We start from the raw sequence: 281,870 nt of genomic DNA, 5'->3' as shown, positions 1-281,870 counted from the left end.
ACTCAGCCCTGCATACAAGAAGGAAGTAATTGGAGAGGGAATGCCGCTGTCACAGGATCCATCCCGAAAAGGAAATCTCATAATTACTTTTGATGTCCAGTTTCCAGAGAAGCTCTCTGCTGAGAGGAGGCAACTGATCAAGCAAGCTCTCAATTTTAAAATTTAATCAATTTCTTAAAATATGTTTTTTTTTTCTTATCCTGATGCATGTAAACACCACCCCTGTGCTATAGCACAAGACTTGCAGCAGATTATAATGTTACAGTGTGGCTGTGCAGCTGTGATTCGCTGCCATCATGGCTCGTTTCAGCTGCTCGTACGTCACAAACATCACCACATTCCAGGAGCCCAGGCGCAGGAATGATGGCATAAAACTGAAAAATGGAAAAGAGATTGGAATCAGTTCATATCAATTCTTGTTTTTATATTAAGTTGAAATTTGATTAGTGCCTTCAATTATATTTTCACAATTGTCTATTGTTTGTGGTACTTACCCCTTATAAAAGGCAAGTGGTCCCTCTTTAGTCAGCATGGCCGCAGCACAGTTAAGGACACTGTTGTACTGGCTGAGAGCAGAGTTCATGTATCTTGTCTTGACTACGTCAACAGGAGAGGCAATCACTGTTGTGCATAAGCCTGCACCAAAGGCTGATATAAAGTGGCAGGGCAGGTTATCTGTAGAGGAAAGGCTGTGAGTTACTGTTGCTACAAAGATATTAAACTTAAGGCCAAAAAGTCATAACCATGCCTCTTACTGTGCTGAAGCTGCTGCTTTACCTGTCAGGAGAGTGGACTTCAACAGTGTGTCCTTGATGAAATCATATGTCACTAGCTCAGTACAGTTAACAATTGCATTTCTTGCAATGTTTGGTGCTGTTCCTGCAGAACACAGGGAAGGAAGAAGAGAAGGAGCATGAATAAGCCGAAGAAATTACTGGTACTGCTTTGATGCTGTTGTAAACCCTGAAAGTTTAAGTTACCTTTCCACAGTCCATGAACTCCTTCTTGCTTTGCAATGGTCTTGTAAGCATCGATAGTGCTACAGTAGCGCCTGGCATTCCCAGGAGACCTGGCCTGAGCCTGGAAGCGAACTTTCACCACATCTGTGGGCTGGGCCAAAGCAACTGCCATTGCTCCTGTGGTACATCCTGCAAGCAGCCGACAGCCAATACCAACGTCTAAACCAGAAAAAAAGAGGAATGTTGGGATGATATGGTACACCAACATTAAGAACACACAACTGACAATCACATGAACTCACGGTCGGAGCCTTTGGTGTAGAACTGTTTTACAGAGTCATAGAGACCAATCCTGACAGAAGCAAAGCTCATCTGTCTCTGCAGTCCTGCAACCAGTCCACTGTAAAGGCTCCTGGGCCCCTCAGTGCGCACCATGGTGGTGATGGTGCCAAACACTCCTCGATACCTCACCACAGACTGCTTCCCTTTAACTGCTGCAGCTTTAGATTCTCCTTGGATCTTTGCAAGATGGAAAGTCAGGACAGGTTAGGCCGTGTAAGACAGCTTGAGAAATGTGCTAAAATGTGTTTCTCAGGAATTTTTTGATATTCACAAACAGCTTGTTTACCTGCAGTCTCACTTTAGCTGTGTCAAGAGGAAAGGTGAGCAGGTCAGCGATGCAAGCTGCTGTTCCTGCTCCCACAAATTTCACAGCTGCTGATGGAGGCACGTCAGCAGGTCCAAATCCAACCATTTTTCAATGTAATTTTGATCAATGTAAGGACTTAAGAATATCTTTCTAAAGTAGACTCAGGGTGAGAAGGTCCCACAAAATCTGAAAAGGATCACAAAGATTCATTTAATAAATCCACAAAGCAAGCAAAGTCCAAATGTAAAAGATGCTAAATGAAGCTCATCTGTAAAGCACATTCTGTGCAGGGAGATAAAGACAAGCTAAACAATTAAAAGGAAAAGCCTCACAAATTCATTATCTTAAGCAACAATTTCATCTTCTTTAAAACACACCCACTAAGTCAATTTTAAGTTAGTTTTTAATTATAATTATTATTTCTTACCCTTTTTCAGCAGTTAAGGACAAAAACATCCACAATCAGGATTCTCTAAAGGTGTCCCTTTGGCTGAAACTTGTCCCAGCTATGAGTTGGTGTCCTTGTTTTTCCATAGAAGGTTTTTCAGAAGCTTTGAGCCTTAAAATCATACTCTAAATCCTAGAAAAGACCAAATACAATCAGAAACAAAAACAGTGTACTTTACACATGCACAAATATATCAAGAGTAAGTCTTTTGGAAGGTTTTGTTTGTACCGTGATTTGATCTCAGGAAGTCAAAATGCCCGGGTGAGAAGCCTGTCCTGGGTAACGGTGTCCGAATGAATCTGTGAATGGAAAGCATGCAGCAGTGCGGGAAAGAGAGCCTCCTCTTAAAATACAGCCGTTGTTATATCATGCCTTGTTGTCCTGCTGGGGCCCCACCCCCAGTGCATCTATGTGAGATGCTTACTGGTCCAACGGGAAAGCGATAAACCTGTCTGTGTGACAAACGGCCTGTCTGTGTGACAAAGTGTGGTGTTTGTATTAGCGTGATTAGTATTCAGATTTGAACATGTTTTTCCTCACTGTTCTCCCTGCATTACAATCAAGCTCTAAGATGTCATCAAAAACTTCACAAACAAACAAAAAAAATAAATAAATAAATGTTTATCTGAGGGGTACAACAAAATGACTACAAATAATTTTGTCTTATTGCAGCTCTTTATCCTGAAGTTTGCTGAATGATATCAAGTTATTTCATCTGTTAAGGACTGTTTGTAGCCTCACAGTACAGGAAGCATACATTAAAGCAGCAAATGCTGAGTCATGCTGAAAACACAGAACACACCGTACATTACCCACCAAATTAGATCCGCATGTTCAGACCCCTTAATGTCTCACCACAGCTTGTTGTATTAGTTCAGCCTCCTCAGTAATAGCTGGTGACAGCACGTGAGTTTTCAGAAAAAAATAGACTTTTATAAATGTATTTACTAAAATATCAGAACAGAAGAGTGTGTGCATGTTAAAATGTTTATTCTTAAAGGAGTTGTGTAAATCAGTGGGAATGTATAATTGATTAAATGTTGTCCGTGTTGTGGAACGTGGACATCAGAGTTATGAATGGACTCCTGGGTACATGTTGTCCTATATATGTAGCTGTATGGTGGCCTGTGCTTGTACAGTCAAGTGTGAAAATACATTCTGGACATTTGCCAGACTCATCAAGGCTGTTAAAAAAAAACACACATGCATTTTGTCAGAGGTCCTATGCCAGAGCGGGACTTTGTTGTTTTTCCCTTTCATCGCTCAGTTGTTAAGTGTCTGCAAAGTGTTGCTTTCAGAGCTGCACCTACTGAAATGTTCACATGAGCAGATTCTGTGTTGGCCAGTTCTTGTTCTGAGGTTGCCACTTCACTTTAGTCATGTCAGTAACTTCCAGACTTATTTCTCTGTAATTATCCCCAAAATTTTATGAGAATGTGGTGAAAATTAGCACATAACTTCTGACCAGATTCTGTTTTGCAGAGCACCTGTACTCACAGTGTCTATCACAATCAGGTAAGGCCAGTTTACAACCCCACTCTTGGTGAATATCACATCTGAAGCCTTCAGTTGTAGCATGTAAAACATTATAGGCCTGATCATAGAGGCATATCATTTTGCATGTGATCTCAATTATGCATATCAACAAACCGGGTACTAAAGAACTTGGTGAAATTAAATAACAAATAGCTAACTATCAACTTCTTGTTGGGAAATTGAATTATTCACTTAACATTTCAAAGGTAATAAGAGGAAACAATAAACCTAACTTCTGTATTCAGGAACTAAGCAGCTATTTATTGCCTGCTTCTCTGGAAATGGCAGGAATTTTGGAATACTTCTAAAAAAAAATTGTGTCGGGTTGTGATTTAATTTAAAAATAAATCATTTGCTAATTGTTACCTTCTAACCTTGCAATTTGGAGTAAATTTCAAAGAAACTGGAAAAAAAAACAGCAACCAACCAATTGTGACTTGCTACAATAAATTTTGATTGATATTTGGAAGAAGTTATGTGCTAATTTGAAAAAGTAAGAAAGAAATCTGTGTCCAATCATTACCAAAGTGTAATTAAATCAGTGGACCTCTAAAGTTAAGTGTTACTGTTATTGTTTATTCTGGTTTATTCTGTTGGTTATGTGGATATGAACAGTTTTTGTCAGCCAAATATATATATATATATATATATATATATATATATATATATATATATATATATATATATATATATATATATATATATATATATATATAAATGATTCAAGGCAACTTTTGTATTTCTCTTTGTGTGTGTGTGTGTGTGTGTGTGTGTGTGTGTGTGTTTCTCCTCTTTTTTTTTTTTTCTTTTGGCATATTTTTTTTTATATCTGCTTTTTTATTTCCAGACTTAACAACTGATTATCTAAAGGTGGCTTTAACTTCACTTTTTTGAGCAACTGCTCAAGCAGAGGCAGGGCTGTTGAAGGGAAAAAGAGCAAAACTGCGGTCCAGTCATACATATGTGGCTGTACGCAGTGTGCCAAAGATAAACACAGTGCTGCTGATGTTTTGTACCAAGGAACAGTCACTGCGTTTTTTGTAGGTTTATCTGTGTGTTTCTCTTAAAATCAGTACATGGAGAGACTGCTGACAGCTGCTTTGCAACTACATTTGATTCTGAAGCACCAGTTTAAATAACGCTGGCTAAAACCTTTTATCTTACCTGACCTGTTACATTAGTTAACAGTGTTGAAATGGATACACTTGGAGTTTTAAGTCCCAGAGTAACCTCACTGAGACCAGAAAGGCACAATATTCAAACTGTACTTCTGATCTGGAACAGATAAATAACCAAGTTTAAGTCAGTATTACAACAGGTCATACAGGAAACATCCGCACCGTGATAACTCATTCTGACATGATTTTTTATTATTTTGCACTTGATGACTTATTGACCAGCAATAAACCATGCTATTTACAGGGAGAAGCACATTAATTTATGGATAAATTCTCTGATCACATGCACAAACAACAGTAAACACAGCCAAAGCTTTCCCACGACACAATGTGCAACAGAAGCAACATAGAAAGAGAGGTCATTGTTGTCATGATAATCTGACTATTGCTTTTCCCTAACATGTCATTCTCAACATCTCACAGTTCAGTTTTGTAAACATAAAGCTACCTCTAAAGATCTTAGTATCAATCAATACAAGTTAAAAACAAACTTTTTGGAATAACTATGTGATTTTCTACCTGAATCAGCACTTTTATAAAGGAGGTGCTCTCCATTTTGACAAATAAAACGTCTCTTTGTCGTTGAGTCCTTGAAACTCTCATGGTATCAAAACAGTACCATCAGTCTGTGTTCATTCAGGACAAGGACAAACTGCAACTTTATGCTCCATCCTGCAGATCACTTTCACCAGTTCTGAGCCACTACTGACCACATTAAGATCGCTATGCCTGAGGGTTTTGTCTGAGGATACTCAAAAAGTCCAAGGGGCAACAAGCTCAAAACGGCGCTTCCCAACACTGTTGTGCTCTGGTCACCCCTCTTTTAATTTGTTCATAGCTCACAAACATCACAATGTTCCAGGAGCCGAGGCGCAAGAAAGATGGCATGAACCTGAAAAAGACCAAAGAAAGATATTTTCAGAAAAGATATTTTTATCATTGTTTAGTTCACTTGTGATGTGAATGTTTATTCACCCTTTATAGAAGGCCCTGGGTCCTTCATTTCTTAGCATGGTGAGAGCACAGCTCATAGCGCTGCTGTACTGACCAGCTCCAGAGTTCATGAACCGTGTCTTAACCACATCCACAGGAGAGGCAACGACTGTTGTGCAGAAGCCTGCGCTGAAGGCTGCCGTGAAGTGACAAGGCAGGTCGTCTGTGGGGGAACAACAACTTAATAAGGTTATTGTGTATTTGAAGAAGTTAGAAGTTTGATTTTCATCAACAGGGTTCTTCACAACATGTGGTGTACCACCTTACCTGTCATGAGGTCATACTTCAGGATGAGCTCTTTGATTATGTCGTAGGTCACCAGCTCTGCACAGTTCACTATGGCGTTTCGGGTGATGTTGGGCATACAGCCTGGAAGAAATAAGCATATGGTGTTCAAAACCACTGAGGAGACTTTCTGTGATACAGAACAGACTAACCTCAAAGTTTTAACTTTAAGTTAAAACTCCAAGTACCTCTCCAGAGGCCTCGAACTCCCTCATCTCGAGCGATTGTCTTATAGGCATCCAAGGTGCTGTTGTATCTCCTCCCACCGTCTGCCAGTCGTGCCTGAGCTTGGAACCTCACCTTCACCACATCAGTAGGTTGTGCGAAAGCCACTGCCATGGCTCCTGTGGTGCAGCCCGCCAGGAGCCGGGTCACAATGCCAGCACCTGTGAAGCATGCATCCATTAGTCCCACTGAAACAAGGGGAAGGTAACAGCCTTATTTTGTAGCATGGTAACTCTCAGGTTATGTAACTCACTCTCAGTGCCTCGAGTGTAGAACTGCTTCATGGAGTCGTAAAGGCCTATTCGTACTGAGGCAAAGCTCATCTGCCTCTGGAGTCCTGCAACCAGGCCATTGTAGAGACTCTTGGGGCCTTCTGTGCGCACCATGGTGGTGATGGTGCCATACACTCCTCGATACTTTGTGGCACCAGCCCCCTCGACTGCATGGGACTCACCCTGAATCTGTACAAGAAGATGACATTCAGGAACTATTCACACCAAGTTAAGACCAGGTTTGAAATAGTAGATTGCTAATGTGTGGTGTTATCTAACCTGCAGTCTGACTTTGGCGGTGTCCAGGGGAAAGGTGACGAGGTCAGCTATGCAGGCTGCGGTCCCCGCCCCAAAGAACTTGACTGCCCCGGAGGGTACCACATCTTTGGGCTTCATGCCAACCATTTCTAGGTCTGTGATCTCTGCGTGAATGGAAATATCTGAACTCAGTGCTATTTACTCAAGGCGTCCGTGTGTATCTCTAGCACAGCAAATACACTGAGACGAAGTCAGGTCATCACAGCTAACGCACAATTTACAATGTTGTTTTTTTTATTTTTTCACTTAGGCAACAGATATGAGCGGTGTCCTCACTCAAACCTGTGCATACCTTGTCCGCAAGAAGAGAAAAAAATCTTCAGGTTTCCTCCAGAAGTACACTTGTCTTTTTGGGTGGTTCAGTGGTGGAGATGCCCTTGGCCATAAACTCTGTGTGAAGTGAACCAGTAAGCATACCACCCCTCACTGAAACAACAACAGATTTTCTCTTACTCACCATCTCAGACAGACAAAGTCACAATTACAGATTTAGAAATGATCAAAATAAAAATTGGTGTGATAAAGTAAAAAGTTAACATCAAAGTACTTGTGTGTTTTTAGATGATAAGTAATAAAAGTGACAGAGGTTGAGTCAGGCTCCACCAGAATATTTCCTTAAGAATAAAGTTCACTGCTGTCTTCATTGGAAAACTTACCTGAAAGTTTTCCTAGAAAGTTATAATCCAGCAAAAAGTTATAATCCTTGAGGAAAATTAGTCCCTTTACTGTCCATTAACGCTTCAGATTTGGTCTTTGTCCGAGTGCTTCCCTTTAGTGTCCCCTCCTAATGCTTTTTGCCTTCTAGTCACTGTTGAAGAGGCCTCTAAATTTATAGGCACCTTTTGCTCATGTGCACACCTGTCATGTGCACCTCGTGTTTACCAGAGTGAGAGACCCAGCCGGATACTTGAGCTCTTGTTGATCTGCTCCTCAGTCATGATGGCAGCCGTCTTTGGACTCAGTGCGCACATGACAACATTGAGAGCAATTTTATGTTTTGTTAGGTTTTTTTTGTTTGTAGTTTTATTTTTCCACAGTTAACTATACGTTTACAATGTTATAACACTCTTTAATACATTAACTGTGTGTTTATTTGTTGAGAGATAACACATTCCCCAAAAAATCTACAATAAGTGTAAAAAAACAAAACAAAAAATCAGACACAACTTCACCTGACACAGCATCAAGAAAAAAACAACACCAAAAAAGGGAAACAAGAATTACTTAATCATGTGGAACTATTCAGAGTGATATCCAGTTTACATAAGGTTCAGCTCGTATGACTACCCTGACATCAAGGAACATTTCTCACGTCTCTATTGGTCCATCTAACTGGCCAATCAGACAAAGAGGCCTGTCTAGATTCCCAGCATGTTTTCACTGGGCATTCAGCAAGCCGGTAAGAGCTCTGCAGTTGAAGTCATTTACTCAACATCTCCTCCACAATGTTTGCTCTCCACCACAAAATGCACAACTAGTTCAGGAGTTTGAGGAATTCCCTCCTCCCTCCTCCCTGAGAGTCATAAAGTTACAACATGTTCCAGGCGAAGGATCCGCCATGCTGCTCAGCCAATCCATACAATAGACGAGGGTGGGTGGATGCTCGGAGCATCTGTTAGCCATTAGCAGCATGCAAACTAGCAGCACCCTACAAAGACAGGTCTGGGTGTGGAATGGGAAGTGTTAGAAAGGGCAGACACTTCACTGGTGCATGCGTGCCAACATACATGAGATTTTCCACTCAAGCTCCAGGTCAGGCCCTGGGCTGCCTTACGTCAGGTCATGCGGTTGACTGTGCAGAAGTGTCTCCTACACATATCTACCATTTCACCAACTGGTACATGTGTCAGATGCTGATCATTCTCTTTATTTTAGTGCCAACCCTGCACATTGTATGTAACGTGTTTATTGCTGCTGTTTTACCAGTCACTGTTGATTTTTGTCCCTTATTAAGGTTAGACTTCAAAACAGTTAAAACTGCTTCGATACATGTTTGACAAAAATCCAAAATGCATAAAAGGTGTCGCAACAAACAAAGCTGAAGAAATGTCCCAGCTCCGCCCACAAAGTCCTCCACTGACACATTTGTACTTCTAAAAATATTTAATTATCAGAGAGCACTTATGCAACAGTAATATTTGTTATGGCCTCCCAGTGGGCTGATGGTTGTGTTTTTGACAGTGCTAACATGATCTGGTTTATTGGTACATGGTGTACCTGTTTGTTGAGTGTCTGTGGTAAAGGAAACAGCAGGTTTTTAGCATCTATATGTATTTTTTGTAGCAATAAGAGAATAAGGTGCTGTTTTAGAAGTGGTACGCTGTGAAAAATGAAATCTTATCGAGTGTTTCTGTCTCATTTTCAGTAGAAAATATCTTTCTAGACTTAATATGAGCCACATTCCCATGACCATTCCAAAAAAAATGTCGTTTCAGATTGTTCAAAGACAAAAATGAGGTCTGAATTGCTTGTACAAGTAAAAAAAAAACCTGCCAGTGGAACAAGACAATTTACTTATATTAAGACATTATTCTAGTTTCGAGCAAAATCTTAAGCAAATTTTTCTTGTTATATTGGCGGATTTTTTAACTTGTAAGATAAATAGGATAAATATTGGTAGTGTTATTAATAAAGAATGAGAACAAGTATTGGTAGAAATAAAAGTAGTAGGAGTAGTAGTAGAAGTAGTACAAATGGTATTAGTTGTTTTGGTAGGACACATAGCAGTAGTATCCACATTAGTAGGTGTGGTGATGTTGTAGTATATCAGCATCCCTACAATCAATTACAAGAATCAACGTAATGTATAAGAATTTGTGTTTCATTCACCATATAACAACAAAAAAAACTGTTTTGAAATTTGAAGCATTTGCAAAATATCTAAATACTGCAGGTCCACCTGAGGCTGGTCCCAAACACCCCAGAAGCCACATACACACCCATTTTAAAAGCCTGTCCACACAAACATATGCATATGCATTATGCATGTTTACAGCCAGCTTTAAAACATAATGTTGAGTAGCTAGAGTCACTCTGCATACATTGGAAAAGAGGTGAGTTTTTGTTACTTATTAGTTTAAAGATATCTATGTTTGACTTTTGGATTGGGGCATGGCTTATGGGGTGGCAGGTGGGCATGCCGTAGCTGTGAGCAGGGAGGCTAAAGGCCTTTACCATTTTTTTTTCTTTAACATTTTTTTCTTTATATCTTGTTGCGTTGCATGAAACTTAAATTGAGCCTGCATTTCTTCATCAATGGGCTTCAAAAGTCAAAAGTACAATACATTGTGTCACTAATACTTGATCCATGTATTTTAACAGCCTTCACTTACACTTTTACCATGTATGCCACCATCACGACATTATAGGTGATTTATCTCTGTGGTATTTTTTTAAACTTTAAAAAGGGACACAAAATACAAGCAACATTTATATCTTCAACACAGATTCTACATGGACTTTGCCCAAAATCAAAAGATAAAGTCTCAAAAAGAATGCCAGAAAACTCCAGCACATGGCTTTGACGTCAAACAGACACCAGTTTAAGTGGCAATGTTTTGGTACTAGAGTTTCCTATATGTGTCTGTGCAGAGATACATACATTTTTCGCACAGGCCACCCTTCTGCACAGCCCCTGGTGATATACAGTGGGTGGTACAGTGTGTTCAAAGTATAAGGTTGCTCACAAAATGAATTTAAAGTAAATTTCCATTATGGAAGCATCTCATTTGTGTTTACATGGAGCAATCAAACATGAAAAGAAAATAATGTATCTTTTTAAGCTCAAACAAAGCAAGGAGCTGTTTGGAAAAACAAATTTAAAAAAGATTTTAGTTGCTGCTACCACCTGTTTTCTTGGCCTGGAGCTAAAAACAGGCCTCACTGTGAGGACACAGAGTGAATAACCTTTATACACACCGCCAACCAGTAAACAAGTCACTAGTCTGGATCCAACCAGCCAGCAGTGACCTCTCAGGCGGCCCCCTGAAGATGAATCTGAGCTGTCGCCCCACCGCTGTTCTGCACTCTGAATACCCCGAAGCTCGAGCCAGTGCAGTGAAAAGAGCTTATCTTCATTACACTATAAATACCGAACATTGCACTAAAAATAAAGCCAAGAGCTGCGTCACTGAAAGGTTAGTGGAGCACCAGTGACCCTCGGTCTCTTCAATCAAAGTCAGCTCCTAAGTGTTCTGAAATGTCTGATATGTCAGAGATGAAGAAGGGATCATTTTCACTAATAGTGTTTCACTGAGAATGTCAGTTGTTACTTAATTGTTCCTACGTCTACATGGCTGCCACCTCAAACTTAAGAGTCTGCATGCTGTCCGTACTGTGCGATATCGTCCAACATGGTGATGAGTCTGTTTGAAAGATGAGGTAATGGTTCCTGAGACCCATTCCTTACACTCAGGCCTCAATTTTAGCACTCTTTTTCATAAGTACCTACTTGTTAAACATTGTGAATCATTGTTCACTTTATAATACAATGATAAAAGCCACTTTGATTGACTGACAGTGTATTAGCTCAGCTGCTCCTTATATTGTGTAACAGTGGTTTGCATCAGATGATTATCACCTCCTAATAATAAGTAGAGACATCTTTCCTCCATTAATGGATGCTAAGCTGTATTAAAACCAACTATGTTCATTCACCATCGCCTCTTCCTATCTTCTTCCGTGCTTTTCACAATCAAATTAACAAGTCTGCAACTGCAGGCAGTCAGCTGTCCTCATATAAATCTTTATGTAACTACAATTACGAGGGTCTCAGATGTCTGCCAATGAATAACAGTGACACGCATTGTACTGAATTTGCCATTTGGGTGTTATAAACCACAAAGGAATATAGTTTTTTATCCTGATATTTAAGCATTAGTGTGACTGCCCTTAAAGAATTCCTTAAAGGTCATTGAAGAAAAATAAATACTTCTCTGTTTGACTTTAAATAGCTACCTATTTTCTCTACATATTGACACGTTACCAAAGATGTTTTGCGATACGGTTCAATGCAACAGAGGCCAGGTCACGGTTCTTCTTCTCTTTACTCCATTTGAGTCTTGGTCTCAAGACAACCCTGCCCATGATGCACCTTCACAGTGATACATTGCCTCAAAGGCTGCTTTCCAGTTGATTTATTTATTTCCCTTTTTTGTTGCCTACCTGTTTGCCATGTGAGGATTCTTTTTTGTGTAAGGAATATATGACAGGTTCTTAAAATATTTGTGTATATAATAATAATAACCCCCCCATTAACAGGATCAAAGGATCAGCATCTTCATACTTTATAATGTATTTTTTGGGAGCTCCCCCTACTGACTGACTGTGGTATAGGTTTTGAAAACATTATTAGCCTAATTGCAAAGTCCTCTGTCATGTTTTAAAGTTTTCAGAAAAGAAAAGAAAAGAAAAGACTTTTGATATGTTTTTTTATACTACTGACAATGTTGTGTTTTCATTATCTATATTATCATTGTTAACTTAAAAAAATCTTGAATTAGGCATTTTTGCTATTAGGCTCACAAAATAAAAATTTACAGGTGTGTAGTATAAGACTTAGGCAATTATGCTACTGGGCTAACAAAATGGAACATGGGCCACACTAGAATAAGAGGTAAGTTTTAGTTTGTTATCTTATTTTAAAAAGCAGAATGACCAAAGGGTTCGGGCTCTTGCAACAACTTTTCAAAATTGGCAAAGTTCAGGCAAACAGGTGACAGTAAACAGAACAAACACTGGAGCCTTTGAACTTTACATTACCATGTTTGCTCAAATCAACACAAGAATCTGTTTTTCTGCTGACTGCACCAACCTGAGCAATTTTTTAAATCTATATGTTGATGCATATTTTGGTGAGTGTAAAGGGTGACATCTGAACAGTGGCCTCACCAGCTAGATCACATGTCTGGCTGCTTTGGCACATTATGTAAGTGCCCACCGAGGTGGTATTTGGGCCCCACTTTTCATAATGGAAAGAGATAGTGGCATGGTGTCCACAATAATTTACAATCAGTGGTTTGTCATTAGTTTCTCCCAGCCTGAGAAACACCCACGACTTTTAAAAACCACAACTTCAAAGCTGAACCCTGTCCAGTGTAAAATACTAGTGGTTAGCATAGCAAACTGACATATGTCTTTCATATTAAAATGCCATGGTTTCCCCAAACATATCAAAGTTTCTCCAGGGCTACAATGACTGTTTTTCAACTATTTTCATAAGATAACAGGACATTATCATGGGCATTATTGTGAAGCAGGTAGAAACATGGGCACAGGATGGCAGCAGTAGCTCATGATGCACTCTGCGCCATGGTACATACCTGTTGCTGGGCCCAGCAGTTCAACATAATAATAAAAATAAAAGTTTAATTGTTGATTTTTTTTCCAGAACTATCACTTTTTATGCTCCTTTTTTAAGAAATCGTGACTACATTACATCACTAAACGCGTTCAAAGAACTGTATTCAGTAGAAGTCATTCAACATGCTGTAAACCATGCAGTAGACGGCGGTAATAGCTCGGCATCTATAATTCGTGCTCCAAATAAAATCAACGAAGAAGAGAACAAAACAATCACGACAGCAGCAGAAGAAGAAGCAGCTAGGTCGCCGTAGAGAGCTAACGCTGGCTAAGACTGATCCAATGCCAGGCTAGCGGCTCTGCAGGTTTCGAGAAAATCTAATGCTGTGAAATAGAGGGCGAAGAGAAGACAGACCCCGATAGACACCAAGCCAACTTTTAACAACATGGAGAAACAGCTGCATTTAAACCTTTTAGCCTCCAGACCTCCTATGGCTGGAGGCTTCCAGTCCGGCTCCAAGATGAAAATGGGGTGAGGAAGCTAGCGTCTTAATAGCATGCCTTCAGCAGTATAAAGCTACACTTGACGACAACTGCAGTGACAATATTAGCTCTCCAATACTGTGGCCTGGAAACGTTATAACAGCATATCAAAGAGCTGGACAGCTCACCTGCACACCGTGTTAGCTTGCTATGCTAGCTATGTTCACCTGAGTTCATAAAATAACGTCTTCGTCTTTATTCGTATGACGGTGTTTATATCAAACCTCGTTTTGCTTCATATTTGATGTGTATTGTATTGGTAGAACTGGAATTGTTCTTCATGTATACTGCCTTCGTGAAACGCCGTTAGCGATCTGTTATAAATGATGCTGTGCAGTCTTCAAAAATCTGTTGTCATCAGTTTGTTTACATCCTGTAACGATCGCTCGAAAGGCAAATTTTTCAAGATGTAACATTATGTGATACACGAAGACAGGGTTACATAGGTGATGTCAACTAATGCATCACGCAAACTGTTATAAATTTCGGGGTTATTATTCCTAAGCCAGCAGTCAAACCTTAAAAAAAAAATAAGAATTTTTGAAGCTTAATTTAAAAAGAGGATTGGTAGTAAAAACACCAAAGAGAAAGCCATGTAGTTTTCTTTAATTGGATATAGTCATTATTTTTTTTTTTACCCCCATCCTGTGGCCTTGTACTTGTCCTCCAGCTGTAGTGACATTTTGGTTTATGCTCAGTTTATGAGTGACTGGTTTACTCTGAATCCCCACTTTCCCCACTAAAAACAGGAACCCTCCCTGCATTTATAGCAACAGCACCATAAGCTTAATTTTTTCCTTCAACAAACTCAAACTCTTATCACTTTTGAGAAAGTTTCACCCTGAGCAGGTTTCTCTTCTTCACATAAAATTCTACTCAGATATGTATGTGCCTTGCTAATGAATTTTGAAAGTCCTGCAGCATTGTGGGATTGGTTTGATTTGATTTTCTCTTATTCCTGTTGCCAGACCTGGACGGAAGAGAGATTTTTCTCCCCTGCCCTGGAGTCAGTACTTTGAAACCATGGAAGATGTCGAGGTGGAGAATGAAAATGGCAAAGATATATCCTTGACCATTTATTCAGAACCTTGAGAGCAGCACTTACCTAGAACAATCCAACTCAATTATACTAGTTAAGCTTCTTTTTGTTAGTGTGTTCAATAGCTTGATGTCTTACTGCCCATTTTAGAGGGAGCTATGTAATTTGTTTTTGCTGTCCTGTTGATTGTTACATAGCTTTGGCATATTTCCTTAACTGCACCAAACATTTTCAGAATTTACTGCAGTGGCGCTCATGGTCCTGTGCTGCTCCTGCTCCACGGTGGGGGCCACTCTGCACTCTCCTGGGCAGTGTTTACTGTGAGTAAACTAACTATTTTACGACTCTTTAACATCCTATATGCCATATCTAAACATAAACACCAGCATTGTATGGAACATGTGTGAGGTTGCTCTTTAAGTGTTAGTATATGTGCATATGAACGGTTTCATTATGTGTCATTACAGGCTGTCATATGCAGTCGGATCAACTGCAGGGTGGTAGCTATGGACTTACGCGCTCATGGTAAATAGAGTAAATCCCATGACTCCAATGACAAATTTTCAATTGGACAGATAGTTTCAAAGGCTCTAATGGAAAATTTATTTGATTTATTGATTTGTTGAAAAGAGGAAATTTGCTGTCTTTTTCTTTTTGTTCTATCTAGTTTTGTCTTAAATATGGGTTTTAACCTTTCAAACTCTCTTACTTCTTTGAGCGTTCAAACTATCAGGGGATAATACCCACTAAATGTGTTTATCCTGTTTTTCTATGCAGATATATGAGCTCAGATGAAATTTAAAAATAATATTTACTCTCTAACTACCTGTAGGGGACACCAAAGTGAAAAATCCAGACGATCTCTCTGCAGACACGATGGCCAAGTAAGTTACACAGGATGCATGCATTTAGTACTCATGTGTTCATTTATCTCAAAGCGAGGTTCGGCTTTTTACCTAACATCTTCAGTGGACTGTCAGTTTTTATAGTTTCTCCTACATTCAGAAGCACTACTCCATTCAGGCTACACTAGGTGTAACCACTATCAGTTGCCCCTCACAGCAACTGGATGGTTTAATAACTTCTCGTCTCTGCGTTGTGTTTCAAAAAGATGAGCGGAAAGGTTTTCTGTCTGTATCGGCTGCCGTTTTTTATCTGAACAGGAAGGGAGTAACTTCTGGTCAGTCATACAGTTGGCTCATACCAAAAAGCATCCAGGCACCACACACAGCATTTCTTCCCATTATTGTTGGCCATGGAATATATGTATTCTGCCTGAGGGAGGGCGCCATTGAGCCAAAGATAGAAATTAAATAAATCCTATGTCATGCAAGTGAAATAGACAATTTAAACTTTGTTACATGATGTTGACAGGATATTTTTTTTCTTTTCTGTAAAAAAGGGATATTGGAAAAGTGGTGGAAGCACTCTATGGTGAGAACCCACCTCCAATCATGATCATTGGACACAGCATGGGTGGAGCTATTGCTGTTCATACTGCTGCTGCCAATCATATACCATCTTTACTGGGCCTCTGCGTCATTGATGTTGTTGAAGGTTAGTGCTCATTCTGTCACGAACAGATGCAACATTGAGAAACTTTGTTTTATTCATGACTCTTAGATGTTTTATATGTATAATATTATGTTAATGTTGGGATGAGTTCAGTGAATCTGGGTCTGCTTTGTTTATTTTTATTCAGGCACAGCAATGGATGCTTTGAACAGTATGCAGAATTTCCTCAGAAGTCGGCCAAAGACGTTTAAATCTCTGGAGAACGCTATCGAGTGGAGGTAAACAGGAAGGAGTGGGTGTTTCTGCAACATCATGAACGTATGATTCCAGGGCAATGAACACCACAGACGTTTGTTTATTACAGACTACAGAACAACAGTCAACAATCTGATGGTTTGGAATTTAATCTAAAGGGTACTTTATGTAAGCGTTTCTCCCTTTGTTTCCAGTGTGAAAAGTGGACAGATCCGAAACACTGAGTCAGCACGTGTGTCGATGGGAGGTCAGGTGAAAAAGTATGCCAGCTGTGTTTCTCATCAAAAAAATAGATTCTTGTGGGTTGTGTTCTTCAAACCGGGTGCTAATCTCCTCTGCTCTGACTTTGATAGATGTGAACAATCCACCAGCAGTCCAGGCGTGTCTAATAGCATAGGTGAAGGTATAATAGAAGAGGAAGAGGATGAAGAAGCAGAAGAAGAATCAAACAAGAAAAGGATGAAAGAAGATGATCAAGAGGTTAAATCTTTGTCTTTCTTGTGTAGTATTTATGGTTGTGCTTGTGAGTTTGTGTATCTAAAGAGGAGTGTTTGTTTTCTTCAGATTAAAAAGGAGAGCATCTTCACCTGGAGAGTGGAGCTTTCAAAGACAGAAAAGTACTGGGAGGGCTGGTTCAGAGGCCTGTCTGCCCTCTTCCTCACCTGCCCTGCACCGAAACTTCTTCTGCTTGCAGGTTAGAGCATTCTCCATCCCTCGCAGTGAACAAGTAGTAATTCTTACCCCAAACATGTACAAACAACCTGAATAGAAATTTATGATGCAATTACAAGCTATTTCCTGCTGGGTTGGATGGATATAAATAATTTGAGTTTGATTCCAAGCTGTTTTACCATCCACTGCACAATTTCACACCTCACCTCATCTATTGTACAGGCGTGGACAGGCTTGACAAAGACCTAACTATTGGACAAATGCAAGGTAAGGAGCACTAATCAAGATTTCCAGCATGCTCCTCATTTTTCAGCCATGCTCACTGATCTAATTTGAGGCAAAGAAAACATACTGCAGAAACATCCAGAACCTCACTGTTTGCCCACAGGGAAGTTTCAGATGCAGGTTCTCCCTCAGTGTGGTCATGCTGTTCATGAGGACGCACCTGAAAAAGTAAGAGCCGACGACTTAAAGGTGTAAACTGATCAGTGGCATTTCATTTTACTCTTCGCTGCTTTTCAATGACAAGCTTAATGTAAAAGTGTATTTAAGGAGCCAAAGTAAGCAAACAGGCACACTTGAAGGTACTTTTTCTTACAGTTTTTTTCTTGAAACAGTCTGTATATTTGTTCAGGTGGGACTATTTGATCCAGGTTCACTTTATTTTTGACTTATTTCTGTGTATTTTGTTACAGGTAGCAGACGCACTAGCAACATTTATGGTCCGGCACAAATTCACTGAGTTTAAAGAAGGATACCTGTGGTAAGCAAAGAGTTACATACTTATTAATTCCCATAGTATTTACCCACAGTAGCACGGTAGTAGAGGATGACAAACAACTAAATGAAGGAGAAACCAGGTCAATGTAGGGTTGCATAATATACCGATACTGAGAAAGTATTGGCATACCCTGTTTTCCAAAAGTTAATAAGACCATGTGTTTTAAGTGTCAATACTCCAGGGCATTTTCTTCTTTTAAATCAGAGACATTTTGAGGAAGGCAACTTGTGAGTGGGCAGCCACTGAGCTGGGTCCTCACTTCTCTCGGAAGTTGGTGTATACTTTCTCCCTTTCCAAAGTGTGTGTATGTGTGTGTTGTTGTGAAACTAGACAGTGAGCCAGTATTATTTCCATGTGTCGACTGGGCTATTTTCAGTCCATTTGCGGTCAAACAAAGCTGTTTACATGCATCATAGTAACCTGATCTTGTGCTGACTGGCTCACAGTGTGATCTTTTAAACTGCATGTAAACCTCCTGATTAAGTTACAGACATGGCTTCAAGTTCCAGTGCTCCTGTGAACCATAGCTTGTCCGAGCAAAATTGGGCATTATTTTGCTTTCAAAGCAGACAGTTGGGGCGGCTTCAGAGGTCAATAGACGTATCAAAGTTTCTCTGTAAAGCTTGCAACTGACACACACAGACCAATAGTGGAATCAGTGTGAACATGATGAAGCACCTCAGGGTTCAGCATCCTCTCCTCCTTAAAGAGCTTAAAGAGCAAGTCTGACAGAATCTAATGACGTGCCCTAACACAAAAGTCAAACAAGTTTTAATTTCTTTGTGAAAAGCAAATTAGTTCACCACTGCTTGTCTTTGTTATGACAAATAACCAGCACTGTAAACGCCTGAGCTGTAGAGAATACAGCCCTGAGTCACTGAGTTGTGTGGTGTTGACACGGTTCAAATAAGTGACAAGTTTTATAATGCCAGCAATGAAAGAAATGTATAGGAGACACCAAAGTGTTGCATGCCATCAAAGTGCTTAAATAACACAGATTTTTTGTAAGTATTCATGTTAAAAGTGTGCTGTTCAGTACCTCAGCACGCGCAGTGTAGGCAGTGTGCCGAGCATTAAAACAATAGATTGATGTTGGAGTCTGGAAGGATTATTTTACCACCTCATTGCTGTACAATGATGCCTCTTTTCAGGTTTTCTATTTAGTTATTTTAGAGAATAATAAATGAGTTCAGGTCCCCTCCTTGACTTTATTCTGCATATGATCTATGAGAATTAAAAATATAAGCACAATTTACAAATCTCCCCTAGCCCCACAGGCACACAAACAGATGCCAGAAAAACCAGTGTCCACTCATTTGAGGTGGCCTCCCTTCGAGCTGCTTATTCTGTCAATTTTCTGATGTAGGCTGTGCCATGATATTGTTTCAGTATCGGTACTGAGATATTTCAAGTGGGTATCTAATCATAATTTTTGTATCGTGACAACTCTAGTTCAGAGTTGGTGTTAATTTCAGCACCTGTGTAGACAAAGCAGCTTATATCCTGATGCTGATCTTGTATTGTACAATTTGTGCTATAGTTACCTGCAGCTGCAATTTCAGACATAAGCAAATGAGTGTATAGAAATAAGAAGTGTTAGTTTAATTATCTCTGTAACTTATTCAGGTGCAATAGAAGTGTAAGTATTGATTTCAGTCTGGTTCATAAACAGTTAAAAACATCAAGGGGAGCGTTAAATGGTACACAGAACACAAAGCAGTAGGGTTGTGTCTTTTTGGAATTATTGCAATGATCCAACAAAAGTTACATAAATTCATAGTTCTATCTTTGTGAAGAGTCAAGTTAAAGTTAAGAAATAAAAGCAATGGGGGAGTTGTGTACACAGAATCCAGACTGTCAGATTATCAGTAATTTTGTTTGAATCTTTTCACAGCTAATTTCCCGCTATCGCCAGCAGCCATAGAAGAAAAGATTCAAGATTCATCCACATCCTATTACTATTCAACACAAAGTTAATAAATAAAATAGCATTATTATTATTATTATTATTATTATTATTATTATTATTATTATTATTATTATTATTATTATTATGTTGCTTATGTTTTGTAGATAATTTGCCTTATAGTTTTGCCTTATTTTCATTTTTAAACGCTAGGATTTGATCGTAATTTTGCCTGACAGTATATATTTTTTATGTTTCTAAAGTTTTCTGCTTCACTTGTTTGATTTTTATGTCATTTTTGTTTATTTGCATCATGATTAAAATGTGTTTGTCTGTTTAAATTCAAACAATTAAAGATGGATGCTGTCTAAATGCCCCACATGTCTGTATGTTTGTGGTGTACAAAGGGTAAAGTTGATTATTTAAAGTGAGGATCTGTATTTAATAGCTGGTATGAGTTTATACTCTACTTCCTATAATCTCGAGTCACCATAACTTATTATGTGTTTGGTTTACAGCTTTTGAACCTAAGAGCTATAAGTACAATTTTATTCCAAAAATGACACTGGAATTGAGAAATATTTGAGTTAATAAGCAGCAGGATGTAGTTTCTGATGCGAAGAAGCCTGGATTACATTTGCTCTGTTTAATGAACAACCTTTTACTTTTTTCTTGGATAAAAGATAAAACACGGCTTACAACACAATTAGTTTCATCAGGGTAAACTTTTTCATGATACAGAATTTAACAACTTTATTACCAAACCTCTGAACAGATCAGTCAGAGTCAGAAAAATATACTATGCATTTAAGACTCATTAAATTATAAATTATTTTTTGTCATTTTATGTCGAAGATGGTTTAGGTCTCAATAATATGCATTAGCACAATTTGGTGTATAGCTCAGTATCTCTGCTTGGGTTTGATCGACCACTTGCTGTGACTGACGTTAGTGTAACAAACAACAGTTTGCCTCTTAACTACATCAGTCTAAAAGATTTAAGGCATATGAAAAAAAATATGCTCATAAATGTGTTAATGTTTTTATTGTCAGGGCAGCCTCATCCCTGAAAAATAACATTCTAACTTGAGGACCTGAGAGCTTATTTGGAAAAAGGAAACATACAGGAAAACAAACTTTCTCACATCACAACACACTCTCTTTGAGTGCCTCATTTACCCCAGAGATCAAAATGCAAGATTTAATTGTCTCTCTTTGGACCAACACCTGAAGTCATGTATTGCAATAACATGCAACAAAAATATCTGAATTATTAATGTGTTTTCACTGAGTGTCCTCAAAAGAATTACAAACACAAAGTTCATTATGGCATCTAAACTGTAAACAAGTCAGACTTGTAAGAAGCCCTGAGAACAATTTTTTTAAAAGCAAATGTTTTTAGGTCTCAATACCTCAGAATTTACACAATACTTAATGAAATTATAACAAAGACTAACATATATACAAAGAGAGATTTATGCAGTTTAAAAAATAAAATCTGCAGACTTAAAACTTCCACAGCCTGATGCAACGTTTTCAGAATAAACATAACAGGAATATGCTCTTTCCTGTGGTACTGAAAAATGTTACATATATAAATGATAAAAAACTTCAGACCTGCTGGTTAATGAAGAAGGACTCAGATCAGATGCAGCGGTAGTTTGACTAAACCAACTTTTTTAGTACAAATCCATTTGGTTTTGAAGCTTCTGTCCATCACATGAAGTCTGTAAATCTAAGTTTTAATTAATGATACAGTCTGTGGGCTCATTCTAGCATAACAGCATGCATTGTAATCAAATTTTCCAAGTTATTATTTGTCTTCAAAAGAGAGCAACCTTACAACTTTTATGTTTTGTTTTGTGATTTTGGCACCTCACTGTGCAAAAAAGCAGCACCTCATATCCTAACTGATAATGCCCTATATAAATCAATCGTATTTTTGACAAAAAGAAATGAATAGAATAAGATCCCACTTTGAGTCACGTTATCCCTAAAACAAACCACTTCTCAGAAATCTCTACCATGTGTGACCTAAACAGACACATTCCTCACCAGCAGTTATGAATTAGAAAAAATAAGCTTTTTCATTGCTGATCTTGTTTGATTTTGCAGCTCATAAGAAAGTAAATAAATTATTAAGTAAGCAAAAGCACCTTTCCCCCAAAAAAATCTAACAAAGCGCTCTAAAGAATTAAAAAATAAGCTATTATAGCATAAAAACAAGAAAACAAAACATTAACAGCACGTTATCAGCAATTTAGGTTCTGGGGTCTAAGGAATGCCTGCCTAAAACAAGTAGGTTTTAAGGTGCTTCTTAAAATTGATGACAGATGTATGACCCCGTAGAGCCCTGAAAGTTAAAACAAGCACTTTAAACTGAGTCCTGTAGCTTTCCACAAGTCAGTGTAGGGAAGCCAGGGCAGGAGTTTTAGTTAGCAGCAACATTCTGTACATGTTAGAAACAATCAATACAGGTCATGCTGAGACAGAGAACAAAGGAGAGTTACAATAATCCAGGCATGATGGCACAAAGGCATAAATTATCTGCCTGTATGTGATACAGTAGAAGTCAGTATATTCCTATGGTTGGAAAAAAAAAAACAAGTATGGGTCAAGGCCAGGATGTGTTTATCAATATGCTGGCCTCCAAGATTTCTGAAGATAAAGAAACATTTGAATTCAGTGTTTAAGCTGACATGTCATAAACTTGAGTTTCTGCAGAAGTTGATAGGGCGAAAGTAAGTATTTGCTGCTCTAAAAGTTTCTCACAACTTCTGAAACTCCACAGCCATTATTAGAGGGACGTGATTGGGTGTGATGGTGATGATGTCAGCTCACAGGTGGGATATAATGAGGGTGCAATGGGCAGCATGCTGGTGTCAACCTGACATCATCATGTCAGATTAAGCTAGACCAGACCAACATAATGTAAGCCATGTATCTTCTTCATGTAAATCTGTGAACCAAGATTTTGTGTTGTTTTGATATTCATGTTTATTGTGGTGCTGTTCAATAGATTTATATGACTAATTTAACCCTTCATAAAAGTGTGAATGTTGCATATGGTTGTCAATACAATGTATTCTGTTTGATCAGGGGTGTTACTTCAAGTTTGTTATTTTCATGTTTACTTTGCGTTACTCTACCTGGGTAATATTATTTTTAACCTTCACATATGACTATCTTTTTCTCAAGTTTTTTGTCTTATGCCACATTCTGTTAAAATGTTCATCACCAGAAGTTTGAATATGTCAAGAAAGAAATTGTGCTCTTGATGTTGTTTTAATGTTGAATCTGTCGTACTTTATGACAACTTAAAACAAATCCATCCCACTCTTGCGCATTATTTGTCACACAAGTCAATTATTTTGCCTGTCTTAATTCTTTTTTTGGCCAAGTGCTTAAAATGTGGTTTATACGTAAGTGTTAGTAATTTTTTTTCTATGAATACAAAATTCTGCCAATATACATTGAAGATAAGTTTATCTGTGTATTTTACAGACCTTGCATGAAGCTGTGGTGATGAATGATTCATCAACACCAACTCAGGAGATGCCTTTTCAGAGACCTATCAGAGTTGTGCTCTCCCTGCTGCCATGTTTTCTCTTCCTCTACGTAAACATCTTCATGTTGTTTGCCCTGGTGAAAAAGCCTCTCCTTCTTGAGTCTTCCCGCTACATTTTGTTTGGTCATTTACTCTTCACTGAGTCCCTGCAACTTTTTGTTACCAATTTGATGTACATCATTGCTGTGACCAGGGTCAGAATGATGAGCTATGTGTGTGTTTTTGTCACTTTGTTTGCAACCACCACTGTTAAAATGTCACCTGTGAACCTGGCTGTGATGTCATTAGAAAGGTATGTTGCTATTTGTTTCCCTCTGAGGCATACTGAAATTGCCAGTGCCAGGAGGACAGGCATAGCCATTGCTGTGATGTGGTCTGTTGGCTCTTTGGACTCACTTATCCAGCTTTTCCTTTTTTTCAGTCTGGAGAAAACAAGCTTCTCCTTGAAGAGCTTCTGCTACAGAAACCGTGTTTTTAGGCTAAAGATTTATGCCATTCTAAGTGAGGCCTTCCTCATTTTATATTTTGTTTCAGTGAGCCTGGTTATTATCTTTACATACATATCTATCATGATCACTGTGAAGTCAGCATCTTCTAATGTCCGTAAAGGCAGTAAAGCTCATAAGACAGTGCTACTGCATCTGATTCAGCTGGGCCTGTGCCTCACCTCCCCTTTTTTTAATATGATTGATTCCCACACTGGTTTACAGGCTTCCCATGCTGTTGATATTCAGTACGCACTCTTTGTGAGTCTGATCATTTTCCCTAAGTGTCTGAGCCCTCTCATATATGGCCTGAGAGACCAGACCTTTAGACAGGTCATTAAACAATACTTAACTTTCAGCTGCAAAATCTATGTCAAGCCAAAGTGTGGTGTTTAAATAAAGTTACCCTTTCATGCAATTATTTGTGTTTTTCATTGTGACGTTATAATAAAAGTGAGTTTGTGGGGCCAGTTCAAAAGTAATCAGATTGGATTTTGGTAACTGGATTGGATCAAATTATGAAAATGGGTTGTTTAAAAGGGAAAGAAAGATGTTGATTTCAGATTAGATCACGTAATTTAATCCCTGTTTTATTCTGGGTCAAACCTTCAGTTTGTGTTGTTCAAAACTTTTCAGTAGGATTTGGATGACTTTGAGCCAAAAGGAAAAAAAAATCTCAAGAGGGGTTAAGATTTCAAGGTGGATTTCAGAAAGAAAAAGCTGTTCAACTCTTAAACTGATCAATTATACAACATATGTTTAATTCATTATATAAACTATTACTTATATTTTGTACTTGACTTGTTTAATTTTTACTGTGATAAAGTCAATTAAGTAGACATAGGCTACTAACACAGCCTTTCAGTAGAGTAAATTAAAGTAAGAATAAAACATATGGTCTTGTTCCCATGAAATAATCCCCCAGTCACATTTCAATATCAATAATGTGTATAAATATATTGAGGCCTGGGAGTCTGAGGGTTCTGCGCAGGATCCTAGCTCTTCCTAGGAGTGTGCACAGAGATTTTAGATGTTGTTCCTGGTATCTTCTGGAGCCATTGACCCAGCTTGGGTGTTACAGCCCCCAGTGTCCTAATCACAACTAATACCACTGTTGCCCTCACAACCCACACCTTCTGTAGCTCTTCCTTCAGCCCTTGGTATTTCTTCAGTTTCTCTTGTCCCTTCTTTCTCATGTTGCTACCACTCGGTTTTGCTACAACACTGTCCTCTGATGTTTATCCACCACCACTATGTCAGGCTGATTGGCTATCACTCTCCTCTCAGTCTGGATCTTGAAGCCCCACAGGACCTTAGCACACTTGTTCTCCACCATCTTAGTGGTCGCTTCCATTTGGATCCTGGGACTTCCAGCTCATACTCAGCGCAGCCTGCACCAATCTAGTCCAGATGACATTTCAATGTCATTGCTGTAGATCAAAGTGAGCTGGATCAGGGAGTCGATGCCACGCTCACTCTTGGCGTACAGCTTTGTGTCATCCATGTAGAGAGGAGGTGGCTGATTGTTGTCCCACTTTGAAACTGGTATCCATAGCCACTCTTGGCGATGATCTTGCTGAGGGGGTTCAGGCCTATGCAGAGCAGCAGCAGGGACAGAGCATCTCCTTGGTGTTTCACAGCACTCAATGCTCACTTGTGCCCCTGGCATTTAGTTGGCTTCCAGTGTTGTCTTCCATAGTCCCACTGACTTCTGGAGGAAGGTTTGCAGTACCCAGTTGACCTTGTACAGCTTCAGGCACTCTAGTATCCATGTGTGCGCCATTGAGTCATAGGCCTTCTCGTAGTCAATCCAAGCAGTTCACAAATTGGTGTGCCTGGACTTGCAATCTTGGGAGATTGCCCTGTCAACCAGGAACTGGTGCTTCGCTCCTCTGGTGTTACTGCCAATTTCCTACAGTGTTCTGCTCATGTATTGATCCACATTCCCACTTATCTTCGCTGCTATGATACCTGATAGGAGCTTCCATGTGGTGCTGCGGCAGATTGTAGGCCGGTAGTTTGATGGTGTCGCTCCCTTTTGTGGGTCCTTGGTGACGAGGACTGTCCAGCCTTGGGTGAGCCACTCTGGGTAGGTCCCCAATATCAGCAGCTGGTTCATTTGTGCTGCTAAGGGTTCATGAAGAGCAGTTAGCTTCTTCAGCCAGTAGGTGTGGACCATGTTAGGCCCTGGTGCTGTCCAGTTCTTCATTCTTTACACTCTTTGTTGAATGTCTGCTGTTGTAATTACAACTGGATCTTGCTCTGGGAGGCTGCTGTGTTCTGCTTGTAGGTCCACAAGCCCGGGTAGCTCAGTGAATAGCAACACTGACCTTGGTGCAGAGAAGAGCAAGGTGCAAAAATCTCGGTGGGCCTCTGGCAGGATCCTTTATGTTATACACCATACCTCAGGATGAGTAAGTCAACTAAGGATAGAGCAAAACCAGCTCAGACATTGCCCTGGTCAACAAGGTTTGCTTCAGGTGTTGGGGAACCAGGGCACTCTAATGACTAGTAGGCTACTGGAACAAGACATACATAATACTACTAAAGTACTAATATAAAAGAAACCCTAGTGATCAGGAATTCATTATATATATATATATATATATATATATATATATATATATATATATATATATATATATATATATATATGGTGAAAGTAAGTAAGTATTTGTTGCTCTGGAAGTTTCTCACAACTTCTGAAACTCCACAGCCAGCAGAAGGATGTGATTGGGTGTAATGGTGATGAAGTCAGCTCAAAGGTGGGATAAAACAAGGGAACGATAAGCTGCATGTTAGTGTCAACCTGACATCGTCATGTCACATTGAGCCAGACCAAACCAACATAATGTTATTCATGCGTCTTTTTTATGTAAATCTATGAAGTGGGATTTTGTGTTGTGTTAATATACATGTTTATTGTGGTGTTTTTTTAATAGATTTATAGGCATATGGTTGTCAGTACAATGTATTCTGTTTGATCAAGGGTAGGACTTCATGATAATGTTATTTTCCTGTTTACTCCCTGGTTAATGTTATCTTGAACCTTCACATTTGAATGTCTCTTTCTTAGGTTTGTTTTCTTATGCCACTTCATGTTAAAAAAAATCTTTGTTACAAATAGTTAGAAGATGTTTGGAGAGAAATTGTTTTCTTGATGTTGATCTAACATTGAATCTGTCTTCCAGATAGCTCATCCTACCTACTCTTGTGACACTACTTGTAACTCAAGTCATTTATTTTCCCTAAGTGTTTTTTTTTTCCGTTTTTTTTTTTTTGCCAAGTGCTTGGAAAGTGCTTAAGTAAACTTGACAATACTATGATGGACTCTTTCTTTTGTTTTTTCTTTTTGTAGGTTAAAAGACTGCCACTGCCCTTGAGGATAAGTCTATCTGTGTATTTTACAGACCTTGCATGAAGCTGTGGTGATGAATGACTCATCAACACTGACTCAGGTAGATCTGTTTCAGAGATCCATCAGAGCTGTGCTCTTCCTGCTGCCAAGTCTTTTCTTCTTCTCTGTAAACATCTTCATGCTGCTTGCCCTGCTGAAAAAGCCTCTCCTTCTTGAGTCTTCCCGCTACATTTTGTTTGGTCATTTACTCTTCACTGAGTCCCTGCAACTTTTTGTTACCAATTTGATGTACATCATTGCTGTGACCAGGGTCAGAATGATGAGCTATGTGTGTGTTTTTTTCACTGTGTTTGCAACCACTACTGTTAAAATGTCACCTGTGAACCTGGCTGTGATGTCATTAGAAAGGTATGTTGCTATTTGTTTCCCTCTGAGGCATACTGAAATTGCCAGTGCCAGGAGGACAGGCATAGCCATTGCTGTGATGTGGTCTGTTGGCTCTTTGGACTCACTTATCCAGCTTCTCCTTTTTTTCAGTCTGGAGAAAACAAGCTTCTCCTTGAAGAGCTTCTGCTACAGAAACCGTGTTTTTAGGCTAAAGATTTATGCCATTCTAAGTGATGCCTTCATCATTTTGTACTTTGTTTCAGTGAGCCTGATTATTATCTTTACATACATAGCTATCATGATCACTGTGAAGTCAGCATCTTCCAATGTCCGTAATGGCAGTAAAGCTCATAAAACAGTGCTGCTGCATCTGATTCAGCTGGGCCTGTGTCTCACCTCCCCTTTTTTTAATATGATTGATTCCCACACTGGTTTACAGGCTTCCCATGCTGTTGATATTCAGTACGCACTCTTTGTGAGTCTGATCATTTTCCCTAAGTGTCTGAGCCCTCTCATATATGGCCTGAGAGACCAGACCCTTAGACAGGTTATTAAACAATACTTAACTTTCAGCTGCAAAATCTATCTCAAGCCAAAGTGTGGTGTTTAAATCAACTCATCCTTTCATCAAAAAAAAAAAAAAAAAAGATGACTTTAAAACAGGTTTCTCATTTACAGAGATTTTAATGCCAGGTTCCTGTTGAAAAGCAGTCTATGTTCAATGCTCTTGGAGCAATGGTAAAGATTGAACATGTAGTAAATCACCTTTTTTCACTCAGTTTATCATGACACACAAACACTGTTTGCTAAGTTGCACATTGTTTATCTGCTGCACAACAAGGCCAGCTCCCTTTGGCTTTTAAAGAGTAATTAATTTTGAATGTTTTGCTCATTAATGTACAATACATATTTAAGGTGAAAACCTGGCATTTTTTTCAGTGTGCATTTTTAGGGTGAATATTAAAACTATGAAAGAAAAAACCTCATGATGTATATGATATATAAGCAATGTACTCAGCAGCAATAGAGAGTTTCTAATTTATTCATTTATTGGTTTATGGCTCATTTGAGATACAATATACATTTTCAAACTAAAAATAGCCATCTGACTTAAGAGGCACCGTTTATAAAGTTTGGTGATTTGCAGCACAAAAACAGATCCAAGAAGACTTTTGTGGGACTATAAGATAAAAAAGTGAGTTTAAAAAAAAGGGAAAAGGGAAAGTGCAATGAGTGTAAATAGTTGCCAAAAAACATAAAACCTGGTCTCAGTAGAAGTTTGTGATTGAATTAATCGGCATTTAGTTGATTGCTAGAGGATTTGATTTAAATGGGGGAAAGATAACAAAAAAAAATAATTAAGTGACTATTTAAGTGACTGGATTTGTTGGCACTCCTTGGTGTTGTATCCAGGAAAAGCCTTTAGAGAGGAGAAGCAAAAGAGACCAAAAAATATTGGGGCCATAATTAAATGTATTTCTTTTTGGAATTTAACTAAAAAAAACAAATAAATACATGAAATAAATAAATTAATAATACTACTACGAATAATAATAATAATAATAATAATAATAATAATAATAATAATAATAATAATAATAATAATAATAATAATGACTAAAATTTGACTTTTTTTTTTTGTTCAAGAGAAAAGACCATATTTAGACAATGAAAATTTATACCATTTACAGGACAGATCCAGGCATCACAATTATGACAGGAAGGGTCAAAAAAGTTAAGTTGGGCCTCAGCCCCGATTAAACCTTTTAGTTAGTAATATTTATTGTGTTTTTTAATGACTAGTAGGTTCAAATGCTCATGTATGGAAGTTCATACTTTCAGCCAGCAGGTGTCACTTTTGGTTTGTAAATAACACAATATGGCAGCGCACCATGCTACACTAAAGTGGTAACCTGAAAATTGTACATATATTGCACCTAAGGAAACTTATACGTAGTTTTAGAGACAGGAGAAATAAATGTTTGGTAACTTGTGAAATTACTGAGATCAGATTCCTCCCCTTCCTCTTTTTCAGAATCCAGATGGACACTTGGGTAAGAAAATATGTTGGACACAGTAAGCAGGGAGAGACCAATTTATGTGTGTAAACAGGGAAGGAGGTGCTGACCCTCTGGATAAAAGAAGCATCTGAGCAGGAGGTGGACTAATTTAACCGATCTTTACTCTGTCACAATCCTGAAGCCCTCTCAATACCTCTCGGGCCTTGGTGAAAGAGCACTTAAAGGGTTGAAAAACATTCCAGGGAGGGAAAGTACCTGGTGACAGAGAGCAGCTTTGGTTCAGAGCCACAGCAGAGGATCATTCACATACTCTACCAAAAAGATTGATTCGGTAGCTCTAGTTTAATAACAGCAAGTTTCATTAACACAGAATCTGTTTGATTTTTGGTCTCGCAGGTTATTGCTGAGCCAAAAACATGAACAAAGGGAGGAAGCAAAGAGACAATGAGATCATCTCTGCCCATGTCTTCACAATTTTTGAATCTTTTGTTTTGGGCTGTGTTCACAAAACCCTGCTGTATTTTTAAAAAATCTGATTTAAAACATACTGAGCAGTATAGTCACCTTGAAATACACAACTTTTGACAGCCTTTTAGGCAAAGGAGAGATCCAGTAATCACTACAAATGCACGGACAATAAAGATATGTAATTAATGTTAATGATGGGAAGTCTACTTTTCAAATACAAAGATTTGTGAAAAGGTTTCGGGGTAACTTGTCACTGCACAAATTGGTATGTGTCTGTAATTTCAGGGGAAGCCACTTTATTGAATTATACAGTCTTTTTGTCTGCAACTCTCCCCTCCCTCATCAGAAATTCTTTGTCATAGCAACACCCAGCTTTCATGTTGGGCTGAAGACAGTGGAGTTTCAAACTGAACTCAAGAACAAGGGGAATATTCAGTGTACTCATTTTACCCACTTCGAGATGGATTAAAGGAAAAATTTATACTCACATGCAGGCTGGTGCACACTAATGTTTTTCTCCATTGTAGATGAATGGGATGGTGGGAGAGTAATTGTATCCCTAGTGGCTCTCTAGAGGACAGCACTGAGACTCAAATTAAACCAGTGACCTGGTTAGCTTTCTGTCAGCAGGAGGGGTTGCTGCCCCCAGCCCTCATCTCATCTCAACAAAAAATGCTGTGCAAGGATTAACTTGTTGACTGTCTGGAATGAACAGCTAAATCCGCATCGAAAGGTCTACATGTGGCTGACCACCAATGAAATAAAAATCCACTTGTCGAGTGACAGTTTTTAAAGAAAGTAAGCCTGTTTGGGTTGAAAATCCACAGCAAAAAATGGTTACTATTAGAACTACAAAACTCAAGCACTATCACCTAGTTGTTATGGACAAATGTTCATATCCCAGAGTCATACACATTTAGTTTTCTTGTTTTTTAACCAAGGAACCTAAATGCTCAGGTCAAATTGTACTGGAGGCATGTTGACTTCATTAAGCAAGACATGCAAAGGTAGAAGAAATAAACTCAATACTGGTTGAGTTTGTTTTGAAGTGTCCCAGGACAAATACAGGCCTATGTGTTAACCAGGACCCTGAGGAAAAACTGCACTGGATGCAACCAATATCATTTTTGTTGGTGCTCTTTGAGGTTTTTTCCCCTTTTATTTTACAGGCTGAAATTTAAACTGAAACAAAGATCACAAGTCAGCAGTGGTGTCAGATATGGTCATGACTTGGCTCCATCTAGGACGTGTGATGGATTGAAGATTGCATGAACTTTTGGCAACAGTCATACATGCTAATATCATATCCATGCCTTTTTGCCTTAAAGGAAAAACAAATAAAGTAAAAAAGTAAAGTGACAATGGTTGGATAATAAATGGACTGATGAAGAGGTTGTGTTTAAAAAAAATGCTCTACCTGTTTTAATTCAAGAGTTCAATAAAAAAGATTGCTTTCTCGATATGTAGATGGCTTCTTTAATCGCCCCAGCATCACACCAATGCTCGTCATTGATTGACCCAACTTTTTATTTTTATTTTTTTTGATCAAACTGCATTATAGTCAAAAGTATTCCAAAACAATCTGCAATCCGACTAAAGTAACAATAAAAATGTGCGGATGATGTTAAATCCGATTTGTCTGTTTATCTGTTTGTTTGTTTCGTTGTTTTTTTCTTTTAAGTAACCGGGAATGATTTAACGGTGTAAATTGATTTGATCAATCAATCTATGTGGGGTTATTAACAGAGATGACGTAATGTGTATACTAATGGATCATTCCTCAAGGGGTACATTGCTGTTCGTTCTCGACAAATGACCGTTTTCTTCCATTGTCAGGTGAGATACCTCTCCCCCCGTTGTGTACTAAGCAGATGGTACAGTCCACATGCAGTTCTGAGTTGTTGCTGAGGAGGTTCCTCTCTTCGGCACATACCGTGAAATTGGCATGCAGCCTACGCTTGGGTCCTGTAGCAGAAGGCTGCACCGCTTGTAAAAATGTTGCCGTCTTCTTATCGGAGCTACCCGAGACACCAGTGCAGGGTGGTATTATTCCACCTTTTGTGCAGTATTACAGGTGAGTCCATATTTTTTGTGGTAGTTTAATCTGCCCTACTAACGGTCACAGAAACTTTGTGGAAGAGCTCACCGCCTCGCGCATCCTGCAGACGTTTAACGTTCACGAGTCGGCAAAACCACCTCTCAGCCACCAATATGTGCTCTCATCTGAATTATTTAATGTTGCAAGTTTTAAAACTGTGGCAGATGAAATCTCAGGACTAGGGGAAACTTGGTAACAAGTTCACCTCACTGCTACGGAGTGGCAGCTAGCCAGCGCCACCACCGTATGTGATGGTGCGACCCGAGGCTGCCATAGAAACTGTCCATAGAAACCGCGGAGGAGCGCGTGCGGTGATATTCAGTGATACGTACCGACAACCAGCCCACACTTGGGTCTGTGCTGATTCTGAGGCAGCCATGTTAGCTCTGCAAACATTTTTTTCCATCTAAGTATCACGGAACAAGGGCATGTGACTGTGTCTGTATATCATTCAAATAACTTAAATTTTGAGACTTTAAAGAAGAAGACTTTGCTAAATGTCTGCAGCTCCCAGGTCGTGATGAGGGTCCATGTGCCCACAATGAAGCACGAGCTCATTAAGGTTTAACCAAAGGGATTGGCAATTTCCAAACTCCTCCCTAAAACACGCCAATTTTGTTTTCAGTGCTGCTGTGCAACTATGTTAAACGCGAAAGCATTTCACATCCAGGTCTGCCTCGTTGGAACTATTTTATATCTCCCTTAAAGTTAGTAGATAAGGGGAACCTGCAAAGGTTGCTTGCTAAACTTTTTAATTTTATTGTATTGCTTTAAGGTTTACTCCCCAACACCCTCTCTTCCAAAAAAGGGAAAATAGATGTTAATTTAGAATTAAGATGAATTATTTAGAAGCTTGTTTGATGTATAATGAAAAGCTTTCATCAAGAGTGACAAACAAAACCAGGCTTTAGACTCCCCAAACCAAAGTTCCCTGATGAGTAAAATGGAACTCTGTCATCTGACTCGTCTTAAATGAGATTTGGAAGGTTAATTTTTATATAACCAGAGCCTCTGTTAAATTTACGCAACTTCACAGTTTATAAAATGCAGAATAATACAGTTTTCACTTTATTGGTGAGGTTTTGACAAAAAGCAGAGACATTTGGGATACTTGGATCCAACCCCAAACAAAGTGTCAACTACACTCTGCTGTACCTTTCAGTTGAGATTTTGACCTTGTGTCCTCTTAGCATAATGTGCTGCTCTTAGAGGTGAACTTGGTCTGTTTTGTCAAGATTGAATATTTCCTGATTGTGTGGTTACTTTCACAGCTTCACCAAAGGTAATTTTACCTTTTTGTATTAGAGGGCAAGCTGACCCATCAATGGCTACAATTCATCAGATGGATGGACGGTGCATAGAGGCTACAGTCACAAGCGTTTACTTGTAGTTCAGTGTTCATGTTGGGAATGTAATGAATCAGCGTCACCATTTCTCATTAGACTGTTAAAATGAAGAACTTTGGCCTTGTTGTACGGTACAAACTACTTATTGATCAAGAACTAATATAGCTATTCTAGCTAACGTATCGCTGTTGCCTGAAAAAGCTTACTTGGGGCCTAATAGTTGTCAAGTATACCTAAAATATGTGCTGCTATTGCACCAGTTTTTATTATCTTATTCAGTCAAGTAGCAGTCAAACGGTGACTCCAAGTAAGACTATTTACATGTACATGGCTTTTTGAGCTTTGAGTGAACTTTACTCTATAATAGGGCCAGTACTGATAAGATTTTATTAATACCAAGGCCATCATCGATTCCACTTATAGATTAGACTCTTGATTGATTCTCTTACCAATTCTTTCCGTGAATTTTCTGTGTACAAAAAGTCTGCTTTACAGTTTTTTCCTGTGTCAACGACTTGAGTTAATTAGTAGATATTTATGGCATTACACTCTTTGTACGAAACGCTGCACATGGTTTAACATGTTGGTGGTGTTGCCATTCTTGCGTTATATTAAAGTGTTGCACAAATTGCACTTTGCGTTGTTAGAGTCCTCATTGGTAAAGTGAAGCCACGCTTTCAATCAATTGATCTCCCCAACATTATCTTGAAAAATCTGCAGCTGACTGACAAGTGTGATTGATGTGTGGCATGTTATGTGACATCAATAGCCACGTATACATGGACCCAAATATTCCGCTTGCATTCGGTTTATTTGCTCAAACGGAAAGAATTTAACCTTTGTGTACATCTCATTCCGAAGAAAAGTGCCAATCCGAATGGACATTTAATCGGTTTCACAGGGGTGGAATACTCCTTTCCCCAAACCGATTGAGGTATCATGTATCCACTCAGATGGAGAGTGTAAGGTGCGTTCTTTCAGCGCATGCTCAGATATGACGTAAGACCCAACTAGAGACGTTCCTCAATTTTAAAAATGGCGGCGACCAGTCAGCACTGGAAGAAAGTTTGCTTTTGATCCAAACTTTGAAGAACAGAACATAATTTTAAGACAAGACGGACACTCGCAATATGGAGTATTGCAACACCGTGATAAAAAAAAAAAACGTTGTCCTCCTGCTTTGATGAATCACGTGGTGTTTACGTTTTTCTGCGCATGCCCCATTGACTATTCTGTCTGATTACAGCGGGGCATGTAGACCAGAGATTGGAATATTCCTTTCCATGTATACTATTCTTTTTGGAAAAAGTCATTCAGAAAGATTCCATTCGGAAAGACTAAAAACTCCTCACGTAAACGTGGCTATTGTAAGGTTTAGCCGTCCCTGTGTAATGTAAAGAATCTACAAGGGAATCATTTAGCATAAAGGCTAATGATGATGAATCATGGAACCATTTCTAATTGATTCTTAACAGGAACAGGTTTTTGATGCCCACTCCCACTTGATTATATATATATATATATATATATATATATATATATATATATATATATATATATATATATATATATATATATATGAATTCTGTAGAACATGAAGAAAAGCCACACCACAGCAACCACAGCCCGATAATACTGGCTTCCATATCATCATGTGATGTGTTAAAATTACACATATCAAATTTGACAGTTTGTCACTAATAATGCAGGTTTAAGGCCTGACAAACATGTATACTGAATTTCCATACACATATCAAAAATCTTGTTGTTTACAAGTTTGAAACTGTGTAGTATAGAAGTTTGTTTCTTCCTGCTGTTGGCTACCTCTAGCAGGTCGGTTTTTGCCACCTCATACAGCTAGTCTCAACATTTTCAAGTGTTTTCATTTTGGTTTTGTTATAAGCAGACATGTATGCAAACATGTCTGATGCAGTTGTCACAAATTAAATCATACAAATTGTCTTTAATTTTTCCTAACTGAGCCATTATAACTGTCATGAATAAACGCATGAATATTTGTCATAGCCAGCCTCTATAAGTCAAGCATTTGTCAGTTTTACGTAAATGTGTCCAATACTTCAAGTTAAACCATACCATTAATTAAACAGTCATGAAAAAAATATTAGACCACCCTTTTTTTCTTCACTTTCTTGTTCATTTTAATGGCTCGTACAACTTAAGGTGCATTTTTTGGGACAAATATAATGATAAAAACAAAAATGGCTCACACTTTGAGGGCTGATACCTCACCATTTTCTGTGGTTTTCTTGATAATAACCACTATCACTTCAGTTTTCAAATTAGTATTTATGGCATTGTACTGCCAAAAACACAACTTTTCAGGCAGTTCATATTTTTTGCCTGTTTTAGTCACATAAAAGACACAGGAATTAGTACTTGATTGCATAACTATGGTTTTTGATGACTGCAGCCATGTGTTTTCGCATACTGTCCATCAGCTTCTAACAATGTTGTTCTGTCACAGCAGCCCATTCCTGTTGCAAAATTTTAAACAGACCTGCTTTGTTTTGGGGCTTGTGGTTCTCCATTTCAGTTTGATGATGTCCCAAAGGTTTTCAGTTGGATTAAGATCTGGTGATTGAGCTGGTTCCAATGTTCAGGTTCTCCATCCAGGCTTTTACTGACCTTGCCAAGTGGCAAGGGGCATCGTCTTGTTGGCAAATCAGTCATTTGAGACAAGAAAGAGTTTTCCAGTTGATGGAAGAAGACAGTTTTCAAGGGTAACCCTGTTCCTGGTTCATTTGCCCTTCACACAGTTGTATTTGCCCTGTTCCACCCATCCACTGAAACAACCCCAGGTTATCACTGATCTACCCCCATTTTTTACTTTACTTTTTACTTTACTTTTACCTTTGCCTAATCATCAACAATCCAATCATTGTGATCCCTAGCAAAGAGTAACCAGGCCTTCTTCTGCCTCTTGTTGATGAACTGCTTCTTCGTTCCCTGTGTGACTTTAGACCAGCTTTAAGAAGTCGGTTTCAAACTGTCCTTGCTGAAGAAGTGACATTTCTCAACAGTGCTCATTCATCTTTAAGGTCCCTGGAGGTCTGACGACAATTCCTGACACAGAAAGAGATGAGTGCATGGTCATCAATACTGATACCAGTTATTAGCAGTCAAGGAGGCCAATAACTCATGTGTGGAGCCGATAATAATTTTCAATAAAAAATATTGGCATCAAAATTTTGAATAATACAAACGCTTAACTTCATCCAAAAAACTTTAAGCAGCATATGTTTATTAAACAGATCTCCGGCTCAGCAGCATATCTTATTGAGTTAAATAAAAACTCTAAAAAAAAAAAAAAAAAAAAAATAGCTCCTTAAAGTTTTCTACAGTAGATAAAGTTTTCCAAAATTTCAGTGTAACTGCAATAAAACTGGACTGAATTGAGTTTCTGCTGCCTTTTTTAGGCATAATGCATTTGCATTTTTTTTCTGTTTTAGTGTTTAGGCTATCTAGGGCAGGGGTCTGCAACCTGTGGCTCTGGAGCCCCATGTTGCTCTTTGACTCCTTTGCAGTGGCTCCTTGTAGCTTTGAAAAATATTATGAAAATAAAGATTTTTTTTTGTTTTTCTTACATAGGCCATTGATGATTAAAGACATCAACACTAAATAAAATCCTGCATTAATATTTAAAACTAAATTAAACTAAATATACATCACATCTGTCAATAAAGCTTTAAATCCTTTTTGACATTTTTTTATGTTTTTTTTTTTTGACATTTTTTAAATCAAAAAATTAGAAATTATATAAAAAATTTAAACTTTTTTGAATTTCTGAAGTTTTTTGCTTGTAAATTAAATTTATTTTTTGGCAATTTTTTCTTTTTTTGCAAATTCATAAAATTTGACAAATTCTTAAAATTTCATAATTTGGGGAATTTTTTTCACACGTTTTAAATTTCTCTTGTTTTACTTTTGCAAAATTTGACATTTTAAATTTTGCTAAGATTTTGCAACCAATTGAAATTTCATAAATTTTGCAAACGTAAGAAATGTATATGTTTTATTTTATTTTATTTTTTTTAAATATCTGTATTAAATAGAATAGGATATAAAAAAAACTATAAATATAATGAATTTAAATATAAAAAAACAAGACATCACATGTACAATTTTATAAACACAAAAAACGTCTAGTTTCAGTTTTTTTCATGAGTTTTACTATGTTAAAAATTTTTAAATTTTTAGTTTTTGTTTTGAAGATAAAGTAGATTTCGTGGCTGAATGACTGTAATCCAGGTGAGCTGAGGCAAGACGGCTCTCATGAAAGTAAAGGTTGCAGACCCCTGATCTAGGGCTTCAGGAAAGCCAAAGTTTCCTGTGCATTTCTAAAAGAATTCATTTCAGTTAATGGCAACAAAACCCTGAAAATTTTCAATATTCCTGAGCTAAAATCCCCATGGAAATTTTCCTGAAACTCTCTGTAAATTTACGGAAAATATTCTACCTTTTTTTTTTTAACTCTAAGGCGAAATAATAGTTCTTAATGAACCTTTGCATTACTGCCCTCTACAGGCTTTGTTCGATTGACTCTGAGCTGCTTGATCAGACTTCTCACAAAATGTTTAGGTGAAAAGTTGCTCTTGTTAGATCCGTCCTGCTCTGCCCTGCTTGCTTTAACACTTTTCACCCTAACCATCAGCCCTTATGTTCTGATTTCCACTTTTAACAAAACACCTTGCCCCCTGGCGAGACACACACACACATTAATACACTTGCTGCCTCATAAGTGGTGCATGTGAAGGTAATATTGACTAAAGTGAGAACGAGCGGCAGAGTGTCTCCAGGGAGCAATGTGTCCTTGATGTCAGGATATCTATAATCTGTTTTCTACTGTGTGTGTGCATGTGCGCGTGTGTGGATATGACACACTGTGTTGTGTTTGAAAACCAAACTGAATGTGTCTACAGAAGCTGCTTTCTTTGAGGAGAGGATTACAAGAACTTAAAGCAGTTTCTTTTCTTTGTCTGTGAAGCTCCAGAACAAAGAAAACGTTCTTATTGCTATGTCAAGATAGGCTGAATATAAGATCAGATAGACTTTGCCCTTATTCTCATCACTTTCTTATTCTGAGTTGGAGGAAACGAGGGCACGCTTATGTAAGGTTGTCGTCATGTCACCGATAAAAATTTAATAGAGTCCCTATACCTCTTCTATCACATATTCAGTGCAGTAAAAACCTGCCATCTATGTCCCCTAGACTGCTGTTACTTGGCAATACAGTGGCTCAAAAAATGAGTTTTCTTCCTGATGTAGGCCCACATAGAGTTTATTGCACAGTGACAGCTTAGATCAAAGTATTCTATTCAAACTTGGTGATGCCAAAGGCCACAGATAAATAATCAAGACATCTAAATATTTCTATGTTTTTTGTGGGGTTTCTTTCTCTGCTTGTTTTTTCTACTTGTAATTTTTTTCCCTTGGTGTTAGATTAGCTTAGCATACTGAATTGGATTCACTGGTGGACATTTAAGAGATAGCAAGCTTACTTTGAGTTTTTAAAACATATTTTTTCTAGTCTGTCCTGAAGCAAAGGTCACTATTCATATTCTAACTGTATTTTCTTGTTATCTGCTCATACCAGGATATTCATTTCCATTTCTTACATGCTTCTACAGGACGCGATGGAGGACAGAATGTACAGTCCTTGTTCCGTGGGATGAATACACTTTATTTGATGCTAATATTAGGCTCCAACAGTATGAGTTAGCCAAATCGACTGGGCATCTTCCAAAGTTTGTCCTTAGTGCAGAATTCCCTCTGAGTTTCTACAGTGACACTGTGAAATTGGCCAGTGACAAAGTAAAATGCAAAAAAGCAAAACTTATGATGACCCTTATGAATTTGTTGGTTTATGCTTTTTTTTGTCTCAAAAGCATTTTCTTTTTTCTTTTCAGTTAATAAGATCTATGGATCTTGTCTTAAATCACTATTGGAAGCACGTCAGAGAGAGATTCTTTCAACAGCCAGGATGAAAATGTGCAATGATTACAGCATCCAAAAGTTATCAAGCCTTTGCCTGTTGTCTTCAGATGTGAACATTTCGAGCAGATTCTTAATACGTGCACATGCATGCACATCATTTTGTGTGGTTTTAAACTGATGCACAGCCAAATAGCACATAAACTCAGGAATATTGCTTTCACAATATTCACAGCTGAGTAACTCCTCACTGTTGCACTGATATCTGCTGCCCTTTCTCTGTATGAGCAATCCGATGACTCATGATGCCTTCTGTGCGAACAGTATGCTATCAAGAGTTGATAGCCACATTGACATGTGGCTTGTATTTATTCACAGTCCCATGTGGGCTATGTAACAAGTGTCCAAAAGTTTGATGAGTCAGTCGTTAAAATTTAGGGGCGGGTTTAAAATGATCTTAGGCATAACTGTAATTTATTCATTTTCACACTTGACTTTGTTAGTCACATTTCAATTAGCTGCATTTTTCAAAGCAACTGCCATTTGTTTTTTTTTTCTTCATTAGCCTAACCCTAACAACTAACTTTTAATTTATTTACCCAGTCTGTAACATAAAAGTGCAGTATCTTGAAAACAGTAAGCTCTGATATAAGAACATTATTATCAATAGTTCAGTCTGATAGAGGGTGAAGAAGTGAAAAGGAGCCATTTGTGCTTCCTACTTTAGTAAGGAAATAACTCAGCATTGGAGGACACGGCCTTTTAGAGGAAGATTGGCTGGAGAAAGAGCTGTATTTGGCAAAACAACAATAGAATATTTGCAGTCAGTTGCCAAGCAGCGCAGCAGGTTTTGATTTATGATGATGTCTTCCTGCTGGCAGCTTGTAGCAATTAGTGATCTGGTTGAAGACTTTGGCAGTCCCCCTGTGTTATTTTGTCTTTTCTAAATCACAAACATAATTCCGCAGTTTTTGTGCACCGGCATCCTGGGGATAAATTTCCTCTCACTTGTGTTTCATACGTGACTCTCTTCACTCCAAACCCCCTTTCCCGAGCTCTCAGTGATGATGTCATCCTCTTCGTGTTAGCATATCTCTTCCCGTCCATTTTTTTTCCCCTGCTGGTCTCAGTCTGTTTTTTTTTCCCATCTCCCCCTGACTTCCCTCAAATGTTGAGCTTGCTGCTTCTGAAATATGCCACTTCTATGACAAGTGCAGGTAACAGAGTTCAGGGGTTAGTTATATTTGGACCAAGGACATAAATCAGCCTGCTTTTAATTCCTGAATTCAGGTCAGAAGGAGGAAAGCAACAGAGACGAAACCAAATTAATCAATGGAGTACTCAGTCACACAGTCAGCTGTGTATTATTTGTGGAAAACCCAGCGCCTGCTGTGCTGGTATCAAGCTTTGATCCCAGCCTGATACCCGCAGATGTCAGACTGTACCAAACTTTATAGATATGAAATTGTTCTAACGGTTGACGTCAGGAGGAACACCAAAAATACGCCTCACTCTCTGGCTGATCCAGTTTGGTGATCTCCTGCTCACTGATAGATTGATGACTCGTTCCCTCTGGTAATCCTCACTGACATTTTGAAAATAGCAAGTGTAATCTCTTCCATTTTGGGCTCTTCTGATACACTTGATGCTTTTTTTTTTTCCAAATAATGATAACATTTTCATTTGTCTAATTGTGCAGCATTTGCTATTATAATAAATGTTGTTGCATCAGTTTTTCATCAAAATCTCTTCTTTCGTCTCTGTCCTGCAGGTGTATGGGGCAGTCAAGTGGTTGTGCCTCAGAGAGTGAACGCTGTGCTGGGGAAGAATGTGACTTTAGACTGCAGGGTGGAGGTGGGCACAAACCTTACCCTCACCCAGAGTTCCTGGGAGCGGCGTCTCCCCTCAGGCTCAGTCACAGTGGCTGTCTACAACCCCCGGTTTGGCATTTCTATCCCTCCAGAGTTTATCAATCGATTGTATTTTCGCTCACCCTCCTCACACGATGCCACTATTGTACTTGAAAACGTGGGCTTTGCTGATGTCGGGATCTATACCTGTAAGGTTGCTACATTTCCTCTGGGAAACACTCAGGCCTCCACTACTGTCAATGTTCTCGGTACGTATGAATATTTTAATACATGTTTTTGTCTATGCCAGTGTATTTCTTTTCAAGAATGTGTTCCAGTGGCTCTAATATTGCAAGCGTTTTTCTTCATTGAATTGCTCAAAAGAGGACACATTTGCAACCAATCAAGGGCTTTGGTAGTAGAGCCCGACCGATATGGGATTTTGGGGGCCGATGCCGATTCTGGGGGCAAAAAAAAGCTGATATCCAATATATCGGCTGATATCCGATATATCTACAGATATCCGATAAATCGGCTGATATATATAATAAATTCATCGATATACACAGGATATATATTGTATATAATCACAAATCATTATAATACCCAAATGATTCAAGACAGAGACAGAGACAGAACACTATTAAATTAAAACAAGAAACTTTAATTTTAAAACTGACAACATAAGAACTGTAGTGTAAACCAATGATAAATAAGAACAAGCTGTAAACACAATAAATAAAGAAGTCAAACTTTAAACACAGTAAGTATAAAAAAAAAGTCAAACTGTAAACACACAATGAGCAACATACACAACATTAAAACGCCGTATTATAGTCGTACATTAGATAATGGTGGACGTGTGAAATAACAGTAGCATTTATCTCTGTTTATCTCACAAAAAAGCAACTTACACGATGTTAAAACGTCATTCTATAGTCTTACATTCCATAATGGTGGACAGAGGGGGCCAACACCCAGGCAGCGTGCAGCCCAACACACAGACACAGGAACAGGAGCGACAGAATCTCTGTGGAGCAAAATTTTTATAATCGGCTACATTTTGGCCGATATCGATTAATCAGTGACAGGCATAATCGGCCCGTTTAATCGGGTAGTTGCATCAGGTGTGCTTAAGCTAGAACATGTGAAATAGAAATTTGTTGATGATGACATTCGACTGCATGTTTGAAACATCTGTCAAGACATCAAGAAAGTTAAGAGAAGAGAAGAGGTCATTGCATTGCGTAAACAAGGGAATGGATACAACATTTATATCAAAGGCACTGAGTGTTCCTAGAGGTACAGCTGGAGGCACAGCTCACACCATGGCTACAGCCATCTACCACTGTCGCAAGATCCCTGAGGGGCAGGAGGTCATAACCCAAGAGCGACAGCTCTTTTTTATTCAATGACAATAAAGCTTTCTTTCCATGTGGTGGTGTAATGATAAGCTTGGATATCAGTTAAAGGGGACATATCATGCTGATCCGTGATTTAATACTTAAATATGAAATAATAAAGTTGAAAACAAGACCTTTCACCCCCTGAATTTTCAAAAAATGAGATATTGTATTTTATCTGATATCCTGGAACGAGATTTGATGCCTCTGAAAATAGGTCATTGACATTTGGCTTCGAGATTTCGACCTCAAAGACGACATGAGGATCCTTTCTTTTTATTGGAGTAATCTGATAAAGCAGCTCCTCCTCTGTGATGTCAGTTAGTCACACAACCGCCACCAAAGGATACACCCACCAAGAGCCAAGTGTAACGGCAGTAATAACATAGTGACGAACTGACGGTAGAGGCGATCTTTAGACTACACTTTCAGCATGATGGATAAAACAGACAGAGAAAAGTGAAGGAGCAGGATGGAGCCCTGTTATAGAAATAGTTTATTGGTGAAGTCTGCCTATATTTCCACGTATAAACTATACATGTTACAGTACTGGTTTGACTCACCACACTGAAGCGTCCTGAGATGATCTGTGTCGAGGTGGATTTTCTTCCTCCTGAGCTGCAGAACCGTCTGGGTCTGACTCGGGGTCCAATACAAAAGGACGTATCCTACACTCTGCCATTTTATTAGTGCTATCAATGCCTTACGGTGAAGTTTTGGCAAACAGCAAACTCGCTCGGTCTGCTCCATTCAATGTGGCGATTTTGTAAATACTGCCATGCTGCAAAAACCGCCCCCTGGCTCTACCCCTTCCGCTCCTCTGATAGAACTGACCAATCAGAGCACAAAGGGCTGTGACGTTGCGAGGTTACTCAGGAGGATCTTCAGAATGGACTAAACTGAGGATATTGAGAACGCTATTGTGGGGCAATGAAGGAACTAAATGACTTGTATTGAGGGCAGAAATGCTTTACAGGCATCCTCGTCTGGCATAGTGAAAAGGAGAAACAAGCATGATATGTCCCCTTTAAATCAATCTGCGTAAAGCTGGAGCTGGAAAAAACAGTCGAAACAGTTTCACTGCATTTCTAAACAGAATTTTGAAATTTTGTACAAATTTTAAAATGTGACTTTTGCATAGCAATCACTGAAATGTTTTGACTTTGTATTTAAAATACAATAAAATAATTTTTTAACTAATTTTAATGTCTGAATTGTGATCAAGGATGGTATCATAAGCTTAATTGGAGTGGAGAAATGGTAATATTGACTCGTGCTGAAAGTGAGTTTTGACCTCCTTCACCTTTTCTTGCTTGTGTTTGATTAAACTGCACTTGTTTTGTGTCTCTCTTACCATTAAATAAAATGAATAGAATGACTTCATAGCAGGTGATAAAAGGTGGTTCAGTGTTGATTTGAAACTTTAAAAATCTTAAAATGCCATCTGTTCTCTCCTCTTGTGTCTTTGCTGACTCTCTCAATCACAGTGGAACCAAAGGTCTACGTGTCTGCTGGTTCCACTGCCCTGATCGATGGGGGTAATGACACTGTGGTGGCCACCTGTATAGCTGAACGAGCCCGGCCCCCTGCTGAGGTGTCTTGGGAGTCCAACCTGTTCGGCCAGTCAGAGGTGCAGCTGTTTGATGAAGCCAACGGCACAACCAGCACTCAAGTTCGCTACCTTTGGCAGCCCACACGTCACAGCCAGGGACACTCACTCACCTGTGTGGTCCGCCACCCAGCTTTAACTAGTGACTTCAGGATCCCCTACCAGCTTAATGTGCTGTGTAAGTGCCTCCAGTGTGACTGTTTTGGACAACTTCATAACACACTGCCAACTGATACCAATTTTTTTTTTTGCTTCTGTAAGGCTTAAATTTCTGTGTTTTTTATTTGCAACAAGTTCTGCCACTGACAGAACTGTCAGAAAAGCTTTGGGTTTTTTAAATGTAAATATTTTAGTCATTTGGATCAAATTTTCAGGTAAAGGAGACTGGATGCAGGGAAGTTTGCATCATTCATTGACTGAAGATTTATGTACAAGATAAGGCATCCCACTGCCATTTAAATGAGGTCTACTGGTCTACTCAAGTGGTGGTTTTCATGCCTCTCTTTTGAACGTTCTTCAAGCTTTGCCAAGCCAAATTCAGCAGAAAGTACGGGATAAAACAGGCTGCAAAAACATTTGATTTGAACATCAGTCACTTGATTTAGCTGTTCCTTGTGAGTTTTGACGTTTGATATACTTGAAGCCTTTCAACATTTCCCTTTAGTAAAACTGTTGAATTGTCTGAGATGGAATGAAGGACTTCCCATGTACACCCCATACAGGTTTTTGATGCTGTGTAGAAGGCTATCTTTAGTATTCTCTTGTTTTTTTTTCTTTTTGTTTTAACATTCACTCCCGAAGGCTTTTCTTTGTCAGTATGTGTCTGCATGTGTCCCTAAACTGTCAAAGAAGAAAATGTGTTCTTATCGGCAAACCCCCATAGTCATATGCACACGTTTGGTACCTGATGGGGCAGAATGGCTGTCTGTGTACCAGCTGCTGACAGACTGACTGGTAAAAACTGTAACTTTGCTTCTCATTTACCTTCCTGTTTGGATCATAAATATTGTTTGTGACAATCAATACTAAGGAATTTAGACTCACCAGTATAGGGCACGGGAAAGTGGATTACCCCAGAGGAAAGGTTTTTGAATCATAAAACCATGTATAGCACCATCTGCCTGGCTAGTGAATGGTAATGTCCTAATTCTTTGTTTATTCTCCCTCTCTTTGTAGTTGCTCCTGATATCTCAGTGGTGGGTTATGATGGAGACTGGTATGTAGGTCGGGAAAATGTTCAAATGACGTGCAAGGCCAACGCAAACCCACCAGCTCATCACTTTAGATGGATCAGGTTTGTGTATTTGTGTATACTGTGTGACATTGTCCTTTCATTTTTTGAGATATTATTGACTTGGCAAGCCAAAAAAGCAAAGGAAGAAAAAGTGTTCTCAAACAAAACTTTGATAAGAATCACTTTAATTCTGTTTGCTAAGGATCTGCGTTGGAATCAGATAAGTAAAACCAAAAAGATGTTCTTACAAATCAAATACAGTAGTAACGCTACTACCAGAGATTGGAAACTAAAATCATGAGTCTGCTTTGCTTGTTACATTTATTCAACGCACCCTTCAACTAATTTACTACCATAGGAGCTTAAAACCTTCATACGCACACACAGCTCATCTTAAAAAGTTGTAAAGGAAAATTTTAAGTGACAATAGTGAAGAAGAGTCTCTACATTTTGCTCTCCATGTGTAAATATTTGTGTCTGTCTTGCCTCATAGATTGGACAGTGAAATGCCAGCAGGAGTGGAAGTACTGAACAGCACTCTGCTCTTCCTGCGTCCCCTTCAGAGGAATGACTCTGGAGTTTACAGGTGTGAGGTTGCCAATGACATCAACCTCCGCAGCCGAGATGTGCGCATCCTCATACAAGGTGAGCAGAGAATACACACCAGAACACAGCTGACTCCTGCTGCCATCTCTCCCCTTAGGAAGCTCTATGCATACACACACACACGTCATAGAGGGTAACACTGCCTGTGACATTGTCCTTCAAGCTGAAATGTGACACTGTATCACTCTTGTCTATTCTGTACATACTGACGGGCTGTCGAGCATTCATGCATGCTGCAGTGTGTGGGCACTGATAACATTTGACCCTTTTTTGGCCTCAGTTGCATGATGATTAGTCTTGGTTAACATTGTGTCTTCAGATGTTCAAAGGGGAGTTCCTCAGCCAAGCAGCTGCAAATATTTGAGGTCTGAAGCGCTCTGCCTCAGCTCCCCTCTTGGCATCTGTGTTGTCTCTTTGTTGAGTATGATATGCATGTTCCTCTGTTTTTTGCCTGGCCTGTGCTCTTTTCCTGGATGAAGTTCTGATTATGAAGTGATTCTCTTTTACAACTCTTCCCCTGTCTCTCCGTATTTCTTTTATTTCTGCATGTGTCATGCAGTACCAGGCAAAAGCCTGCAGCCTGACTGTGAGATGATGTCCCAGATTCATAAAACATTAACTAGTTCTTTTCAACTCCTATTTATTATTTATCATCCATATTTCCTTTTCCTTTGAGAGGACCTGTATGTGCACTGTAAAACCCGATAAGTTAACTGAACTAAAAAAAATTGTTGAAACTGATTACATAAAAATTTTTAAGTTATGCTAACTCAGGTTTGTAAGTTAAAGTAACAAGGCTATTCTGAGTGACACTAACTTAATTTAACAAGTAGGGATAACTTTTTTTATTGAGTAACTTTGTATGTTTTATTTGAGTTTAGATAACAAAGAGGGTTTAAGTACTATCAACTGAAATGTTTTGTTTAGCTTCACCACACTTGTTTATGTAAATCCAACTTATTTTTTTTAATTTTAATTAACCTATGCTAACTCATCTATAGTTAAAAGATTTCAGTCAGTTAAAATCAAAAAAGCATGTGCAGTACTTAAAAATTTCTTTGAAACTGATTACATAAAATTTTTTAAGTTGCTGTAACTTGAAAAAACACTTCACTTACACAAACTGTGAGTGAACACAAAAAGCTCAAATGCAAGTCACTTTATTAAATGACTGAAACACTACCAACAACACTTCTGAAAAAAAATGTTCAGCAAACCAGTCAGTTACTTCAAAACTTCAAGTTTTTTTTTAAATTACACAACCTCACTTACACTTACAGGCAAAAAAACCCCAAACATTTTATCTTAAAAAACACTAGTCCAGTAATTACAGAGACACACAGTTAATCAAAAAATAGAACTGCATAATGACCCATGGGCACTTTTAACACTAAAGAAGTAGCAACTTCTGCAAAATCATTGAGCTCATTTTGCTTCATATCTTGACTCAACAAACATGCCTAAAACAGTAAGAAGTTCAACTTACAATTGATCAGCAAAATTTTCAAACCACATAATAAAGACTTAGTACACAGTCTTCTGGGGAGTATCAGTCAAATTTGTTGAACTTTGGTGGTTCAAATTGAAATCAATTAGTTGACAAAAGGTCACTATTAGGGCTCAAGACCCCAGCCTTTGACTCTCCATCCTCCAGGTCCATCAAGAATTTGTTTCAAGTCAGATGTATGGGTGAAGTCCATTGTGTATCTCAGAGCAGTACATATATCAGTCCAAAAAGCACAACGTACCCTTCAGCCAGTCTCGGAAAGTGGCAGCTATGTTCTCAAGCACAGCAGCAACCTTATCAGGGCAGAAGACCTCAGTATCTGTTGAACTGGAAGTGACTGAGAGGAGCTTCACTGGTATGTCATCGACCTGTAGTCCATCTGGCTGTGACACCTAGAGAAAATAACAGAACTGTTATAAAATGAACACCAAAGAAACATAACATGGTTGCCTGAGAGCGAAAGTGTACCCCTAACAAACATTGAATCCAGAAACATAGATCCAGAGTACTCTTAATACAGCTTTGTAGTAAGGGCATGGGGGGCAGAAACATGTTGAGCATTAACATCAACTTGTCCTGGGGCAATGAGAAAGCATCCTTAGGTTTAGATTCTTGATAGGGAAGGCATACAGCTACTGATCAAAGGAAATACCTCACAATGGTTGCAGTCCAGCTGGGTGATGCTTACCAATTTTCACATGACAAAGTGAAGAGTAATAAAACAATGTTGGTCAATAATTGTGTCATCATTCAGCCCTGCTGTAGTAAAAAGTCATAGGATCTCCAACAGAGGTTCATCAAAACTCAGAGTTCCACTATCAACATGCATAAAGTACAAAAAAACCCTCACCTGGAGGTCATAGGTGCTGGAGAGCCTATCTAAGACTCCTGCCTCTTCTCTGTGCAAGCAGCTTTCTTCCCCCACTAACTCTGAAGACGAAGAGCTGCAGTCTTCAGATTGATGTTTGTGATTCTGTGACACACTGAATAAATCAAAATAAATAGAAAAAAAACACATGTAGCTGTAAAGAAAGGATAACTTACAATGTAAAAAGCACAATGTGACATATAATGGACATTCCATCATCTCATGTTTTTAATGTATTCTTAAATTACTGGATACAATTTTGACTTTTTACTTTTTACTCATTTACACTAGCCACAACTATTTCGGTGTGTAAATTTGTTTCATAAGTTTTCAACAAATTTAGTCACTGACATGTACTGTTGCCAGTAGGTGTCAATTTGCAAACTCCACAACATGACTGCCCACAGAACAACACGAACAACACAACGGAAGTACAGCCACAACAGACGTTAAGGAGAGGTCAGTTATCCCAACAGACACAGAAGCTGTGAAAGTAAGTAAATGATTGTTTTCTTTTTTAACTTCAGCTATGATAAATGTAGCTATAAGGCTAAAATCATGACATGACAGATTCATAATGCTAAATATAAGATGACACACTACTGGTTAATATAGAAATATAAGTGCCACGAAGTAGATCACAAGGTGGGACCCCTACAGGCTACATTTATTAGCTGAAGTTAAAAAAGAAAACAATGCTTTACTTATTGTTCTGTGTCCATTGGAAAAACTGATCTCTTTTAACTTCATTTGTGGCTGCACTTACGTTGTGTTGTGGCGCTTGCTATTAGAACTCTAAACACAGGGGAATAGCAATTCTGACTTACAAAGTTTGGAATTACATGTCAGTAAACATGATTTGGATTAAATTCGCTGCAGCACATTAGATTTCAAATGACAGCCACTGTGCAAAAAGGGATATTTTACACACTCTATAGACATAATGAACTCAATACCTGACTGGAGACTCCTTGCATCAGTCCGTTGCTTCCATTTGAAACTATACAACAAAAGAATTGTAAAGTTAGAAAGCAGTTAAATTTAAAAAAAATAATAAATAATAAATAAATAAATCCAATAAAATGTGTTTTCAGAGAAGGTGTTCATTGCAAATGAGAGTTAAAAATAAGTCAAAAAAACCTGAAGTATGTTTGGAGAAAACCATCTCCCGGGGCAGAAAAATGTCCCAGCTTGCTCTTTGAAAATCTTAACTGTTTAAATTCATTGAATGAACAACTAAAATATACACTGAGGAGCTTTGTAAACTCTGGGCTTAAAAACTGTTGCTTCCAAACCAGGCATATTTTAACATACTAGATATTTTTAAAACTGTTCATTAACACCTGTTAGATTTGGTAAGCCTCACTGCGCACAGTGTCATGGCGAATATATTGCCACACAGTCTGCTTAATTTTACTCACCATCTGAAAATGCAGCACAAATACAACAAGGAGACAAACCCCTGGAAAAACCTTGTGATAACCGTTGATGTTGTCTGCATCAGAACCTGTCCTGAGAGACACTAAGGACAACGGTAGCGCCGGTCATTAACCCTTAAGTGTCTGGAAATGAATTAGTGGCCTGATTCAAACCTAACATTTTAAAACTAAGTACAGATTTACCCCTTTATGTGTCAAAAAAAAAAATTAAATCTCAATTCCCCGAGCAGCTGTTTAAAATGTTCTGACATGTATGGAGCAAACATTAAGAGAGTAAAGTAATCAAATTGGTATGAAAATGCTTTTTTGTTCACACACGAAGTAACTTCAGACATAGGAGATGTACTTAATGCAGGAAATACATAAAATAGTGTTGAATTGTTGAAAAAGAAGATTTTACTTACCAGAAATGCCGAGAGCCCGCCTTTGGACAATATTAAGGCAGCAGCGGTCAGTGTGCCAGCACAGCAGAGACGGATAACAAGAAATATCTCTCATACCTGCGCAGGAAATCTAACTCGCAGTCTTTGTAAGGTCCAACAAACGACTAAAACTACAACAGCAAAAAAAATATAATAATTTATCTACCAACAACGTTCTCAAGTTCTCTCCGCGAGTTTCTAACGATCTAGCTCTCTGATGCGAGGAGCAAAGATGGCGGAATTCTCAGACGGTTCGCTGAGAGCACGTTCGTGCGTGACCGTGACGTCACCGAAAGTGAAAGTTAGATGAATTAAATAATTTGAGTACATTGACCAAAAATACTTAAAGTGATTAAGTAATATTTACTCAAAAATAAAATCTCGTTCTAGCAACTCAAACAAATAGAGGTCAAATAGACTTTTTGAAAATATGAGTTGATGGAACTCAACTTTTTTATCAAGCTTTTACTGTTGGGTCTTACAGTGTGTGTGTGCAAGCTTACACATGTTAGTGTACTCTTGGTATGTGTGTCTGTTTCTGTGGTTGTGTTCACATATGTCGCTTCACTGCCTCTATATGGAATAATACAATTCACACACCTAGAGACTAGAAACCTTTGGGTTTATGTTCATCAGATGTGAATCTTTTCCTTACATCTAGCCAAGTAACAAGGTTCGAGTAGCAAAGTAGTTTTGCAGCACCATTAAAGCTTTTAGCCTCAGATTCTATCCATTATTCAAGCTCCTTCTGATTATAGCTTTTCTGTTTTTTGGGAATCCCCTCCTAATCCAGTTCAATTGAAGGTCCCAGTGGTAGTATAGTGAAAGAGTGGAAGGCATCATCGTGCATGCCAAATGTCTCTTCCCATGCAGTTTAAGCATATAAAATATTACAATTTCCAACGCTTTTTAAAAATGAGTGACAAAAAAACGTTTTGAAAATCAGGAGAACAACCTGCAAGCCCTGAAAACTGTCAAGTGTTTCAGTCATAGTCTGTTCATTTAGTCGCCTTAGTCCCTCTTTCTCCCCTGATCCAACAAAATTAACACTTGAGAATCTTTACAGAATCTATTTCAGACACAACTGTCGTATTTTTTAAAATCTTTCCATCTGCAACTTCTGCCATCAGCAGATCAAAAAAAAAACAGCCCCAACACTTTTCAGTCTTTGTTTTAAAATCCCTTTGTGCTAAATAACTGTTTTTGTTGGTGTGGTTGCAGCCAGACACTCACTCCTATTCCCTTTTCTTACTTTTTCCTCAGCAGCCTTTCGTTTGCTTTTGCCTCTCTGAAACTTTGTGTCAAGTGTTTTCTTGCCAGATCAAAGAATTTCTTACAAAGTTGAAGTCTGGAGTATCTACAATCATGAAAAACCTAGAAAAGTCATGGAATTTAAAAGGGGCAAATACACAATACAAATTCCCATTTTAACAAAGCATCTTAAGTATGTTTGGGTGTTTTGTTTGGGTCTCAAAGTACACAAAAAGTCTGAGAAATAATTTTGTGGAGTATGGAGAAGCCTGGCATGTCATACATTTTAGTTACAATATACTTTGGTAAATATTTACATCGATTTTTATAAATGCATATGGAGATGTTTGAGGTTATGCAGGGTCTTTAAAATTCACTTTAAAGACGTAATCAAGTCACATAACTGTGGAAAATCTATTTTCATTTTAAATGCATGAAAGTTTACTCAACTTTGTTGCAAGAAACACAAATACTAAAGTTGACGGTCTAGAACCATCTTGTGAATATTTATTTTACATATGATGCACTGTGTAACACACTAATGGCCTTAAAAAGAGAATACATAACATTTCAATTAAACACTGAAAGAAAGCACTTTTAAGTATTTTTGTGTCTGTACGTTATGTAAAGACAGGGTTCTAGTCATCACTGTCTTAATTTCACTCCCTTGTCTTTTTGTATCATAGTTTAGATTTAAGCCCCTTGCAATCAGCAATGAAAACCTGAGACTGCTGCATGTCTGTAGTTTAGTTTATGGTTTAGTCAACCTGTTAACCCTACTTTAGTGAAATGCTGATGTAGTTGGCATTGACATTATCTGCTTCTGTCTGTTCATCTCTCCCCTCTCACCCTTCTCCCTCCTCGCCCTCCTTCCCTCCATTAGATCCTCCCACCATGCCTTCCACCATTACTGCTCCTGTCCTAACCGGCTCCGTCTCCTCCACCTATGTGGATGAAAAGGGGCATGTCCTTCTCAGCTCCCCTACACTTGAAGCCCTACCTGAGAGTAATCTTGGTTCCATAGTGGGTGGGGCTGTGGGCGGGGCCTTGTTCCTGCTACTTCTGCTGTGTCTGGCGGGCGTGTGTTACCTGCGTAAACATCAGACCTTCCACGGGGATTACTACACCAAGCAGTACCTGGGAAACAACGACCTTCAGAAAGCCCCCACGCAGCATGAGCTCCACGCCGCCAAAGCTGGCAGCAGTTCTCACAAACAGGACCAGGATCGAGAGGAGTGGGGGGATCGCCATCTCAAACAAGAGCGTGAACGGCGTCTCCATAGCAACCATAACGGAGAGGATTATCCCTCCAATGGCTACACCAGGGCGATGAGGGAGAGCAATCAGCACCACAACCATCAGCAGAATGACCTCCGTGAACATGCACAGTATTCTAGTCCCCGGCAGGCCAGATGTGCTAGATACCCTCGATTACCTAAACCACAGGGAAACGGCTCCCCCTACATGTCGGATGACTGCTATGATAGTGGACCTGATGGCGACTATGTCTCCCACACTGATGGGTCAGTCATCTCGCGTAGGGAGTGGTATGTTTGATAAACTACCTTGTCCCATAAGAGCAGGGATATCAAGAAAACCCAAGGGTGTAGTTTTTGGAATTAGAAAAAAAAAGGTATTATTTCTCTTCTTTACGCACATGCACACTTCTACTAATATCAATTCTGTAGTTCTTGTGTTTGTTAGAGTGCCCTGATCAGCACTTGAGATGTGATATTTCTGTTTTTGATGTAGACGGACTGGACTGCACGGCCACTTTGACAGTAAACTTCCACATGCCTGGAGAAATGGCATGTCATTAGTTTATGTGTGTAGAGACTAATGTGAGATCATGATGTATCTGTCTCTGCCTTACTACATGGACTGCCAGTGTATTTAGTATTACTAATGTCTTAGCTTCAGTGGAGCAGTATCCCAGGGGACTCACAGTTCATGTATAGTTGTTGTATAAGAAGGGTTTACTGTTTTTTTTCTACAACATCAGCCCTCTCAGGCTCTGTAATACTTGATTTTTATTTCTGTGTATTAATATTACTGATGCTGGCTTCATGAGGAGACCTTTGACCTCTGATTATGACTGGCTAATGTTCAGGAATGGTGGTGAACCCATAACTGACAATGATTGCAGGATATTAAAATGGTCACAGATCTTTTTTTTTCTAAAACCCAGTGGAGGCACATAAGCTAATTTAAAATGGATTAATCTCACTTAGAAATCAGAATTTCTTCTCACTGAGTCATGCCAGATGCACGGTCTGTTGCAAAACTTTATTTTGAGCCACATTTTGATTATATAATCAACTGAAATGTCTTCTCTTTACATTACTTACTATGACTGGAGACATGAGAGTTTGACCCCTGATGTCCTAGCAGTGTCCTTTAAGGCTGATATCCTTGGATGGGAACGTTAAGAGCATTTTTCTACTACGTCCTCAGCTCATCCTCCATCCCCAGGAGAGTGGGGCAGAGAGGACAGGCAAGGAGGCCCACATGACTGAGGCATGAGTTATTGAACAGTTAGGCCTTGTTATGCAAACATGCTACAGATTTCTTTCAGTTCAACTAAGCTGAAATATTAGTGTTTCCCTTTGCTGTATAAGTGAGGAAACACTCTTTAGTTTACCTTAAAACATTCACTGGTCAGCTACCAGATTATAATGGATGTGTTGATAATTTGCACTCTGGCACTAAACCAGGAACCAGAGGTTCAGGAGAGCTTTCATCAGGGCCATTGTTGGAAGCCGGCTACAGTATGACAGCCACCATACGCTGGCCTCCTAGTCACAGAGTATTTTGTTACACAAAGGGATCATTCAAAAGAGTGACAAATACACACATACCACAAACAACCAGCAATGGACTAATTTCACTGCTCTTGGTAATCCGTGGAAACAAGACATGACTGTGTCACAATTACAATCTGAGACAGTAATAGGCTTACTGTTGCTTATCCATGTGTGCAGCTGAACACTCTAATCATGTTCACTACTTCTTTAATGTTTAACATTCAGTTTTACTTCCACACTTTGGACATATCAGGTCAACTAAACGAGACATTTTTGTTAAATTCTGCATTTACAACTATATTTTGGGTTGCTTTAAAATAACATCTCCTTTTTAATCCTTCAAATTTATCATACTTTGACGATAAAATCTGCTTCAATTTCAGAGCAGTCATGTTAAACTGTTGATCAAGACTTAAAAAAAAGCATTGCAGGACGTCCCAAGCACCCTAATTAAACTGAGGGGATAGCATTGCAGCATGTTGGAGTCTTTAGGTTAATGTGTCCAGTTCTTCATTTATTGAAAGAATAATAGATTCATAGTTTATTAGATTCAAAGACTAATTCCAGTTTATGTTTGATCAGGGACACAGAAAAAAAAATTAAGTATCTCAGCACACAGCATGGAGGAGAGCCAACAACTTCTTTCATGCCCACTAGTGTTTGTGAACTTGCCAACTCTAGACTTACAGTCAGCTACACAATATTTGCTGCCAGGTGCCAAATATTTGTATAACTTGTATGTATAAATAAGATGACAGTATTGCCGACTAGCTAACAGCTTGTATAAGTAGCGTATCACTGTTGTACACAGGGTCTTGTAGACAGACTTAGAAGTGAAAAGATGCTTTAGGCCACTTTTATATTGCAGTAACAGTTGTCAAAATTGGAATTAGTTATGCTGTTATGAGCTCTCACTAATTGTTTGTCAGGGTGTGAATTTTGTGCAGTGAATAGGCTGCTATTCTCATAGTGATATCTGATAATGTGCCACTGTTCCATGCAAGCAGAGAATATGAGCCTTTAGCTGCACAGTAAACAATAAACCATGCACTCAAGCATCTCATTCTTATTGGTACTTTAATCATCAGTAAAAATGAAATCAACACAAGTCCTCATTTTTACAGGTTCAGTTTGGTTTGCACAGGATATGAGGTTTTCTATGATTTTTGCCTCTTCCTAATTTATGCTCACAAAGAAAAGATCCTGTGATGAAACACTTAGATCAACATTTAAGACATGCAATCTTAAAATGTAATTATTGCAATTTTGATGAACTTATCCTTTAAATGGGGCTGTCAAGAAAAGGAGTTGCAACTTTTGAAGAACAAAATCTCATTTAGGTTGTTGATCCCAAAGCAAGGCGTTGTACTTTTGTGTGCCACTGATGTGTTTTCAGCCTATCTGCTCACTTAATGTGAGAGCAGAGAGCAACAGGAAGCACAGTAGCTTGAGCCCTTCCACTGTTTGCTTCCATGCTCTAAGACGGAAACGCCACTGATCAATACACTATTTTTGCCTGACTTGTCAGTTTGCAGCCCCACACCTGGATTAATGATGCTCTCTTTTACTGTGACATTTTGTTTAGAGCTCAGCCATCCATATCCTTACCTTCAGAAATGTCCTTCAGTTTGGATTAAATACAACTAGTGCCTTAGATAACTAGGAGAAGAAATTACTGTATGTTTTGTTATTGTTTACTTATGGATGTTGATGTTGCTCTGTGAGATTTATTTTCACTGCACATTATGTGTTCAAGGGACTGCTTTGTGCCATATTCACTTTTCACTTTTCTGTCACCTTGACAAATAATGATGCAGTACATTTACAAACCTAGAGGCATTAAAATACAAACAAAAAGACAAAGCTTGAATTAATTTTGATGTAAAATGAGTTAAACTATGTTTACTTCACAGGTTTTTGTCAGGGTTCTTTCTGTAAGATCACTGTTGTTAAAAGGAGTCTCATTGTCAATGGGTAGCACGTTGTGGTCATATTTCTTTTTTTGTATATACAGAAGAAAATGTAAGATTCTGGATGGAAAAAAATATTTACGTGAGTGACAACAGTGAAGCGTTATTTTGTCTCTTTGAGATACTTTAGTTCAATAAAGCACCTTAGCACCTGTGAGTTATTTTCCTCTGGAGGTTTTTTAAGCTTTGCAATTACTCAGACTGCTCAGTCTCTCTCTGCTCCTCTTTGTGCTTCCATAAATGACATCATCTCTAACTCCCTAACGCATAATGCCACATCCCCCCACCCCCTGTCCCCACACCCCATCCAGTGCGCACATGTGGAACGCTAGAAATGACGTAATTCGAATTCATGTCTCCTCACTTCACCCTATCTTCATTAGCCTTCAGTGTCCAAAAGCGCTGCGATATGGTGCTTGCGTTCCTCTCCACTGATGTTTCTATAGTCGTGGGAGATCTGACACCTCGTCACAAGTCCTGGTTCGCTTTGTTTCGGGGACAGAAAAGCCCTGGATGTTCCCCCACAGCTCGTCTCCTTTGTGAATTCACTCCCCTAGCCACCCCCCCCCCCCCCCCCTTTCTCCTACTGACTACCAGCTGGTAAAATTAAATGCTGAGTGTTTATGTCTGGCCCAAAGTCCCTACTCTCCAGCCCCATTGACTGTCCCCATGGCAACAAGCTCATCTGGAGCCGCTGATGGAGGCTGTCTCTTCCTGCAAGCTTTACCTGGACACACAAAGCGGAGGGAGAAGGATGTAGTGAGGGTATGGGAAGGCGGGTGGAGGGGCTCAGAGTTTAAACTGTGCTGCTGCGAAAGGCGGAGCGCAGAGGGGGAGAATTAGCCACTGGAATTGAAAATGGCCCATTACACCCTGCTGCACCACACAGAGCTCCTCAGGCTGTGAGGACACAACACGCTGCTGTGACCTTGGTGCTGTTTAGCTTGGACTCCAGCTCCTCAAGAAACACTTCTCTTAAAAGTCTCCATTTCAGCTGACCTCTCTGTCTTCTGTAGATCTAATGCTGGTCACAGCAGTTGTTGATAGTTTAACCTTGAAAGCACAGGCTCAGAAAAGTGCAGCCGCTCAGTCAGTGATGATGTCAGGCAGCTTACTTTAGATTTGTTTGAGACACTCATAGCAGATCAGTTGATTCACTTTCTGGCTGTAACACAACAGTTTCCAAGGATACTTTTCACGACACACAAAGGAGCCAACAAACATCTCTGTCAGCATGGAGGGAAGCAGCGCTGAGACTTTGATAATAACTCCTCAGCACAAGTGGGATCAAATTGTCTCCATCGTTGAGCTGAAAATATTGAAAAAGATATCAGAGAGGGAAAAATTACATGCCACCCACTGCTCTAACCTTCGTGGCCCACTCTACTGTTACACCAGCATCTGCCCCTCAAGGGATCTGTTGTCTGGGCGATAGCACAACCCTTGACCCTTGCTGTTAAAGTTGGGGGGTGGGGTGGGGGGCAGCAGGGGGTGGAGGAGTTGTCCTGCCACCACTTGCTCTCTCATTCCTCCTCAGCACAGCAAGATGTGAACTGTTAAATTCATGATGAGCCCGTCTGCTGCGCTGACCTCCAGAGCCTTTGCATGCACTTTCCTTCACAGTGATGATGAGGATGTGTGTCTGTCTGATATAGTGCTTAACTGAGGGAATCTGAAGAACGGGCTTGTACTGGAGCCAGATTCCAGTTTGGGGACAGTTGATCCACCAGTAGCGCCTCAAATCCCAGTCCCTCTAGAAGGGATGAAATTTGAACCAATTAAATGGTCATGCACGCTTAGTCTTGACTTTTTGTTCTCGGGTTTTCCTTTCATTAAACCCAAAAACTTAAACAAATAATTCACCCTCCTGTCTATAGTAGCTTTAAGATGCTCTACACAGTTTGGTTTTAAAACAGCTTTTAATCCTTGTCACATTACGTACGTCTGTCACCAGGCATTAAAGTGGCCAGCCTGACGGACTGCATTTTTGATTAACTCAAGAGGCTCTTGTCATAGTTCAGCAGCCATCAAAGGTAATCGAACGGTTATTAACTGTTAGAGGACAGCTTAAAGGGAGACGAGAGGAGCGGGGGAGGGGAGTAAACAGAGGAAGAAGTAGCTTTCAGAGGGTGAGCTCTGAAGTCCCAGCTTATTCAATCTGCATCATAATTGGACTGTTATTTAAGATTCTCATCCCAGCACATTATTGATTTTCTTCTCCCACCTCGGCAGCCAAATCAACTGGAATTGACCATCACACACTTTGCTTTTTCTTTACTCTGTCACCTTTTGTCCTCCAGTTCCTTCGGTGTCCCACAACCACGGTGTTACACATTACTGCTGAATGGCCAAAGCTTGCTGCTCTCAGAGTTTAATGCATCTTAATCACAATTAATCTTAATCCTCCTCCGTGGACAACATGGAGCACATGCAAGCATATGGTCAAACAAAGCTAAGACAAAAGGCATTACAAGAGCACTGAACCTGACACACATGAAACACAGATCGAGGACAATGATAATACGTGAAGGATGGAGGGAGCTGAGGAATAAAGTGATTTACAATACTGTTTCAACATGTACAGATTGTATTCTTCTAGATTAAAACCACAGCTACTTTGCTTCTATTACACCTATTACACCACCTCTTACATATTTAGCTTAGGTTGCTAGTAAAGCAACAGCCTGTATGTTACATTGATGGTATAATATTTCAGTGGTTTAGGCTTCTACTTTGTTCAACAGTGATTGGTAAGTTCTCCTATTTACCTCATTTTACAACAAGTTAAATTAGTCACACAGGGAATAGCCTAGCTTGGTTTGGTGTAACAAAGCAGCTAGCAGAGCTCTCACAGTTGAAATATGAAAATTTCCCGTTTATGGGCTGTTCAAAAGTTTCTTTATCTTGACAATGACAGTGTAGCTAGAGGCTAGGCTGAGCTAGCTGTCACGTTATGTTTCACAGGCAGATTTGAAAGAAGTTCTTATTTTCTCATTCACCTTTGGGTAAGAAACAAGGCTAAACATAAAGTGTGCAAATTATAAAAATATACCAATATAAAAGTACCAACAGAGTAAAGTAAGGCAACTGAATTAAGCACTGCTAAAGATGTGAGACAGTCCAGTTATTGCACTGTATGACATGATAAACCTGAAAAGTTTTAAGCATTTGCTAAAGTTTCCTATATTCATTATTTTGAAAAGCTATCTCTTGTCTATTGCTTCTCCATCAATGTCCAACAACTAATTTTAGTAACACCCAACGTGAAGTTTAAATAATCAAGGGCATTCATGGTTCTCTTTCATTTAGTTTCTGCTTCTCCTGTCCTCTTTTTGTCTCAGATATCTAAAACTTGGTAGGAGGCACTCTGCTTTGTCTCCAGGGTAAGAAGGAGAACAGAAGACACAAAATCACACTCAGAGCATTTTGTACTCCTTAGAACAAACTGTGCTCCACTTAACTAAACCCTTACAGGATGAAGGTATAAGATATAAAATATTAAACCTCAATAAAAGACATGCTCCCAAACCACAAAGGTGCAAAATTTACAAAACACTGACTGATACAAAGTCAACATGTCAGAACTGCAGAGTATATCTTAATTGTTGACTGGGTTGCTGGTCTAGTTTACTGCCTGTTTATAAACATGGACAGCGTGTCCTCCAAACTAAACTGAAGCCAAAATAACACTACATCAGACTTAAGCAGCTGATTCTTGTGTGTTTGTTCGACTTTCTCTTGTTGTTTCTTCTTTAATCTGTTCAGTCAGTGAAAAATGATAAAGAAACCACATCCTTTTTTTTGTTTCAAATAGCACATCAAAATTGAACTTCTTAAAAAATACTTGGGCTGATAAAAACTCAATATTATAATTGACATGCATTGATTGGTTTTATAGTTTGACAAAAGTCCTATCAGTCACAATCATAGACTGTGTATAGAATGGACAGCGTGGCTCAGCCATTTATCATTGTACAGTTTTGAAGCCAAAATACCGCCGTTTCAGGCGCAGCCATTGGTAGCAATTGCAGACAGTCTGCACAGTAGAGACGATGAGGTACTCTGGGGGAATCTGAGTGGAGCCAGGTGACAAAAATATATATTTTTTTTTCTTTTGAGAGTCTAATCACTTCTTGACTCTACCTCCCAACATGTTTTACAATCCTCGAAAAAAAAAATCACGAGAAAGGCATCTGTCAATCATCGTTAAACCTTACATAAAGCCTCGTTTTCAACCTCGTATAGCTAACAAAAACGAAACTCTTCAGAAAAAAGAGGACTTGAATACAAGACAGCCAAATAATGCCAAATAATGTCTTCAAAATCACCACAACAATTGGACGTGAGAAACATTTCTATGAGGAGTACTAATTTTTTAAAGTTTAACCACAGCCCATCTGGAATGGATGGAAAGCCAGATTTTCTAACCTGTACTGCAGCCAGTCACCAGGGGGAGCAGTTTTTGTGGTGACCTCACTTCGAGCCGAGCAAGCGGACGTCCATTTTTTTTACAGTCTATGGTTACAATACAGACAATGGGCTTCATTATCTATGCTTCAACTAATCAACAGTAGGAGCTCTAGATGTTATTTCTTAACATTTTGGGTAAAACCTGATCTTCGTCCTCTTATTCATTAGAATTCTTGTTCGTTATGTGTGATTCTGTTAGCCTTGTGTTGTCAAGTATTCTGTTGCTAAACTGACACTGTAGCTGTTGTTACTCTTATGACCTCAAGGTGGCTCAGATTGAAGTGGAACTGTGATCTTCACTTATGGCTCTTACTGTATGTTTTCTTTTTTCTTTTCATATATTTATTTGTGATAAAAAACATCATGTCTCACTCTCTCTCCCTGTCTCAGACCAGTCTCAGGCGGAGAGGTCAAACTCCATCACTGTGGCAGGAGCAGTGATGGGAGCGGTCCTTGCCCTCTTCCTCATTGCCATCTTCCTCATCGTGATCCTCACCGCCCGCAAGACCTCACCCCAAGCCTTCTCTGACAAAGTGTAAGTCTGACAAATAATTCATGGTGCAGAACAGGCTCGGTTGGTTAATTAATGACATGATACCTTGTGAGGTTGACTGAAGCCCATCTGCAGGTTCATGGAGTTTCTCTTCTCTCCCACGGAGCGTGCTGCAGCTTTTTAAGGCCCTGGAGCACAAAGTCTGCTGGACAAGGTTGAGGGGTGGCAGATAATTGCTGTCTTGGCAGCAGGCCCCATGTCCTATTTTTTCAGTGTGTTTTTATGGTACACAGCACTCGTTTTATCGTTAGAGCATAGAAGAATAAGTCTAAGGTTAAATTATTTACAGCAGGAGTGACTGACTTTAACCCCTTTGTCTGCGTTTGTGTGTGTGCTCTTTGTTTTGTCTGTCTCGGTTGTGTATGTTTTGAATAACGGAGGCTCGGGCTGACTTACAGGACCGACCACAGTCTTTATGTGGTCTGTTGCACATGATGAAACCCTTATGGCTTTGTTTTGATTAACTATGTTTCTTTTCAACATTTTTATGTCTACACAAAGGTGCAATTTATAAGCCTAAGTCTGCTGATTAACCTTGTATCCCTCATATGAACCTGTGGAGCATATTTGTAAGTTTGCAGGTTGATCCCCTCACCAATTCCTTCTGGGAGTGTCAATAAATCAACTCACTCCAGGGAAACACAGTTACATGTATCAGGCATGCCTCTAGGACAACAGCTAGCTGCTGGATAAGTGTTGTTTATTTCCATAATGTTTTGCTTAGAGTGCTAAATCTGGCCGTGAAAGTTGAAAAGAAGTCTGTGATGTGTGAAAGAAGGGCTGGAACAAATTGGAAAAAACAAGACGTACCTTTTAAACAGGAAGTACAAAGCAGGGATCATTACACAAGTCTCACATTGAATTAATATTGTTTTGTCTTCAGGTTTTCTGGATGACTCCCTTTGTTCATGGCTGTGGTATTTGCTCAGGTCTTTGTACTGAACAAAGTGCTTTTATGAACAGAGACCTTCTGACTTAAGTTGAAGCAAAATGTCCCCATTGACAACGCGCCCTTCAGGGAAAGATGAACAACTTTTACTGTACACATCCCTGTGAAATGCAAACTGACTGGTGATTCCATAAAGAGAGTGATACTCGCCCCCTCAGACGTCGCTGACTGAAAGCAGCATGAAGTGAAGGAGGGTGCTCAACATCCGTGCCTGGGTGTGGGCCCTGCATCACCACACTGACACTTTACAGGACGGTGAATCAGGCCACGTGTTGGTCTGTGGTCAATGCCACGACAAACTTAGCATCTTAAGTATGACCGTGGCTGGAAGTCCCTGTGGGATGAAGGAGGGGGCGGGCGGACGCAGGCCTCGTCCCTCTCCTTCATCACACACTGACACAAGTGTAGGGCATCGAGTCACTGAGAGCACCAACTGTAATCTCCCACCGCCTCTCATCCTGAGTCTGAAGAGAAAGAGCGGCATCACTGATGTACAGCGTTAGAAAATCGATGCCTGTCATGACACTGTTTTATGAATGGTCAAGGTCAGTTTGTAGGTTTAGGAGTAGATGGGGATTTCAATTAATGACAAAATGGACTTGACTTAAAATGGTTTAGAGGAACTTACACAATGGAGGATTTTGGAGCTGTCGTTGAAAATCTTCCAATTTCTTAACCATATGAAAGTTCATCACACTAACATCCTGTTTTGTCTCTGTAGGTATGTTCATGATGTGGTCAATGCCAGGGGATCCAGTTGATAAAAAGAATAAGAGTTGTATGAAAATAAAGGTGGTAGATGTACAGACAGGTTTTTAAATGATTAAAAAAATAATGTTAAAAAGGTGAGAATTAACTTCCTGAACCACATCTGCTTACACTGCTTATAAAACACAGCTTGATCAGTGGCCCAGAACTTCAAATATGATGATGGCTCTAGTATCAAACACTGGATGCATACAGGTTTATTGCATAAAAAGTCAAGAGAATGTTATTCATTCATGAGTGAATTTACATATTAGTCATGCCACTAATGCATATGTGAGTCCCCCAGTTGAGCAATCCTGGTCCAAAAGAGTCTGCCCCTGTCGGACATACTTGCCCTTCAATAAGGTCAAAGTTGTTTCACAGTGCACAGGGCACAAATGTATGTTTTTCAGAATGCCTGAATGTCATCACTGTATTATCATCAGGGCTGTTTAGTCAAGTTTTCAGAGGAAGCTTGTGACTCAGAGGGTTTTTCCTAAAGCAGCCCATTACTGAATTTATCCAATAATTGGATTTTCACCCAGCAGAAAATATAATTAAACTAATTGTTTCATGCTGTTTCTCTCTAATTACACACTTTTCGTTATCTGGGGTTCATTCTGGAGGATCTCTTCACTGTGATTTCTCTGCCTCTCTCCCTCTTAAAAGGATTGACCTTCCTCCGACACACAAGCCGCCTCCTCCCCACTGCGGGAGAGCACCGGCTGTTCCTCTGGGTGTCCACGCATCACAAGTGGCCTGGCTCTGTCAGGTAACCCCCACACCCCACCCCTCCTTTCCCTCTCTCTTTCATAACCGCTTTAATATCACATCAGTGCGTTTATCTGTACCTGAATCACTGTGGGTTTTTCACTACACCTCAAAGACGAACACAGAAGAGGTGTCGATACTGTAATTCACTGACGGATGTCATTATATGTTTATTTAGCCGGAGCTCTCATGGCTCTGCTTATTTAATATGTAAGAGAGTTTAAATTTTAATGTGTCCCAGCTTAACTGGAGCTTTCATAACCCTTCACTTTAAAGTCCCACCCCGAAAGAGACCAAAAGGAAACATTAATTCTGTTTCTACTGACACTGATTGGAGAAAACCTGTAATATAAAACTATTCAGTGATTTTCTTCAAGACCTGCTGTTAGATGCTTATGGTGTCCCACTATCTTTGTTGATTTGTCACCTCCAGACTCGCAGGGCAGAGCGCAGGTACGAGCTGACTGAAGGACAGAATCCACCTGCCCCAAGATCAGGACCACCTGCAGCAAAGAGTCCACCCACCAAGCAGCTATCCCGCCTGGAGTGGGTGTGTCACCAGAGCGGCACAGACCGGGTGTTCATCAACCACCGGGAGCATTATGTGTGACTGGGGTCCTGAAAACTTTACTCTGCCAGGGCAACACTGAGTTTACAGGCTTTGCATGATTCACTAGGCCAGAAATCATGAGGCCGAACAGCTGGTAGGATTTATCGTAGGAGCAACCAGACTCAGCCTTCATACAGCAGTTCTTCATATTGTCAAATGTTGTATGTGTTAAAGAGTGGTCCAACAGTTTAGGTTTTAGTTTTCAATTGGGTTATCATGTTAATAACATCTGCCTGTCAAATGTATAAGCATAGCTTTGCTGAGAATATGGTCTGGAAACACAGGGGGAACGAGCAAATCTAGCCTAACAAATTTAATTGAGTCAAAGATAGAGTCCTCATTGATTTGTCCAAGTTATGGTTTCAAGTCTCATCATTTGTTAACTTAATTAATAGTACATTTGTTTAATAATAATGAGCTGAAATTACAGGGCTAAACCACGCCAATAAAAAAACAGTGCCACACAAAACTTTGAATTTGGTAATAAACTTCTGTCAAATACTGCTAGAAGCTTGTTAATTAAAAAATAAAAAATAAGTGTGAGAGAAACATGGATATAAGTTTCCTTCACCTGACTTAATTAAAAATGAACCTTTAGTGGTGATAGCGGTGTATCAATACTTACCAATACTGAGCTTTGGTCGAAGCCAGGCTCACTCTTTCTCCTTTTCCATAAGCTTCCTAAACTAAGCTTGCTGCTAAAGCTAAGCTAGCTTACATGCTCTCCATTTGCTGAGAAAAACTGGTTGTATATCAGTTTTGTCAATTTCACAGTAGAGCCAGCTAACAGTGCACATCTTTTTAATAGAAATGTTCAACAATTCCTTCAGGTTTTCCTTTCTCTTCTGAAATCACGGCCCCTGATGGACTTGTTTACTAGGCTGCAGTTATTAATACATAGACTTAGGTAGAAGATGTGAGGGTAATACTTAGCTGCTTTCAGCTTAACAATATTTAGCTTTTTCTCACCTGCAGAAATATGAGACTATTGTCAGACTTATCGCTGGACCAAACCACCGCAGATCCAAAACTGCTTTGGTCCACTGAGACCAAATGTACTAACTGCCACACAGACCATGAAGGGATTAATTAAGGTGTTTTTATCTCACTTCTGTTATTTGCTATTTTAATTGTCCAGACAAAATGCTTTTTGACAGCAAAAATTGTAGATTTGTAAATGTGTACATGTAGCTGTCAGTGTAATTATGTAGAGTTATAACCTCGTACTAAACATGAAACTGTATTATAAAGGGTGTTTTGTAAACGGTTTATACTTTAGAAAAATGCACTTGTGTTGAGCAAACTTAGTGAGACTCATGGGAAGTGACTAATGAAGTGATTGTTGATGTTGAAGGTTTTTATACTATCATGCCTCTGTAAATAAACTACTGAGACTTTGTTTTATGGACCTGGAGGACTAACTGTTTTAAGTGCCATATTGACATTTTTGGGGGGTATTTACGGTTTAAAGTCTGTTAGATTTTCATGAGGTTCTGTGTTGTTTGATTTACATGTATGTAATAAAATGCACATTGTTATATAAAAAAGCACCATCTTTATGGTACTGAGGCATAAAACACCTCATCTGTCTGTCTTTATGTTGAAGGTGTTCAGTAACCTTGTGAGAGTAAACAGTGAAGGAGAATGGAGCTGAGTCACCACATGTGGAAACAAGAAGAGGTCCTTGAAGATTTCAAAGAGTTTAAAATGACGTGTGGAAGCTCTTTCAGAGAAATTCATCTCAAGGTCACAGTCACATTGTATCCTCTCTCATTCCCACAACTAGGAGTGTTAAATACCAGAAGCAATGTGTGTAGATGATACAATGTTGGGGTGAGGAAGCAGAGCTCATGCTGGATTGACACTGAAGGGATTGTTAACATCTTTGTCAGGAGTCCTTTATTCCTGTATATCTGTCACTGATCAGTGTGCCTCTGTCCTTTTGCCGTGGGTTGTGAATGACACTTTGTAAGAGTGACACCCAGTGGTCAAGTTAGTGATTACAGCCTCTGGTAAAAGCGTTTACTTCCATTACTTAATAAAGTAAATATGATCCCTGGGTGCCCTCTATTGATGAGAAATTCACTCTGTCTGACTTAAACTAAGTTTCACCGCAGACAAACGGTTAACTCCTGTCATAAATAACAAATAAGAGGAGTATTATTTTGCAAATTCAACAATCCCAAAGACAAATTAAACAAAAACCTAATTTTTCAAATTTAAATTAATATGCATAAATAGCTCAGGCTTAGATGCTCTCAAATATTTATTATTCTTTGCAAGGAGTTTTCTGTGTTATCTTGTTTGTGTATTAAATCAAACAGTATGATTTTCTTAAAAATAGGGGAAATTTTCTTACATTTCCCGACAAGATAATCTATTAAATCAGACCAGAAGAAATGACACCTCTTTTAAACAGAATATTACTCATTTCCAGAATCCTCGATCGCTATGGCTGCACTGTCCCTGTTATTAATGAAACTGTGTTTTGTTTGTTTGCTTTTTCCTTACTCTTTTAAGGCTGAATTGAGTCCAGCATGGACTTTTCCAAAGGCCAAAAAGTTAAATAAGTAGTACATTAGTGATTCATTGACAGAACACCAGATAACTCATCCTCACTTTTAGTAAATAACCTTTTTAATACGGCAAGACATTAGAACAGTGAACGACATTACAAAAAGTAAATAAATACCAAAAGACAAAGTTAGACTGAAAGAAAAGACAACCTCAGCTAAACCTTACATGTAGTAACTGAGTTACATTTAGTTTTTGTTGCACATTTACGATTGAAATGAGTGACAAATACCTTGAAAAAAAAAACAAAAAAAAAAAACAAAGATGCCAATTTTACTTTGTATGACAAACTACTGTTAATCATAGTCACATATTTGCAGCAGTAAAAAAATGCCATCACTGCAGTGAAAGGAAACCATTTACCCCCTTACTTACTTCCAGTCATGTCAAGTTGAACCAGGAGGATCTGCAGATGAAGAGGGAGCCGAAGCAAAACAGCATTTCTTTTCCCATGATCGAGATGTTGTGTTTGTGTTTCCATCACATATTGAAACTACTGAAGCCTTTTTTGCCTGCCCTCAGCCTGCTGCTAAAGGATATAAGATACTGTGAAATCACACTTAATAAATTCAATTCATTAAGACATGTTAGTATGAGTGCAGCTGTGTTTTAAGTTGTGAAAAATGGATCACTGAACAGCACCAAATGTTCAATAACATTTAACTGACAAGCTAACAGCAGCTCACTGGCTAAACAGTCATGAGCTCTGATGTGTTTCCTGGCTCAGGTTTGACAGTAAAAACTATACAAAGGACTATAAAGAAATAGTTCACCCAGAATCAAAGAAGTTTTCATGTAATATCTAAGTTTCCTAATTCAGTTAAAGCACAGGGACAATTAAAACTACTGTAATTATTATCCAAATGTGACCTGAGTACAATACCAAAGAAAACATGCTGACATTTCCATAACGTTCACTTTAGTGGAGAATCATTATGAAATTTAAGGCTTACCAGATTGTTTATTTATAGCCTTAAAACTTCCATTCCTGGTCATGCAACTGAGACAGGTTGCAAGAGAGCATTCCCTTGTAAATTGTGCAAGATTAAGACTAAATCGCAAAACCACATTAAGGCTAGCATACCAATAATCTGGTGGCATATTTTGTTCCATTGTTTAAAAAATGAGATTTAGATGAGCTCAAATCAATCAGATCAATACCAAGGCATTGACTACAGATCCAAAGCCACTCAATTGTAATGATAGTACCTTAAAGAGAAGACTGAGAATAATCCTCCTCCAACCCAAATGTCCTACATTAACATCCCACGTAACAATTTAGCATCATTTTTAGCATTGAAGCTCAGAGTTTGTATTTTCTACTTGACTTAATGATCGTTCTTCTTAATGAATATCCTACCATAACCACATTTCTAAGCTTTTGTTCCAAAATCTGTTGTTTTTTTTTTTTAATTGTCTGACGTAAGGAAATGAAAACAAGTGTTCAGCATCTATAAGCTCTGCTTTAGACAAAGCTCTTTTTGATCAGCCTATTTTTATTTTCTTGGAATGACTGTGATTTTAATGATTTCTGGACTGTAGGAAAACAAGGCCTAATCGTCTATAGAAAAACAAATCAAGTCTTAGAAATGTGGGAACGTGGGGCTGACCCCAGCATTGCAGAGAATGTAGCAGTTAAAGAGCCTGATATACTTCCTAAAGGGTCTGGTCGTTTACTTCAGTGCACTTAGGGTGTCTCTAGAAAGGCTGCCTTTTTGTGCTCCATAATTTAGATAAGGCTAGCGCTAGAAAGCTAAATTTTCTCTCATTTTTCATTAATATCTTTGATGTCTTTACATTAAATTTAAAACACTCTAAAAACAGCAGGAAGTCTTTGTACCTTTCAAATCTATGCTTAATGAGCAGGGGGAAAAAACTCTTATTATTTGTCATAAAGAACTCATCACACCTGTTGCTGCTTAAAAAGCTTTTGCTAAATCAAAGTTACTTAAGTTACATAACAAGTGCAGAGGCATCACTGATAATTAACCACAGGTGATGTTCATGCCAGGATTTTCTTAGCCAATGATGTATAGTGCTAAATATTGAAAGCATTAAAGCTTCTCTACTTGGTTATGAATAAATTTGCAGCTCAGCAGGAACACAGTGCTCACCAGTTATTTAAAAATAGACCTGTTATTAAAGAAAAAAAACAACAAACAGTAATATTCTATGCTGTCCCTGCTTGGAGTAGGTAACTGTGTGAACTGGTTAAATTAAACACAGTCCACTGAAAGCATGTCAGTAAATACAATTCTTCTCCTCATACACTCTCACTCCTCGTGGAGTGAATGGCAGCTTTGTTTCAGCTGTCAGGAACCATTAAACCATGCCCTCGTTAACAAACATCATAGTGGAGAAATGGAGATGAGCAGCCCCTCCAGCGGCCCCACTCAGGATGAACCGTTCAAACATTTTTCAGACCCCAGATCCTGGGTGCTTTAATTAACAATGCAACTAACAAGTTACTTGGTCTTGGATTTCTGTTTGGCGGCTGATGCAGCAGCTGCTGCAGGTGAAGCTGCTAGTGCAGGTTTGGCAGCAGGTTCAGGTGCAGGAGGACGTCTCACAGAATCAATCAGACCCATGAACCTGGATCACATCAGAGTTCGTGTAAAAAGAAAATTCAGTTAGTATCAGTTAAAATATCAGAAGTGTGGTATTAGAAGCAGTTTACATGGAAATTGTGTAGAGAGCAGATTACTCACATGCTTTTGATTTTCTTTACAAAGTTTCTAACAGCTCTTGTCATCCTCCTTATCCGCAGCTGTGACACAAATGACAGAGAGATCACAGTTTTGGGAGCATTTTTGGGATCAAACCTGTATTGCCGTGGCTTCAATAACAATAATTATAATGATGATAATAATAATAATAATAATAATAATAATAATAATAATAATAATAATAATAATAATAATAATAATAATAATAATAATAATAATAATAATTATTATTATTATTATTATTATTATTATTATTATTATTATTACTATTATTATAATTATTATTATTATTATTATTATTATTATTATAAAAATAATAAAATCATTATTATTATTATTATAACTATTATTATTATTATTATCATTATTATTATTATTATAATGCTGCTGCTGCTGCTGATGATGATGATGATGATTATTATTATTATTATTATTATTATCGTTATTATTATTATCATAATGCTGCTGCTGCTGCTGCTGATGATGATGATGATGATTATTATTATTATTATTATTATTATTATCATCATTATTATTTTTTTACTATTATTATATTCATCATTATTTTTATTATTATTATTTTTATTAATATTATTATTATTATTATTATTATTATTATTATTATTATTATTATTATTATTATTATCATCGTCATTATTATTTGATCAACACTAAATTCACAGACTCAAACACTACTCTGTTGATAAGTTTAAGTGAACAAAACCATCTGTGACTGGATTACTTTCAATGTCTCTAACGTGTTGGTGGGAACAAGGGGCCAGTCCAGACAATTAACTGCATGCTATCATAATGGCCTTCTATTTTTACATTTTCCATGGAACTTTAATAAATGAGAAGTTATATACTTTAGCTGGGGCTTAAAATAAAGGGTGCTAGCATACCATACTTCTGGCATATGCACAGATTTAATAGGTACTGCTTTGTCTACAGGGGTGCCAAAGATGATTCAGACTGAAAGTTTCTGCATCTATATTTTATTTTATTTCACCTTTTAACCCTCATATATATCATTTTTGATTACGTAAATGTGTTTGAAAATTAAAATTAAAAATACTTGGCTTTCTCACCTTTTGCTTCTTGTATAGAAGAGGAATGGAGAAAATGGCAATCACAGCTGTGAAACAAAGAAAAGCAGGGGTAAAATCTTCAGCCTCTTATTTATGTATGCTTTAATTTTTTTTTTAATTTCTAATTGCATGTATGTACCCCTTAAGAGGATAGTGAAGATGAAGGGTATATGCTGGAAATAAGAGATTTACTGAAGTAAACAGAGCTCACCTGTTATCACCAGGGTCAGCCCACTGGTCAAGACACCCACGTAAGTCAGCAGATACAGGAGTATAACAAACTAAAGAAAGAGAACAAACAATAATTTTCAATAATAACTCAAAGTCCATGTAATATGGAGGAAATGTAGAACTGTCACTGTGTCTGTTTTGAGTAATTCTTTCATAGTTTGTTGAGAAACTGAGGGAACTACAAATTAAGTGGTACTGGTGAGCAGCTAAATCAGATGTAATTTATATTCTATTGCATATGCCGTTGTTTTATTATCACAGCCAGACCTTGATAGAGTCAATGACGCTCTCGATGAAAAGCAGACGTTTGATTTCTGTGACAGCAAACGCGATAAGCAACACCAGCTCCTCCACCAGCATCACTGTCTCCTTATCCGTCAGAGTGCTGTCATTATCCAGGTACGACCTGCAGGCAGGGACACATGTACAGTGCTCTTTAAATCTGTCACATCTGAACTTAGAAGTTACTCAAAGCTGGGAAAGCCCTACATCTGATCATAACTACAGCATCATGATGATCCATTGATTTCTGACTTACTTGAAGGGGTGGATGCCGGGGTTCCAGCGCAGCAGCTCCAGAAGTTTATAATAGAGGCGGAGGGTGAAGGTGACAGACATGATACCCAAACAGATGTGTGAGAGCACAGTGATGGCACTGAGCTGGAACACACTGGCCAGACTGATCACCAGCCCTGTGAACACCACACCAGTCCTCCTCATGTGCCGCCAATACACCAGATCCACAACTAAACAAGAAGACAGACATGGGTTAGAAACTAAAGACAAGGACCTCTAACACATCAGCCTGCAATAAGTTGCATTTCTCATATTCTTTATACATTCAAATGAAAAATATCAAAGATTACAAATATGGTTTCCTATTTTACATTCATCATTTGCTTATTCCTTCATTCTACTTGTTGTTTTCTAAACAGAGTTTTTTTTTTTTTTTTTTTTTTTTTTTGAGAAATTTGGGTCCACAACCAAAATGTTATTAGCAGAGAAGCTTTACTTTATATATGCTTGTAGCTTTTTAGGTGCCCTAGTGGTATTCTGTGGTTTTGGCTCTTTTAAAGCTGAGTCATGTTTTTTTTTGGCTGGTGTCTTTCAGTCTTGATTTTCTTTTATTTGAAAAGGAGGTGGGTATATATTACATCTGTGTTACTCATGGTGGGTGCTCAGTAGGGATAAGTGGTACCAAACGTTTTAAATTTGACACAATATCAATAATTTTAGGATTACAGGATATAGAAGTTATAACATAACTTGACAAAGAAAAAAAAAGTCAACATTTGCCAGATGTAGCAGTGTTAACATACGTCATACATCTTCTCATGCTTTAGATTCAAATCTAGGGCATCCCAGACTGAAGCATCTTTTTATGTCTGTATCATCTCTTTCCATAAAAGATGACATTTCCGTTCAAAGATGTCTGAAATGTCTGCATTGCTTTTAATAATGCACATTTCTGAGTGAATAAGAAATGAAGGAATAATTACTGGATGACTCACAGTGTGAAATCCCATATTCAACCACTTATACATGAAACAAGCCTCTTTGCTCCTGTCTTTATCTAAAGATAATCACCTGGCTGCTACATATAAAGTACCCTCTTCATGAACACGGACATACAACAACATGCATTATTCATATATGGGCACACAATAAAACCAGTTTTCAAAATCATCCTCTTATTAAACCTGGACTCCAGTGAGGTAAACACGAGCCACTCATACTTGTGCTGCTACACCTCTGAGGTCATTTTCCAAGCGCAGTAAACCTGAACTTAGCTATGAATTTTGTCCTCATAATAAGTTAAGAACACAACAAACAGCTCTGCAATGAAAACACACATCTATCTTTTATTATTGGACGGTTTGGACAGTTGAGAATGACTAAACAACATCCACTCAGCATTGGGGTCTCATTTAGGCGAGTCTAAGTCCGTCCATCTGTCCACAGAATGAAAGACATGCTGACTGTTCATCCTGTCTGTAGTCACACTAGCCAGGCAGAGAGGAGAAATTAAAAGCTGCAGCTGCTCTCTGATCAGCTCCCAGTCTACTCTTATCCTGCATACTCAAAGCTGTCTTTGTTTATTTTCTTACATTTGTTGGCCATTTCAGCTGTGATTCGGCTCCCTCTCCTCTCTTCCTTCCCTTCCACTGTCGGCTTCCACTTCAGGCTTTTTTTGGCCTCCCAGCTCAGTCAGCAATATAAGGCCTGGCTGGCCTAATTTTATCCTGTATTGGATACCCCCAGTGTGAACACACACACACACACACACACACACACACACACACACACACACACACACACACACACACACACACACACACACGCAGATACAGACACTCTCCAATGGGGAACCTGAGACAGCAGCATGTATTCGCCCCTCAGCTTTCAGGGACTCTCAGGGTTCCTCAACCAGTTGGTGGCTGACCTGCATCCAGGAGCCTCACATGCAGAAAAATCTGTGGGGAAAAATGAGGTTTTCATGTCAAATTTTAACAAAACAGGAATAATAAGCGGAGACACCCACTTTCTACATACTGCTGTCCCCTCAAGCTATTTGGGCTTTTGCCAATTTTTTCATGATAAAGCTAGAAACACACTATGACAAAACAGAAATCCCAGCAGCTTAATTTATCTCATTTCAATTTAAAAAAACAGCCAGAAGGATGTCAAGGCATTTATCTCTCACTAAGTGAGAATAAGATGGATTCACACTTAAGCTCTATGATGATGTCTCTGGTGACACTCAGAGTCAGTGCTCGTAACCAGTAAAAAAAATCTGCCAATGGAACAAGAGAAAAGTTACTTGTATTAAGACATTGTTCTATTCTCAAGGAAATTTTCAAGCAATTTTTTCTTGTTCCATTGGCAGATTTTTTTACTGGTTACAAGGGATTCAAACCTAATTTTTGTACTCTGATAACTTGAAACAAGACATTTTTCTGGATTGATAAGTTGAAAGTGGCTCATATCGAGTATAATAAGACAATTTTTACTTAAAAAAAGACAAAAACACTTGATAAGATTTCAGTTTTTTGCAGTGTATACATATATATTTATAGGTATACTCAGATGAACTGGGGATTAAGTTCAAGGCACAAAATCAAATAAAGAGGATTATATTAAATGAAACAAAAATAAATCCTGAGCAAACTTTGACAGGCTGCATGAAACTAAACCAGTGCTACAGAACAGCTGACGTGAGGCCAGACTCAAGGGAGATCTGGGAATTACTCAAACAAAAAACAAAAAAAATATTTCCTCACTGAAAAGGAATGAGGCACCTGTGCAGATACACTACAACACTACAACATACCCACATATACAAAAATACGTGCTCATCGTCTTTTGAAGTTAAACAATGAGTCAGCACCTAGCACTGGAGCCCAAGGGTATGTATAAGCATCCAACACCTGGCCTCAATTAGGGCCAATAACACACTCACTCACCTGATCCTGCTCCAGGATGATTCCCTCACTAGACCCGTTGAGCTCACTTCACAGACACACGCCTTATTCAGTAAATCTTTAATATGATATTGGATTGCATTCAGTCCTTTGACCAATAAAGATGCCCCAGTCCACCTCAATCACAGCATTGATCCTCTTTAAGTGATCAACATCCAGCCGCAAACAAAGAAAACAGTTCTCTAACATGTTGCCTGAAGGAGCTGGGACTCAAACTCCAAATTTGCCAGTGCTGGGCACCTCATTGTCAAAGGCCCCCAGGCCCAGGCTCATTAAACTGTTTGAAACAAACTTAACATTTGTGGGTAGCTCAGGTAAACTGTCACAGCGTCTTTCACACTGGATGGTTAATTCTTTGTTCTTTAAACATTTTTTTGCAGATATACCTCTGTAACACAGCAGCACACAATAATGAGAAATAAGTATTTTAAATCATATTTACAAGTTTTTTGGGGTTTTTTTGCCTGATCACAGCAGCATGACAGATCCAAAACTGATTCCACAGATTTATGGTGCTGCGTCAACATGCATGGCCAGTACGAGGAGATCTGTTTTGTAGCATTGGAAACGAGAAAAGCAGTCAGAGAGCTCAGACCTCCGCCAAACATATTGTGATTTACGTGCAACACTTAAGTCCTACTTTAATGTTATACTCCCTTTCAGCAGACTGTCTGCCACAATTTGGTGTTAGTTACAGGTTTGTACGATAATTTTTTACATGACAGTGTTGAAAATTATGATGACCTAGCACAAATTTTATATTCTGTATCTTAGTATCCAGAATATTACCAGGATCTGGATTGTATCTTGTATTGTTTTGCAAAGCAATCCAACACTTATCGTGGAGTTATATACATATATGGTAAAAATGTCCCAGTCTCAAAATGATAAAGAATCCTTAAAAAAAAATGCTTGATCCAGACTGTGATCTGGATGGCCACCAAAGTTTAATCAGTTCTTCTTATTCCATTTGGAACATTTTCTGAAAATTTCATTAAGATCCATTCGTTACTTTTTGAGTTGTGTTGTTCACAGACAGACAAACTCTCCCAAGATCATAGAGATGCCTTTTACGGCAAGAAAGAAAAAGAAACAAATTTGTCAAAAAAAAAAAAAAAAAACACACCTTACTGATTTAGTTCAAAAAGAGATAAGATATAATTTTATCCACATTTTGCACCAAAATCAACACTAACATAAAGTTACTTGTAGGAGCTTTAAGTGCCAAAATACACCACCTATTGACTCACCTAAACTTGATGAAATCTTGATAAACCATTAGTGAATTTGAATTAAGGGTTTTAATCATTATATGTATGTGTATATACTTGAAAAAACAGAAATACTATGAGACCAGCATGAGTCAAACTCTAAAAATGCACATATCTCAGAATTCAAACTCCATCCAGGAGAAAGCTGAACTTAACTCAAGAGGTTTAATTGAAAGTTATGCAATCTGATCTGTTTCCTCCTTTCAGTGTAAACAGATCTCAGCAATCATCTGGAAACTAATGTTAAATTATAACTCTATAGCAGTCACCCCTTAGCCTGCATAGTACAAAGAGTTATGTTCTGTGTCTTGACGCTGCGTGACAGAACCTTAAACCACACAATAACGAGACAGAATTTAATGTTATGTAATCTAATTAAAGTAATGCAATCTCATTTAATCTGAAGTAATCTCATTCAATTAATGCACTGTGAATGATTACAATATTAAAGCTTTTAAGAAAAGCAACGTATCAAGTACTGATTTAAATATTCATTTAAAAAGTGTTACTGCATTTTACTCTAACAATCTGTATTGCCTCCAGGGTAATGTATTTATTTTGTTCAGTGTCTTTAGTGATGCAGTTTATGCACTGTCATTATGTTCATTTGAGAAATAGAAATGTCTTTTTAAAGCGATTGTCTGTATTTGGTAATAATGACATCCTCCCTCAGTTTTTTCTTCACACATCAGCCACACACTGCGTGTTAAATGGCCGACAGTCCTGTAATCCACAACAGTGGCAGCCCATAATCCCGACTGATCAAAGGTTGAGATTACCAAAGAAGTAGGAGGGGCAGAGCTGCAGATAGGCGGACAGTGAGGGATGGTGAGCTCAGACATGATAGCGGTGCTGCAAACTAGACAGGGATTGGTGCACACAAATAGCCAGCCAATCAGAGAGCAGGCAGAGGAAAAACAACAAGGCAAAGGGAGAGCTGGTGAAAGAGGGATGAGCGTTGAGAAAGCGAGGGAGAAGGTGAAATCACATCAGTACAGAGGAGGGACCAAACAAAGAGGAGAGCAAGGATGAGTAGAGGAGAGAGCGCTGAGCTGTGAGGTCTCCAGAGAGGGAGAGGAAGAGAAAGAGGAGATGAACAAGGAGAGGAGGGAGAGCAGTCAGCACTGAGAACATCCATCAGCTCAGGCAGCCATGCTCTGAGCCCTGGAGCAGCAGGGCTACGCAGACACAGCTCAGGCCCACCATCAGGCCTTCTTCAGCCCCCAATCCCAGCCACAAACACCAGGGCAGGGATAAAAGAAGACTCCTCCAACATCAGCTGTGTGTGAGAGCCATGAGGACGGCCAGAAAAGGCAGTGTGGAGATGCCTGCGTTCATGCGGCAGCTGGTGAAAGAGACAGAGAAGAGAGTCAGCTCTTTCTTCAAAGGGGGACGTGGTGGAGCAGCAGAGGGGGAGCATCCAGGTGATGGGGAGAAGGAGGAGGTCATCCCCAGCCCTTATCTGGACCGGCCTGTCCTGGACAAGTTAGCAGAGGAGGGCTGTGCTCGATGGGGCCTCACCTATGCCCTGGGGAGCATGCAGGGCTGGAGGGCCAACATGGAGGACTTCCATAATTGTGTGCCTCAGCTGGGAGGAGAGCTGGCCGACTGGAGCTTCTTCGCTGTGTTTGACGGCCATGCAGGCAGCACAGTGGCACAGTACTGCTCCCAGCACCTTCTGGGTCACATGCTGGCTACAGGTGAAAGAGATTAAATTAAAAATGCATGACTGAAGTTTGAAAGGTTTGGAGTGTTGGTTTTGCTTGTTTGTTTTCTTTTTAAGGGAATACAGTTTATTAGCTTTCTGTAGTGATGTCATGTTATTGATATTCTTTCATTGAAACAACAGAAGACCATTTTTTTGTTACCAGGCAGTTATAATGTGGCTGATCATTTCATTCATTGATTTTGCTCATATATGTCCTGTGGTGTGTTTTCACAGGCTTCAAAAAGTGTTGTCAAACTGTGTATGTTTGTGCTCACAGGTGGATTTAGCCCAGAAGACGACCCTGAAAAAGTAAAAACAGCCATAGTTGAGGGCTTCTTGCAAACAGACAAGCACCTGCATTCTGTTGCACGCCGTGAGGGCTGGGAGAGGGGTGGCACCACTGTGGTAGCAACTCTCATCACACCGTATTACATCTACTTTGCCAACTGTGGTGACTCAAGGGCCATGCTGTGCCGGTCTGGCCAGGTTTGCTACTCAACCGAGGACCACAAACCTTACAGCCCTCTGGAGAAAGAGAGAATAGAGAGTGCAGGCGGCTCCGTGACCCTTCAAAGGATCAACGGCTCCCTGGCTGTGTCTCGTGCTCTGGGAGACTTCAGCTACAAGGGGGCCGAGAACCGAACGCCCCTCCAGCAGATGGTGTCACCTGAGCCAGAGGTCTGTGTGGTGGAGCGCTCTCCAGCTGATGAGTTCCTTGTGCTGGCCTGTGACGGGGTGTGGGACACCATCAGCAATGAGGAGCTGTGCGCCTTCATCCACAACAGGCTGCGTGTCTGCACTGACCTGAGGGATGTCTGCACCCAAGTCATCGACCTCTGTCTCTATAAGGTCAGAAACCAGTACCAAAAACAGCAAAAATGTGAGATTAGTATCTAACTTACAATGTCATCCAGCACTTCACGACTCCTCACACCTCCTCCAACTGATTCCAAACACAAAACATAATTTCACAGTTAATCTGTGTTACATCATTTTTTAATGGGCAGGGAATTTTATGTCACAGTTGAAAGGATTAACATAATCCCATAAACTGTGAATGTGTTGACTTGATTTGGCTTGATGTGAATGCAGATAGTGTCGATCCACTTTCTGAGCAAAGAGCTTTCATCTTTGACACCAACTCAAGGCTCATTTCTGTTTATTAAAGACAGGTATTGGTCTGGATTAATTCTTCTATAGGTGTATCAAACTTTTACTCAGCCTTTGAAACATTTAATCCCAGTCACCCCTGACTTGATATCTAACTTTTCTGTCCAATAGCTTTGATGGAACTGCCCCAGGTAAATTGGCTTAAGTTCATGAGATCACTGTTTGAACTGACTGAGGGGTTCCACAGGGAACTGTGCTGGATCCTGTTGTTTTCTTGAACTGAGAAATTATGTGCACTCATCACTCTAATAAGTATGTCTGAATGCTGGTTTACCAACTTGTTCATACAGATAAAGCCTTGTAGGCAGCTTTGGAAAACGTGGTAACTACTTCTGTGATGGAACTTTAACTGGTTTGAAAGCTTAAAGCCTCTGTGTGGGTGGAAGGGCTGTTTTTTATGCATGCTTGTTTCTTTTGAAAAAAAAAAAAAAAATTCCCTTGACAGTCAAATATATAACACAACAAGAACCTTTGCTTTGGAAAATCTTAAACAAAGGCTGTTGTGGACACAATTTCCTCTGACACCTACCCCATCATTGCTGTTTCAGACATTGAAACTTACTACATAGAAATATCTCATTTTCCTCCTGCTGACCTTGTTTGCTAAAGAGGGTCATTAAGATGTATACGCATTGCTTTCAGTCACTTAAAAGACTAGTCCAAACTCCTCACAGGAGCTTTGATTTGTTCCAACCATGGAAAAAATAGGATTTTCTGGAACAAAAAAAATAATTTCAGGAAACAGTTGCTAACTTCAGTCTCAAACTTCATCATTTTGGTGCTCTGCTTAATCTTACTTTAACATAATGGTCACAAGGTCTGACTGAATCTAGTATGCTGTGCCAGGCTATTGTCACAAAGAAATGCAGAGGGTAACTTCTTTAGCTCCAATAACAAACATTTAGACCAAAGAGGGACACTGTGACTTCTGCTTTAAGTTATTCTGAGTCTGATTTAGACCACTGCTTCTGTCCACGGTGTTATAGTGTGACAGACCACCTTAAAATAGACTGCAGAGATGTCAGAACAGGTTATATGGGATTATTCTGGGTTCCAGTGAGGACTCATTTCAGCTACCGTCACTCTGAGAGAGTCACACGGTTGAAGGTTAATATTCAAGAACAGGATTGCTCATTACTCCACTCTTATAGGAGACAAAGAAAATCATTTCAGGCCATTGAGGAAGAATAATTAATCCATTATAGAAGCTTATATTATTGCATACAGAGCTGAGTGTTACTGCTGACTTTACAGAAAGCAATCCAGAGAATGAGGAAATTAGCTTGTCACGATGGCTAAGCTTTGCTTTGTTTGTTGTTCCCATTATTTCACATGCCCATGTACTTTAAATTCCACTATTAAATGTTTCCTAATTAAAAAACTGTGTTAACAAAAGAAAAGATGAGAAAGGGAGAACATAAATTTTATGCATTTTTTTCTTGAGGCACAAAAGAGCCCACTCAGATGCACATGGGCCACACATGCATACTCTGCTATCATGTCCATCATGTCAGTGTTATGTAACAGCGTTTCAGCCTGGATTCGCACAATGACCTCAAAATGTCACAGCTTCTTCCACACTCCACTTACTTCTTCCTGCTCTGCTGCATCTGTGTGACAGCGGTGCACAAACCTGGAGGTGAAGATGATCCATTTCTAAATCTGCTCACCCAGGATGAAATATAGTGTTTGGTTTGTTGACATTTGTAAGGTCAGCCATCATTACTCACCTCTGCTGACGCTGCTTGGCTCCACAGGGCAGCCTGGACAACATTAGCATCATTCTGCTGTGCTTTCCTGGAGCCCCCCAGCTGTCAGCAGAGGCGTTACACCAGGAGGCAGAGCTGGAGGACCTGCTGGAGGCCAAAGTAGCAGGTGTGTGGGTACTGATGTCACAAAAGATACTCTGAGAGAAACATACTGTCAGCATGCAGACCATGGTTTTGTCAAAGCTGATATGTTTTGGATGATAAACTACAAAAACGTTTCTGTTTTCTTGAGATTTCTATTTTGAGTTACACACTCTTATTTAGTAAGTATATTGTACAATTACAGGTAGCAGTTACATGGAGATTGTTTGAATATAAACCTGTATATCCTGTTGTCACAATATTCCAGGAAAAGGACAAAGCCAGCAATCAAATCAAAAATGACATAAAAGAAAACCATAAACTCAAGTACATTACATTTTCGTTGGCTGCATCTCTTTCATCAGCTGATTTAATTGTTTGTTTAGAAGAAGCACTGATGCTGTAGTTTACTGTAAACATCAAATGTGTATTGATTCACTTGTGAAAACAGAACCTAATGACTTTATAATTTGCTGTTCTAGTTGTCATGGGACATGTATTTCTTACTTTAAAGACAAGCTTTATTTGGGTATAACACTTGTAAGGACCAGGTTTATCTGTGTATAAATTTGTAAGTGGATCTAATTCTCCTGCAAGAGCCAGTTAACTGTTGAGAAGTTGATTTAGCGTTGATTTGTTGTATTGATTGTTGATGTCTTCTGGTGAAGTCAGATTATCAAAAAATATAGTACAACTCAATGTGACAAAAACAGCAAACTAGGAACCAAATGTGTTTGTATGTTTGTTTCAATCTTTAACAGAGATTTACGAAGAGCTATGTGCCAGAGGAGAAGAGCCAGACCTGCTCTCTGTCCTCACAATTCTTGCCTCCACAGTCATCCCAGGATTACCACCAGGGGGAGGCATACAAAGCAAGTGAGTCAAAATGACTGTCAATCTGTGTGTATGTGTCTGATGCCTCACTGTACTGACGTAATGTTTCGTCTTTTTATGACAGGAGAAACTGCATTATTTCTGCTTACTACCAACAAAGAGAGACACACAAGCCCACACTACCAAATGTAAGACAGGTTACACATTAATATAGTTAAGGATTTAAGAAAATACGGTATCTCAAACATGAACAACGTGAATTCACCACCAGTTTCTCTTTGATGCGTCTTTTCAGGGCCTGGGAGGATCCTGAGTTTACCATCTAGGATTTTGTCGCCTGACTTCATGGAAGGACTGTAATTATTATCAATACGAAAACTGTTTCTTTATGTGTGCAATTTAACAAAAAGTGAGATTATTAACAGACAGGAGTGTTTGTTTACATTATGCCAGCAAGCAGAATCTTGTCAAATGCAATGCAAAAATAGATCTAATGGGAGCCTGTAACATTTTATATTTATATAAAAGGGACATTTTGTAAAACTTACTCAGAGACACTGATCCAGCAACAAACTTCTGCCTCATATTCAGTGAACAGTGGATAAATACAGATGATCACGTCTGTTGTAATGAAAAACAAACAACTGTGAAATTGTACATTTTGTTGGATATTAAAGGTAACTTAGTAAATATAGTGTTATATTTTAAAGAATGAGAGTATAAGAGTAAGTATAAGAGTGCATATATAAGAGTACCTTATTGATTCTGGATGAGTGAAAGCTGCTTTCTCAAGAGGAGAAAGTACGTCAAAGAAAAAGGCATCAGTGCTAGCCAAAAACTAGCAAGTAGCCAACATTTGTCCGTTTGGTTAAACAGGGAATTCTACCGGCGCTAACAACTGGTTAGCTGGTGAGCTGAAGGGAATGCACAAATATTTCATTTTCCCTCGCTGATCCAAGTGACAAGCAAATAAACACACACACACACACACACACACACACACACACACACACACACACACACACACACACACACACACACACACACACACACACACACACAACGTTTATAAATCGCTCATTTAAGTTCATCATAGGATAAAATCCACTTCATCGGAGTGATGCTTAGAAATTAGATTATTTGTTGAAATAATTCAATAGATTATTTGTAAAGGAACTTTATAGCATGTTTAGGTTTTAATGTGACCAAAAACTGAAGTCTGTGTAATCAAAATTGGCCAAAATACCCCAATTCCTATAAGTCTTAACTTACTAAGAAAATACAACAAAATAAGTTCTACATATATACAGTTTTATTTATGTGATTACCATATTTCTAAAGACATTCTTCAATATAGCATATGTGAAATGTGTTGTTTCTATGAGTTGGATGATGTACTGTGATGCCTTATCCATGTTTTATATTGTTGATAAAACAAGCAGCATCAGAACGGGTAAATTTCAGAACGGGTCATCTTATCCACTACAGTGTTTGAGGGAGCCATTTCCTGTGTACAGACATTACATGTTAAGTAATGATGGTTTCAAACCTCAATAAAGAATATCTAACTGAGGACTTGTAGTATTATTACACACAAACACAGAGCACTTTTCCGACCACACTACTGTCGTGATTTTCGGAGTGAGAAAATTCATTTAGTATGATTACCAGAGGAAAAGGGATGATTGTGTCTCTGAACCTCAAGTGATGAAGCATTTCTCCTCACAGTCATCATCATGGCAGCTGATAAAAGCACAGATGATAAGAAGGGATTAAAAAGGGCTTTCTTGCATAGTAAAGGATCTCCTCCAGCTGGCTGAGGAGAGCCTGAATGCTGCTCTCTGCTCTGATGATGTGACCCAGCGACTATCTGCTCACCACTTGTTGACATAAGGATGTCCTCTACGGGCCCAGTTTGATTAGATGTGCTCTATTGAAAACCCTGGATCTCAGCACACGTCCATGATTACTATGAATTTCAATGACATGCACTGATGAAACAAGATGGGAGACTTGTGAGCTATCAACTAATTAAAACATCTCTGCCTTAGTGCTCTGTTGATTACAAATAGCATTTGAATGTTTTATATATGCTGCTAGCAGACTAAAAAAGGGGCTGTTTATATTGAGTTGTAGGCCCCTATGTTCTCTAATATTGACTACTACAGCACATCAAACTGTATTTATTGAGGAGCTTAGAGGAATTGTGCTGCGCTCTTAAATCAGCAGTCCCCTTCAAGTGCTCCTTCACTCCTTCTCCCATCTGATTGCTTTTGTATGAGCCAATCACTTCAGGACATCAGACCCCTCTTCACAGGGATGGTGAATTCTTTAAACTGTGTTCGTCTTCTGGCTCTCTTTTTTTATAAACGGAATAATGACTTATTTAATGTCCTGAATCCATGTTTGGGGTCTGCTATTACGTGCATAGACTTCCTTGACAATAGAGGCTGATAGGAGAAAAATAACTCAATTTTCAGAGTTTGCTTTCGTCATTCTAACCGGGTAAATCAGTCTCTAATTCCAAATCAAATAAGACAGAACATAGCTCCAAAAAGGAGACCCCCAAAGCAATGCACACAAGTGGATGATCGATCTGGTGCTACCTATCTACACTGGTTTCCTGTAGGCGATTATTCATGATGGCCAAAGCCCCCACGCCCCCAGAGAATCCATTCTGATACCCAAAGCTCTGCCGGGGACCCTGATGAGCCGTTTCACTCAGCTGCTTCTGCAGCAGAGCCAGAGACACCTTGTTGGACACCATGAACTCATTGACAGAGATCATCTCCCCTGACAAACGGCGGCCCACATGAGCCCCATCATTCACTGCCTCTGTCTCACTGTCACACACTGTCTCCACAGAGCCCTCTGTGTAGCGGTGTCTCCCCTGAGGGCAGTGGGAGGAGATGGGCTGCACAGTGTTCCGTTTTAAATGTTTCTGTCTAAGGTGCGCAGGCAGACGCCTCTGGTTGTGTTTTTTCTTGTGGAGGCAGGGGCAGCAAAGCCTCAAGCAGCTTGATGCAGAGCAGGAGCAGGGTTGGTGCCGCCCGGGGCAAACCAACTTACCCACAATCCAGTTGAGAGTCTGTTTTATGATGATAGAAATAACATTAAAAAGGGAGTAGATGCAACACACCCCCATCAAGATGAAAAGACAGTTTCCAAGTCGGTACGCCTCCTGGGATTCATAGTGCTGTCTCTGACTGCTCACCAAGTCCCCAAAACCGATGGTGCTGAAGGCCACGAAACAGAAGTAGAGAGAGTCCACGTAGCTCCAGTTCTCCATGGAGCTGTACAGGGTGGAGGCACTGCAGGCGATCACGATGGATGCCACACCAAGGATCAGCATCACATAATAGACTGACGGCTTCCAGCCCTCTAGACTGTCCTCCTCACCAGATGATTCCTCCCTGCTCGCCACTACCCCGACTCCCGCACACCTCAGTCGACGCTCGTGACACCAACGCATGATGTAAGCGAGCATGGTGATGATCCTCTCCAGGAAAAGGTTAAAGAAGAGGATGGTGGCAGCACAGCCAATAAGACCGTAGAAGATGAGGAAAATCTTTCCAGCGATTGTTACAGGTGTTGTCATGCCAAAACCTGGAGAAGGTAAGGTTAAAAGGTCAGGGTCGCAAGCTGTCATTTTTGAGCAAAGAGAAAAATGAAGAACTTCTTAAAGCATCTTAGAGAATAATAAAAGCTTGCTGACTCACCAATAGTTGAAACAACTGTGCCCACAAAGTAGAAAGCTCCAGAAAAGTCCCATCGTGGCCTCAGTGTGTCCACTCTGATCCCAGCTCCATTTGCCTCCTCATACTGCCGCAGCAGCGTGTGCAGGGCACCGAGGTTCACCCTGTATCTCTGGGTGAAGTTGTCCAGCTGCTGTTTCCAGAGGCGGCGGGCTCGCAGCTCAAAAGGGTGCTCCAGAGCCGAGAAGATGGCAGCCCCACACAGCAAGTAGAGCAGAATAAGCACAGCCAGCAGGCAGAAACGAGCGTTGTCTTCATTCATGGGTGCCCTGCAGCAGCCACCAGCATTCCTCCTCTGAGCCATGAGCAGCGCCGCTGATACACCACTGCAACAGCATGCACGTCCACTGCCAGTCACACACTCACAGTGTATGTGTCATGCATCACCCACCTAACAAAATGCATGCACTGGATATAAAAAGTGGCCAAAGTTTGAATGCACAAAACATCTGGCTCTTGAAAAATCCCTTTTTAAGGTGGTAACTAACAGCTGCTTTGATTATTCAGTGAAAAATTACGCCTTTGAAGACAACAAAGTCTGTAACACAACAAATCAAATATATATTAGTGGTTTGTTCACAGCAGTAAAGATGGATTTGCAAAACTCTTTAAGCTTTAACCTTAACCATATAAATGATTCCAGCAAAAGTTGCCTTAAAACAGTTGAAACAAAAACAACAAAACATTAGATGAATCAGTACTTAATCAACATCACGATTAAATCAGAAGCAGTTTGTAGCTTTTAACGAACACAAACACAACTAAACAGTTCAATGTAAAAGAAAAAAGCACAGAGCACCTGGTCTGGTTGACAGCAGCATCTGTTCCCTGAGCGCTGTGGCTCTGCTGCTCTCCATGGGTCTGCTGAACAATGACCAGAGAGAGGAAGCCTCTTGAGGTATTTTTTTTTCTCCGCTATCTGAAAGGCTGATGTTTCATCTGTCACACGCTGACATCATCATGGCCCGCCAACCCTTTCTGTGTTAGAGCACACCCCGATTGATGAAGACACCTCCTCTTATAGCCCCCCTTTTTTTCTTTGAACCTGCAGCACCCGATCTTTAAAATATCACTTTAAAAGAAAACAAGTGAGAAAAGTTTGCTTTGTGTACATAACCATTTAAAAAAATAACTGACATCTGCCTGTTAAATTCATACTCAGACTGAACATTAGCTCCAAACTAGAGTCTATTTTGTGAGCTATTGCAGTATTAACACAGGAGAAGCACTGAGGCACCCATGAGCAAGGCACTAGACTCCACCTGCTCTTGTGATGCAATTTCTCAAAAGCCAGACTGTGTTTGTGTTGTGCAGCTCCCTTCAGAGGGCTTTTGTTGAGGCTGCAGACTGTGTGGGAGGATTTGTTGAGCATGACTCTCACTTCCTCTGTCTGCTCATCCCTTTAATCTCATGAGGGGCTGCAGGTAAGGGCAGGAGTTCCCTCTGCCTGCTGTCTGATGACTGAATGACAAGAGAGGACAGGTGCTGAGGACAGAGAACACATCTGCCTTCATCTCACCATTCAGCCCGGCATCAGGTGTTGAACTTAAGAGAGTAGGTAATATTCTGTTGTTTTGTTCTGTGCTGACTTAAAGAACTGAATTTTCCTCTCTTAAATGAAAAATGTCTCAATAGGTGTTAAAGCATGTGTGAGCACATCAGTACAGTGATGTTTATCAGTAACCACTTAAAAGGAGTTTGTCGAACATGCAAAACAAACATTAATCAAGAATTTCAGTAAAAAAAAAATTATGTCTGATCATCTTTTCTTTTTCACAAACTTAAATCCAACTTAAAACACTATATAATAACGTAATCTTGGATATGCCGCTTCGTTTAATGTTTATGTAAAGAAAGTTCATCTAAGTAAATGGCAAAGATGATGAGAACATATACCTGACACATTAAAATCCAAGCTTCTCAGCGATGACTGAAATCTGTTGTGAGTCAAATTTAATGGAAAATTAGGTAGTGTGACACCCGTTGTTTTGTTTTGTTTTTCTAATTTTGTATACCTGTAAATAAAAGGGAGTGTAATAGATAAGTGGATATACTTTGATATTTTGTACGTAACTGTCCTGAAAGGACTTTGTATGTTCCTCCGTGGAAAAAATAAAATGATATAAAATATATAAAATAAAATCCAAGCTTCTTATGGTGTTGAAAAGTGAAAGGTGAGAAAGTCTACAGTACCCTAAAAGTCCAAGTAAGGCTGTCTGCAAAAGCCTCTCTTGTTTGTAAGACCAATAAGTATGTAGATATCCTGGTTCGAAACACAGATATGAGTAAAGACCCCACTTCTTTATTCATACACACAGCACAGGAGAAGAATTTTATATTTAGCATCTGTCAAGATAATACAAAGCTTATTAATGAATCTGCATCATTGGAGTCATGGCTGAGTTGATGAGCATGATGCAGCTGTTTATCAGGAGGCTAAAAGGCCTCCCTCAGCTCCACCTCTTGACCTGTGAGGTTGAATCAGTCTTTTCCAATTGCATCACAGAAATGATATAAATCCCCGTATTAAAATCTCCTTTCAAAATAAGAGCACACAGATCAGAATTAATAAAGAGAAAAAAACATACATTTTTATGTAAGCAGGTTAAATCTAGTTGGACCACAAAGAAGACGCCACACAGTTTTGGTTTCTACTATATGCAAAACATGAACATCTATTATGTGAATAAATCTATCTCATGAAGGCAACAATTCACAAAATATGCACAGATATTTAAGTAATGTAGTTACTGTAAAGAAATGCATGAAATAAGTCCACTTTACATCATCACAGTTTTAGCACCATTTTAATGACACTGGGTGACATTTATCTGATCATTTGGAGCTACAGAGGGCAGCCATGTTTTAGCTTATTAACGCCGTTTCATTGTTGTGCCAGGAAAGCTCAGTGTCAGGTTGTTTGGAGGTATCACAGTCATGGCCTTCTGAGCATGATTTCATCCCTGATTCATGAAATAAATCTGGAATAAATTGAGTTATTTACACATTTTATTAAATGTGTTCTTTGAACTGATCATCTAATCATTTTCCATTTGTAACACAGTTTTTCCATATCGTCCTTTCCCAACAACCGTTTTCAGAGAGCAGTCCATGTGCAACCAATCTGCAATGAAGAGAGTTAAAGGAGGGACTGCGATCTTATTTCAACACATTTTCATGTCACTGGTAGCATATTGGTCAGTATTTCAATGAGGTTGTCCAGACCCCACAGGTAGCCATCCTCTCGATTGCCCTCCACCCAGGGAGTGCGGTGGTCCAACGTAAGATGTGAGGGCAAGGGGGCTGTCTTTCCAAAGTCAATCATCCACACTCCTGTCCTGCCTGTCCAATCATGTACGAACAGTAAGGAACTGCCCACAACCTGCAGGTATACAGCCATTAGGAAGGATTACAGAACTGTAAGGACATAGATCAAAATTCACCTGAGCTGACAGAAAAACTCTCCAGAACCTCACAAGATTAATTTCAAGATTGTGCTCTTAAACCAACCTCATGTGCTTTAAAGAAATCTGATGCTTCTAAGACCTGCCGCAATTGTTTCAGGCGCATCAGATAGCCCCACTGAAAAAAAGATAAGATTTATGTTACAGCAAGAAAAGAAAAAAAAGAAGGGAAAGGAAAAGGAAAAAGACAAGACAAGAAACTGGAGGAAAGAAAAAAAGGGGGGGGGGAAAGAAAAAAAGGAAAGAGGAAGAAGATGGAAGGGAAGAGAACTCACCACAATTGTTGCATTAGAGTCCACAAAGTTGTCGAGAGCCTCCGTCACTTGCTCTCTGCTTTTGGTCCTTTTGAAGTTTGTGTGACATTCTTCACTCGCCTTCTGCTTCGAAAACACAACTGTTATATCACAGTATTGCAAATCTTGCAGCTGTCAAAACTTAGACCAATGCACACAGTTTGTGGCACTGAGTCAGTCACCTGACCCGTCTCACCTTGAAACCTTCAATACGGAAACCCAGCGTTGTAGTGGAGCTTAGCGTCTCCCTCCACTGCATGTACCTGGTCTTCAGCACTGCCTGCTGGGCGCGCTCCTGGACTGTGGGGGCCTCTGGGTCCACGGCTACCATTTTTTCATACATGTCTTTACGAGGCTGGGGTCGTTCTCGAGCAATCACCAGTTCCTCCTCCAGGTATGTGCTGTGAAGGTTGGTGACTTACAGTCATTATTATGATCAGAACATATTCATTATATTCAAACCTTATAGAAATGACGGAGAAACATACTGTCTAAATACCTTACTTACTAATATCAACTAAGTGAGAGAAAAGTATATTTCCCTTGTCCAACAAACACAGCCAGAACAAGACATATACCTAATTCAAAAAGAGTAGGGATGCTGCATGACATGTAACTAAACAGAATGTTACCCTGTTTGACAATATATCAAATGTTGGAACTAAAAAAATATATATTTTTTGAAAAATACGTGCTACTGACAGAGTTGGTGCCAGAAACACGTTTTAAAGAAGTTGGAACTGGAACATTTTATATAAGTTTTCCGCAGTTTTTTAACAACACTCTTTCTAAGGAGAACAGTTTATGGAGTTTTAAAAAGTAAATTTTGACCCATTTTTATCTAACATTTGATTTTAGATGGCCAACCTCAAATCTTCATACTATCATTTCATTATGGGCTAAAAGTTTTCAGTGGATTTCAAGTCTGGAGTACAAGTAGGCCTGTTTCACAATCTATTTATCTTAACTTATGTATAGTGCCAGATTTTTGTTTACATTTTTTGGAAACCATCAATATCTAATTTTATTAACATGTACCTCAACAATTTCCCAACATTTCTAGATTTTACAATACTATATCTAACATTACCAGCATTACTAGATGGGTCTGATGGCTGTTAAAATGACTAATTCTCAGAAGAACGTTTTTCTGCTGATTTAATCAGTACACTATTCATTTAAATACTCTTTGTGACAAACACTGCCTGGTTTGAACATACCGAGTGCCCATTTTGCAATCCATGATGGAAGGTGTGTCGAAGTGGGTCAGTAAGTTATCCATCATGTTGTAATCCTGCTCGTCCCTCTGCACCACACCGTGGTAAGCTGGAACAAAGGGCCTCAAAGGGTCCTCCATCAGCCTGAGGTAACACTGCTGCTCCCCCTCACAAAACCTCTTCAGCAACGTGCCATAATCCCCAACATGAAAACTCCCTATGAATACAAACAGAACAAGATGCTAATTAAAGTTAAGGTATAACTTTCTACAGACCACGCCCTCAAAGAGGCAAAATGATAGCAAAGTATGGTCCAGTAAACAAACCTGCATGCCCAACTACTTGCAGCCACTGCTGCGGTTTCTTGGGAGTCATAGGAATTAAAGCTGAGGTCCCACGACTTTGTTGTTTCATCCATGCAGAGTTCTGCATCAAGAGAGCAAAAAGCAGTCAGCCATTCTTCAGCACACATACATGCCAGGACACACACACTCCCCTGCTGCCTGTGTTTTGCTGTTTCTTCACAAAGCTCTCAGACTTCAGACCCCGTCACTTGACTTTCTGCCGTTTGAGTGAACAGTGTCTCCATGGAGACAGCCCTCCAGTGAGACCAAGTAGAGACAAGCAGAGGGCAGAGTCGCCACCAAACTTGTGAAACAGGTTTATCAAACATTTACAGGATGCACTTGTTTGCTTAAAACTTCTTCTGTTTACCTCTTTACCATACTGTGTAGTATGTAGGAGGGGGTTGTTTAAATGAAGACTTTGAGGATTATCAAAGTGCTTGTTATGTAGGAAAATGTGGTAACTGTACTGTAATTTTGATAAAGTTATCAAAAGACACTTATACTTCTAATCAAGGCCATTTTTTATAAGAAAAGTTATTTTCTATCAGTTATTTGTGTTAGGAAAGTCAGGCTATCAGAGATACTTTTCAGAGACATCACTGTGTTATTGTTCTGACAAATTGTTACTATTTTCTCTGATGTCAAAACACAACTGTAAAACACTTCGAGCGAAGCCCATTCTTGTGCTCTGGAAGAGCGCTTAGTGAAGAGACCCATCCCACCACTACCCATAGATAGTTAACATTTCAATATTCAATTCAGTTCAGTTTAGTTTAATTTTATCTAATTCGATTCGATTCGATTTGTTGCAATTCAATTCAATTTCATTTATTTCACTTCAGTTCAGTTCAGTTCAATTCATGCCTGAAGACAGATTGGCAGCATAAGACATCATATCACCACAGTTATCAAGAGGGTGCCTCCTGCCACCGGCCCATGTCACCTGAGAGAGGCTTAGCAGTAAGTTGTGGCATCCTGGAGAACCATCCCCCTTGTGTCAACTTTCACTATAATCCATCATATCCATCCACAGAACCCCTCAATTAACCACACTCAGTTAGTACTGTCATGTTCAACAGAACCAGGCTCCAGGTAGTGACAACACTGTTACTCTTAGCTACTCCCATCCCTAAACCCAGCAAAAAAAGGTAGAGCCTGTGGTGAGGAGTAAGGCAAAGCTAAGGTATGGAGCCTTTCTAGCTAAAACTCATCCCTTGCTAAGCTGAAATTTGCACTCTGCATCTTGAGTAAGACGTAAAATGAATCCAAAAAATCAAAAATGAGCCCTAAATGTAAAGTGAAAATGTATGAAACAACTGTTTTTGTTTTTAGTTTTTTTTTTCTTTTTTTAAGGAAGCTTTTACTTTGAGTGACTATACATTTGAGTGTGGTTTACAAAAAAGGAAAAATAAAAGGCAATTCATAAAAATTATAAAAAGGACAGAACATTTGAACCTTTTTTCCTTTCTACTACTCCTCCCATCCTCAATTCAAGATTTTTTTTCTTTTCTTTTTTTTTTTTTACACTGAGAAGTAATTACCGTTCACAACATGCAGGGGGCAGCGTAACGTCGAAGAGCGGCCGAGGAGCCAACTGATTCACGGAGAAGAAGACGCAGCAGTGGTGCAGCAAAGTGCAGAAGAAGAATTTAACGGTTCCCGGTTGTTGTCCCGGTCTCCACGGTGCAGGAGGCTCATACTTTGTTTCGGACTTGTTTACACCACAGAGTGATTGGCAACGTTTGCAGTAACGTTTACTTCACCAAGCTCTTTCACCGCCAAATTTTCCCAAAGAGAAGCTATGTGTTGACAACTTTCCCTGTTAAGGATCACTACTGCAGCCAAAGGTAACGTTACTGTATATTTTACTGTCAGAGTAACGCTGCTTGTCTCACTCAAAGCTGGTCTGATTAGTTAACTGTTAGTCAAGTTAACTTGGTTTAACTCCAACAACCGACGTTATCTGCGCTAGCTAACCCTGGCTAATGTTGATATCATTAGGGAGATGTCAAATCGCTAGCTGCTCTGTTGACTGATGACGGAGATAAGGATGCATCAGTAAAATAATTAATCAGAAGCCTACAGTTACTGTTTTCGTGGACCCGAGACCGTATCTACGCCCGTCTACAAGTATGAAACAAGAACACCGTGTGTAGAGATTTCTTTGCATGTTCAGTGAAAGATGGGCTGAACACAGATTTCACTGCACGGCACGAAGTGAAGTCAAGCGCGAAATCTCACAGCACAGCAAAGCAGTAGAATAGACGCGATGAAAAAACTTACCTCGAAAAACATCATTCAAGACTCTAGTCAGCGGAATCCTCGACGCGTGAAATAAACCACCAAGCAGGACTTTTTCTAATAAAAAAATGATGACACCTTTTGAAATGCACTCCACCGGCTCTCTACCGCCCCTGGTGGAGTGATGAGATGATAGTTTGAAAGCTTCTATCAATTGGTATGGCAACATATATTTTACGGTTTTAAAATATTTGTGCACACCCAAGCCCTCCCCAAGCTCTGTTTCCTATCTTCAGCGCGAAAAATTACGTGGCTTTAGTTGTGTTTAATACATTTATTGGTTACATTGACGGTGCATTCAATAAGTGCTCTTTTTGAAACTGTGTTTATGTCACAAAACAAAAAAATAATTATTTAGTTATTAAAATAAATGTAAATCTGCAAAAAAAAATTTTTTTCACACTGTACTAAATGATATTCTAACAAGAAGGTTGTCCCCTCTTAATAAGCTATATTTACTGGCTTTTTTTTCTACAGCGGCCAAACAGTAGGAATTAGGCCACATTAATTCCTTATTCGTCAGAATGTTCGATGGGCTCTTGATGTTCTGATGTCTCTCTCTGGTTTGATACTTTACAGTTGTCTGTTCTTTGGTTCTCAAAGGTTTTTTCTAGAGCCCGACCGGTTAATCTGTCAGGCCGATTAATCGGGCCAATTATGCCTGTCACCAATTAATCAACATCGGCCAAAATGTAGCCGATTATAAAAATTTTTGCTCCACGGATTATTCTGTCACTCCTGCTCCTGTGTGTCTGCGTGTTGGGCTGCACACTGCCCGAGTGCCCGCCCCCTCCGTCCAACATTATCTAATGTAAGACTATAGACGGGGTTTTTACATCGTGTTAGTTGCTTTTTTGTGAGATAAACAGAGATAAATGCTACTGTTAATTCACACGTCCACCATTATCTAATGTAAGACTATAATACGGCGTGTTAACGTTGTGTAAGTTGCTCATTGTGTTTACATTTTTTTTATACTTTCTGTGTTTGAAGTTTGACTTATTTATTTAAGGTGTTTACAGTTTGACTTCTTTATTTATTATTGTGTTTACAGCTTGTTCTTATTTATCATTGGTTTACACTACAGTTCTTATGTTGACAGTTTTATAATTAAAGTTCCTTGTTTTAATGTAATAGTGTTCTGTCTCTGTCTTGAATCATCTGGGTATTATAATGATTTGTGATTATATACAGTATCCTGTGTATATCAATGAATTTATTATATATCTATCGGCCGATATATTGGACATCGGTCGTTATATCCCATATCGGCCGATATATTGGAAATCGGCTTTTTTTTGCCCCCAGTATCGGTATCGGCATCGGCCCCAAAAATCCCATATCAGTCGGGCTGTAGTTTTTTCCATAGTTGGGTCAGATCTATGATCAAGCTTTATGTCGTGGAGTTTTTTCTTGTTGTCAGAACTCACAGGAAGCTTTTATTTCTGCTCTCAGACTCAGAGCAATGGAGGAGGGCTCTGAGGTGTTGGAAGACATCGTTTTTCGAGGAGTGGAGTTTTCTGTGAAGATGGAGGTGGACAAGGGAGTGCTCATAGTGGAAATCTCTGACTTAGTGACAGCTGATCAGTGGAGAGGGGACTTTGATCCAGCATGTAAGTAGCAAACATATAGTCAAGTGAATTCCATCACATGTTCAAAATGTCATACTAACAATGTTTAATTCATTCTTGAAGACATCGAAGACCTCACTCGAAAAACTGGCAACTTCAAGCAGTTCCCCATCTTCTGTAGCATGTTGGAGTCAGCGGTCAGGAAGGTATGTTTGAAAGTGCACTTAAATAAAACCAAAGAGCAAAGAAGGGTGGCTGAAATGCACACAAAGTCAACAGTAAGCTGAGAACAGACACAGATTAGCCCAGGGCTCCTTGAGCTAAAGCGAGACACAGTCATTCGAGTTCAGTGTTTCCACTTGAGTGAAAAATGCACAATTATCCCAAGCTGCCCTGTTCCCTCTCTGCTAGTCATTTATGCACAAGCACAGCGGCCAAAAGAGGAGAGCCTGGAGGGAAATGAAGGAAAGTATTGGGTATTTAGATATATTTAAAGAATGCTCCTAACTTAACTATCCATTAAATACAAACACAAACACACAGAAACTTAAATGTTAGCTCAACAAACTGTCAAGCCACTGGTGACCAACACCAGAAAAAAAACACAAAGAAAAGTCAAAATTTGCAACGTCTGTGCATCTTTTCATTTCACACCTGAAGCAAAAAAGTTACATTTTGTTGATGCAGAATAAAAAAAACTCTTCAATAAGTTTTTTTTTTTTTTTTTTAACCTATTTGACGGTCATGAAGCCCATGACGCCCTGTCTTATTTTTGCTTTTCCTCCAGACTAGTGATTCTGTGACACTTGACCTCTTGACCTATGCAGACCTGGAGCTGCTGCGGAACAGGAAAGCAGGAGTGGTTAGTCGTCCTCGTGGTCATCAGCAGCCATCTGCTCTCACTGCCAAAAGATATCTCATCCTCATTTACACCGTGGAGTTTGATAGGTGTGTTCCTCTGAAGAAAAGTAAACAGAGTAATTAAACAGGGTTTTGTTTGTTGGTATGATTCTCAGTGTTTGGGTTTCATCAGTGCTAACAGCTGTTGTGATCTGCCTTCTATTGTAGGATACACTACCCTTTACCCTTGCCCTATGTGGGAAAGCCTGACCCAGCAGCCCTGCAGAAAGAAGTGAGAGCTCTGAGGGCTGAGCTCAGCGCTGTTGCCTCTCATGGTGTCAGCAAATCTGCAGAGCTAGAGATCCAGCGGCTACGGACAGAGTGGGTTTCATTTAATCTCTTTCACAATGGTCAGTATGAACAGATTTTTTTGACAACATTTTCTGATTTCCAGGCTGGCCCTGGTGAAAGAAGAGAAGGATGCTATGGCTAAGGTTCTCGAGCGACTTCAGCTCGCTGGAAGTAGCTCCACCTCCGGTCGAGAGGACTGGAGAGCCAGAGACATGACGACGCTGGAGGAGCAGCTTGCTAAGGAGAGAGCCAAAAGTCAACGCTCAGCAAGCAAGAGAAGCCAGGAGCAGCGGCTGTTGAATGAGCAGGTGGACATTTGTGTTGCAGAGTCATCAGCTGAGGGAGTAATTAGTTACCTTTTAGTTTATAAGGCTGGTTGTAACATTTTGTTCCTGTGCTGTCTAGTTGGAGGAGCTACAAGCATCAGAGTGCGCTCTACGGGTTCGTGTCCAGAGTCTCACAAATGAGCTGGCGCTGCTACGGAGAGGGTTAGACAATCTAAGCATGTATTATATCTCTACTTCCTCTTTCTTCCATCCTTTCACTTCAAATATTTCATTAATATTTCAGTTGTGGATTTTAAGCTCCTCTTTGGCTTAATCCATCATGTTTCCTTGCAGAAGAGTGACTCCTGTGTCAGGACACCTCAGCTATCGAGTTGACGGAGAAATCTATCGCTCTGTTTCTCGTGAGAGAAGGTCAGGATATGCAGGGGTCAGGGCTCGATCTGGATCAAGAGAGCGGATAGAGAGCAGAGGTCAAAGGTCAGAGGAAAGAGGAAGAAGAGCAGACTCTTCTGGACCACGCGCTCGCATACCCAGGCCATCTCCTTCTCCCACAGGTACCTTTTCTCTTGCATCAGTTTTCTTTAATTGTCTAATTCTGTCAGTTTCAAAGTAGATTTAAATTCCTTGCTGACCTGCATTTTAGGGTCTCGTGCACCACGCTTTGACCCAACAGCTTATATCCAGGACAGACAGCGCAGGCTGAAAGAAGCAGAGCTAAAGAAGTTGGTCTTCATATTTATCTTTACAATTTTGTATGTGTTTGATGTGGAAGCTGCACAGAACGAAGATTTTAACCCTGTTTTCTCTGTCAGACAGAGAAAAGTACGCAGAGACATGCTGACCTCACCAATCGCCCCTGAACGGGGTCGGTCACGCTCTAGAGAGGTGTACCCTCTGACAGCCCGGTCCAGCAGCAGAGGCAGGAGTTTATCTGTGGAACGCAGGGGCAGCAGAAACTCGTCTGAAAGCTCATTGGTGGATATGGAAGAAATGGCCAAAAATCTGTTCAGGTAAGCAGGATCTCCTCAGAGGGACTGAGAGGACAGCATCTGTTGTTGTAGCTGTCTTTGAAATGTCTGTGTGTCTGTATTTACAGAGGGAGGAAACAGCTTTACAATGGGCCCAGTGTGGTGAGTCACAAAGAAATTCACACAACTCTGTCAGCTTAGTGACTGTTCTTAAAGTAGTGTACATAAAGGGTGGGGCGTTACTATGAAAACACTTTAACAAAAGATGTAATAGTTTGACAGTAGTAGTGCCACTCAGCTGCAACACCTTTCACTTTTTATTTTATTAGGGATGGGTGAGTGCAGATACCAGCCTTTTTTCAAGGTATCGGTACTCGTGAAGGCTGCAGATACCGGCAGCAGAAACTCTTGGCTAGAAAATCTTACGTTGATTAAGTCCTCCTTGCCACTACTTGCTGCGGTTTAACAATACGGCAAATGAGCACCAGGTTATGTTCAGACAACATGAAAGCACCAGGGAGAGTTAACTGTTAAACTGTTTCATTTGGCACTTTAGTTTACTTTAAAAATGCTTAAAGTCTGACAGTTGTTAGTTTTATTGTGCACTTTCAATATTCTTTTTTTAATATTTATCCAAAAAATTAAACTCAGAGAGAGTTGTTTGTGTTTTATTTGGACTTAATGGCAGAGTGGCTGTGCTGTCTTTGATTCTTATGTATCCAAAGTACTAGTAGTATCGGTACTCGGTATTGGTGAGTACTCAAGAGGGGGTACTCACACTGGTATCGGTCTGCATAAAAAGTGGTATCAAACATCCCTACTTTTTATGTATTTTTCCAGCCTTGGATTAACAAACATTAATCAATATCTGCTGGAAGTAACACTCCTCAGTAACTCAGAGGAAGAAGCTTCTGTATTGTCATACATCTGTCTTATGCTTTAATGTTTGACTTATCTGTCTGTAGTCAAGAGGAGGCCTTTTAACCAGGAAGCCATTATGCAGTACCCCAACACAAAGAATGAAAGGTAAAGGTCATTATCAAAGCTTGGTTTCTACGTTTAAATGTCTATAATTAATGGAAGGACAAAATAGTCACCAAAAACTCATTACTGAATGACATCTACGCCTGCAGATAGCTCCATGGACACAGGTGCTGAGCTGTCAGAAATTGATGCCAGGCTCCAGGCTCTTCAGGACTACATGAGGGACCTAGATACAGGACACTGAGAACCTGCTGCTGAAACCATCTGAGGTCAAGTAACCAGAAGACTGCACAGCTTGAAGCTCAGGAGACTTTTGCACAGACTAAAAAACACTTTGAGCCTCAAACACTGGAAGTCTGAGGGTCAAACTTCCAGAGCCTCAGGAAAATGCTGTGAAGAACTTCCTTTTTGGACTGAAACTATTTTTTTAATATGCAAAGTTTTTATTATTAACTTAAAAATCTATTTGTTTATTGTCAATTCTTTTTTTCAACTGACCAGATCCTCTGCAAACCCTCTTCTCACATTCGATGAACAATCATTTTTCCATTGAACCAAATTTACACGATGAGATGCACTCTTACTTTTTGTTTTCTTTAAAACACAGTTGACCGGGGATCTAAGACTGGTCTTTTTAAATGTGCCACGTTTGTTTTTTTTTAACACATTGAAGTCAGAAAACTGTTCTTATTTGGTGTTTTTTGGTACAAGTGTGTGGATGTGTGCAGTTTTTCTGTATCCACTCTTGAACGATAGACTCTAAACCTGTGATAAACTGCCGTCTTTTCACCCTACCAATGACAAGTTGCACTGCAACACCTGAACCCCACAGGAGCTTTCCTTTGTCCTGTGTTGTAATGTGTCCTCTCTTTCTTAACTTTGAATATAACGTTACATTTTACTTCAATACTTAAACTAATACAAGCTTTAACAGGTTGATGCACATTTAAATTTTGCACTTTAAAGGTTAAGATAGGCAAACAATTTTTGTTGCATTAAATGTTGAAATTTTCACATCCATGAAGCCTTAAAACAACATAATGTGATTTGAAAAGCTGTGGCAGGATAGCAATGAATCGACAAAAAAAATTCACGATGAGCGACTGAAATACACAGGAGACTCTACCACAAGCTAAAGTTTTTGATCGCTTTGAACAAGGATCACTAACATCAGTAGTTTCATATCCCCATCAACAACAACTACCGCCACTCCTCCCATCACTCTGGTTAACTTGTCTCACTGTATATGTGGTAAAGCATGTTCATTTCACCTAGGTGTGTGTTATTATAATTTTTTCAAACTGTCCACATCTTCATAAGTGAAGCTGATTTCACATCCAGGTTATTAAAGTTTTTTTAAACCTTGTGTGAGGGACCAAAACTCATCGTTGTTAAAATATTTTTGACGTGCTAACAATGTTTGTGTACACATCCCCCATGTTTCTTGGTGATGCATGAACATGTGAACACTTTTTTTGTAATTCCATAAAGATAACACATACTTTTCCCTACTTGGTTTACTGAATTTTATACCACCTAAAAATATAATTTATTGAGCGTATAAGAGGTTTTTTTTTGTCTTTTCCAGGCATTAGCATTAGTACACACTACTCTTCTGTGCACTTGTCAGTTGAAGTCAGATTGAAAATCCTGATGTGTTTTAGCTCTGCAGCTGGCTCATTCTTTATAATTATTAGTAAACAGCTGCTCTGCCCCTACTGAGGAAGAAGGAGAGATGGGAAGATATGTATGCCCTCACACACCAGGGTGAAAGCCAGTGAGGCACTCACCAACCATTACTGGCAATGTGGCAACATAAACAAAAAATACTGCTACATGTTAATAAAATAAAATCCAAACAAGATTACAAATCAACTTTAAAAGATAAAATTATATCTTTTATGGATTTCTTGTAAGCATCTTTCATTCAGCAGGGTTTCTACAAGACTTCTGCACATCTAAAGCTTTGGGTGAAGCTACACATTGATATCTTCATAACAGGTATTCTACCATTTTGTTCTAAAGTCTTTTAAAAGGTCTTAAATTTAATTTTGATAATTTTAAAAGTGTATTTTTAAACAAGTGTTTTTAACTGTGTAATAATAAATAACGATGGGCAACATCCAGTCTAAAAAAATGAAGCCTGTGAGGAAGTGCTACCACATACACACCAAGCCCACAAAATTGTTGACTGTTACAGCATTTAAAAACATATTTACTTACCTCATACATGCTAAAAGAAGAAGAGTAAAATTATGTAAGGGATTCATTAAAACTTTGAACTGTCCAAGCATCCTGCAAGTGCCATGCCCCCTTTTTTTTATTTTTTTTTTTAGAAATCTCTAAATTTGAACAACTTCAGGAAAAGACCGTGTAGGAGTTTGTTCCCTTTGGGACCTTACAATAATTTTTGAAAAATTTAGTTTCTCAATCAAATCAAATACCTGATGATTCAGTGGGTTTTTATGACATGACATGGTTATCTTTGAAGGTCTGGACATGCTAAATATGCCTGCCAGTCTAACGTCTATCAATGGCAAACAACACATTTTTGTAAACTTTCAAATTATTTTTTAAGCAAAATGTGTTTGAGGAAAATGTTAACGCTACAAAATGTTGACTGAAAAGTCCAGAGCTTTTGTTCAAACTTGAAAATGTGACACTTAAAAAAAATTATTGGATTTGTTCAAAATTTTTGAAAAGGTCTGAAATCCTCATCAAAAAAGGCACAACAGGCAAACTGAGTGGAGACCTGTTAAATGTGTCATTGGTTAAGAAATTCACAGCAATGAGCCTCATTAAACTTTTTGAATCACAAATAGGAATATTCATTAAAATGAACTGTTGTCTGCATAGTGGTGCAGGGATCTTCCCATGATTCTCTCCTACATTTCAATAAACAAAAGTTGTCACTCCCTCAGTCCTGTTGATGACAAACATACAACATAAATAACACATGAACTTGTTAATTTATTGTAAACAGTCGGTATAAAAACATAAGGCAAAACTTAATTCCAACGTAATTGGAACAAGGCATCTGATGTGAACTTCAATGTTGAAACAGTATCTGATTTTACACTTCTTGATTTATCAAATGTTGACATTCATGCGTTTAATTATTACCAAACCTTTTCTGAAATATCTGCAGATCTGGTATACATTTCTTATGTCTGTTAAAGTGCTGTAAGTGGAACAAAAACAAAATGCCAATTGGGTTTGAACATTGCTACAATACAGCATAAAAGATAGCAACTGGTAACGTGCTGTTGTCTTGTTGTTTCAGTGGTGTAGCCTCTCAGTGTACTCTTTGATGGTAACAGGTAAAAACTGAATTCAGTCACTGGTGGAGATGTGTCAATTTGAGGTTCATGAAATGAACACAAGGACACAACTCTCTTCTTCTACTGCTTGTTTAAGTCTGTCCAGGCTGGTTCACAGGAGTCACGTTCACCTGCATCACTTGATTCCTCCGTCTGTTCAGGATGGTCTGAATGTAGCGTGTAAGCTGTGGAGATGTGAGACAATGTTTATTCTACCCATACATGTGTGCTGTATGTGCGAACATGTGACAGTGACTTACTCCTTGTTGTTGTTTGAGGACTTCAAGGTAAAAGGCTCGTCTGCGTTTATGCTCCATCTCATCGTGCTCTTTCCAAACCTCTGCTTTTTGCTGGATCGTGGCTGCAGGTAGCTGTGGGTATTGTTGTTGCTGGAACAAAGACACAGACTTGATAAACCAAGAGAAATCTCAACAAGCGCCAGCATTGGCAGTGGATGGATGAAACACTATCAAAAACAAGAATAAGTCCCCATGATGCAGCAACACACACCTCAATTATTGTGAAAAGAGGTGTCAAAACAGTGTCATCAATGCACGTTTCACCTCATTATAAACAGCTGGTCACTCACCACTCTCAGGATGTATTCATTGATGCTCTGAGTTCTCATCGTCTGCAGCGACTTGAATGACAAAGACACATTTGCTCTGCTCTTGTTCAGCAGTTCCTGCAAAATATTTTAATGTTACACACAGAGTCAAAGCAAACATTAGAGAAGATAACAAAAATGAAATGAAATTTATATTTACCAATAGCTCCTCATTGGTTTTCATATCCAAGGTTCCCTGGCTTGAAGGCACTTGAGGGGCAGCTGTGTTTGACTGAAGAAGAAACATAAAGACGGAGACAGAGTAAATAACCAGTCATACCATCAAACAGTGTGAAAACGGTCCAGTTCATGTTGATTCATTAGCCCCTCTCTCAATATTTGATGCTTTCTGATGTTCGGTGCTTCACCTCTGCTTCATACTCAGCCCAGGCAGCCTTGCGCTCGGCCTCACTGAGCTCCTCTTCCTGTTTATGGTCCAGCAGAGATTCGTGCTCATGAAAAGATACAATCTGATCCTTACATGTTTGTAAAAGCTGTTCCAGGACTTTATCCTAAAAACACAGGAACGAAAAGTTATCACCAATGCAAAGTCTAAGAAAAGAAACCTCTAAACAAGGATGGTTACCTTTGGCGCATCAGAACAGGTTCTTTTGCTTTTCTTGGAGTTTGGGTCGTCCAGAAGATCTGGCTCGAATGTGTAAAGTTCAGTCAGTTCAGAGAGAGTGAAGTGCCTCTCTATCTGCTGCTGGTCCACCACTCGGTGAGACAAAGACTGCTTGGTCACCTGACGGTCGTAGATTTTCTCCTCCATAGTGCCCTGGAGAGGGAAATATTATAAACAGCAAACAAGACAACAAAATTAGTCCATCTTTGACACCTTTTTCTATTTTTTCTACAAAGATTAGAGGCCATTCTTTGGCAATTCATTCAGAATTAAATCTTAAACAGAGCTTTCCAGCAGCATATCAGTCATACACCAACCATACACAGACGCTTTTGATGTGCGACCCCAAAAGAACAATGAATCGGCAAAAAGTGATCAGCTCTTAAACTGTATTCAGCAGATCTTGACATGCTTTCTTATATTTGGATGGTTGATGATGGATGATGTGTTCATGGCTAAATTCATATTTTTATATAAAAAATGTAAAACTCAGGTAAAATGTTTGTTTTCTCTGCAGTGAAGTCAGTGCAATGGAAACTACAGAAACTCAGATAATCTTACACGTGTCAGATCTGTCAAGTATTCTGCTTTTCCTGTTTTGATTCGCTAACCCTCGTCTCTTGTCTGTTTCAAGAGGATCTGTTTTAATTTGACTACCTTGTAACCTTCAGGCCCGGAGTGTTTCATGCACACGGTCGTCACTTACATTTATCAAGGTGTGTGTTTGTTTTGGGATTAAATGGAGATCGGATTGAAACAAGTTTCCTTTGTTCAGGGCATTTTCTTACTGGATACAACACACCGAGGTAAGATATTTATCAGTTCAGTTGTGTAGCGATTAGGTTTGAAATGTGACATCAAGCAAACGTTGTGGTAGCCAGCTATATGTAGCGCTATCGGCAGCCTGGCACATCAACGTATCCGTAGGCTAAAGTGACAACAAGTAAACACTGTCAGTTCCTATGTAGTAAAGCAGCTGCCTATATTTGGCGCAGCTGGCAGCCTGGTTATGTCCATAAATCAATCCGGCACTGCTCGACCTGATCGGGAAGCTAAGAAGTAGCATTTTGAAATAACCTATTGGTGCTGATAATGTCATTTTAAAGTGTGGTTTACAATCAGGCATATACCTAGAAGGGAGACTTTTTCAAGATCACTTAAAAACTCCTCACAGATCCTCTGAAACAAACCCAAACAACACATTTTTCAACAGTAAAATAAAACTTCCATCAATATTTTCCAAAAATAAAATCAGTTGTTGCCAGAAATCCTTTCCAACTGGGTAATACAGGAGTTGTGTTCATCATTTTTGGTGCTTACGTGCCATGAATCTCAAGTTATGCAAGGCTAAGGAGAATTCACCGAATGTGTCCTTCGCAGCAGGGAGACTGGATTTGTTGCCTGCATCTGCTGCATTTTGGAGGAGCCTTTGAAATGGGGCAGCCTTTGACGCACTGCGGTGACGTAATCCGTCTTCAAATTCAGCCTTCACAGGCTGCAGCTCCTAAATTGGGTCACAGCTTATGTTTTGCACCTGTGTCTTGTTAACACACACTGTTTTCCTTCTTAAGCTCTGGTGTTTCCTCACTTCTCTGCCACATTATCACCAACATTTGATTTACACCCAGCCATTTTAGATTAGCTCTCCCTTGTGTTTTACCATCCTGTTCCTGGCTTTGTTTCTGCGTTTTGCCTTCACTCCCTGACCTTTAGTGTACCGAGTCCTTGCCTGGAAAAAGACCGCGCTTTTAAAACTACCAACTGTAACCACAGCCCAAATCCCTGCTCTATGCCTTAAAACATGAAGCTAGAATAATAATTAGATGACTGCTTTATGCAATCCTGATTTAGGAGCAATGTCAACTGTGGGTGGAAATTATGACATACACCCCCAAAAATGTAGTTTGGGTATATTTTGCATGACCTATAACCTGGAAAGGTCTCAAAAAAGAGACACGTCAGCAAACAACTGAATGCATAAGAGACAAATCAAACACACAGATTTGACCCCAAGGGCAAATCCCAATTCTGCCCCTTAGCCCTTGTCTAATCATGCTCGCATAAAAGAAAGAAAACAAGACTCAAACTATAAGACAGGAAAACGAGTGTACCTGAGCCAAGAAGCGGTAGACGAACACTTGTTTGACCTGACCGAAGCGGTACACTCTGTAAATACTCTGAATGTCATGGGAGGGATTCCACGAAGCATCGAAGATGATCACTCTGTTAGCGGCTACAAGGTTGATCCCCAGAGAGCCAGCTTTTGTTGAGATGAGAAACAATCGACCACTGAAATAAAATACAGTCAGAGGGAAATTCTGTCAAACACATAATATAACACAGATTCTGCTCTTATTTTCATCCACTGTAACATAAAAACACTGAATTACATCTGTTCATTCATACCGGACATTGGCAGTCTTATTGAACTGATCTGCCCATGTCTTCCTGAGGGCTGCAGGGGTGGAACCATCAAGACGATAGTAATCAATGTTTTTGATCCAACTGCCGGCTGCAAAAAGAAAAGACACAAAAAATGACATCCAAATAAACTCTGAAGGAGGGCAACTTCTCAGTGCAGTCGAGTTTCAGTCTTAACCAGAATACCAGATTACCTTTGAATGCTCCTGGATCTCTGGCACGATGAGCAGCCTCAAGGAAACTCTCTATGATGTCCAACGAGATCAGGGACTGACTGAACACCAGCCTACAGATTAAAAACATGGATAAGGATAAATGTGATGTACCTGTGTTTAAATTTGCTTTTTGTCGCTAAAGGCACTTACACTTTGTCCTCCAGGTCTTCAGCTATCTTAAGGATCTCAAACAAGAGAACCATTTTCCCAGAGTGCTCCATGATTTTGGCGTCATTTTCTGAGAGCAGATTGTTGAACCATATGACATCTTGATCCTGAGAGGTTGAGATTGCATTTATTTCTTCTCCTATACAGGAGACAGAAGAGAAAAAAAGGGTGTCAGTGTGAGAATGTGACACAAGGTTACAGGATTACTGATGTGTCGAGCAAAAATACCTCCAACTGCTGGACCGATGCTGAACACATCAGTGGGGGCTGCTGCACTGACTCCAAAGAGGTTCCCTTTGTTTTGATTCACACTGTTGCAAAATTAAAAAATGAAGATAGAAAGTGTAAATATGTCTTTAAAAAGAAGCGTAGTTATCTTAACAGATTAGAGAAGTAAGAACAGCTTAAAATGCACAGAAAAGGCCGAGGAGTGTTGCGTGCTACCTCGCAGCTCCAGTGGGTTCTCCAGTCCTCAGGAAAGGTGCAGCTGTTCCTTGATTTCCCTTTTTCAAGGAGCTCTGTGATTAAAGATCAGTGGAAAACCTCTGAGGTGATGGCAGAGCTCTGAGAAATCATGAGGGGATCAGGGTGAATTGATTTGGTACCTTGTTTCTCTTGCTTATGTAGCTGAGCTGAAGGCACCATGGGTGAGTCCAGATTCTGCCAAGAGCCTGGAAGTCTCTGAACAGGTTTGCCCCAGCCCTCATCCTTTCTCTGTTAGCTATGGAGCCAACACCTGTAGAAACAAACAAGTTGCATAATGACAGACAGCATCCAGGAGACAGAGACTAAACAGACTGCTGAAGAAGCTCAGTCCTGGACCCTGAGGAGGTGGAGACTGGCTGGGCTGGAGAGTTGTGGATGAGTGGTGGACGGGATGTCGTCGTCTATTTTCTTGTGGACCTCTTTGCACTTTCAATACACTTTCTTACTTTTGTTTTCTTGATTGCTGCTGTGACTCCTGAATTTCCCCTCGGGGATAAATAAAGTATTTTCTATAAAAAAGTATTTTAAATAAAGTATTTTGCAAAAACTAAAATCTTATCAAGTGTTTTTGTCTTATTTTCAGAAGATCAATATGAGCCAAATTCACTTGACCAAGCCAGAAAAATGTCTTGTTTAAAGTTACTTAAGGACAAATGTGAGGTCTGAATTGCTCGTAACCAGTAAAAAAAATCTGCCAATGAAACAGGAGAAAAGTTACTTGTATCAAGACATTGTTCTAGTCTCAAGGAAATTTTCAAGCAATTTTTTCTTGTTCCATTGGCAGATTTTTTTACTGGTTACAAGCGATTCAAACCTCATTTTTGTACTCCGATAATTTGAAACGAGACATTTTTCTGGATTGATAAGATGAAAGTGGCTCATATTGAGTATAATAAGACAATTTTTACTTAAAAAAAGACAAAAACACTTGATAAGATTTCAGTTTTTTGCAGTGGACACAGACTGAAGCAGAGCTGAATGACACAAGTCTGAATAAATCTTACTTGATGTATGATGTATGAATACCTCTGTGAAATGATCACCACATTCATAGCTCATTTTCTCTTTTCTTTAAACTCTTTCTCAACAGGTTTAACTTTCATGGATGTTTTTCTTGATTTCCCTCTTGAATTCATTGTTTCTCTCACATGTACCAACTGAAATCTTGTTCTGCAGCTCTTAAAAACATAAAGACAGATTCTCACCAGAGACATGTTGGAGGTAGTGGCGGTACAGCTGACACTGAAGTGGGGAAATCCTCACTGCCAGCACGTACTCATGTTTAGGAGGTAGAAATTGCGTCAACTCTGAGTAATCTTTTCTCTATTAAAAGAAAAGGACAGATTTTTAGAAGTTAGGATGTAACACCAAATAGTAACACAAAGTATACAAACAGCGACCCTTTTACCTGCACACATCCAGCCAACATGTCATGAAGTACATGTGCCCGCTTCTTCATAATCCGGACGTCTTTCGGAGTCGAGTCAGCACACTGGCCATTCTGTATTGGGTTGATGAAACGGTTTCTGAACTCTTTCCGTGAGCCCAGAAGATTCCTCTTGATGAAACTGACCATGCAGTGATCTGTTGTGTGACAAAGTAGTTTAGTTTTACCAAAACATTGAGTCCACGTCATTTACTCAGGTCTTGAGGAAGCTGTTCGACTACTGCCATGTTTTTCTGTGACAGCCAAGTTTCCTTTGCACTGAGGCAAACCAAAGATACAAAAAAGTCTCAAAATTCAACATTAACTCAAGGTTTTGACAGTTCAACACAAACCAGCTTTAAAATTTCATTGAAACAGGCACCAACATCACAATTAATGGCCAAATCAACAGCAAAGTTTGAAGATTTAATCCAAAATCAGTGGACTACTCCATTATTGAAATAAAAGTGACCTTTCGGTGGCATTTAAGTGGCAGCTGTGCAGACTTACACTCAATTAGGTTGTTTTGTAGTGGTGTTCCTGTGAGCACCAGTCTTCGTCGGGTCTTGATGGCGTTCATAGCTGTGGAGAGTTTAGAAGCATCGTTTCGCAGCATGTGCCCCTCGTCACACACCACGAAGTCTGGACCTAAAATCAAGAACCCCAAAGAGGGAATCAGCAACGAGTTAAATGAGGAAAGGAATAAACACCATAGAGATAAGTTACTGCACCTGGATCCACCAGGATGCTTTTCAGGTCCTTCTCTTCTTCACCGCTGAATTTTTGGGCCAATGACAGATTGCGGTACATCTCGTAGCCCATTATCACCACGCCTCCCTCCCTCAGCCATTTCCTCAGAGCGTGGATTCGTTCTTGAGCTTTTACTGTGGCCAGCTCTGCAACCTGAGGTAAGAAAAACAGATGTGAGTCATGAAACATCTTTAAAAAAGTAGTGATGTGCATGAAAACAAAGTAACTGCTCTTGCAGACCTTGACTTTATCCTGCCCCATGTCTTCTTGCCATTGCTTGAACTCATTGACCCAGTTGAGGATGGTATTAAGGGGACAAACAACCAGAGCAGTTCTGAATTTCAACTTCTCTGACAGCAGTACTGTGTGGAGGAACGTCACCACCTGTAAAAAAAAAAACACATCCACGCATATAAGCACAGTATTAAGGATTTAATTACATGGAAAATTTGAAGTTTCAAAACACTGTTTGTGTGTCATAAGCAAAGGATAAACCAAAGCAAATGGGAATACTGGAGGTGGATTTGTGATTGTGTTTTACCTGCAGGGTCTTCCCCAGGCCCATGCAGTGTGCCAGTATACAGCCTGATCCAGGAGTAGAGTTAGCCTTCTCCACTGATTCACAGCAACTGTCCCAAATAAATTGCACGCCTGTTTGAAAACACAGAAAACTTTATGCATACGTTTTAAATAATTAGGACACAGTATGTATAATTATCAGTCGAATGTTAAATTGTTTCAACAGCTCTTCCAAACTGCCGAGTTGTTGAAATGTGAAAATCAAAATCAGATGACTGGTCATTAACATCACCACTTGATCCAAAGAGATATTTTACACTGCAAAAAACAGAAATCTTACCAAGTGTTTTTGTCAAATTTCAGTGAAAAATGTCTTTTCAGACTTAAAATGAGCCACATTCACCTGACCAGTACAGAAAAGTGTCTCAGTGCAAGTTATTTAAGGACAAAAATGAGGTCTGGAGTGCTTGAAACAAATGAAAACAAATCTGCCAGTGGGGTACGAGAAATGTGCTTGTCCAGACTAGAATAATGTCTCAATCCAAGTACATTTTTTCTACCCCACTGGTAATTTTTTTGTTTACTTTTTTCAAGCAATTCAGACCTCATTTTTGTCTTTAAATAACTTGAAATAAGACGCTAAGAGCCATCGTAAAGTATGCAGACGACTCTGTCATTGTCAGTTTACTTAAAGGGGGAGAGTCCGGCCATGGCCCAATTGTTGATGATTTTGTTGCTTGGTGTGAGGAGTCATACCTTTTGCTAAACACAGCAAAAACAAAAGACATGCTGATAGATTTAAGGAAAAGTCCTCAACAAAACTGCTTAACCTCAATTAAGGGCCAGAATATTGAGTGTGTACAGTCATATAAATACCTCGGTACAGTCATCGACTCAAAACTTTGCTTTGAAGCCAAGTGTGAAGCAGTGTGTAAGAAGGCTTAGCAGCGTTTTATTGTTTAAGGAAACTGTTTCATTTTCATATTGATAGAACATTAATGGCTATGTTCTACAGTGCTTTTATTGAGTCAGTGTTGTCTTTTTCCTTGGTGTCCTGGTTCAACCATACGTCTTTAAACAAAAATCCTTCCTCTTGTAGTGAAGTGGGCAAGTCGTCTCATTGGGGAGCCTCAGCTCTATCCAGCATCCCTGTACATTAACCAGTTACAGAGGATTGCAAACTCTGCTTTAAAGGATGACTCCCACCCTCTTCACAGTGAATTCCAGCTTCTCCCCTCTAGGCGGCGGTATATTGTTCCAAAGTGCAGAACCAAACAGTACAAAAATAGTTTTGTCCCTGCTGCTATTGCTGAGCTGAATAAATTGTAGCCTATTTGCACACAAGTATTTATCTGTTCATGCACTTGCACTTTCTTCTACCTGCGCTTTTACTTATTCTTTTAGATTTTTATTCTTTTAACTTTGATCTTAATGGAGGTTGCCTCTGCAACCAACACCCGTACTTTCTGCTGTGATGATAAAACATAGAGCACTTTAATAATACTAAATGTTTTATGTTAAATGTTTACTTTTAAAATTTTTAAATTTGTTCATTACTTGTCTTTGGTGATTTATAATTGTGTGATGTTGATCTCACGTACTGCAAAACAAATCTACCTACGGGTACAAAGAAAGTAACCTGAACCTGAACCTGAACTTTTCTGGACTGGTCAAGTGAAAGTGGCTCATTTTTAGCCTAAAAAGACATATTTACTGAAAATAAGACAAAAATACTTGGTAAGATTTCATTTTTTTGCAGTGTATCATTGGCCCTCCTGTCATTGTACCCAGTGTGCATGTGTTATAATGAACTTGTTTCCTTGTCAGTAAGAGTAAAAGAAGCACAAACTGACCGTCCACCTGGTGAGGTTTCAGTCTCGTCACCAGGTTCCTGTGCACCTGAACAAGAGGCTCCTTGGTCTCCTTGTCCTGATCCAGGACCAGCTTGGTGGTGACTGGGCCCATAACTTGAGAGAGCTCATCATCTTCTATGACCATTATCTAAAATTTAACAGCAGACAATCAGCATTTTACAGTCAGCTGTAAAGTAATGAACAAAAGAAATAAGAACCTCCTGAATCACAGAAATACCTGAACTGTTCATTAGTCATTCTGACAGTGAGTTAAGGTCTGTCTGACCCACTTCATACCTCTCTCATGTCCTCCATCTGTGATTCTCTGTTTGCCAGGCGTTGGCATCTCTCCTCCTCCTCTCTGAGGGCCTCCTGGGTCTCTGCACGCAGACACTCGTCTTCAATGATCTTGCGGATCTTCCTGCGTCCTTTTGGGGTTTCTTTAGCTTCGCTCAAAATCTCCTCTGCATCCTCTCTATCACTCTGCATATGCACAGAAAGATGCAACAGGTCTATTAGAAACCAGAGTCCTTGGATAAGATGTCAACCGTTCTTTAAGTATCACAGATAAGGAGAAACAGATATGAATGATAATCACCGGAGATACAACAGCAACAGCATCGCTGTCACTGCTGGTGTCAGACAACAAAATGAATGGATATTTCTTCTTTGTTTCCTGACTGCTGGACTTCAACTTGTCTTTTCTGGAGGATCTGCAGCAGACAAGAGCATGAATTAAAAAAAACATCATGTGCAAAAGTAGCCACAAAGGAATTAGTATAATGGTGGAGTCTTTTTTTTATCTTTTTTCAAAAAGGGAAACTATTTAAACTTACATTTTAATGCAATCCATGAATGTCATTTAATTTGGCAAAAAACCATCAGTTTAAAATTTATGTTTAATTGTTCAGTGTTTGCATTTATTCAAAATCACAGGAAGGCAAGTATGGAACAGGTGAAATGGGTTTTCGACAGCAGTAACAAAGATGAAAAACATAGAAACAGAGCTTTAAAAAGATTAAAACTCCCAAAATATAAACTGATTCTGAGACCAAGTTTACATTTCAATGCCCGTTTTTAATCCAGGCTTTGTGAGGGGTTTTTCATGCAAGGAGAAATTTGTAAACAGCCGCCTAAGGTCAGACTATTTTTAGTTTCTGTGTGCTATTGAGACAATTAATCACTGTTTGAGTTTGTTTTTATGTAACTGATTGCGTTCTTGTTTTTATGAAGCTATACTTTTGCCATGTAAGGTGACCTTCAGTGTCATGAAAGTGTAATATTTCAACAACAACAAAAAAAAACATCCCAGAAGAAAGTTTAAGATAAACTGCAGATTTGACAATGATGTTAAGCTGAAATGACTAATGTTTAAATTTAAATATATTTTCCACCCTGCGGATGTGTGTGCTGGTTCACTGAGCCACTGACGCTGGATGAAACTGAGTGTCTGTGAAATGAAATGAAGGGAACCCGTAGCAGCACTAGAAACGTTCCTCATCTGTGGTTATCAAGTTTTTACTGGCATAAAAATATTCAAATGCCTTTTTTTCTCTAAGCACAGCCAGGCTAGGCCTATTTAACATCATCAATTAACTCCACAAGTGCAGCACAACAAATTTAAATCCAGACTTTTTCTCAGCAGCTTATGAAGCATTTACCTTTTCTGACTGTCTCCACCTCCTTCATCCTCTGAGGGACTGAGCTCCTCAATCATCTCATCATCTTCACACTCTGACTTGCTACTGTCATCTCCACTCTCAGCTAGACAAAAAATCAAAATCAGACTTTAAAGCATCAGATTTTTGTTTTTGGGGTGTTGATGTGTAGCGTTAGAGGTGTTCTTACATCTCTGGCGTTTTCGGACTTTTCTCTTCTTGATGGGCTTGCCCTCTCCACCCTCTGCCTTGATCTTGTCGCTCGATGTCCCCTCGTCTAAGGTAAGTTTGTGGTTGAGGAGATGATGTCTGGAGACTGGCCCACCTGATGAGACATCTGAGTCCACATCTCCCTCTAAAGAACAGATTAATTTGTCATAATTTCCTCATTTTAAACCACAAATCAGCAGCTCAAGAATGTATTTTTCTATTCCACTTGAAGTAGAAAAATTAGTGCAATGTATTAACTGAGAGAATTTTAAATAAAAAATTAAACTAATGCTTATTAAAAAACATGCACAAGAACAAATTCCGCTTGGAGACATGACGTACCGTTTTCATCTGTTTCGTCTTCTTCTGTGTCTTTGCCCTGTTTCACCTCTTTACTGACAGACTCCGACTCATCCTCTGTTTCTTCATCCGTTAAGAAATCATCTCCTGATGAGTAGTTGGCTTTGATTTGGGCCAACAGAATTTTCTTAGCGATTCTTTCAAGGGTAGAAAAAAAGGAAAAGGTACCTGAGGTTGATTTCAAAATCAGTTACATTAGGTTTATTGACCACTGGTCTGACCTGTTATTAAACATCTCAGTAATTTCTGTTAAAACTGTATTTGGGCCAGAAGAAATAAAAAATAAAAAATCAAACTGCAGAAAAAATCAGACAAAGAAATGAGACAGAGATTTAAGAGTAAGAATTTATTACATCAACAAGTTTTATTTACAGAAAAAAACATCCTGTTTTTCTTCTCTTTTGGGGAAGGCTACTTTTTTTCTACTGTGATTTAAAGGTAAAAGGCAACATCACATTCATCATTTACCAGTTGCTCAACCATCCACAGAAAATAACCCTTTAAGAGCCTGATTCTACCAGCTAAACAGTTCAATGTTTGAAGGGGTGCAAACAAATGGGATCAAGCACATGACATAGCTAAAAAAAAAGTCTGTACATTCATATTAAGACAAGGTAATTCAGCTCTTTTGACCCTTAATACTTCAGTGAAGCATACAACAGAGGAAATTAAACAAATAAATATAGGTTTATAAAAAGAGAGAAACAGGTTTACAGTTTAATACCATTTAACTTCTACCATCTACGGGATGAGCATTTCCAAACATATGCCTGAAAACTGAAAGTCAGACAGCTCACACTGCTTTGATTTAAGTTCATCCAGGTTCTGCTCGACTGTCGGTCCAGCTTTAACTCTTCTCATGAATGCATGTAGGACTGATCTTGTACTCACGATAGGTTGTCAGTTAAGATCACTGGATATGGGATAATGGCCATTTTGTCTGATATTTGATCCAAAACCCACTGAGAGTTCTTTTTAAGACATGTCCCAGCAATGCCAACGTGCGGTAGCATTTAGATACCAGAAGAGCTCTGGATCTGGTTTGACACTATTTAATGAGGAAAATATGTGAAGAGGAAAACACTAAGGTTGGTTTTCATTGGTAGAAGAACAAGTTGTGTGGATTTTGATGTTTTAGCCCACTCACCACAAACAATGAAAACTTAACATTCTGCTGACCATTTGTCTACAGATGAAGTTGTGCTGTCACTATCACTACAGCTAAAAAAACACTGTCATTATCACAAAAACTACTCATTGCCAATGAAAAGCTACATTATCCCACATTTAAGTGATTGTTGCCTAACAACACTGCAATCACTGCTGTGCTGTCAGAAAATCCGACCTGGAAACACATAGGAAGAAAAAAACATAGGTGTCATTAAGGCACGGAGAGACTTGAGTGCATGGTAATGGATGATGTTTCACGGCCCACTCTCGATTCTCAGATATACCACCATCTGATAAGCATTTGGAAATAAAGATAACCTGGAAGGTATCTAACTTCGCTGTTTTAATCTACATTATTTAAAAATAAAACCAGCTGGTTCACCTGTAAAGCAGGGTCTGAGTGTCTGTGAGTTTGTATTTGAATAAATGTCTTTAATATGTTTGGAAAGCTACAGTTTGCTATGTCAAATGGTCAGCAGAAATGTATTCTCTGTGTATAGAAAGTGGGGTAAAACACAAAAACACTGGTGCGATGAAGCCTTTCTGCAGTGGGATCTGATGATGAGAATGGGTGAGCTAAATAACCCTGATGGGTACGTTAAGGTGTCCATTCTTTAAAAGACTATCTTCTAAGTTGAGCTGTTGGACAGCCCCCACACACAAAAAAACAAGAGACTGTTTCAGACAGACTTTGATTTAGGCAAGAAATTTCAGTTAGCATTGAAGGTAGAGGGTTTTTTTTTTGCATCTTTTGTTTTGCTTAACCTTTTTAAGTCAGTGTTTTGTCATATAACCTCTGTTTTGACACCAAAATCTCTGCTGAAACATTTCACTCTCTCGACAAGTGATTCTGAGCACCAGTAATATTCTGCATCCCCTCTCCTGATCCAGGCTGTCAGATGATTTCACAAAACTTCTGAAGATGACATTTAGGTCAAATAACTTGTTTCTAGAGATGAAGTGGTGGAGAGTTTTGCCTTTGCGTCACATCTCTTAAGGTGGCTCAATAGCGAATAAAAGGGGGACCATAAAAAAAGAGATTTTCTATAGAAAGAGAAGGCCCAAGAGCTTTCTGGAGTGACAGAAGGAGAACTGAACTTTTTTTGCTTATTTTCTCAAATTCTGTATTTTGACAGTTGAACACATTAAGCACAGTGATTACTTTAAAACTATAATAGAATAGGCTGAAACTACTTTTCCTGACTTTAACAGAGCTGTGCAACTTGCCATTTTGATGAGGTTCAGATCTATTACTGAAGACTTATTCGGGTTTGTTTGAAGCTTATTGCACACATATTTTGGGGAAATTATATTTTACTTAGATAAAAGATTTTAAAAGTGCAGAAATAAGCTCAGATTGGCAGATTGCACAGTTCTGGGTATTATCATTCTTCAACCAAATTTTGAAAGATGTTGCATTTTTCTTGCTTGAGATTTCTTCTGTGGAGTAAACCAAGTTTTGAATCATACTGAAATGGCTTTTGTTAATATTTTAGGAGTGGTTCCTCAGGTACTCAACCATAACTCCAAATCTGACAACTTCAAAGAGTATAAAACATAATTTTTGTACAGCAACAGGCTTATTTGAGTGCTGTGCTGTCTAAAAAAAAAAAGTATAGTCAGAAGGACAAGGTTTGGCCTATTGAGCCACCTTGAATACTCGAGCATGAAACTCTTCTGGCAAGGAGAACAAGTTCCAAAATACACAGTGGTAAAAAAAACAATAATTAAAAAATATGAAATCATATGGGTGAAGACTATTGAGGTTTTGATTAGTTTTCCGAAATTTTCCAATATTTTGGCAAGGGCAGTAAAAGATGAGGATCCTGAGTTCACTGATTCTAATTAAGTGACTATTATATGATTCAAAGGACATGAGCTATTGTAACACTGGGATCAGTGGAAGCCCATCAATGGGAAACCTTCATTAAATGACACTCAAGTCAGTTGTGGTTGCAAGTTTGCTTCATGTAATTAGTGACTGATAAATCATGACTGATGCTAACAAGGTCTACAACATGAAGCAGATTTATTTTTTTCTTTTGAAAAAAAGCTGAAAGGCATAAAAAGCATTTACAGAGCCTGATACATAAAAGATATTTCAACATAAAATCCTTTAGCAACCTTATAATGAAACGTAAAGTATCACTCACTCGTGAGATGACTTTGAGGGTGAAGCATTTCACATCTTTGAAAGCCTTACTAAAGCAGTGGCAGTAATAATGATTCTTTGTTTTTCGACAAAAAAACAAACAAAACACGACTCCCACTGTGCTTGTAAAGGTGTGCTAACACTGTCCGCAAACACATTTTTTGTGCATTCTGTGATAGCACAGACTAAAAGAACACTATCATTAAAAGATAAAAGTGTAATACAAATGCAGGTTTAGCTTCAAGGCAAAAACAAATCCAGTCACTCAGTAAGTGTTCACTCAAACCTTCTCCAGGCCGGAGGAGCTCCTCTAAAGCTTCTCTTTTTCATCAGCTCTGTGTTTGCCAAACAAATAATGCCATAAAATCTCTACTTTCTACACACCTCTCTCAATCAAACACAAACCAGCACAGTTGTTGTTGCTCATCACTTTGTCATAACAGAAGCCCTTTCAGATCACAGTGTGTCTTTAAAATGTGTATTTAATTGCTGGGGCTCGACTGCAGCTGCGTTTGGGTCGTGCTTGAATTGGCTGTAACTGAGTCTTAATGACGCGGGCATCGCTAGTTTTTGCACAGACGGTGGGGTTGGGAGTCGCAGCTTTTCTCCCACTTTCGGACTGTTTTACAAACTCAACATCCGGGCTTTTTGAACCATACCTATTTTCTGGATCATCATCATCTTCTGCCACCCACGAGGGCCCAGACTGCTCCTCGTCTCCTACAAAAACAAGACACAGAAGTCTGAGTTGTTGAGTAAGACAAGTACAAGTAAGACAGTACAGATAAAAGGGAAGAGAAGTCAGTGCAACAAGGGTAAAGGGTCAATTTTGAAGATGAATGGTGTATAAAAGTATTTTGCTATGATTAGCGTCACTGAAGTCAATCCATCCATTAGCACAATTTAACAATACAGAGTAGTCTTTCATTTTTAGACTCACCAGACGACTGGTGGAACGCTGCTCCTCCCAATAAGGCCACATCCTCAGTAATTGGCTTCATCTTCTGGTCACTTGTGTCACTCTCCAAGTCATCATCTTCACTGGATGTGGGCGACGACTCCATTTCTTCTGTCAAAGTTTTTGACTTTGACTTCCCCGCCTGAATCCTGGTCCTCTTCTGAGCCACACTTTTATCTTCTCTTTTGACCAAGTGGGGCTTCCCTATAGACCTCACAGTGCTTAAATGTTTGATTTTCTTTTGAGAATCTTGATCATCACTCGAGGAATCTGTCACGCATTCCCGACGAGTTTTTGTTCTCCTTTCATGTGAGTCAGCCTCAGGTGACCGGTCCAGCATCTTGCGTTTGTGGCGGATCTTCTCCGGCGAAATAGGAGTGTTCTTATTGAGCCAAAAAAGACATTTCTTGGCTACCTTTGTCGAGGCTTTTGCCTCATCTTCTTCGCTCTGGGCGTCATCAGAGCTATTACAGACAGCCGCTCGTTCAAGCAGTGCTGCAGGGACTTCATCTGAGTCTGAGTCGTCTCTTGCTCTGCTCAAACTTTGTTCTTCAGTGTTTTTGGTTGGTGCTGTGTTCGGGGTTTCCTCAGGGTCAGAGTCACTGTCACTGTCAGCTGCTGAAAGAGACGGTTTGGCTTTGACGTCACTTTGTCGTCGTAGAGGTGTTGTCTTCACACGAGGGGATCGCCTGTTGCCTTGTTCCTCCTCTATGTGTTGAGATGCAGCGGATGTGTCATTGCTTACTTTGGTGTCAGCTGTAGCACCTATAACACCTGTCTCTTCTTCTTTTGATAAGTCCCTCTCCTCTGACTTCTCATCCTGCATGTTGGCCTTCTCCTCCATCTCTGGGGCATCAGGGGAAGGCTCCTGCTCCATTGGGACAGGTGTAAGTTTCACTACGAGTGTTTTGGTCATATTAACCCCACTTTCAGAAGAATCCAGACTGGTCCCCTGAGCTCCCTGGGCTTCATTTGAATCTTCTTCTGGACAGTCATGGGTGCTTCTCCCATCCGTGAAGCCCTTTGAGTCTGAGTCTTCATCCTCCAAATGTTCAGTTGCCAATTTCTGCAAGACACTCAAACACCTTCCATCAGAGGCTTCCAGCTCCGTGTCTGCTTCTGGTGCAGGTCGAGCCTCAAAGTCATCATTTAAGAACTTTTCCCAACAGCTCACGAGCTCTAAGTCACTAAACTCGTCTTTAAGGCTATCCTCTAGAGCTGAAAGAGATTTTCGCAAACCTTTGACCACTGATAAGAAGGCATTCAGATAGAGATTGCGAACACTGGGTGTTTGTTTGCTCTTCGTCACTGTATGAATGAAATTGACAAAAGTCCGGTTTAGGATGTTGGTTGAGTCCACTAAATGTTTGGCTTTTTTTGTGATATCCTTGGAAATCTTCAGTGTGCTGTAATTGAACACCACGCTGCCATCCATGCCAGTGTGATCCCATTTATCCAGGGGAATGTTTGGTGGCAACATACTGTACAGTTTCTCAGGCCCAACTCGGTTCCTCTTGCGCTGCTGATTCCACAAACTCTCCATGTTCTCCAGGACGTTGTCACACGCCACCACCAGGTCGAAAAGGGGCTCAGGGCTGCACACATAGCAGTACCATTTGCTCTCCAATATGCCTGACAGCTCTTTCCTTCCCAAATTTCTTAAGATACATTTCTTGCAAAAGGCATTACTGCAGTAGTCACAACAGATGAGGTTTCCTCCTTCAGCACACCACCTGAATAAGATTGAGACAGTTTAAAGGAGCTTTACAGAAACGAATTAAGGATCATATACATATTAAAGTTAACCTGTAAATAAACAAATCCTACCTGCATTGTTCATCCATTCCATCTCCATCCTTACTGATGTCGTCACTTAAGTAATACTTGTAGCACGTCTAATGAAAACAAAGATAACAAACAGCTTGAAAATAAAGTCTACAGGAAACATAAAAGAAAAAGAAAACACCATAAATGCAGTTTTAGTACAATAAGATATTCTAGAGTTATCGTAGCCTGTATATATAAACCAACACCACATTTTAAGCTGCTACATGGGAAATTTCAGGACACTTGGCCTTAAAAGAAAAATGTAGTCCCATGTAACCATTGAGGTTTTAAAAACAGAATACATTTGGTATCTCTGGTTTTTAAAAACAATGTTAAATGTTGCTAGATAAAAGTCGTAGCAAATTGATGAATTATTCTGTTCATCACTGTAAAAGTGGAAGAATCATTTATGATGAATAAAAATACATACCTTACAAATAAGTACTTTTAGCACAGGATGCCGGTAGATACAATCTCTCTGGAAGTGGTTAACTTGTCGTCCACATGCTGTACAACTGACAATTTCCATGTGTTCAGTTCCTGAGAGACCACATGGCTATTGTTAGCAACTCGGAGGTTATAAATATTCTTAAAGGCCACACTGTTTCCATGCATAGTTCCACTGGTCAGGTCATAAAAATTTGCCAATGACAGTGTTGAGGGTGAAAAAAGCTAAATTGACTTGAGTACAAGTGTCTTCTTCACTTCATTTCTTTCTATATATCCACCAGTTTGACCAAAGCTGAGTTTTTAGACACCACTGTGACATGCAATCTTTTGATTACACCCAACGGCTAGTGACTGACCTCCACGTCTTCTGGAAAACTCTTTACGCATGACGCCTGATTTGCGGCTGCGAAACTCTGGACCCCTGAAATCATCTCTTCCATTCTCAACAGCTTCAGGCCTCACCAGCACAGTACCTGAGTACACAAAACAATAAAGTGATGACAAATTAAATCATTCAATCATTACAGAACTTGATGAAAAATGAGTGAGTGACAGGCCAAATAACTTAATATTTCCTACAGACGGTGAATGTCATAAAACCATATCTACAAGGCTCACACTCTTGCTGGTATTTATAAACTTAGAACAGGCACAATTTTATCAAGAAAAGTGTTTAAGTTTAATGCATCCCAAATTTTTGACAAAATCATACAGATTAGAACAAACAGGGCACCATTTCACATTTCACAAACAGATTATAACCTATGGAAGAATAAATGAAGAACATGTGTTTTGTAATATTTAGACCTACCTTTGGGCAATCTAGTGATATCAAATGGACCATTTGTGTTGACTGATAAGTCAACTTCTTCACTTGCTTCTGAGTCTCCAGATTCATCCAGCCCAGAGTGCTTTATGACGACAGAGGGTTTTCTGTAATAAGCATTGAAAAATGTTAGTGCCAGAGCCAAGGCTGCCAGCTTATTTGGATTGTTACAGAATATCACAGATGTATAAAAACGGAATTCATCAAATTAACGAATTCATTTGTTAATTGAATTAATCACTCTTCACTCTGGATAACAAGAGTACAGTGTCAGATTTCCTTTGGTTTGAGCGCAAGGTGGATGCTCCATAGCTGCACACAATTAAGAGAACACACCATATCCTAACTAAATGAATCTTTTGTAGTGTTTAAATGACAGACCAACTTACCTCCTTGAGAATTTGTTGTCCAGTCCTGCCTAGAGATCAAGACAGTTTATTAGTTTTGTTATCACTGTCGTTAAATTTTAGGTTGAAACCTTTGCAGCAATGTCCAAATAGGGGGATACTCAGTCAGCAGCTAGTACTTTTATATGGAAAATATAATTATTGTTGGACTTTAATTATTTCAAATGGTTAAAATTCAAAGTTATGTCCCTTGGAGACTAAATACAATGCGAGTTTGAATACTCATAGCTAGGCTCAGTGGACCACTGTCTTTAGAAAAAAAATGGAATTATTATGGTAAACCATCATAAGCAACAAAACTTTCAGACTATAACTGTGCTTAATGCCACATGATCAGGAAGAAACTTAAAAAATGAAAAATACAATTCTTAGGTATTTCTTATTCAAGCAAATAGTGTGCAAATTGTAAAACGCTAATAACAAAACCTCAGGATGTCCACTTACTTCTGTATCTGTGTAACCTGATAGGTTTCCAACAGAACACCTCCTGTTTAGCAAACCTGCAAAGACACAATAAGTTGAACATGTTTACAAAGCATGCAACCTTTGATCCAGTCTTTCCATCCCTTGTGGTAATGTCCCATAAGCCGTACCATCAGAATCCTCTGAGTTTGGAGTGCCATTGCTGTCCTCAATAGTGGAATGAGCCAAGTACTCATGCAGCTTGTTGACCAATACATTCAGCTTGCTATTTGTGGTGCTGTCGAGAAAGAAAAAGGGAGTTTTATTGCAGTGAGAAATGCCTCTGACGATGACACATTTACGATTAGAGACTCATTTTAAAGTATGATACTCCCCTTCAGAAAATTACGACTTTAAAAAAAATAAAGTGATACAGTCTGGTATACCGACTTACAGAAGTGGGTAATTATAAACAATCAGTTGCAATCATATCGTTTAAGATTCGGTGAACCTCGCTCCTAATCGTAGTTTTTATTACAGAAACATATATTAATTTTAAGAACATCCAGATAAAGTAAATTGCGCTTGCACTAACACCTCAATAGGGTGAATTAAAATCCAACACGAGACATAGACGTAAAACGCTCGTATGTTGAAATATACTAATTAAATTTGCAAAATGCTCGATTTGAAAACTTCTGGTAAATTATTATAGCTCTTTTTTTAGCTGTTAGCTGATAGCTTACTAGCGGAGCTAGCCGCTAATCTAGCTTATCAATGTGTTCTTTGGCCAATAACACAACTTTAGTCCTCAGTTCTTACCCGAGCATCGCTGCAGTCATAATGCAAGGCAGGCGAACAGCTGCAGTCGTTCAGGTTGTCACTCTGTCATTGTAGGAACGTGTTTAGGTACAAAAAAACACTGGCAAAACCTGGCGCTCAAATCAATACAGGACAAGGCAGATCTTCTTTCCTCTGTATTTCGTTAAACTCGGGACCTTCTGCGCACTATTGCCCCCTGCTGATCTGGAGTGTAAGTAAAATAATGTAACATTGTAATAACTTTCCTTGCCGATTCTTTTTTCTTTTGAAATCTTTTGGCTCGATGGTAAAGGACCTGAAACGAAAAACGTCTATAGTTTATCCATGCGATGAGTAAAAGCGGACGTATTTTTTCCATTATCTCATCAAACTCCAAATACTTCGTATTGTTTATTTCTTTTTAGACCATCAGAGAACTAGCTCATCATACGAGTTAACATGAAAAGTGAGTTGTTGGAGATCTTGTATTGAAGATACTAAAATACATCATATTTTTCTTACAAGAACCTTGAACCCCAAATAACGAATAAAAAGTCCAGAGGAAGCTAAATACCCATTTCGATGAGTTTTTATTACAGAATCACAGAAAATAGGATTTCTTGATCCTCGCATATTTTTGAATGTATGCTTTTTTGATAATGACGTCATATTGTCCATACATGTTGGCCGGCATGACGTAGTCTGTAGACTTCAATGGAACTAATCACACCACCATGTGGCTTTACATGGGACAACACTGGACCGGACTAACACTGACGAGTTAGTATGGTGATGCAGCTTTTAAAGCACCTAGCTTTAACCAGGCCCGTTATATTTTTCTTTTTATTTCATTTCACATCGTAAGTTCTCCTAAAAATTGTGGATCAATATATTGAAATTTTAATCAGTTTCTTAAAAATTCAAACTACAGACATTCCATCCGTCATATACTAATAAAAAAAAATTAAAATACCATCTGTTCCAGATAGTTTTGGCGAAGTGAACAAAGGTACATAGACTGATGGATTGACTAATTCTGATAAAGGAGTCCAAGATTTTAAGTGCTGGACATATTAACCCTGAATCGCTATATTTGATCGATAAAGGCGTTATGTTATTTCAGTGAACAAAGACAACCAACAATTAACTTTAATTTATTTAGTTATTTATTTATCTATTCATGTATTTATTATAAACGGAAGGGGGCATGTGTGGCGTCCTAGCGTCATGGGATGCGCGAATGCAATTGAATTTGATTAGAGTAAGTACAAACAGAATATAAAGTAGGCTTAATTAAAAAGGTAAATAATTATAAGCTCATGCAAATATTTCAGCAGTTTCGGCATTTTTTTGTGACTGCAGATTGATTAAGTTTTAAGATAAAGCTGTATATTGAAGGCATAAAAAGGTTTCGTCGTTTAATTAAAGTTGATTAATGTAGAACTTTGTTAGTATTAAAAACAATTCTGCTCTTCAGCACCGTTGATATCGGCGAAGCCCAACGTCTGAGATGACGTCGCCGACGGGGCGAGGCCAAAATTCCAACCGCCGTCTACTTTTGTCTCTACGTGGAGGCAGAGCTGCGAGCTGGACGCTGTCTGGAATTTCAGGCGCACCGACAGTGAGTACTAATTTCCTGGCAACTTCTAGACCAACAACTTCTTACTGCCACGGCTTTGTCAGAGAAACGTTTACTTAAATAACATTCTCGTCCTTGTGTGTTCTTTTTCTGATATCCGTTATGTCCGGTTTTAAGTGGATGCATTGACCGGAGTAAACAGGGATAGTTCCCTGCCCATAAAACTTGCATGTCTGTTGCTAGCCTACTAACGTTAGCTACACCTTCACTGTAGCCTTTTCATCACAGCTGAGGGTGGCTCAGAGAAATGTTTAAGTCTGAAAACAGCCTAGAGTCCTTAAATCTGTGACTGAGTGACCAAAACACAACTGTGGAAAATGTAATTCAGCATTTATGTTAGTTTAGGGGTGTTTTGTGAAAAAAAATGTGCACACGGTTCGTAATTTCATCGAGGTTTTGGGAATTATTCTTCTATGTGATTAAGTTGAAAACGTCGAAGTCAGAAGCAAGTGAGACAGAGCCAGGTTTGCTACTTTAATACACCCCCGCACACCGGAGATGCCACATCGCTGAAGTGTGCACTAATTTCTACATGCTCTCGGCGGATAAATGAGCCATACATGAACACAATGACACACAAACTTCCCCAAAGGGTGTAATTTTAAATGAGAAGCCGCTTAAAATGCTTTACTATTTACTATTTTACCTGAGGCGTTTTTTTTCCTGACACTTTACACAATACGAGCACTTTTTTATTTAATATTTAACTTTGAGTGAAATTGACCGACCCCACCCTCTCTTTCACTCCTTTGAAATAGTTTGACTTATTTGTCAAGGTGGGACTCACTCACTGTCAGTCTTAGCTATTTTTTTCTGAAAATCACACTGCTCTTATGTGCTATTTATTTAAAAGGGTGGTAAGCTGTGAGAGGTTTTGACTCTGAAAGAGGACAGACTGGTAGGTCTGTTCTTGGCTCTCATGTAAAACGGTGGTCTATGTGAGCTTGTTTGCTGCTTTAAGTGATTTAACAGATCTTTCCTGTAGAGACATCTGCTGCGGCAGCACATGTACATCTGGCATCCCGACTGCGGATAATTTTAGGGACAGTGTTGAGAAAAGAAGTACATCGTTTCAGGCTGACCTATATTTCAACTAGCTTAATATTGTGATTAGGAAGATGAATTGTATATAAGCCTCTGTAAGCTTCAGATCAGATGCTGACGTCAGGACTCAAGGGACAAACTATTGAACTTGTGTCAGGAGTAAAAAATGTGCTTTTGCTGTCATTTATTTCAAGAGTACCTGCCATTTCCCTAAATGGCATTGTCAAATTGCCCATGAGTGTGCATGTGTGGTATGTTTGTACTATACTTCACAATGTTAAAAATAAAATTTAAGTCCACTTGTTCATGCTGCAGAGCCTCACATGAGCAGCCAGTGTTTTAAACACAGACATTACCTACCTGATCTTATCTACGTAAAGACAAACCAGGCTGTCAAGAAGGGGGAGGGCGTGCACTTGTTTTGTGTTTTCCCACTTGCAGACTCTCACACCTGTGTAAATGAACAGGTTGCCCCACTTCTTGTCCTGTCAAGGTTTTGAACGTCTTCTTCACCTGTTTGAGGTGAAAGTGGTTAGAGGCACTTTATGCTTTTTTTAAAAACTTTTTTTTGGTACCCTTCGGCTTAAAGATTGAAAATCTTTTGTTTCTGCATTCAGAATAAGTTCAGTAAACGCTTACAAATACTGGTCTGCATGAAACATTCAATTTGAGTAAATAATGAGGTTTAACCCTGCAAATGAAGGATCAGCTCAACAGAATAAGTGAGTTGATGTGTTGAATAGACCATGGTCATATGAATTTATCACTTATCTGATCTAAAAGATTACTAAAAGATTTATCACCGTGTTTTCAGTCAACTTACTTCTTCTTTGGCTCACTTATCATAAAGAAATTCTTCTTGTTGTTTGAAGGTCATGGGGTCAGCTGTGTTTGCGCTGCCCTGCAGTCAGGACGATTTAATTTCTTGCTTCACAGCATCCATGCCTCCTGCGTGACACATTTGTGCCGTGTGATTATCCGGTATTTTAAGGATAATACTTTACTGTGCTTTTGTTGAGTAATGGCAGACCTCTGTAGGTGTGGCTTTGCCCGGCAGATTCAGCAGCATCTCAATAACCTGTCGAACAGCATTCCTGTGTGATGGTTATTTAGGATTCTTGCTGAAACATGGGAAAGGTTAAGCCTCTTTTGAATGGACTGCATCTTTCAATGCAGTGGGTGTTTTTCCTTGTAGGTGAAAGCATTGTAGAGTGCGTTTTAAAGCTCAGGGACAAGGGACCATTTGATTTGAATATTTCCGTGATGATTCATTGTGTGCCCGGCTTCATGAGCTTTTATAACACCCCTGAACCCAGCCCAGGGCGGGATGTTTCGAGCTGCACATGATGTAAGAGGTGTGTAAACTCTATGCACAGTATTTGTTGTCATCACACCTTCCCTGTCCTTACCTGTCAGTGTCTGCGTGCTTATCTTATCCACACAAGCTAAAGAGGAAACAAAGTGTCCGTGCTGCAGACTGTTGGCTGTAAATATGAGTCAGTTTACCTCACATCTGCAGCCGATTGTGACTGAGTGAAAATGCCCACGCTCCTCTGACAGACGTTGTTGGGTGTGTTCATATGAACTTGACCACACTTGGGAAGGGTGCCCAATCTATTTGTGTGCCTCACATTTCTCATGTAACTGTGTGGATGAAACACTGGCGGGTGGGGTGTGTCGCCTCCTAACATTTAACTCAGCCATCTGGGTGCAGCCCTCTGCTCAAGACTGACTCAAAGATCCATCAAAGGCGATTGTAAACAGTGTGAATGAGCTGTTTTGGGCTCAATAATTAAGACTGCTGGTTGGAAAGTAATGCTATGGGAAATTTCTTCTTGGAAAACAACAGCAAGAACACTAAAAAGGGATTCATGTAGGGCTGCAGCTATCGAATATTTTAGTATTCGAGTATTCTACTGAAAATTCCATCGATTAATCGAGTAATCGGATGAATACGTTACGATACGTTTTTGTTAAGTTAAAGAGCAGTTATTTTTCAAATGAAAATTTGTTTCAAGCAAGTGTAAAATCAAGTAACTTAGGGTGATAAATTCCAAGTTCCATGCGATCTGATGAGATATGAGATACAAGCAGCTGATGCAGATCAATACATGCTTTCATATTAGTCTCCAAACTCCAGAAAAGAAGCTAGATTTGTTGCTAGTTGCTATTTTGAAAAAGAGGTAGCTTGAGGGGTCTGAAAACTCTCTAAATATGGTGTCAACTCTATTTGAAATGCCACTCTTTGATCTTTTTTAAAATTAAACGATTCCTCGAGGTGGAGAAAATTACCCGAGTAATTTTTGTAATCGAGTACCTCGAATCATTCGAGGAATCGTTTCAGCTCTAGTAGAAATATTTTGGCTTTAAACTGAATGAGCAAGGTGAGCCCATCAACACAGACGAGCCAGTCTGCAGCAACTAAAAAAGACAACACAACAAACTCACATTCCCACCTAAAACACAATCACCTGACCCAGTTACAATAGTTAAAAATACTCATGAGAAAAAAAAGGTTTGTTGCATTTGAAAAGGTGTATTGCATTATTATGATATATTATTTTATATAAGTGGCTAACTTGGTCTTAAAATAATATTGTCAATAGTTTTGCTTTTTGTTAATAAATGTGGAACAATACATCGACCAGCAAAATTTGTTATTGGCCCAGGCCTGGGTATGCTATCCCAGCCTTGAGGAGTTTGCACTGCACCTCTTTTTCGTTAAATGTCTCGAAAGGAGTCTGGCACCTCCCAGTCCATTAGTGAGACTCTTCTCGATCTTGTTTGGCCTGTAAAAGCTCCAACCTGTTGCTTCCTGGTCTGGCTTAGCTCATTATTTCTGTGTGGTGTTATAGTCAAGTTAAATAAGATCTGATTTGGACACGAGCATCTTTAGGTGGTTTTCGTGCACAACTTCCTCTTCCACTTGATCCCTTTTTTTTTTTTTTTTTAGTTGGGGTCACAGTTCTGGCAACCGGCAAAAATGGGGTTATAGCTACATGCTGCAATCTGCTGCAATCTGCTGCAGATGGGCATGAACTTTAAAAAAAAAAAAAGTTAATGGCCATTCTGATATTCGGACCATCCTTAATATTAATGGCTTAGGGAGATTGTAGGATTTTTTTTGTTGTCTCTGACTTTATTAGAAAAAATGAAATAATTTATGCATTGATTTTTTCAAAACTCTCTCTAACCTCAGTCCCACACTGACATATCAGTAATGTGTTTCGTCTCTGTCAGCGGTATTGATGTGCTTTTTGGTGAACACGAGTCCCTCCATTAAAGAGCTAGCTGCTGTGTTCTCAGTGAAGGAGCTTTCTCCTCTGTCAGGCGCAGCACACACTCCAGCTGTCAAAGACCGCAACTGTCTTTGGAGCTGACACTCTGAACTCATTTTCTACTGTTACGCAGGATTTATTGCCACAGTTGGTTACGCTGGTAACAAACCCTCTATTCTTTTGTACCCCCAGCGATGCGGCTCACATTTGTCCTCTGCCATCTGTGCCCTCGCTCCATGTACTTAACCCTTCTTCTGTTTCTCCTCTCCCTCTGTCGAGGGCGTTACGACGGCTGGTAGGAGACGTAATGTTTGTCGGCCCTCTTTTCAGCCAGGCTGACTTCAGCCGCCACATTTCACATCCTTTTGGAGAAAAGTTAAATTTAGCAACAGTGGCATTGCTATTTTCCTAATGGTTAAGTCAGGGGTTTGTGCTTGGCCTCATTTCTCTGTAAAAAGAAAAACACTCTGTTCTCTGTGAATCATGGAGAAGCATCGAAATGCATCTGTGGGATTAGGTCAAGTCAAGTCACTTTAATGAAAGGCCAGTTTGGTTTGCAGCAGACACGCATTCAGTATCGCATTTGAACAACACAAGACATACATGAGACATACATGAGAAAAAAAAACGTACAAGATGTGAGCAATAAAGGTATAGGAATAAAGTGCATGATGGATAATAATAAAAAGTTGAAGTGTGAATAATGAAAAATAGATGGTGAAAGTATGAATAGCAATAACAATCTAATAAATAATGATGAATAGCTAGAATAGCTCTGCAGCATGCAAGGCCTGAGAGGAGAGAGGTACAAAGGAGTACTAAAATCTGGTTATCCCTCTTACAACAATTTCGCACACCCTGGTCATCATTTGTTTTTAATTAACTTTCTGATTATGACTGTTTTCATTTGATCACCTTGTTTGGTTTGTAAGTGTAGTATCACAGGAAGTGAGTCATATCTCAGTGTCCACATGGCTCCTGTTGAATCATCTGTCATCTGAATACTATTAATAGTCCCATTCATGAAAGAGGATGCACGGATATTGGTTCATTGTTGCCAGAGGGTTTGCGGTGGCCACTGAAACAAGCCTTTGTGAAATCAACACCATTTTGAAAAACGTTACTAATACTTGGGTGGGTTTGAATTTATATCCTAGGCATATTTACACATTTAACAAATATGGGTTGTGGACAAGGTTATAATAGTTAACTAAAACAAAACTAAAACCATCCATCCATCCATTTTCTATACCGCTTATCCTGTTTAGGGTCGCGGGTGGCTGGAGCCTATCCCAGCAATCATTGGGCGAGAGGCAGGGTACACCCTGGACTGGTCGCCAGTCAATCGCAGGGCTCAAAACTAAAATCGAAAACCAAAATTTAAAATACATTGTAGTTAACTCAAACTAATAAAAACTAGAAAAGAAAACAAAATCAATAAGTAAACTAAAACTGTATCTTGTGTTCTCAAAACTAACTGAAACTAAAATTATAGAGAAAATGCCCTTAGTTTTAGTTTCTGATAATGTTAATAGCCTTTAGGATTTAATCCAACACATTTTCCCAACCAATTTTACAACAGTTTAAGGCAGTTGTCAGTGCCGTACAGCACCATCATAGCGACGTACTGGGACTACTTGTTTACTGCACTGACTGGCTGTGGGCGCTGCTGCCACGAAACGTAGTGAAGCAATGAATCAGAGCATAGTAGTTTAATTTCCTGTGAGTCTGACTTTAATTGTTTTTAAGTCTGTCTTTCTTGTTAGAGTCCAAGTTTCTAAAGATTTAAGCTCATATCATATTGTTTTATATAGTTTTTGTTAATATTATTTTTATGTAATTCAGTTTAACATTATTTTTTATATAATTTATGTATATATTTTTTATATTAAGTTTACCGGTATATTATTTTTTTGTGATGAAGGCAGCAGCCAACAGTTCAGTATCAGCATTAACTGAGCAGTGAGCACTATGTTGGACTGGAAAATAAACAGTATTACAAAATATTTATTCTGACCTTTTTGAATTCTGCACCTGTTTAATTGGGTATGAAAAACTAAAACTAAACTGAAACTAAACTAAGACTAAGCCTTGTTGCAAAAATCAAAACTAAATAAAAACTAGAATACCTGCTCTAAAACTAATTAAAACTAAACTGTAATGGGGAATAAAATTCAAAACTAACTAAAACTAAATTATAATGACAAATCCAAAACTATTATAGCCTTGGTTGTGGAAACAAAAATGAGCTCTGCCCAGCTGCTGATGAATACCCTGGAAAAAAATCCTGAAATCAGGAAATGGGAGCATTTTTTTATCTGGAAAATTCAGTGATCCTGAACTACCCACAGCATAAACCTCATCTTTGTTTTCTGAACACTTGTGTTAGAGAGGAATGCCATCATTCCAGTTTAGCCTTGGAAGGAGAGAGGCAGATCATCCTGCCCCTCTCCCTCTGTGAGTGGAGCCTGATCTGCCCAGGCCTCAAGCATTCCTCTGCCACACAGAACGGGAAGGAGCTACTCCAAGGAATTCCTTATGTTCAGTGAATTTTCAGCCTGTTGTTGTGTTTTTTTGAGGTTTTTTTTCCTTCCGTTAAAGAAATGACTCTGAGAGTCGTCTGTACCTCCCTGTATGTGGCTTGAGCCCTTGAACATTTAAGCGTTTATTCTCTGCTGGGTGATGACACTTTTCTTCTGTAATTTCAGAAAAATGATAGACCAAAGTGCTTCAGGGTGACGCAGAGTCAGAGGCAGTCAAATGTGATTACTGGGCTCTGTAACAACAGCCTCCATTACCTGCTATTACAGCTAACTAAGCTAGCTTAAGATTTATGTCAGTGTTAAAAAAACAATGACTAGATTTAAATAAAACTAGACTTTAAAGATAATTTTATCAGTGGGGAGATACTCTGGCAGTATTCTGCCAGAGAGGGTTTTATATATTCATTCAAACACCTGACTGTTGCTGTGACCTTAGGTTCTCTGTCGCTGCATGTGGTGATTGCTACACAATGGAACCAACAGGAAATTACTTTTGATAATGAGAGAGAGACAGCTTGGAAAAGGAAAAGAGCTCAAGAGAGAAACTGAAGATATGATCAGCAGGGGTGGGGATAAGCAGCTCTATTTTAAGAGTTTTTAGACCTGTCAGAACACAGACTTTTGTTCAAGCCGGAGAGGAAAGGTCACTTCTCTGTTGGCGGGAACTAAGGCAGGAAAGTCAAGATGACTGACTTGAGCTTAGGGGGTGGAGATCAAGTCGAGGGGTGTTTTCAAAAGTTGTGAGGTTTCATGGCTGAGAGGAGGATGAATAGCTGAAATGAGGATTCAACATTTTAATCATTTCCTGAATAAAAAGTGGACTTAAGTTCAGTCATCCTTCAAGAAGAAATGTCAACATTTGCTGGTTGCAGTTTCTTTAATGCAAGTCTTTTGTGCTTCTCTCGTTTGGAAGCGTCTTTAGGACAAAAGTTAAATGAAAATGCAAACATGAAAATGCAAAATGGGAAACACATTTTTATTTCAAGAATATAGGCACAGTATTTCAGTTATAGTTAAAATGAAATGTCAAATATCTTGTTATCAATTTTATTTTCCTCTTCAAGACTGTGCTGATTGTGACATTATTCAAACTAAAATAAAAAGGGTGTTTGCATTTTAATTTTCAAGTAATGGTCCACTAAATATGAGACATAATCCAGATGTAATTGCAAAAATGAAAATGTAATAAAGAAATTACATTTTAATTTTCAGTTTCAACAATCACGATGAATGAATGACATAACCCAAATGAAAAGGAAAAGACCATTTGCATTTTTATTTTCAAACCCGCCCACAGACCAACATGAAAATGAAATGGAAATGTGGACTCCTTAGGTGTACAGCATCTTCAACAGCAGATGGCGGTGTGTATGTGCCACCCTGCAATTAACTCAACAAGTACTACAGAAGAGGAATATGAAGGCCCCCACTCTCCAACTGAATCATTAGAATCAGTTCAGTGTGATTTGTTTACCGAACCGCTCAGTATTCTTGAATCGCTCAGCTTTACTAAGATGAAACATGGCCAAATGTTTAGTTCTGCTTGCAATCCTACTGGGGAAAGCTGGTGGGGAATAACAAGTCATAGGAACTATGGACGATAATTTTCCAAAATATTATTGCCGATAAACGATATTATTGTCAATATTATTTTGATTTTTTTTTTCATTTTTTCATTGATGTAATTATGATAAATGGGATAATAGAGTACACCATATCAAAAGCAAGAAACTTTAATTTCTTGAGAGTATTTAACTGTAATTAAAAGGTCAGGATCTTTTAAATAAAATAAATTAAACAAAAAATATAATAAATTTAACAAACAAGAAAGAGAAAAAAAATACAGTGAAAATGAAATGGACTCTCTTTTAGAAAAAAATACATGTCAATGAAAATAATTAATAATAATCAAAAACAATAAAACATAGACCCTGTCTCTAAAGAAAATACGAAACTCCAAAAAAAAACCAACAATAAAAACTATAGCCTAAAAAAAGGGAGTTTATACAGTTCCTGAATTTTTTGTAACATGTACTTTTTCCCAGTCAATCCGTACTGTCTGTGAAACATTTTTAACATTTCTGGCTTTCAACCGTATTGAAAGGCTGCATTTTTTTGGCAATGTAGCTGTCTTTAAGCGCCCACCATTTGGCGCTTTTATTTCTATTTACTTTGCAGACCAAAAGCCTTAGTAAGAGCGGATTGTCAAAGAACAAGGCTCTGCTGCACCTCCCCTTCTTCTTCGTCGCCACTATTTTCAAACAAATGCGACATATCAGCTCGTTGGTGTTCATGAGCTCACACTTTGTTCATTCTGTTAAAAAACAAAATATTCCCACACTGGGACTGTGGCAGGCGGCTTAAGAACTGTATCTTTTGTGCCATCACTCATATTAGCGTGTGTTTCCTCCTTACCCCTCAGGACGCTCGCTTCAGCTCTCTCTGTGTGTACGCGCGAGCAGCCCCGTTGTAAAAGATGCCAAAGGTCGCATTTTTGACAGATGCTCACTCCACTATAAATCCGCTATAGAATCTATGCACCCATCATGCAGCCATCTTCTTATTCAGCCTCTTTGGTCGAACGAGAGGAGGAAAACAAACATGCATGCATGTGTCAGTTTATCAAGGCTGGCTAACTTACCGAGGACGTTTTTATTTATCGTTCGGTTAATCGATTTATTGATTATCGTGACAGGTCTAGGAACTATTGACTGTTGTTTATTGACCGGTACCGATTGCCAGGTACCGGGCATCGGTACCATGTCGTTTCAAAAGTTGAAAGGTACCCAACCCTAATTATGACTCTAAGTGCAACTATATTCTAAAAATGATAATATATTTCCCATATTACATTTTCATTTTCATGTTTGCATTTTCATTTGAATTTTTTCCTAAATATGCTTCCATACTCTAAATGAGGACTGTTTTCTTTTCTTTCTGTTAGTGAGTTAACATTACAAGAGCTCTCTTCAAGCTGATTGAAATAGAACTCAACATTTTCACAACATTTGAATTTTTATTGACTGCTAAACTAGTTGGGATTTCATGGACTTGTTTTTTTTTCTTTTTGCAGTCAAACTTTTCTCTGACTGACCAGATCGGGTCATTCATTGAAAATGTCTGGAAAAATTACAAAAGAAGAGAGGGAGGAGATGGAGATCATGTTTCAGAAAATTGGTGAGTTAAAGCAACGTGACTGTGATTTTGATGAGTAAATGTCAATTAAAAAAAAAAAACTGGTATGTAATTTGAAAATGAAAAAAGAATTCTTTGTAGTACTAGTTTTATCTTCTGTCCTGTGTCTCATGTTTTTGTAGATTTGGACAACAACGGATACATCAGCAAGCATGAGCTCCATGATCTTCTCAAAGACGCTGGCCACCCTCTGCCTGGATACAAGGTCCGAGATATCCTCCAGAAACTCGATCGAAACCACGATAACAGGATCAGCTTTGACGAGTTTTTGTCGGTACGTAAAGCTGAGTTTCAAACAACTCTGACTGTCCAACGTGATCATTTTTTCGCTCTTCTTGGAGAAACTTCTGAGATTTTTTTCTTTCTGGGGCTGCTATGCTGCTGCCTTTTAGCAGCTCTGTGTACTTCAGGGTGGAAAGGCCTCCTCAAACCACACACTCATATTCAGGAATTGCGGAAGTGAGGTCAGCAAAGTGGTGTGAGCGTTAGTATTTGGTTTCAGTAGGAGAAGAATGAGTAGTCATTCACAGGAGCAGTTTCTCACCCAAGACTGAGGGTTGATCTAATGTACTCTAGCTGTGCTTTGTGTTTTTGTACCATAGACTGTATATAGAGATGACAGCTTGGCTCCGCCATTTACCATTGTACGGTTTTGGAGCCTAAATAAACCCGTCACAGGCGCCGCCATAAGTAGCAGTTGTGCAGCCAGAGTCTGCGCAGTAGACACTAGTAGTAGACACTGAGGGATTCTGGGAGAATCTGATAAAAATAAAATATTTTTTTTCTTTCAAGAGTGTAATCACTTCTTGACTCTACCTCCCGATATATTTTACGATCCCACCAAAAGTTACACAAGAACGGTAGCTGTCAACATCATTAAACATGATGTAAAGCCTTGTTTTTAACCTTGTGTAACTGCTGAAAACAAAACTTTTCAAAAAAGGGGAATTAATAAATTGTATGAGAAAATGAAGTTGTCAGTCCCAGTCAGATCTACTGTCAGAAGTTTTAACTGGTTTATTGAACTGTCTCTAATGAATGCTGAAGCCTGTATATGAATCATAAAGGCAAAGCAGACATCATCTGCAAAAAGTCTTTAAGTCTGTAGTTGATTCAGACATGCCTCACCACAGATACTTTGTACAATTTTGACTGACACATTTTTTTATCATGCCAAGCAAAATTCTCTGTGTAGGTTTCAAAGTAAGCAGTGCACTTTAAAATTACAACAAAAAGTAGGAAAGAGAAGATTCCTCTCTTTCAGTAACACACAGGATGGAGCATAGAGAAGTGATTCACTTCTTTCACAAAGGTTAGAGGAAAACAAAACGAAAGTTCTGTATGGTAGCATTTGGTATGATTTCCAAAATCAAAACATGTTGTTTGATATAAGCAGTTTGCTTTTGGCTCCAGCCTCAAGCATTTGTTGCTGTCTTCCTTGTCCATCCACCACCAAACAAAAAAAAATGACAGATTTAACAAATAAGTACTTAAATGCCCAAAATTTACTTTTGAAAAGGAACAAGTCAGCTCAGTCCATCCATTTGCATAATTTCTTTCAGATAATAATTTCCCTCCCATTGTTGAAACTGGTAGCTGTGTTTGTGTGCTGGCGGGAAGGAAAGCCATTGGGTACTTTCCATTAAACTGCTGAGCAGCACTGACCATTGTGTTTGAAAGCTGTGTGCTCCCCCAACAGGCTCTGAAAAAACTTTGCTTTACAAGGTTTGTGCTAAATTCACAAAAAATAAACCAAGGTAAAATGTTTGTGGAGTTAGAAATGATATCCTACATCAGGTCTTAAGCATTGACTGTATAAAGAGTGGACAGTGTGGCTCTGCCATGTACCATTGTACGGTTTTGAAGCCAAAATACCCCCATCACAGGTGCCGCCATTGTGCAGCCAGAGTCTGTGCAGTAGAGGCTATGAGGCTATGAGGCTATGAGGGACTTTGGGGACAAAAATAACAATTTCTTTTTTCTTTTGAGAGTCTGATATTTTCTTGGCTCTCTCTTCCAATATATTTTACAATCCCTGAAAAAATTACACAAGAATGGCAGCTGTCAATCATCGTTAAACTTGATTGACAGCATGAAGCCTTGTTTTAAACCTCTAATAACTAATGAAAAGAAAACTACGGGAGAAAAAAGAGGACCTGATTACAAGGCAGCCAAATAATGTCTTTAAATCACCGACAATGGGATGTGAGAATCGAGGTAAATTAATTTTTTAAAGTTTGACCACAGCTCGTTGGAATGGCCTGGAGATGGATTTTTTTACCTATACTGCAGCCAGCCGAGGCAACCTTACTTTGAGCTGAGCAAGGTGACGTCTATTTTTTTTGCAGTCTGTGGTCTTGAGATATGTAGCTGTAAGCTAAAGCTATAGCTTTATGCAAACTTTCCCATCTGATGTGTTGAGATTTTCTTGTTGTGGTTAAATCTTTTACCTAGAGTAGCCAGAAAAAAAGCCAGCTGGCACAGTGTGTCCTTGTGAGTGAGTGTTAGTGGTAAAGTGTGCTGTGCTGTTTTAAAACAGTCCCAGCACCAGGCTGAATAGCTCATTGTGGTCACAGCAAGCGCCTGTGGGGCTGAGGTCACTGATGAAGCAGCGATTACTCCAGCTTCAGGAAGTATCACACTGATTACCATAGAATACATATTGTAAAGTGGCCCGGCCTCAAGCTGCTCACATGTTGTGTTCCACTGATAAGCTGAAGCTGTGTGGACTCAAACCACAGAGCTCTCTATGCTCACATTAGTAGAGTTTGATTTAATGCTCAGAGATGATTGTTTAATGTTGAGCTGTGTGGACCTGAGGGGGTGTTGTAAAGAGGAGGTTAACAGCTGTAGCCCTGCTGGTTTACTATTACTGTCAATAAACCATAATTATATGCCAGCACTTCGCTTGTGTTAAACCTTGAGTAGCTGTGTATTAAATACACAGTCTCGATTCAAACCACTGCAGTGTAGAGCTGCTTTTGTTAGTCCATCAGGTCTGTGTTTTCTCAATACCCCTCATTATGAGAAACTTCATTTAGAGGCAAGATGTTCAGTGTGCCCTCTGAAACCTTTGTTGGTTTTATGTTTTCATACCAGTGAGGGTAAATTCCTGCAGTACTGCTGTGTCTACACACTGACCTCGTCTGTTCTGGCTGCTGACAGAAGTATGTTAACACATTTAGAAAAATAAACTGGCTTTAAGACAGAATCATTGCTGCAAAGCTTTAACAACCTTAATAATTAATAATAAATAATCATTTGATTTATTTAGAAAGGGTCTGTGTAGATAGAATATTGAACAACACTGTTACCATTTAAACTAGTGTAAGAGTTAGCTCATTGCTAATTTGCTTCCGCAGTCTACATTGTTCTAGACCAGGCATGGGCAAACTACGGCCCCGGGGCCACATGCGGCCCGTTAAACGTTTTAATCCGGCCCGCCGAACTTGGAAAAAATTAAATGAATAAACCTTGTTCATGTCTTATTTTCCCTGCAAGAGGGCAGATCAGACAGCAGCAGACTGTGCCCTGACTGTCTCATTGAAACACATGGGAGTGCGCATATGGGCGCGGATAAGATGGAGTGGATCGTCAGCGATCTGTTACTTATAAAAAGAAAAAGCTCAGGAACATGTCTGTATAAACCTTCAATGTGAGTTATTTGTCTAATTTTTATATAGAGACATTCACATTTAATATCAAAATATCACACAAACAATTTTGACACAATCTTTTATTATTTTTCATTTCTTTATTTTTAAAACCAGGACAGAAAAAACACGTTTTTCTGTTCATCTGTTATTCCGTTTTTCCGTTTTGGTTTTAAAACAGAAAAACAAAAAAACAAGTCAGTTTTTTCGTTTTTTCTTTTGAAATTTTTTTTTGAAACAGAATAACAAAAGAACAAACCATACACAGATTAAAAATCCCATCATAATTCCTTTCTCTCATATTCTAATTTTAATTTCAAAACAAAATCAAAACAGCGAAAAGTAGACCGTTATTTGTCTTCTGAGTTTGATTTGAAAACGAAAAATTGAATAACAAGTTGTTATCCGTTTTTGGATTCTAAAACTGATATGAAATGAACGAATGATACCCTGATAGTTACCAAAGCACTCCATCCATCTGCTCCTGGTCCGGCCCCTTTGTCAAATGTTAGAACCCATTGTGGCCCACGAATCAAAAAGTTTGCCCACCCCTGGTCTAGACACCCCCCTGTTTGAAGGCTGTTTTAAATATAACCCTATTCACCTATTAATGCTGTTTGAACTAGAAGTGAAAATTGAGGACTTTGTTACTGTAAAGCTGTTTTACTGAAAAAAAACTATTGAACAGGTCTACCTTATTAAGTGACCTCATAGATTAATACACTTTATTTCAAAAGATGCGATGCTGATACTAAGTCACATCAGCAGACAATGCCTCTGTGAACAGCAGAAGATGATTCATGTTTACTCCAGTAAATAACAAACAGGTGATTGCCTCTCCTGGTGCCCCCATGTCTGAAGAATCACAGCTGAAGTATACTCTCTGATGCTGCAGTTGGACATTGATTATAAAGGGCTGGATACTCTGATTCCTATCCAGTGGATCAATCCTAAATTTAGGCCCTCGGTTTGTCCTTAAAAGGATAAGTTGTAATGAATGAACCTCATTTTCAATGTTTGACGTAGGGCTGGGTGATTATTGGAAAAATCAAAAATTATGATTTATTGAACCTTCTACCTCATTTTCAGTTAGTTCATGACAATTCCACTCATAACTCAGTTTATTCTGTGATTCTGGAACAAGTTCCTGAAATGAACATGCACAAATAAACAGTGAAGGGATATTTATTGAAGCAATGAAATTGAAAACACAAATCAGGTAGAATGGAAATGTTTTGTGAAGGAATAAAATTAGAGAGAGAATATCATGGGGGGAATGATTTAATTGAGTGACATGGCAGTTTTACGTCAGTTAGAAGCTCTAATTGTCTGATTAGATTATTTTTCAATCAATTGCCCAGCCCTAGTTTGACGTTCAAGTTTCAAACTCTCTGTGAACATTAACGTACTCAGTTTAACTAAATGACAATGTGAAAAATAAGTGACACATGCTTTGTAAATACATTTTGTAAATTAGTCTGTCATGTCTTGTTTCAGATCGTCAACGAACTGAGGGGCAGTAAAATAGAAAAAACTTTCCGCAAGGCCATCAACAGAAAAGAAGGCATCCTGGCTATTGGAGGGATGTCCGAGCAATCGAGTGAAGGCACACAGCACTCCTTCTCTGGTAAATACAGACTTCCACTCTTAGGACAGCTGTACATGCCACACTGTTGTAGTTTTTTGTCATTTTGCATCCCACTGGCATGACTTCTGTTTGTTTTTCGACCTTCCAGAGGAGGAGCGCTTTGCTTTTGTGAACTGGATCAACTCTGCTCTGGAAAGAGACCCTGACTGCAACCATGTCCTGCCCATGGATCCCAACAACAACTCTCTCTTCACATCTGTAGGAGATGGTATAGTCCTCTGGTGAGAGTTCCCCTGTCCGCCTAGAGCCAGCACTGCACCTGCCCTCCTGTCTTGTTCTTACAGAGATGTTATGCGATAAATGTCAAATACCTGCATCTCATGGACATCACTGTTTTGAACAGCTGTGTGAAAACAGCAAATATGAGCCGTGTAGGGGATTATAAAATATTCAGCATTTTGTTTGGTGAAAGCAGGTTACCTTCATTACTGTTGACAAACTGAAGCTTGCTAAACAATTTATGTGCAGCTTAAATATCAACAACAACAAAAATAATGTTTGCTGAAAGCTTCTGTAACAAGCTTTTAGCCTGTTAGAAAGCAGACCTCTGTAAATGATGATGCCTCCCCTTGATCTATTAGATCAAAAGAGTCTGTCAGCATAAAGATTGACTATACTTATGTCTGTAATGCCTTAAATTGCTTAAATTGGTTTTAGTTATTCTTGCACATTTGTCCACATGTTGCCAAGCTGAACTCCAAACCTAAAATGTAGTGATGAACGGCACAAAACTGATTTAGTGGCATACCATGCACTTGTTGGTTATTGTCTCTATCTTAGTGTAAGAAGTCTGTATACTGCTTAAAAAATCTTCTAAATTTTATGTCTGGTTTGTCTCTTTGAACAGCAAAATGATCAACCTGTCAGTTCCAGACACAATTGACGAGAGGACCATCACCAAGAAGAATAAACTCTCAGTCTTTAAAGAGCAGGTCAGTGAAATTCATTGTGTGTTTGAGCTGCTGTTTCTCTGTTTTTACAACTGTTCCGACAGCCAATACTTTGTACATACAGGAGAATCTCAACCTGGCTCTAAATTCAGCTTCTGCCATTGGCTGCCATGTGGTGAACATCGGCGCTTCAGACCTGAGAGAGGGAAAGCCCCACCTGGTGCTCGGCCTGCTGTGGCAGATCATCAAAATCGGCCTGTTTGCTGACATAGAGCTCAGCAGAAATGAAGGTTTGGCTCATACCTGATACATGTTATGTGCAAGACTCTAAGTTTTCCTTTTCCTGTTCTGTTGTCGAGTAGCCTGACTGATCATTACAATCTCCTCGAGCAGCACTGGCAGCACTGCTGAGAGATGGGGAAACCTTGGAGGACCTGATGAAGCTGTCTCCAGAAGAGCTGCTGTTGCGCTGGGCAAACTTTCACCTGGAAAATGCTGGCCAACCCAAGATTAACAACTTTAGCACTGACATCAAGGTGAGCCTAATGACCAATGTATTAGTAATAAACACACAGACACAGATAGAATATGGAACCACACAGGGTACAAGACAAAATCAGAAATTTAAAACTGTTTCAGAGCTTTTTGGCAGATGGGGTGTAGCTTTCAGTCTTGTTACCAGTTTTATAAATGTTTGTTTCCATCCAACAATAAGATCTGACAACAGCGGAGTCTGTCAGTAGTCTGAGCAGGGCAGTGAATGTTTGGGTGACTGACAGAACCAAATGTCCATCGCCAAAAATAGGATTGAATGGGTGGTGTCTCTCTTTGGCAAACATTGGCAAACTGTTATGTATAAATATAGATTTTCACTGTTTGTTATGTCTGGTGAAAAAGTTAAACAGGGCTTTTGTGTTTTCGACAACATGTATTTCAAAAGAGTTGAAAGAAACTGTGCTTGTACCCAGTCTTCAACATTCAAATCTGAGTAATTCGGATTTTTACCTGTGCCCAGCTCAACATCAGACTGTGCTGAGTGCTCCATACCACAGTGTCTGTTTTTATGTTACCGTATTTGATGGCTGTAAAAACTTCTTCACACTTGAGGGCGTTGTCAGGCAACTCCATAAATCACCTCTAGCAGATAGAGGAGTACATTCTGCACCTGTAGCATACACCTGTTTGCTGTGTGTTCTCTCTCTGTGGCTTTAGACTATCTTTCATCAAAGATACACAGTTTCTTTTTAAGTTCATTATTTGATTATTGGTTGTGTCTGTCCCCTGCTGGCTAACTTCTGTTCTGTCAAACAAGGTGAAGTCTCAGTTGTGTTGTTTGTGTCATTTTCCAGGACTCAAAAGCCTATTTCCACCTCCTGAACCAAATCTCTCCAAAAGGCATTGAAGAAGATGAGCCCCGCATAGACATCTGCATGGCTGGTATTAATGTAAGCAATTTGACAGCCAGCACCCACAGATGAGTATCTTAACCACGCAGTAACGGTGTCTCTGATTGGAGCATATGGTCTGTGTTGTTCAGGAGAAAGACGACCTCAAGAGAGCAGAGGCGATGCTGCAGCAGGCTGACAGGCTCGGCTGTCGACAGTTTGTCACTCCAAACGATGTCGTCAGTGCAAATCCTAAACTGAACCTTGCCTTTGTGGCCAATCTGTTCAACAAATATCCAGCGCTGACCAGACCTGAGAACCTGGACATTGACTGGGGATCGGTGGAAGGTGGGTAGGAGAGCAGAAACACACTTGTCAAAAACATTTTGACATTTTTTAGGCAGGTAGGGCCAAACACTCTTGAGCCATGCTCAAAGCAGGACAAAAAGTGGTTCAGAACAAAAAGTGATGAAATATTTTAAATTTTTCAGAGGGGGTAATGTGTTAGGGTAACAGGACTGTGTCAAAATCGTGTGAATTTTAACTACATTGTCTTGTATTTTTTCCCCCTTTCTTTTACCTTTCTTTGAAGAAAATAAATTTTCAGTAGAGTTGGGGTAAGGAGTAACACAAATATGTAACATATAAATAACCTTTTTGAATGATTTAAATGGTTATATTTCATGGTAAAATCTGATTTAAGAAAGTGGGGGCAGGTAACATTTTATTTTTCCAGTGTCTGTTATTTCCTGGGGAAGCACATGGTGCTGATTTGGTGGAATGGTACATATCCCCCTCTCACTCCCATGATCCTCTGCTGTTCAGGTGAGACACGAGAAGAAAGGACATTCAGGAACTGGATGAACTCGCTTGGGGTGAACCCCCATGTTAATCATCTTTTTGGGTAAGTACCACCAGGCAGAAGTTCATCCCACTGCTTTGAATCCTGAGATCTCATGTTCTTTCCACATGTCTTATTTGATGTTGATGATTTCAAAATGCAATCTGGTCTAACAGTGACCTCCAGGATGCCATAATCATCCTCCAGCTCTATGAGCAGATTAAAGTACCAGTCGACTGGGAGAACAAGGTCAACAAGCCGCCTTATCCCAAGCTGGGAGGCTACATGAAGAAGGTAAAGCAGCTCACTGTCGATCCATCAGTCAGGATAGAAAGTTTGTTGCAGCTTTTTTTTAATCTTTTGTTGTGCTTATAGTTGGAGAATTGTAACTACTCAATTCAACTGGGACACCAAACGGGGTTCTCCCTCGTCGGTATCGGAGGGGAAGACCTTAGAGATGGCAACCCTACCCTGACTCTAGCTCTGGTGTGGCAGCTGATGAGAAGGTAAAAAGAACGACAACATCAGGATCTGTCAAACTATTATGAAATCATAAGATTTAAAAAGTGCAGGTATTCACAGACGCTGTGGTCCTTTGATTTCAACCCTAGCCCTTCCTGTCATCCCTGACTCTCACGTCTCTCACGTTTTCTGTCACTTTTCAGCTGTCCTGTCATGTGAAGGAAAAAGTAGCTTAGAAAATACTACTACAAAATGTAAAAACAGCTTTTTGTTTTTTTCTCTCTTCCAGATACACGTTGAATGTTCAGGAGGATCTGGGTGATGGAAGTAAAGTAAATGATAGCATCATTGTAAAATGGGTCAACAAAACATTGGCAGAGGCTGGAAAATCGAGCAAGATTTCAAGCTTTAAGGTTAGCCTTGTTTCCTTATTCCTGGTCTTATCAACTTGACTATACATGTAGAATAATTTGAACAGGAGTAATAAGTCACTTATGAGCTCACATTACTTGATTTTAATTTGTTATTTGTTTAAACCTTACCCCAGGGAATGTGTTGTGAAATTGTGGTCATTGTTCCAGTCCACTGAGTCAACTGAAAAGTTTGTGAAAAGTTTAAAAGTAAATGTTGGCTCTTATTTCATTGCTGCCTTTGCTTTTCTAACAGTAAATAGTAAAATATCTTGTTTTCATATGTATTCAGTAAAGTGCAGCTTTTATACTGTAACATTTTTACTCCATACAAAAGTAAAAGCAAGAAAGAAAAAAATGCAATTGTATTTCTAAATTGAATTATGAATTTGGCTAAACCAATTAGCTTCACAACTTTCCTTGAATTGAACTGTTGTTAGCAAACCTGTACTTCTACCATGTGTATAACTTCACATCACTGCTGAAGCACTACTTTGTATTATGCAAACAAGTCTGCACAGTTGCATCAACAGCCTGTTTGGTTTATTAATCCATTAAAAGGATATTAACTGTAATGTTTGAGACAGTGATGCACATGATTTAGCCTCTTTGTATTGACTGTGAAATACTCTTCTCTGTGTGCGACGTCTTAAATGTGTGTGGTGATCAGGACAAGGTGATCAGCAGCAGTATGGCAGTACTGGAACTGATAGACGCCATTCAGCCAAACTGTATCGACTACGATCTGATAAAAACCGGCAGCCTCTCTGAAGAAGACAAGCTGGAGAATGCCAAGTAAGCTCCTCAGCCACAGAGCAGAAGAAAAAAAGCCTCTCACTGAGATTTTGGTGACTCTGTGCCATTAAACTTCTCGTTCATTTTCAGATATGCCATCTCCATGGCGAGGAAGATTGGAGCTCGAGTCTACGCTCTTCCTGAGGACCTTGTCGAGGTCAAGAGTAAAATGGTGATGACGGTGTTTGCCTGTTTGATGGGTCGGGGAATGAAGCGGTGTTAAGAGACTGTCCGGGACTGTATGGAATTTTGTGACACTTACCAAACTATCCACAAGCCATTAGTGTTTTGACCGAGCAAGAGCTCTCCCAACTGAAGGAATGAAGAGAAAGAATTTTTTGTGTTGTAATGATAAAAAATTACAGGAAAATATGAAGTCAGAATCAGAATTTGCATGTATTGCTGCCTCTTTTGAGGCGTTTACTGAAGAATAATTTGCTGTTCTCTCATTTAGTGTCCAAAGTACAAAAATTTCCAAAGATACGACCCTTGTGTCAAAGGATGACTTGTTATCCATTATGCCCACCTCTTGTTTAATGTATAAGAACGCTGTTTTATAAAGCAAGTATGCATATTTCCAGCTGCAAGGTTGTTTACATATTTTTACTCAGACTGACAAGTAAATTATGTCTTTAATAAGAAACGTACACATTCCTGGAGACCAAACTCAATGAATGAATGAATGCTTGACAGGGTTTCAAAGAAGTCAGAGGAGTGTGATGTTTAGGTGGAGCACAGGTTGAAAACACCAAAACAGCCTCTCTCATTTAATCAAGTACAAGCATGTCTTAATAACTGGCACTATAAACTTATACATATCGCTATACAGAAGCCATACAGTCAATTTATAGTAATGACCTGCCTAATGAGCTGTCTGTATCCATGTATCTGTCATTTGTTTTTGTTTTTCTGGATTATTTCATGACCTAAATGCTGTTTGGGGGATTGTCTGGATGTGTACGGGGCTTCTGTCTGTTACGTTGGATAAAGAGCAGGCGAACTGGACTCTCCTGGCTTCTGCTGTGCCTTCTTCTTCTCATCTCAGAGACGACTTGTACCAGTGCTTTGAGGTGTTTTCTATTGTATTCAACGTTACCAAATATGAACAGTTACTTCATTCCAGGTAGTTAAATGATATCCAGTGACAACGGCCAAATTGTATTTGGTGTCGTGTTCATGCCTACTCTAAAGTGCTTTACATGTAACAATAAATATGACTTTGAAAGCTAACTGTGTGTGTCTTACCTTTTCTTTTTTTTTTTTTTTGCTAAAGATTTTTTAGTTTCTGCAAATTAAACTGACTTAAAGCAGAGCTTAACAGTAGCAAATTAAGCATTATAAGTATGGAAGGTTTGGATATGCAAAGATAGAATTTTGAAGCTGTAGATTGATCTCTGAGACACTTTAAAGACCTACCTCTTGTAGATCAGGTATCTTCAGTGTAACAGCAAATTTAAACTACTCTGTGTGTGTGTATACGTACACGTTTGTCTAGCAATTGATAGATGCAACATTAACTCGCTGGATCATGTTAACATTGCTGCTAGTGGTAATGATTTTTAATGACTACCACTAGCGGCAGAGCTTCTCACCCATAAGCACTAAATAAATAAGTCTCTAGTGTCCCTCCAGTGTTTGTCTCATCTTTTACAACTTCATTCAGTGCTGTGCCAAAACCATGTAAGGCAGCAGGAAACCTGAGAGTCACTAGTTGAAGGGACTTTAACTTAATGATAAAAATGACAATAATACATTTTATTTATAAAAGTGCTTTTCTGAACACTCAAAGACGCTTTACAATGGATAAAAAAAGCATATAAAACAACACACAATAATAAAACATGAATGAAAAGAAGCCGAGCAGAAAAATACAGTGCATTCAAAAGACAATCAAACATTAAAGCTTTTTTTTAAAAAAGGTGGGTTTTGGTTAGTATTTTAAAGTTGGGGAGGTTGGGACAGATACGGATATGAAGTGGTAAAGCGATCCAGATAGTGGGGGCGGCGAAAGAAAAAGCTCGGTCCCCCCAGGTTTGGTGCTTGGTGGCAGGCGGTAGAGGAGATGGGCTTCAGCGGATCGGAGGTTACAGGGAGGTGTGTAGTGGTGGAGCAGGTTGTTGATGTAGGAAGGAGCCTGGTTATAGAGGGCTTTGTAGGTCAGGAGGAGGATTTTGAAATGAACTTGAATTTGTGCTTCTAAGGCTATGTCCACAGGAAGCCGGGTATCTGGGAAACTGTATATGATTTTATTGGTTTAGGCCTCCCATCCATACCAAACCACAGCTTGATGTCACTAAAAACATGTATTTCTTAAAACTTGGGCAAAGTGAAGATTTTGGAAAACTGTGGTTTCGTGGTTTCATAGAAACAGAGTTTTTGGTTACCAGATGTCACAGCTGCACTGCAAAAAACTGAAATCTTATCAAGTGTTTTTGTCTTTTTTTAAGTAAAAAATGTCTTATTATACTCGATATGAGCACTTTCAACTTATCAATCCAGAAAAATGACTTGTTTCAAGTTTTCAGAGTACAAAAATGAAGTTTTAATTGCTTGTAAACAGTAAAAAAAAATCTGCCAATGGAACAAGAAAAAATTGCTTAAAAATTTCCTCGAGACTAGAACAATGTCTTAATACAAGTAACTTTTCTCTTGTTCCATTGGCAGATTTTTTTTACTGGTTACGAGCAATTCAGACCTCATTTTTGTCCTTAAATAACTTTAAACAAGACATTTTTCTGGCTTGGTCAAGTGAATTTGGCTCATATTGAGTCTAAAAAGGAATTTTCTACTGAAAATAAGACAAAAACACTTGATAAGATTTCAGTTTTTGCAGTGTGAATAATGGGGGTTCTTGCTGATTGGCTTTCACAGGGTTTCACGTCTGCAAAACACTGTCAAGTGTGTGTGACCATAGACTGTCACAGGAAGTCATGGCCAGTTAGTGAAGATCACACCAAAGTCTAGTGACACTATACAAAAAGGAAAACATGTTACTGTTCGGTTTTGTCTTAAAATTTAAATTTTGCCACAGCTGGTACAGACCAACTGTGCTGGAGCCTGACAGAAACCAACATAATGTCATTATGACCCAAAACTTGCCACTTTTTTCTGCCATCTTCTTCTTCTTTTCTTATCTCTGTTTCCATTTTACGACCCCAATGTTTCTGTGTTCTTCCTTCTTTCTCATTGTAAACTGTGAAACACTGCGAAACATTGTGGATCATAAACGGCACCTCATAAAGTATACGGCATAAATTTAGTGCTGTTTGTGTTTCCTCCCTGTATTGCTCTTGTGGTAGGACTGCTGTGCTTGTAAAGTATATAAATCAGTAAAAGTTAAGCAGACAGACATGACATAAAAAAAGAAGTGATATCGAAGGTGGATTTGTGGTTTTGTGTTTGCACATCTTTATACTCGAACATGACTTGTGTTGGCCCAAGCGATCGCAACAGTGCCTCTAATCTGTCACATGAACAGCCATTTTTTTTCTTCACAATCCATCAACTGTTTTGTACAACAACAGGGAAATTCCCCAATGTTGCCTCAGATTGTCGTTCACAGTTCACTTAACTGAATCCTAGAGTCCTCTAGGATTCAGCCCCTTGTGTCTTCCTATTTTATGAGAATCTAAAAGCCGAGGCTGTCACTCAGTCAGATAGCTGGATGATGGGGAGGTAGTCTCATGTGGTCCTCATTACAATTTTACAGTCCATTTCCTGCAGACAGTGGGTTTCTCTTTGGTGTTGTAAAAAGGTTTTACATTAAAATGGGAAAATCTCAAAACACAAACACCCAAGGCAATAAAACACTGTAAATTGTTTAAAAAGAGAAAGAAAGAAAAAAAATCAAAATAAGTTCCATGACTGTGTGGAGTTGTTTAAATCTTAAAATGAGTGACCTCAAATTGAGGATCAGCACTTAACCTGGCAAAGTTTCAAATTGTGAAGATAACGTGTGTTGGAGAGGTCCAAAATCAATAAGGCAGAGGCAGACTTTGACATGAATTCATGTAATTTATTTACCCTATCTCATCAAATCTGCTTTAACTTCTTACATTTAGAATCCCAAAGATTTCACACAGAGTGTTTGATCTTTACAAAGCCACATAGCAGGATGCCAACATTTAAGGTTTCTTACAAACCTTTCAGATTAAAAAGGAAATCTTTGTCCCAGTTTACATTTAAAGGATCAATAAAACAGAGGATGTGTTTTATTTCTGTAGACTTCTAGCAGTCAAGTAAGAACATTGCTCAAAAGTTGATTAGATGTGAGGCTCGGTGGTGATGGTCTGTGAAAGAGTTCGAGTGTGGTGTGAACATGTAGTTGTGTGGCAGATTGTTGGTGTTGAATGGCACAGTCATGTGGTAGTGTGGTCTAGTGGTGCTCATGTGGTGGTTTGATAGTTTTGTTATGTTAAAATAAGGCTAACTACCAAAATCTGGAAATATTCAAGTGGAAAAACAGAACCTCTGATTTTAACCAAAGTGCAATACTTAGAAAAAGTTGGAGAAAAAGGCGTTGAAGTGAAGTGTGTCACATAACACTGGAGCAGTTTTTCCCAAAGTGAGTGCTTTTTACAAATAAGACTGAAGAACTTGATTGGAAAATGACAAAAAAAAAAAAAAAAATTTAACGTACGACTTTGTATGATGCCAAATGAGTCACCATAACACAGTACTTATCTGTTTTCATCAAAAAGAGCTTAACACCAAACTTAAAAAATAAGAAGTCCTGCTGAGGTGTGTGTTTGTTTTGTGCTGTCTCTCAGGTGAAGTTCTGCCATCAGGGTTTTCCCTGATGACTCTCCAGTCTAACACTGATATCTGAGCTCTTAACCATGCATGGATCTCCCCGCCCTGCATCTCCCATCCTGCCAGCCTCCCGCCTGTGCCTGCTCACTCAATCCGAGTATCAGGGGCACCACGTGCTTCTGAGAGGAACACTTTAAGAGGAGTCTCAGAGAAAAACGCAGCAAGAATCTGATGTGTCATGCTGGGATACACATGTTTGTTTGTTTGTTTTTTTTAAAGATTTGTTAAGAGTTTGGATCTGTGCTCTGAAATAAATCACTGCTGTGAGCGGTGAGGATGGAGTGTTTGGTAAAGAGCTGCTCGGGGTGTGTCTGTATGAGGTAACCATGAAGGAACAGAAGGAAGCCACAGGTAAGAATTAAGATTGATTTCTACAGATTGAAGATATTTCGCTAGATTTTTTTTTCTGAGTTATAAAAAAAAATACATTTGATCTCATCATCCTCTTATATGTCAGGAATAGAGCTCATACCTCTGCAATGCTGCTGGAGAAAATAATATTGTTCATTAAAATTTTTTCTTTACAGCTTAATTTTACAGCTTTGTTGTTCAGAACAAACCATGACTATAGGTCTTAAATCTGATCTCAAGTTGAAGTGAAGCCCTGTGTGCAGAGAAATGTCAAATGGAATAACCCGCTAACAGAATCAAACTGCACTTCTTCTCTGAGGACTTGACAGTGTCTTTAATTTTACTAACATTCAAAGTGAAGTTAGCCATTTTCGGTGTTTTATATAACACATGACACTTTCTGCGTACAGCTCTCTGGTTTCCTAAGTGATGAGGTTCCTCAGGGAGAACAGCTGATTGGCTCACTGAGCCTCAGCGCTTCAGGCGGACTGTGTGTGTGCGCGCGTGTGTGTGTGTGTTTTCGTTAATGATCCACCAATTAGTCACACAATGGTAACAGTAATCTAAACACCTCCTCACCTGTCTGCTCTGCACTGGGTGCAGGTGTGACACTTAGTGTCCTCACAGAGAAATGTTGAAGGGGTTTGACTTTGAGTGGTAGATTCACTTCAATAACTTAAAATGTATTTAACGCAATGCTGCATCTCTTGCATGTCACTGAGTTTATTTCCAGTCACCACAGCAACTAGCTGCTGTGTGACAGGCCAGGTGAGGGACTGTTGCAGACAGTCCCAGTCCTCCTCCCCCCGCCTCCGTCCCCTGACTATACTCAGTCCCACTCACCATAAACACTCCCAGAGACTCTCTGTTGGCTACAAACACTGCTCTGCTCTCACACTGATACCTTAGACTCACATTAAATCTATGACTGCTGCTAAAACATGAGTGTCTACCCTCAGATCAGAAGATGACAGGCCAGCCGGCAGAGAGAGAGCGCTCTCCTCACAACCTGTCAGTGAAGACCACGCTGGAGGAGGAGATAGAGAGAGCCGAGAGCATCCTCAGCAGGTGATGGAGAAAGTATTTTCTTGAGGATTGGATGGAAAGAAGAACCAGATATGATGAGAAATGTAAAACATACTTTTTTAAAAACTTTTTTCCCCTCTCAGGGTACCATCAGTGTGTGATGACACGTCCTCAGAGCTACAAAGAGTAGCTGCCCTCGACCCTCATGGTAGAAACTCCAGAAGCTCTTTTCAACGGAACGGGGCAATCTCAAGGTGAAACTGTGTCGGCTCGGCTGTGGCATTAAGATGGTGTTAAAACAAATTTTAAAATAATATTTAGAGTTAAATGGGTTCTATTTTGGATGGAAAAAAAGCTCATAACTGTTTCCAGAGAGACTTTTGGTCAAGCAGTTTTTCGAGTGTCCACTTGAGGGGGGCTCAAGAAGTACGGGAAACCACAGCCACACCACACCAACAGAAATAAACTTGTTTACAGCCTGGTATAATAAATGTCTTTAGTCTAAATCTTTAATTGCTCTCACAGCACACACTGTAGGGGGTGGATCTATTTTTAACTTTGCAGTTTAGAAGATATTAAGTTTGTCCAATCAGAAGCACAGCTTGGCTGATTGACAGGCAGGTGCCCTATAGCTGTTGGTGTAGAGCAGGGATCTCAAACTCGTGCCATGGAGGGCCAAGAGGCTGCAGGTTTTCTTTCCGACCAAAACTCCACCAGCTGATTTCACTGATTAGTCCCTGCTCTCTGCTTGAAGGTGAGGTAATTAGTGAAATCAGCTGGCGGAGTTTTTGGTTGGAAAGAAAACCTGCAGCCTCTTAGCCCTCCATGACACGAGTTTGAGATCCCTGGTGTAGAGGTTCAAATCCCACCCCATTTCCAATATGGCCCCTGACAACAATTTTCTTCAAAAATGCATTTTGCTAACAGACAAATGACGTCAAGGAGAATATGTCCATTCATTACACAGTCTGTGCGTTTAAGTCCTTTAAAATGCTGGTCAGAGAAACATGTCATTTGTCAGTGGCTTAAGGCAAGATAAAAAAAAAGCCTTGATAATGGCTGTTTTAAACTTTTAGATGTACTTAAAACCGCATTTCCACAAAATTGTGACAAAAAGTATGATTTGAACTGGATAGATGAGTTTTGATTCAAGAGGATAATATTAAAAATAACTGTGAAGTACATTTATAAAGTTATGACACTACAGCATCAATTAAATTTGGTTTTAACTTCTGTCTTGTCCAATGGGTTTTTTGGCAGAGGGTGTTTCCAGACTTAATAACTGGAATTTGAATTGAAGTTCAAACACACAATTTGTAAAGAATTTGCTTTTTTTTCCTGTTTGTGTGTTTGTGTGCCTCAGACTGGTGAGCCTGGTGGTGAGATTGAGGGAATGGGCACACAGGAGCCTGTTAGTTGAAGAGGAGCGACCAGATTCTTTCCTTGAGCGCTTTCGTGGTCCAGAGCTCAGAACCGCCCCCAGCCGCACAAGCAACACACAACCTGATGCCAATGGAAACAACGCCAAAGGAATCTTTAAGTGAGTCTGTCTGTCCCCATGAAATATGACAGTGTGCTTGCAAGTACACTGTAAGCAATCTAACAATAATAAATATTTCAGAATTTTCTAATTAATAATATTTATTATAAAAATTAACAGGATTGGTTTTATCAATATTTAGTTGTCAACTTCATATGAAGTGAGGAACATGTCAAATTTGAATATCTCCTTTTTCCATGAAAAATGACACTTTAAGTTTCTTCTTTTGTTTTGTTTTTTGTTTTTGAATTTTTCATAGTTATATTTGGAGATTTTACATCTTTATTCTTAGAGGACCATGGTATCCATACGTAGGGATTGCTACTTAGATCACACACACCCCACCCACAACCACCACCACTACCACCACCTCAGAAAGTTTTTACAAAGGTGGTTTAACACAAAAGACAGAAGTTTTTAGTTTCTGTATATCACAACAGCAGTTGCAAAGCTATCGCTTTACAATATTTGATATGTAAAAACTGAACGTCTATCAATCTGTATATCTCCATGTAGTAAGCAACATTAACTATGTTCAGCAGACAGTAACTCATCTAAAGTGTCTTATTTGTTATCTATTATTTTCAGGAAAAAGTGGGATCTCTTTGTGGTGTCACCAGCTGACAACGCCTACTACCGCTGGTTATTTGTCATTGCCACAGCAGTGCTCTACAACTGGTTCCTGGTTGTTGCCAGGTAAAAACATCACTACTTTTAGAGCTCTGCAGCTCTCTGGTGATGGATAAAGGATGAATTGGATGTGTTCACTTCCCACTTGAAAAACTGATTCAGAATAATGTTTTTCACAGGGCGTGCTTTGACAAGTTACAAGTGGGCAACTACATCTGCTGGCTGGTGTTGGATTACATCTCTGACTGTTTGTATTTAATGGATACCTGTGTACGACTTCGCACAGGTAGTTCAAATCACACTGATAGCATACTTTTTGGTCTGTGACAAAATTTTGTGATACTTCTGCGTAGTGAAGTAACTGTTATCAAGATGAAATTGTTTTAAGGCGGAGCTGTCGGTTGCCATTTTTATCTTGCCAAGGAGGTTATGTTTCTGGGAGAGTTTGTCTGTGAACAACATATCTCAAAAAGTTACAAACGCATCTACATTAAATTTTCAGGAAATGGTCAGTATAGGATAGGAAAAAAGGTGATAACATTTTGGAGGTGATCTAGAGCACTGTCTGGATCCTGGACTTTTTATAGAAAAATCTTTATCATTGTGAGATAAGGCTGTTTTCACCATATGTGTATATAACTAACCATAAATGGTCAGATTGCTTTGCAAAACAACACAAGACAAGATCAGGATAATTTCTGACAGATGTAAAAGTACAATCCAGATCCTGGCAATATTCTGGACACTAAGATCCAGGATATGAAATATGTACTGGGTCATCACAATTTTCAACACTGTCAGGTAACAAGTTATTGTACAATCCTGCAACTAACACCAAATTGTAGCAGACAGTCTGCTGAAAGGGAGTATAACATTCAAGTAGGACTCAAGTGTTGCGTGAGAATTATGTGGAGGTCTACCCTCTCTGAGAGCTTTTCTAGTTGTTATTTGTGGTGAGTTCATCTTTTAACCTGCAGTGACCTGAGATCAGTGTTTGAATTCATTTCCTCTTTTGTGTCTCAGGGTTTCTGGAACAAGGTTTGCTTGTCAAGGACCATGCCAAGCTTAGAGACAGCTACGTCCGAACCTTACAGTTCAAGCTGGATGTTTTGTCTATCCTGCCCACTGACCTTGCATACATCTCCACTGGCATCCACACGCCACAGCTCAGGTTTAACCGCCTGCTGCGCTTTCCACGCATGTTTGAATTCTTTGACCGCACAGAGACACGCACCAACTACCCAAACATCTTCCGCATTGGCAACCTGGTGCTTTACATCCTTGTCATCATCCACTGGAACGCCTGCATCTATTACGCCATCTCCAAGTCTTTAGGGTTCGGCTCAGACACTTGGGTGTTCCCAAACATCTCCAAACCTGAGTATTCCTCCCTGACTCGGAGTTACGTCTACTGCCTGTACTGGTCCACTCTTACTCTGACCACTATCGGAGAGATGCCAGCTCCAGTGCGAGATGAGGAGTACTTATTTGTGGTCTTTGACTTTCTTGTCGGTGTGCTCATCTTTGCCACAATTGTGGGAAATGTTGGCTCCATGATTGCCAACATGAATGCCACGAGGGCTGAGTTTCAAGCTCGCATTGATGCCATCAAACATTACATGCACTTCCGCAAAGTCAGCAGAGACTTGGAGACACGTGTCATCAAATGGTTTGACTACCTTTGGACTAATAAGAAAGCTGTAGATGAGCAGGAGGTGCTGAAGAACCTACCCAATAAGCTGAGGGCTGAGATTGCTATTAATGTACACCTTGAGACTCTAAAGAAAGTGAGAATTTTTCAGAACTGTGAGGCGGGACTGCTGGTGGAGCTTGTGCTCAAACTTCGCCCACAGGTCTTCAGTCCAGGAGACTACATCTGCAGAAAAGGGGACATCGGAAAGGAGATGTACATCATTAAAGAGGGGAAGCTGGCTGTGGTGGCTGATGATGGTGTCACACAGTATGCCCTCCTTACGTCCGGCAGCTGCTTTGGGGAAATCAGCATCCTGAATATAAAGGGAAGTAAAATGGGAAATCGACGGACAGCCAACATTCGCAGCTTGGGTTACTCTGATCTCTTCTGCCTCTCCAAGGACGACTTAATGGAGGCAGTGACTGAGTATCCAGATGCTAAGACTGTCCTAGAGGAGAGGGGCCGGGAGATCCTAAAGAAGGAGGGTCTGCTGGATGAGAATGCAGAGAGCTGTGGGCTGCAGAAAGAGGACACAGAGGAGAAGGTGGAGAGGCTGGAGTCCTCTCTGGACACTCTTCAGACTCGCTTTTCCCGGCTACTCACCGAGTACACACACACTCAGCTGCGACTGAAGCAGCGTATCACTCTGCTGGAGCGTCAGCTGAATCAAACGGACTGTGGCGCAGATGCAAGTGATGAAAACGACCCAGAGGCAGAGACCATGAACGAAACAAACTCAGGGACTCTTCATTGTAATAGTGTGCAGAAAGAAGACAAAAAAAACCCAACATGAACACATGAACCATCACATTGATTAAAGTTTTTAACCAGACATTTTGAAAGACTGATTAAAGGTTCAGAACAAACTTTCAAGCACTTTTTCAACTCAAAATGTGGGACTGTTTTATCTGTTAATCTGGGTGTAAGCCTGCCAGCAAGAAAATGAGGGAAAAGGAAAGAAAACAAAAGTAGATGCCCCAGAATGTCTTTGGAGTGTCTATGCCAAACTGTTGTATGAATGAGTTGAAATCGATCAACCCACCTTAAGCTAGGTCATAGTACAGAGAACAAATCACTTTTTTTTGGTTTTGTTTTGTTTTGTTTTCTCAAAGTGCTTGAGTGCATTAAAGAAGAACCTGCAGAGAGACATTTAAATCTGACTTTTTATACTTTTGTTTTAGAACAACTGAATATTTCAGGTATAAATTTTTTATTTTTTTTGTGTGACTTGTAAACATCATGTGTTAGGTTGCGTCAGCAGAGACACTCAGTTCTCCAGACATGTTGTACATCACACATAGGCCCTGCAAACTTTGTCTGCTCCTGCTTCTCCTGGGTAAAGGTCCAGGGAGAGTCAGCAGAAGGTTGTTTGCTGGGTTCACACACAAACAAATATTTTCCAGGTCAGATTTTTATCACACATACAGAGATGTTTTTCTGTATAGCATTATTATAGCAGCGGTAAACTGACTCACTTGTTTTCCTGCTGTATTTTGCTTAAAATGTTCAAAGATCAGTTCTGTTTTGTCTGAGTAACTTCCTCTATGATGGAGACTTACCCTCTAAAAGAGAAGGGTGTTGGCAGAGTTTTCCAGTTAACCAGCCTCTGCATGCCAGGATACAACTCAACCACGACAGCAGAGTTGATAAGCACAGCTGGAACAAAGCCTCTGTACTGGAGCAGGCTGTGATAAAGAAGCAGGATTTAATGAGGACATTTTCACTGCAGACCCTGGGGGGCTGGATCGCAGACCTATATACACTTACTGTACCTGACATGAGCATGTCATGCATCCAGACACCATATAGATGAAGACTCTTTTATTATTATTATTATTTATTATTATTATTTATTTTAGTTTATTCACCACATAAGAAATAAATGACAAGAATAGCTCTTAAGAAATTATATTAAGCGCCATCTTTTCTTGCTTGGTTCAAATATCAAACCTGTGTTTCCAGCAGTAAAGGAAGAGCCCAGTGCTCTAAATATAATTATAAAGGTTGTTGTGCCTAAGGAGTCCATATTTGCTTACAGAGTTTGGAGCTAAAGATTAGCAACAGGTTAGGAGAACAGTAATGAAGATATAGCTGTACAGCCTTAGCCTCTGGCTAACTCATTAGCCTGCCAATACCCTAGTTAACCATCATGATTTCCCATAGAAAATGGTTACTCTGTTGGAAATGTTAAGACAGAAAATAACAGAGTAAAAGTCTTTCAACTTACTGAGTGAAAGCGAGCCGTAGGTGAACTACAGAAACCTTCTGGCAGGTCTTCTCTGTAGCAGCGGCTGTGGCTAGGATCAGAAACAGTAAGTGCAGACAGTGCTATCCACCTCCTGTTTAAATTCAAAACTGTGTCACATTTACACACAGCACACACTTTTAAAACACCCCATTTGCACTATAAATATTCAAAGATTTTGTTTTTGAACTTCACGTGTCAAGAACACTTCAAAATCCTAAAAACACAGCTAAGGTGTTGGATATTTGCTGGAAGAACAGCTCTCAGATGGCTAGCAGCATGTGTTTGTTATGATCCTACCATGTTAAGATTATCACAAAAATGGTTCACATTTAAATTCATATCCCTGTATATCCCAATATTACAACTTTTTTTTCAAACTCCAGCTTTAGAAACACTAAAGTTTGAAGTTAAATGTGCAGGAGTGTACTCAGGGGGGAGGATCCAATGATGCCCCCAAGCCTGAAAAAAAAGAACCCTGCATGCCCCCTTGGATGGGTAGAGTATGCAGTGTAAAGGAAGCATGCACAGTAGTCATCATCTATTAAGATCATCAAAAACTCTACCGATATGGTCATGTTAAATCAGGTTCGCCTGTGTGTCTTCTCCTATTAAACACCTGGTATTAGTTAGCCAAAAACTTAACTAATAAAAAATTTCCATCTCATGAATACTGAAGAGAGAAACTTTGGTTTTACAGACATTTTCCAAGGGACTTAGGGTTGTTATTTGAGTACAAGTAGATTAACTTAAAAAGTTTAACTCCACTGTTTGTTACCTTTCATTCTCTGAAAAGAAAGTGTTGTGCTTCTTACTATACCGTTTAATCTCCGAATGTTGCTTTCATTTCCATGTTATTTGCCAAACAGGTGCATTGAACCGGTTTCCCTCCCCCACCTCACTCTCACACACATCTGCCACTGCATGTCACGTGTACAGGACAACTGGTCCAGAGTGTCAAATGGCCGCATGGTCATTGACATCTACCCGCTCTGACCTCAACTGTTCATCCAGGATGAAAGCATTTATCTGTCTTTGCACTGTACACCTCTCAGATGAATGCTTTTCAAGGAATATTTTTCAAGTTGCAGAATAAAAACATGAAACAATGATATTTTTCTGAATATAACTATATTTTTTATCCATTCAAATTTTAACAGTTTCTGCATTTGAAAATCAAATAGTATCTGCCACTCATCACTTGGAGATTTACATCTCCTGATCACAGATTCAATGCACAGAGCCTGTGAGCCCACTGTGTAGGACAAAAATGTGACAGCAAAGGTAGCTCCTTCTATAAAAAACATGACTGTTCACTCTTACTTCAATGCATCAGGTTGTGGCAAATATTCAACAGACTGTGTTACTGTTCAAGAAACTTCTGATCACTGTAGAAATTTGACAAAAAAAAAGAGAAAAGAAAGTGATTCCTGCCCAGAGATAAACTGTGATTGAATGTGAAGACATAGAAGAAACAGTGCAGGGCTGCTCAGAAGAATCAGAGCTGAAAGACCGCAACATGTGGTCTGAGGACTGATTGGCTGAGAGGATCCGTTGCCAAAGATGCACAGGCTAACGCATTCGCATGTGCAGACTGTGCTTGGGCCCATCCACTCGCTCCAACTTCTCAAAGTGTTTCCTAGCATTGCGGATGTTGATGAGAGTGGCGGCAGATGCTAAAGGAAGGAAAAATAAAGATGCAGACAACTGTTATCATTAAAGAAACAAAAGCCAGAATAAGCAAATGGATAATTGCATAAGTAGAGAGGAAAACAGTGTTTTGCAATAAGAAAGATGCATTGAGCTCTTTTTTGTAACATTCCCTCATGATTTCATCCTGTGAGTGTTTGTTGGGTCTTCTCCCCAGTTTATTTTTCTCAGTGCATTCACTGTATAGAAATATATTTTTCACTACTTACGGATAGAGGGGTCTGACATGATGACCATGACATATGTGTTGGAGGTGAAAACGTCAATGAAGGCGGCAAAGTTGGAGTTCCTCACTTCCATGCTTTGGAAAGAGGCTGCAAGTTTACTAGAACAATAATAGTAAAAAGTATAAAAACTTAGACAAAAGTCTTTGAACTTGAACAGAGCTTGTGGTGTGTTTTTGCCTACTGAACTTACCTACAGCTGAGTTTGAACTGTTTGATAATGTTACTGATCTTTTCAAAGCGATGAGCATCACGCTGCTCTTTGCACTGATAGTGGGAGATCACCTACATTTCAGGAATCAAAGAAAAAACAGCATGAATTAAACTGTAATGACAGAGTTGAATTAACTGTCTGGACAGTGGAACAGAGGAACTTTAGAGAGGAGTGGCTGCTCTCACCAGGAAGGTGGCTCTCTCAAATAGAAGAACTTCATCTGCCTCTATGATCTGTGCAAAATTTCTCAGGTTCGTTTCAAGCTGTTGGACATTTGGGATGAGCTGGTACACAATACTCGACCAGGCCTGCAGAGACATTGAAAAATGTTGTTTTTTTTCTATAGAGTTGACTTTGTTTGAAAAGAAAAAAAAAACTACATAAACAGTTTTATATTACAACCTTGTAGAGGGTTTCATCCCAGATTGATGTCCTGAAGCATGTGCAGGCCAGAGGTCTGGACAGTCTCTTCAGATCTTCTTCTCGCTCTTTAAAGATCTGTAAAACAGTCAGATGGATGGTTAAGTTCATCATTATTATGCAATGTTAAGACTAGATATAAGTGGTAAATCTGGTTAAGATGTATGACACGCACTTTTTAAATCTGACTCAAGAATGCCAGTGACTTCATGTCATGTATGTTCTGGGAGGGAGACACCTAAAAAGATTACGCTCACCAAATCTCTCTGGTCCTCCTGCACCAGATCCATTTTGTGAACAAGGCAGAAGACTTTAGCATCAGGGGAGTTCTGCAGGATGGCCTCCAGACATGACTGGTAGTAGTGCATATCTTTCTCCAGCTCTCGGCTTTCAACGTCGAAGACGTAAATAAGCACCTCTACGTTTCTGAAAATGTTGTCCCTCTGGCTGGTGAAGTAGTTCTCCATGAATGTGTCCTGTCTGAGGGTCAGAGAGAGCACAGAACCGTTTTTTCAGTTGGGCTTGGAGTAAAAAATGTGAATTGTTAAAGCTGGTCAGATGTTGACAAATTATGAATGAGTGTACTTTACCCTCCACAGTCCCATAGGTTTAAAACCAGATTGCCAAGAAATCGAACATGGGAGTGCTCCACATCAACTACAATCAACAGGAAACAAATCACAGATCAGGTTAAAGGCAAAGCAACCTCTGAACTGTTATATTTATGTAGCACCTGTTTTGAAAGTACTCTTACTTGTAGCTCCAAGGCGGCGTGTGTCTCGAGCTATGTAGTTGGCAAAGATGATTGATCTCATACTGGTCTTTCCAGACCCACTTTTCCCCATCAGTAATACCTGAAAGTGTGAATACTCCAGGTTAAAACCTTCTTCTTACAAAATTAACATTGACACGCAGCAATGAAATAATGTTGCGTTGTAAAGGAAAGTCATGTCATTCTTCTATTTTAGTAAATAGTGATACAAAACCATCATGAAGGCAGTAAATTTACTTTTGGTATTAGTAATGCTGTGAAAGTAACCAGGTCACTCTCTTGGCCCTAATAACCAGTACACCAAACAGCTTAATGGCTGTGAAGAAGAGGATAACCTCAGAACTTCAGGCAAACTCTTTGTAAAAGGCCAAAATCTGAATATTATGTATGACTGATAAACATAAGTGTTTGTTGTGGGTTTTTTTTATTATTGGAAGAAAAATTAAAACTTTGCGGAAAAAACTCAAAGACAACTCCATTAAAATATCCCTGCTGTAAAAAGTCTCAGAATCACTCTAAAAAAGCAAAACATGTCTTACAAGCTATATAATTATGAAGGTAAATTCTCTTGTATATTATTTAAATAATTTTGGTGAGTTAGAGAAAGAAATAATGGGGAGGTGTGGAGTGAGGGATTCCCTGATGCAAAGCTTTAAGTCTAGTTTGTTGCGTTTGGATGAACTAATGTCTTAAGTTTAAAGTTTTTTTTTACGTAAAAAAAAAAAAAGAAAGAAAACAATTAACAGCTGAGGTGTATAATTGTGATTTTTGGCGTCACGTCATGTTAAAGTTACCCCCGTACTCATCTAAAACACAGTGTGGACTCACATCACTGCTTGACTGTAAAGCGAAAAGGATTAGCCTCCGATTTACCTTTTTCTTCATTGCTGTGCTTGACATCCCCCCTTTGCAGACACGATGTGGAATATTTCTCTGAGCTGCAAGTCAGATGACTTAAGTGTGTGTCCGCAGCAGCTCTCCTCTTCCTCGCCTTCGGCTGCTGAACAAACACAAATATTTTCACCTAGCTGTCACATGATAGGTTAGAAAGTGATTTAGAAGACATGATTATTGACTTACAAAAAGACAGATCAAACGCTTATCACACACTGTTCTTTTAACAGCATCACAATAACATTAACACCGTTTACAAGCTTCACTAAAACAATTTTTTTGTCGGATAAATACATATGCTAATGCTAAGCTAGCTAGCACGATAGGCTGTCCAGATAGATATCAGGTAGCTTAGCGGAGCTAGCTAAGCTAATGTTGGATAGGTTATTGTTTGCTTACCCCAGAAGGCTAAAACAGGAGTTAAAACTCAAGCAGCTCCAAAACACAGTCTCTGTTTCTCGAGGATATCGTTGTACTATACATTGGTCGGTAGAAACAGGCAGTGAAGTCAAGATCAGCTGCTTCCTGTTTACGACGAAGTCACATGAGGAGACCTAATGGGTGTTTGCCCTGTGTTTTGTCTTACAGTCGGCGTTTACAATTTATATCACTCATCTTTCCCCCCTTTATTTATGTTTCAGAATATGTAGTATCATTTTTTACAATATGTCCAATGTTGAATCGAACAAATTATATCTATTAAATGTAGATGTTAACGCCATAAGGCTTTATCATCATCATTATTTATAGCCTTGTCTATAATCTACATTTAATAATATTGATATAGTAATAACAAAACCAGTACAGTACTAATAGTAGTAATAACATCATTTGTCTTTTTAACCCCATTCTAGCCTATTTAAAAGAATTTTAATAACACAGAATAATCACATACATTTGAATGTTACCATTAGTGTATGTGACCGATTGATACTTGATACTTATAGGTCAGTGAACGGCCTGTCATTGGCGTTAGCCCTAGGTACAAGCACGTAGGTGCCATGAATAGTGCTCCAATCACACAATCATCTGTGGACAAAACAGACTATAAAAGATAAGAAAAGGCAGAAGAGGTAAACAGCACAAGCTACAGGACAGAAAATGACCCTTATTTCAATATTTGGCGGAACACGGTTTGGGATAGGAAGGGCTTTTAAGAACAATTTCTAAATAATCCATTTCTCATTCAAACTACCAATTTACACATCTCATACACAGTATGATATAGCTCAAAACCACCAGATATGCTGTACTCTTTAATGACCACCAGGGGTCAGTAAGCAGCCATGGAGGGTGTCCAATTTCCTTCCCCTTCCTTTTAATACAGTCAGTACTCGTTTTCTTTTTAATGCGCTATACCGAACCGGAGACAGCCACTTATAGTAGTGAATGTAACCAGAAAAGTGGGGGGAAATCAATTTATCGTAGTAATACTGTTTTTTTTGTTTGTTTGTTTTTTTTTTTCTTTTTTAAGGGATTGAAGATACATTCCCAGCGCAAATTCTTCAGAAAGTGCTTTTCTAGTTTGGTATTATAGCGTCATATCAGCCCTGAAAGTTTCAGGTGTTGCTGTGTAAATGCATATCTGATGACTAAAATAGTTGGAGGGCAGTCGGCAGCAGCTTGCAGCACATCATCACAGAAAAGGGGAATCTAGATAATGGCGAAAAAGGACCCAAAAATAAATTTTCCAGCATCAGTGTAACTTCTGTGTATTGCATTAAAAGAGGCCATGATCATTTTGGGGGTCCTCAAGAAAAGCGTGTTTTTCCTGGATAAAGACTCTGTCTCCCATGAGCACTTGCACCCAATGTCAGGACTTATAGAGCAAATAAATGGATAATAGATTTTCTTTTTGATACTACTTTGCATTGTTACGGGACACAAAGTGATGAGGTAACACTTTTGTTAACATTTACCTAACTTTGTAAACTCAGTTCTGTCATAGCCAGCTATATTTTGCCCTACTTACAGCCCAGTGGTCTGTTAAGTGTCCTTAACTTGTACTTTCAGAAAATCCTTGTTACGTCCTGCCAGTGCTCATCTACCATGTAAAGCAAAAGTAACCTTACTCTTTTTTTCTTGATGGACCCTTAACTTCGAGCAGTTTAACTTCTGCATATGGTTTGGAATGAACTAACCGCTTACTCATAATAATAGACTATTTAAACTCTGTTTCACTTGCTTCTGCTCTTCTGTCTATTTTCCTTTTTGTGTTGGCTATAAAATGAATCAAAAAAATTGTTTTCAGCAGAGAAAAACCACAGATCTCTCCTCTCACTACTAAACTAATTTGGGCTGATGTGGCATTGTCATGGGAACAAGTGCCAATTATCAATTATGTCCGACCTGGTCAGGAAGCTGAGATATAGCATTTAGAAATAACCTTTTTGGGGGCTGATAATCTCATGTGAAACTGTAGATTATGACCAGCGTATATCAAGAACTGAGACTTTTTCAACATCACTTAAAAGCGCCTACAGTCCCTTTTATTTTTAGTTGGATGGCATCAAAAGAGCATCCATTACAGCTGCATGGTGCACCTGAGGAGCAGTAAGATATGAGCCCACTGTGGTGAATGACTTCTGATTTCATGTGCATGAAGTGAAGCATAAAGTAATGTCTGTCAGAAATAAGCAGTTCCCTCTGAAGGGGGCTAAGATTGGCAGGTGGAACAAAGCAGCAGCATCAGACAGAGAGGGTGACTTGTATCCTTATTTCCTTTGCATTGACAAGTAAATGAGAGAAGCCACTAAAGATGAAATGGTTGGAAATGAACAGCATTTGAAACTAAAACTCTCGGAGAGGAAAAGCCATTTTCATGTGATAATATAACTTATTTCTTTCATTTAATGTTCTGGACACACTTTAGCATCCTCTCCTCTTAGGATTTCCATCAGACACATGGCATAAATATTTGCACAAGTATTGGTAACAACATTACATTGATAAAGGAGGCATCTCACTGTCTGCCCACCCCAGACACCTCATCAAACTCAATAAAAAATACACTTTCGAGAACACACTAAGCCTCAGTTATGGCTTTGTTTTGATGTCCTGTTAAAAACTGCTGTGATAACATATGAACCAGATGAGTGTAGATTAAGTGAGAATGATCAATTAATTCATCAACAAAAAGGCAGAGATAAAAGTATTATAAAGATTTATTTTCTTATTGAATGAAACCCCTCAACTGCAACCCCTTCCCAAATGATAAGTGAAAATACTGACAATCAGGCAAATATACAAGCCAGTCATCAAGTATCTTCTTAGAATATTTATCAGAAACACACTGAGAATCAACAAAAGTCAGCTCAACAGTAAAGTGGGAGGTCTGTCACTCTCTGAGGAGAAAAGGCATACATGTTTCTGCAGTGATGTTCACATTAACCAGTACTCAGCTTATACAGTCAAAGTCATTGAGTAAATGAATAATCTTCAAATACAGACTTATGACTGCCATGCTTCATTATTTCAGATCATATTTATGGTGTCCTCACATATTTAACAATAATTATAATTGACCTTCCTCATTGGTAAATGCTTTTACTTGAAAAAAAAAACAGAACTTTGTCATCACCATCGCTTGTGTTAGTTTGCAAAACAAGGTACCAAATGTTTATAATTGACACAGTGTGAACAGAGGCCTCTGGAAAGACATGATACATTTGAGATGTAAAGAAGAGAAAAGACATCATACAAAATAAAGGATGTCTGAGAGGAATATTCAGGTAGTGTTTCAGCCCCTCTGCAGTCGTCCTTTACATTTGATCTCTGAGTCTGGCGAGCCTTTGGGACAGTTCATCCTGTGTTCAAGAGAAATGGAAACCAGCAATTAGATGAGGAAAAGATCAGAATCCATTTGACTTTTTAACACAGAACATGTTTGATCTGACACATTTTTGGGGTCATTGTTTTATGTGAACCCAAACTAATTTCTGCTGGAAGTACATTTTCTTTTTGTCTTTTTAATTGAGGAAAACTTCATTTGCATTAAGAAATCTTCTACAGAGATGTTGTTTACCATTTCAACTGTATCAGATTTTAATAACATAAAAAGTGTACCTGTTCTGCGGAGGCCACACTGGTACCCACTGATCCTGTCTGTCCCTGGGGGAGCTCCATGTTCAGGTCCAATCTAAACATAATACACACAGGTACAACTTTACTTTACAAACAAAAACAAAATATATTGTTTACACTATACAAAAATTGCACTCTTGGAAATTTTACCAGAATGGAGTCTATCAAAACCAAAACAAAAAATTACAACACTGAAAATATTTACACTGAAAATGTTGAGATATAAGGTAAATAAGTTACCCTGCTTCATCTGCCATTTCATGCATCAGGGAGTCCACTTGGTTCTGAAATATATTATATTTAAAATCAATGAATGATTTCATTTTTAAAGAATGTCAAATAACACCAGGTAAACAGCGTACCTGTGGTGTTGTGAGTGTTGTTGTACTACTCATGGTGTCTTCCATCTGGGATGTCTGAACATCCAGAGTTTCAAACTGGTGCTCGAATTTGTCCATGAGAGCTGAAATCTGTTGAAACAATTGGAATTGTGTTATAAGTCAGAGGAACTGCATTGTGTTTTTTATTAAAAAACCATTAGGAGCTGATATAATGAAATGAAACTCCACCTTTTCCAGGTTCATAGACTTGAGTACAGAATCCATTCCTTTCACCACTCCAGCCATAGATTTTGTCACCTGAGACATAGAAAAAAACAAAATAAAGAAAACGTAAACAAAATGAAGACCATTAAGCTTGAGAGACTGAAGATTAACAAAGCATGAAGTTATCCAAAAGGTAATGTACCTGGTTCATAGTAACAGCAGTCTGAACCCTTGCGGATACAGCATCAACCCGTGCACTCATCCTCAGGAAGTTCAGAGACTGGTTCTTTTGTCTAATGGCATTCTCTGCATGGATCCTTGCCACTTCCATATTCCCCTTTTGGATGGCCTACAAACATCACAGAGATGAAGTGCTCCTGTAAAAATCTTCTGAAGCTAGATCGGCTGGTAAATTCTTTATATGCTACTAGGTAAACGCCCCACAACACTGACTTACTTTCTTGACTTTAGCCTTCTCTACTTTTTCCTGTTTGTCACATTTTACTGAATTTCTATGGAGGTCTTTGGCAGCGATCCTCAGATTGAAGAGATGTTCTGTGATATAAAGTTAAAGAAACAGAGTAAAAACGAACACAACAGCAACCTCTGATGGCCTATTCTCTTGCGCGGAATATTCCTAGAAGAGTGTAAAGGCTGTGGCAGTGGGAAAATAGGTTAAAGGTCATTACAAATGTCTTTTTATTTCAGCAATGATATATGCTTCAAATAGTTCAACTCAAATATTGCACTTTTTTTCCTGCTCGTTTCAATGTGTCACGACTACAGGTGTAAACAAGTGTTATATCCTGCTGTGTTAACATCCCGTAATTTATAGATGTCGAATCCCTAAAATCAAAACAACATCCTTTAGTTCTTCTCTAAATTACCTTATTTGGTGGGATAAAAGTGAACCTTTAACCCCTTAAAATTGTGATCTTTCACATTGTTAACTATGACAACATATTTTAGTCAATAACCAGAAAAAATGCTTCCCCCATTTCTATCCAAGGCTCCCATGTGTCCAGGTTGTTGACTTACTATTCTTGGTTTTCTACCTTTACTCTCTAATTTTATTTCCCTAACATATGTTTAATTCTAAAATATTATGCATATATTTTGCATCAGTCCGGTGTAATTTCTGACAATGACATAAACTCAGGGCTTGGCCTAATAATAAAGGCTGTGGCAATGAAGGGTTACGTAATTTTTACTTGTTGAATACCAACATTATAAGTGTACCGTCTGACAGCATCGTAGGAAGAAAACAGCATACAGTGACTTACTTTGATCGCTTCTACTTATTCAGAGCGTTACATAGTACCGTAACGACTCGGTTCAGATTACAAAATGTCACTCTTTTGGTATTTTCAGCCATTAGCATTCAAGCTTCCGTAGCTTTGGTCCCAGCTCTGACGGTTCAAGACGGTCCGAACCTACCACAATATGCCTGGGGTAATAACTCGCGAATTCAGATAATATTTGACACATTTAAGACAGCTGTTCATATCCGTCGCTCGTAAAACCCCAACAGTTCGTCATGTTGTTATGTTCGGTTAAAGCACTCACACTACAGTCTCTCGTCCCTTCCTCAACACTTCCTCTGTTTTAAAGGATACTTTCCATTGAAGACATCTTGAGATGATTCTAAGAAAATCCAACAAATGAAAAAAAATCACAATTTCACCGAAAGTGCGTCAAAAACAGTTAACTTAAGCAAAACTTGTCAGCCTATCGAGTTTCGGTGCTCGTCTTCTTCCGCACTTCCTGATGTTTCACCAAAATATGAACTACGTCATTGTCACGTGGTAACGGTATTCCATTCGACGTCACGAGGCAGCGGACGCCTCCCTCCTCCGCGCAAAATGTGAATGAAAAGAAAAAAACTAACCGTTAACACTCGAATAATGTACCGTTATGACTGTGTTTTGCTCCTTGTGTCCTTTTCGCCTCTTGGTAAGTAAATGTAATCCATACAAAGTGTGTGAGGCGTTACACTGGCGGATAAGTGGGCGGCGAAGGTGGGTGATTGATGATTAGATTTACGGTGTGGATCACGGCGGGGAGAGAGGATGACTCACTCCGTCTGATGTGATGTTCACCCCGCAACAGCTCGGCAGTGCGGTAGCACGCTTGTAGTTCAGCCTGACACATCGGTGTTCTCCTCCAATAAAAGTCAAACTTTATTAAACTGTCAAGATGCGTTGTGATGGCACTAGGGTGCTGTGTTTGTTTCAAACTCAAGTGTTTGTCAGTTTGTAGTTAAAGAGAAACGGAGAGTCGTGATTTACCGTAAATTTCGTGACGCCTCATTACCATGGAAACAGTGCTCCTGCGCTGAGAGGAAACTGTCCGTGATAACTTCGGCATCAACCTTTTAACGGGATCGAATTAAGAAAAAAAAAACCTGTTGGATATCTGCTTTTTTCTTATCCCGTGCTCTTCAGGCTCTATCATCAATTTTACTTAGCAGCAAACGAGGTGAGTTTTTTTTTTCAATTTGTTGAGCTGATTTGTATTCTTGCAAAACATAATACACTCTAAGCCGTCCGGAGTGTTTCTCAAGTTACAGTCAAAATATGTCTGTTCATTTACTTAGAGTGGCTGTCAACTTATGACCTGTATTTAGTCCTGCAAATTATCCACTCAAGTGGTACTGTAGTTGAAAAATAGGCACAATGTTGAGTTCAGACAACAACGTGAGATGAATGTTGCAAAACAGCAAAGCAAAAATTTGTTCCCAGGAGTGCTTAAATATACTCTTTTATTCCAAGTATTCCTCCAGATCACTCCCATCCACATGCTGCTGACTAATATCATTAAATTTCTCTTCACGGATTGATGCAAATTTCCATCATAAGTGGTGCATTTTGTGTCGTCTGTGCGCACAGGGAATGCATCCAGGAGAGGCAACGAGTGATGCCTCATTCAGGGGCTGTATGACTCATATAGTCTTATCTATAAAGAAGCCAAGTGGCAGGAGAGCTGTCCTGCTGCAGGACCGAGCTGATGTAACCCCTGAGATTCACTAGAGGTTGCTGTGGGCCATACTTCCCCGTGCCTGAGATAAACCACCTTTGACTGTATTTACGCTGATCAACTAAAAGTGTTGACTCAGGCTGAGGCTGTAGTGTGCTGGTCTGATACTGTGAACCCAACAGATGTTGAGCTGTTATACTGTGATCTATGCCACCTGATCAGTCCTGTTTGACAACATTATATTTATTTCTGGAGAAATTATTACAAAACAACCAAACAAACAAAAAAACATTAACTTTAGCTTTTACCCAGATAAGTCCTTGACAGATCCAGTGACCTGACAGTAACCTTCCCATAATTTGCCAGGTTCTGAAGAAATTGAGGATTGTACTTGCAATTCTTAAATTAAATTTCACCTAGACAAACATGTAAATGATTTCTTCCTACTGGCTAATGCTTAAATTCACTAGAGTATCAAAATGTGTAATTAAAAGCATTTTAAAACAAGTGAGTGTTTTCTACTATCAGTAATTATAGGTGTTTCTGTTTAACAACAATATGAGGACCTCAAAGTAACCCCTAAACCTAAACGTTTTTCTAAATGTGACAGAATGAAGGTCCCTGAAAGCCCGCTGGCAACAGGCTAAATCTATGACAGTGGTGAGTGAGTCAGCGTACATTAATGATGATGCACCTTCTTATCTCTGCAAAAATAAATTCAACACAGTATGAGCAAGAATAAACACAAATTTCAGCTCTTTTTTATGGACATCATGCAGCTGAAATTTGAACATAATTATGTGAATAGTGTGGTATGATAAGCTGACAACACAGAGAAGCAGGGAGTTGACACATACAGACAGGTTCAGCCTGTCTCGAAAAGATCTTTAAAACAGATTTGTGTCTGCAGCTGACAGCCAGCGAAGAAAAGACAGGTGAGTCACCTGTAAGCAACAGACGGACACATTATCATGGAGGAAATTCAACATGGCGACTTGTAAATATCTCTGGCCAGATACAGGGAAAGCTTATTTTGCGATGTCAGAAATATAAGTGGACTTGTTAAAACAAATCTCACCATGCATCTTAAGAGGGGCTCTCAAGTAAGCTCTCATATGGTTTTGTCTGGTTGAAGCAAGTATCTGTTAATATCATATGACAGCCCTCATATTTTCTCATACATATAAGGATAGGGGAAAAAAGACCACACCTGCTTAGCTGAGAACTTTCTATTCAGTTGAGTTCACTCTGACTTATGATGCTGACTGTTGCCATCTAGTGTTGGACCAGCACACAGACCAACCACCAAGATGCATCACTGTCATGTGAACTCACTTGTTGGCTGTTTTTCCTGCCAAATGTTGCAGAAAATCAGAACAATGATTTTCAAACCTCATATCAAGCGAATCAAAATTTGTTTGATTGCACTTGCATTTAAGACTTATTGGAGCAGAGTAAATGCTTAATCTTTGATGGAAGTAAAGGCAAATAAGAGAGAAAATGATGTATACACAGGCATGGATAATGCAATGTTCCAAAGCAAAGAGCAGATATAATGAGGTTAGTAGATTATGTATGACAGAGGGAAAAAAAACTCTCAATACTTTGTAAAAATGCTTTCATCTGCCATTGTTCTTCATATGTGACATGAGCCAAAATATAGTACAAATGTCAGACTTCTCTTCCCCAGGTGAGGATGACTGAGCTTCAAACAGAGAAGAGACTCCAAAACTTGACCCTCGAGCAAGTCCAAGCTCTTGACAAAGTTTTGACTGAGGTGATTCCCATTCATGGACGGGGAAACTTTCCCACCCTGCAGGTCAGAGCCAAAGACATCATCCGAGTTGTGAAGGAACGTCTGATTGAGAGAGACATTCAGGTGAAAGATATACGACTCAATGGTGCAACTGCCAGCCACGTCTTGGTGAGAGATAACGGCCTTGGCTACAGAGACTTGGACATCATTTTTGGAGTAGAGCTACCCAGGCAAGAGGACCTCCAGGTGATTAAGGAGGTGGTTCTGGGTAGTCTACGAGATCTCCTCCCTTGTGGCGTCAACAGACGGAAGATCACCTGTTTGACGATGAAGGAGGCCTATGTGCATAAGATGGTGAAAGTCTTCAATGAACACGACAGATGGAGCTTGATCTCGCTCTCTAACAACAGGTCAAAAACAGTGGGGCTCAGGTTCGTCAGCTCTCTTCGGAGGCAGTTTGAGTTCAGCGTGGATTCCTTCCAGATAATATTAGATCGTATGCTGGAGTCATACTGGGAGACTGACAGGAGACAGTGTGGAAAGATGGTGTCAAACACTGGGAATTTGTCAAAAATTGAAAATGAGGCTGAGAAGAGAAAGCAAGAACCACCAAGCATTGCAGATGTAGAAGCGGAAAAAGGCTCAGCAATAGCAACTGGTGGAGAAAATCCACACTCAAATGGAGAGGTTCCGATGCTTGAGAAAGAGGCTGATAATGTAGATGGAAAGCATGAAGCACAAGAGGCAGAGAACATGAAGTTACAACTACAGGAAGAGGAGGTGGATGGGATGGATGGTGCTCACTCAGAGGAGGATATCGTGTTTGAGTTATGTGAAGAAACTAGAGAAGAGAAAGGACTGTTTCAAAATGATAATCCTTTGGTATCTACCCCTAAAACTTTATTTGCAGATGTCAGGGATTCGTTGATTACACACGACCTACACAAGCTGCAGAGCACAGAAGAGTTTTCTGCTCCTCAAGCTGCTCTTCCCGTGACTACAAAGAAGTCCGAAAATCCAGCTCCACAGGGGACAATTCTCAGTGACGACATCCCTCAGTTCAATGTGGACTCTCTAATCTGTAGGAATGAAAGCACCTCAAGTGTACAGGATCCTCATCTTGAATGTTCTTTCCCTCCTCCCGCTAAGAAAACTTGCAGCTTATCCCAAGACGTAGTCCCGGAGCATTGCCCCTCACCAAAATTACAAAGGAAAATGTCACGGAAGATGATTACTAAGCCTGAAAAATGGTCTTTGCTGAATGATTTGTCAGATCTCACGACACAGTTCTTTCCACCCATAGAAATACCTAAACCACTTCAGCCAAAGCCGCCTTTACAAGAGACCATTCAAGTTCATTGCACAAACATGTCAGACTCAAAGTCAGAGACCTCTGAGAACGTAATGATGCCAGAGTACAGTCAGGCTGGTACGTCCCAGGATGGGACAGGCCTGAAGGAAAATGTAGAACAAACTGTAAAGCCAAAGCACTCAAAGAAGCCTCCTGATTTGACCAATCCAAGCCAAATGCATGCAACAAACACACCCTCACAGTGTCATATCACTCAGCTAACACCTCAGCTAGCAGATAGTCTAAAAAGCTGTGGTACAAACTCATGTGAAAGGCCGGCAGAGGACTTCACTATCACCGTTGAAGCAGAGTGTATGTACGGAGATTTTGAGCAAGCCTTGGACCACCTTCGCCACCGCCTCATCGCCACCCACAGCCCAGAGGAGATCCGTGGAGGGGGCTTGCTAAAATACAGCGACCTGCTGGTTAGGAACTTCAGACCAACCAGTGAAACAGAGATCAAATCCCTTGAGCGATACATGTGCTCCCGTTTCTTCATTGACTTTCCTGACGTGAGTGAGCAGCAGCGAAAGATCGAAGCCTACCTGCAGTGCCACTTTATTGGCAATGAGGAGGCAAGCAAGTACGATTACCTGATGACACTACGGCGCGTGATAGACGAGAGCACGGTGTGTTTGATGGGACATGAGCGGAGGCAGACACTGAATATGATCACAGTTCTTGCTCTAAGGGTTCTGGGTGAGCAGAACGCCATTCCCAACACGGCCAATGTCACCTGTTTCTACCAGCCGGCTCCTTACGTGACAGAGCCGATTTACAGCAGCTACTTCATCACACAGGCCCAGCCTCCACTGGTCTACCATCCGTACCCCCCTTTACATGTCCACATGCAGACTGGCCTGGTGTAGCAACAGTGACATGCCCACTGGGAGGCATGTAGGCAGCTTTCAGCATGGTGCTCTGCAAGCATGGGCCCACTTGGAAGTTTTAGCAACAACAGGCGACCACAGGCGCAGTGTTGTTCAACGCTTTGAAATCCCTCCTGCTTATGACATGAAAAACCATGAGAGGTCAGAACTGAAAGGGGTCTGGAGGCAGAGCATGTCCCCCTTTCAAGACGAACATTTTTGAAACAGAAAAGAAATCGCATAGAGCCTGCTTTTCAGAGAGCTCATGGAGAGAATTTCATTGAAGCAGACAGGCTTTTTCTAAGGCTGTTTCAGCTCAGTTTGGCAGAGCTGTGTACCGATCACCCTCCAATACTGAGGAGATGTTTAAGTGTGATAACCGTCCATTGTAATGAAACAGCTACTGGCAGCGTAAATCTTTATCCAGAGGTTTGAGTAATGATCAGTGGTTTTCAATGTTTCTGAGGGGTTAAATCCCAATATAGCTGTTTTGTGAACCATCAGTCTCTGTGGAGTAAATCTTAGCACGTAACTTTAAATGTGTACTACCTGTACAGAAACACCTGTGAGTGAGGGCAAATATTTGACAGATAAACTGTGGTCCGTCCCTGATATTGTAAGATCTGTGTTTGTGAATGTTAACATATAGTTTTAAAAGTAGAAAGGAGATCCTAGCCTCAGGTCTTTTCCAACTATACAAAAGTTATTTCTGTGTTAGCAGAGGCTTAGATATGTTGTAACATTTCAAATGACAGAAATCAAAGAAACCCCTCTCATGAGTTATCAAAGAGATACAAAACTAAGGTACTTCTCTGAACATTTACATGTCAAAACTCTTAAACATCTGATACAGAAAAACTCTGGTTTGACAGATTGTGTGAGTGTGGTTTGATCAAATTTGATTGGCAGTTTCAAATCCAACTAAAATCTTTACAAACTCCAGTGCTGCTTTATCCTGTCTGAAAAAAAAAATCCATAACCAAACATATATTCGGAAATGTCTCCTGTGATACAACCAAAACTGTTCAGTGTTGACAGAAGGATCATTTGAAATCATCAGTCATTGTAAGAAGCTTAAAACACCAAATGTTGAAGAGTCCTTTAACATTTCAAGAGATGATGACAGCTGACTTACAAAAATTTTATCTTCAAGACTACAGAAGCTAAGAAACAGAAACTAATATCAGATGAAAATTAATAAACTAACCTGTTCTTCAAATTAGACAATACTGATTATCATTTCCTTACAGTCTTGTGAAATCACTGAATTTATCTTTCCCCAGCTCTATGACAGTCTGAAATCATTCCCCTCCAAAGTATCCCACAACACATAAAAGTCGAAGGTAATTGTTGCTGACCAAATATTAAGAAACTTCAATAAATGGTGCAGTGATGTAAAACATGGTGCATAGAAGCAACCATACAGCAGATAAGCTCCTCACTTTATCTGTAAAGAGTTTTTGAACTAGTCTCACCCTGATCCTGATGCCTTTTCATCACCACTTCATCAGTGATAAGATTGGTTATTTCTTAACACCAATTCCTAATGTTTTGGCTTAGGTGGCATTTTTTGACAAAAAGAGACAATTTGATTCTTGGCTCGTACCCAGAAGTCTTTTTTTTTTTCTGGTGAATGCTTATGTAGCAGTGAATAATTAGTTTCAAATCCTTACTTGACCCGAATGATCTGCATGTGAAAATTCACCTCCATTCATTAGCTACCACAACAATTACAAATCTTTGAGAAAGAAACTAACAGCAGGTGATGGTGCTCATGGGAAATGCAGTCCTCAAAATCAGCACACCATAAAAACCCCTTATAGTACCTTTTAACAGTTGTCTACGCTGAACTATAATGCATAGTGAATGATTGTGTAAATGATTTCCAACAAAGCCTTTTTCATGGATTAAAGATCTTACCCCCAGATTTTGGAAACCAACTAGCACGTTGAACTTTTTCCAAACTCAAATTTTCCATCTATGAGTAGATGAATAGATGTCTGTAAACATATAAGCGCTGTTCGTGGTACTGGATGTAGTGGCTGTCAGGTTTTTTGCCTGCTATCGTGAGCAGAAATGTTGGTTAACACTTGCGTGCTGCCAGCAGTTCCTGCAGCCTGTCTGTGTGTGTTAGTCCTTGTGTATGTGTAGCAAACAGTACATGTACTCTGAAAAAGAGAGAACACTTAAGCACAGGTGGTGAACTGTGGGCTGTTCAACCTAAATCTGAGACTGAAGCACAATGTAAATGCACATAACTGTTGTTGTAAACTGTTTATGATATGCTCATGAGTAGTGAAGAGATGTATAGTACTGTGTGCAGTCGTTTCTGTGTGTAGCTTTGAAGTAATGTATCCATATTGGGACTGTGGTTCTGTTGTGTATTATTCAGGAGCTATTAGACCAGTAGAGAAACTCAAATATTCCTGTTATGATATGTAGTTGCTCAGATTGTTGTGTTATTGTGGTAATAAATATAACACAACCACTCTTTGTTCTGAGTTGTATATTTGTGATCTGAGTTATACTTTATGTTCACTGAACTGTGGTATCACATAATCGTAAAAATTTGGGGTGAAGCATTTATGAAAAGGTTATATCATGAAAATGACAAGTTTAAAAATGTGCTTAAAGCACATGTAAGGAGATTTAAAGTGGATCTGAAACAGACTGGAATTCATTCTGGTGTCTCTTCAAATGCCATAACAGAAAAACCTGCAACTAGTGGGGGGTTGATGTTTGTACAAAGTTCTTTTGTAAAAAGATCGATCTCAGTTAAGGGTGAGTTTGATTAACTGCACGCTAAAGAGACATCCTTGACTCTTTTACACTGAACATATCATATTTGGTACATGAGTTTAAAAGACCTCTATCTCATTGACATGATTAGCAAATTTATTAAAAACCTGATAAAAATATATACTACCCTCATTTTACAGCTGAAACTGTACTTTGACCCTTTTCAAAATGGCTGCTCTAATGAAATCATATACACACTTTTTTTTTTTTTTTTAGGAAATTCATTGCTAATTTTCAAGACCTTGCCGTAAGAATAACACCTACATTGCTACTCAGTTTTCAAATGAGTCTTTTCAGCATAAAAGAATGCATACTAACTAAAAACTTCAAAAAAAAGTTATAAGTTGCCAAATCACCTAATGTGACAAATATACAAAAATTAAATGATAAACAAACTGATATAGCAATATTTTTGTGGATTTTGTTAATGATAACCACGGTTTAAAAAATATTTAAATTTTCTGGCTATTTTTTGATGGGTCAGGCTTTACAGGGTTAATTAACCCTTACAACAGCATTGATACAAAATGAATGACACACATATACAGGGCAAAATCAGCAAAAATAAAAATAAAAAACAAAAAACAAATGAGCTGTAAAACTTTGTCCACAGGGGACACCAAAATTGACACTGACCAAAAGTCCCTCACAGGAGCTTTAACGTGATTAAAAATAATAAAACAAGTTTATTATTTGTTTTATTAGTGTAAAAACACTTTTTTTAATCCTTCATACAGTGAAGGAGATAAATATTTGAGAATTTCTGCTCTTTTACCTGTATAAAAAAAAAATCATCACCTATGGTATAGGTTAGTACATAGGTTAGTATATGAATTTAAATTTACTTGCATGCAAGTTTGAATTTTGAGTCACATTCAATAACAAGAAACCCTGAAACATAAAAACTTATTTCTTTCAATAGATGACCCCAGTAGTCAGACTTGTTCACAAAGTTTGATAGAGAGCTGCTGATTCAGCCCTGCCTGTCACATTTATCATTATCATGTAATTGCAAATAAAAATCAGTAGTATTAAGATGATAAAGGATGAAAAAAAACATTGGGTAACAACAGTGTATGAGGGTTTTATTTAAAAGTATTAAAGATTTGTTTATTTCAGATACAGCATGTTTAGTCTGTATATAATCCACTGCTGGCCTTCCAAGATACCAGCTATAAGAATATTTTGTTCTTAGGTAGACAAGGACATTTGAACTATTGCATAAATTAAAAAAAAATCTTCCCGATGACTCTCGCTGCGGTGCAGGACATCTTAAACCTCAGCTTCTCTTCGTCTGGAACATTTGAACTCCAGTGATTCATTATTTAGAGGGCTGTCTGTGTGGAAGCTTGTTGAAGTTGAGTTATTGTGCTTATTTAGACTAAAGGCGCGTTTCTAAGCGTAATACGATGGAAAACTCCATCAGCTCAAATCTTTTAATACCTCAATGCATAAAGACAGACTTCATTATCATGATCCTGATGCTCCTTCTTAGGTCTTACAAAATAAACTCTCAAATACAGTTTTTCCCCAACCAATTTCATCATCAAACCTCCTCGTGAATACATCTGCACTCTGTTTTACCTCTGCAGATTTCAGCCTCTCTAAACACAAACTTTATTATTATTAAAATGGAGAATAAAAAGAGTACTTTGTATTTGCTGTAATCCCCTAACACTCACAGTCAAGTGCTTTTTTGGGGGTGATAAGTACCTGTTTATACTTTACTTTGCGCCCTTAACATCCACTAAATTGTCCTTTTTCTATGTACGCATTGATCAGTTTTAATTCCCATGATCCTCGATCGTGTCTGCAGTTTCTAGGTGTGGCAGAGTGCGTCACAGCTCAACCTTGTTTGTTCCTCGTCTGACTCACCCCTGCTTTCGGTGCATTAATGCAGTTTAGCAGTGGGAAATGGTACACTCAGGTTTACGACCGTGCCTTATCACGGTCGATAGCCCTGTCCTAATATTCAGTAACTATTGAATCTTTGCCTTCAGTGCATGTTTATGACTCTTCCACCATCATAAAAACTGCAGATGACTCAGTGCAGGTGCTGGTGAGCAGCTCTTGAAGCTTGTGGTGGCGTAACACGGACAGGAATCATTCAGGAACAAAACCACACACATGTAGAAAAATCTCCAAGAAATCCAATCTTTTATTAAAAAAGAGAAAACACGTACAATCAAACATTGTGTATAAAAGACAGTCACATAAGCTCATTCCACCTACAGCAGAATCTTATTGTTGTACTTGTCACCAACTAATCTGATGCTTCCTGGTGAGACTAAGAGTCATCTACTGTATGAAAATAAGATCCCAAAATACGAATCTTCTCACACTCAACCAGTTATATTTCAAGACGCCAGTTAATGTTGCAGCTCGGAGCACCCTGGATGCTGATTTGTGTGTTATCTCTGAGAACCTGACAAAAAACAAAGTCATAGAGAACAAAACACCTCTGAGGTCTCTCTCCTGTCACTGACTACATGGAGGCAGAGTGATGAGGAGGTGTGTTCAGATGAGAGCACCCAGTGCTGTGATGTTAAAGTGTTTCTCTGACCATTGACCAACTACACAAAAGTAAACAATTGGTTCAACAAAAAGATGCATCTATTTTGCAGAACTTCCACAAGATTTCAGAAACAGAAACCAATCGACCCAGGAATCAATAAGTATTACACACAGTGATTCTGAAAGCAAATAAACACCTGATTATCGCATAGAGGAAATGTTTTTAGCTGGTTATGAAAGAGGTTAAAATAGCACCTCTTATTAAAAGACTGAGCAAAGAGCTGCTGTCTTTTTGGCCAAACAAAAAGTTGAGTTTGATGGCTGGTCACATGATTACACAGGTTGATGTTTTAGTGATGTCATTTTTAAACGCAAAAAAAGAAAGAAGAATTAATGCTGGCTGAAAAAGTTCAAAATTCTACACAAAACTCACAAGGTTCATCCTGTCTCCTATAACTTTATTACTCAGCTGCCACGTAGAGGAGATTAATGTGCAAATATTTCTGTATCCTCGTCACTATTATTGTAAAAAATAGAAAAAGCAATCAGAGTATTGTACACTGAAAAATAAATATTTCTGTGGAAGAAAGAAAGAAGGCAAGGGGCTCCCTTGCTTTTGCAGGTGCTAGGCATTGGAGATAGTGAGATGGAAGCAGTTTTAAATGGAGAGATGAAGGAATACGAGATGGGACGGGATGCAGTGGCTCTTTACCCAAGACAACAAACACAACAAAGTCACCCAAGAGGTGGAGGAAACAAATAAACATTCAGGCCGAGTCGGATGTGGGCTTAAGAAGCTGGGATATTACAAGGGCCAGACGGTGAGGTGGTGTTTTTTGTAAATGCTGCTGATTTGAGGGGAAAAATATCAACTTTAAACTTGTGTGGAAGAGAGTGGATTTTTAAGCTGGAGTGGAAAACAGACCCTCTATGTAAATTCTACACCACTATATTCACGCAAAGCTTCTCATAAGGCTGCCTTCTTAAACCCTAAAAGTTTTAATCATTGAGTAAGTTTCAATCATTACAAACTTGTACACTCTGGAGCATACTCAGACTACTTGATGGGTCTCTGTGGATACATGGATCAATTAAACAATGTAGATTAGCACTGATTTAGCTGGACGAACAATATCGACCTCACTGAATGATAAAAACTTCTCTGGCTTTAGATCTGTATGTGGCATTTCATTCACTGACACTTAGATCCCTTTGTATTGTCACTGCCTAAACTACACTTCAGCATCTGACTGAATGCTCTGATAACTAAGGCTTCTGTTTGTGAGGAAAGGGTTTTCAAACAGGCGACATCAGTGTCAATCTAGTGACCACGAGCATGAAGAGTTTTGTTAAGGTACTTGAAAAAAATGAAAAAAAAAAAAAAACACCCAGAGAAATAAAAACATGAGCACCATTTTTTGGCATCTGCATCCGTCTTTGGTGAGCAGGAGTAAGAGGAGCTGTGGGAGGTCAGGTGGGTAAACAGGAGGGTATAGTGTTAGAGGACGAAGAGGAGGAGGAGGGGAAGAGGAAGCAGAGCAGTGCCGTGTCCTAAAGGCTCTGCCGACAAGCAGTAAGGCCAAGGTGAGAGGGTCCAGGGGGGAGGGTCTGTGTTGAACAGTAGCTCGGTTGACCAGGAGAGGAAACTCCATGGCAACGTGTCACAAGCACCAGCGATCAGTTCAAGAGTCATAAGCAGTCTCAGATTTTAAAAAAAGAAAATAATATATATCTTATATATACAGTTGTACAAAAAAGAAAGAAAAATCCCTGAAGTTTGACTCGTGTTTGACAGTTTTTCTGTTGAGGTTTGAGAGGTGGCAGCATGTCAGTGGCTCCAGCCCATGAGGTGGCTGACGCGAGCTTTCTCTGTCATGCGGCGAACCCGTCCTGAGCGGGACCTGCCCAGATTGAGGGGGTCCTCTTTGGACCCCTGGGCGTCGTCCTCGGAATCATCCCCGTACATGACTGTCCTGCGACCCTGGTTTCGTGTGTTCACTCGCCGTGACTTGCACTGGCTGCCTCTCTCTGGTTGACTCCTGGGTGCTGCAGCGCCCCTCTGCACTTTGGAGTTGTCCACCTCCTCCTCTTCTTCTTCCTCCTCCTCCTCCTCCTCCTCTGGTTCCTCCTCTTCATCGGGCTCTTCTTCTTCTTCTTCTTCATCATCATCACCTTCCTCCTCCTCCTCTTCCTCATCTCCTTCTTGTCTTGTGTCCTGCTCTTGCTGCATATGTGGCTGCTCCTCCTCCTCCTCCTCCTCGTCTTCATCTTCATCCTCCTCATCTTCCTCCTCTTCCTGCACTGCCACTATAGGCAGCTGCACCCGTGCTTTTTTAGGTCTCTGTGCCTCCCCCTCTCCTCCTTCGTGTCTCCTTTTCCCTGAGGCCGCCACCTTACTCTTAGCTGCGAGGCGCACGGAGAGGCAGGGGGCTTTGCTGTAGTCATGGTCGCCTCCCTCCACGTACTTCTCCACCTCAGAGTCAGAGCTGTTGTCGCTGTCTGACGACGAAGAAGAAGAAGACGATGATGATGATGATGAGGTGGATGATGACTCAGAGGAGCTGTTGGATCCAGACGCCTCCTCCTTTTCATCGTCAGACTGCGGCTCTTCTCGCTTGTGGCGCTGTCTGGAGCCGTTACTCAGATGTAAGTTACGTCGTTGCCCTGTTGCAACACAAGACGATTTTAGTTTTGTAACAGGAAGGAAACAGTAAAATAAAACATTTTAGTAATTATGACCAGAATTGGGATGTTTCTTACCTGACTTCTTCACTGGAGTGGAGTGGCTGCGGGTCACCCGATGCGGCTCCTGGTCTCCGCTCTCACTGCTCCTTTCTGAACTCGGGGAGGAAGGCTGGATGTCTTCCTCCTCTGCTACACTACTGCTGAGCTGAGCTGAAGCAGAAACACACAGACACACACATATCAGGGCCCTGCATTTAACATACACAGGTGTGCAACAGCTATAACCAGCTGTCAACTAGAGCATTTCTAACTCGATATGATAGAAATCATTGCTATTCAGACATCGAATCTGCTGCTGCAAAAAAAGGTCAATCAGCCTCTGTTTTTGCCAAGCCACAAGGCTTTCTTAGAAAGTGCTGCAAGACAAGATAAAGGTGCATAAAAACAAACACCATGATTTTAAAAGTCATTTCTAACCACAGGCTTGTCTCACACAGTGGAGTCGTACCTTGATGTGACCTCTGAGATCGGCTCTTGGTTGAGGATTTTTTTGGCTTCGACACCTTCCCTGACTTGTGCTTCCCTTTAGGGCTGTACGGCGACAGAGACAAGAAACAACAGCTAAGAATGATTAGCTTCATTACATAGGTGGCAGCTTACTTTTGTTTCAGGAGCTGATGAAGAATCCCTCAGTAGAAACAAGATCTCATTAAAAAACAGGAAAATAAACTGTCAGTGCTTCTTTGCCTACATGGGTTTCAGTCACCCTTTGTACACCGTACTATCAAAGATCATCTGATAATGCAGGCTGTCAACGGTAGGTTACTTTAGTACCTCGGGGATGGGCTCAGTGGCGGTGAGCTGCCTCCGTTGTGCAATCTGTTCCTGTAACTGAGCCTCTGACGAGCTCGCCGCTCATTCTGGATGGCTGATTTGTAATCGGAGATGATGCCGATGATGTGTTTTTCAAAGAAGGCTGACAAACTGAGGGTCATCGTGTAGATCTAGACATTGAACAAAAGAGCTGGAATGAAACTACCTGTTTGACTCCTCACACATAAATCAACTGCACTTTTCAAATCCAGGGAATGCTTTTTCACCTGAGACTTTTTGTTAGGCGTGTATGCTTTGGAGTTGCTGAAGATGAGGCGGACGTCTTTGGCAAACTCCATTGGATTTTCATAATTATCTCCAACCAGCGTCTCCGACACTGTGCCCAGGTCCATCGGAGTGTCAATGATGTCTCTGTAGTCCTGAACAAAGCAAACACAAGACAAGAAATGTTTGTGATCAAAGACTAACAGGTGATAAATTAATTTTAATTTGGAATCGCATCAGAAAGTATCTGTTTTACCGGATACTCAAAGAGATCCACAGGCTGCCTAAATGGTTGTGAATCTGATGAGGCGATCATCCGACGCAGCAGCTCTCTGCATTGACTTCGCCATGCTCTCGCATCCAATGACACGCCGCGCTTCTTTGAGTCTGATCCCTGGAGAGAAGACGAAACATTTTGACAAAAGTGATCGAAGATGATTTAATGCCTGTGACTGTCCATGATGCTAAACTTACCCGGTTTCCTGTGGATGTTCCTGGAGTGTCAGAGTCCACATCTAAGTCAACCTGCAGAGGTACACGGTACATGTGTAAACCAAAAATTTACCTGCATTAATAATAATAATTGTTCCTGACAGAGAAAGAAACAATGATATCCAAACTCACTTCAGCGTCTTCTCCACTGCTGATCTCAGACTTCAGTCGGTGATACAGATCCAGGATGTCTGTGCAGCTCTGGTCCCTGCAGGAGACAGAGGGCCATGAAATCAAACATGAGAAGATCAATAATCTTAATCTAATCCTGTAGAAGCAGTGATGATACTAAAGCATAAACTCTGAAGTTTTACCCGATATAATGCAGCAGAACATCCGTCACCACCTTGGCAGCTGCTACAATAGGGCTCTGGGGTTCATTAAAAGTGCGGGCATTGTGTTCAATGTAGCGCACCTCCCACATAAGCGCAGAGATCCGCCTAAAACAAATGTCCAGATGTCAATATACATGTTTAATATTCTAGGTTAGATAAATTGTGCAAACATTTGATTTGTGGTGTGAGTGCTCCACCTGTGGAAACGGTTCTCCAGCCGTGTGCGGATGGTGCTGAGGTCAGTGGGGTAAGCCACCACAGTGCAGTAGAGGGGGTAGTCCCGCAGATTTACCGGTGATGTGAATGCCTTGGCAACCTCTGTGGGAAAAAAATAACTGCATTTAATACAGCTACACTTCACCTGCTAAAAACCAACTGTTATTAATCTCTTGGAGGCGTACCCAGGGTAAGAAGCTGCTCAATGCCCTGGATGACACGCTCACATTCTTCATCTCGTGTGTGAGCCCCCCACTCCCCCTCCTGAGGCTGGTAAAGAAGGGCCTTAAGCTCATCTTCTGCTACCTCCACACCATCACCAACGTGTTCTGGCAGTGCAGCTGAAAGACAAACACAAGCAGCAGATTTTTATGTTTACAGGCTTTAGAGAATACTTCAAATAATGTTATGGTCAATCAAGTGGCTTAAAGTGATACTCCGGGATGGAACAAGTTGGGTCCTATCACAAGGTTTAGGGTAGAAATTACCCCTACAGCAGTGATTTTGTGCAGCAGAAGCCCAGAGCGCTCGCACCAAACACCCCCTCCCTGCTCCTCTGCCGGTTTCCTCTGCACTCAGACGGGGACATTTTTTACTTGACCAAAAACACAAACAAACGGACTCCCACCGAAAAAATCTGATATTGGTCTGCATTCACGCTTTATTCAGAGAATTTTCAGCGCAATACTTTCACACAAAAACACCGCTAAATAAGGCTCTAGTTCAGGCTCTAGGAAACCGGCAGAGGAGCAGGGAGGGGGTCTTCGGTGCGTGCGCCCTGGGCTTCTGCTGCACAAAAACACTGATGTAGGGGTAATTTCTGCCCTAAACCTTGTGATAGGACCCAACTTGTTCCATCCCGAAGTATCACTTAAAAGTTAAACTCCAAAAGAAAAAAGAAATGTACTATAAGAGATGTGAAATATTACAAGCCCTATAAAAATGACTTAACAGTTTTGATTTTCACCCGACTGCAACTGAAATAACACAGAAGAATTAACCTGAAATGACCTGGTAAAAATGCCAGCCAACTGAATAGTAACTGGCTGCTTGATACATTTCAATATGAATGGACTACTTCAATCTATTACTCAATTAAGTCAAATTAGAGGAAGTCATAGAAGCTGAAAAGCAGCAGCAAATGGGTCCAAGGTGTGAAAATAACAGCACAGAAAAAGAATCATTACAGAAGACTGACTGCTCAAAAGACTCCAAGCAGGTGCCCTTAAGAACGGTTGGAGGCAAAGTCCTTGGTCTACTACCTTTTCAGATTTTGGTGCTGGAATTAGAGAGCTAAAGCTTCCACTAACACCTCAAAGTGAGGAAAATGTAACGTTTTTAGACAGAAACTCATTCATGGATGATATTTATATAAAAATGTTATTCTGAATAACCTCTCTTTAGCTTTCACACTAAATTTTACAAACGAAGATAGTGTTTCTTTGGTTTTTAACTCAATTTATAACCCTTTTATACACATTAGTGCACCACTTTTGAAAATTAATGGGAGTCACTGCTTGAGTGTTAAATTACAGCTTTTAAAGTCAAATCTTTAAAATAGCCTACTACAATTTCACAATCTTTTTGGAATATTATATCTAATGATCACCTTATATCCATATCTAATGGATAAGACAAGATTTAAAAGAGACACATGGAGGACAGAGTAGAGAGTGATATGTCTCCAATATGTGTATTTGTGTGATTTCTCAGTTTTCTTGCTCCAAATCAAAACTTCGTGGAATCATTTTAAATTTCTTCTGTCCCCATAAACCTGACTCACCTTCCTCAGGAATGGGCTCCATGTCCCAGGGACTCATTTTCTCTCGCTCACCGTTATCCCACCTGATGAAGCAAAGAAAAAACATAAAGCAGTCAGAGGTCACTTCATTTGTAACACAGTACAGCTCATTCATGGATGACAGGACATACTTCACTGCATAGCACTGAAACAGGCTGTCTGGATACTCTGGCTGCAGAGGCTCCTGATCCTCCACAGATCCAAACCACCAGGCGTCGTCAATGATGCTGCGGAATCTCATACCTGTAAAGAGAAAACAAAATCAAACCATCAGACCTACTGTGGAATGACTAATAAAAGTGGTGAACACATCTTTTCACGAGGACTAACCTGGCCCCCAGTTGTGCTCTTTGGCCTCATTATAAAATTGCTGCAGCACTAGAAAGTCTATGACATCAGGCATGTCATGGTACCTGCAGAGTGAAGGAACACAAACAGTCAAATGAGCATGTGTGCTTGAATCAATTCATTTTCTCTTGTTCTGTTAGTAACATGCGTAAATGCTTACTTTAAGGAGAAAGACTCATTGGTCATCTTCCCTGAGACTGGGTCCAAGAAAGCCAGTTTGAGGCAGCAGAGGGTGGGAGGTCCCACTTCATATTTGATTCCCACCACCTTCACAGATTCCTGGTCCTGAAGAAGAAATAAAAATACAGGTAAGCAAAACTTTGAATAATCAAAGAAGATAGAAAAAAGACAGCAGAGAATCCTTTCAACAATTTGTTTGGCTTTTTTTTTTGTTTTACTGTTGGCTTGTTTTTTTTTTACCAGGCCACTAGAGGTCATTGCAGCATCATAGGATGCAAGCAGAAGTTGGCAGCAGATGTTAAAGGTTTGAGTCAAATGAATGAGGGGGTCTGAAGCCATGTCCACACGTAGCCAGGTATTTTCAAAAATGAATATCCCCCCTTGTTTCTCTTAAAAAAATAATTTCGTCGATATGCAGTGGGCAAATCTGCCCATAAGTACAGCTCGAGGCATGTCAAACCCATGTGTGGCAGTGTTTTCCAGCAGGGAACCCGTAACAAGCCAATCAGAATGAGCCCCCATCATTCAGCTGTGATTTTGAGAAAAAAAAACTCTGTTTACCGACATCCATATAAAACCATGAAACTGGAGTTTTCCAAAATCTTCACTTTGGCAGGAGTTTTCAGAAAACACCATTTTCAGTGATGTGTAGCTGTGGTTTCATGTGGATGTCAGGCGTAAACGTCTAAAAATATATGCAGTTTCCCCAGATACCTGGCTACGTGTGGACATGATCTGAAGGTGTGGGAGGCACACAGTTTTCGAATGTGCTCGGGTTTTCTTTGTATTATTTTTATTTTTATGACTTTTCAGGTCTAAAGCTTACTAGAAGCAGACATGAAATTATTATTATTTTTCTTAATTTAGCGTTACCTACAGCTTTAGTTTTTTTTATTTTATTCAACTCGACACACGTCCAACTTTTCACTCACTGTCAGAAAGTAGAGGCAACAAAGGACTTTAGACACTAAAGATTAGATAACTGAGAGTCAAGTATTATTGAATCTGCTCTTGCTGAAAGGAGAGTAACAATCAGCAATAGCTCTAGTTCCAACAACAGAACCATGCTTGAAGTCACACAGTTTTGTTAATTTAGCATGAGATCAGGCTGCAGCCATCCTGTCCAGTCTAAAGCTGTACTCTGGTATAATGGTGCTTATGTCATTACAATAATGGAACTGGCAAATAGATGTTAAGGAGACACTAACAATATCTTTTTAATACAAGTCTGCTTACATTTAGTTATTGAACTATCTCTTTAAGAAAGTTACAAGTCCTGACAGCTGTTTCCCCTTCAACAGTTTCTCTGAAGAAGAAAAAATGGAGGATGTGAGGATTTCCCATCATGCTGTGTCTCACCCTGAGGTCGAGTCGATTCCATGGCTGTTTCTGAGGGTTGATGCTGTACGCCTTGGCCCTGCGGACTGCCCGGACATAAGCCTGGTGGCCCTGTTTGAAGTAGATGAGCTGGAGAATGGAATAAAAACACATGATGATCAAAATGCATGAAATGATACATCGTCAAGTGTTTGATCTATTAATCTGTCTAAGGAACACAGTTTACCTCATCACCCATTTGTGGAACAAAAGGAGAGCGGCGTGGGATTGTCTCCATTATCCATGACGGTGGCATCCACTCCTCAGCATCAAGTCCAGCCAGAGAGGACATGGGTTTCTGTGGAAATTCAGATTTCAGGGAAAATGCTTACATCTGTATGGGCTATCCTGGTTGAAAGTAGTTTCCCCAGAACAAAAAAAATAATAATAATGCAACTTTAGCATGACAAATGATTTCAACACCCTGACTAAAAGAGATGTTAACTCACCTGTTTGGTCTCCTTGGGTTTCTTCTTCTTTTTCTTCTCACTCTCCTTCTTCTTTGCATCCTTTGATTTTTCCTCTCCCTCCTCCTCCTCAGAGCTGCTGTAAGCTTGAGGCTGCACAGGCCTCCTGCTTGATCTCTTCGGTGGCTGGAGGTTGATTCCGGCGTCAGCTGTCCAGTCTGAATATTCACTGGAGGAGTCACTGAACACAAAAACCATGAGAACTTTGAGCTGAGTGATCTTCACACATATAAAAACATCTCTTAAATAAGTTATTTACCTGGAGCTGCTTTCCGTCTGCCACTGAGTTTCACCATCAGAGGAGGCCTCGCTCTGATCCCCTTGTTCTGCTCCCTGTGAATAAAAACAGTCAGCACATTAGCTCAATTAATCGCTTTAAAGATTCTTCTTGTAATTGTAGTTTTTTGCAACAAAGTTTCGAGACGAACTCTTATAAATCAAAGGAGAGGAGTAAAAGAATGTTTAATACTTCTCCATCACTTTCAGACTCTATCTGACTGTCAGAGTTATGACGGTTGCTGAGATTTCGACTCCTGGTCCCTGGGCGGCGAACTTGAGCCGAGCGGGTCTGATAGGCATGCCGCTGCTGCTTTTTCTTTGTAGGGCGTAAGGAGCGAAGGCGTGTTGTCAGGGGATCGCTCTAAAAGGACATCAAGAGGTAGAAAATGAGAAAAGCTGGAGTGTATTGGCATGGACAATACATTTGATGCGTGAAAAAAGAACTGTGAAGGGAAGGATTTTGTACCTTAGGCATGCATGCTGCTGGTTTCTTCCTCTTCTCTGCGTTGTAAAGGGAACATTCCATGTCGCCTTTGGCTTGTCTGCATTCCTCCATTACCCTGAAAAGGAATAAAAAACATTTCTATCAAATTACTGTAAAAAGGTACAAGGTAAAGTAGTTTGATGACATCACCTGGGTTCTCCATCTATCGGCCTCACCTGAATGTTCCATGTGGCACTTCATTGACCACCACTCTGCGACTCCAGGCCAGCAGATCCCTCTCTGTGGCTACTTGACTCCGCAGCGCATTATGCTGCATCTGCCACACTCCGTCTACCTGTCCAGTCCTGCGTGTTCCAGCTGTTGGAGGGGAAGGCACCACCTCTGCTGCAGCATCAACTAAAATAAAAGACTTTCGCTCATCTTTATATCAACAACACAATGCTACTGCCAACACTTTTTAATGGATTTTTACACCACACAAACATCTGCAACATACACAACATACCCTCTGCCTCTTCAGCCCGCTCTTCTCCATTCTGACGTTGGTCCTGCTCATTCTGCAGCTGTCTGATGAGATTGTCCAGCACACTCTCTCGGTTGTCTGCTGTTTGCTGGCCAAGAACCTGCTCCACCAGCTCTCCATCACCTAAACAACACAAGGCAAAGAGTTTCATTAGCTCAGCTCAAGCTGTGTCAGCATTGTGTTAACAATAAGATAGCAGATTTTACTGTTAGCCATGTATCCTAGCTGTGGTATCAGCTGGTCCTCCTTGCAGTTTTCTCTTCCTGGCACCAAGCGCTGGTAGTGAGGAGGGTGAGGGTTCCCATCAACATCCACCAAGAAGGGGGGAGGCATTAGATGTGGGGCCTGCTGTGTCTGTTCATCCAGGACGTAGTTATTAGAGTCACGGATGAGAGGTCGGTAGTCCGTATGGAAGAACATCTGGTCAGGAATCTGAGGGGGATAAACAGTGTATTTGTGTTAGTAATGAGGCACAGTGTAAAATGACTTTAAATGTGTTGCTGCACATTTTTATCACACAATTCAAACACTATCTGTAACCACAAATCCACTGTTTGGATTCTAAATTGTATTTTTTTTTAAATAAAAAGAGTTAAATAAAACTGACAGTGTGGTTATGAAGCATGAAAACTTGCTTGGACCTTGACTTTCGAGTGTTTACCTTCTCGTACGGCCTGCTGCAGCCAAAGCCAAAGATGAGCAAATGGCCGTGTGAGTCAGTGCAGGAAAAATGCTGCCCATCAACAGAGAACTTGCAGTCATAAATAGCACCATGGCCTTGCCCTTCAATCTGGAAAACAGACATTTTCATGTGAACTCAGTGAAAAGAAAGAAAATAGAGGCTACTGGTGGCTGATTTTCATTGTACATCATTACCATATTGAAAAAGTTGCGGATTTTGACTCCTCTTGTCAGGTCCCAGATGTAAATGTTACCATCATGCCCAGCAGATAGTATGATGCGGGAGTCAAATGGGTGAGCCTCAATCACATACACCTCATCATCATGGCCCTGAGGAGGGAAAAGAAAAATATTTAGTTTACAAAAAGACAGTAAAGAAACTGAAAGGTACAAAACACCAGCCTCATCAGCCACTCACTGTTAAAACATGCAACAGCTGTCCAGAGGTTGAGCTCCACACTTTGAGCAGGTAGTTTGACACCGCTGTGATGACAGTGCTATCTGACCGGTCCCAGACAACCATGGTCACCACTAGTTTGGTTTTATCATCCCCAGTGGCAGCAGAAGTCCTGAAAGAAGAAAAAAAAATCTGTCATTGAATACAAACACTTTCCAAAGAAAGATCATGCCTCATATAAATACTGTTTACTCTCTTACCCAGGCAGCCTGGCAGTCATGTCCAAAACGACACTCTTCCACTCTTGTTGCTGGTAATGCCAGATCCTGGCTGTGCCGTCTCGACTGCCACTCACAAACCTCAGGCTGGGCAAAAACACACATTTAAATGTCAGTGGCTTCACAAACATAGAAAGGAAAAAAAACGACACCAACAATGTTTTCAGGTCTGCGTAGATCCAAGGTAACACACTCACTTGTCACTGTTATTGCTGAACTGGACGACTACAACTTTGTCCTGAGGAAAGAAAATAGGATGTGTATTTCTATTAGTCAAAATCTGGCTAAATTATTATTATTGTAAAGAATAAAAAAGCACAGATTATATATTTGGTTACTTACTGTGTGAGCGTCCATCTCAGAGACCTTCATGGGAGTTTCAGCACCAAGGTAGTACACCCTGATCAGATGGTCAGTTCCACCAGTAGCCATGAACATACCACCTGAAGGCAGCAATAGGAAGAAGTTAACCAATCAGGAAAACCTCACTTGATATTCAAACCATAGACTGTAAAAAAAATTGACGTCATCTTGCTCTGCTCCAAGTTATTACATTCATCAAATTCATATTGAAGCCAGCTATTGTTCTGAAAAAGGAAATTATACCCACCAGGGAACTATACTTACCACTGCTAAAAGAGGATGTGGAGACCTGCACTCCTGGTCGTGATCGCTCAACAAATTTCACAGGTTGATCACTGAGGGGTAAGAGGAAAACAATGTTTCCATAACCGAATGAACACCAGTGAACAACTTTGTTGAAGGCAGTTTTGTTGATCACACTTACTCAAACTTTGTGCTGATGGAGTGCCACTTCCAGAAGCACACCATGCCATCTGCACCAGTGGAGGCCAGGTACCGTGTTGTCCCTTTTATAGCTGGACAAAACTAAGGGGACAGCAGAAAGTCAGGTCTGGTTTTTCTTGTGCAATGTCAAAGGCTGGAAGTCTACTAATTCATATTTTTTGAAGTCATTCCTAAACAGTTTCAGTCTCACCTGTATGGATGTGATGGAGGCAGCGTGAGCCTGCAAGACAATGATGGGAGCACAGGTACGTAAACACCACACCCTGATGGTTTTGTCACAGCTAGCTGAGGCGATGAGGGTGTTCTCATGATTGACGGCCATGTCACAGATCTCCGCTGAGTGGCCGCGTAGGGTTGACAGAAGCCGGCCGTCATCAGTGGCCCAGATTTTCACCAGGCAGTCATCAGAACCCTGAAATACAAGACATTAGCAAAAATGGTTGCGACAGCTTGAGTGGAAATGATCTACCTCTGGAAAACAGATACCTTCCTACAGTGAAAAAAGAGTTTGTCACTTCATTGCAAACAAAACCCCACCCTGATCTCTGACCAATTATTGACACACAAACTACCACCCTCCAGATGGAGAAACACACAACCTGCTTCAGTGTTGAAATGTCTTCATAATGTGACTTGTCCAAAAGGCATAAGTTTAGTTTCAAATAGTTTAAAGTTTTAAATGTCATGTAGCAGTTGACTCCACTTACCGTAAATATCCGACGACCAGTGCGGTCAAAGGCTACACAATACACTGAAGAAAGGTGGCCGAGGATGCGTTTGTGTATCTTCATGTGTTGGTAGGAGGAAGACGGCAGGGCCTGGCCAAAGCGAGCTGTACCTGTGGCCTGGCGAGCTCCCATGATGGATACTTCAAGCATAAAAATAGATATCAAGTAAAACAGGAGAAGCAATGGTTCACTACACTAGCGAGTGGAATTAAATGCATCAAAATAAAACAAATAATGACAATAGTTATGAAACAGAAATGTACACACCAACATTAGGAGCGGCTCCATTATTGACTGGAGGTTCTGGTGGACGTCCTCGATGAAGTGCAGCTACAGCTGAACCACTGCATAACTTGTGGCTACAACCTAATGAAGAAGGAAGAAAAACTAAGAAAAGATATTGAGCTAAATGGTAAGAACAGAGTTCAGGTGGGTTTAAGGATGTGTTTACTTTTGGTGGTGCGAAGCAAGGACTGTCTTCCAAGCCCCAAAAGTGTTTGGACTCCAGGGACACTAGGTGGGATCTCCTTCTCTATAAGTGGGCCTATTTGCTGGCAGACACGGAGCAGATAGTCTGCGGGAATGTGCTGGTTCAAAGTGACCTGCGAGAAAAAAAAGAAACAAAGAAGAAAGAAAAACAGAACAAATATTAAGAATAGGCAACAAATATTCTCAGTGTGAAAGCATTATTTCAATAGATATACTAGGTATTTTATGAAAAAGACTAAAACTCTTTAGAAAGAAATATTAAAACCCTGATAATTATTAGTTTTATTTTGCACTTTTGTTAATATATTAAAAAAAAATCTTAAATCGGAGAGACTTGTTTGTATCTTGTTTTGGACTTGATGGCAAAGTGACTGTGCTGTCTCTGTTCAAAATGATTTGTCACTGTCAATTTAAATTTTATGCATCAAAAATAATATCAGTATCAGTGAGTACTCAAGAGGAAGTACTTGTGCCGGAATTGGTATTGGACACCCCTTGTATTTTCCCTATTAACCCTTACCCTACAGCTCAATGTTGTGTATAGGACAACACTAAGCACTTGTTTTTGGCAAATATCCGAACTGATTTCCACACCCTCTTTTTCTCTCATGTGCTTATAATCCTTTTATTGTGTAAAGCTCTAACACAGGAAAACACACTAATTATATAAATGTCATGGGAGATTATAATCGTATAATACGGCCTACTTGTGTTAAAAACGATCATTAAATCACCTTATAGGCTGACACATGTGTCAGGGTTTAACTTTCTAAAAAGTGACTGCATAGCTTTAATCTCTTCTTCAAAACACTGAACTTTATCGACAGTAGGATTTCACAGTATGGTTGGATAAAAACAGTTAGAGAAGATAGGGCAATCAAAGAGGAGGGCCAAAGCAATGTACAACCAATCAAAACCGTCCTTCACTATTTTTCCGGTTCGCTCGCAAACACAACAGTGACTCCATTGGCTCCAACAGACGACTGGCAGCAGGCTATGGCTGATCCAACCAATCACAAACCGTCCTTTTCCTATTCTCCTCCCAATAGCCACACAATAGCAAAGCCTCAATAAAATGATTTTAATCAGGCCTGAACTAATGTAATGTTTTAAGATGTTACAATAAACTTAGGCGTCTTACTAAAAAGTCTGGTCAAGGGGAATGATTATACTCGTATATTTGAAAACAGATGTTATTTAAAGCACAGGTTATACGCTTAATATGATTTTCACAAGTTAAAAATCGTAATTCGCACTCACCCAGTCTTGGAAGGTCCGTTTGTATTTCTTTCCGTCCCAGCTCCATCGTTCAGGAACCAACTAAAATTAAAAGATAAGCCGTTACAGGTAGCACCGTACTGCTTGTTTAGCCCAGACTCGGCAACCCACTTAACAGGCTGAAACCAGTCAGAATTTTGAAAAGTTGCCCGTACAGAGGCGAGATGGGAAGCACTACGGAAATTACACACGAAAATTGGCAGAGAAAAGTCCAGCTGAACCAACCTCATACTCCTCCAGCTCCTCAATCAGGATCTAACAACGGACACACACAGTTAGCATTAGCCGCTAGCACTAGCACCTTATTACATCATTTTGTTAAAAATGGTACTTAATAATTTCTCTCGATATGAAGTTACCTGTGCTGCTTTTTTACAGGGTCCAGACTGTAGAAATCTGGCAATGAGGTAATATAGTTCTGAAAAGAAAAAGCAATATGTTAGCGCGGTGCTAACTAATGGTGCTATAGAGCCGAGCTAACGTTAGGCAGCTTCGGGTGCCTTTCGGTTACTTAGCTCGTCTGCTGACACAAAACGACAAACTGTGTCATTCTGAAATTTTTCATCATTCAACAAAGGGATACATATCACTCACCAGCCTCGGTTTGTGAATACTGTTCTCTTGCCATCACTTGATAACACGGGCGACATTAGACAAACTGATGTTTTAGCTTGCTCCTTAGCCGCCGGCTAGCTAACTGTAGCTAGGTGTGTTAAGCTAATACAGGCTCGTGAATGGCCTCCTCCTTTCTCAAGTAGTTCTCAGACCCCTGGTGCTTTGTATTAGCGCCCTCCAGTGAAAATTTATTATACTGAACGTTTCTTCTTCTTTGTCGCAATAATAGACAGTGAAATAAACATCTTTTTTTTTAATCTACTTGATGTCTGTTGTCAGTAAAATTTGTCTTCAGATTGAAGTGTTAAAGCGTGTTACTGACGTTGAAATGAGATACCCTATTTAACGAGAAAGCTTATAAATATCTTTTCTGTGGCCAGTGTCATTTTGTTAATGGATAAACACTATCCTGTCCTCCACTTAATGAGACACGTGACACATACAATTTTGACTCAGTTAAGTTAAAGCGGTTAATTTTGTTCTATAAGCTGAGGGTACACTGTCATTCTTTCCCTTAAATTTACGCCACCAAAGCCAAAATAAGACAAGATATTTCTTTCTTTGTCCCAGAACAGGGAATTCACAGCAGTTAAGTGTATAGTTGACATAAAATTAATGATGTTGATGATGAAATACAACAAATGCAACTAAAAACATTATGAATGTCACCATTGATTTACAAAAAATGTAAATAACCAAAAGACCTGCGATATATTTTAGTGAGACAAAGTGGGTGAAGGAGCCTTTCAATGAATGAGCTTCCCAGTAAGTCTCCTGCAAGAGGGGAGGTTATGTCACCTGTCAGGGATGAAATATTACAGGATACTTCTTGAGGATTGGGTTTTTAGAGGAACATCGCCATGACAATGCCCATATGAAGTAAGACCAATGGTTTGGTTAATTTGAGAATTTTTTGTATTGCTATAACTCTAAAAAGTAAATAAATCACTAAAATACAGTAAAGATGTGGAATTTCCGCCGCCTTTCAAAATAATTCTGTGAAGCCTGTCTGCCGCAAAGCTCACCAGTTAATTGAAAATAGCAATCAAACAGCTAGTTAAAATAACAGAAAAAGGTACGCTTGCAGTCATGGAAATCTTGAGAACATGTCTGAGTCCAGACTTTAAAACCAAAATGAAGTCACCAGTTCTCTGGAATATGGAAAGTAAATTTTCTGTGAATCATCCTTTAAAAGAAGTTATCAGACAATGAAAAAGAAGCAAAGCCAAAACTTCAGTAATTATCTTTTAATTTGTTTTGATATTAAACCACCATAAGTGTTCACATAGAAAAAAAAGACTTCTTTAATGCTGTAACAATAATTGATTGACTTTGAGGCCAGTGGTTGTAATCAGCTTTGGGCATAGGCCTAAGCAAAAAATATACTTTGAAAGTTTCTGAGCTACCTTACCCTCACTGAGTGTGTCTGTAAGGTGCAGTTTTGGACTTGGGCCAAAAACAGATGGTGAAGAACTTTCACACAGAAAAACAACATAAAAAGACTGAAAAAGCCATTAAGGTTTATTTAAAAAAGTCAATTTACTGGTCAAAAATACAAAATATTTGAGAGTGCTTTTTCCCCAGTGGCACCAGTTTTGGTACCCTACCTTTATTAAAGTAATGAACCAGTACTTGAAGCAGAGGCTTTGAAGAAATTAAAAACTTGTTGCAGTTGTTTAGAATGTTCCCTTGGCTAACATTAGTTGGCCTGTCATATCAAAAGCACCTTTGGTGAAACAACTCAAAATAAACTCACACGCTGAACACACAAGTTATGGTTTCTTTTTCATGCCTCAGTCAGTCTTAGCCTTGAGACCATTTTATTTCCTCAAGTTTGTAGACTCTCTTTTCATATGGGAATAATACCTGTAATGTGTTTGTAATGTGTTTTTGGACCTATTTTATTTTGGGTGCATGTCTTTTTTTTTTGCACCTATGTATTATTTAAAGACATAATAACTCTTCATTGTTTATACTGATAAAACCCAGAAAAGTCTGCACATAAGATCCACCAGCCACAGCTCTGATGTCATCAGTAAATGGGTGTTACAGAATGATCGTCATCATATCTCAGATCAGATCACACTGGGTCACATGGAGTGCTGGTTTAGTGTTGGATCATGATAGGCCTATACAAAGAGTCCCAGCATCTGGTTTTTCAGTGACTTAGGTCTTGAGCAGCTTACTATGAGGTCAGTGCAATCATATTTTTGTCATCTTAGAAATATCGTAAATTGTGAAAGCATCTTTCTCAGCTGTTTTCTTCCCTAAAGACTAGCAATTAAAAAAAAATTTTGTGCCCATATTTTAAAAGCAAAAAATGTGAAAATCCGAGTTTAATATAAGAGTGGTATGATCATGGGTAAGGTGAATTTGTTCTTGTCTTTTCTGGTTTTGAACATTCCAAACCCTGGGTGCAGACTTGCAGAGGACTGACAGGTTGATAATGAGACATACCAACAAAAGCACGATACCACAGGTGTTGAAAGATTAATTGCAGTTTTCTAAGAGCTATTTAACCAGTTGAATGTTGCTCTGTCTCTTTGATTTCATTTTTTTAGATTGTAGTTTGGTTGTCCATATATCTATATTATTTCATTGAAAAGCTCTCATCATACACTCACAGTCAGAGCAATCTGGAGCCAGCTTTTTGTAAAGCTCTGACTCATGGCAAAAAAAAAGTTTCAGAAAGAATGTGGTTTACCACTAAAATCACAAATTGTAAAGCAGCCACATTTAACCTTCTGTGAAGTATGTAAGTCATGCCAATAACCAGAGCCAAAAGCAGTTTACCTCCAACTGTTGTGAAAGACGGAATTGTGATCTTGGCAATAGCAATGGAGAAATCAAATAATCAAGGTGAGACATGCCTCCTTGAGCATGAGCCATGCCAAAACTGTGTGTATTGGTTGTGGAACAGTATGTTTGCATGAGTGATTTGTCTTTTTTTCAGGAAGTGGTTTAATGATTGGGATTTTGAGTCACTTCTGCGCTCTGAGTAGACAAAGGCCCCAGTGAGGAAACATGATGGATACACTTAATACTGTACTACAACACAGTTCTAAGGCTCTTTGCTTGGATACAGTGGCTTTATTATGTCTTAAATGATAAATCTACAGCTTGGATGATTGTTTTCTACATTTCAATCACCACATATTGCCACAGGTACACATTAATTACTTGAAACATAGTGAAACTTTGAATAGTATGAAGACACCATTGGTTAGAGCATCTTAGCATCTCAGTCTTGTTGATAATCTTGTTTCATTGTTATAGTAGGACCAACATGAATGGCGTTGTCTGCTAAAAAGTCCTTATAGGAAAATTCGCAGCATATATGGAAATATTCCCCTTCACCAGTAATAATAAAGTTACTTGGTCCCTTTAATATGACCATTGACGATCAAATAAGCAAGTTAAGGCCTGTGTCCTGCTTTCAAGTTATTCCAGAAATGACACCAGTGCTTTACATTTCCTGAGGTATCACTTCATCCTTTTGTTCTTCAAATTTACTTCCTGTTAAACTCAGAATAAAATTAGAGGATCCTGCTTATTACATGCAAGGGACTGCAAATAGTTACATTTCCAAACGTCTTTGTAATTCAGTCATCCATCCGCGATCACTAAACTCAGCCCCTGCATCTGTCCTGTTATTCAAACCAAAATAAATAAATAAAGAAAGAAACTAAAAGTTGTAAATATTTTTGATGATCAACTCTGATAGGGTTTTATCTGTGCTTGTGAAAAAAATGTATAACCAGTTGAATGCTTTATTAACTGAGCTGTAATAAAAACCACAACATTGATTTGAAAACTGAATTTAAAGTTCTATGGTTATCATCTCTCTGCTACAATTTATTTTAAAAAGGAGCATTGAACACCCCCCCCCCCAAAAAAAATAAATAAATAAATAAATAAATAAAATAAAATAAAATAAATAAATAAATAAATAAAAAGATAAATAAAAAGATAAAAAAATAAATAAAAAATAAAAATAAATAAATAAAATGTATCATTCTTGCCTTGTCATTGCAGCTTGCATTTATTCATTAACATTTAAAAACACCTCTCCTTGCATTCGATTTCGCTGTCTGACCCAAGGGTGGCGCAACATCGTACCTAGGGTGGGGGGAATGATGCGTCTCACTATGTGCACTTGTCTTCTTCTAATTGTTTTAAACATCTACTGTCCAAGTAAACCAACATGTGATGATCAGTGTGCCTTATAAAATGACTCAGACAGCAACAGGCATTAAGCGCACAAGGCACAGCACAGTATGCATATATTCAGTTCTTGTATAACCTGTTGAATCTCTGCCCGATCAGACAAAGATAGACGTTCATATTAAACAAATCGCTTTATAAGTGCAGAACAATCTATTCATTTAAAGGGCATTTAAAGCCCCTGTCAGCACACTGGAGCCGCAGAAACACACATGGACGGTCACATAACTTTATTTAGAATATAGTTCAGTGGGCGGGACTGAGAGTGTGGACGGTCTCTGGCTACAGGAGCCTCTCCATTCAGCCGTCATCTGCGATTGTGGACGGGACGTGATTTGATAGGATCTCAGTCAAACGATAATGTAAAATTTGAGGTGTGTGTCGATCGGGATCTTCACCCTCAATAGACTGTATCCCCGAAAATACGCCGCTCGGTTATTGGTTATCTTTGTCATTGCAGAGTCGGCGGTGCAGTTTCATCTTTCAGGAACTTTTTGGGATATAAGACGCAGGTTTTGGTCGGCTATTTCCACATGTTTCCGCCTGGTTTCGCCTGACTTTAATTCACTGATCCAGGTAAGTTTCCAGCTTTCTGCTGCCTGTTGTAGTAGCTCGTTCTGCAGTGACGGTTTCTGTACATAAACCGTAACGGTTACTAACTTATTGAACATTAGCTTACACCAACGGCTAGATTAGAAGACACACGTTGGCACATTTCAACAAAACTGGATAGTTGTTGTGTATTTTCTCTTTCATGTCGTCTTAACTCGTACTCATGTGGTTTAAAATATACAAGCATATTTTTGTTTGAATTAATCATTATATTAACATTGTAAATACCTGGGAAACAGGGGTTGTGCCTACTTTGGGGCACTCTCTGGCTGTATTGTCCGCCTACAGGTAAAAGTTGACGTATGATTTACGAGGAATTAAGTATGAAGACTTTGTAATGCTCAGACGAATGCCAGGTACATTACAATAGTGTCATTTAGTTCAAGGGGACCCAATAGTGCAGGTCTAGTGCTGTTTTTGTAGTTGAAAGAAGCCACTCAGTTGTGAGCGATTATTCTGCGTCATAAATCCACGTATACCCGTGTCGGGGCTCGAGCCATTTTGCCGGCTAGCTGCGTCAGTACCGAGGCTGGCCCACAACAGACGTGAATGGTGATGAGGATGTGTGCTGACAGCTGAGCGGGACAAACCAGGCTGCTCCTTCAATGACTGAACTAGGGTGTTCACTGCACCATATGCTCCTTTTTTTGACATCATGCTTCTAAACATTTGGGCCAACCTCATGACTCAGGCCACATCCTCCTCCATTCAGATGGTTTTTAGTCCTATGACATATTCTTACCATATGAATTTACACAGTGGCTTGATAAATGGGTCGATTGTGCTTTGGTTGAGGTGTGGTCATATGGTCACTGAGGTCAAGGGTCAGGTATGATTCTTAACTTTTCATATGACAATTTCTCACTCTCGTGGAGATCTGCTGTGCCAGAAACTACGTTTATGAACTCCAACAGCACTTACAAATCTAAATTGTTGCATAGCCTAATGCTTTTCCTGTACATTGCTTGAATCACATGTAAAAAAACTTAGGTTAGGTTCAAAAAAGTTGTAGGGATATGAATCCACAATTTAAATGGCAATATTATACACACATGTAATGGAAAAATATGAAACTCTTTCATACTTGTCCCTCAAAACACACGCTCCTAAATATCTATTGTTAATGAAATTGATACATGTATCCATATTGATATATCAATGCATCCTCCAAACAACAACCAGTGACATGTAACTAGAAAATCAATTAATCAATCAGCTCACAGTCCAGTCCAGGAGTCCAATATCTCTTTTTGGTCACGCTGTAGAGCAAAATTAGCATGCACCAAACGTTTCAGCCTCACACTGAGGAAGCATGTTAGCCCAGATAGTTGTATTTTGAGATCATTTTGATCTAGAAACTTCTAGGCTTGTTATTTTTTTAGTACATGCTGTCCCCCGATACCTGGACAGTAACAGTAGAAGTTGAACATCAGAAAAGGGTAAACCCATGAAATTGTGGTTTCTAGAGATATCAGATCACTTCAGTATACATGGCTGCAATGTTAAAATCACATTTTTAGATAATTTGAGATTTTTTTTTTATAGAATTAGAATTTGTCTCATAGATGGGACCAAATGCACATTTGCTATGACTAAGCATTTCACAACCATGAAAACTATCTCATGATTAGCTTGCCCCATACCTACTAGCATCATGGTTTCTTTTGTTGTTGTTGAATTTCTCCTTTTATCCCCTATTCTGAATGCCAGCCTCCTCATTTCTATTTTTCCGTATCTGTATTGCCTATAAAAAGATGATCAGTTTGCAGCACTGCATTTCACCTTTGAGAGTAAACAGAGACAGAGGCCTAAATGAGATTCTGTCTTCTGAGATTTAATTGTGATAATTTGTATTCTGCTTTTGCTTAAGCTTAGCTGTGTCTGGGTTTTCGCCTGTATTTGCTGAAGCTATGGGGTGGTGGAGGTTAGCTAACTGATGACACACAGCCCCGTCTCTGATGTTACAGAGCATGTTGTGGGGAAAGTAGGTTACTGGGCCATGTCCTGCAAGCTTAAACTGAATGCTAGTCTGAATATTGCTAGAGCTGCTTAGTGTGACTGGGCATGCACAAATGGTGGAGGGCCGTGCAACAGCAAAGGGATCATTTCCACCTTCTGTCTCTTTAAGAAGACAGAGTGGTGCTCCACATAGAATGAATGTTGAATGTACAACCCATGTTGATTCATCTCAAACACACATGAAATGAAGTGAAATCTGACAACAGGTTGGCTAACGTCACAGGTAGCAAATTACCAGTCCCATTCACTTTTTTAAGATCTCTTTTTTTGAACATCCCACAGTTATTTTTTACACCGTATTGATATTTATATATTTCAACTTACAAATAAATGTTTATCTGATTTAAAAATGAAAAAATGTAAAGCTACTTATATTAAAGCTGAAGACAGATAATCTAGCAGTAATGTGCAATGTACAAAGAAATCTTGAAGATAATCTCTTTAATTTTACCATTCAAACAAAGGTGAAAAAAGTAGGTGTTTTATGATTCTGGGTAGCCTTGTTGAACACAGCCTTCATGGACATTATTGTCTTCCTACACTTGGCTTTTTGACAATAGTTTTCTTAGGATTTAACATATCTAAGCTTGTTGCGTGTCCTTCAGCAGTGTTGTACTTTTTCTTTTAGCGACCAGGTGTCAGCGAACAATAAGCACAAAAGGAAGAAGCATTTTTATGTACAGGTTAATCAGAAATACATTACTCTAAAAACTGGAGACATTTTTTTTTCATCAGAGATAGTACAAGAAAAGAGTTCATGTTGGTAATAAAATAAAGAAAGCTGAAAAAGATGAGAGACAGGCATGCTGACTCCATTTGAGAAATATTTGAAGTATTATTTTTTCCAGAACTAGGCTAGATTTTTATGCTCCTTGACAACCTGTAACAATAGTTTCTGATGTTTTTAAATGTTTTGAATGTCGTCTGGCCAGCCCTCAAAGCCTGTTTACCCTTTTCCAAGAAAGGCAATTCCTGGACTGCTTTGTGTCGTATGATTATGGTTTGACAGGTTGTGGCTGTTGTAATGAACAAAGGCAAACACAAGCAGGCATTGGATGTTAAGAAAACTAACACAAGTAAAAGGGACCAAAAAAATGGGACCAAATGCACATTTGCTGTGACTAAGCATTTCACAACTATGAAAACTGTCTCATGATTAGCTTACCCCATACCTACTAGCATATTAGTTTCTTTTGATATTGTGGAATTTCTCCTTTTATCCCCTGTTCTCAGTGCCAGCCTCCTCATTTCTATTTTTCCATATCTGTATTGCCTGTAAAAAGATGATCAGTTTGCAGCACTGCATTTCACCTTTGAGTGTAAATTGAGACAGAGACAGAACACAAGTAAAAAAATCCAAACAAAACATCTAGTCCTTGTTATTAAAAATGGAAAATGTCCTTTTAAGTTTTTTTTATACACTGCAATATGCAGAACATGTCCATAATTTAAACCCTTTATTTAATAAAAAAAAAACAATGTTGAAACTAGGGATGCACGATATTGGATTTTTGCCGATATCCGATGTGCCGATATATCGAAACCCCTTTTGGCCGATACCAATACCAATAATCACAAGTTTGTTTGTTTTTTCACTGTAAAGAGAGCTAAGTATATCCTGTACTGGAATTTATATGCTACTCTTATTGTGACTGTCTTATTTGTTTAAGAAACACACATAAAACAAGACAAAAAACATTTGATTTTACCATAAATAAGAAATTTATTATTTTTTCAAACTCAAGACATTCAGTATTGAAATACAGACAAATAATTTCTTTAGATCACATGAACTTTAAATGTACAATGCATTTTTAAACATAACCAAGTTGCATTTGATTATTTTAGAGCTACTTTAACAACCTGGTGACAGACACAGAGCTCTGCAGTGCAAATAAATGAAGTGCTAAATTTTATTTAAGGAGCTTATTTTTCAGATGGAAAATAATAATAATAAAACTGAATAGCACCTTATCGGCTGTGCCTATCGGCAGAAATCTTCATATCTGCCGATACCGATAAACGTGTTTTTAAGCTTTTATCAGCCGATAACGATATTGTGCCGATAATATCGTGCATCCCTAGTTGAAACACTTATAAATAAGTTTCAACATAATGTTTTTTTCAATTAAATAAAGGGGCTTCAATTATAGACATGTAGCTGTATGTTTCAAAAACATTAAGATGGGAACAATAAAAAACAGAAAACACTGAGTCATACTAGATCACACCTGGATAAACATGTCCCAACATGTCCTGTTAATTTGTATTAGTTTAGTATTTTATACCCATGGCTGGGTATAAAAAAGGCATTTTGGAAAGGTTGAGTCCCTCAGACTTTAAGAATGGAGCGGGTTTACTAATTTGTGAGAGACTGCATGAGCAAATAGTTCTGCCAGAACAATATTCCTCCGTATAAGTTTGCAAAGAATTCGAAGATTTTAGTATCTATAGTCCATAATATGATTGAAAGATTCTTGGAATCAGGAGACATTTTTGAGCAGAAGGCTAAAGATCAGTGGTGATCTTCAGGCTCTCAGGTAGAACTCCATTTACAGACATGACTCTGCAGTGGAAGTTGCTGCAGCTTTCTGCTGCTTGAGAAAAGGGCCACACAGACTCAAAGCGGCTATGATGGTTCGATGCAGAAGAATAAACTAGCCTCTAGACTCTTCTGTTACAAAACCAGGCTGTTGTAATACATGTGGTATATACATAGTTTTGCTTTGTCTTGCTGGATGGCAGCAAATGTGCTCTAAAATCCTTGTTGTTCAGCACTTATGATGCTGAACCAGCTGTATAAGATACCACTGCTGTCATTTATGAACTGTGCGCTGTTAGCAAGTCTGGTGGTCTCTCTCCCTTTTAGGGTGGAGGATGTTGTGCCCATGGTTTCCAAAAGTGATGCCAAATTTTGATTTGTTGGACCACCAGAGAGATTTCTGCTTTGCCTTATTCCATTTTATTTGGGCCCAGATCCAGAGCAGTTACCTTTGGATCACCCTTATAAATAGTTTCTGCTTTGCATAGTTTTAGCTGCATTTGTGGATGCAATCTTCAAGTGCGCATCTTTAGTCGAAATTCTTGAGTTCTAAGCTGACGTTCAGAAAAACCTTGACAGGGCTCTAAAACAGGATTGGAAGTTAGTAAACTAGTGAGAAATTATACTGCAAAGAACTTAAACCAGAAAAGTCCTTTTTGTTTCAGAGATTTCTTAAATGATTGATAAACATATTTGGCAAAAAAATCGGTTTGAAACAGCTCAACATAATAGCTTTAACATTACACTGTTGTGGGATTAGCACAAATGAACCAAAAAAAAAAAAAACTAAAGAAGACCTGCTTGGTCAATACGGAAAAGAAAACTTAAAGTGTCATTATAGACTGTATGGTTTAATGCTGCAGCATGTTTTTTTTACCAACTGGTCCAGTATTAATGCTTCATTTGGATCTATACCAATGATCTGCTTCAGTAGTGGGTGAGCATTTACCTCCTTTGTTGTTAGAGAGCTTATAACCGACAGCCTGAAGCAACAGTCTCTAATTAACTTCACAAGTTGAATAAAGAATACTTTGTATCTTATGCCCACACAGTTCTCCTAATGAGGACTTTTTTCTTTATTTCTTTTTTATAATAATAATATTTTATAAATATAATGTGGCTGCTCCTCTAAAAAATAAATCTGCCAGTTTTCTCATTTATATTGACTCGTTCAGAAGCTGAAGGAATGCTAATGAGCAAGGGAATGGGATTTATGTGGGTGGAGCTCAGCTATACAGATCATTGTGTTTTATGTAAACTCAAAAGTTACAGATAATGCTCTACTTGAATAATAACTGTATACAATGTTTCCCTCCAGTGTGTCTGATAAACTGCTTTTGTGCGTTTGTGTTTTTTTTCCATTCTTAAATCTAGAATTAATAATCTCATTATCATACATCATTTAAAAAAGCCAAGACACCAGATGTCTCCTGCTTGTAATGTCACACTTAGTGATTTGTACATTTCTCTAGATTCAAGCTGAGTAGATATACCCCTCACAACACTTTTTGGGAGTAAGATTTATAGGATGTTTTACAACTTACTTTGTGGCTTTGTACATTTTATTGAGTTAAAAAATATAGATTGCAGGAAGAAAGTTGCTTTTAAATATTTGAGCCACAAGATCAAAAATCTCTAAGTGCTATTTAACCTCCTGTTTGTCTTAGCTGCTTTAGTAAGCAAAGACATCACAAGAAGGAAAATTCTTATACATATGACAGTCATTCCAGTTTCATCATTTTTCTGGGTTAATTTCTATTTGATGAGTTCACATGCAAGATTCCCTAACTTCTGCATTTCACTTCTGCTTATAACCTTAAAAAAGTTGCATGTTGACTGTTTTTTCGTATTGTTTACACATTCTGAAGGTGTTAACTGACAGCCCTGGTTGCTGAGAGTCAATCACAGTTGTCTATTTTTGGCTCTTGGAGTTTCTCCATGTGTGGTAGTTGAGAGTGTTATCAGAATGAGTTTAGTAACCTAATAATAATAATAATTATAACTTACTCACACTTCTTACAGCTATTATTTAGCGTTGTGTCATTATCTGTTTAATGTCTTTATAAAATTGCAATGTTCGCATCAGAGCTTTTCGAAACTAATTTTTTAATGACCAATTAAATAATAATAAACTGATAGTTGGGCTTCTGCTTCCTCATGATCCCAACTCAAACATATAAAGCTGGACTTTGCTTGTTACTTATTGTCTGCTCGGCATTTGCATGAAGTGAAGAATGAAAGTGTTCACCAATACTGATCCATCATGCCCTCATAGTTCTTAAGAAATGGTCAAACTAGACCACATGATCCAGTTTTATGAGCCAGGTTTTGTGACTGGTGATAACATTTACGTCACTCTGCAGACAAGATGCTTAACTTGCATATTTTATCAACCATTTTTACCATCCAGAGGCTTTTGATTTGTTTTTATATTGGTGTGGCACCATTCCCTTGTTTCAGAAGGAGACGCCATCAGACTTGTTTTTCAGCTTTATGAAGCCAGCCACATACTCACGTCACTATTCTCTTTCTCGGTCATACCTACTATAGCTTAGAGTTGTAGAAACACCTGGTTTGGGGCTTGGAGTGCCTTGGCATACATTTTTTGAATAGCAAACTGTTGGTAAAGCTCCATTCTGGAGATTTGTGCCTTTTTTTAGAAGCCCCTCGAGCCCAGAGGGTAAATGTCAGTGGAGATAGAAATGCTGATTGTTAACTTGAAACATGGACATTTCTTCTGCTCCATACTGCACAGCACAGATGCCTTCCTCTGTGAACTCAGCTTCATTCAGCCAGTGGAAATATGACAGTATGTTGCACATGACTCTTGAGACTATGACTGGTATTCATGTCACCCTCTTAACCTTGTAACTATGACAGACAAAATGTTCAGCTCTGGTTATATAACTGCAGCTACAGACGTCATCGTCCTTGCTGCTGTCGCTGATCTCTTGCTCCAAAGCACACAGCCATTGTGCTCTCTAGCTTCAGGCTCTGATCACCAGGGCATGATTAAAACATTTAGCTGCTTTTGACAGAAGCAATAAAGGAAAAAATCTTCCAATCTCCTGGCTCTAAGATCTTTCATATTGTTATAGTTTTGCTTTTATTTTTGTGTGCTCACTGCCACAAACAAAAATTTGACATGTGAACACTAATGACGCTGTTCCACTCCACAAAGACGTCTCTTGAGTTCATTTGATTTCATTGACCTGAGGGTTCCTGCCTTCTTCCTAGTGACTAGGAAGAGAGAGATTATTGGCCAAGCCGATTATCAATGCAGATATTTGGCATTTTGGGGCATATCGGCATCAACCTTTATTTTAATCCTACAGCTGATAAGAAACCCCTTCAAAACTGTGATGTTGCAGCTCTGATGAAGTGGCGCCCCTGTCTACAGTTACTTCTCAGTCCCCAGCACTGTCCCACCTACAGTACCATCTGATTGGTTACAAGCAGAGCCATGGTTTAGGTAACAGCCAATCAACAGTAAAAGCTGTGCGTATGTTGCGCTGTCTCTCATTGAAATTTTGGAAGACTTTTTTTTTTTCTGTAGAAAACTCGCTATTTTTTATTTTTAAGTTTTCATTTAACTTTATAAAATGCTTTATAAAATATGCGGCTAAGCCTGGGAGCTGTTTAATAAACATGTTCTTGAAGGCATTTGAATGCAGTTAAGTGTTGGAGCTTGTATTGTTCAAATTTTTAGCGCCAATATTTTCACTTTGACTGCAAATTAAAATCGGCTACAAAAATTGGTTATCGGCCTCCTTGCCGACTAATAATCAGTATTGGCCCTAAAAAATCCATATCGGGCTGTCATAAATAGGACTGGATATCATTCAGAAATTTTCCATACCGGTACAGATTCCTTCACTTTGATACCAATTCCTAAACAATAGTTTTTTTGTTACCAATTTTGTAATGTCAATTTTAAAGATGCTATGAGGAGGATCTGTTTTAATTGTACTGCCTCACCACCTTCTGGCCCAAAGTCTCACGCTCACTGTTGCAATGACTTTTAGCAAGGTGCATGTGTGTTTTGGAATTAAAAGGAGATTGGATGGAAACAAATTTTCTTTGTTCTTGACAAGATTTTACTGGATACAGCGTGCTGAGGTAAGGTATTTATCAGTACAGTTTGGTAGCGCTATGGTTTGAAACGTGACATCAAGGGAACCTTGTGGTAGCTGGCTTTATGTAGCGCTATCGTCAGCCTGGTTCTCTGACGTATCTGTAAGCTAATGTAACAACAACTAAACACTATCAGTTAGCACAGCTGGCAGCTTGGTGCTCTAAGACATGTCAGTAATGTGCAACATTAGTAAATCCTGGTTATGTCCTGCCAGTCATCTGCCAAGCACAGCTAACGTAACCTCACTATAGACTCTCAAGTTTGTACAGACCGCTGTAGTATAACTGCTGCATGTGGATTGGAATGGACATTATCACAAACAGTTTAGCTCCTGTTTTCACCTTTAGCTCGTGTCTTAGCCTTTAGCTTGTGCACTGTCACTCTCTGGTTTAGTTTGAGGCGTGCAAAAGCAGAGAAGTGAATTATGCCTTAGCACAGCACACTTGTGGTTACACTGGCCAAACAAACTGGACTTTAGGGTTGAAGCCTGCTTGGGCATGGTATAAATGGCCAGTGTGACAGAGTGTGGAGGATTTGTCAGTCTGCGTGTTTTGGATAGGAGAGAGGCTTAGTACTGCACTTGGTGCTGCTCATTGAGAACATAGACTGTATAAAACATGGTCGTATTCTCTGCGACATCACCCATCTGTTCCGATACTGTAAAATGAAGCCAATCCGTGGACGCAGCCACATTGGGTAGGACGGCGGCTTTGAGCTTCCTTTCAAACAGCTATAGGGCACTCGTCAGTCAAGTGAGCTGAGCTGTGTCTCTGGTTGGACAATCAAACTTTTATTATTTTTTTTTATAAACAACTCCTGAACCACTGGGTTAGAAAAAAAATCACCCCCTGTGCAGTGTGTGCGGATAGCAAAATCAGTGTTTTTGAACCAGGCTGAAAATATGCTTTTTAATGCTGTAAAAGTATGTTTATTTTTTGGCTGGGTGTTTACGTGACTTCTGGTCTTTGTGCACCCAGCCTCAATTTGATCCTCAATGAACAGCAACTTTTAGGCTTCATTTTTTTAGACTGCATGTTGCACCTTGGTTAAGGAGAAGCAGTGCATGCTGGAGATCAAAACATGCTTTCACGTCATTCTCCTAACTCCAGAAAAGGCGTAAGATTTCTCAGTAGTCACCTCCTTTTCCACAATAAAAGTAGCTAAATACAGCAACAGAACCATTAAGTTGGCAACAACCTACCACATCTAATGTTACAGCCAATCACCAGTGACATTGTCAGATTTTGATCATGTGATTAACTCTTTGAGTACCCAGCCCTATTCATAAATGAGAATCCTGGAGAATCAGGTGAAATGTATTCAGTCTCTATATAAGCCCTGCTCGTTTCTCTATTGAAGAAGTCAATGCCTCTTGGTTGGAGCCAGGCTTCTTTATGTATCTGATTCACTGGACAGGTTAAGCTTTTATCTTTCTTCCACCACACAAGGTCACTTTCAAGAACTGGGTGTGGCTCCACTTTGTATTTCGGATGTGGAAAATAAACAGTTTCACAATACATGCAGGCCCAGCCCCTGTGTGTGACCTATATGTGATTCAGATCTTGAGCCCTGGGTGTTGGCTGCATGTGCATTACAAGGATTGTTTTGGTGGGGTAAAACACACAACCCAGAAGGGGACCATTAACAAGCATGTCAGGTCTGGTGCTGAAAAGACAAGAGCACTCCCTGATGGATTTTATGTTTGATGCTCAGTGGGTCAGCTGCAATCTGTAATGTCAAGTGGCAAAACCTGATTAAGCTGGTGGCTGCGCTGCAGTGTTACATCCCAGGATAATTGCATTTTTTTTCTTTCAGAATAAGAAACTTTGAGCAATCGTTTACATTGTGGATGTTGATTTCTGTGACTGATATTCAGCTGTTTTTCAGTTGTCTGAATATTTTGTAGATTTCAAATGTATTGCATGGGACCAAAAAGAAAGTGTATTTCTGCAGGGATATTTTGATCCTTGGTCCCCATAGAAGGTCAAATGACATGGTCTCTCTCACAGAGTGGAAAGTGACTTTGCTCAAGGACACTTCAGCAGGGTGAATGGATTATGAATCATATGCAGTGAGGCTTGATCTGTTTCCATTTTTATGAGCTGTTATCCTGGATAATAAGCACAAATGATTCTCTTCACTGAGATTGCTGCTACTTCAAGCTTTCAATCTCTGTTCAGTATTTCTCTGTTCTTCAATCAGGCCGGTGTCGAAACACAGTGAATGTGAAATGAAAACTAGTCTGAGTGATTATTACTTTTTTCCCACAACTAATGATCCAGCCTCTTGTCATTAAAAATGTAGATGTTATTAACCCACTTTCTTACTCAGGCATGTATTGTGATTACATGAGAACTCTTTTTTTTTTCTTTATGCAGACCCTCAGGTGAAAAAGATGCCATCTACAGCTGGCTGTTGTTCTGCTAAAGTGTTAATTACTTCAAGATAAATGAAAAATTCATGGGTGGTTGTCAATAATGACTACTTTCTCTTCCTGGAAATAAAGTATGGCTTCAGTCTTGTGTGTTTCATAAGAAAAACAGTTGGCATATTGTCTCAGTTCAGTATTGTGGTGTTTTCCTCTTCAAAGAGTGAATGCTTTTATTACAAGCTGCTCTCTTCTATAAAGAGAAACCTTAATATAATTCTTGAAATGTGTGTGCTTTCAGAAGTAAGCTTTGGAGTATGAAAAGTACTGTGTCATAACAAGGAAAATGAAATGGCAGTAGATAGGAATTGAGACATAAGGTCATTTTTTCCACGGACTGCTGCTTGCGACAGGCTATTTGAGTCCACTCCAGCGTCTGTGCACAAGACAGTGGGTGACTGAGGTTTTAGAAACACTCACTCATGAGCACACAACAATGATATTCCTCCGGTTTTGTCTATGTTTCGTCCTCTGCTCATTGTTGAAAGATTAGAGCTGTTCAGCAGCCAGGAATGTAATCAAAGATGGAACCTGTGATGTGAGCTTGAGACAGCGGCACAAAGAAAGAGCTGCGTTGCCCTTTCCACCCATGCCCTAGAATTGTGACCCACATATTTGCTCACACACTGCCTTAGGTAATTGCATCTTTTTCCTGAGCAGCAGCAGACAATAACAGGCCCGAAATAATTTGGTGATTCATTTAGAATTGAGGCAAGAATATAATTCTGAGGAAATTTGAGAGTGGATCTACCAGGTGAAATGATGTTTGCTTTAAAGGTCTGCTTTGTCATTGAAGGGATTCAACCACCCACATCGAGCCAGAGCTGTGTGGTGAATGTGTAATTACAAGGCGCTGTGGGATGAGGTATCACTAAAATCATTGACAAATGTTGATGTATTTGCAAAAAACTATCATGGAACCAGTGAAAGAAACCTTACATAGTGCACTCTAAAAATAAGAGGAGTAATTCATTTTTCACTATTCTTTACTTAGCCCAGAAACTGTCTCACATTTTTTTAACATTTTAACAGAGGAGCAAAAGCTTGAAATACTCATATTAATTTCCGACTGCTCTGCAAGACTATTGAAGTGGCACATCATTAGCAACATAGCATTACCGCCCAAGTCATTTTCAAAGTTTGCAGAAAAGAAGAAAAACACATTTTTAAATGTTTTTTGTTATTCTAGTTACTTTTTGTAATTATGAGTTTATATAACATATATAAAATTGTTTATTTGTTTTATTTGAATTTATTTGACTAGGCTAGAATATGAGGATCACAAAATAATCATTTGAAAGCAATAATGCTATGAGGCTAACGACATGTAGCATTTTTTTGACCCTTTGGTCCATGAATAGTTTAGTGTCTTGCAGATTACTGTCTTGTTCTTTGGAGCAAGAAAGGACCATCACAGAGTGGATTTGTGGTCCCATGTTTGTGTTCTGATCACATTCACTGCTTTAATAGAATAGTTAATTGAGTACACTGAAATCAGTAGTTTGTAAATGAAAATAGTGCTATCTTTTGGAAACTAAAAAAGTCTTAAGGGCGTTTTGAATTTAGCTTTAGAAATTGAGTAATTATGTTGTTTTTGGGATAAATGAGTTTCACAAACATCTTTGGTGGCTTGAAGCAGTCTGATGTGCTAACATGTTTGCATCATTTGAAACTGGTATTACAGTGGATGGTACAGATCACTGAGATGTTAGGGCTTTTTCTGAGTGGTCAGTACATGTCTCTCACCAAGGGGCATCTGTGGTTTCCCAATGATCTAACTGGCTGAATTTACCACTTTTGTCAATTTCCCTTTACATTTTATGCTCAAGTGCTTATACCATGAAACCATGTTGAAAACAAAAATCACTCTTCACCAGATTCTACTAGACTATTTTAAGAATCTTTTTACTTACCCTCAAATCACAATCTCAAGTAAGTATATCTGTTGATATATAAAATATAATTTTCTCATAGACCTACATGGTGTTAGACTTCATTTCTAACCTGTGAAGTTGGGATTTAAATTCCAGAGTTACTGAGAGGAATCAAACAGGTTGTTTACATAGGCACAGTTATGGATAACGTGTGAAAGAACTTGTGTTTTCTCCCTTAATGCGCAGCAGGTGAGGATGTGTTTAACTGCTCTGTGACGGTTGCGTCTAGCGGGTAGAGCTGCATGAGTGCAAAGGTTCAGCTGTTACCCAGGGGAGGATTAGTACGAAGCTGCTGTTTGGCTCAGACGGACAGTGCTCGTGGGAAAGAACTGCCAAGGAGGGGTGTGAAGATTTAGTTTCTTTACCGACTGGCTCTTTTTTTTTTCCATTGGTTACTCAATGGAGGAAAATGCTGTAACAGGTGAGACTGTCCCATATAGTCCCTTCTGTAATTTTTTTTAACCCCATTTTTACTCGCCTTGCTGTTGGGTAACAGCTTAAGTTGAGCTCCATCTTCACTGGATTGCAAGGTGCAAAATGCCCTTGACCTGATCATTGTGTAGCTTTGAACTAGTCACCAGTACAAACAGGTATAGAATGGTTTGTAGAAAAGACAGCCCTTTTTCAGTCATAAGGTGATTTTCTGGGATGGCTGCTGGATGAACATCTGCTGCTGATGTGACATTCTGATCTTTGTCAGATAAGAAAGAGATACCACAGTTTATGACATTTATCTGCCAGTCTTTCTAGATTAGGCTTTTTATTGTGAGTGTATTCTTGCAAGTGACCTCAAACAAAGCTTTAGTGACTGTTTTTTCCTACCTGCCCACTGGATTCTGACTCAACTTTTTTAGTTGTACAGAAACCCTAGCTGGATTTCTTGTTTTATTAATGTTATTTCAGGCAATCTTTAAATCAAATATTTTTAAAGCAACACTTTAATACTCTTTCTAGCCCAGAAATAAATCATATTTCTATGCTGTGTATACATTGTTGAAAATGTTCCAGTTGTTGTAATGAGGAATCAGAGCGTATGGTGAGAAAGCTTTCCTGCCACTTTATTAATATTTATCACACTGATAAATGGGTTTCTGATGTGCGTATGAAAAATCTCCCAGACTTGAGGAAAAAGGAAACGAGTGGCTTTATGGACATAGCCGCTGAGGTTGTGGAGGGGGGAAGTAGACACCACACATTGTTACCATGGGAACACAGAGGGAACAGCAGTGCCACAGTCTAATTAATGACAGTCAGTGCTTCAGCAGAGGGCTGTGATGACATCATCAATACTAGTTATCACAGATGTAGCTACAGGCAATATGGCCTAATGTCTGAGGGATTATCACAATAATCCACTTTTTTCCTCTATGATGTAAATGAAAGCAGTGTGTAAAAAGGTACAGCACGTAAAACATCCAACACTGAGCATTTATTATGTAGTGAGGCCTGCTTATGAGCACTAAATGTCATCTCATCATCCAATAGCATGACCTACATAAAAGAGCGGAACTAATCTGTATGTAGGCGGATGGTGAATAATGCAGTAAAATGTGGGAGATCTTTATGAATCTTAGATGTCTCACACTTGTTGGTTGCTGGCATAGCAACAATTTGTTTCAGAATAATTGTATTCCATCACTTTGGTATCATTTGCTTTCTTTCTATTTTGGTGCCATGATGTAGACTGTTTGCTTCCCTATGTGTTACTGGTACAGAAAGATGTTTCCTGACATCATTTCAGGCAGTATTCTGTCAGCTGAATTACTTCAACATGAATTATTTTGGAGTTATATCACAGGGGACAGCTCTTCCTTCACCCATACTGAGTTATCTGAAGGTAAATGGTATATTATATTTGATGGAATGAGTGTGAGATATGCAACAAGACCAAAACCACACTTTGAGTGAAAACTTAAGTTAAACCGTCATTTTATTTTTCGCCTTTGGGAACTGCTCTTAGAGATCAGGAACCTTTGAGACAGTCGCATACAATCATCTTATTTTTGTCTGTTGATTGTGTTTCACATATTAATAGACTGAAAGAAGACACAGAAGAAGGGAGCTGTGCTGAAACTTCGAACCAATGCAGAAGTGCTAAAAAACTGCAGTGTTGGAGCGTACACTTGAGCCAGACACACAACCATGTGCACACTCACTCAAAAAATGGACCTTTACAAGCAGAATAAACATGTTCAGAGCATGTAACAAAGATAATTCTGGTTTGAATATCTCATTTTCCTATCTGGCTATTGTTTCATAACTTGTTGATTTTGAAGATACTTATCTTTTGCGTTTGCCTAATTAGGGCAACGGTTGTCATGACTCTTAGCGTAGAGGCAAAAAGTCCACCACGTAACAGCCTTTTCTCTCTATTAGGCTGCCTAAAAGTTGGGTTGACTCAGCATTTCTAATATTGTCAATGATAGGCTTCAAAACACCTTTCATGTATTAAATATTATATGTCTGTTTATTATATAGTCTATCATAAGAAAACCCAGCATTGTTCAATAAAAAGTTGAAAAGAACCATTAGTGCCCCTGTTTTAAACAACATCAATGAGATGGAAGAAAGTAGCATGAAGAAGTTTAAGTGTTAATAAAGACAGTGATGACATGTTGATATTAAGAAAGTCTGAAAGCTTCTGTAACGAATATTTAGCATGTATCAGCTTTGGTGCCCCCTGTGGACCAAGTAGTCATCACTGATTTTCTTCTATACAAATATGATTAGTGTTTTCAACAGGAAACCTCATTCTGTTTACTTTTTACAGACAAATGTGTCATCACTGAGAGTTTGTGTTGTGGTAATTGTTAAGTTCATTACTACCCTCTGCCAGCGATTTCAAATATTAAGAATGATTGAATAGAAATGGTCTCTCTGCTACTCTATACTCTTATTTGGTTTCATAGGTCATAAATTGACCCCAAAATTAATTTGGGGTCTGTTTATTAACCAATTAAAAACTCTCCACTGGAGCTTTAAATAGCATTATGAAAGATCTAAGTTTTGTTTTCTCAGCAACACCTATAGCCACAAACTGTCACTACATGTATGTATGTAGACCTTGATCTAACAGAGATCCAAACAGCTTTTTCACAGGCAGTTCTGTTTGTACCACAGTTGTCTTTCTCTTTTTTTTTCAATATTGCACTTGCTTTCAAAGTCTTATCCTCTGCAGTCACCGATCTTTCCTGTTCACTCAGCCATAGTTACCATCTAGTCGCAGCATAACAAAGTCTGTAATACACAATCTAACCCTTCAGCCTGTTACACTTGTGTAATCATTGTAAACCACAAATTGTGGCTCCATTAGAGCAAAGTTTCCTTGATGAATAACAGTCTTCAAATTTGTTCTGTTGGCTCAAAGGAAATCATTTGTCAGAATCGTTTTCATGGCCCACAGCTGGATGTGCTTGTACTGTAAAAGGTTTCATGTGGGACCTTCAGAAATCGTTAAGCCATTGAAGAACATTTATTTCCTCTGTGGAAGCCAAGCATCTTGTTTCCAAACAGGACTTAACATGAAAAATAACTTTTGAAAACGATTTAGTGAACATACTAACAAGATTGATTTGAAAGAAAGATTTTAAAGATCCTTAAATGAAGCCCTCCATATAAAAAAATCACAACCCCATTGGATGTTTTGCTTTTCTTGACCCTTTTGTGCCCCTTGTTGCAAAGCAAGCACTGACTAGACAGGCTGGCAAACATGTTTGCTGTGTTAAATTTAACATTGTGTTGCATGTTTTTTGTTGAAGTACAAAGATCATGAATGGTTACCTCTAAGCACATCTTGTTTAGCTGTAGTGCACTGTTTTCTTTACAACTTATTTTATGCACTTCTGTCTAGGATGGTCTCTTGTGAGAATTAAATGTATCAGTGTTACATTTTATACTTTCTAAAACTTAAATGCTCAGGTGTCTGGTGAAGTAGATGAAGTATTAACTGGATCTGCTGAAACGATTTAAACTACATTTCTAACAATTATGAAACTAATGATCTAAGCTGTGATCAAACAATGTATGCTTCAAGAGCTGAAAATAAATCATAGTTATCTTTTATTTAGGGGGAACTTAACTAGATAGAGTGACAGCTTACTGATTTCTACTGTTTCGTGTTCATACAAAAAATTTGAAGTAAATTCTGATTTATTTTTTTATTTTTTTATTTTAACGTTCAAGGGGATAATAAAATTACGGGTTTGATCTGTAGACTTTTAATTTACCTGCTAGTTTGATACATTTAAAGATAAGTCTGGTCTGTTTTTTGGGAAGGGACACAAGCATATGTTGATGATTGTTGGTAGAAAAAGAGTACTTAGAATGAAACTTCTGTTACACTGACCCTGCTCCATGACTCCTAACTAAAATGCAAGTAAGTATAAGAATATTGCTAAACACAGAGAGAAATTCATCTGTGGGAAAAAGGTTACAGCTGTGTGTTTTTGTACCTATTCCACATTCAGCATTGGCCATATGCTTACAGATGCATAATGGCTTTAAATCCAGTCAGTGTGTTCACTAGGACAGAAGCTAGTGACATATTGGAATAGTTTTTGTCTCTTGTAAATGTTTTACAACATTTCTCAAGTTGTTTCAAAGAGTGTCTTTGCGGGAGTTAGTTTCACACTACTTTATTACCGATGATTGCTTTTTATCATCACTCTGGGAGGTGCAGAGGCAACAACAACAACAACAACAAACTGTTTCTAAAACTGGTTGGTGGTGGCTCTTTGTTTACTGGCTGCAATGTGCAATCAAATTGCCAGACGCTCATCTGATATTGTATCTGATTCAACAAGTCGCAAAAGAAACATTATTTCAGTTACCCTGTTCACTGAGAAAAAAAATCTAATTGCAATGTGTCTTTGTCAAGCTGACTCAGTTTTTGCCATCCAGCTGACTTTCTTGTCTTTTGAACTGCAAAGCAACTGGCATAACCAGTGTGATTGCACAGTGGGAATCCCTCAAAGAAAGGTCCAACACTGGCTATTCACTGTAGCTAATGTAGTGGGGGGCCTTAGTAGTGCCTAGTGGACCATGCTGTGTTCAGTCTGGCTAAACTGTAATGTGCCAGAGAGAAATTTTCATGCAACACTTAGTGAAAACGTAATTTCTTATCTTTGTGGTGTAATTAAACATAACCGGAAGCTGCATGAAATTTCACATTTGAAGCTTTATCTTTGATTGCTTGGTAAAACTTTATTATACATCCTACTCATGTCTCTACTTTCTAAAGGCAGAAATGAGTGCCCTGCAGAAGTTTGCTTTGAGATTGGCTGCTTTGGTCCGTTTGCACTGACCAAAAAAGAACACTTTAAATACTATTACCTCAGTGGTTCCATACCAAAGATTCAGTTCATCCACTTAAGCATAAAGGTGCAGTCATCCAGTCTGTGAAGGTGCTACAAGACGGCGGGAGACCCAAGAGAGACATACTGTGCTGCTGCGGTTCCACGTCTCACAAGCTGGTTAAAATGGCATCGTACTAGTACCACATCACAGGCTGGATCTGTCAACGAAATCTTGACTAGTAGAACAGCTGCAGACGGAATAAGCTGTGGGAAAGTGTGACTCATTACACCAAGATGGCTGAAGAGACAAGTGGTCTGGAAATGTAGCAACTCTACAAGTCAGTCTTAAGTTCACGGATGTCTGGAGAGACATACTAATCATAAAATGTTGAATAATGGTGTTTGGCAGAGTCATAGTCTAACATTTGGTTGTCTTTAACATTGTTTCTGTTTTAAAAGTTGGAAAAAGCTGTGAAACACATTAAAAAGGGCCCCCTACCAGAAATTGAACACAAGATACATATTTTTAAGACTCCAGTGCAGCTGAAGTATACGTTATATAACCTGAAACAGCTTGCTATTGATTTATAATTGCCTGAGTTGAAGTTGTCAAACTAATTTGCTGAAAAGCTAGTACGTGCAGGCCAACACTCACCCCTTCCATAACATAAAGCTACAGTTGTCTAATTGAGCTCATGCACAACAGGTTTTCTGATGTCACTCACTGACATGTCAAAGCTGACTCTGTACAGCTCATTAACATGGCAAGTGGCCTTCATCACATGACAGTCATTAGGGAAACCCTTCAATGCATTCTCAACATCCTGAGCGAATGTGAGAAAAAGGGAAGGGCGGTGAGATTACAGCAATGACGTGGAGCTACAGAATGGTGATGTAACAGAAAGGCTTGGCTTGACTGAATCCCAAGACTGTGAAAGGTGTGCATATTTCTTTTCAGAAGTTTGGCATTCAAAACTATGTCAGTACAAGCCAGAGAGAGGAAATCTTGTTGTATAACTGTCATAGCAAACCAGCAGTTCAGCAGGAGTTATCCTGGTGCATTAGTGTCCTGCCATACACGGTGCCAGTAGATAAGAATCTGTTTAAGTTACTCACTACCTCATAAATTTACAGCTTCAGTAAAAAGAGTCCCACTGACAGCTGACTATGCGTAATAGATTTTAATAGCATGAAAATGTGTAAAGACTGCGCCCGAGATCAAGAGTCCTACCAGTGCTTTACATGCATGGTTTGGGTAAAAACTATTTAATGTGTTGCGTAACATTTGGTGATGATCCTCCCCTCAAGATGAGTTATAGCTTAATATCAGAATAAGAATCAGAAACACTTTATTGATTATTTATTTTCTCCAAGGGGAAATTACATTTCAGTTTCATCCCTCCCATGAAACATAAGAGACAATAACAAACAACAGGGGGAAGACAGGAGCGAAAGAACTATTGAAATGTTAAAATTTTTCTGACTTTTCATTCAGCGGCATCATCGGAATTAATTTTCAGTTCATATTTAAAGAAAGGAAAAATACAGTGTTATTGATATTCCCCTTAAAGATTTAATTCATTTTAACCATACTGTTGTTTTAAACTTGCACACACTTTTGTAAAATGGCACCCTGAATATATGAACATGCTAGTATTAGTGTTCAGCTCAAAGAACTGTTTTGCATTGCAACAATAAAAGTAATAGCACAACTGGGAGCAAACCTCTATGAGGTTAAAATCAGTAGCAACTAGAATAGCTTGATGTCATTATTTTTCAAACAGTGACACTTTTACTATTACATCTCATAAATTTAATTCAGTCCCAGTCAAACAAGATTTGCTTTTCTTTTTAATATTAATTAATTAATTTATTTTTTTGGAGTTAACAGTTTAACAACTTTTATGAAAATGGTTGTCCTACCAGGCAACCACTTGACTTTAAATATTTGGGAAAGTAAATTTGAGATTAAATTGAGCAACACAAAGATTATAAACTCCTCTGTTTAGATTTTTTTTTGTCAAATTAGCAAAATTCTTTAACATCTGTAACAATTCAAAGTTTGTTATATCTTGTCAATTTGCACCTATTTACATCACTATCTCTGCCAAACAACTGTTATTATAATTATTTGCTGTGTTCCTGCATATGATGTCTCAAAACAGAAGGTAATCTTATTCTTACCTGTAGTTGTTGACATAGACTCAGTGGAGACTGTTCAATTAGATTAACAGTAGAATGATTAACACACTGACTGTCATACTGATAGGACTGTTATAAAGTCTAAAGTTTCACCTCCTTATCATCTCCGCATCTATTTTAAATAAACTGATTTTAAGTAATGCTTACTTTAAGTTGCCTGGATAACATGTAGGTTCTCAATTTTTGTTTCAAGTTTGCACCTGAAGGCATTTGTATTATCATTTTCACAGAAGCAAAATATTTGGAGCCAGTCAATTATGACCCCTTGAAATTAGTCATGCAGACTGCTGACCCACATTTGGGACTTCTGCTGGAGAAAAAGGCAACCAGGAAGTTGTAAAATGAAAAAAAAAAACCCTAGACAAACAAACAAAAAACCTTGAAAAACAAAACTAAACAAACAAAAAAAGGGAAGTAGCCCACTTTGGGTCATGTTAACCCTTCCTCCTGACTTGAATAAATGGTTTATAGAACAGGATCAGACAGGCTCATCTGCAGCGTCTTGCAGGCAGGGAGGAGACACCCTTTACCTTCACCCCTTCCGCATGTGATTTACCTTTTGACAGCACTACTAGACCATACTCAGTGATTGTGTGCATTTTTCGTCATGTCAACCCCGTTTCTCTCCAGATAAATAGAGTGCTAGTTTACCAGATTAAAGGCTACTTGTCAAGCTCTTTGCCGAGTAGTAGACTCAACTTCACAACCTTCGTAGTTACTAGTTTTTACAATACATAAATATATATTTTCCCCTAATAGGGCTTAAAATGACCCTAGAGTAAGGTGCAATTATGCTTTTAGCACGTGTAAAAGATTACGATGCACCCCTCCTCCCGGTCACTACATGTTTCTTTCGGTTGTGTTGCACAGCCGACTGCTTATGCTGCTGCCGTCGTTAGCCGAGTATTGAGCTACCAGCTGACCTACTTTCTCTGCTCCCAGCCACACGGTCCTGTTTACAAGCCGCTGCCAGCGGAGGATGTGGAGTACAGTGCCTGGAAAAAACACGGACACAGCTCGCAACTAGCAAAAGACCACGAAAGGGAAATTTAATCGTGCGTTCTTGACATTTCGGCTACCGACAGCTCACCAACGGTTATTAACAGCACGTTATTAACTTCGGCGTTGTTATGCAATTTAACGCGTTCAACGCTCGCGCCCGGTTAATCACACGCTGCTTGTTGGACTTACTTGCTATGCTTTAGTTTGTTAAAATGTCTGACTCGATGAAAGTTAAGTGTGGATCTGTATTTCGATTGGAGACCCGGTGTCAAGGTACGTGAGCTTTAATATAAGCTTTCAGTTTTGCGTCATTCTGACAGGAGCGCTAAATGTTGCCACCCGTTTGCACTGTTTATAACATCAAAGTTCATTAGTGGCCTATTTCCACATCAAAGCAAATGTGGTCAACCGTGTGATTTGCCCCTTCAAAGACCCAGTTTATCATTTTGTGGGCGACCAAGACTGTGCAGCTTGGAGGTGTTTGTATAGGCTATATTTTGCCCGTATTAGCCACACACACACACACACACACACACACACACACACACACACACACACACACACACACACACACACACACAGTTCTCTTGAACGCTGCTTACATGTTTTCAGCTCACAGTTATCTAGTGCCCTGGTTACAAGGTTGAAATAACCTATTTTTTTTCCCCGTTGAATTACTGCTGATGACATTCATGGCAAAACACAGAAGGGATTTTCGTCATTGTCTCCTGCAAGACACCAGATAACCAAATACTAAATGTCACAGGAAAAGGAAAACCCTAAATAATTTCTCAGCAGGCTCAGGTCAGGCTGATGTTACCCAATCTGGCAGTTTTAAGTCTGTTGGAGTTCACATTTCTCTATCTGAGCTGCTGTTTGTGAACAAGCAATTTTGTGTTCCTCATTTGCAGTTACTTGTGGATAGAGGGGCGCCCTGTGTTTGCCTGCATGATGAAGTGTGGATGAATTACTTGCATACCCTGTATGCTGGGAATTTAAAGAGGTCGTTGAGTGCACTCATGGACCTTCCCACTGTTTTCTCATTTGTAGGTGTGGGGCCAATAGAAACACTTCCTGTTTGCTTACTGTGTTAAGGGAAGCTTTAGAGCATTCTTTTACATTAAACAGATCAATAAGTTTATGTCTACTATGACATAAACTATACTATATACTACTATGTGTATATTACAAGTGCATTTCTGAATTTTTGCAGCATGTCAGGGTGTATGTAATCTATGCATATAACATAGATGTTGAGTATGGCTGGAACAGCAGTTCCCCAGCTTTTTGTGACTGGGGTGGCCAAACTAGGGCACAGACTTGTGTTGAGGGTGGCCAGGTATTGTAAACATTGAGGGCTTACCCCAAACCTTGGAGTGCTGTCTCGACTGATAACATCTACTTTAACTTCCTTTGTAAAAGAATCCAAAAAATGTTGTCTTCTGGTATGGATTTCTTTTCAGTTTTAAAAGGTTAATCAACTCGGCAGCAAAATTTTAATCTGCTAAGCTCAAAAATAAGGGGTGCAGATGGCCTAGTGGCCTGGGTCACGCCCAGTGAGGTATGCCCCTTTGCATGGGGCCAGGGTTCAAAACCATCCTGAGTGTCACTCCCTAACCTTGCTCTGTTTTCTGCTCTGTCCACTTTTTTCTCTTATCTGATTAAAGTCTTTTAAAGTAAAATAAATAAATAAAATATAATAAAAAAATCAAACCCCTCAACAACAATAAAAAAACACAAAGGTCAAAAAAAAAGAGAAAAAAAAGACATTCCACGTGTAATTAGAATTGCGGCCTGCAATTGCACCAAGATAGTAGATTTCAATAAAAGCGCTGCCTTTAATAAGGCAAAAAGCCAGGCATAGTTTTAAATTTCAGGGTGGCTCATTAGTGTTGGCCACCCTCTGGCTACACTTCTGTTGAACAGACAATTCTGCAAAAAATTAAATGATTTCAGACTGTGTGCCTGCAGAGCTAAAGCAACCAGACCTAGATAGATGTTGATACAAGCCTTTCCAGATTGAGTGAAGCTAAGCTTGTGCAGACTCAGTTAATGTTTACCTGACAGCTTGAGCTGTCGGCTCAAAACCAGATGCAAGTGGAGGTGGTCAGGCAATGTAAACTTTTGCTTTCAAGCTGACGGAAGCAGCTATAACTCCAGACTTTGTGATTGTATTAGCAAGTAGTTTAAGTACATCAACCAGAAGCAGAGCAGCAAAACACATGAGAGCTGCAATATCATTGCGTTTTAAAGGTGGTTGAATTTTAAACAAGCAGTTTAAAAAAGTAATTGATTATGGCTGTATGACTTCAAAACATATGATGCATTAAGCTGTAGACCTTTGGTTCATCATAGATGAAAATAGTGACAATAATTCAACATTGATCACCTTTATTAGTTTCATCATGAGTTTTAGTTTGATGAAATAAATGCCCTAAAGTTTGATACAGTGGAAACTTCTCTTCTTGAAATATAGCTTGTCTTGCTAGCTATAGATGGGACCATTATTTCCATCTGACCCTGTTTAAAGTGAAGATCTTTTGAAAGCACTGCTTATTAATAAGCTGAGGTGGTTTTACACATTTTTATGGTTCCAATCATCAGACATGACCTTTAGCTTAAATATAGAGTGTGTTTTTTTTTATTCTGGAAACTGCTGCCAATGCTGGAGCTGTTGGTTTTGGATGGGGTTCAACTTTTTTAGTAATGATATGTCAGTGGCATGAGTCACCTTCACTGACCATTTCCTGTGCATGGTGATGGTTCAGTATGGTTTTTAGGGTGTTAAAGTTTGAGGAAGCAATGAGAAACGGGTTTTTTTTTTTCAAATCACTTTTCTGGCCTAGTTGATTAAACAGGGAACAAATCAATTTGAATTGTATATCAATACAAAACATTGTCATAATAACATGTTTCGCTTTCTTAATTTCAGTCATTGCCTTGAATCCCCAAAATTACTCATCAATATCAAAGAGATAACTATTAAAGTTTAATTGAAGATCCAAGTTTCGAAACATGACTGAAAATAGTCTACACTTTGCAGTAACCAACATTAAAAAATCAAGAAATGAAAACATGACAAACTGCTGTAAACCACAGAAAAATCCATAAATAATCAGGAGCAAGTCTGCAAAGCTGCAATTGCAATTGATTTATTGCAGGAGCAATTAAAGAGTTTTGTGAGTTCTCCTTTTGGGGCTTTGTGGCTGGCCAGAAAGGCCAAATGGAGTGATGAAGGGGCTGTAAAGGCTTTACAGTGATGGCGGCTGCCTCTCTGATAAATAGTTTGGTGAAATCTCTGACAGATGACAAATTTATTTAATCTTGCTCCATTAAAAGCTCAAAGAAACCAGAGAACTCAGGTTGAATAATTTATAACCTGGCTCTTTCTGGATGCATAGTAATTGTGCAAGAAGTAATTCTAATTAGTGACTTGTAGAATAAATAGTAGGGATGATAATTGCACAGCACTTTTCCATTATGATCCAAATCAACGAACTAGGTTTCTTACGTCTTTGTGCTTGCAGCAGATTAAAGATAAACTGCAGGTCTTGTATGACTTATCCACTCAACACTGGCTAAACAAATCTATGCGTCACGAGGACAAGAAAGTCCTGGGTTGGCTCTTATCTGCTGCATGATTTTAAAACAACTGAGAGATTACAGAGCAGAAAATTATGCTTCTAAACTGTCATTGGACAACACTCCACATTACATCGTCATGTAAAACTCTGCTGACACAGTGTATGTCACAAGTGAAATAAGTAGCAAAAATGTAAACCTTGATCTGATAATTTTTTAAGACATTTATGTTGTAATATTCGCCCTCTCAAAAAGATTTAATCACACCACTGTGCCCACATTTAGAGTGAGGATCTGAAATCTTGTATCTTCATAAATCACATGATGTAAAATCATTGCATCTGCAATCCTAAAATGGTAATGCTGGAAGGCTTGACAGGTTACTCCCAACCACTGTAGCGAAACAGGTATTTTATCTTTGACAAACAGCTGAATATCTGCTGACAGCTTCTCTTACATGCAGTCAGGCTTCAACGAGCTATGACTGTGGTGAAGTTGCTGATGGTATCTATTATGGCCTGTTTTCTTAAGTGCTGTAATCCATCATAATAGACGGGATGATGTTTGTTATCTATCATTGTAGTTTTGCAAATAATGTTGTGTTTGCTTGAATAAATACCTAGTTGCAAGAATAAATGAAAAAAACAGTACACAGTTATAGCCAAAGTGTTATTATTCTTATTGATATAAACACTACAACTGACCATATGGCGTGTGTTTTTTTCCAAAATAAATATTTTTTTAAATGATTAAATTGTGCCTCAGTAAAATTCTTCATTTTAAGGGGTTACTCTTGTTTTAAACTTTAAATGTACAGGGACTGTGTGGGGACTTGAGTTTCCTCTTTGTTTCCCCCATTCCCCTGTGTTTCCGTTCTTGCGCTCTGTTTGGTTTTGAACTTGAACTTGAGTAAATGACTTCAGTCATGAGTTCAGGTTGCTAGTTATAGGCTTTAAATACCTGGTGGCACAAGTGTAACCGGACTCTTGTGTTTTTGAGGTGTTAACCTTGTAAGGTGTGGTTTAACCTCAATACGTTCCAAGAATGCAGGGTGATATGTGTGGTTTCATTTTACACAGCACCTCAGTGTGAAGGCATACTAGGTTAAAGCATCTGATAAGATACTAAATACTCTACACATTTTAACAAAACAGTTATGCTGCTTTTGTTAATGTCAGCTTCTCTGTTTGTTTTTTTTCAACAACAAGCACCAAAAGCCTTTTTTCAAAGTACTAACATTTCAGGATCTTATTTTCTTAGAATAAGAGGCTTCAGTTTCCCACTGGAACTCAGTGGATCATCTAAACAGTAGTTTGGCAGCAGGCGCAGATAACGGAGCAGTAAATGCAGAAGTGAAGTTTCTGATTAAGCTCAAGTGTTTCCCTCAGCGATAGCAAATGTTTTTTCTTGCTGGAAAAGAATATGAGTTGCATGTTACAGAGTATTTAAATTGTAATGACTATTCATATATAGTTTGAATTTTAGACATGCTTGAACTTTTAGTGCAGATGTTGCACATTTGCAGTTTTGTCTAGTAGACAGAGGAGCACAAGAGATAATAGTAGTTTGTTTACTTAAATGTGTAACTAAAAGACAGATTTTAGTTGCATTGTTTTGTTTTTTTTTGCAATTCTTGGTCTAACTAAGTCAGACCACCATGCCTTTAAACTAACATGTACAGCATGCAGCCATGATTGAAGGCGAATAAAGAAATTATGACAAAAATATTTTGGAACTGGCCTCTGCAGAGTAATTTCAATGTTTATGGTTAGTCAATGTGAAACTGTTGCAGGAAATTCAGAGATGTCTTGGTTCATGCTCAAATTGGTAGATGGGATGGAAAAATACTGAGTGAGTCAAATATTTAGTATGACCTTAAATGCCATGTGCTACATTAGAAATAAATATTGTCATTAAAAAGTGAATCAGAGAGGCAGGGCTGTTGTTCACAAGCATTCTCTATTGATGACATGATGCAGGAATGTTTTGTTCCCTGGTGTTTTGCTGCTTTGGTGTGTCACACAATGGAGGCCAATGAATATGTGTGCTTGAATTTAAGAGTGGTGAAGCAAATAAAGACAAGAATGGCTAAATAAAACAACCCTGCTCAACAGGATTTGGGGATTTTCTCAAAGGAATTTATTTACTGTGAAGTAATTACGTGAGGTGTTAAGAGTGGAGTTTGCAATGAAGGGAGGAAATCAGAAAGCAGAAATGCTACTATCTGCTGTGACTGAAACACGAACAGGAACATATAAGGGTAACAAACTGTGAAATGTTATCTTTGTGGTTAGTTTGAAAATAAAGAAAGAGTTAAGTGATATACTTATGGATACCTTTTAACTTCAAGACTAATGTTGGTTTTGAAATCCACCCATTCATCCATGGGTCGATTTATAATTTCATAAATTTATCTATCACAATATACTTTCCCTGTCATTACTCATTGTTTTGATACAAACTAATCGGTTGACTCAGCATTAAAGAATAATGGGGAGACCGGGATGCAAAATTATTCATAATACAACTTAACTTTCAAGTTTTTCATGTTATACCAATATCAAAAGTTAATGAATTGGCAATAAATACAAAACACTAACAATGGTAAAATGAGTATAATTCAATTCCAGTGATGAATATCTGCAACAAAAAGGAACAATACCCTGCTTTTCTTCTCAGGCCTGGTTTAAAGTTAAATGTCAAACATTTCTTTAGTTAAACAGAAACTTATAACGTTCTGTGTAGTTAATTATTCAGGGTTGCACCTCATCACTCTTTAATTTCCCTGAAAGTATTCCCCCTCCTGACAACTGTTCTCATCATAATTGAAAACCTTGGAAAATGCAATAACCGGTCTTTTCCCCCTGAGGCTTCTTTTGTGCATCACTCACAGTGGAATAGAGACGAAACCGCAAAACAGTTTTGAAATGAATTTTGGTTCTGTCAGCCACATTAGGAAAAAGTGCATCATAAATGCAAACAGTTGAATGTATACACTTGTATGTATGTATGCCAAGGCCTCTTTTCTGTGATGCTCTTGGTTTAGAGGTTCCTGCTTTGTGTCGGTGAAGCTTGATTGACACAGAAAATGTGAAGGAGGTGGCTGTTTTACACTTTCTTTTTAATGCTGGGTTATCAAAAGAGGTTTTTGCTTCAGACATTTTTCTAGGTCAGGGGAGCTCCTCCTGTGCAAAGCACTTCTTTAATGATCGAGCACTGTACCCAGGTAGCAGCTGAAGATTGTTCATGTGCTTTACATTGTATTATTGAGGGTGAATCAACAAAACATTTAGAGTCCTTATAGTATGAATGAAAAGACTGGAGGAGAGTAGATTTTGCAGATGAATGGAGGGTGTCCTTGTAAGCTGTTCAATGCAAAATCCTGAGAATAACTTAATGCAACAGCTCAACAACTTGCCCACTTTTAAGATGCTGTAATGTTTCTTTTTTAATTTTGTCACACAGGTTTTGATATCTATTCGTTGAATTTGAAGAGGCGGTGGGCAGCTGGTCCCTGGTAGTTTTTTCCAAAAGAGTGCTCAGACGAGGTCAGCGCGGATGGGACATACAAGACTTCAGAAAGGGCCTGGTTGGGAAAGGGAGTGAGTATGGACAACCTTTCGGACTTCGGTGGCCCCTGTCCATCCACCCGCAGGGAATGGGAGTAAGTACCAAATCAGTCCAACGTTCCATTTTGAAGTTTTCAGTAATTTTAACATTGTGACATACACATATTTTATACCCGTCTCACATGAGCATACATGACACAAATTCACACAGTCACAGTCACATATGTTGTCAGTGTTGTACAACAGATGAGGGAAAACCAAAACAAAGAGAGCTCTCAAGTTATTCATTTAACACTTCAAACTCACAGTAAATACAGTATTTGATCAGTTCAATGGCACAATTAGGGATGGGTACCAAATTGGGTACTTTTTATGTACTGACCGACTTATGTCAAAATTACGGGGTATCGATTCGTCTAGAGTCAAAAGGTACCATGTTTAGGTACCTAAAAGCATCCTTGTGGCTGTGAGGGAGTGGAAGTAGGCGATTTTCCATGCTGGACATGAACACAGCATTTCAAGGTTATATATTGAAGAATATATTTGTTAAATCGTAAAAAATTACATATATTCTATTATTAAATCGATCGATATTTTTACCACATAAACACAAAAAGTACCGAAAATTGGTACTGTTGAGTACCGGTACCAATTGCCAGGGTACAGGGCATCAGTACCGTATTGTTTCAAATGTGAAAGGTACCCATCCCTAGGCACAATATTTCAGGAGTTTGACGAGAACTTTCATGAGACAAAAACTCTCTTTGATCATCACAGCTTGTAGGGTGCAAAAAGAAACTGGACTTTTTTCTACCTCATCCAAATCACGCAGCTCACTGAGTCTATTTGCTTTAGAAATGTTTCTACATCATCATAAAATACCAGATCAAATACAATCAATGATCATAAGCCTCTATCATAACACTGAACATAATATTCAAAAGATTCTTGTAGATGGATGTCCTTGATCAAAGCCTTATATAGTTTCTCTGGCATTTCACTCTTAAATTAAACTTATTGTATATCTCACACTGCTCCTGACTTCTGATTGCTTCTTGATATTGCAAAGAATATGTTAAGGACATTGTAAATAGAACTAAGTTCTAGAAGTACTTCAGATTTTCCTTTTTCTCTATCACTTTTTCATGTGTGAGGGGGTGGCATATTTTGCCATTCATCAGCCAAGCTCCATCAGACCTCTGTGTGAAAAACGTCCACACTTACCATCCTTTTCACAGCTGCTGAGCATTACTAAGTGTGTTAGTGTGCTGCTTGGACCTATTATCGTTACCATGAAACAAATGAGTGTAATAAAGGGGGAGGCGTACCACTCATCAAAAAGTCTGAAAAGATGTCAAACTTTAGCAAAGTTACTGATTCAGAGAAGTGGATTAACTGTGTATTAAGGAAAGAGATTAGAGGAGACAAGTCATCAGGTCAAAGGGATTTCTCAGAAGGATTCAGTCTACTCACAGTTGTACTGAATTAATTTCAGTGACAAGATTTCATTTGTTAAAGTACTGTTTAAGAGATGGTTCAGTACAACTAAAGACTTTAAACAGTGGATGAAGTCTGTCTTGTGCGCACTGAATAACCTTAAGTTGGATTTGTATTGTACTACAGTTTCTGAGTGTTTTGCTCTGCCATCTGCAAAGCGTAAAACATCTTACAGATTTAAAAAAGAGGAGTTTGATTTACAAGGGCTAATAAAACATTAATATGAATTAAAATGCAGAATAGTTCTATCTTCTTTTTCATGTGAGGATACATCTGATCAGAAGACAGAGATATTTCTTATTAAGCAACTTTAGATAACACCTAAGTCCCACAAGTTTTATATTTACACCCAAAATCCAACGAAAACTAGAGCACCAGATATCATGGTCCAGATAACAAAAGTCCTGTTGTGCTTCTTAAAATTTCTCATCAGTAGCTGTAGTGACATTCACAGTCAGTAGACTGGGTGTATTCAGGTCAAAGTCTTATTTGGGTGAGGCTGTTTACATATAACTCATAACCTTATGACTGATTATCTCTGAACCCTTTGATAAAATGTCCCGTTGAGTTCTTTTTTCACATAATGTGTGAAAATTAATACTTTTGTAGCAAGCCAAGCCCCATCCCCCATCTATTTGACAACGCAAAAGTGGAAAGTGTGTGACACAATGTGGTCGACATGCAGCCATGTTCTTGTTATTATTAGATCGGGTGTGCAAAGACAACTTCAACCAAACATGCAAATAGAGTTGTTTCAAGAGGGCACACTGACCTGCAAAGTACGAGAGTAAAACAAAGCTCTCCATGAACAGTTGACTTTGACCTTAGCACAGAATGAATTCTTGTAACCCTGTAACCTGGAGCTCAAGGTTTAGGTTAGTGCTCTGAAGACATTTTGACTTGTTGCAGTGGAAAAAAACCCACTTATTTAAATGAAAGTCAGTCATGGTTAAATTCTGTGTAAGTGCTTCACTTCCAGGATCGTGGTGCTGAACATGCTGCATCACTGTCACGCTGACTCTTATCAGATTTGTCTGTAATGTGAAGTCAGTTTTCATTTGTGCCAAAATAGATTTCTTCTCGTAAAGTGGTCAACAGCATACATTCACAAAACTGACCCATGGGATCTGATTATTGACTGTTTTTAATGTTCTATGGTACTTTGACATGATCAAAGAAACTAAGTCAACCTTGCAACCGTCTGTTTTCCAGCACCAACAGCTGCGTGGAAGATTTATTGGATGAAGATGAGAAAGACAGAGCAAAAAGGTACCCTTCTTATTCTTTCTGGTTTTCTGTTTGTTTATCATTGTTACTGGTAGATTGTTAAACATGTATTGAGCCAAATTTGACCTTGATTCATTTTCAATTTTTCCCACGCCTGTCTATTTAATAGGTATGTTTTTGATAAATGTGAAGCACTCAAAGCTATGTTTCATTGTGTCTAAGATAAAAATAAAAAGATTCATATTGGAGTCAATAAGACCTCTGTATTCTGAGTTAAATCACTGAGCTCATATGATTTGTGTGAAATCCAGTGATTTGTGCTTGAGCTTAATTAGAGTTGAGTTTTTTATGGCGCACAGTTTATGAGCTAATCTGTAACGGACTGTTGAACTGCGTTACATTTTCTATCATGCTCTGTTTCTTAAAAAAGAGCATGTTTGGGTTCTGTTAGTTTTCAGGATGGTGTTGTTGTTTCCCCTCTGCCCCTGGTTAGAGTATTTATTGTGTGCTGTTTAAATTCTTCCATCTGTCTCTTTTTCCTTTTGTTTGCATGTTCAGTCTGAACTGAGTGAAAGAATGCTGTGATCTTATTAGACTGAGCTACCACCGTTAATTACACAGACTTATAAGTGCTATCATGTGTTTTAGGGCATCTCGTAACAAATCGGAGAAGAAAAGAAGAGACCAATTCAATGTGCTCATCAAAGAGCTATGCACCATGCTGCAGGGTCAGGGCCACCCGCGCAAGATGGACAAGTCCACCATACTGCAGAGAACCATTGACTTCTTGCAAAAACAGAAAGGTAGGGACATGAAATGACATACACTGCAGGTATTATGGTTAGAAACAGTGCCACTCTACCAGAAAGATTCCTACTGTCACCTTTCTGCTTTATCAAAGCTTGAACTAAGACTTGTGAGCACAGTGTCTGGAGTGTCTGTAGTTTTTTTATTCCTTTTGTGTGTTTTTCCAGACATCACTGCGCAGAATGAAACCTGTGATGTGAGACAGGACTGGAAGCCTTCATTCCTCAGTAATGAGGAGTTCACTCAGCTAATGCTGGAGGTAAAGCTCAGGAGGATGCGTTTGTGGAGCAGCCCGAATCCATTAAGCTCTGACACTGACTGATATTGATAATAACGGAAAGGAAACATTTTCCTAAAACGCCCGCAGAGGCTGCAAAGATTATGTGATGAGAAGTAGACTTTTAAGCAGAATTGTTTTTTCACTGTTGAAGATTTTCCTTTTTTTAGCTGGTCATTTTAAAACACTGTTGAAGATATTTCAGTCTGTGTTAGGAAAAAAGGAGGCACTTTGACTTAAGTAGGTGAAGTAGCCAATAACAACAAGCTATCAATCATGTTTAATATAATTTGAAAAAAAGATGTATTGAACTACTGCAGATATGCAGCAACACAAGTCTTCATCCACACATTAAACAGCCTATAACCTATTTTTTCCTCTCACTTACAGGCCTTAGATGGTTTCTTGGTGGCATTAACGACGGATGGAAACATTATTTATGTTTCTGACAGTGTGTCTTCACTTATTGGCCATTTACCTGTAAGTGACTGCATGGATGCCCTAAACGATTTTCTTTGTGTTTTCTTTATCAGAGCTAACCTGGGTTATTGTACTTAGCCTGCTACTTATGAGCACATCATTTTACCACATTACAATTGCAAAATGTGCCCCAAAACCTGACTTAAGTAGACCCTGTCAATTTATTGTCCTTGTTGAAATACTGTCAACTACATTTTTTGTGCTTTTGGGCTTTTATTCTGTGTTGACGCACCAATGTCTAAAATTGATCTAAATTGGGAGTGGTTTAACTGGTTCAGCTCAGAAGTTATGCACAAACAGCAACTGTAATCTTTTCTTTCCAAATTTCCTGTCCCTCCTCAGATGTCTTATCCAGTAAAGGCACAAAATCCACCCCAAACAACGAATAATCACTTGATTTGATCCAGTACATGTCTGAGTCCCACAGTGAGATATTTTCATGGTATTAGATGAAAGAACGTTATACTTCAATTGTTATCTGCCTGTATGTTGTAGCTCACATCTTGGAAAAGGGACTCAGATTGTTTAAAATTACTTTGAGGTGCCCAGAAACAATACCCTGAAGTGTGAAGTGGTGTTTTCACAGCAAACATGTCTCAGAAAACAAAACTGACCATACAACACATCTCTCTTCATTCATCAGTCAGATATGGTGGACCAAAATATCTTGAATTTCCTCCCGGAGCGGGAACACGGTGAGGTGTATAAGCTGCTATCATCCCACATGCTGATGACTGACCCCATTGCTGCTGACTTCCTGGACAGTGAGTATCCTACTGGGTGACCTGTCTGCACTCGTCTGGCCCCTGTGTGTGTTTCCGTTCGGGTCTCCCAGTACAGGAGGTCAAAAGTTAAATGCTTTGGGAGACATGCTGTAGCACATGACTGCTTGTGTTAGAATATCTTCTCATGTTGTGAGAGTCTGACCCAAGACTCTTTATATAGAGCAAGTTGCTGCATTTGGAACAAAACTGATAGGATTGCTGATTAGTATGTTTCTATGATTAGCCTTTTTTGCTATTATTAGCAGCTAGCTTAGTATCATAGTTAAGACTTTAAATCACTGTTATGTTAGCACAGTAATCCAACACTATGTAGTATCTGTGGCTCAAGACTCTGACCTTAATCCTGTGTTACTATTGAGCTTTTCTGAGGAATGGAGATGCTAAGGCTTGATCTATTCTTAGAAACCTAAATAACAAACGGTCAGAGTGTCGTCTGTCTGTTCATCACATCCTAAGCATGTTTAACGCGCACAAACTCTACATCTTTGGTCTTACATCCACTGAAAAGAAGTTAAAGCTTTAAATAAAAGGATAAAGACTGCAGCATGTTACACAAGTAGGGGTTTTAACAATCACCAGCTTTTACAAAGGGATTTGCTAAATTATTGTGAAAGACTCTGCCGAGTGGTGCCAGAACTATCTCGACCTATGGGCAGAAAACTTTTGATTTTTGAGACTCAGTGGAGTCTGTTACTGAGAGTAAATTATGCACACTCTCGTGGATAATCTGTAAGAAATGTAAAAGTCGAGGTTAAAGTGCTCCATTAGTAAGTTCCTACTTCAGAGATTTGACATTAGAGAGCGAATGAAGCTTTAAGTGCATTATTTATGCTGTCAAGCCATAAAAGTTGCTTTGATTCTCCCTTTGGATGTGAGGATATATTAATAAGCGTGTTAGAATATTACATAAGAGATACATGGTAACCTCGTCTCTTTCCTCTGCTTTTTGAATACTCTAAGGCAAACATGTTTTGTTGGATATCTTGATGCAAGATGAACAAAAGGTTTAATATGATTTGTCCAAAGTAGAACTTTTTCCACTGCAGTTCTTCCCTTAGCCTACGACCTTTCTTGAACAAGATATTGTCAAAAAAACTTACTAATAGCCCATAAATGTGGATGTATTGAGAATGAGTTAAGATCAAACTGTCTGTTTTTCAGGTGAGGCACATATTGAATTTTGCTGTCATCTAGCCAGAGGTAATATTGACCCAAAGGAGCCTCCTGTGTATGAATATGTCAAGTTCGTTGGAGATTTCAAGTTTCACAACAATGGTAAGACTTTTGTTTTCTCAGATCAAACAGGATAAGTGTAAAGAAGACTATAGTTGTGTTTATTTGATAAAAACATGGATGTTCATTTGAGTGTTATTATTACACAGTGCCTACATCTTCGTGTAACGGGCTTGAACTGACGTTACCAAGAACCCTGCAGTCGTCGCTGGAGGAGCAAGTCTGCCTCATTGCTACTGTACGATTAGTCACTCCACAGTTTCTAAAGGTAAGGGCAGTTTAAACTTTAAACTTTAAACCCAAAGTATATTTCATGGTCAGTTTTTGTTGAACCCATCTGGCGTCATCTTGGAAAGAAATAAAACAGGTGTTGGTGAAATCACTCATAACCAGATGCTGCCTGACATGATTTAGCTTAGGTCTATAAAACAGGAGGGGTTTCATCTCCAGGATCACACATTCAGGTTCATACAAGTCCATTGTGTCAAACACTTACTTCAGATTTATTGTGACACACTGTGCTTTCCAACTGATTACATCATTAGGATACATCTGATCCAAAAGGTGCTCTGGGAGTTGAAAGCTGGACACTTGGCAAGTTTATCTAGGTGAATTAAAGACACGGTCACAGGCCTGAAGACTGTCTGACAGAATCAGGATCAACAACTCAGGACACAGTAACAGTCGAATACTTACAGAACATTTTATTACAGCCAAGTTATAAAACAACACACATCTGACATCGAAGAACAGATTTACAAGGCTGTAAGTAGCATGTTAATGTGTAGCATGAACAAATCTTGTTAACTTGTTTACCATGAATGTCAGAACTCTGATGCAAGACCAGACATTACTAAGGGAGGGCTGTTTCTGAGGATTTTTCTCAGGCAACATTACAGGTCTTCTCATTAAAATTTTTTGTTCTGCAATATTTTTCTCCCTTAAAAATGTGCTAGAGCTCAGAGCGCAAAGGTGTCAGAGGAAGCAGATCTATTGGAAAGGTTTCAACCCTCCGCCTCTGCTTATTCCAAAATGTGAAAGACTCTGATTCCTCTGAATTGCCAGATGGAACGGCTCTAAGAATAAAGTCTGGACCATATGGCATGGAATATTTTTTTCCATAGTTCCTCAGACAGGAATAAATTCATTGAAAAAACAGTTTTAACCTGCAGCTCTGTTCAACTCCAATCTTTTCTCGTCTTATTGATTGACATTCCTCAAAAATATTCATTCCAGTATTCATGAATATGTAATAATACAGCTCAGGGAAGATTCAGATCACGCAAAAAGTAAGTCTTAATTTGGAGTTTGTTAAACGAAATGAGGCTTAACCTTTCTACTCAGTGCCTGAGTTCACAGAATAAAACTTCTCAAACAAAAGAGATTTCAAGATTTCCCTCAACCTGTTCTTTTTCTGTTGTTTAGGATTTGTGTAATGTGGAAGATCCTTGTGATGAATTCACATCAAGACACAGCCTCGAGTGGAAGTTCCTGTTCTTAGATCACAGGTTGAAGTTTTTTCTGATGGTTGTTTCTATCAAAGTGTAGATCTTTGAAGGACTTGTCTCTCTTATGTGTCATCCTCTTCTGTTTCTGTTTCAGAGCTTCACCAATCATCGGCTATTTACCCTTTGAGGTCCTTGGAACTTCAGGCTATGATTACTATCATGTGGATGACTTAGAGCTCATAGCTCAGTGTCACAAGCAGTGTAAGCTACTCATACCTAGTGTTGTTTCTCTTTTGTCATCTTTCATCATTAATGGCTATTTCATGAATCAGTCTGTGTCATGGTCATGTGATCTTAAATTCTGTTGTGGTGTGTTAAAAAAGCTTTGACATATGCACCCAGAAAAAAAGTATTGATGTTGGGTGATTTTTCTGTCCACAGTGATGCAGTTTGGAAAGGGGAAATCCTGCTACTATCGCTTCCTGACCAAAGGTCAGCAGTGGATATGGTTGCAGACTCACTACTACATCACGTACCACCAGTGGAACTCCAAACCTGAGTTTATTGTCTGCACTCACACTGTTGTCAGGTAGGTTTGACTGTTATACCTCAAGACAGAGCATCAACAAACTAAGATGTATACTTTACTCACATTTCTTTCTTTTTGCTTGTTTTTTCCAGTTATGCTGAAGTGCGTGCCGAGAGAAGGCGAGCATTTGGCTTTGAAGAGCTGTCTCCACCTGAAATTGCTCCTTCTTCAGTCAAAGTAAGTTTCCTCTTTATGAAGTTACGATGTCAGTATTCTTGTAAGTTACGAATGTGGTCCCTGATGTTTGACGTCTAATTGTGTTCCAGGCTCAGGAGCTGTACTTGGACATCTGCTCCACACTGGACCCTCCACGGGACAGAAACAGCGGCGCACGTTCGGTATCCTCCCACAGCTCCCGGAAGTCCTCCCACACAGCCCTGTCAGACTCTGCATGTGAGTCATCCTCTGCTCCCTAAAGTGCTAACTAATCCGGGTCAATATGTATCAATCTGTATACCTGCAGGGACATCTGATTTGAAGGAAAATTTTCTGCCTTTTTTTTAAAACAACGGATGATGACATGCTGTTCACTGCAGCAACAGATACATGATTCTTTTTATACTCTAGAATAAGATCTGACACAACCCTGATCAAACTTTGACGCAAACCAAAAGTCAATAAAACTTCTACTTTGATATCCGTGGGTGACAGAGCATGGATGATAAAACGTTTCCAATGCTTACTTTAGCTTGCCCTGTTTGTTTGAGCCTCCAGTCTCTCTGACTTCAGCTGCTCTTCCACCCACCGTCTAATGTGCTCAGATACTTTACTTCCATCCTCATGTTTATGAACAATACACAGTGGAAGATTTATTACAGCAGCTATTCATAAACATAGCTGCTATCTTCCACTCACCCACACACATGTTCACTTTCATTATTTTATTAGAGACATATTCATAAAACTCCATCTGTCACAAAAATAATGGCTAGTCTATTATTCTTTCTGTTCTTTTTTCCGTTTGCGTTGGCTACGGTGAAATAATATCCGCTGAATGCATCACAGTTTGTGGGTTTAAGTCAGAGGCAGAGTGAGGTGGCAATCAAGGGCTAGTGAATCAGCAGGATCTTTATATAACCAGAAAAATGCCTTTTATATGCCTATCATTCCCATCTAGAAAGATGTAGGTACTCTGTTTTGGACTGCATTTTGAAAAAGGAGAGGCACTTTTTAGAAAATTAAAGTAAATGAAAAGAAAGGGGAATACAAATTAAACAATTGACAGGAAATGCCTCTTAATCTGAGAAAGGGTGAACAAAAAGAGGGAGCTGCAAATCTTCTGTCCTCATGTCACATTAGTTGCTTTTACTTGATGCTGACAGCATCGAGTGTGTAACATTATTGGTTGAGTCCAAGACATCTCTAAGTTGAAGTTAAAGAGCCTCCACTGATGGATGTGGGGCCTTTTTTTGATTTGTAGAAATCACATTTTATTTCTGAACATTAAATTCTGCCTGATCTGGGTCTGAAGCTTTAAATAGTCAGTGTAGCTGTAGTGCTGAGCATCATACCTGGGGTTTTCTCAATAGTGAGACACAGTTGTCGATTCTTCTGCGGTGGGATCATTTTAGGTTTTTCAAAAACTCAAAAACACCCACAACCCATCCACGTTCAACCAGCTTTTTACAGTTCAACTTTTGTATCCAAGTTAGTCTCAAGCTGAATCATGACTGGTGCTAATGTAGCCAGCAGGCTAGCTATATCACCTCTCGTAGTTTTATGGGTCCATGGGCAGATATCTGTTTCTATCTTTTCCTTGACAGTTCTTTGATATTTTACGTGTTTTGCATTGCTTCTGTTTGCATTTGCTGTAAAATCATCTGGATAAAATAATCTGGTATGTGGCACCACTGCTGGCAGCACATGTTATCAGAAAAGACAGTTTGTGAACACACCTGCAGGTGAACACATGCGCCGGCACTAGCTTTACACTGTATACTTTATTGAGGCCTTATTCCAATAAACTAATAAGAAAAGAGCAGTCTTTATAATTGAATAAGGCAGCCCCTCCTCTTCATCCTCTGAGTAAGTCCAGTCCATTTTTTATGTCTTTATTTTTTTAATCTTTTTTTTATTTTGTTTAACTTCATATGAACTTTTTTATAAGAAATTTCACATCCTCTTTTAGTGAAGACTAAAGGAAGATAATTTAAAAAAAGATTTGGATTTACTAGATTTCTTTAAAATCATTTCAGCAAACATAAATCAACAAGTTGGTTTTAAGGCTTTGGAAACTAAATGAAGTTTTATATGTAGACTTTCTGTGTGTAGACTTTTTTAAAATGCTGGTAAATACCATGTGTAACTTTGAAACATACACTAGCGTTTCACAGCAGCCTGCTTTTGCTTTAGATAACATCGACTTCAAACTAAAAAATGAGGGGGACATGCGCGGCTTTGTAACAGTGTCTGTAAAAAAGATCCACAGTTGGAGGATTTAAAACAAGATTTTTAGAGTTTTTTGATTCAAAGCCCAAGAGATCTGTCAAAGATCTCACAGAAACTGCAGCACAGCGCTGAACACAGAATGACATACAGGCTCAGAGATGTTATACAAACTTTATCCCTCTCATGAAAGGAACAACAATTGAAATTGTATTGCTTTGTTGTAAGCCTTCATTTGACAAAGAAAACTGGTGATTATGATCCAGCACACTCTGGGTGTGCTATTACCAGAGCATTTTTAGAGGTGACCCGTTGTCTTTTCTACAGCAGCTAACTCCTACACGGAGGCCTGCACACCGTCATGGCAGTCTGCCTCCATCGGGACAGAGAAGACATCCGCAAGACTCCAGCCCAGTGGTTCAAAGGTCAGTATATACAATGTGAGCAATGTGCAGTGTGCTGTCTGTGGTGATAAAAATTGTCTGTGAGCAACACCTGCAAAGAGTTGTCACACTCTCACTGCTAAATTGTTAAATTGTTTTCCCCATTTTTGTAGAACTTGGCTCAGAGACAGAATTCCTTTGATGTTGTTCCCCAAATGAGCCTCCCCCTTTCTCCTACCTGCAGCAAGCACTCCACAATGGTTAGTGTTTAGTCTTCTTCTCCTGCCTGTTGACCTCCTCTCCTCTGTTTGTGTAGATTGACTTACTGTGACGACTGTTTCTGCTGTTTGTATGTATTTCAGCTGTTGTATGTGCCTGCAGCACCTCACACCCTAGTTTTAAAACCAAGTAAGAGAGAATGTTAAAACATGGAATAGGTATCTGAATGGTGTCTTTTGGAGAAGCTTTTTACATCTAGATCACTTTTACTCCCATATTACAGAAAATTTTGAGAGGTTTGATGTGCTTTCGCATTCAAAAAACCCCAAACCATTACATGACTCAGCTGATTATCCTCTCAAGTACACTGAAAAACCCTGAAATCTCTTGTTTTGCTCTAATGTCTGTACATTTCTGCTCATATTTTTCCAGCAACAGCAAACACAGCAGCAGCAGCAGCAGCAACAGCAGCAGCCGTCATCGTCATCATCCATGTATCAGCTGCAGCAGCCTCAGCTCTGTGTAATGAACCAGCTGAAGGAGCAGCTGGAGGAGAGGACGCGCATTCTGCAAGCTGACATTAAGACGCAGCAGCAGGAGCTCCATGACATTAAGGAGAAGCTTCACCTCGCTAATCTCCAGGTAACACTCCAGCCAAGATCAGAGAAAAAAAAAGACTGCCCATGGCGTTCACATGATGGTGATATGAACTGACCACTCCATACTTATGATGTGACTGCCTCGAAAAAAAAAAGGGTAGTACAGTGCTGGGAGGTAGAAAGTTTCAAGCACAGACTAAAGTCATAAATTAAGGCTTTCTGACCTCTTGGCTTGATAGTAAAGTTGATTTAATATTGCCATCACAGTTCAACTAACCCTTCATAGTAAAAGTGAAATAGCCACATGAAATATTTTAACCACCATCACGACTTTAACTTTCCAAGAAGAACTTTCCCAAGTATATAAGAAAATGATACAACATGACTTTAACAAGCTGAAAAATAAAACTTATCATAAATATGTTATGCTCCTGTCAGCTGTAATGACCAAAATATCTATTCTGCCTCCTCCTCTCTGAGACCCTTGAGCTTGCTTCTGGGAAATAATGAGATCAAGTCAGGATAACACAACACTCACACTCTGCTCTAAGCTCAGTGCCGCTGCCTGCCGCTCAGAATCCAGATATAATGTTCTCACTGTCAGATTTCCTCACCACATGCTTTAGAGCTTTTTTCAGCACAGACTTGTCTCCCACATCTCGTTTCCTGAAACAAATGATCGTTTCTGTGCCGCTGTAACTCAAAGAATGTTACCCAGATAACATTGGCAAAAATGTGGCATTTTTTTTATCACATGATTGAAAATAAACTGTAGACATAAAAAGAATACATTTGTCAAACCATTTGGCAGCACCACTGCCTCCGTAGTCCACTAGATGGCACTCTTGAGGTCTACCAGTGGACTGTGGCCAGCTGGTTGTGCTGTTATATGGGTCATGTAGTGCCTCCATTCCAGGAGAACAGACTCTGGGAATTTTGTAGAGTCCCTGTAACAGAGGCAAGCTAGATTTCATAGCCTATTTACTTTGACTGCAGTAAAGGATGAGCTTTGATTAAAAAAAGAAAAAACACTTAGACAAATGATTTCATGCAGCTCATAAACACTAAGCAAATCATTCAACTATAACCCGTTTTTGATCCATCTCAATTTTCTCTTTTTGTGTGTTAGATGTTGTTACAGCAGCCAGTCCATAATGACTTTGGTCCAGCCCAGCAGCAGTCCCAGCAGCAGGGCACAGGCAGGCCAGCTCAGCAGGGTCAGTCAGGGGTGATCAGACAGCACCCCAAACCAACGCCCTGTGGGCCCCACGGTTCATCCCCTCACTCCCTCATGAGAGAGAGCAGCTCACCCTCCTCGCAGGTACACAGCTGCAGGAGTCACAGAGAGAAATGTGAACCGAGTGTTCAGACAAACACAGCTGCTGGAAAGCTATGAATGAGGATAATATTCCATCTAATTAGCTCCAGTCATTAGCTGCTAACGACTCGTAGCCTACTTCACTGCTCTCAACACAGCAGGAGGCAGGTTATGGATTTAGCATTTAATACCAATCTTAGCAGGTGGTGCAATCAGCTCCTTAGCCATTAGCTGCTCGCAGAATATTCATGTTTTGATTGTTGCAAAACACAAAAATCTGAAAACTACATCATTATGATAATTGATGTTTGTGGTGGTACAGTTTAAAGCTCCTGTGAGGAGTTTTTAGCTGGCTGTAAAACAGGATGAAATGAATGTTAAAGCCTTTAATTTGTCATAATACACAAACCAGACATGAGGATAAAGATTGTTTGTATCATAAATGGCTGAAAGCACCACCAAGAATGGGTGTCAGATGAAGTGAGTTATAGCAGGCTGTGTAAGAGTGATACATTTCAGTATTATAACGCTGACAATAAAGCAAAGTCTCTGTGATGTCACCCGTCTGTTTCTGAAACAGAACTTTGAAACAAATCGTTGACAGGGGCCACATTGGAAAATGGGCTGGTTTTGTGTCTCCCCACTATCAGCTACACGGCGCCCGCCTGCTAATCAGCTGAGCTGTGCCACTGACTAAGCAAATGTCTTCTAAGCTGCAGAGATTTTAAAAAATGAGCCTCATACAGTGTGGGCTGTTATAGAATTGGCTGAAGACATTTGTAAACGTGTTTACTTCTCCTGTAAAAATGGCTTAATTCGGCTTGGTGTGAATGCCTCATTGCCTCTTATTTTAGACTGGAGGTTGCTGCTTGGTTAAAACAAGGCAAAATACAATCTTTGTGTCATACACTTTTGTGTGTGTGAGGGGGGGTTTACCTACCTATCTAGTTGCACTCATAGGCTCATTAAGGTGCAAACAGCTTTCCCTGCAAAATCAAATTGCACATACTGTAAAGTAGGGAAGTATCAACATGCTGCATGTTTATTTAAGATATTTTTTGTTTTACTATAAGAATTTTCTATGTGCCATCATAGGTCCAGCAAAGGATTTCTCGGAGTGGGCAACAACAGTCAGTGAGCGTGCCTGTCCAGACAAATACAAGTGTAACAATGCCCTTCTACAGCAACCCCATGATGTTCTCTCAGACCAATACCAGGTCTCTGCAGGACACAAACCAAAGACACACAGACAGCGAGTTCAGCCAAGATGGACAACTACGGTGAGAGTCTCAAAAACAAGAAACAAATCTTTTTTCAAATCACACTTTGATTTTTTTTTTCACAGCACAGATTGAGCTCCTTCAGTAACAGATGTTGTTTTCTCGCAGCATGCTCCTCAACCAGCCAATGCAGACGCTGGTTCCCACTAGCAGTGTCACCTCGCAGCCTTCCCAGTGCAACATGGGTCTCTCCCAAACCTTGTGAGCACAGTTTGATTAGACTCCACACACACACACCTGTTGCTGTCGTGCTGTTATTTCATACCATGCCTAAGTTCCCCGCTGTGTCCCCCGCACAGATATACCCTGGAGCAGCAGATCATCGCTCCCTCGTTTTCAATGCAACAGGTCAACTGTAACGCTGTCCTCGTGCCCTCCCCGGTCTTCACTTCGCCCATAATGATCCCTCACAACAGCTTCATCTCAAACCAGTCCCAGTCGGCCTACCACACTCAGCAACAGGCTTCCCAGCACTCCCTGCAGCTACAGCAGCCCCAGCAGTTCTTTCAGGTATGACACACGCAGCAACGCAGCAGCCTGAAGGAATCATTTTGACTTGTCTGAGTGAGGGATCATTACATCATGTTGCTCAGTATGATGACCTCAGGCTTCAGGTTTACTGATTTATGATCATTTTAAGGCATTGAACTGCATCAAATCTTGAGTTACCACAGCAACAAGCTGCTCTGCTATTCCCACATGCTGTTAACCAGGAGATATGTGTTTTTAAAAATCGCTCTAAAACCTCAGCTTATTAACTCCACTTGTGTGAGAATTTATTTTTCAAGTCAGCTTTTAAAAGATTGACCATGGATACGGGTGTTAAATAACTGAGCTCTCAAATAGCTTTTGTGAATTTCTGCATGCAGCAAAGAGAATATTGCATCACTTTTCTTCAGACACAAACACTTTAAAGATGTTTCAGAGATCAAAGATGCTTTGATTCATTGATTTATTACTCTCTTTAGTCTCTGAAGAGATCACTCACAGTTTTTAAAATTCTTTTTCATTCAGATTTGATGGTAAGGCATCCAAAGGACTTTGGGGTCTGTTTTAAAAACCCTTATTTAAAGGGACTCTGAAGACTTCTAAGTGATCTTTAAAAAGTGTCCCTTCTAGTTGCTTTGTGTTTTTGCTCTTGCGCTGGCCACGGCAGATACCCACCTGATTGAAATCCACAGGTTGAAAATAAATAATCAGCAACAAAAAAAGTTATTAATGAATAATTTTTCTCAGATTCCCGATCTGGTCGGAAAGGGCTGGACTGATCTACAGCACATCTAAGTCTCTATGACAACACCACACTGGCTGACTGAGTTTAGCAGTGAGAAGAGAGATCTGTGTTTTTCTCTGCTCAAAACGATTTCTTGGTGGACACAGGAGCCTAACTCTCAGACAATAGAAGAGCTAAAGACAGGCTAAAGGCCAAAACACAAGCTAAAGGCTCATACAGGGGCTAAGCTTTATGGTAATGTTTATTCCAACCTACAGTCAGCAGTTATTCTGCAGTGGTCTGCTCAAACTTAACACTCACACACTCGCACAAAGACAGTTGTTTACTTGACTCTGTGTATTTGTCGAGGTAATAATAATGATAATAGATATAGTTTAAAACCATTGACTGAAGCTTATAGAAAACACAACTACTTAAGTGTAGTTTGGAAACAAAATCCTGAACCCAGAGCATGTTAATACCCAGAGGTCTCCCATTTCAGAGTTTAATATCTGTTGAAGTTGAGAATGTCCAAAGTTTATATTTCATGAACCTGAAAGAAGGAGCCTCCACCAGTCTGTGAGATTACATCTATTATCTCTTTTGATCCACAGATGACACAAGGACTGGTCCATGGTGGATCTACTCCAGCATTCTTACACACTGCTAACGTCCAACAGCAAAGCACTGTGGGATACATCCAGCAACAGCCGCAAACACAGCAAGTGCCACAAGCACAACAGCAACAGGCGCAACAGCAACAAAGGCAATACCAACATTCCCAAAACCAGAATGGCAGTGTTTCAGACTTCAGAAATATGCTGACTCGGTAGCGCTGTGGACTGTGTGAGAGCGTGGAGATCTCTCTGTCTCTCTCTGTGTTGTCTGTGTGTAAGCAGCAGCATGTCGAGGCATTTGGAATCAAACTTGATGTCACGTTCAGCAGCGGGGACGCTCGATGGGAGGAAATAGCTTCTAGTGACCTTATTTTTAATGTGAAGCTAGCTGCCCGTGCAGAAGAAGCCAGGGCTGAAAACCACAAGCTGAGGCTGCAAGATCCGAGGACAGTGTGAGGACCAGGTCTTCGTACACCAGCCCCTGTCGTACTGAGACATCAGAGGTTGGAGCTGCAGGATCAAGTGGATCATCAAAGTTCTCTAGAAGATGCTACTTTTCACCTAACAAGATTCTAAGTGTCTGTTTGCACTTTATACCACCCCCTACCTATAAGTACAATATTTATTTTTGCCCATTTATTAATCTTAGTTTTATGACTAAACACAACAGTGAGATTATTTTTCAAACCTACCGCCTGACAAACCGTATCAGAATACCTGATTTATAGCACCAGTGAAAACAGCTCCTCTCATGATGGGATTTATCCACCGGAAAACACAATCACATCAACTTTCATCTAAATCTGCAGCTTGCATTTTGTCACTGAGTCAGTGGTGATATTCGTTGGTGTTTTTCATGAAGAGAGGGGCTGTATCCTGAAACGTGACCACCATCTTTAAATTCAGGTTTGTTAAGAATTTCTCTGTCGCGTGCAACACCGAGAAGCTGCAGGGAGGAGGTAATCTTCAGCAGTTATTTGAAAGGTCTATCTAGATTTTTAAAGCCTCAATCTTTTAAAGGACTGAAGAAGTGAAGCTCTGAAGTCCTGCTTTCAGGTGCTTGTGATGAGCTCTGCAGGAGTCGTACGGAGATAAACAAGCAAACAAAGGGGGGAAATATTTGTGCCTTTAACCGTGGTTTGTACACGGTGTGGTTTGATGGTTTTGTCTGATTACGGCTTTAAAAATCCAGCTCAGGTCCATTTGGAATACAAAGTTCTATTTTCATAGGTCATAATTTATTCTTTTCAGCATCAGATTATAAAAAAAAGACATCTAGATTTGTAATGAGTAAATTACAAATATTTATTGGATGCTTCTTGCAACCTTTACATTAGTAAGTTCTGTAAAAACAGTAACATGATTTAAACATTTAGAGAAACCCTTATTAAATCATTTCATGTTTATTTATTTTATAATAGTTGAAAAACAGATATATGGGATTAAGAGACTAGTTTTATACACACAAAAAGATTTTATCTATTCACTAAGGCTTAAGTATCTCAACTCACAAACTCGGGAGAGTTTTGTTTTTCAAGATGCAGTTCTCCAACATGAAAGATTCTACTGCCTGGATATTTCTCACCAGTGTTATCCTTGTTTTCCCACTCTGGTCATTCTTTTAGTTCCTGTGTTTGATTCGCCAAGAAGTCATGAATTCATGACCTTATGATCAGTTCAGTGCTCCCAACTATGAATGTCATAAAAAGTGCAAGCAAATTTTAAGATACCCACTACTTGAGTAAAAATAAAACATTCAGCTGTGTGTAACAAAAAAATAGTTTAAAGTGTGAAACTCTCCCATTTTTAGTTGTTACAATCTTTTTTCATAATGAAACTATTTAATGACAATCTCTAAACTCCATCAGATTGTTTGATGAGATGCTGTTATATGTTGGCTTAGGAGCAAAGATTTCTGGGAAATGTAAAGAAGCTGATCAACTCCTGCAGCTGCACTTTTGTTTCACACTGATTATGAGAACAAGCAGAAGTTAACACACACCTTATGCCTCCTGTTTTATGCATCTTTGTACACGGTGCTGTACGTGCTGTGATGGTGCTGATTGTTGCAGGAGTCTGGTTAGCAGTTGAATGATACCAGGAGGTAAGCACACAAAACTAAGATAGACAGTTTAAGAACATACACAAACATCCCTTTTTCTTAATGACAATCAGACAACTTGTGACTGTCCTGAAACTGTGCCAGAGTCTGACTTTATAATCTCTATTGATGATGAATTTTCGGTTGTTTCCCAGATAGCTGAGCAGGAAAAACTGTTTCTTGAAACTGACACTGTGGAACTCATACTACACTTTATTAAACAAAAAGCCACGTCAGCTGTTCACGGCCACGTCACAGCCCCTTTTTTTGAAACTGGTGCTGCTCACGGTGGACGATGAGACCTGGCTTTCAGACAAACTTTCACCATGAACGTTCAGTGCCGTTTTACACTTTCCTATGTGCAATGTCGATTTGAAAAGAAGAATGTTAATTTATACAGTTTTAAATGTTTCAGAACAGATGTACGATGTATATAGAGGTGTATAATAAGCCATTGTACCATGTAAATTATATGGAAGTATTTTTTTAATGAAATGTCCTAACATTCCTTCAGATGTTGATATCAGCAGTATCTTTTATAAGGTACAACCAGTGATTTCGAAGATTTCACAGGACTTTGTCTGCATTTCTGAAACATGATAAACACGGGAACTCTGTTGTGAAAGACTCATACATTCACTTTGATCATGAAAAGAAGATTAAATGAAGAATTTAAATTCTTACGTCCTTGTTGAGCAGAATTTCAGACACAGCAAGAGCTTACATGTGGGTGTGGTCGCTGCTAGATAAGTCTGGTCTATTCTCTTTTTCATTTCATTGGGTTTCAGTTTTAGATTTTAATAAAAAGTGCAATTGTACATCATCATCAATATATTATATTAAGTCAGCTAAAGGAAAAGTCAGTTTCCTTTTATGTGTTTCTCCACATCTACGCTCTGAATAGCAGCAGTAAAGTCAGATCGGTTCAGCCAGCAACTCAGAGGTGCCATAGATGACTATATTTTTACTTTATATATTATACATAACTTTATAGACGAAATCCAAAACCTTTCAGTTAGTTGCAGTAAATCTTGACATTAAGAAATGTTTGCATCATTAAACATTACCCACCTTAGATTGCAGTCCATGTTTGTCTACACAACCTGCTTTCATTCTGTTATTTTGCCTTGAAAAGGTGGCTGAGGGAGATTCTGCTCATTAAACTCTTGTTGAGATCACTTGTGCGTTGTGTTCTAGTTGTGCGTGAAGTCCTAAATTATTTAGTTTTGGACAAATCCCCTTGTTCTCCACCAGATGTTTGGATGTAACACAGTTTCTTTTATGTGTGTATTGTTGTAAATAATCAACCTGCTCCGCCTGTACTGTTTTCCTTTGTAGTTGCTGCAATTTTTTTTCCTTCTTCCGTTCATCTTTCAGAAAGCTTTCCTTCTTGTTTTTCTTCCTCTTTGTCTTCCCCTTCTCCTTCTTCTTCTTCTTCTTCTTCTCCTTCTTCTTCTTCTCTTTCTTCTTCTTCATTGGGTTTTCATTGAGTGTCACTGTTTTTGAAGGCATGTGATTTGATTCACATCTAACTTGTGTTTTTCTGATTTGTACAAAATATTGACTGACACCTTAACTGAGCGTGCGCAGTCAGATCAATGCTTTCTGTGTGAGACTTAACCAGGATCTGAACAAAAACAAACCTGGTTCACAGCCATTTCTGCCGTTTCAGTGCAGAAACAAACATTGAATATATTGTAAAATAGAATGTAAAAAAAATTGTTTGGACTCTATAGTTGTTTATTTTATATGTCTAATAGATTACATATGTACGTTACATGATTTTAAAATTAAAGTAATTTTGTAACAGATAATGAAGTGTCTTATTAGAGGAGGTGAGGCTTTTTTTGCGTTGGAGTTGGTGTTGCACAGTCACTTGTATGGCTTGTTTTCTTTCTGTATTTACCATCAAAATAAGCTTTAAAAATATCGTTAACATTGTTTTAAAAGAAATTAACAAATTAAGTTTACATCCTAAAATATCTTGATATTAATTATGTTATATTGAATTATTTATAAATCAACCTGGATATTGTGAAATATTTGAAAATAAATATTTTTAAACATATGTATTGTTATTCTGAGCAAACTGTTTACATAGGAACTATTTATGTGCCAGATTGTTTCTCAATTATTTGGTCATCATGCAAAAAAAAAAAAAAAAACTTTTCAAAAGTTTTTCTGTTGTGATCCTGAACAGTTACTATCTAGATCATGCATGTCTTTGTGGTCAGATTTAGTTTTAGACGCCACTTTGTGTTCTCCAGTGAACACTAGGGGGAGCCGCTGTGATTCACTGACTGTCAGATCTTCACTTATTTATCTAAAATCATCCCAAAATGAACATGGGAATGAGTCGATTGAGGCAACAATTTCCCAATGAAACAGGATAAATTGTGTAATGCGCACCCAACAGACACTTGATCTAAGCCCTTTTTTAAAAAAAATATTATTTAACCAGACTGATCCCATTGAGATTAAAAAACTCTTTTTCAAAGGAGACCTGGCCAAGATAGGCAGCAGCAAAAGCACCAAGATACAATCAGAAAACACAAAAAGAGACAAAGCACAGTCAACAAAACATAAGATTATGGGTTCAAATCAAGGGGCCTTTCTAGGAATCACTTGTACAAACAGCCAAGCTAAAACATTGACATATTATAGAACGGGCCTCCATGTCTTTCATTTTAGATTTAAAAACATTTAAGGACGCCAGCTTTTTGAGCCTAAAGTCATTCTGCAGCTGGTTTCAGCCAGGGTGCAGAGAACCCGAAAGCCTTTTTCCCAATTTCTGTCCAAGCGTTTGAGATATCAATCCTGTTACACACACCGCAAACAACAGAAGAGCTTGTTTTCTGTATTTATTGGAAAAAATAAAAACATTTTATAAAGCTTTTTATTACATTTGCTACATGGTTAAAAAAAGATAATCACACATTTAAAATCATCAAGGTTTGTTCTAAAATATTCTACACAACATAATGAATGCATACTGATTAAAGCTAATAAATACTCCTACAGAGCTGGATTCTTGCCCTCCTCTCCTCCTTAGTTAGGACAAACCTCTGTCACTCTGTACACCTTGCTGATGAAAACCTCGACCTGATCTCCACCCAGATGACAGAGGTCTAAAACACACACAACATGTGTGTCCTCCAGTTCACTGGCAGTCACCAGCACCTCCTCTGCAGCACAAAAACATTCACATTGTCAAAAAACACAATGCTACACATAAATAACAAAACAGTTTTCTTAACCAGTGTGCTTTCTACCTGGCTGAGGATGAGTCACTTCACTGTGGTTTGCAGAGTCGATGAGGGGACAGAGGAAACCTGACGAAAGGCAGGACAGCATTGTGTTTCCATGAGGATCCTGAGGGAGGCCGACAGCTCGCGGCTCCTCTGAGCTCACCACAGGGAAAAACGCAGCATCAACAGCTATCTGCTGGTTTATTCCTGACATAGAAGATTAAAGAAAAGATTTAGAAACTAGTTTTTACTTTAAACATATTATAGTTATCTCTAATAAAGCAGCAAGCTGTTCTGATGCACAGGTTTGACAGTAAAGACCTAAAATAGTAACTTGGTAGTATCCTGAACAAGCCACAGGTTGGATGGGGCCAGCGTTGTTCTCAGGTGTCCACCGTGTTGGCTGAAGGTTACTCTGCTGCAGGAGGACATCCTTATCATCAAACGTGAACCTCTGAGAGATGCTGTCCTGGTACAGACCCCCTTGACACAAATGCTCCACCACTTCTTCTTGTTGTTTTGACCAGCACCTGCTTTCCCACGAGGGCACATCTGAGTTCGCTGGTGGAAACAAACACATCAGGGAGTTTGAACATGTCAGGTACACTGAATTTAACCTGTGGTTTCAGTTATGTACCTTGATCTTTATTTTGCAGGCGTGGGTGGGTTTCCAAATCTTGAACTTCAGGATCAGAGTTGCTTTCTTCCTCCAGCTCTTGTTGTTTTTCCTCTGTGTTTTTATTGTGAGCTCTCCTAAAACATCAAACAAAGTCATAACAAAGGGGTTTCGTTTTGTTTTTACTGTGATTAACACTACAAGGCAAATCTTCAGTACCTTTTTTCTGGCACGCAGTCACGATTCAAGGAGGACTGCGCGACTTCCCTAAAAAACATGTCGACAAATTCCTTTTAACTCATGAATCAGTGGCTGGTTTTTGAGAGTAATGTGCTCTTACCAGCTATTAAAGCACACACACACGAAATGTAAAATCAGTCAGGAGTCTCATCATACCTCATCTCATTTCCTCTTTTTCTTCTTGCAGAGGTTTGCCCTGCAGGAGTAGATGCTAAAGGGGTCACCAAAGTCTGCTCAGGCGCGGAGGGATGACTGTGTGTGTCCTGCTCACAAACATCAGAGGAAACACCCAGAACCTGCAGGAAATCATTTAAATAAACCACTAGCCATAGATTTTTACTCATACTGCAAAGATGTTTCCAAACAGTGTTTCTTTTTACCTCATTGTCATCTTTCCTTTTGGCCTCAGTGGATTTCAGGTGTTTCATGTAGCGTACTGCTGCGACCTGACCCTGAATCGCAACTTTCTTGTGTTCCCTGTACTGCAGGTTCTCTAACTCTTTCTTCAAGTCAGCTGCAGCAACAAGAGGAGCTTGAGCTAAAGATAGGGCAAGGATTTTGAAATAAACAGTTATTTCATCCAAATCATACTGTTGATCTTTCCTAAATCAAAGAAACGGGCTCTTTTAGGTCAACTCTTGTGTTTAAATTTCCTTCTTGTTAAATTTCAAGGAGTAGCTTTTGTATTCACATACAGGCAGAGGAGGATTTATCTGGACTGTACAGAACAAATCTGCTGGAGAAAACTGACCCAAATTTGATTTGATTCCTGCCACCCACAAGAGAACTCAGTGGATCTCATTGTGCTTCAGTACTAGAGGAGTTCATAACTGCATAACAAAAGCTGAGGCTAATCAGTGCTTTCTGAAATTAATCTGTGCCACATTTACAGCCAAACAGCCCACACTCAGATATGAGATTATGTCTGTAAAACAACATACAATTTATTTTGTCTCACCTGAGGTATCCACCAATGACTGTGTGTATTTCTGTGGAGGATGAGGGTAGCAGTAATGACCGCCCACAGCTGTCTTATCCAGGACAACATTATCCTTCAGAGTTTTGGTCCATGTGATGAAGCTTTTAACTTTGGGGTCACTCACGTACGGCTGACCTTTGTGGTAGCCTGTAGTGGAAACAGAGTGTTGGTTAAGTTTCACCTGCGATGGCATATATGGTTTCCTCATACATGTATTATATCAGATGCTACGAGTTTCTACGAGTTTTCAAGCTAACCTGTGATGAACGTCTCTGTCTCAAAGCTGCTGGTGAGGTACAGCAAAGAGCCCTCCACTTGACACACTCTCATTTGGGTGCACACCAGGTACGTCACTGAGGAATACATGATGATGATGTACTAATGGTAAGAGAGTCAAAAAACTTCCAGGTACGGCATACGTCCTCACACAAGTGCAGACACACTTGACTTACTGGGGCATATTTGACTGAAAATTTCTGGTTGGGAAGAGGAAAAAATCTCCAGGATGAAAGGTTGCTCAGATGTTCCATCAATGCCATGAATCCAGCGATACGTCCAGTATTTTTCTGAACCTTGGAGGTGAACACAGTCAGTATTCAAAAGCTTCAGATTATCACCTAATATCCTTTTTTTTCCCCCAAGATATTTCTGGATTACATTTGGAAATAATGACATTTCTTACCCTTATTATTCTTACTCTTAACTCTTTCCACCCGACCAACAAATGTTACCAAGCAAATGACATCACATGCTGAGTTGTTAGACAATTTCTCCAACTCTGATCTGTAAGATATGACACAAATCATGATATTAAAGCAAATGCATGAGAACTATAGTCCTCTGACAGCATATAAAATAAAACACACAAAAAGCAAATAAGGATTTAAAAATAAAGCAAATACTAATAAAGCAAAAAGAGTTGCCATTATAAAGCAGAATGCAAATGATGCAGTTAAAGAGCAGGGAGATTTGAAAAGATGACTTTTAACGCAGTCTTGAATTCTTTTACAAGCCTATTATGCAAATGTCAGGGGGAATGAGTCACACATCTGAAGAAAACTCATAATGTTGTGGATTACACACAGTGATTGCATTCACAGATAATGATTTTGATCATAGAAACTTTGTGTGTGTGTGTGTGTGTGTGTGTGTTTAAGAATCAGAACAATAAATGTTGAGGCATGCAAACTTTTTGTATAAATAATGAGCAATAATGACCCTCTCAAAGGATAAGTTCGGTTTATACAGCTTTTACATTGTTTATAGAATAAAGTAGAAAAAAATACTCACTCAGAAGGCTTTCCTGATCCAAGCAGTGCTTCGGGAGATATTTAGATCCAAAATTGTGCAGCTGACGTCCATATAAAGGGATCCATCGGGGCATAGACAGCGCCGCTCCTAAAACTGCATTAATCATCCAAAAACTCATGTTTTTCACCCATATTCCATCATGGTCCGCTCCGGGTTAGTCCTCTGCGGCAGTCTGTGTCACTCCAGACAGCGCTGTGTGGCTGTTATTACCTCTGAACTGACGAAGACTTTGTTTACATTTGCCCCTCCGCGCATGCGCAGTACTTTCTGGAGAGCTGACTCCTTTCTTTGAGGGAGAAACGTAAACAAAGTCTTCGTCAGTTCAGAGGTCAGTACAGCCACACAGCGCTGTCTGGAGTGACGCAGACTGCAGCAGAGGACTAATCCGGAGCGGACCATGATGGAATACTGGTGAAAAACATGGGTTCTTGGACGATTAATGCAGTTTTAGGAGCGGTGCTGTCTATGCCCCGATGGATCCCATTATACGGACGTCCGCTACACGATTTTGGATCTAAATATCTCCTGAAGCACTGCTTGGATCAGGAAAGCCTTCTGGGTGAGTGTTTTGCTCTACTCCATTCTATAAACAATATAAAAGCTGTATAAACCGAACTTATCCTTTAAAGTGCCTTTACCTGGTGGCGAATTGGTAAGACACCTCAGGCAGTCCCCACTGAGGCAGTACACTTTTTGGTGAGACCACAGTTATGACTGAAGTTGGGTTTCGAGGGTTCAGGCAGATTTCTTAAAAAGATACACAGGAAGACACGTTACAGTATATCATAGAGTTTGATATAGAGCTGCTATAGAGCATATCAATATTTCATTTACTCAGTAAAACAAGTTTCTCATTACATGAGTGAATTACGTATTAGTAGTTGGAATAGACAATGCTATTTTAGGCAACACATAATAATACGGTCCAACCACTACATTACTTTGGACACAAAGCAAAGCAATGTAACAGCTGTACATACCAACAGAATGAAAGGTCTTCATTCTGTGATGATCCATTTGAGGGTGTGATCTCTTCGAATAACTCGGCTTCAATGAATAATTCTGCACATACAACACTGTGCCCACATTCAGCCTCTGGTAAAACTCTGGGCAGAGTTCGTTCCAAAGCACAAGAGACATGGTTCCACTCTGGTCAGCAACTTCAAAGTAAGCCTGAAAATGTCAAGGCATGAGGAAAAACAAGTGGAGCAGAGCACAAAGTATTTTAAAAAATATAACAAACAGATCCTTTTTGGGAAGTTCATACCTGATAGGGGTAATCAATCCTGAGCCCAGACTTCCCATAATAACGTAGTCTGGATTTGTGTATTATCTTCACTAGGAGAGGGAAAGGTTTCCAGTTGTTTCTAAAGGACGATTCAAGACCACTGAGGAGAGTAATCTTTGATACTGTGGAAAAAGAGGCAACATGGACAACGCAAGTACATGTATTTATACAAGTAAATAGACAAAATAATAAATGCAATAACTACCTCAAACAATCAAGTACTGTACATAGATTAGGATAGAGTTATCATAAAAAGTGCCTCACCATCCAACACGCTGTCAGATGAGGGTGACTCTGGGATCCAGATGTCTCCCTCTGGGTCGTCGTTGTTCCACAGAGACAAGTAATGTTTGCGGCTCACCTTAAGAGGAACATCACTTTGCAGTTCCACGCTCCTCTCCATCCCATGTTTGACCAACATGGGGATCGAACCAACATCTTTTACGCCCGAAAGAATAACAGACCTCTGCACACCACATTTGAGCGCTTCAATGGTGATGAACCCGTGTCCCAGCCTCCTCTCATTGTAAACAAACGAGCACTGTATTAGGCTTATGTCAGTCCCAGTCTTAAGGGTGTTTGATTGTACCAGGTGATTCAAGCTATGATGAAGAAAACATTTGGCTCGCCACACTCCGTCGGTCACCGTCACATCATAGTTGAAGCTGTCGGGTAGCTGCTCCTCACTCTGTTCACACAAATACTTTTGTACAGAAATAACAGCAACGGGAGCAGCCTCGTCACTCTGAAGTTTCAGACACTTCGCAGAGGATAACCGCTCCAAGATTGTCTGGAGGAAAGACGCGGTCACTACCGAAGAGGAAGAAGACTGATCCTCCATGGTGGTTAAATAAAACGATGCAGCTGTCACCAAGACATGTTGTGTTAGCTTGTTGTGCTAACTAAAGTTAACGTACTCCTGTCAGTTCTAGCATCACTTCCTATGTGCGCGTTTCATGACAAGATGTGAGTGGAAAATTAGATTTAAAAATATCTACTCTAGATCAAATAGTTAAACTATTAAAACTTAAATCTGGCGGTGTTATTAGAAAATTCGTTGAAAAGACAGTTAAACATTTCAAACAACGCGGGAGCTATTTGATTGCGTCACGAGCTGTGGGGAAAACACAAGCCGTTAGTGTCTCAAAGCGAGCCCAGAAAGAATCAACGATTAAGAAAACTGTGAATGTCTTACGAGCAAAATCTTTAGTCTAACTCGCAAACTGTCCGGACTCTGAAGCCAATATGTTCGGCAAATTATTATTTTCAAATTACGTCGGACCGCTCAGTTTATGATGACGTCATCACAAACGCGACGATACGTTTGTGGACCTTTGTATTCCGCTAAACAGGACTACATATACCTCAGAAAGATTAGAAAATTATAAGAATAAAATATATTTTTCTCCGTGGGCATTTTTATTTGTTACCGAAATATCAATATTAATAAGTGTAACATTTAGAACTAATTTGCTGAAATATAGTTTTATTTTTAACTTAAAAAGGCAATCAAATGAATGACATGGAAAAACAAAACAAACAAAAAACTCACCTGCACACAGGCACAGTCTTTTAATGTGTTATAGTCATTACTGAGTAATTTATTTAAATTTAGTTCAACCAGGAAGAGCTCACTGAGGTTGATATCTTACTTACAAGACTGTTCTGGCCAAGACCAGCAGCATAATATTATAACAAAGTTACAATAATTTAAAAACAAAATGTCAACAATACTGGATCATATAAGATAAAGTCATCTGTCACACCATCTTCAAACTGATGCATCTTCCCTCAACACCTTCAGTCTGCTTTTATTTTTATTTTTTTTTAATGAGACTAGCTCACTCAAACCAAAATTTTTCCACAGCAAATATCCAGGTAGAAGCTGGGTATACCTAAACTCATTATCCCTGTTTTAAGTTGCACTCTATGGACATATAGCACAAATGGAAGAGGGAAGCAAGGTTAGAATTGTCTTGTAAATAAGGACATTCCAGCAATTTAGTTCAAGGGTAGCCGGCATACACCAGCCAATACAAGCATGCAAGGAGTAGTGATGAGTTAGAGTTATTTAGAGACTTTAGTTTTGTGTTGAAACTCAAAGCTTCACGATATCCGGAGAACAAAAGATCTGGGATAAGAGGCTCTTAGACATGCAGATATAAACCATCATCATAATCAATCAAGGGCAATCCAAGATACAGACTTTTGGGTCATATGGGGATATTGACTCAAAGACTCCTACTGCCTTTACATTCTAAAAGATTTAAGCCTATGAAAGAAACTGAAGGAATTATATATTCTGCCACTTAGGGGAAGCAAAAACTTGGGTTTCATTGTAACTCATTCCAATATTAAATGTAATTCAAAGTGAGTTCTTGATTCATCCACATGGCTTTTATTTTATCAAAACAGCAGATTAGGTCACAGCTAAAAGTCTCAGTCACCGTGGGTCTCTATTTAGTCAGCAATGGAAGTAACTATTAACTTTGTGTTAAATTTTACAGATGGAAGCACAATTTGGCTGCATTCTCATATTAGGCATTTTAAGTATGGCATGCTGTGTTTTAACACTTTTTAATGCTTCAGCCCTTGCTAAATGTGTGCTAAATGAGGGAGTTTGTGTTGGTTGAGTGTGGTTTGACTCTTCACTGCACAAGAGTCAAATACATCTCCAACAGCTCATAAGGGACCTCTACTGTTCAGATGGAGTTATGGCATGTCAAACTTTTACAAACATTCAGCAAAAATTAGTTTTAAACTCAATGTGATCTTGAGTTAATCAATATATAGGCCTATGTGATGTTTCTGGTTTGGTTTGGTGGTTAGGCTATTTGTCACCTCCTCTCTCAGAGTCCAGAGTCTCCAGACTATCATGCATAGAGATTGGTTATCCTTTTCTAGTTCTCTCATAGCACGCTGTAGGTCTCTGATCTGGCCTTGTTGCTGGAGGATCAGAGTGTGGTTCTCCTTCTTCACTCTGTTATCTGAGGTTTCTTTGTAAAGGTTACAGAGAGCTTTCTCTCTGAACTCCATGAACTCTCTCTCCAGAACAGAAAGACCTCTTATAGTCTTCAGACTGTTGGAGATACTGGGTGAGGTCTCAGGTGATCCAGTCAATTTTCCAGTCCTTGGAAGAGGGCTGTACCATTGTGGTAGATGTAAGCATGGAGCTGGTGATGTGTCCATCCTTGTATAGAGAGGTCTGTCTACCTTTGTTAATTCCATGTTTCTTGGTGAACCTGAAGGCTTCAGTCACAGCGGTGTGTTGATGAAGAGGAGCAGATTAGTCTTCACTCTCCCACCCGGTGTGTCCGTAAAGTCTGTCAACACTGTCTCAGGACATTCTTTGAGGACTTCTAGTTTAAAAGTTTTTCTTTTTTCTTTTCTAGCTTTAACAGTCATGATGTGGTTTGCATAGATAATCTCACAGCCTACAATCATTTTGTAATCTCTGTGTTTTCATAAATTGTGAATTTCACCATGAAATAGCTGAATCAATTAGGAATATTACTCAAGAGCGCGTCTTTTCCGGTTACCAACAGCTTTGGTTCATTTTTCAAAAAAAAAAAAAAAAAAAAGTGATGCTTCTGTGTGTTTCTCTTTTGTGTGTTTTCAAACGTGTTTTCTTCTTTGAGGACATCTTGATTTTTCAGAGTGAAATAAATTAGAAATTTAGCATCACACTTTGAATTCTCTTGCAAACTTTTAGAGAAAAGATTTTCAAATATAGTAAGATCAAAGTCATCTCGTAAAACTTACCTTACTTTTGTCTATGTAATTCCCCAAGCTTATGAATGAAGTTTTATGAAAAAAAATACAGTACAAAAAATTGATAACCTCAATGGAAAAAAAACGTACTTCCTGCAAATTAAGTTCCTATCCCCTCTCTGAAGCAACAAAGGCGTTTCTCTGTTGCTGCTTTCACAAGCCTCATGAGGTTTTGCTTTGTGTCACACACATATTTGGTTACACATTTCAAAATTTCTCTTCATGTATTCATAGTAAAAACTGGCCATTAAAAGCTGTTGATATTTAAAAGGATGCTAAATACATTCACTTTGCCTTTAGTCCATATCAAGTGTTCCACCTGTAAAAGCAGTTTCCTGAATGAGGGTGAATAATTTCCAATGGAGACTTTAGACAGTGTTTAGAAATAACAGTCTTTAGATATTGGTTTAGGCTATCTGTTGATAAGGAATTTCTCTGCTCTTTCTTTACCCCTTGGGGCTGTAGACACAGTAAATGATGCAAACTTAATAATAAAGTTCCTAGGTCTGGGAGAAACTTCAGACAGTGCAAGATACTATTTTCTTTAGTCACATCAATATAGCACTATTCAGTGGCGTTGAGGCAATAAGTAAGAAAATGAAAGAAAATCTAGTCCATACATGTTAACTTGGAATTAATAAGAAACTTTCGACCTAAATAGTATTTAAAGGTACACTTCATCAATTTGAAACAATAAGAAATTTTTTTTAGAAACTTTAGTTTATCTGTAACACTGCAAATGATAAATTTACAATTTAAAATGATGGTACTAAACTTTTTAAGATGCTATATTTATTTATTTTTTGGATGCAGAACAACTAGCTATATTTCATCGATGTAAGTTCAGGCAGCACTGCAGCTCGGATGATGAGAGGAAAAAAATGTTCAAATAGGTAATGAGTAAATAGATCTAAACTAAATCAACCAGTTGTCTGAATTTTTTCTGTTTCATTCATTAAACAGCTGTTCAGCTGGAGCACCGCCTCCCCCTCAAAAACTACAATCCCAGAGTTCCTCGCGGCTCTGGCAGCATTTCTTGTCGACGTGGGAAGGGAGGGATTCAGGCACCAAACAAATGGCCACGGGTTTGATGTGGGGCTATATCACAGAAAACTGTGTCATGTCAGCGGAATTCAGCAGATAACTTAATGACATTTTAAAACATGTGGCTCAAACCTGAAGAGATCTTGCTGAAAAACGCCTTCAAGTTATGGGTCACCGAGAAGGATAACGAGTATTTCGTGCTGCAAAGGAGACGAGGATACGGAGAAGGTGGAGGCGGTTTGACAGGTAGCGTTAACGGTTATGTTTTCACCTCCTCGCATGTGAAGGAAAGCTGCTGCCTCATTGCTGGACAAAATTCTGAGATATAATTAATTAATTCTCAGGTTAACTCGCCGTACCTTTGCGTGGCTGGTCTGCCATGAAAAGGGCGGTGCTGCTGTAATAGTCTACTGGAAAATATCCTCGTAGCAACAGGTCCGAGTGTAAAAATGACGAGTCAGTTTATGTACCTAACAGCTGGTTACTCGTGTTGATACAGCAGTCTACCACAGTGGAGGACTCTTTGACTGTTAGTGTCAACATATCGAGTTTCTCGTGTGTTTGTTACAGCAGAGGTAACCAGGAGTTCACAGGGGAAAAGTGTGTCCAGACTGTAAATGGGCCTCCAAACTTTCATCCATTGTTATGTCATCGTTAGGCTCCAGAAACAATACTAGCTGATTAAAGCAAGCAACAAATTCAGCAAACATTAAGGCTTATTCCTATTCAACTGCCTTCCTGGAACTACTTTGAGAATATATGCAACATTTTCAACCCGAGGGTGCAAATATAACAGAAAACTCTTGAATTTATAATGCACTGCAATGTCAGGGACTGCAGCCTGAACACTAAATGTGTCAGCTCCTTTGTTGTGACACTGATGCTCAGTAGAGTTGTCAGTCACAATGACATTTGTTATATCAGAGATCTGCTGAGATATTAGGTTTTAAGTACACAGTTTTGAATGAGATGAGGAAATAAGCATGTCCTCATGCCTGAGAAGACAAAACAAAACAGTCTTTCCGTCACAGCATGACCTATTTTTGACCAGTGCAGCTACCAATGTGAAAGGTTAATACTTTTTGACACCTTGATAAAATTTGCTGACATGAGTCTGCCACAGTACAATTTTATCAAAACATTGAAGAAAATGTTATTTTATGATTTTACGTGCACAATCCATTTAGTACCATTTGAAGGAAACTAGTGACATTTATTTTAGCCAAGGTAAATAAGGAGAGATCAGTTTTGACTGAAGTTCTATGGACAATAAGACACATCAATTTGTCAGTTGGTATTTACTTTACAAATTTTTGTCATTTAATTGATATTTAAAAATTGGCCATTCAGATGAATTGTTACCACAGAGCCAGCAACATAAACCAAAACCTTTTTATTTTTTCAGAGACAGATGTGTTTGGATGTTAAAGTACAGAAGAGCTCAGTCTTTTTAACTTGCATGTAACATGTATCTATGTTCATTATTATGGCATGTCATTGGTTTGTTTCATTAATTTATATCCTCATTTCATATTTGACTGTCTAATAACATAAGGTAAACAATCTTAAGTGGGACTGTCACTAAACTCTAACACGTGTCGCACCAGTAAATTTGAAATAGATCTGCATGTGCAAACAAACAGCTTAACAGAGGTTTTAACTAATCTCCTGATAAAAACAACACTGTATTGTAATAATGCCAGTGCACCTTGAGATCTCCAGCTCTAAATAATCCCATTATACATTTCTGACACAGACACATCCTCTTGTAACTTACTTCATTGGATTATTTGCTATCGTGGATTCTTAAAATAACACCTGATGGTGTAAAAGAACTATCTGTAATATTGCCCACGCCGCAGTGTGGCAGCAGTGGGGTAATTAATAGATAGTTAATGATAATGACGAGTGCTCCAGTTGAAGACAAAGGGCTGTATGTCTTCCTGTGTGGCTGCTCTAATGATAGTGGAGGTTAAAAACAACCAGATCACATCCAGGACGCTGCACTCCAAGCCCTCCTCAATTCAAGGGCCTTTAATGTCTGCTGCTTTTGTGCGTTTGAGTCCATCCTCCCTTGCGGGCCGTTGTTCTGCCCTGATGAGAACATAATTTATCTGAACTGTGTTTGATCCTTTAAATCCTACAGTGCTTGGCAGCCTGGTGTTACAACATGTGGGAGCTGATCCACAGTCAGCTGGCAGACAGATGTAATGTTGCTGATGCAGAGTGAGGTTTCACTGAGGCCTTGTTAATTATTCATGGAGGGCATGTCACAGAGAAGAGGTAAAGGTAACAGATTTAGCTAATTTTAGCTGTGCATCTCTGATGAGGAGTGATGGGAGCTCATGGCTACAATTTCAGGAAGTGTTTAAAGGCATAATCCACGATCCTTTTAGATTGACTGAGTAGATCAGAAGCTGATCAGTGTAGAGCTGTGTGTATTTTTAATGCTGTCAGTTGTTTGTTTATGGGTAAATATCAGCTGTTTTCCATTTCAAAGCTCAGCAGTGAGGGTTTATGTCTTATTTCTGATCAACATCTTGGTTTTAAGAGATGTAAAATTCATCTTAACGTGATTGTTTTTGCAGTGGAGGCTGAGGACATTGAAGTTTCCACCCACACAGGAGACAAAAAAACAATCAGCAACTCTTCATTGACTTTACATGTCAGTGCGTACTGTCACTTTCTGTTGTTGCAAATGACAGAAAAAAATCAGTAAAGCTGATCAGCACTGGAAAGCCCACCTACGGGGTGATATTTTAAAACAGATGTGGGCTCTTATAGGTCATTTGACAGCAAAAGTCTCTGAAAGGGCAGAAGTGGACTTTTTCATGGGTGCCTATTTGAAGAGTGTCACCTTTAACACAAGGTTGGCTTTTCCATCCTGGCTCCCACTGTCCACATGCCAAGTGCCATTAGGCAAGATGTAATAGTTGTAATAAGATGAGGGACAAAATGGGACAATATTTGATGAAATGTTGTCTGGAAACTTGATGTGTCACTATTTATCAAAAAAAAAAACCCACCATTGAGGACACTATTGATCTTTTGTGAATATTTAATGAAAAGACAACAAACTCGACAAACAGAGAATAGATATGGCAAGAAGACATTAAACCCTTGCTTTAACGTATAAATGAACCAATTTCATGTCTGCTTTTGTTTAAATGTAGGTGGTGTTTTTTGCTCTTTTAAATACTCTTCCAAAATACCATTATGTGTTTACATGTGTAAACAGGGATTCTGTGAAGTCCCGTCATTTATGTCACCAAATCATAGACCGTGTCATTAATGGACGTAGTGTCCTGATGTCACGCATCTGTTTCTGAAATGGTCATACTGGAAGTGGCGGGGACTTTGAGTACAGCTATAGGGTGCTCATTAGTCACGTGACCAGAGCTGTGCCTCTGATTGGACAAGCTCAAGATCTTAACATCCTCTGAACAGCTGAGCTAGAAAAAAAAAAATCACCCCCAAACAGTGTGTGCTGATAGTGGAATTAGTGATTCAGACAGGAGACGTTTTTTGAACCAGGCTGTAAGTAGGTTTATTTCTGCTGTGACTTAGTGTGTTTGTGACTTCTGGTACCTCCAGACCAAATACTGTCTGTAGTAGCGGGTACCAATTCACGTCAAATCAAAAGATTCCATGTTTATGTACCCAAACCTATCCTTGTGACTGTGAGAGAGTGGAAGAGCAGGTGATTTTCCATGCTGGACAAGAACACAGCACTGCAAGGTTATATGGTAAAGGATAAATATGGGAAATTGAAACGTTGAGATTTTATTATTAAAAAAATTAATGTTTATTACCTCATAAACACACAAAAGTACCGAAAATTAGTACTGTTGGGTATCAACACCGATTGTCAGGTAGCTGGCATTGGTACCTTAATGTTTCAAATGTGAAAGATACCCATCCCTAGTTCTCATATTCTTAGACTGGAGATTGCTGCTTGCACTAAGTATGCAAAAAATTCTGGGTAACAGTTAAGTCCATGCATATGAGAAATCAAAGAAATGCATAATTTGTAAAGTCAGCGTCAGAAAGCTCCTGCATTTGTGGAAGTGACAGGGGAGCAGCCTTAAGCACACTCTGACCCTTGAGAGCAGAGTTTAGGAGATGGTACTAGAAGCTTTGGCCATGGGTGTATGAATATGACATGACTGGATAAATCTCACAAAGGCTGTAAAAGCACTTTGAGTGGTCATAAGTCTGGAAAGGTAATTTATAAGCTCAGTCCATTTACCACAGGCAGGAGGAATGGTAAAACCATGGGATGTCCCTTTGTAATCTGTTGGTCACAGTTTAAGCCACGCTCTGTCACGCTGGTGCCAATCTTTGTTCAGTTGATTAATGATCTTACCCGCTGATTTGTTCCACTTTTCCCATGCAGCGGTGGCTATGTTGTACAGAGTACAATATACTGCCCTTGTCCTTTTAAAGCTAGCCATTATTAACTTTTTATAAGTAAAAAAATCTCCAATTTATTATCATAAAGGTGTATCCAATGCCTGTTTTTCTCTCATATAAACCATTATTGTAGAAAATGCCGATGTATGTTTCAGGGCTTCTTGTGGGGACTCTGGATACTGTGCTGGACTCCACATCCAAAGTTGCTCCTTACAGGATTCTCCATCACACGCCAGACTCACAGGTGTACTGGTCGATAGCATGCGGTACGTCACAATGTTATAAGATTTGGCAAAGGTTTTATGAATGAGTCAGGCAGAGGATGTTGCATTTGAGTTTTGTGTTAAAACAGTGTCAAAATGTGTCCTTAATTCCAGTGAAGTGTCTGCCAGAATCAAATATTAAATCCAAGTTTAAGTTATAGTATTGTTCAGTTAAAAAGTAAAAAGGAAATGGCTTTTTGTCATCATCAGCAGTCAAATGATAAAAAACTCAGGCATGGTGTTTGACCTGAAGTCTCTGTCCAGGTGTGACCAAAGAAGAGATTGTTCAGCACTGGGACTGGCTGCAGCAGAACATCATGAGGACGCTCTCTGTCTTCGACTCCAGTGAAGACATCACCAGCTTTGTGCAGGGCAAGATTAGAGTAAGAATGAACTGCTCAGAAAGCCAATATGTTAACAAGATGATCTCTCAGCAGGGATGTAATTGTAACATAGAATGTGATAACAGCTTCTTAATTCTTAAATCTTTACTTTCTAAATGTCTTTCTGATTATGTGAAGCCTTTTATGTGGAAGTACAGAAGAGTAACAGAGGCTTCCTACTTACACACTGCCTTCATCCGTCTTTGATATGAAGACGTTGAGCTGCTTCAAGATGATTTATGATAACCTTTGATCCCTAACGTCTTAGGGTCTTATCGCTGAGGAGGGAAAGTCATCCCTGGTCCTGGAGGATGATCCTGAGAAGTTCAGAGAAGCACTTTTGCGGTTTGAGAAGTGGTTTGAGCTGCCGCCAGAGGAAAAGCTGGTCACATATTACTCATGCAGCTACTGGAGGGGCAAAGTGCCGTGCCAGGGCTGGCTCTACCTCAGCACTGACTTCCTGTGCTTCTATTCATACCTGCTGGGATCTGAAGGTAAGACGTTTCTTTAATGTATTTAAGTGACATGAGTCGACTTTTACTTTGTTACGATGATTGATGCAAACAAAAAGCTGTGACAGCCACTGAGGGGTCTTTTATGGCGTGAAGGGAACATTTTTGAATAATTTCTTATAGTATTGCGAGGTAATGACAGCTCTGATAATAGTTAAAAAGCCATCACAGCAGAGCCCATAGTAGAGGCAAAGCTGTCTGGATAATGGCTAACACTGAACTTCCAGATAGACTGACACTTTGAGAATTTTAATTGTTGCTTGTAACATTTCACACTCAAGTGAGAGAAAATCTCATTCTGGCACTCTGAAGTATGTTTGAGATATTGGACTTAGTTTTACGAAAAGAGTCCTTGAGCCTTAATCACTCATTTACTTTCCCCTTTGTTGCTGTTACTCTGCAGTGAAACTGGTCATCTCCTGGGATGAGATCTGGAGGTTGGAGAAAACCTCCAACGTCATTCTGACTGAGAGCATCCATGTCTTGGCTAATGGGGAGGATCACTACTTCTCCATGCTGCTGCACCTGAACGAAACATTCCTCATCATGGAACAGCTGGCTGACTACGCCATCAAGCGCCTTTTTGATAAAGAGGCCTTCCAGAGAGAACCGGCGCTCTCTGACCCTCTGCAAATCACCAAAAGGTACCGTCTGTCTGATGCTGTTAGAGCTGGCTGACAGCTGGAGGAATCAGAGTAAATATCGAGTCTGACTGAAGTCAAAGCACATTTGTGTTTGTCTTAATTTGTTTGAAGTGGCAGAGTAGGTCAGACATTAAAACTCTTGTGTCAGGTGTTTTGAAATCACCTTGGTGAAGTGTTTACTTTGAACACTTTGACGACAACTTCCAGCTTTTGTAAAATAAGGCTGTAATTGTTTTAACCCAGGATATCATATGACAAACAGACTATATGGAAACCAACATCACATCAAATAACACATCCATCTGAGTTAAGAGTCACAGTAAAAGTATTTGTGACAGTTTGAAATACTTACAGCTAAGAAATAACCCTGTAATGCAGTGTCTAGAAGATGACTATGAAAGGTGACATGTCCGTCTGTGTCAGGAGCTGTCATCTGGCTGCTTTTAGGATGCTTTGGAAAGCCTCAACATGATTTCTTACTCACGACAGCCTGTTTTACTTTCCCCCCAGAGGCCTAGAAGCTCATGCAAAGAGTGAGCAGTTCCGGGCTTTTTTCAGGCTCCCCAAAGAGGAAAATTTGTTAGAGGTGTATGAAAGCTTCCTTTGGGTTCCCTTCAGCCATTTTAACACGCTTGGCAAGATCTGCCTGTCCGAGAACTACCTGTGTTTTGCCAGCCAAGATGGCAGCCAGTGCCATATCATCATTCCCATGAGAGAGGTAAAGAGGAACAACAATAATGTCTCAAACAGCATCAATAGCTTAAAAAACTGACCGTCTGGTCTGCCAATGTAATTTAATTTCAGGTAGTTAATGTGGAGAAGCCAGACGCCAGCAGCAGAGCCCTCACTGTGTGTGTTCGTGGCAAGAGGGCGTTGCGTTTCTCTGAGGTCCGAGACTACCAGCGGCTTGCCAGCACGATCCGCAGCAGATGTGGCATCAGTCCAAGTCCTCAGCACTCGGCTTCATCAGAGGTAGCTGTTGATTTATACTTTCATTGCTCAGTTTGTTTGTTTTTTTAACACTTTATGTGTATGAGATTTTCAGTTTTTACAATGTTGATATAACATAAATCCACTCACACAGACATCAATGGTTAACAAAGTAAAAAAGAATAAGAATATCTATACTTTTTTTTTAAGTATTTAGAAACACAAATACGCCAACATACAAACAAACACACAAAAACACATATATTCAAATAAATTAACAAAGAGTGCATTCTGATTTACAAAAATTAAAGGAAAGACCTCCAAAATGGTCTTAAGTTAAAGTTCAAGACCAGGTAAACTTTTAACATATTGCATAAGTGGCTCCCAGGTTACATAAAAGTTCTTACAGGAGCTGTTAAGGGTGTTCGGTTGTGTTTTATTTCTATTTACATTAAATAAAGTTTATTGATCACTACAGGCCATAAGGGGGGAGTGCCAGTCGCTCATCAACCACTTCGAGGATAACCCAGAGGATGTCACACTGATGGTGGGACAGAAAGACAGCAGCAAAGCTGTAAGCACGGAGGCTCTCATGACTGTTTTCCACCCACAGGATGTGGAAAACCTTGACCCTAAAATGGTAAATATCTGGAGATCATTCAAATGAAAAGCACTGACTATTTTCTGAAGCATACCTTTCAAAAAATCTGACTGTATTACCTTGATGTAAGAGTACTGCACAAGAACCTTCCTAAGCTCTGTAGGATGAAGGTGCAGGTGGGTGTCAGAGCAGTTCAGGGGTGGCCATAAACAAAAATAAAGTGTGCATGTGTTTCCAAGCAGCAATGCAGAACATGTGCAGTGAAACCATACTGTCTGCTTTCTGTTTGTTGGCAGCTGAAAGAAAAGATGAAGGAGCAGTCTTGGAACATACATTTTTCTGAATACGGACGCGGCACAAGTATGTTCTTCACCAGAAAGACACGAGACTTGATTGTCCGCGGTGTCCCAGAGGCATTGAGAGGAGAGCTGTGGATGCTGTTTTCAGGTACATACGCTGCACTCGTCTCCTCACAGAGACTGATTTAAAGTATCTGTGATAAATCAGCAAAGCGCTGCATGATTGACAGACTGAAGTACGCGGCTGCTTGCTCGACATGAATAATTAAGCACAACATGGTTGGTATGGGATCTCAGCAGCATGTGTTTTTGGATGCCTGTGGTTCTGCCTGTGTAGGAGCTGTGAACGACATGGCCACTCACCCCGGCTATTACAGTGAGCTGGTTGAACAGTCCCTGGGCACAAGCACTTTGGCTACAGATGAGATAGAGAGAGACTTGCACCGCTCACTGCCAGAGCACCCTGCTTTTCAGAGTGACACAGGAATCTCAGCTCTACGCAGAGTCCTCACCGCATACGCATCCAGAAACCCCAAGATCGGATACTGCCAGGTACTTTGATCTCCTGAGACCTACGATAAAAGGGGAAAAAAGCCTAAATTAATACTGGAAACACTCAGGTGCTCTTTGAAGCTTTGAGATCAATTTCAGCAAGTGGCATCTCCTAGTCTTTAGTCCCCAGCCCTTAATCATTAACATTTCATAATAAATATGAAGTGTTTAACAAAAGAGTGATGGACAGATATTAAGTTTACAAGCCAATAAAATCAAAATGACAAAAAATACATATTTCAAAACTTAGAAACACATATTTAACATAACAATCTGTAAATCTGTATATAAAGATAGAGATAGAAAGACCCTGTTCTTGAAATTAAAGTTTGTGTCTCCTTAATGACAACAGGTGAGCTTAAACTAGAGAACACATTTTTTAAGGCAGCAGGGCTCTTCACAGTGTTATGCGCGCACACACACACACACACGCTCACACTTTTATACAGGCTGCCTCTCTGCAGTTGACCTTTAGCTTACAACTGAAGTGGTTCATTAATAGCTGTGTCATTTTTCTTGTTTAGGCCATGAACATACTCACCTCAGTGCTCCTGCTCTACGCTAAAGAGGAGGAGGCGTTCTGGCTCCTCGTGGCCGTCTGTGAGAGGATGCTGCCAGATTACTTCAACAGGAGGATAATTGGTAACAGGGGATGTTATTTTTAATGCCCGTTGGATAACCTCAAACTTGAGCAAATCCAGAGATAAAATGTCACTTATTATTTTTTCAGGTGCTTTGGTTGATCAGGCGGTATTTGAGGATCTGATTCGAGAAAACCTCCCACAGCTGGTTGAGCACATGACAGACCTTAGTTTCTTCTCGTCTGTTTCCTTGTCCTGGTTCCTCACGCTCTTCATCAGCGTCCTGCCTATAGAGAGTGCCGTGAACGTGGTCGACTGTTTCTTCTATGACGGCATTAAAGCCATCCTGCAGCTCGGTTTGGCTGTGCTGGATTACAACATGGAGGCTCTGATCAGCTGCCATGACGACGCAGAGGCTGTAACCATCCTCAACAAGTCTGTGTCAACACAAAACGACAGGACTTTCACTTTTTAAAACATTATTTCTGTTTCTAAGTTACCATCTCTTCCTTGGACCTTGTTATTTCAGATTCTTTGACAGTGTGACAAACAAAGACAGTCCTCTGCCTCCCACGGTGCAGCAAGCTCCAGTGGGCAATAACGACAAAGCCTCCCACTTTAATGTGGACATCAGTGAACTGATCAGAGAATCTTACGAGGTACTGCAGGATTCCTCTTTGTTAGTTCTATTGATTTAACTCATTATTGGGATTTTATTATGTTTATATTAATGATAATTTAACTGACTGTTGTAGAATTTATATTTTTTGTTTTGAGTTGAGGTTTTCTTTTGGATGTTATTTTTGTGGCATTTGATGCTTTTATTGAAAGGACAGCACAGTATGTTAAGTCATTCAGAATTTTGGAGATGAAACTTGGCATATGGCTAAGACTAGAATTAAAGCCCAGGCCTTCTGCTTGAAGAACTGCCTCGTCAATATGGTCCTCAGTGTTAAACTACTAAGCTACTCCAGCTCATAGGACGAGTATTCCAGTGATGAGATGCCTATGGTGGTTTATGTTCTTCTGTGTGAGTTTCATGCATGGCATAAGTGCTTCTTGTGCTTTGTTTTAGAAATACGGAACTCTTCGGACAGAGGAAGTTGAAAGTTCAAGAAAAAGAAACAAACTGTATGTGATTCAGACGCTGGAGGATACAACCAAACAAAATGTTGTGAGTGTCCTTCAAGTTTACAGTAGATGGTGTAGTTGTGTTTTGGCTGAGATATAAAGGGTGATATTTAATCTGCTTTCAGATTCGAGTGGTGTCTCAAGAAGTCAGACTCAACACTGCGCAGCTTGATGAGCTCTATAACTTGTTCAAAGTGAGTCAGAGACACAATATAGAAACCTCACAGTGTCATCATTGATGCCCACAGTTGCAGTAAATGCGTATTTTCTTTATTTTTCTTTTCAGAGGCAGCATTTCCTCAGCTGCTATTGGAAGATTAAGAGTCCAGCGCTGCTCCATCATGACCCCAGCCTGGCCTATTTGGAGCAGTACCAACTGGGTTTCCAACAGTTCAGCACGCTGTTCGCTTTGCTGGAGCCGTGGGCCTTCTGCACCATCAAGAGCACCCTCTCTCTCTGGATTTTCCGCCTCATAGACGAGAATCAGGACGGCCTCGTGAACTTTAAAGAGTTCTGCGGTGCCCTCGGTAAGTTCACTTGTTTGCAGGTCTCCACCATGCAGCTACTTTGTTTTCTATCCTTGATTTTTTTTAACCATCAGATTGCTTCTTTTACAGATACTTTGTACAACGGGTCGTTCACAAACAAGCTGAAATTTCTTTTCAAGTTGCACCTGCCACCAGGTGAGTCATTTATATCGGAACACAAAGCTTACCTCAAAGACACACTGTGTATTTTTGACAGCCATTAATCTGAACCCATTGTTTTGTCTCAGTCACGTCTGTCATCTCCTGTAAGCTAAGAGAAAAATTGTGCTAATGTTTTCTTACTTGGTCTCAACTCCTGACCTAGTTCTCTCACAACATGTCGTAGTGATGATCGACTCCTGTGGGTTCAAAGTTCACAGGCTGCAAATGTCCTCAGACTGCATTCATAGCGGTTTCAAAATTCTGTTACTGTCACATGACCACAGACAAACAGAGGCAGGCTGAGGTAACACACTCAGAGACACATCAGGGCCTGTAAATGTTTGAGATCTCACTTCTGTAATCCGCTCTCTAACGCAGCATTTGTTGACTGAGCACTTTGCCTCGGGGACTAAGCCGTCCTTGAATATGCAGTCCTTGTCTGCATGTCGTGGTAATGCGTGCCGAAGGACTGGGGTAAAAAATAGTCCATGTAGTCTATGTTGGGTGAATGAACTTTACCATGGCAACAGGGGTTGTGAGGAGCTGTGCAGGCGTTATGCAGCAAGCTAGTTTCTCTACAAAGAGGCAGAGTAATTAGGAAGAAGAGCTCTGATAACCACTGACATATAAGCAGCGTAAGAGTACTGAGTCACAGTTTGTCAGTGAACATCAAGCTGTAAAGCCCGTTTACTGCATCATAGACTTCATATGCTTCAGCACCAAGGACAGGTCCCATCTGGGTGACGCAAAGCAAACCAGACCATAGAGACACAATTTCAGGCTGTGGACTTCTAGCGTTTTATGTTTAGGAAGGTTTCCAACAGAGTGACACCACCCACAACTCTCTGAGATAACACCATGATCTCTCTGTCTTATCTCCTCTAACACAACCAGTGAGAGATAAACTTCATTTAAAGGAGAGAAGAAAGCCCTACAGCAGCAACATGTCCAACTTTGAACTGACCCACATTTCACAGCTGATAAAAACAATGCTGACAACTAGATTTTTTTTGGAGCCAATCCTTCACTTAATGTTTTATTTTATTCATTTGGGGAATCGGCAACATGCTTTTGGTAGTTCATGTCTGCTACAGTGAGGTTTCAGCTGAGACTGATCTGACAGCTCATTTCACATTATTTTAGCAAGTTCTGTGTGTTCAAAGTTAAGATTTGACCCATTTTTTCAAGTTGAATATCTTTAAGCATATCCAACACAAAAAAGCTCTCAAAAGTGGAAAAAATATGATATAATTTGTTAGGGTGCACCTGCTATATCTCTTTTCTTGTAACATCTGGCTATTATTTCCCAGTGTTGCTGCTGCTGAACCATCAGTGCTCCAGACCCGATCCAAAAAAATGGAAAAGAAATTAAAACTATAGTTTTTGTAATCTAACAAAAATGATAGACCTTTAAATAATTTAGTTTAGTTTTTATTCCTTTCTAAGCGAAAAAAAAGAGGTCAAGCTCACTTTAGAAGTACTGTGAGGAGTTTTTACTTGATGTTGAAAACATGGTCACAGCAGTTCTGTAGCCTCATGACCCACATTTTCAAATGAGGTTATCAGCACCTTGACTAGTTACATCTTTATTTCTACAAAGTGTCTTTGTCTTGGAGCAGAAAATTAGAGTGAGGCAGGATTAGCTCAAAGAAATTCCCTTGAAGAATCGTTACAGAAAGAGAAACTCTGTTACCAAGGCTTGGCCTGGTGAATCAACAACATGGCTCTTTATGCCACTGTGTGAAAGCTTTCCTGCATTCTCAGTAGAGGGATTATTTGTTTATCATCAATGGCGGATGTGGAAGCAACTTGAGTGCAGAAGCACTGTTAAGTATAATGTTTTGTTAACCGACGTGGGAGAGTTAACCACCAAAAAACGCATTGTTTTAACTTAATATCATCACTTTGATGGATGGTAAACGGCTCCCAGAATTGTGAAATAGCAGGGAGTGGGTGGAAGAAATCAGCAAGTGGACAGATAGTAGGTGGATAGACGTTTTGAGCAGAGAAAACTAGAATGTACCCCAGAGAAGAATTTAAACAGTGTATTTCAGGGTTAATGGACAGGTTAATAAGTGTTTCACTGTAAAGTGTGACCCTGTTAACTGGTAACTCTCGGATGTAATTACAGAATCAAAATGCTTACACATCTTTATGTTGAAGTAGACTAATAACCCCCTCCACAGAGGGATTTGATGGTGGACTCCCCCATGTCGGTTGACAAAACATTATACTCTGCAGTGCTTCTACACTCAAGTTGTGTGCGCATTCGCTGTTGTTGATAAACAAATAATCCCACTACAAAAGTGTTAAATAACATTCATGTGATGTTATTGGCTCAGCGCGACATGTGTCATTGTTCTTATAGACCTGGCCTTTTATTGTGACAAAAAGAACTAAAACCAACTACAATGTAAATCATTATAAGGTTTACCCTAAAGCAGAGCTGTGGACTTTGGAAAGGAGTGCAGAGTAAGACAAAAAAGAAACTGCTTAGACCTCGAACTGGGCAATTTTACAGTGGGACAGCCCTGAGCTCTCGTAGATTTAGCGAGGTTCCACATCAAAGCCTGACCATGGAACTGGGCCAAACGCTGCATTGATCATGGCAGTACAATCACAGGCCATTTAGAGCTGAGAGTCTGCAGGTTTTTCAGGCCAAACACAGATCAGCAACCTGACTCTCTTATCAGCAGAAAGGAAATGCTACATGGTGATATCATCAGTGCAGAGATTGATTTGAGGGAAACTAAATGTGTAATGTAGCTTTAAATCTTCTGCTTCACTTAAAGCTCCAGTCATCTGTGTGACTCAGTTAGAAAATGTTGGATTAGCTCCAAAATGTCCCCATTCTGTGCTTGTTTGAGAGTCAAAAGTGAAGCTACTCACTGTATTTTGTGCTGTAAGAAAAGCTGTGACAAAATCGATGAATACAGTTTAACATAACTAATGTGGAGGTTCACATATGAGTGGATCCTCAAGCTGTGCTGCTGAGGTAGAAAAGAGCTGTCAGGCAGATAATGTGGCACTGCTGGCTCATGAGGGCCATTACTCAGTCCTGTGGTCAAATTACATGCACACATAAACATAGATGCACACATACTGTACAATCGCTGGAGGGGGTTGTAGCATCCAGTACAAACAGGTACAAGAAGTACTATAGATGAACTAAATATTTTACTCAGAAAACAATAGTATTGAAACATTTACAGACCCTACATTCTGTGCTAAGCGTGTTATGACTGTTATAGCAAGTTTTAAGTATGTTGCTCATCTCTTGAGTTCAGTGTACCACCATTAAGCGCAGGTTTGATGCTCTGATGCCTGAGGTCTTAATTGGATCCCATTATGCTATGTCTAATGAATAGATGGCTCTGTTTTCAGTCTCATTCTTTCATAAATTTCATTTCTTCTGCTTATGTGCTTCATCTGTCTCTTCCTCTTTCCTCTCAGTGCACTCACTGTAAGTCTCTTCCAGCTTTCACAGGAAGTCCTTTGAACCTAAAGGAGCAAAGAATCGAGCACTTTACTCCCATGACTGAAGACTCTTCTCACTTGAGTAGACTAACTGGTTAGGCTCTTGACTTTTCCTTCCCCTAGAAACCTTACATTTCTCTTTTTTTCCTCCCTTTTCCTTATTTCTTTGAAGCCAGTTATTGCAATTAAAAAGTATTCTTTAACAAAATATGATGATGTTCTCCTAATGATAGTCTTTTTAAAATTATTGCAGCGTTCGATCTTCCTGAAGATGGTGTGATACGGAAAAGCCCTGAAAGAGGTATTTTTTTATTCAAGTCAAACACAATCACTCTATGACCATAAAAACTAGGAATGCACGATATATCGCTATCAATATTGGTATCTGCCAATGTTGGTCATTTTTTAAACATATCGGCATCAGCTGATATGTAAAAGTTGGACGATATTTACTCATTAGCTGCTGGCTATTTTCGGAGCATCTTGACCAATCTTTCAACACCCAAATGATATTGTTTTCTATGACTATGTAAACACCAAAACTACCTTAAAAGAGTGGACCCTCTTCTTTTATGTCTTCCTTCCTGCTTTTGATCCAAAAAACAGACAAAATGTACTTTTTGATCGCGTTCATCTCGAGCGCTACATCCTTTGATCCCCCCCATAGTTGTCTTTTCTCATGATCACGCCACTCTTTCTCTCTGAACTACCTCGACACATCATCTTAAATTTTTTTTTATTTTCTTTTACCAAAATTGATATTGGTAAAGCTTGTTTTTCGGCCATAACAGCAATATTGATAGCGGGTATCAGTATCGGCCAAAATTTTCATACTGGTGCTTCCCTGATACAAACAATATGTGATCCCTTAGATTTGTATGAAACTGAAGAGTGTGTTTGTAAATGCTAGGTAGAGGAAAAGTGGACCTGCAGGCTTACCTGAAACAGTGGCAAAATGAAATCCTGAAGAAAGAGGAAACCATCAAGGACCTACCCAGAATTAATCAGGTAGTGCTGTGTTTTTTGGTTGTTTACTTCCTCTAAAGCAACAAGAAAAAGCCTGTATTAATTTTCAACTGATACCCTTGTTATTTTTCTGCTGTAGACTCAGTTCATCCAGTTTTCCAAGACTCTATACAACATTTTCCATGGTGATCCAGAGGAGGAGTCCCTATACCGAGCAGTTGCCCATGTGACCAGCCTCCTCTTGAGGATGGAAGAGGTGGGACGGAGGCTTCAAGAGCCTGGCAGCTCACCTGAGTCCCCAAAGCCTGCCAGTGCATCCTCTGCATCCTCTGCAGAACAAGAGTCTCCAACTGAAGAGGCCTCCACCAGCCCAGAGGGCTCAGACACCTCACACAACAGTCAGGAAACCAGGGCTGAGCTCACAGAGACGGAATGGTCCTTTTCTTTCGAGCAGGTCCTGGCCTCGCTGCTCAACGAGCCGGCCATCGTCAGCTTCTTTGAAAGGCCCGTGGATGTTCAGAGCAAACTGGCTCAAGCTAAGGTCGCCCAGCTGAAGCTTAAGGCAAACAAGTGAAAGGATACAGAAGTGGGTCAGTACTTTGAAACAAGCCCAGAAGTGATCATGAATTTCCTTTTTCTGCTTGGGTAAGGCAGTGGGCAACTAGACAGACAGCAATGGTACTGTTTAAGTGAAGGAGATGTCAGGTTGGAGATCTGGGGTGAAATGTTTGTGCATGAGTGTGTGAGCGGTGGAGGATGATCAGCATGGATGGCTGATGGTGCAGATTAGGCCCGACATCAAAAGACAATATGACACTATGACAACCCACTGACTAAAACCATCAGTGTGTTTGAATTTTAAGCCACTTAGGACCTATCATAGTTATTACTCTAACCTGATTATGCTTTTTCAACCCTTTCATTCTCATTCAAGCGCAGCTTTTTAGGACTTAAGTTTAGTCTAGAATATTCTTTGAGCAAATCTAGCGTAGTTTGTATTGTATAAAGGAAATTCAGTACTGCCTACTGTATTTAGAAACAGAGGGGTGTGTCTTTCCCTCTAGCTCTGATGTTGTCCTGAGGTACAGATTCATAAATGTATAACCTTAGAAATATGCATTACCTGAGAATAGGTGACTTCAAGTCCACAACCATCTGGTTTGTTTCCCCTGTTTGATAAATCATCAACTCTGCAAATGCTGCTGTGTCCTGTGACTTCAGTGTCTCCTGTTCTTGGGCTACATTTGTGTTAATGTGTGAAATTATTGTAAGAAACACCAGCTTTTCAGGTGATCCTCAAGCAGAATAGATAGCAGTGCTGCTGTATCATCTCTGGGAGCCATGAATTAACTTCAGATTAAATCTGAATAAAGTGGTAGGATGTATTTTATCAAGAGCTACAAGATTCAATTACAACATTTGTACATTTGCAATAACACGAGAGAGGAAGGCGTACTGACATGGCACATTCATCAGCCTATATCTGAAAAGGTTATTATATTATAGCATGTCTTTATGAAATTCAACTTCATATTGCTGCTGTAGGGAAATCTCTAGTGTCTGCCTCTGACAGTGTTCTGTGTGTGACAGTCACAGTGTGCGTCACTCTTCATGTATATGTTGGATGTTATGCCCTAGTATAAGCGAAGAATCTTGTACATATTGGTGAGTTCAATAGTCGTTTGATTATTCTATTTATAAGGCTTGTATTGAAATGTAAGATATGAGCTATAGTGGACTGTTATGGACACAGCATAAACATTCTGAAGGAAATTTTGTTTTATCCAAACTCAGGGTGCAATTTGTGTAAATAAAAAGGAGAAAAGGGATATTTTTTTGACATTGGACAACAGAGTTTATGACTGAGTTACACAAAGCTTCAAGTGTCTGTGAGCATGTGTAGCACTGTCGCATTTGTCATGTTATGCTAGCCTTCAATGAATTGTAACTACAACTGCTTGGATAGCCAGATTGACTTTCAGCATTTCAGTTGTTTTATTTTCACCTGTACTTTTGCTGCTTTTCTTCCTTTTTGCTTTTAATTTCAGTTAAATGTTGCACAGTTGTTTGACACTTTCAGGTTACCGGTATGTCTGTCTCTAAGGTCACACCTATTTCATCTGTAGCTTGTCTTCGCCAAATTCACAGATTTCTAGAGCTTTATCTCAGCCTGTGTCAGGAACAAGTATTTCAGAAGCTCTTCAAGTGCAAGTGCAATTGTCTGTCTTTGGTATCATATTATTTTGCTATTTTCCAGGAATGTTTTACTTTTATTTTGTGAAGTACTCATTTTATAAAGCCATATGAAATGTATTTCATTGTATGATGACTGGGTTGATTCAAACAGATGTTTACGTGTACAACTTGCATTACCCTTCAAAAGTGAGCGATTCACAAACAGAATACTCACTAGAAAATTACAATTTGTCCAAATACACTTTCCTTTTAAAGATGTGAAAGCTCAGTCAGTGAAAGCAGATCAGTACCTTTATCTTGAAAACAGAGTAACTGATCATATTACAACCTGTCAAACACAGCAATGCTCTGTTGAATCAGTCAATCACCACGATTTCAGTACAACTGGGAGTTTCATACTGCTGTCATCACAACTGCAAACTTCCAAAAAGTTATGACAACTTTACACATTATTTTTTTGAATGTGTGTAAACTTAAGTTTTCATGTCAACTTATTTGCATGCAGTGTTGTTTATATTTTAATGATTAGATATAATTTGGGGAAAGAAAAAGGCCATGTTGACTTCCAGGACTCAGTTTTTAGGGTCTTTATGGAGGTACTGTAGAAATAATCTTTTTGAGACCAAACAAACCTTCAGTCATTTCACGATTCATCCTGGAATAGAGATGACACTTTGAAGGAACTCGAGACTAAGATTCAGATTTGAAGAATCAGTGTATACAATAGGCATGGATAATGTTCAAGTCACTGCATTGATGTATGTTAAAACAAGTTGTTATATGTGCAATTGTAGTCTACAGCTTAAAAGTCTGTAGCTTGAAATGAAAGCTTGTAGTGCAATACGTGAAGCACGGATATTTCTGTTGACCCAATGTTTTTCTTTTCTAAATTTCCATGCAACAGTACCCAAATAAAGAGATAATTCTATCAGCAAGAGGGTTTGGTTCATCTGTTTTTATCACTTTGGACTTATAAAAAGATATTACATTGAAAACGTAACCCATATGTTGAGTTGTAAAGGTTAATTGGTCACTCCAAGTTGCCCTTAGGTGTAAGTGTGTGTGTGTGTGTGTGTGTGTGTGTGTGTGTGTGTGTGTGTGTGTGTGTGTGTGTGTGTGTGTGTGTGTGTGTGTGTGTGTGTGTGTGTGTGTGAATAGTTTCCTGCCTCTAAATGTTATTCCTGTGATAGGCTAGGGACCTATTCAGGAAGTACTCCACCTTGTGCCCAGTGGTAGCTAGGTTAGGTTGGATGGATTGCAAGATATATCCAAGAGTGTGACCCCTCTGAACACAGGAACTGTAGATGTGAGGGCAGGATGTGTTTAAAAAACAGATCCTCAGCTCCAGTTTAGCTGCACAAGCTTCCCATCTTAGGAGAAGACAAGACTAAGTGGCTAGAGTTCATTTATCAGGGGAATGTGTCAGCTACACTCAGTAAAACTGTGCATGTGTGTGCTAGTCACTTCATGGCCAACTGCTTTTCCAACTTTGGACAGGACAACAGAGAGCTAGCGAATAGACTGGTCCTGAATCCAGGCGCATTATCAACCATCAGCCAACAAACCTCGGGCCCTGGAAATGTGAGTATTTTAAATGCTGTGTGCTGTGGAGCAGATGTGAGAGTTTTTCCTCAGTGTCCCCCCTGTCTCTGTGTTAACTTCAGGATGCTAACTTTAGCTGCAGTTAGCCTGTTGTTTTAGCCTGTAATGTTACGGTAAACGAGCTTCGCTGTTTTCTACACATTGTGCACTCGAGCTCGTGGCGCCACTCTCAGTGACGCAGAAAAGTGGGGCGGTATCAGCTGAGGCTCATTTACATATGAAGGTCACGCCCACTAAATCAGACCGTTCTGAACAGAGGGGCCATGAGAGCCTGGAAACAATGCTGCTGTGCTTAATTTATTGGCTTTTTGGACCAAAACATGTAACTACCATCTCATGAAGACGTTAATGACTGACTATATTACACTGCAGAAAAGGAGCATAATATGGGACCTTTAAAATCTGGCATTGTAATACATTCAATATTTTTAGTAGGTAGGCCAACAGTATCGTAAAAGTGGTTCAAATCATTCAAGTGTTTTTAGATAAGATTATTGTGAGTATGAGCTTTAATATACCAACTAATCACTGTTGGAGGGGTGGAGTTATTCCTGTCTGTTTTACCAATCTACTTTGGTGGGCTTCAGAATCCTAACACTGGTCACTCTGTAGGTCTAAATGTGCAAAAAAAAAAAAGAAAAAAAAGAAAAGAAAAGAAAAGAAAAGAAAAAAAAGAAAGAAAACAAAAGACGATTTAACCACATACCTTGTCTTAATGACGTTATTGTTAAGGACTGAGTCTTTACTGTTCATTTAGCAGTACCTCTTTTATCAACAGATATCTCATCACTTGCCTTTGAAATATATATTTTTTAAGTTGTAATGAGGCTTTATGGACACCCTGTATTATCAAGGATTGTTGATTCTGTGCCTTACACGTTGACTGTCTTGTATTTCTATACGAGACTTTATTACCTAACTTTAAAGTTGAATGTTACTATGTGGTCTCAGACTTTTAATTTTAGTCCAACTTTACATCAATCTTGGATAAGGGGATGAAAATGGATGGCCTGATGGATTGAGGCAGGGTTTATATGCAGCTTACAAATATAGGGAGCGCCCAGCATTTTGGCTGCTGTCCGTTAATTTAAGAAAACAGTCTGTGGCTGGAGCTCACTTTAAAACTTCACAAAGCTGAAGTATGAAGTGTGAATTAAATTCCTTTCTACACCACAGCATTACATTTCATGATATTGAATTAAATGTTATTATTTTAAAAAGATCAGTCAAATTTCCCACAAGTATCTGATAGAAAGCTAAATGAAGCCGCTTTGGCTCAACAAATGTTTATTTCATGCTTCATGTTTACTGGAAGAGGGGTGAAAGACTTTATGGGTCTGGAAATTCACAACACCTGACTTCCTGCCACCACCAACAGGACAGTAAATATCTACAGTCACTGGCATGTTCTGCTGGATCTGTGTCAACTATAAAAGGATCCCACTTCACGTGTTGCCCTAACCCTCTCTTACGACACAAATGTAAGGTGTAAATCCTGCATTAAGTTATAGCTGTTATACACCAAAAAATAAAAAGATTCTTTAATGCGATGTAATGTTTAATCTACCTTTTCCTGTGGGGCACCTTTTGATGTCCTGGTGAAAGAAAAGCATTAACCTTGATTCATCACCTGAAATGTAACAGCTCTCCATTATGTGGGTCATATGTTAAGCATATGTGGGTCATATTTCAAACAGTAAAGCAGACTGTATGAATGGCCTTACTGGCAGCACAGCAGAGATGAGCATTGTCTCTTTATAAAGGGCTATGAAAAAGTTCATGTGGGCTCACCCAGAATCATTCAGAGTTATGTTCCTCCATGCTGACTCGTCCTAAAGTGAGCACTCTGTCTGATTAATGAGCAGTGGTGTGACTTGTTGACTGATGGGCTCTTCGTATCACTCACACTATTCTGGTTCAGAGATTTGGTTGCATATGGTAGTAACCCAGAGTTCATAACCTTCACCCTCCTCACCTGTTCATATGTCAGCCTTGTCCTGTCAGGAGAAATTATCCTGCCGTAGAAGTGAAAGCTCTTATCTTGATTTTTCTCATTAATGCAAGCTTATGAGCTCCTACACTAAGTCACAAAATGTAATGGCAAATGACAGTCACCGTATTAAACATGCCGTTGTTAATCTTACATGCCACTGGCCACTGGCCTTGGTTGGCCCGAGAAAATCCAAATACCGCAGGCACTTTGAAATCCAGATTTTCTCTGCTAGACAAAGCTGCATCATTGACGGCCAGAGAGAAAGATTGAATGAACAATTGCAGTTGTAAATACTAACACAGGACCAAAGACACTGTGCTTTTGTGGACTTGTTATCTTTTTAATGACTCCAAACCCCCTGAAAGCTATTAAAAGAAATCCTCATCCCAAATATTAGTGCTGCCTCATTTTGTGCTGCACACCAAATCCCCTCTGTCTGTAAAGTGTTAGCTAACAGGTTTCATTTAATGCAGGATAAGACCCCCCTTCTTTCTTTCACCCACAATGCTTCTCCAAGTGTGCACAAGTGCTATTTATAGCAGCAGTGAGGAAGTCTTTGAAGCACAGCTCTCACCAGAGTGTGATGGTATGTGTTTTGGAAATGGGTCCATCCATACTGCAGTTCAGCTGCAGGCAAAAAAACTACCCGACCATATCATTGCACTTCACACTGCCTCAGATACAAAACCTCTATTCATGACAATATCACGTCACTGACTTTGGATGTTGTTTGAGCAGCTTTATTTGTTACCAATGATCAAAAGTTCATCTCTTTCACAGGTATAGAAAAAACACAAACCAATCTATTCAACACAACACGTGTTGAAGAGTGGCGGCCTCTCATGCAATGGCCCTGAGGGTCAAAACTCAAAATTTCTTTCCCTAAAAAGTTAGAAAATACATGCCAATAATGATACATTATGTCCTGATCAACAGACATATACATTTCCAGAATCACTTACAAACATCTGTGTATCAATCCTCTCCTTAAATGTCACTACGAGAGGCAGATAACTGTTAGTGTTGGGTTTAGATTATTTAGATTTGGTAAGATTTACATTCAGGGTGGCGTGATTTTTATCTTAAAGGGAAATTCAACGCTTTTGAACTCACTGAAGTGACTCTCTCCAATAACACAGTGGCATCATTAACTGCCCTAACTTTTATAACTACTCTTCAATATAACACATTCCAACAAGTAAACAGTATAATTCCCATTTGTGACGAGTAAAATTAAGTCTTTATTGGAAAAAAAAATATGTTCAAGTCAACAGCAGCTGGGAAAAATATAAGTTATGTTCTTTTACAGGGCATGCTAACATGGCAGCAAAAACTGGACAGCAGAATTGTGAAGTCTTAATTTGACATCGTGATGCACATCTCACAGTTCAAGTTCTCGTTAAGAAAACAGTTCTCAAGTCTTCTGCTTTCTTGTCACCCACAAACACCAAAGTTCATGAATTTCATCAACATATTGGTACATGCTTTTAAAATTGTTCTGAGAGTTTGATTCATGAGAAAACAAGACAGTCAAAGCTCTTCTTGAATGACCTTTCAGTCACTCAAATATGAAACTTGTCTTTTGAACAGGTTTTTGTTGTCACTCCTGATGTAAAAAATCCCTCTGCATGCTTGTTAAATTCGTACTGAATAAATCTCCACTGCAGTCAGCTTCCTCTGATGCAAAAATCTTCACAGTCTTGTCCCCACCATGCTCAGATCTTCAGGTCATCCAGCCTGCTCTTATTATTGCTGTGCTTGCTTGACTGACTGTTTCTACGCTGATTTTCAGAAGGCACCTCACAGACAGGGTAAGAAGTTTTCCTCTCCTTCACATCATCTCCCTCAGCTTTGCCTTTCCTCTCCACAGCCATGTTGTCTCTATTCTGCTTATAAACCACTTTGCTGTTGTAAGGGCTGTAAGCAGGGTTTGGCTCGGCCATGCTGTACTTTGAGTCAGTGGGGTAAGGTTCAGGCACTCCATGGTGACTGGGAAAGTAGTTATAGCTTGGGACGAAGGGCATGACTGTCTCAGTAAGGGCTTTGGGAGCTTCTACTGCAGCCCGGGATCGCCTGTAACGCAAGCCTTGATGGCACTTTGTGAAACCAAGATGGTACATCTCCACCAGGTTGAGCAGCAAGGAGATGCAGGCCACAGCAAGCATGAAGAGAATGAAGATCGTTTTTTCTGTGGGTCGGGAGATGTAGCAGTTCACCACGTTAGGGCAAGGCCAGCGGTCGCAGGTGTACATTGGCTTGAGCTCAAAACCATACAGGAAGTATTGAGCCACAATAAACGCCACTTCAAACAAAGTCTTGAACACAATATTAAAGACGTACGTTCTCAGAAGTGCACCTTGCAAACGCACATGGCCTTGATTGTCTTTGATTGGCGCCTTCTTTGCCTTGTTTCCAAGTAACTGCTGTTGTTTTTCATTCTGCAAGGCCAGGTCCTTCTCTTTCTGTTTCTCCTTCTCCTCCATGCGAACCAGATGAAGGATGTGGCCCAGATAAATAAGAGTTGGCGTGGAGATAAAGATGATTTGCATCACCCAGAAGCGGATGTGGGAAATGGGGAAAGTCTTGTCATAGCAGACGTTCTGACAACCAGGTTGCTTCGTGTCACACGTGAAGCCGGACATCTCATCGCCCCAGACCTTCTCAGCGGCTGTCCCCAGCACCAGGATGCGGAAGATGAACAGCACTGTCAGCCAGACTTTGCCGACAACCGTGGAGTGCTCCTGGGCGCTCTCCAGCAGCTTCCCCAACAAGTTCCAGTCCCCCATACCGGCTCACAGATGTAGACTCTTTCTTATCGACAAATCCAGGAAAGATGCCTGTAAAAAGAAAGAAACCATTTCAACAACTACTTCAGAAAACCTCACAGAAGGCTTATCAAAGAGACCCATAAATAGTAACTTCACTGTTTGTATTCAGGAGGTTGAATCCTACCCCTTCTTGGTATACTGTGATGAAAATAACACTGACTGCTGCTTGGTTATAAAACAGTCTTGGAGATGTCCTCAGGCTACACCAGTCCTTTCCTCTGGCAGGGTTAAGTTGTGAAACCATGCTTGTAAAAGTTAGCCCTTTTTCTCCTCATATCATTCCTATCATGCAAACCTTAGAAAACCAACCTCAGATTGATTCGGTGGTCGAGTGGATTAGGAGATAGAAAGGGATGCACCCACTGATCTCCTGTTTGTTGACTCCAGTTTTAATGATGAGCAAAATTTTGTCATAACCCTACCCTCCACCTGACAGTTAATGAATCATTTGAAGTACAGCTGAAAGTAGAAATTTAAAACTGCACTGAAAAAGCGCTTTAGGCCTCTGTTAACCTGGTAAGAGATTCCACTTTTAGCTCTGTTTTTGGTCTCCATCTTCAAAGTGAAAACTTGTGTATGGCTTTTTTTTTTTCTAGGTCTACTTACTTGATAGAAAATTAGTCAATCAGTGGTGTGGGGCAGTGTATGCAGAATTCAGCAAGTCTTCAATACATGCTTACTAACTTCATTTCCTAATACATGTTTTTAATTTGCTTCATATTTTTAAATGCTAGATTAATTACTTTAAATAACCTTACTTACTAACTTAATGATTTACTGACTTAATTATCGACACACCTATTTTTTTTCTCACAAACTTACTTTTTACTTACTTGCTTACTCAGTTGCAAATTTGTTTTAAATACTCACATTTGTACTTACTTACCTTAGCTCTTACGTTCCTACTTACTTATTTACTTACTGACTAATTATTAATCACTTTAAGCTGCTATGAGGAAGATCTGTTTTAATTGCGCTTTCGTCACCTTGTGGCCCGGAGTCTCCACACACAGTTGTAAATTACTTTTAGCTAGGCATGTGTT

The 281,870-nt window shown here is 39.4% G+C and overlaps 22 protein-coding genes and 1 long non-coding RNA gene across 40 annotated transcripts in view; 12 read left to right on the top strand and 11 right to left on the bottom strand.

Annotated features, from left to right (window-relative positions):
• Positions 1-166, top strand: part of dnajb13 (DnaJ heat shock protein family (Hsp40) member B13) — a 3,180-nt gene extending 3,014 nt beyond the window's left edge. The window contains exon 8 of the mRNA XM_074672914.1: positions 7-166. Coding sequence (XP_074529015.1) covers positions 7-166 — 160 coding nt within the window. The remainder of the gene's footprint in view (positions 1-6) is intronic.
• A 93-nt stretch (positions 167-259) lies between these two features.
• Positions 260-7,271, bottom strand: LOC141791757 (dicarboxylate carrier UCP2-like). Its single transcript, XM_074672405.1, has 13 exons — positions 7,156-7,271; positions 6,825-6,967; positions 6,527-6,734; positions 6,237-6,434; positions 6,031-6,132; positions 5,746-5,926; positions 5,555-5,662; positions 1,588-1,714; positions 1,262-1,478; positions 981-1,178; positions 778-879; positions 495-675; positions 260-374 (listed from the first exon to the last, which is right to left on the bottom strand). The coding sequence occupies exons 2-13, from the start codon at positions 6,948-6,950 to the stop codon at positions 260-262; spliced, it is 1,863 nt and encodes a 620-aa protein (XP_074528506.1). The 5' UTR covers positions 6,951-6,967; positions 7,156-7,271.
• Positions 7,272-13,399: 6,128 nt separating this feature from the next.
• Positions 13,400-20,171, top strand: ppme1 (protein phosphatase methylesterase 1). Of its 2 annotated transcripts, XM_074672913.1 has the most exons (14): positions 13,404-13,695; positions 14,675-14,770; positions 14,975-15,065; positions 15,213-15,270; positions 15,578-15,629; positions 16,148-16,302; positions 16,448-16,538; positions 16,710-16,775; positions 16,869-16,995; positions 17,080-17,209; positions 17,410-17,454; positions 17,576-17,640; positions 17,883-17,950; positions 19,863-20,158. In XM_074672913.1, the coding sequence occupies exons 1-14, from the start codon at positions 13,610-13,612 to the stop codon at positions 19,864-19,866; spliced, it is 1,134 nt and encodes a 377-aa protein (XP_074529014.1). In that variant the 5' UTR covers positions 13,404-13,609; the 3' UTR covers positions 19,867-20,158. The 2 variants fall into 2 exon arrangements, with proteins under 2 accessions (XP_074529013.1, XP_074529014.1); XM_074672912.1 differs by having other exon boundaries at positions 13,400-13,695; positions 16,869-17,209; positions 19,863-20,171.
• Positions 20,172-20,701: 530 nt separating this feature from the next.
• On the top strand, positions 20,702-24,334 carry LOC141791948 (odorant receptor 131-2-like). Its single transcript, XM_074672667.1, has 2 exons — positions 20,702-22,805; positions 23,379-24,334. Exon 2 carries the CDS (start codon positions 23,400-23,402, stop codon positions 24,321-24,323), a length of 924 nt encoding a protein of 307 aa, XP_074528768.1. The 5' UTR covers positions 20,702-22,805; positions 23,379-23,399; the 3' UTR covers positions 24,324-24,334.
• Positions 24,335-27,358: 3,024 nt separating this feature from the next.
• On the top strand, positions 27,359-28,282 carry LOC141791756 (odorant receptor 131-2-like). The gene has a single exon (XM_074672404.1). The coding sequence runs from the start codon at positions 27,359-27,361 to the stop codon at positions 28,280-28,282; it is 924 nt and encodes a 307-aa protein (XP_074528505.1).
• A 3,782-nt stretch (positions 28,283-32,064) lies between these two features.
• nectin3b (nectin cell adhesion molecule 3b) lies at positions 32,065-66,323 on the top strand. Of its 2 annotated transcripts, XM_074672097.1 has the most exons (8): positions 32,065-32,235; positions 41,329-41,676; positions 44,298-44,597; positions 45,596-45,713; positions 46,147-46,298; positions 61,381-61,525; positions 63,909-64,011; positions 64,444-66,323. In XM_074672097.1, exons 1-8 carry the CDS (start codon positions 32,157-32,159, stop codon positions 64,618-64,620), a joined length of 1,422 nt encoding a protein of 473 aa, XP_074528198.1. In that variant the 5' UTR covers positions 32,065-32,156; the 3' UTR covers positions 64,621-66,323. The 2 variants fall into 2 exon arrangements, with proteins under 2 accessions (XP_074528198.1, XP_074528197.1); XM_074672096.1 differs by lacking the exons at positions 61,381-61,525; positions 63,909-64,011; positions 64,444-66,323 and adding an exon at positions 52,630-56,670.
• LOC141791541 (uncharacterized) lies at positions 47,584-50,706 on the bottom strand. The gene is made up of 4 exons (XR_012598326.1): positions 50,056-50,706; positions 49,591-49,634; positions 48,617-48,749; positions 47,584-48,158 (listed from the first exon to the last, which is right to left on the bottom strand). It is a non-coding gene; the product is annotated as an uncharacterized LOC141791541 (long non-coding RNA).
• A 1,142-nt stretch (positions 66,324-67,465) lies between the features above and the next one.
• rtn2b (reticulon 2b) lies at positions 67,466-73,407 on the bottom strand. The gene is made up of 7 exons (XM_074672784.1): positions 73,348-73,407; positions 71,778-71,985; positions 71,507-71,645; positions 71,220-71,289; positions 71,009-71,055; positions 69,903-69,961; positions 67,466-69,786 (listed from the first exon to the last, which is right to left on the bottom strand). Exons 1-7 carry the CDS (start codon positions 73,358-73,360, stop codon positions 69,660-69,662), a joined length of 663 nt encoding a protein of 220 aa, XP_074528885.1. The 5' UTR covers positions 73,361-73,407; the 3' UTR covers positions 67,466-69,659.
• A 3,495-nt stretch (positions 73,408-76,902) lies between these two features.
• Positions 76,903-82,550, top strand: ppm1nb (protein phosphatase, Mg2+/Mn2+ dependent, 1Nb (putative)). Its single transcript, XM_074672945.1, has 6 exons — positions 76,903-77,692; positions 77,978-78,549; positions 80,628-80,745; positions 81,482-81,596; positions 81,679-81,742; positions 81,850-82,550. The coding sequence occupies exons 1-6, from the start codon at positions 77,287-77,289 to the stop codon at positions 81,865-81,867; spliced, it is 1,293 nt and encodes a 430-aa protein (XP_074529046.1). The 5' UTR covers positions 76,903-77,286; the 3' UTR covers positions 81,868-82,550.
• Positions 82,551-83,066: 516 nt separating this feature from the next.
• kcnk12l (potassium channel, subfamily K, member 12 like) lies at positions 83,067-86,173 on the bottom strand. Of its 2 annotated transcripts, XM_074672943.1 has the most exons (3): positions 86,109-86,173; positions 85,274-85,700; positions 83,067-85,160 (listed from the first exon to the last, which is right to left on the bottom strand). In XM_074672943.1, exons 2-3 carry the CDS (start codon positions 85,611-85,613, stop codon positions 84,157-84,159), a joined length of 1,344 nt encoding a protein of 447 aa, XP_074529044.1. In that variant the 5' UTR covers positions 85,614-85,700; positions 86,109-86,173; the 3' UTR covers positions 83,067-84,156. The 2 variants fall into 2 exon arrangements, with proteins under 2 accessions (XP_074529044.1, XP_074529045.1); XM_074672944.1 differs by having other exon boundaries at positions 85,274-86,152.
• Positions 86,174-87,607: 1,434 nt separating this feature from the next.
• On the bottom strand, positions 87,608-93,039 carry itpkca (inositol-trisphosphate 3-kinase Ca). 2 transcript variants are annotated; one of them, XM_074673020.1, is made up of 7 exons: positions 92,914-93,039; positions 90,610-90,709; positions 90,287-90,500; positions 89,263-89,467; positions 89,049-89,153; positions 88,820-88,891; positions 87,608-88,691 (listed from the first exon to the last, which is right to left on the bottom strand). In XM_074673020.1, the coding sequence occupies exons 1-7, from the start codon at positions 92,926-92,928 to the stop codon at positions 88,485-88,487; spliced, it is 918 nt and encodes a 305-aa protein (XP_074529121.1). In that variant the 5' UTR covers positions 92,929-93,039; the 3' UTR covers positions 87,608-88,484. The 2 variants fall into 2 exon arrangements, with proteins under 2 accessions (XP_074529121.1, XP_074529122.1); XM_074673021.1 differs by having other exon boundaries at positions 89,049-89,150.
• ccdc61 (coiled-coil domain containing 61) lies at positions 92,224-98,526 on the top strand. Of its 2 annotated transcripts, none has more exons than XM_074673019.1 (13): positions 92,224-92,477; positions 94,387-94,544; positions 94,626-94,708; positions 95,290-95,450; positions 95,571-95,723; positions 95,797-96,001; positions 96,099-96,181; positions 96,314-96,534; positions 96,624-96,702; positions 96,793-96,990; positions 97,077-97,110; positions 97,914-97,974; positions 98,082-98,526. In XM_074673019.1, the coding sequence occupies exons 2-13, from the start codon at positions 94,397-94,399 to the stop codon at positions 98,174-98,176; spliced, it is 1,521 nt and encodes a 506-aa protein (XP_074529120.1). In that variant the 5' UTR covers positions 92,224-92,477; positions 94,387-94,396; the 3' UTR covers positions 98,177-98,526. The 2 variants fall into 2 exon arrangements, with proteins under 2 accessions (XP_074529120.1, XP_074529119.1); XM_074673018.1 differs by having other exon boundaries at positions 96,099-96,199.
• A 2,324-nt stretch (positions 98,527-100,850) lies between these two features.
• On the bottom strand, positions 100,851-121,745 carry LOC141792179 (transcriptional regulator ATRX-like). Its single transcript, XM_074673017.1, has 35 exons — positions 121,565-121,745; positions 120,934-121,040; positions 120,785-120,840; positions 120,323-120,351; positions 119,919-120,040; positions 119,464-119,580; positions 119,088-119,197; positions 118,658-118,725; positions 116,813-118,563; positions 116,532-116,592; positions 112,533-112,687; positions 112,171-112,335; positions 111,984-112,086; positions 110,921-111,035; positions 110,620-110,805; positions 110,323-110,470; positions 108,492-108,601; positions 108,191-108,334; positions 107,932-108,103; positions 107,711-107,848; positions 107,183-107,358; positions 106,980-107,097; positions 105,894-106,024; positions 105,733-105,806; positions 105,517-105,599; positions 105,271-105,427; positions 105,100-105,191; positions 104,891-104,996; positions 104,596-104,773; positions 102,446-102,637; positions 102,228-102,371; positions 102,020-102,091; positions 101,842-101,937; positions 101,513-101,641; positions 100,851-101,437 (listed from the first exon to the last, which is right to left on the bottom strand). The coding sequence occupies exons 1-35, from the start codon at positions 121,582-121,584 to the stop codon at positions 101,345-101,347; spliced, it is 5,718 nt and encodes a 1,905-aa protein (XP_074529118.1). The 5' UTR covers positions 121,585-121,745; the 3' UTR covers positions 100,851-101,344.
• Positions 121,746-123,071: 1,326 nt separating this feature from the next.
• LOC141792059 (plastin-3-like) lies at positions 123,072-144,530 on the top strand. 2 transcript variants are annotated; one of them, XM_074672822.1, is made up of 16 exons: positions 123,072-123,164; positions 133,121-133,224; positions 133,365-133,516; positions 138,393-138,522; positions 138,632-138,764; positions 139,391-139,475; positions 139,558-139,723; positions 139,827-139,969; positions 140,783-140,878; positions 140,971-141,166; positions 141,644-141,722; positions 141,836-141,953; positions 142,035-142,165; positions 142,411-142,534; positions 143,202-143,326; positions 143,417-144,529. In XM_074672822.1, exons 2-16 carry the CDS (start codon positions 133,164-133,166, stop codon positions 143,547-143,549), a joined length of 1,872 nt encoding a protein of 623 aa, XP_074528923.1. In that variant the 5' UTR covers positions 123,072-123,164; positions 133,121-133,163; the 3' UTR covers positions 143,550-144,529. The 2 variants fall into 2 exon arrangements, with proteins under 2 accessions (XP_074528923.1, XP_074528925.1); XM_074672824.1 differs by lacking the exon at positions 123,072-123,164 and having other exon boundaries at positions 133,139-133,224; positions 143,417-144,530.
• Positions 144,531-148,461: 3,931 nt separating this feature from the next.
• Positions 148,462-154,411, top strand: cnga2b (cyclic nucleotide gated channel subunit alpha 2b). Of its 2 annotated transcripts, none has more exons than XM_074672653.1 (7): positions 148,462-148,489; positions 149,449-149,557; positions 149,659-149,769; positions 150,879-151,055; positions 151,644-151,751; positions 151,865-151,971; positions 152,709-154,411. In XM_074672653.1, the coding sequence occupies exons 1-7, from the start codon at positions 148,465-148,467 to the stop codon at positions 154,169-154,171; spliced, it is 2,100 nt and encodes a 699-aa protein (XP_074528754.1). In that variant the 5' UTR covers positions 148,462-148,464; the 3' UTR covers positions 154,172-154,411. The 2 variants fall into 2 exon arrangements, with proteins under 2 accessions (XP_074528754.1, XP_074528755.1); XM_074672654.1 differs by lacking the exon at positions 148,462-148,489 and adding an exon at positions 148,973-148,981 and having other exon boundaries at positions 149,457-149,557.
• A 2,324-nt stretch (positions 154,412-156,735) lies between these two features.
• On the bottom strand, positions 156,736-160,432 carry rraga (Ras-related GTP binding A). Of its 2 annotated transcripts, none has more exons than XM_074672189.1 (10): positions 160,257-160,432; positions 159,837-159,963; positions 158,946-159,045; positions 158,782-158,848; positions 158,449-158,671; positions 158,174-158,269; positions 157,957-158,079; positions 157,751-157,842; positions 157,543-157,658; positions 156,736-157,299 (listed from the first exon to the last, which is right to left on the bottom strand). In XM_074672189.1, the coding sequence occupies exons 2-10, from the start codon at positions 159,861-159,863 to the stop codon at positions 157,196-157,198; spliced, it is 948 nt and encodes a 315-aa protein (XP_074528290.1). In that variant the 5' UTR covers positions 159,864-159,963; positions 160,257-160,432; the 3' UTR covers positions 156,736-157,195. The 2 variants fall into 2 exon arrangements, with proteins under 2 accessions (XP_074528290.1, XP_074528291.1); XM_074672190.1 differs by having other exon boundaries at positions 159,837-159,960.
• Positions 160,433-163,003: 2,571 nt separating this feature from the next.
• Positions 163,004-166,284, bottom strand: chmp1b (charged multivesicular body protein 1B). Its single transcript, XM_074672124.1, has 8 exons — positions 166,102-166,284; positions 164,943-165,040; positions 164,688-164,834; positions 164,510-164,578; positions 164,303-164,410; positions 164,181-164,224; positions 163,923-163,995; positions 163,004-163,663 (listed from the first exon to the last, which is right to left on the bottom strand). Exons 1-8 carry the CDS (start codon positions 166,115-166,117, stop codon positions 163,619-163,621), a joined length of 600 nt encoding a protein of 199 aa, XP_074528225.1. The 5' UTR covers positions 166,118-166,284; the 3' UTR covers positions 163,004-163,618.
• A 44-nt stretch (positions 166,285-166,328) lies between these two features.
• Positions 166,329-173,898, top strand: LOC141791561 (terminal nucleotidyltransferase 5D-like). The gene is made up of 2 exons (XM_074672123.1): positions 166,329-166,963; positions 169,152-173,898. The coding sequence occupies exon 2, from the start codon at positions 169,158-169,160 to the stop codon at positions 171,435-171,437; it is 2,280 nt and encodes a 759-aa protein (XP_074528224.1). The 5' UTR covers positions 166,329-166,963; positions 169,152-169,157; the 3' UTR covers positions 171,438-173,898.
• A 2,490-nt stretch (positions 173,899-176,388) lies between these two features.
• Positions 176,389-192,418, bottom strand: brwd3 (bromodomain and WD repeat domain containing 3). The gene is made up of 40 exons (XM_074672785.1): positions 192,249-192,418; positions 192,014-192,072; positions 191,880-191,909; positions 191,637-191,696; positions 190,339-190,489; positions 190,155-190,253; positions 189,867-190,027; positions 189,350-189,571; positions 189,140-189,240; positions 188,980-189,050; positions 188,695-188,795; positions 188,550-188,590; positions 188,335-188,439; positions 188,096-188,246; positions 187,873-188,007; positions 187,658-187,786; positions 187,203-187,428; positions 186,979-187,119; positions 186,689-186,869; positions 186,495-186,588; positions 186,219-186,389; positions 186,009-186,082; positions 185,732-185,930; positions 185,470-185,580; positions 185,265-185,372; positions 183,886-184,010; positions 183,708-183,790; positions 183,509-183,620; positions 183,360-183,421; positions 181,762-181,917; positions 181,558-181,678; positions 181,340-181,465; positions 181,158-181,233; positions 181,008-181,058; positions 180,790-180,927; positions 180,536-180,688; positions 180,270-180,439; positions 179,944-180,026; positions 179,511-179,645; positions 176,389-179,414 (listed from the first exon to the last, which is right to left on the bottom strand). The coding sequence occupies exons 1-40, from the start codon at positions 192,280-192,282 to the stop codon at positions 178,579-178,581; spliced, it is 5,382 nt and encodes a 1,793-aa protein (XP_074528886.1). The 5' UTR covers positions 192,283-192,418; the 3' UTR covers positions 176,389-178,578.
• Positions 192,419-196,804: 4,386 nt separating this feature from the next.
• npas2 (neuronal PAS domain protein 2) lies at positions 196,805-246,084 on the top strand. 8 transcript variants are annotated; one of them, XM_074672789.1, is made up of 23 exons: positions 196,805-196,867; positions 196,954-197,069; positions 225,709-225,907; positions 228,522-228,578; positions 229,185-229,339; positions 229,511-229,602; positions 230,011-230,100; positions 230,744-230,864; positions 232,047-232,160; positions 232,268-232,386; positions 233,544-233,626; positions 233,721-233,827; positions 234,008-234,155; positions 234,248-234,332; positions 234,422-234,548; positions 236,868-236,965; positions 237,097-237,183; positions 237,575-237,784; positions 238,871-239,062; positions 240,155-240,339; positions 240,448-240,540; positions 240,615-240,849; positions 242,167-246,084. In XM_074672789.1, exons 3-23 carry the CDS (start codon positions 225,852-225,854, stop codon positions 242,383-242,385), a joined length of 2,673 nt encoding a protein of 890 aa, XP_074528890.1. In that variant the 5' UTR covers positions 196,805-196,867; positions 196,954-197,069; positions 225,709-225,851; the 3' UTR covers positions 242,386-246,084. The 8 variants fall into 8 exon arrangements, with proteins under 8 accessions (XP_074528890.1, XP_074528889.1, XP_074528895.1 ...); XM_074672788.1 differs by having other exon boundaries at positions 196,821-197,069; XM_074672790.1 differs by lacking the exons at positions 196,805-196,867; positions 196,954-197,069 and adding an exon at positions 218,552-218,934 and having other exon boundaries at positions 236,871-236,965.
• A 1,096-nt stretch (positions 246,085-247,180) lies between these two features.
• Positions 247,181-253,246, bottom strand: radx (RPA1 related single stranded DNA binding protein). 2 transcript variants are annotated; one of them, XM_074671459.1, is made up of 15 exons: positions 252,217-253,246; positions 251,932-252,074; positions 251,645-251,837; positions 251,303-251,411; positions 250,036-250,136; positions 249,806-249,925; positions 249,611-249,706; positions 249,333-249,500; positions 248,755-248,912; positions 248,531-248,670; positions 248,354-248,401; positions 248,156-248,271; positions 247,840-248,079; positions 247,543-247,725; positions 247,181-247,455 (listed from the first exon to the last, which is right to left on the bottom strand). In XM_074671459.1, the coding sequence occupies exons 1-15, from the start codon at positions 252,791-252,793 to the stop codon at positions 247,319-247,321; spliced, it is 2,529 nt and encodes an 842-aa protein (XP_074527560.1). In that variant the 5' UTR covers positions 252,794-253,246; the 3' UTR covers positions 247,181-247,318. The 2 variants fall into 2 exon arrangements, with proteins under 2 accessions (XP_074527560.1, XP_074527561.1); XM_074671460.1 differs by having other exon boundaries at positions 248,531-248,637.
• Positions 253,247-256,763: 3,517 nt separating this feature from the next.
• On the top strand, positions 256,764-275,332 carry tbc1d8b (TBC1 domain family member 8B). 2 transcript variants are annotated; one of them, XM_074671585.1, is made up of 21 exons: positions 256,764-257,013; positions 261,336-261,446; positions 261,708-261,826; positions 262,095-262,320; positions 262,742-262,982; positions 263,493-263,700; positions 263,787-263,954; positions 264,391-264,552; positions 264,810-264,960; positions 265,150-265,364; positions 265,889-266,006; positions 266,095-266,380; positions 266,475-266,604; positions 267,021-267,119; positions 267,202-267,270; positions 267,363-267,603; positions 267,694-267,759; positions 271,244-271,336; positions 271,496-271,543; positions 272,153-272,250; positions 272,348-275,332. In XM_074671585.1, the coding sequence occupies exons 1-21, from the start codon at positions 256,887-256,889 to the stop codon at positions 272,780-272,782; spliced, it is 3,411 nt and encodes a 1,136-aa protein (XP_074527686.1). In that variant the 5' UTR covers positions 256,764-256,886; the 3' UTR covers positions 272,783-275,332. The 2 variants fall into 2 exon arrangements, with proteins under 2 accessions (XP_074527686.1, XP_074527687.1); XM_074671586.1 differs by lacking the exon at positions 271,244-271,336.
• A 4,382-nt stretch (positions 275,333-279,714) lies between these two features.
• gja2 (gap junction protein, alpha 2) lies at positions 279,715-280,785 on the bottom strand. The gene has a single exon (XM_074671587.1). The coding sequence runs from the start codon at positions 280,783-280,785 to the stop codon at positions 279,715-279,717; it is 1,071 nt and encodes a 356-aa protein (XP_074527688.1).
• Between the last annotated feature and the right edge of the window lie 1,085 nt (positions 280,786-281,870).

Source organism: Halichoeres trimaculatus, unplaced genomic scaffold (assembly GCF_033239565.1).
Source record: "Halichoeres trimaculatus isolate MK-OKI-2021-1 unplaced genomic scaffold, fHalTri1.1 fHalTri1_scaffold_6, whole genome shotgun sequence".
Lineage (NCBI taxonomy): Eukaryota > Metazoa > Chordata > Actinopteri > Labriformes > Labridae > Halichoeres > Halichoeres trimaculatus.
The sequence above is the reverse complement of the archived record's forward strand: the minus strand, read 5'-3'. Positions and strand labels throughout refer to the sequence as shown.

Bases quoted from the DNA above. Each gene is read 5' to 3' on its own strand.
- LOC141791757 (XM_074672405.1), bottom strand. From the start codon at position 6,950: ATGGTTGGCATGAAGCCCAAAGATGTGGTACCCTCCGGGGCAGTCAAG. The intron at 6,435-6,526 runs GTGAGTTACATA...CATGCTTCACAG, and splicing joins CTACACTCGAGGCACTGAGA to GTGCTGGCATTGTGACCCGG. The intron at 880-980 runs GTAACTTAAACT...TGTGTTCTGCAG, and splicing joins AGTTCATGGACTGTGGAAAG to GAACAGCACCAAACATTGCA.
- ppme1 (XM_074672912.1), top strand. From the start codon at position 13,610: ATGGAGAAACAGCTGCATTTAAACCTTTTAGCCTCCAGACCTCCTATG. The intron at 14,771-14,974 runs ATCCTTGACCAT...TGCACCAAACAT, and splicing joins AATGAAAATGGCAAAGATAT to TTTCAGAATTTACTGCAGTG. The intron at 16,539-16,709 runs GTAAACAGGAAG...CTTTGTTTCCAG, and splicing joins GAGAACGCTATCGAGTGGAG to TGTGAAAAGTGGACAGATCC.
- LOC141791948 (XM_074672667.1), top strand. From the start codon at position 23,400: ATGAATGATTCATCAACACCAACTCAGGAGATGCCTTTTCAGAGACCT.
- LOC141791756 (XM_074672404.1), top strand. From the start codon at position 27,359: ATGAATGACTCATCAACACTGACTCAGGTAGATCTGTTTCAGAGATCC.
- nectin3b (XM_074672096.1), top strand. From the start codon at position 32,157: ATGTTGCCGTCTTCTTATCGGAGCTACCCGAGACACCAGTGCAGGGTG. The intron at 41,677-44,297 runs GTACGTATGAAT...TCTCAATCACAG, and splicing joins CACTACTGTCAATGTTCTCG to TGGAACCAAAGGTCTACGTG. The intron at 46,299-52,629 runs GTGAGCAGAGAA...TCCCTCCATTAG, and splicing joins TGTGCGCATCCTCATACAAG to ATCCTCCCACCATGCCTTCC.
- rtn2b (XM_074672784.1), bottom strand. The intron at 71,290-71,506 runs GTCTGGCTGTGA...CTCTTTCTTTAG, and splicing joins GCGTCATTGACTCTATCAAG to TTTGTTATACTCCTGTATCT. The intron at 69,962-71,008 runs GTGAGAAAGCCA...TTTGTGTCACAG, and splicing joins TTCTATACAAGAAGCAAAAG to CTGCGGATAAGGAGGATGAC.
- ppm1nb (XM_074672945.1), top strand. From the start codon at position 77,287: ATGAGGACGGCCAGAAAAGGCAGTGTGGAGATGCCTGCGTTCATGCGG. The intron at 78,550-80,627 runs GTCAGAAACCAG...TTGGCTCCACAG, and splicing joins TCGACCTCTGTCTCTATAAG to GGCAGCCTGGACAACATTAG. The intron at 81,597-81,678 runs GTGAGTCAAAAT...TTTTTATGACAG, and splicing joins GGGGGAGGCATACAAAGCAA to GAGAAACTGCATTATTTCTG.
- kcnk12l (XM_074672943.1), bottom strand. From the start codon at position 85,613: ATGGCTCAGAGGAGGAATGCTGGTGGCTGCTGCAGGGCACCCATGAAT. The intron at 85,161-85,273 runs GTGAGTCAGCAA...TACCTTCTCCAG, and splicing joins CACAGTTGTTTCAACTATTG to GTTTTGGCATGACAACACCT.
- itpkca (XM_074673020.1), bottom strand. The intron at 90,501-90,609 runs GTTTGTTTACTG...TTGTATTCATAG, and splicing joins GCAAGTAGTTGGGCATGCAG to GGAGTTTTCATGTTGGGGAT. The intron at 88,692-88,819 runs GTTGGTTTAAGA...GTATACCTGCAG, and splicing joins ATTTCTTTAAAGCACATGAG to GTTGTGGGCAGTTCCTTACT.
- ccdc61 (XM_074673018.1), top strand. From the start codon at position 94,397: ATGGAGGAGGGCTCTGAGGTGTTGGAAGACATCGTTTTTCGAGGAGTG. The intron at 94,709-95,289 runs GTATGTTTGAAA...CTTTTCCTCCAG, and splicing joins TGGAGTCAGCGGTCAGGAAG to ACTAGTGATTCTGTGACACT. The intron at 95,724-95,796 runs GTGGGTTTCATT...TCTGATTTCCAG, and splicing joins ATCCAGCGGCTACGGACAGA to GCTGGCCCTGGTGAAAGAAG.
- LOC141792179 (XM_074673017.1), bottom strand. From the start codon at position 121,584: ATGACTGCAGCGATGCTCGG. The intron at 102,638-104,595 runs GTACACTCGTTT...TTCCCTCTCCAG, and splicing joins TCTACCGCTTCTTGGCTCAG to GGCACTATGGAGGAGAAAAT. The intron at 102,092-102,227 runs GTGAAGCACCGA...TTTCTTCTTCAG, and splicing joins GGGCTGAGTATGAAGCAGAG to TCAAACACAGCTGCCCCTCA.
- LOC141792059 (XM_074672824.1), top strand. From the start codon at position 133,164: ATGTCTGGAAAAATTACAAAAGAAGAGAGGGAGGAGATGGAGATCATG. The intron at 138,765-139,390 runs GTGAGAGTTCCC...CTCTTTGAACAG, and splicing joins GGAGATGGTATAGTCCTCTG to CAAAATGATCAACCTGTCAG. The intron at 139,724-139,826 runs GTTTGGCTCATA...CTCCTCGAGCAG, and splicing joins AGAGCTCAGCAGAAATGAAG to CACTGGCAGCACTGCTGAGA.
- cnga2b (XM_074672653.1), top strand. From the start codon at position 148,465: ATGAAGGAACAGAAGGAAGCCACAG. The intron at 149,770-150,878 runs GTGAAACTGTGT...TGTGTGCCTCAG, and splicing joins CGGAACGGGGCAATCTCAAG to ACTGGTGAGCCTGGTGGTGA. The intron at 151,972-152,708 runs GTAGTTCAAATC...TTTGTGTCTCAG, and splicing joins CTGTGTACGACTTCGCACAG to GGTTTCTGGAACAAGGTTTG.
- rraga (XM_074672189.1), bottom strand. From the start codon at position 159,863: ATGTCAAGCACAGCAATGAAGAAAAAG. The intron at 159,046-159,836 runs GTAAATCGGAGG...TCACACTTTCAG, and splicing joins GCACAGCAATGAAGAAAAAG to GTATTACTGATGGGGAAAAG. The intron at 158,270-158,448 runs GTGAGCGTAATC...ACTGTTTTACAG, and splicing joins AGGAGGACCAGAGAGATTTG to ATCTTTAAAGAGCGAGAAGA.
- chmp1b (XM_074672124.1), bottom strand. The intron at 164,411-164,509 runs GTGGAGTTTCAT...TTGTTTCAACAG, and splicing joins AGTCTATGAACCTGGAAAAG to ATTTCAGCTCTCATGGACAA. The intron at 164,225-164,302 runs GTACGCTGTTTA...AATATATTTCAG, and splicing joins CAACACTCACAACACCACAG to AACCAAGTGGACTCCCTGAT.
- LOC141791561 (XM_074672123.1), top strand. From the start codon at position 169,158: ATGACTGAGCTTCAAACAGAGAAGAGACTCCAAAACTTGACCCTCGAG.
- brwd3 (XM_074672785.1), bottom strand. From the start codon at position 192,282: ATGGCAAGAGAACAGTATTCACAAACCGAGGCTG. The intron at 186,589-186,688 runs GTGAGGCCGATA...ATTCCTTTTCAG, and splicing joins GTGCCACATGGAACATTCAG to GGTAATGGAGGAATGCAGAC. The intron at 181,918-183,359 runs GTGAGTCAGGTT...TTTGTCTTTCAG, and splicing joins GGAGCCCATTCCTGAGGAAG to CTGCACTGCCAGAACACGTT.
- npas2 (XM_074672789.1), top strand. From the start codon at position 225,852: ATGGACAACCTTTCGGACTTCGGTGGCCCCTGTCCATCCACCCGCAGG. The intron at 233,627-233,720 runs GTTGAAGTTTTT...TTTCTGTTTCAG, and splicing joins TTCCTGTTCTTAGATCACAG to AGCTTCACCAATCATCGGCT. The intron at 237,785-238,870 runs GTAACACTCCAG...TTTGTGTGTTAG, and splicing joins TTCACCTCGCTAATCTCCAG to ATGTTGTTACAGCAGCCAGT.
- radx (XM_074671459.1), bottom strand. From the start codon at position 252,793: ATGGAGGATCAGTCTTCTTCCTCTTCGGTAGTGACCGCGTCTTTCCTC. The intron at 248,913-249,332 runs GTGAGACAAAAT...CCCTATCTTTAG, and splicing joins GTCATTGGTGGATACCTCAG to CTCAAGCTCCTCTTGTTGCT. The intron at 247,456-247,542 runs GTAGAAAGCACA...TTTGTGCTGCAG, and splicing joins AGTGACTCATCCTCAGCCAG to AGGAGGTGCTGGTGACTGCC.
- tbc1d8b (XM_074671585.1), top strand. From the start codon at position 256,887: ATGTGGCTCAAACCTGAAGAGATCTTGCTGAAAAACGCCTTCAAGTTA. The intron at 271,337-271,495 runs GTTAGGCTCTTG...AAATTATTGCAG, and splicing joins TCACTTGAGTAGACTAACTG to CGTTCGATCTTCCTGAAGAT. The intron at 271,544-272,152 runs GTATTTTTTTAT...TGTAAATGCTAG, and splicing joins ACGGAAAAGCCCTGAAAGAG to GTAGAGGAAAAGTGGACCTG.
- gja2 (XM_074671587.1), bottom strand. From the start codon at position 280,785: ATGGGGGACTGGAACTTGTTGGGGAAGCTGCTGGAGAGCGCCCAGGAG.